The sequence below is a fragment of the Phasianus colchicus genome, chromosome 2 (genome assembly GCF_987193195.1).
Source record: "Phasianus colchicus chromosome 2, bPhaCol1.hap1.1, whole genome shotgun sequence".
In the NCBI taxonomy this organism is placed as follows: domain Eukaryota; kingdom Metazoa; phylum Chordata; class Aves; order Galliformes; family Phasianidae; genus Phasianus; species Phasianus colchicus.
Genome location: NC_143437.1, coordinates 56,097,489 through 56,385,846, shown reverse-complemented (window position 1 = coordinate 56,385,846; position 288,358 = coordinate 56,097,489). Strand labels below are relative to the sequence as shown.

The 288,358-nt window shown below is 37.9% G+C and overlaps 1 protein-coding gene across 10 annotated transcripts; it reads left to right on the top strand.

Annotated features, from left to right (window-relative positions):
- Positions 1–67,091: 67,091 nt before the first annotated feature.
- On the top strand, positions 67,092–218,868 carry EYA4 (EYA transcriptional coactivator and phosphatase 4). Of its 10 annotated transcripts, none has more exons than XM_090135770.1 (22): positions 67,770–68,520; positions 70,127–70,193; positions 86,172–86,273; positions 126,977–127,027; positions 143,518–143,567; positions 163,731–163,855; positions 164,971–165,039; positions 170,093–170,185; positions 176,777–176,843; positions 178,794–178,936; positions 179,081–179,224; positions 180,177–180,256; positions 180,600–180,783; positions 190,857–190,993; positions 192,347–192,430; positions 200,913–201,002; positions 207,722–207,780; positions 207,886–208,046; positions 210,072–210,186; positions 211,952–212,073; positions 214,711–214,811; positions 216,448–218,868. In XM_090135770.1, the coding sequence occupies exons 3-22, from the start codon at positions 86,241–86,243 to the stop codon at positions 216,526–216,528; spliced, it is 1,989 nt and encodes a 662-aa protein (XP_089991896.1). In that variant the 5' UTR covers positions 67,770–68,520; positions 70,127–70,193; positions 86,172–86,240; the 3' UTR covers positions 216,529–218,868. The 10 variants fall into 10 exon arrangements, with proteins under 10 accessions (XP_089991901.1, XP_089991900.1, XP_089991899.1 ...); XM_090135769.1 differs by having other exon boundaries at positions 67,770–68,645; XM_090135775.1 differs by lacking the exons at positions 67,770–68,520; positions 70,127–70,193 and adding an exon at positions 67,092–67,247 and having other exon boundaries at positions 179,102–179,224.
- The last annotated feature ends 69,490 nt before the right edge of the window (positions 218,869–288,358 follow it).

The following is a 288,358-nucleotide window of genomic DNA, read 5'->3' as shown; positions in this document are numbered from 1 at the left end:
CTAATCCAGTCATGTTGTACTGCTTAATATTTGCACTGCACCCTTACCAAGGTGCCAGCCGGTTACAGGAAGGATCCTGAGCAGAGCCCTATCTGAGGAATTACAGACTGCTCCTATCCGCATCTCCTACAGTCTATACACTCCATTTGAATAGAAGTTGAAAAATAATTCAAAAAATGACAGTACAGAAAACAAAAATAACTAACAAAAGTTTGGCATCAATGGTGGGGTCTGAGTTAGGAATATTATGAAAAGATGACCTTTAGTATTTTAAGTTACCTCTGGGTTTTTAGGTATCGTGTATTTTCTAAGTCATGTGATAAAATACCTATACGTAAAAGGTCAGCTTCTCTTCACTATAGCTTTCTGCATATTCAGGTTTAAGCTTCGTACTATTATTTTTGAACCTCCTTCTTACTGTTATTTCATGGTATTATTACTGAATATTTATTTTTCTGTGTTAATCAAGTGTCTGACTTCAGGAGATGAATAAGCTGTCTTAATTTTTCAGATGGATAAGTCCATTATTTGGTTCCATTTTAACCTTCTGAGCAGAAAGAAAGCACAGTTTCAAGCAAATCCAATGCTCTATAATTAAAAATAAATCCTTATTTTTCAGCCAAAGCCATTCATTGAATTAAATCCTGATTTGCAGATAAATGCAACTCCCCAAAACTTTGTTTTTCTGACAGTTACTTATATAAATGCTGTTTCTAACAGATTTGACTTGGAGTTTTTTAAGATAAGCATGATTGAAATTCTGATCTCATTAAAGTCAATAGCCAAATCCCTACAAACTGGAATACAGTCAAGCATTTTGTGCATCCAGTGAATTACACCTGAGAGCTCTGTTAAGTCATTATCTGTTCTCATCTTCTTTAGCTGGTCATAGAAAGTGCAGGCACAGAACTGGATTCCTAGTGCTTAACTTCCAGCGTTAAACTAATCCAAAATTAAAAGGGACCCTGCAAAACAGCCTTTTCATTTTCAAAGCAGTTAATTGGATGAAAATGAAACTGAGAACTCTCATTATTCTGCATTTTACTTTGGCAGTTTTTAGCCTTTTTTCTCCTTTACTTGAAAAATATATAATGTTAACTTATATTCACGGATTTGCAAATCTCTCTTTAATATAACCATTTAAAACAGTTTTTCTTAGACTTCTGCACATTACATAAAACTGTTTTTACAACAGTAATTTATTAGGTTAAGCTGAAGAGCTTTTACTACTTTTTATATAAAAAGACTGGCCTGATTTTGGATCTCCTTAATGTGGCCCTTTAGATGTAGTATTTCTGGAGTTTGGTAATGTGCAAAATATGCCAAAGAAGAACCATTACTTTCAGAAAAGGGCACTGTGTTCTCTCAAATATTTTTGCACAGTCCATAGCCCAGAGAGTAAAAATGCCATGTGATTGTTCATGGAAATAGTCTGAAGCCCCAAAAGACACTTTTTGTGTCCTTCTGTTCTGAGACAGATCCATAGGCCACAGTAAAAAGACTGGATCAAATAGGGAACTGATCTGTTAAGAAAAAAGTCCAAGTTGTGTCACAATAAAAAGCATAAGATTAAAAAACATAATTAGATGTTAGAGATCTAGTAGCTGGATAAAAGCCCATGTAAAATGTATTTTGCCACCCACCCATAGGAGTCCCCTGTGTAATGGGGATTCCTTTCCATTTTACTTGGAGGATATTCTGTGAGAGATATCACTTTGACTCAGATAATTTAGCCTGGCTGCATAATGACTTCATAAATTCAGAGTGGGGAGACACTTATTTAAAACCTTATTTTATTATTATTTCTAATTTAAAGAAACCAACATCACAGTGTGGATTTTAATCCTACAGCTAAGCCTGAAGTGAAACACTGAGGTGAATAAGTTTCATTATATCCATCTGTCCAAGACAACAAAAGTTTTACTTTGTGTCTCCAGGATACTGTTCAGCATATAAGGTATCATTTCCTTTTTTCATTTCCTTCCTTTCAGGTTGAAAGAAGGCTGAGGAGGCTGTCACTCATTCAGTGTTGCTGTGATCAAGTCCAGCATGACTATCACAGGAATGACATATTAACCTGGGGCTGAATGAAAATCCTAGTGTGATTAGAACTGACCATGTTCCCTTTAACAGTGATGCTGGCATAAGACTTTTGCCCTTCAGGAATTTCTATAATTTCCAGTTTCCAATTTTTTTTTGTTTCAGTTTTTTTCTGGGGCTGTGACTTAAAGTTGGGTCTTTGAGGTGATATTAGTTAACAGGAAGCACTTAATTCTAATGTTTACTGAGCAGAACTTTACTTTAGTCGTCTCTTTGTCTCAGATTCTTTGGGGGCTTGTTTGTCCTGGATATCAAAAAACTTCCTGCATCATTTCCTGCAGTGGAAAACTATTTCAGAAATACAACTGTGTATAGAACTGGAAAATGCAAGTGTGTAGCCATATATTCAGCTTTTGATATTGTGTGTTGAATGATTTAATGAGATGCTTGTGGGTTACTTTAACTGGGGGTGAATTCTGGCTTGCACTTCTTTGTGGTCTATATTATAAATATGGAACCAAGCTCTAGAGAAGTAAGAGTCAGCACTGTAGAGTATGCATGATCTAGCATTAGGCTTAAGTCATTTTAACTTTTGCTGAACTCTGCTAACTACCCATTTTAGGGCCGACCTGCTATAAATAATACAACTTGTGAGATGTAAATCAAAGTTGCAAATACTCACTTTAACCATTCAGCCTAACAAGGAATCAACGCTGCATACTATAGCTAAGATGAATATCTAAATTAATTGGAATGTCCCTACAGTTCAGCCTTACAGATCAAGTTGCCTGGCAGCAATAGTCAAGAAAAGTGAAAGATTGAGACAAAATATAAGTGTGTTCATGCTTGTTGGCTTCTGAAATTGCTGAAAACATGAAAAGTGATAATGAACTTTATAAGCACTTCCTGCTGTATTTCACAGTCTATATTTTATTTTATTTTATTTTATTTTATTTTTTTCTGTAGCATGTCTTTTCAGTACCAAACACTTTATTGCCTTCCATTGGTGATTTATTTGTTTTTAATGTGAAATTCAGAACTTGACTAATACACCTCACAGCATTATTATTTGTTTTTTAAAGAGAGATATTCTCTAAAGAAACATAGCCAGAGAACAGTCCTGCTGAGAAGGATGTGGGAGTTCTGGTAGAAGAAAAGCTCAACACGAGCCAGTAGTGTGCACCTGCAGCTCACAGTACCCTGCACTGCATCAAAAGAGGGGTGGCCAGCAGGGTAGGAAGGTGATTGTTCCCCTCTACTCTGCCCACATGAGGCCCCATCTGGAGTACTGTGTCCAAGCCTGGAGCTCCCAACACAAGAAAGATGTGGAACTGCTGAAGCAAGTTCAGAGGAGGGCCACATAGATGCTCAGATGACTGGAGCACTTCTCCTGTAAAGGAAGGCTGGGAGGGAGTTGGGCTTGTTTAACTTGAAGAAGAGAAGACTCCAGGGAGACCTCACTGCAGCTTTCCATTACTCAAGGGGAGCTTACAAACAGGAGGGAGACAGACTTTTTACATGGTTTGATAGTGATGGGACAAGGGGCAGTGGTTTTAAAGTATAAGAGGGGAGATTTAGATTAGATGTCAGGAGGAAATTTTTAACTCAAAGGATGGTGAGGCACTGGTACAGGTTGATCAGACAAGCTGTGGATACCACATCCATGGAGGCCAGTCTGGATGGGGCCCTGGACCATCCTTATATCACTTCTTAATCTGTAATTTTTAGTGACTAGATTAAGATGCTTTTATATCTCACTTCTGCTACTGATATAGTTTTTGTAGTTCTTTCTGAACATTTTGCAAATAGCCAACATCCTGCTTACATGTGATCATCAGAAGTGGGCAGAGATATCCCAGTAATGATCTTACTAGTTGTTCATAAACAGTAGTAGTAAAATATCGTGACTTTTGCCTGGCAGCCTCCAACATACATGTCCAGGACAGCTGGTTCATCCTCTGTGTTGCACTAGGAGCTCTTGTTTGGTGTTTGCCACTAAATCCTTTTCTGTGATTGTGCCTAAAGATTGTCAATCATATGTAAAATTAATCTATATTTTCATTCTCAATGGTCCTTATTAACCATCTCCTGTGGCTTTACACCATTTTACTAATCAGCCCAGGTTTCCATGTGGTACTCTAGTATCTTTATCATTATTCCAGGTTTAGTTAGCATCATGGATAAAGGCTCTTAAAAATGTGCGACTACTTGAGAAGCAATTGATTTTACTGGAGTTTGCTAACTGAAGAGACATTATATCAATGAGAGATTGATTTTGGCTTAAGAAATAACTGTTTCACAAGCGCTTGGACTTTTATTATCTTACTTATATGTGATTATTTCTCAGCTAGCTGCTTTTTCTCTTTTTTTGCTTTTGCTCTAAATTAGGATTATCAGACTGATAAATGAAAGTGAAATCTACATCATATATGAAAAATAAGGCTAAAGCTAGACTGAACTGAGCCTATTTATGTAATATTTCTTTATTGCTGAATCTCATCAACTTCAATGTATGGAGAGTACAAGGTCATTACTGGGTGAGATATTAAATAGAGTGCTTCCTAAATACAACCCTGACACATGAGAGAAGTAGGTTTTACAGTCCCCAAAGTCATTTACCTCTTTACACAATTTGTTTTTTTTCCTCCTTCTGCCTGACTTTTCAATTTATAAAACAGGAATAATTATCTTACCTTCTTTTATTGAGTGTTTTGAGCTCTGCCATGGAAAAAAAATGCTCTATAGGAAGCAGAGTTACTGTGCAGACCTTATGCAGCTTCAGTCTTTTCAGAAGATGGGTTTACTTTGGGTAATGAATGATATATATGTGAAGGCTGGGAAAAAACTGAGAGGTGACTCCTTCACTCCTTCACCTCTATCAGCCCAAGAGCTCAAAGTGAGCTCCTGGATGTTGCTGTGCATGTATCTCAGCCATGCAGAGGAAAGCCAGTCTAGGAGATGGACAGACAAAAAAAAAAAAAAAAAAATTAAACCAGAGAAACAGCCATTTATTTCAAAGAGTGATAGGGCTTGGCTTGGCTTTTGTACAAAAAAAAACCCAAAAAACAAACAAAAAAACCCCCACCAATCTCTAAGCAATTTCAAATAGCAATTATTATTCACTGTGGGAGAAGGCAGGGGTGGTGTGAAGTAGATGAACAGTGCTGAAAGAGCTCAGGGTGGAAAGCAATAAAGATTGAAATCCTCAACTCTTTCACAAACTGTAACTTACCAAGCAATTGCTTCATCATAACTACAAAAACCAAAACTCCCTCCTTGCTTCCTGCTGTTCCTACAGCCTACAGGGCTTTGGTGTGCTTCAGATTTTCTTTCTTTCTTCTTCTCTCTTTTTTTTTTTTTTTTTTTTTTTAAGAAACATATATCATAATGTGTTTTCTTTCTTTTTTAATAAAAATATCAAAGGAATACTTATCAATGACTGAGAAGGGAGAGCTGTGGTGCAATCTATTTTTTAACTGGAACATGTACCATGCTGTGACACACTCATCCAGGAGCAAGAGAAGATTGATGGCTAGACATGTGGAGAGAACTGCCACTGATTGAAATCAGACAACTGCAAGCTGTGAGGGAGATCCAGGGGAAACCATTTTAACCACAGTAGTCCAGTCTGAGCACACTTGGACAGGGTCTTTCCTCTGTCTGAAGTCTGCACTGTGGGACACAAAGAAACAAGGCAGTACAGAGACAAAATGTGAATCTATGACAACTTTGAAGATATATGCATATGTCTCTATCTATCTCACCTCTGTAAATTATTTCCTTCACTAGCAGATAATAGATCAGAAATTTCATTCCTCAAGTACCGGTCATTTTCTTACACCCTTCAGATTCTTTAGCAAGGACCAGAAGAAAGAAAAAAGAAAAGGCTTTCAAGTAGGAGAAAAAAAAATTGGAACAGTACTAGAAACCTGATTTTCAGAAGTGCTGAGCACCTGGAGTGTCAATTACAGTTACTGGGAGCTGGAGCTACTCACCACCTCTCAAGACATCAGACTTCCTGCAGCACGAAATTACCGAGTATTTCCTCCATTTCATTTTGGAAGCATATCACTTATTTGCAGGGAGATGTGAATAAAGTGGTATGAAAGGGTGGGTTTCCTCACACCCATCACCCAGGCTGCCCAGTCAGCGTTGGTCGTGATTACACAGCCACGCACTTGCACTGAGACATTTTTATTTCATTACGAGTGTCAGTTTACAGCCATTAGCCAAGCAGATTGGCTCGGACCAAAATGCCTCTTTTTTGTGTATGTGCATGCGTCTTATCACCAGATCTCACTTCCATTATTCAAGCCTTTTTCTTAAAAAAAAAAAAGAAAAGAAAAAAAAGGGAAAAAAGAAAAAAGAATAAGACAAGAAAAGAAAGACTTTAAATGCATTATGTTTTGTGGCTTGTCTCTGTCCTCTAGCCAGAACAGTCTGAAATAGGTTTTATTGGAAATCATTACTTAAATTCCAGCACTGAGGAGAATATTGATCTCTTGTGCATAATGGTTACCAGACTGCAGAAAGTAGCAAAGAGGGCTCCAAGCAGGCCGACATAATGTCAGTGACAATTCATTTTTTTAACCAGCCAGGATACTGGTTTAATATCCTGAAAAAGGCACTTAACGCCAGACCTTTCATAGCATCTGTCAGGCCGGCGGCAGGCCATTCCTCGGGCTGGCAGGCCTGGCCAAGGCTCGCTTGGCTGCACGCTGCTGGCGAGGCCTGGCATTCCTGCGGCACCCGTCCGCCCGCACCCTGCACCCCACACGCGCTCACCAGCTGTCCCAACTTTCCAGGGCGCTCCTAGGTTTTCTAAATATGTGCCACATAAAAATAAAATCGAGGAGTGTGATGCGCTGTGGAGCCCTGTATGTGCAGCGCATAATTCATTCACAGTGTCTATGGGCCATTATTCCCACATTCCTCCCGCTGAGCTATCAATTTCATCTCCGGCCAAGCTGGAATCTGAATCTAGGGAGCTCAGCGACACGATGGTGGTGTGGGCACACTATTTGCCTTTTCTTTTTTCCCACTCTTTCTTGACTGTCCTCTTATTTCTCCGCTCTGTAAGAAATATTCTGTTTTGTGTTCACAGGCATGAATGGGCTTAAAAAGAGCCCCATCAGTAACTCTATACTCCCCAGTTTGGTTGACTCCAGGAGAATAAAAATTTGCAACTGTCCTCTAAATGCTGCACCACGTAGAAAAAAAAAAAAAAAAAAAAAAGAAAGAAAGAAAAAAAAAGAAAAAAAAAGAAACCAAAAACAATGATCTTCCTCTCCTTCTTGAAGTAAAACTGCCAGTTGTTCAATGCATCTCTCACCCACCAATTCTCAAGGGAAAACATGGGAAATCAGCGTTTGGCTAATGAGATTCCTGCTCATTGAATAAAACAGGTGATGACTTCTATAGGTTTTCTCGTGTTTGTCATTTCATTGAGTAGAGAAAGAAAACTTTCCACAAGTATCAGTGGCATTTAATTAATATAAGCAACTTGGGCACCTGCCCAAGCTGCAATAATCAGTGGAAAATGGTTTGTAGCATTTAATGCAAGCCAGTGTCCTTGTGCTGTGAGAGCACTCAGAAACAGCTATGGAATAAATTTGTCTCAAATATCCTACCTCTTCTTTTCTCCCTGATCCATTTTGCAGCTACCTTGGAAAAAATAAGAAAGGTTAATCCATTGCCATGCAACAACAAAACAGTGGCAAAGGACTTCTTCTGTGAGAGAACCTGTGACAAATAAAAGAGCTTGTAATGTCTAAGGAGGGAGGTGGCAAAGCAATGTCATCATGGACTACATCTGCATCCAGAGCTACTATCTGTTTCTTCTGTTTGGCAAATCTTTTTTCCATAAAAAAGAATGTTCTCAGCTAAAAAATTTTTGTACCTTAAAAAAGATAAATCTTGGTAACGTAAAATAAGTGTCAAATGAACAATTGTGTTTAACCTGTAGTAGAAAAATCAATAGAAATGGATCTTAAACATTAAAAACCCATCTGGACATGATCCTGGGCAACTATCTCTAGGTTGCCCAGCTTGATCAGTCAAGCTGGACCAGATGACCTCAAGAGGTCCCTTTCAACTTCAGCCACTCTGGGACTCTGTGACTGATTCAGATGAAAGAAATGCCACATCTTAAATAATAGATATTAATGAGGTTGCACAGAACTGCACATGACTAGTACAGAAGTGCTAAGAATTCAAAGTCAAATGGAAATAATTTGAGAATATAAAAAGTTATTCCTAATGTTGACTATCTAAAGTTAGTTATTTATCCAGGTCTGGGCTCTTCTATAATCATGATGGTGTGGCCCATAGCTCCTGGGTCGACCGGGCCATAAGGCAAAGCTCTGTCTGAATTCACACTGAAGATTTGTCTTGAAGAGAATAACTTCTCCCATTTTAAAAGGAGCCTAGGAGAAAACTAAATCCTAAGCAGAACAGACTATCAGAGGGACACAGATACAGGAGATTTAGTCCATTCAGTGTCTAGAATGAGGAGTGAAACATCCCCTAGCTGTAAGCATGGAGAGAGACAAAGCCTAGGTAACTAATTTAGGATAGAAATTGCCCTTGTAGATAAAGTAGGTAAAGTTAGGTGTAATGAATTTGAGTTCTTAAGACTTGCTTAAGAAAGTCAATCCTGTAGCAAGTCCAGAGTAGAAATAGAAGCTGGAGTATGTTTTCCAAAGTCCATGCTGTTAAGATTCTCTGTTACGAATATCGATGCATTCTTACTTCTCATTTCACAAAGCAGAAATTATGCAATTTTGCTCACTCTTTCCTTGCTGTTTGGCCTTGGATTTTTTTTCTAAAATTGAGACACATATGGAACATGTAAATGACACAATAATCTTGTGAGAATTCATATACAGTTTCTAGGAACAGGCATATTACAGAATCATTATACTATTAGTATCTATCTGTAGTCCTCTAAAAATCATTACAGCTTTTAAAGAATTCTAATTAGGCATGTCTGAAGTGCCAAATCCAGGTGGATTTTCACCCACTTCTAATAATATGGTTGCTCTGAGCCCGCGTTGAAATAGATCATATCTCTGGAATCTAGCTGTAATAGAGATCGGGTTATGACTTATCCCATAACCTCCCAAGATACAGTTAAGTTGTTCTGATCCAGCCTGTTTTAAAGCTCTGTGGGACTTGCAGCTGTGTGCCTGTTAGTATATCCTTCTGTTGCTTTCATTCACTAAAGAAACATCATTAAAGCAGAAAGGAGAATGATGAGACAGGAAATTCTTCACTCCTTTTCCTGTATATTTGCTGCATCTTTTCGTTTATAACTTCTTGTGTTTTCTACTAATACTGTGCTCTCCAGCATACAGTCATAGAATAATACTTTATCATGAGCACCTGCTTTTCACGTGGTATGGTAAGAGACTAAATACTAAAGGAAAAAAATAAATTCTAACCATAATTATGAATACCCACATTCATTCTTTTCTTAGCAACAGATTCATAAAATAATGTAAGCAAAGTGCCATTTTATAAAAAGTCTCCATTATCAATTTATATAGTACCTGAATCTACATTACATTAACAAATCCCTGCTACAATTAAATTCTTCTGATGACAGCTATCTAAAGTAATCTATACATATCCATTTGACATGGCTAGATCAGTTGCAAATCAATTCAATGAAACAAGCTCAGTGATTTTATTTAATCACAATTCAGGACTCAATATAAAAAAAAAAAGGATGTGGTAGAAATGCATACTATAGTAGCTGCTTTAACTTTAAGCCTTCAAATTTATACCTCTACCTCCCTAGTTTCAAGATTGGACTGTATGTTTACAGAAGCCCTAAAGATTTACCAGAAAGAATACAAGGGTCTTGTTTCACAGGCGGGTGGTATAAAGACTCGTTGCATTGTACAGGTTAATGTTAATGTGTATCTCCTATGTAATAAAAAGATTTGAATTCTGCACACACACACTATGTTCCTGATCCTCACAGTTCAGTAGATTTCAAACAAAGAGAGTAAGATTGTCATATAGCTGAATTCATTGCCACATTTTTATTTAAGCTTCATCATTATAATTAAAATCACTACTCTTGGGCTTAAAGTTGGTGAATTCTAAATATACTGCTAGTCAGTCACAATCTGTGACAGTAAACTTGCCCTCAAACTCTAAAATCTGTAAGTACAAATGAAGTCAATCGAGAATCAATTTGAAAGATTATGATTATTGTTACTATTAAGGCAAAGTAATCTGAAATTGAAGATTTTAGCATGCAACCAAGAACATATTTTTTATAGAAGTCCTCTAATATATACAAACTGTGGATTTTTTTTCCAGAAGATCTTTGTCTGATGTGATTCTACAGTTGCCTTGCCACAAGAGGAACTGAAACAACTTCAGTGTCTCAGTTCACCAGGGATTTAAACCTGTTTAAGTTTAGAAGAAGCCATGACAACAGTGCTTGGAGAGTCTGCAATCACAGAGGTTTTGGGTAGCTTAGGAACAGACCTGGTGAGGCAAATTTGTTTTGAGTCACAGTGAGTTCTGAGCTCCCTTTTTAGCTCTACTGCTTTTCCACTGAATCACTTAAAGAATGTCCAGCCCTCTCTGCATACCTCAGTTTCTCCATCTATTAAAAACAAAAAAGGCTACTTTATGAAGCACAATGTCAACTTCAATATGAGAACTGGTCTTTTTATTTTACAATCATATTCATCATATCAAAGAACTGGAACCACAATTCTAATGGAAGCTACTGGAAATTCCATACACTCCAGTATATCTAGCCAGTAGCTTTGCCCATACAATTACCATGCAATGGAAGCAATAAAGCGGCTTAGTCCCAAACCCCAACAGACTCCCATATGGCAGTACTAGACTGCATATGTAGAGCATAGGGTAGGAGCATAAAGCCTGCATCATAAAGTATTTTAAAGGCTTGGACAATATTTGAAATGTTGAATGTTTGCTGTACTGTTCATTTTGGCAAACCTAGAACACTCAGACAGCTCTCACTTGCTTCTGATGCTATTAAAACTAGGAGGCAGAGATGAACAGAGAAGGAGTGCCAGATATGCCATCCTCTGTTACTCTTGCAAGACTCAAAACATCTGGAAGCTTACGAGCAGGAGAGTGACTTTTTACATCATCTGATAATGATGGGACAAGGGGGAATGGCTTTAAAATAAAAGAGGGGAGATTTAGGTTATATGTTAGGAAGAAATTTTTTTTTTACTCAGAGTTGGTGAGGCACAGGAATAGGCTGCCCAGAGAGGTGGTGAGTGCCTCATCTCTGGAGGCCAGGTTGGATGGGATCCTGGGCAGCCTGGTCTGGTGGGTGGCAGCCCAATCTATGGGAGTGGAAATAGATGATCTTTAAGGTCACTTCCAACCCACACCATTTTATTACTCTACAATCCAGTGATTCAGTGATTTAGTACAAGTGACGTGATGAAATATTCTAGACTGGATAGTTCCAAATAGTTTTGGTCAGGCTATACAACCACAAATATGCGCATGTTTTTTTCTTTAAATTATCCATCAAGTTGATATATAACGCTCACTAGAGGTGAATCTTAAAAATGAAAACTTCACTGATGAAATTGCACAAGGGAATGAAAACTTATAAAAAATTACAAGACTGCCTGAAAAGTGGCAAAAGCTGGTTGGCTGTTCATGTGCACCTTTCACGGTGCTTTAATACGTTACTGTAAGTGGAGTGTTTTCAAAATAACTGTTTGTGGGTCATGAACAGACTGACCGATCTGAAGACATATGAGTAAAACACCAAATAAGGTTGGCAGGACAATAGATGGGATAGGGAAATGTGTATGTTTCAACACTTACAGAAATACTAAACTTCTGGGAGGAAAAAATAAAATCATGGAATTCATACCCATCTGTCTGCTCTTAAAATGCCTTGTAAAGCACACAGTTTAGCCAGGGATACATACTGAATCATACAATATCTGATTTTGGAAAAATTTAGTTATGATTAAAGGAAATAGCAATGGTAATAATCATCACAAAATAATCATATGATTATGTCCTTGTTTCTATATTTTGCAAGAGATACGTGTGGAGCTAACCTTTGGTGCACAGATGCACTCATTTAGATTTCTGTGGTCAGCAAGGAAAATGGGCTTGCCTTCTGTGGGAACACTGTTTCACTGAAAAGCTTAAATATATTCCATGCATCCCTCTGCAACCCAAGAATGGAAATAATTTCAAGGCTACATGGTAAAATTGTATCCATGCTATAAGCATTATATCAGGCTAAACTGCACAGTCGACAGGACCTCACAGTATGTGGGCCACTCCAAAAAACACTGAAAATGACAATTGCAAAAGGAAAAACAGTTCCATAAGCAAAGGCTATGCAAAGGCCAGCAAATTAGCATTTCCCGAAGACAAGCTTCAAGGAGTGAGAAAAAGATACCTATGTACTAATAGGTAGAAAGAAGCACAGTTAGATATGACCTTTTTTTTTTTTTTCAACTGAAATTTGTAATGACAATTATGGCTGTAACATAGTCACATTCTATTTCTCAAATACTATTAAGCATTTGACACAAAAAAGGTCAAAGTAGCTTACAAAATTTGATTTTCAGTGTCTCTAAATATCCAGCTTTATTATTGCTTTTTTTTTTATTACCATGTGACAACCACTGGTTGAACCTGCGTAACTGTTTGCACAAACCTTATGAGCAGAGCATCTCAGATTCCCTTTGCTGGATATAGAAGTGACCTAGTAAATTTTAGAGGATCCTTTGGGAAGAATCAGACTGCTGGATTTTGCTAATGAAAAGTGTCAGGATGCAATAATATATTGCATTTGCTGTGATTTAAAATGTTAGCTAATTAATTGTGCCAGCATGGCAGGTCAGCATAGGACTTTTGCAACATTTCTAATTGTTTTGCAAACTAATGAAAAAAGTCATTGGTGAAGGTTATATTGATTGTCATTTTCACCTATCCACCTCCTGGTTTACACTTTATACTCCATATCCATTCAGGATTATCAGCTCTTTTAACCCAAGAAGAACAAAATTGTGATGAGAGGTTAAAAATTATACAATTATGAAATTAATATATGAAGAAAGTGTTATTTCATTTCAGTCCTTCTAGACACTGTTCCCTCAGTGATAGTCACCTTGATCCTTACTCTGATTTGTGTATTTCCAGTGGCTTTTTAAAACATATAATCCCTTTTGAAGTGTAGTGATATTTCAACAGTGCAAAAGGAATGCTGATGTCATAATTCTGTTAATAATCATCACAAAATAATCATATGATTATGTCCTTGTTTCTATATTTTGCAAGAGATACGTGTGGAGCTAACCTTTGGTGCACAGATGCTCTCATTTAGATTTCTGTGGTCAGCAAGACCACTCTTTCTATGAGTAGAGTTCAAATTCTTGCTAATAATGTAATTTCAATGATTGTACATAAGTAACTAACAATGGGACTTATTTTCAAAAAACAGCTCCTAAATTTGAACTTGCGTAGTGTATGCAGCTGGTTTCTGGTCTCTGAAACAGTAAATCCCTGAACCTGGGAAGCCATTCCATCCACTTGAACTTCTCTAATGGGTCATGTCTCTAGCTAGCTATCACATCTTCCCAGGTGTGCTAGTTATTATTCACAAGTATCACTGAAAAATTCACTCTGCAGATTAGCAGAGAATGTTGTAAGTAACCATCTGATCTTTGAAACCATTTTGATGAGGAAAAAGAGTAGCATAAAAAGAACTTGCACAAGATGTTTGTTGGTTGGAAAATTCCTAAAAATGACAGATTAATCCAACCTAAGATAACTGTGTAAGGTGGTGCTCTGTTTGTGTATTCCTTGTCTCCACTGTTGTCTCACTGCCATAACAGGAGAGGTGATCTGACAGAAAAAGAAGCACGAAAAAACGTTTTTATATTAGAATCGAGTGTACCCTCAGTAAGTTTGCAGCTGACACCAAGCTGAGTAGTACTGTTGACACAATGGAAAGAAGGGATGTCAACCAGAGGGACCTGGACAGGCTTGAATAGTGCAACCACAACAGGTCCAGGTGCAAGATGCTGTATATGGGTCAGGAAAATCCCAGATACATATACAGACTGGGAGAACATCTAACTGTGGCCTACCAGTACCTGAAGGGAGCTTATAAAGCAGGACGGAGACTTTTTGCACTATCTGATAATGGTAGGACAAGGAGGAACAGTTTTAAACTAAAAGAGGGAAGACTTAGATTAGATGTTGGGAGGAAATTCTTTACTCAGAATGTGCTGAGACACAGGAAAGCGCTGCTGAAAGAAGCTGTTGCTGCTCCATCCCTGAAGACATTAAAGGACAGATTGAATGGGGCTCTGGACAGCCTGATCCAGTGATCCAATGAGTGGCAGAGAGTTGAAACTAGATGATCATTAAGGTCCCTTTCAATCTAAGCCATTCAATGATTTTAAGATTGTTTTGAGACTGATTCTAACTGATGAAAAGTTACTCTTTTGTTTGACTTCTTTCATAGTCCTAGATCCGAACAAATAAAAAAGAAAGCCTATTTCTTACCCAAAGATGGGGTAGGCTTTTGCATATGTCATAATTGTCAACATAATGAAGTTAAAAGGATGTCACAGAAAGATACATTGTGGATCCACTTACAGCATGGCTTTTTCACATTACACTATGAAGAAAAATGTACCATGGCCTAGTATTAACTTGTACAATCCAAATGTTGTTTGTATGACAGCACTTGGACTTCATGAAAAAATATATACAGACTACAGAAGTCAACAACCCCATTACGTTCATTGTGCACCAGCTGTATCACTGAGCTCTTATATTCAAAATATAGATGAAGCTGCCTTGACAGAAGACATTTAGGTGTTATACTATCATTGGGGTTAACAACAACATGCAAAGGCATGTGATAATCTGTCACTAACACACTGCCTTATGCATGCTTCCCATCACTGTATTTCAAACACATGACACTTTTACCTAGCTCGTGAGATAATGCAGATATAACCCATTGTTCAGATTAGACTTTTTGACATTTGGCACCATCATTAAAATCCTGAAATCTTGGTCAATTCAGGGCATACTTCTTTAAAATATAATTAAAGAACAATTATAATTAAGAACAATTATAAATGGCATACAAAAATAAGTATAAATATGGAAACCTTTCTGTATAAGAAAACAGTTTATAACTGCACAAGTGGAATCACAGTAAAGATTTACAATGCAGTGAATATGGAAAAGAAGTAAACTAGAAACACCTAGATAGCTCTTCTCAAGATGATACAGCGTAAAAAACACCCTTTGAAACTCAAATGTAGTAACGAAGAAAAAGACTAGTTCTTCCAGCACCAAAAGAGAGAGTTTTATTATTCTCTTCAGTGGAAATAGTACTGATGTTCTATTTCCTAGTTTCTCTGAGGCATACCTTGTAAAACACTACTGTGCTTATGGCAAAAGAGCACATGGTAAAACACTGTCTTTGCCCTCAAAGTTTCTTTGCCTGAAAATAATCAAGGTGAAGTAACGAAAAATCACCTACTTTCAGGTCTTTTACTTTACAGCCTTCATTTCCTGGAGAAAATTTATTTTATAAAGATTGGATTTTCCACAACATGACAAATAAAGCATTGACTTAAAACAGTGAAAGTAGCATTTTCTCCCCCAAAACTGCAAACAAAAAAATTCTCCTACAAATGTTAAGTGAAAATGTGTCATCTTTGAAATGAATATGTGAATGAAACAAAACTTAAACAAAATCTTTTTGAATAGAATAAGTTAAAAATGAAACAAGCTTCAAAAACATAATATATACTTGTGTGAGAATAATAGAGGTAATTCATAGAATTACATTGGATGGAATAGAAGTTTTACATAGAGTAAGCTCTTTACTCTTTAAGCTTCGGGGAATAATTCGGGTACTATCTTCTACCAATTGTTTGAAGGAAATGCTTCCAATGCCCAACTTGTTTTACAGTTAGCATATAAGATGTATATGTCTTTTTCTGAAGTGTTAACGTTTCATTTCTTAAACATTTTGAGTCATAAATCCAAGGTGGTGCCACCTTAGTAATGAGTAGAGTCTCAGATATGATGGAAATTATTTATTTATGGAATGTTCAGGATGACATAGCCCAAAGCAGCTGGTTATGTCACAACAAATTCCTGTGAGCCATTGCATCAGTTAATGCTCAAGACTTTTGGAGACTAAATTATTGTATGGCTGAATAAAAAGAAAATCCTGATGATACTCGCAGTGTTTCATCTAATTCTATTAAGAAGTCAACCTGCCTGGGAACTTTCTATAAAGTTGAATGTATTTTTTTTTATTATGGATGCAGAACACAGATGCAGTAATTAAAAAAGTAGCCCTGTATGAAATCTCTGCTTTACTTCCCTCTACATTTTTCAAAATAAATATGTGTAGGTTGCTCTGAAAGTAATACCTCCTATTTGTCTGTATGGAAACTACAACAGATACAAAGAGCGCAATGAGCTGATTCAATAGAGCGAACTCTCAGCTACAAAATGCTATTTTTCAACAGTCACCACTGTTGTAATAGCTATGCATTTTCACCAGTGATGAAAGTGATGAACGGGAGTCTGTACGTTGCACTCATAACAATCTGCACCAGTGGAGGTGACCCACCGTCAGCCCTGCCAAAACACACCCTGCACTGCCTTGCTGTGCTCACGCGTACTTTTTGGTCTCTATAGACATTTGGCAAGCATCAGTGAATATCAGCGGGTGCCATTTCTTACGTATGGAGAAATTCAACAAAACTCCTTTGTTTCACACACATTTCCACATCACATGCCATTTCATCAGAGTGCCCAACTGCTGCCATTTGTTACACAGCAACAAAATGCACAAGGAGTACTGAACTATTACCTGTTCCTATAACACACCCTTCTATATGTATGATCAGTATCTACCCCAGTTTCATCTGAGACTGCTAACATCACTTTAGGCTGTTACTGAATGATGGAACCACACTCAGAGCTGCAGCCATTATGGCTTGGCAGCTGGGGGCTGGGCAGAGCAAGGGCAGGTGGCTAGAATTAAGCAAGGTGTTATTCCGTCCCTCATGACATTAACCAGAAAACTATAAAGCTGTGGGGGAGAGGGCTAGGGGTTCATTGCTGCTCCTTGGATGGGTGTTGGTGGGAAGGTGTGTTGGTAGTTAGTCATCAGTTGGAAAGCACCTACTGTACTGTTGACTGGGGATTGGTCAGTGCATGGTGAGTAGTTGTGCTGTGGTTGTATTTGTATAATTGTAATTATGTGTTTCTGTTTTCTTTTTCTATCTTGATAGATGTTTTCTATCTATTTTTTTGCTTGAGGGAGTGAGTGAATGGCTTGTGGTGTTTAACTGACTGCTGGGTTAAATCATAAAAGCTTCCTAAAATGTTGCCTCCTGAAGCCTTTCTTACAGTTGAGTCTCTTAAGGGAAAGGTACTGGGCAATTTGATCAACAACACCTTTCTTTATCAGCTCTAGAGGATCATCAGATTTCCATACTACCAAAAACGTGAGGAGAGGATTACAGCTTTGAAGCACCCCCCTCTATATCCTTGTCTCTTAAATGTACACTATATATTTTCCACCATGTGGGCTCTTAGGAGAGCAACATCATACAGAGAATGTCTTACAAAATGTCAGTTGAGTACAACTAGTGAGTATTCCCTACTCTTACTAAAAAGACATACATAGTACATAGTAAATATTACTTATTTCCTTGCTTTTCTTTTAAATAGCTTAGTTTACCTTGTATGTAGTCTTTAAGACAGAAAGAATACATCAATTTCTATCACAACCCTTTTTAAAAATATATGTATTTTAAAACTACTTATTGTTTTTAAATTGAATTTTCTATACTTAAAAGCTACATTTGGAAGAGAATTTTTTTAGGCATCTGAACTGATGTGCAAGGAAAGAAACAGCTCTATTTCTCAAATGGGCTCTAGGTTGGAGAAAATTCTGTTCCTGGCCTTTGAACATAGCAGTGAAAAAGTACTCTGTCTTAGCTTAGTCTGCTGAATCTTGGGTGTCTGTTGCACAAAGTGGTGCAATAGAGGAAAGAATAGAATATCTCTGTGTATGAAGACAATTTTTCATCCTGTACATCATTGTAAATTTGGTGCTGCAAGCTAATGTTCTACAATCATGTACAAATAATTTAAAACAATAATTTGTCTTTTTTCTTACGTGTTTTGGTTTTCCCACTACTACTCCCTCTCCCTCCACAATAGATAGATAAAGCAGATATGCCAATGGTGAGGTTTTCTTGCCAAATTTTGTTGAGTTCAGCCTAGGTGTCTGCCTAACAAGGAGCAGTGTGTTCCTTGTACTTTGTTGCCTTTGTGTATTAGGAAAGGATTTGCTTTCACCATTTTCCAAGCTGCATAGCAAATCCTTATAAAATATTACAGCAAATAAGAAAGAAACTATATGGAATGATTACAAAGGTAAGAGCCACTTCATAGAAGAGTTCTATCTGAGATAGGTTTTAAACCAACCAATGCCTACTTGTCACTGGCCAAGTGCACAAACTGCTGCTTGAGAATATTGCTGGAAGATGAAAATAAAAAAGAGAACTGCTGTCAAGAATAGTAGAGAAACAACTGGTGACTATGGGAATCTGCTTAAAATTGAGGGGGAAAACGGGGTAGCTTAGATTCATGTAATTAGAGAGAAGGAAAAGAGGAAAGAATGTTTCTGTCCAGACAGGGAAAGAAGGACTGGAAAGCTGATAATAGAGAACAGCATCAGTGAGTACTTCATAGCTGAGAGGAGACCTGTGTACTTATGTGTTTGGCATAAGGTTTGGCTAGTGGCCTTGGATAAAGCTAGAAGCTTGCAAGCAGAATGCTAAGGGAACATGTTGGCAGTCAGTGGTGAGTCTTGCTGTGCCAATGATCTTAACTGGGGAGATTTAGACAATAAAGAGATGGAGATGGTGACAGAGGAATTCAGCAGTTCTGACAGTGGAAAATGTTATCTGACTGTTACAAGGGAAAAAAAAGATGGTCTCAGATCAGGAATTCAGTGAAATTTAGTAAGATGGGAAAAATGTGTACTCCGGTTAGTGAAGTCCTCCAGAGTACTTGATTTCTAAACACATACCATCTGATTTTCAGAACCATGGTGTGTTTTGCTTTGAAAAGTGCATGCATAACTAAGTGGCACAAATTAAACATGAAAACTGAAACTTGCAAAGAAGCAAGTATTTCAAACCTTTCAGTTAAGAGGGAAAAACAAATAGGGATACAGGGCCTCACTCTCAGTGATGCTGATGTTCCATGACTAACAAAATGGCATAGCCATAACTGTCCTTTTCAAAAGCATAGTGTCTTTCAGGATTAGATCTGTGCCTTTCTGTTGTTGCAAAACAGTGGGGTTTATTTTAAACTTCAGAATATGACAGGAATTCATTACCTATTGAACTCAGGGACGCCTACTTCAGTCTGTAGGGCAGTATGACCTGAGCTGACACTGTGATGATTAGTGAGGTTCATATTATTAAACTCCTTAAGTGCACAATGAGAATCGACAGGGGGTAGGGAGTGTTAGGACTACGCACATCTGTCTATGTGATCAGAACTACCAATCTACTTTTATGAGATTCTTTTAAATCAAAGAATCATCTTTGTCAGGCCCTGGGGGGCTTTTACCAGCAGTGTGAAGAGTACTTATTAACTATAAAACCACATTTAAACTGATAATATTCAGTACTCCTTCAGGGGAATGAAAATCACCAGGCTTGCTTGGGAAAAGATAACTCTAATACATAACGAACAGACACACCAGAGACTGTCCCTAGACTTTCAAGGCATGAACACTACTCCTGTTATGCTAGACACTGCATTAAAATAAATTTGAGTCCTGAAGATTCAGTTGATCTCTGACATCATACCTACAGAATTTCACTACAGGCATAGCTGACTTCAAAGTCACTTCCATATTTCTGTGCAGACTCCATGCAAATAATTATATTTCTGTTCTAACACTAGAGCTGGTGACCTTACATCAACTCCCTAGCATAAGAGGGGAGGAAGTTTGGTTCCCTTGAGTACGTATCTGGATTTTTTTTTTTAAATTCTTAGCTTTCAGAGGTATCAGCAGTGAAACAAAGGATTTAGACATTTTTGGCAGTTACATGAAGAATTTGGACTTCATTTCATCAGTTTGGGACACCACTTTCTATGTGATCAGAATATACTTTTTTTTTTCTTAGAAAGGCATGATCCTCCCAAGCTGGGTATGGTATTGGGGGAAAAATATGGTAGATAAGAAATGTTGCATTTGTAGCAAAATGCAAACATGATAAAAAGAAGCCAGAAAATAAATAAGGAATAGAAAATCAGAATGGTTTTGGAAATTGTTCCAAACTCATATCTTTATATTGTGTCAATGTCAGTGTGTGTTGACATTGCCATCAGAATTGGACTCAGCATTTCACAAAATGCCTTGACTGGAAAGGCTGCAAAGATACTTGTGCCTCTCCCATTGAACATTCCTCTCCAAGATTGAGATGAACACTCAGGGAGTGGAGAGGCACTGGCACAGGCTCCCCAAAGAGATGCCCCATCCCTGGAGGTGTTAAGGCCAGGTAGGATGAGGCCCTGGGCAGCCTGATCTGGTAGGTGGCAGCCCAGTCCATGGCTGGGGATTGGAACTAGATGATTGTTAAAGTCCCTTCCAACCCAAACCATTACATGAAAGCATAACCCTGGGTTTGGTTTAGAGGGAAAGAAAGTAGTGTGAAGTGTAAAAAATAAAAAATAATAAAAAGTTATTTTGGCCATCTCACCTCATTTCTTACCTCCACCTCTTACCCTCATGTTCTTGCTCTGTAGAAAGTCTCATTTTAGTCCTACTCAATACAAGTAGTCACTGGAAAGGATAAGAGACCAGATTACACAAAGAGCATGTGATTTATCTGTATAAATAGAGAGAAGCCTCAGCAACAATCCTTCAGAAATCTGCATGGAAAATGGGATCATGAACTTTGAATCAAAAGCCTCATGATATCATTTTACAGCATCTGGGGAAATTTTGTTGTAGACAGATCTGTATGAAATGATCCCATTTTATTTGAAGCAAGCTTCTCTTGTGCATTGGCAGTGCTGTAGTAGATTTCTCTGTGAATTTGAGCCAACTCCAATATTGTGAGTTTTGTTTCTTTGCTGAGATCACATGTAGGTGAGCAGGAGAAAATGTGAGCTCCCAGCACAGGAAGAGAAATGAAATAATAGTGAAATTTCCCCTGTTGTATATGACTAACAGTGGTGAAAAATAAATGCTTGGGTGTCTGTTTGTAAGTCCTTCTGGATAAGTTAAGAATGTAATCTGTACCACAATAACTCACAGCTTTTCTTTGAAACCGCAATACGTGTTGCAGTCAGAGTTGGATATGGTCTATAGAGGTTATACCTTTCATAGGTTATCTGCATAGGTCAAAGGACTATTGAACATCTTTCGTAGCCCACAGTAGAAATACTGGATAGAAAATGCTAGAGAAAGTTAACTAGATGTATGTGTTTGTGTATGTGGAAATGTGTGTGCAGTCTGATTACCTCAAAAGCTGTAGTGATGTGCAACTCCAAAACTTCCTATCATAACATCTAAGGTCAGATATTGAAAGGAAAATACAACAGAGGTCAGGAGTGAGTGCTGGATCTGTAACAGGTGAGGCCTTGTTTGATTAAAAAAACAAACCAACAAAACAAAACCAAAAACAAAAACACAGACCTTAGAAGCCTTAAAATATCTCATGTAGTTTTCTTTATGCAACCAGGAGGTATCCAATTCAACCTCTGAAATACTGGCTACATTTATAGCCATTTTCACCATCAGATCTTCTCCAAAATGTGGACAATGCCTGTTTTTGTAATGGTGATGACATAAAGCACGCTGGAGGGTTAAGACACATTTTTATCTGCATAATTGCCAAACAAAGCCAATGGCAATGAAGTAGTGTGACTTAAAGCTATGAAATATAAACAGGGGAAGCATAAGAACTGGGACTGCATATGAAATAATTTGATAGCAATCATAATAATTAAAAATAGTTTGGTGATGAAGATTCCTTAGGGCAGGCTGCTGTTTGTAAAATAAAAGAAATCCCTAGCTGTGAATGGAGTTCAGTCTGACAATGATTGAGGCCGTGTCATTTTCCCTTTATAGTCTTAAATGCGTTGTTCCTTTCCTGGTTCCATCACAGAAATTACAATCAGGATAAGCAGTAACTGGTTCCTTCCTTTATTCACAAGTTCTGCAATGAATCTAAAGTATGAAAGCAGCATCAATGCTGATTTTTTTAAATGATTTTTTTTTTTTGAGTGACGGAGCTGGAAACAGTAATGTATGAACAGGGAGGTAGGGGAAATGCTAAGTCATGGCCTGAAACAGTGATTGAGCACCTGCTGGGAAGGCAGAGACAACCTATGGGAGCTCAGGTGTGTGCAGTGCACCTGAGTGAATGAAAGGGATGGAGCCAGGATCCACCCCTTCCCAGACCTCATTTAAGGGCTGGCAGTGGAGGTGAGGGCATCTCTTGCTGGAGATTCCTGCATATCTGTAGCTTTCCAAAGGTAAGCAGCTCTTTTCTTTCATTTCAGTATCTGTGGCTGCTGCATTTGGGTTAGTTCTCATTTGCTGTAGCTAAAGACTTTGCCAGCCTGCTATTATCATCCCATTATAGCATTATGAGGAGACACCACCATTGCTGTATCTTCCTCCACTGATCCAGGAAACATGAGAAGCTCTGCTCAGGCTTTGAGGTTTTGTTTGGAAGAGTTTATGGCAAACCCAAATCCTTCCATGCATGCAACTGTTGGCAGAAGTTCCACACTGCGGGTGTTGGGCTGAGCTTCACCACATTGGGGGGCCTGACTTTGGGGCAGCAGGGCACAAGATGCTGCCACATGGGCATGACTGTAGTGTGGGACAGCATGGCCCTGGGAATGGCTGACCAGCACCTTGCACTGAAGGATGCTTAAGCTTTGGAGAGAGAGAGGCCACTGTGAGATGTCCCCCATCTGCTATGAAATATGCCTCAGAAATAATGGAGAAGTTAAAGGCACCTGTACTGCTGTGTTTCTTTTGCATTTCATTTCAAAGCAATGTGACAGAATTCAGCTAAAATCCCCCTCTGGATGCTCCTAAAATCCTTTCCACAGACCTCTCTTCTCCCCCCACAGTTAGTCCTATCTCTCTTACGTCTATGTGACATAATAAATTATCTTTCTCAGCTCAGCACTTTCAGATAGTCAAAAGGCACCTTCTTTGTAAATGCCTAGCTTTTGGGTTGAAAAATAATGATTAATAACTTTATTCCTAAAGCACTCCCCCTGCTGATAGACTTAGAACTGTATTGTGGGAATACAAGAAAAACTGTTCAGAGCAGAGCTGTGGAGCAAGATAAACAGCATGAGAACCAAGGATACCTCTAGAAGAAGAGAGAACATCTCACGGCTCTGTTGCATAAGCGCCTGTGTGAACGGTTAGAGAGTGTTTTGTAGAATGCTCTGTTGACATGTAAAGGTGGATGGGAAAGCTAGAAAAAAAAAAAACTTGTGAAGGTATATAAGTGATGTGAGAACTTGTAATAAATGATTTAGATCATTCACATCTGAGTCCGTGCATCAGATGCTGCACTCTATTTCATATTTAAGTATATGATCAAGTGTAGAAAAATGTTCAGTGATACTTCCTACAAACTGTGATAATCTGTAGAGAAGTAAAATACAAGGAACAAAAAAAATGAATTCCAAGAAGAAAGAGCATGGATTACAGTAAGAAGATGGAAACACAGATTGATTATTTTAAGAATTTGATAAAAGAAATAAACGAACTTTCTTGTGTTCCTTAATAAGGAGAAAGGGGGACTTGTGACTTCAGTTCAGAGCATCTTCTGTGGTTTAGGTCTGTTGCAGTGCATGCTAGCTGCTGGAAAGTGGTGTTCTCAAGAATACCAGTGCTTGATTGAGGACAATGCATGCAAAAGGCTCAACATGTTTTGGTTGTGCTATCTTAAAGCATATGAATCTCAGAGGAGCTCAGAATGTTCTAAGGGCTGAGAACAGTCCTAGTTCCTAACCTTCTCTACTCAAATCAAGCTGCTGTTCTTGGGCAGGCTGTGTAAAACAATCCTGTACCATACTAACAGCCAGAAATGGAAGCAAGCTCAGATGTTGACAGCTCTGAAAAGCAGGGATGGAAGTAGACAGCATGGGAGAGGTGCAGAAGGGGGCCTTACTGACAATCATGATAAATGCTTGTGGCTTTTCTTTCACACTTGTAAGTGTAACAAACACCAGACTGAGCATTTACAGGTAGGAATTTGGGCAGTCTTTATTTAATGTTAAACTCCACGTGTTATACTATTATGTGGCTTTATTATTACAATCTGTTCCTACCTCTCCCTCTGCTGGCCCCCGTGCCCTCAAAGCTTCCAGTGCAGGCAGACATTGAAACCATGGATGCTCCATTTCTACTGAAATCCTTCCCTCAAGTCTTTAGAAACAATCATGTATTTTCAAGGACTGTAAAAGTAGTTTTTGTGTTGCTGAGAAATCTGTCCAACTTCTATTTCCATAGGAAATATTTTTTTCATCATATCCAACGCTCCTTCCTGTTGGTAGCCTTTGCAGAAAAAGAGAATAATAATAATTTTCAGGTTTGATATTAGGAAGAATTTTTTTCTAAAAGATGTTGGAACAACCTACCCGGAGAGATGTTTGTGTCATTATCCCTGGAGGTGTTTGTTTAGATGTTGTACTAAGGGAAATGGATTAGTGAGGAAATACTGGTGATGGATGGATGGTTGGACTGGATGATCTTGGAGGTCTTTTCTAACATTGGTGATTCTATAAAGAGTCATGACTGCAACTCGTTAAGAAGAAAGTCAGCTTTTTCAGGGCATTACACAGATAATGTAGCCCACATGTAGCTCGCTCTATGCATGAGTGAGCAATCCCACTGACTGCAGTATGTCTACTTACATGTGCAAATCAAGGTGGAATTGTTCTGTATGCAAGGTCTGAGCTTTGCTTCAGTTCTGAAACAGAGTAAGATTCACATGGTTGTGATTCACGTTGAATTTGAGCCTTGAATTTGAACGTGCCAGCTTGTCATCAAGCTTGCTGGCTTTTCTTTATTTCATTTTTAGCTTTTCCTTTGTCTATGCAAGCTTCTTATATTTCAGACATATATACATTTTGTGAGCTCTGCCTGCTGAGCCAGGATCTTTCATCAAGGAAAGAAAAGCGTATTGCTTGGTTCTTAGAGAAAGAAGAAAATATTTCTTGCTTTTTGGAATCCATCCAAACTGTCTGTGACACCTTTAAATACCAAACAAGTAGTGCAATTGGTCATAAATTAAACTGTAAATGGATTTTAAAATACACAGTCTGATTAGCATGTGCCTTAGTATAGCAGTCAATAACATATCCTTATTTGATTCTACAGCTCTGATGGTCTCTAAGGAACTTGTTCCTCAGTCTTCTGTGTTTGAAAAAGTAATGGATTCACTATGTTTTACAGCATAATTTGCTTTTTAATGCAGTATCCCTCTGAGTTCTATCCTAGAATCCATGGTTTGATGCCTTTTAATTTTTGTTCTTGTGTCTGCAGAGACAATAACCCCACTATGACAAAAAAAAAAAAATAATCCCCAATCCCAAACAAGTAATCATTTCATGTTTTCTTACAAGAAAACCTAAACAGCTTAGGTATTTTGAGTGGTGAATGAGTAACCAGAAAGGCAATTAGACTTTCCAGTTTTACATAATTTCTACATTTTGTCATCTACCTATGGGCCAAATGTTTTGCTCCCAGTCCCCAGTGCAAGTGGATAGAATTTTCTAGTGTTGTTCTGTGAAATAAATGGAGAGAAATTCTTCTTCAATGTGCCAGCATCAAGGATCAGGATGTTGGATTTTATCAGTTCCAACACCATGCCACGCTACCATGACTGTGTGGTTTGAGAACAAGAGTGGGACCACATCTGGACAGTAGGGATTAGAAGCAAAGCAATGCAACCAGCTGTGCTTGCTGTGAAGACATGAACAGTAAAGGAAGCTGTATTTCTTCTACTCTCCTCACACGTGTGACAGCCTTATGGAACTAAGTTTCAATTAAGGTATGTGAACGTAATGTGTGGCCTTGCTATATTCCAGAGCTCCTCTCTGTTAGGAGAGCAGGCCCCAGTTTCCTCCAGGTGGGCCATCCCCTCTACGTACTCATGCAGCATTATCCGTGGGGACAATTTCAATGAATAAAAGTGATATAATAGGATTCAAAAACACATTATTCTGTTTAAAATCACTAAGACTTGTGTGTGGAAAACTGAAAATTCCATCACAAAGCTGCAAACTACTTATCTGCAGAACTGTTTCTATTAAATTTGTCCATTTCTCACAATTACAGTAGAAATAAAGAAAACGTAATGACTGTTGTTATATTTTAATTTATTTGGAACATCCTGAACATTTTTCATTAGCATAGTATGTGGAGAACTAAGTTCTGCCTTAAGATACACTAGCACATTGATCATGTGGAATCTGAATAGTCAAGAGCAGAATCTAACCTTTGTGTATAATTGTCAAGAAAAATAATACAGTAGGTATGTATTTAAACAATAGCATTTTGCTAATTTAATAACATCTATGTCAAATGTCATATGTAGTCAGCATACTCAGAAAAGTATATTTATATGCTTAAAGGGTAGAACTAGACAAGGTGCTTCTTTTTTTTTTTTTATAGCATACCAATATATCTCATTATACATGTGCCAGGGAATCAAAGAGGTCTCTTGTCTTCATGCTATGCTGTCTTTTGATTAAGTACTTTTGTAAAGTGATAGTGATATTAGAACTTATCTTACTATAGTATGTTTTATCTCCTGGTTCTTTATTTCAGCAGTTTCTGTATGGCTACTTGATAGTTTTAAAACTTGGGATTACTTCCAAAACTCATGAGGACAAGAGAGTTATTCTTACTGAAAACTGTTTTTGAAAACTGTTTTTCCAAACTTAAAAAAACAAACAAAAAAGAAGAACAAAAAAAAAACCCAGCAAACCAGAACAAAAAGGAAAAGGTTCCATAAATAGATATTAACAGTAGATTGGTAGACTTCCATAATGTATATCTGTACAGATCAGTTCTGTCTCTGGATACTGTAATATACCAGATCTAATTTGACCCCTTCATATTACTGTATTGAAATCAACACAGTGGAATAATGAAGAATAGATTTTAGCAAATTATATCAAATAAAAAAGTGCTAGAATAAATCCAGCCCACAGTTAAATAATCCAAACTCTCTTCACCTATTTTGCCTTAAATTTTTTTTTGCTTACTTTTTCCCCTCCCTTCCCTTCCTATAGAGTCTCAGAATGGTTTGGGTTGGAAAGGTCCTTAAAGACTATTTAGTTCCAACTCCCCTGTCATGGGCAGAATTGCCACCCAGTTCAGTTCCATCTTGTCCTGTCTTTTTCTGCCTTTCTTCTGATACTTTTAAGTGCCTTTCCTGCTAAGCAGTTCTAGGAAGAATGACGTTTTTGTCTACCTGTGTGATAACATACAGATTTGTGTAAATGAAGGCAGTGAAACCTAAACTGTATTTAAGCACTGTGCAGACAGAAGTAAGATCAATTATGGCTGAGTTATTTGACCATGTCCAGTTTAAAAACAATGTAAAGAGGAGCAGAATTTGAACAGTGTCCACAAAACTACAAACATCTCACAGCTTTTAACACTGCTGTGGAGCCACCATATTATCTCTGCACCAACTGCAAGTCTGCCATTGGTTTCCTCTATTTTGCTTTGATAACTTCACAGACACCAGACTTTATTATTTTTTTCCTAACAACAAATATGTATACATTCTTTATTCAAGTGTATACTTAAGGTGTGTATTGGTACAATTTCCCATATCAATTTGTAACAGTACAAATCTTTTTCTGGTATGAAATGCTTGGAAATTTTTAATTCAGATTTGGGGCCTCAGCCACAGGTCAAACAACTTTCACATTTACTGGAGCTCCAAATCAACAGATAAAAGTACACATCTGCACATCTGTTTAAATCACCAAAACAATTCTTTTATGTTTTGTTTGTTTTCAAACTAAACCTCAAGATGCTGTCAGGACTGTACTTGAATGGTGTCCAAACCCATAAGAGTTAAAAGCATACCTGGTGGAAAAAAAAATGGGGAAAGCTTTATAGAAATGAAAACTTGGGACATCAATTTGGTCAGGCTTGCACTTCAGAAAGCTGAAATCTATGACATACAGCCCAGCATATGGGTTTAAATTGTTGCTATTCAGTTACAAAATTCACAGTTTTGGCATCTCTGTCTTACATTGTTCCTTATGAGTTTATAATGTATAGGTTACAGCCTGTCCTGGTGGACTCCGGAAGCCCTCTGCTGTAAGGAGGCCGTTCATCATTGTATCTCTGAGCAGCCTGGGGTCTGTAACTTCAATACTTAGATTTGCCCTTTGAGCAAAACAGAGAGCGCGCTGTTAAGTATTTAGCTGTTATCCAAATGAAACTCATATATTACAGTTTTAAAGTAAAAATAAAACAGAACAACACAGTTTTAATTGCCATTTCTACAATAAAATCGTGGCTTATTTATAAGTTGGGATTTTTATTACCTTCTGCAATTTATACCCACTTTATCTGAAAGTTCACGGTGGGCAACAAGTAACTGCTTACAATTTTTTGGGTCATTTTCCCCTGAAAACACAATGACATCTTAAAATATGGAAAAGTAATTTATAACAGAAATGAAAAAAGCTTACATGGAAGATTACATAAAATACATCTGTCTTTTTAAACCACAGAGATATATAAACAATTCATTAAAAACTGAAAAAGCCAGAGAAAAGGACAAAAGATCTTTTAATGTTAAGACATTTTGAACAGATATTTTTCTGCTTTTAAAAAGACAGGATGTTACTTCATTCCTAGGAAGAGACTCTCAAATGAACAGGGCGAAATACCAGAAGTTTCAATGAGCACTGTCCCTTAGAGGGCTTATGTTAAAGCTTACAAAAAAAAAAAATAATAAAATAAAAATTGCAAGTGGAGATGTCATTTTAAATAGAATCCAGGTTCTTATTTCTCCACTGCAAAGTTTTTTTTTTTTTAAATGTCAAATGAAATTTTAAGATCACCTATGAATTTGCAACTGAACCTTTTACTGCCTAGACTGATTCCAGTCCTAAAAAAATCTGTTTCTGTAATATGGTCAGCAATCTAACTTCTAAAAAGTAGCCAGACATACTGGCAAAAAAATATATGTGGTTAATCAACTCAAACTATGTAGTAGTTTGGGAACAATCAATCAACTTCCAGAGCCTTTACAGTATGAAGTTGCTATGAGGATATCCATGAGCACTAGTAATGCATAAGGCTAGTGAGGCTAGTGTACACAGATGTTTTTGAGATAATCCTATCTGTTTTGTTTTATTTCTTATTTTTGGGATGCTTCTAGCCAAATATAGGCTTCACTGTTAGACAAAAATAAAGCAAATAAATTCCTGATGATAATAATACCAATATAGAGGGACAGTAGGTGTCACTTTGCACCAGGTTAAAATAAGAGCTGTCAAAAATGAGGTTTGTATTGAGGCAGTGATAGTGCCATGATATTTGCTCATCTGCACAAGAACTTAGGGACTTAAAGAAAGACTTGGGTGAAAGCATCAATCACTTTGTGCAGTATAGGGATTCTAAGAACTGCCTTGGAGCTAGTCCTGGAGGCATCCTAGAAAGATGGCTATTCACTTGAAAACATTGTTTCTGTATTTATTAAAAAGCAAACAAACAAACAAAAAAACCAGCTGCCCGCTTCCATCTTGACATTTAGGCATGCCTGGTATCCAGGAGACCTCCACTCAGCAACTTAAGGAGGTGGTTAAAATAACTTACATAAAGTCACTCCTAAAGCACAGTGGTAAGGAACAGTCACCCATAAAATGTAGTAATGTTTTTGTAGACTTCTTTGGAATAGCTGCAGGAGAACTACAAACCACTTTCTTGTTACCTTTAAAACATAATTCTGTGGTTTGAGTGTTGACCAAAAAAATCATGACCAAGGCTAAATTCCTTGCTTTATCTGGGAGGATTTTAACCCTTATTTCCCACTTTCTAGCTTAACTCTTTATCCTTCAAGTTGCTGCATTCCACTCCTAGAGAGGTTTATGTGTGACTATTACTTTAAACTCTTCGTGAATAAATTAGCAGGTGAGCACAGGCATACATTCCTGCAACTTCCATGTGGAAACTGAATCTAATGCACTGCACCTTCTACTGAAAATTGTGGGATTACCTTTAATCTCCTTAATAAATGCTTTTAAAAATTTGTGATTAAAGCAGACCTGGTAACCCTGTCATAAAAAATGGAGCTCCACATTTTTATACTTAAATTAACATAGTCCTCAGTGAAAGGAGAAAGAAAAATGTGATTTTTACAGTTTTGCTGCCCCAGATGAAACTATCCACTTTCCAAATCTAGAATTCCATCAGAGCTATGTACCTCAGAGATGATCTTGTCTTGGAATGGCTTAATCTAGACATTTTGATACTTTGCTTTGGTTTCCATATGAAGGAATGGACACTAGATAATGCTCTCTACGCAGAAATGAAGATAGACGAAGTATTTATGTAAATAAATAAATAAAATCTGTAAATATATTGTGCCGTATATATAGCTTTAGTCTACAAATAGTGCGAGTTAATCTAATTGTTAATATGATATTTTAAAACAGTTTAGAATTTTTCTGAAGATATTATGATCACTTAGATCAAGATTGAAGATTGGGTTAGGTTAACTATAGTGTATTTTGAAAACAACGTTCATGAAATAGAACCCAATTTTTGTTTTTCATTTATTTTGTTCTGCCGTGGCTCCAATGATATCAGAGGTGAATTTGATAAACGTGAATAAAGCAAGTGGTCTGCCTTATAATGTAGTTAGAAGGCTTTTTCTGCAACTAACCGCATACAACTCGAGAAACTGTTCTTGTTTTTAGGTAGGTAAAGAGAATTTTATGACCTTGAATGTTTTTGCTTTCTCTTAAAAGTTAACAGCAATACTCCTGCATGCAGAACTTTTGTGATCTCAAATCATTAACAGAATCTGTCTGGAGTAAGCATTTCATTTCAAAGCAAAATATTTATTCAAACAACTTTTCTTCAATTTACATAACAAGGCTTAAATTTTAGGGTTTTGTTGCTACAGATGATGATGTCATTGACACCTAAACCAGGATAGAAAAATACCCTTTTAGAAGTGTCAGTGACATCATAACTAATTCAGGGAGCACACTGCACCCAGAACTTCTTGGCCCACCAAGGGAAAGAACCAGTATTAAAAGACACTTTTGTACAACACACTCCTCTCTAAGATAAAAATTACTCAAAATCTTTCTGTTGACTAGAAACTTAAAAAAAAGAAGTGCAAAAAATAAAGACAACTTTTCTGTTCACACAGAAGGCATCTAAAAGTACATGTAAAATACATGATTTGGTATTTTTAAGCGGTTTGCTTCTAACAATAGGACTGCACACTCATCACTGGTCATAGAATTTGTGTGGTTTGGGGTCAGTGTTATGCTAAGGTTCAAAGCATTTGTTCTGGAAGAATAGCAACATCAAAAGGGAACTGGTAGGCTGACAGTGGTGACTTCAGGCTTCTGAAAGTTATATGATCACTTCAGATCTGATGCTCCCAAAAGTCCCATGAGACATTAAAACATCTGACCAACTAACCAGCTCCTAGTCTTTCCCAGATTCTTCTCAGCAGAGGTACCTTCACAAACCATGATAGAGCCCAGAGAAAAGTGAACTCTTCCCACGCAAGTCTTTTGCAACTCTCGTGGGGCTGTGATTCACCTCTTTGTATACTGACTGGCTGTTTTATGTCTGTTACCAGCTTTGTATGGCATTTCCTTGCAGAACAAAACTCATGGGCTGCTGGTGCACACAATCGTTAGTTGGGATAGTGTGCCAAGATACGAAATAGTGATAAAGCAAAGCAAAGGTACTGGGTTTTATTACATATCCATTAATGTTTTAGCAGCTCTCATTTTTCTTACTGTTTTGCTGTTTACAATGCTTACTGATTTAGAATCTAAATTCCTTATGTCTTAAGACTCTGTGTGGATTTAAACATCCATTGTTCATACCCCTTGCAGCTCTCTATGATAAAGTTGTCTCTGTGAGATGCAGTATAATAGTGAAAAAACAATTATTTTCCAAATGCAGCGTACATTTTACAGACAAATATCCCATGCATATGGGTACAAATCCAAAAATTTTAGCATGTATTGTGTGTAGGTATATCACGCATATTATGTCCATTAATTTATATATATATATTCTCTGTTCTGTGTGTACATGCATACATTCACACATTAGCACAACACACATAGCTGTTGTGAATATAGATTAGCATTTTCATCTTTCAGTTTTAACCCATAGAGCTCTATTCCTATTTGGTATGAGTGACGATCTTTAACAAGGGCCCCCAAGAGCTGTTTTAGACTGTAGGGCTTAATCTCTCCTAGTTGATTGCTAACTCTTCTGCCTCATCTTTTTCTCTTTAAGGTTCTTGGGTGCTCACTGAAATACCATACAACACTGGAAAATCCTATAAGAATAGCTAGAAGGTCCAGAAAAGATAAAGAAAAATATATTTTGTGTAGCTTAAAAAAATGAAGAGATCCAAGATCCTTTCAGCACCTTAATACTACTGTCCTGTGTCACCCCTTGAAGGTAAGAGACGTGAAATGAGCCAATGTTATCTTGTTTTGCACAAGACTCATACTTTATTTCACAATAAATTCAGATGAAAAAGTTAGTGCTGACAGAAGTAGCAAAAGCAAGTCATCAACAAAGTCTCTTGCTTGCATTACTCAAGTATGTTGCTGCCATTATGTTAATGCATTTAATAAATATATTTTGCATGCGTTGAGTCTTTGAAGGTCTCCTAATAGCTACCCTAGTGCTTCAAAACAAGTAAATAGTGAGCAGAGACAGAGAGGACGAAGAAAAGTTCTGATGAAACAAGAATGGTGAAAGAGTGACAATAACATCAGTTGTGAACGTACCAGTTATGTTCATGATACAAGGTCTTGTCCATCTGCCATTTCATTTAATGGCAGAAAGTGGGGGCAGACACTCTATGTCCAGTTCTCTAGTCTGGATATTTCTGTAACCTTTAAAACCACTTCCGCAATTTCTTACAAACACGGATTACCAAACTGGCAACAAACTATAAAAGTAAATGCATTTACAATATGCCCTCTAGATAGCTTTACTGCCACGGAAATAGTTTTGCTATGACCGTGGGCTGTAGGAGCATAAGTCTGGGGAAACTACACACTTTGTAATGATAAAATCCAATAGGTTTTAGCAGTACATTTTGCTTCTAACCTACAGACGTCTCACCTGCAAAGCATGCTTATTACTTTCCTTCCATGGCTATGGGATCTGCAATTTATAAATGCTGTGGGTGTGAAGGCATTGTGAGGCAGGTTTTTTTTGTTTTGTTTTTTTTTTTGGTTAGCAAAGAACACTGTTATTCATGGGTGAAATATTCCATTTATTCTGTGGAAGAGGAGTAATGCAAGTGGGGGTGGAGAGTGTGAAGCTGACGAAAGAAAGACATAAATAGAAGCAGACATCTACTGAGCACCTCAGCTATTCTATTGTGTTACTGCTATAAGTGTTTAAATCTCCCAGTAGTGCCTGGGTACTAGGATTTTACCTCTAATGATGTAGACTTGCTGTATCTTCTGTGACTAAACTATTTTGTAAAATTTACCTAATATCACTGAATTTTTGTGGAGTAACAGCAATGGTACCAAAGCATACTAAACCAGAGGCTACTCTTACAAAGAGACCAAAGTTCCATTGATGTGGCTTCATCTCTCTGTCACGTAGAATTTTGCAGTCTATCTCAGAAACAATCATGTTTCAGAGGTGAGACACTGGGATTCCTTGTAGTGAAAGGCAGGACTCAGTTTTAATGCTTCATAGCTTCTTCTTCTTTTTTTTTTTAGGCTGTAGAAGAATTTCTGTACATTACTGTTACTGTAGAACACTACCATTGAATTTGTCTTCATTCTTGTGGCTGTTTTCCATTAACTAGACTCATTTTGATTTTGAAAGACTGACAGTGATCAACTTAAATGCAACATTATCTTATTGCAATTCATACTTCAGATTTTCATGATAGTTAAAGACTGATTAAATTATATATATAATTAATGATTTTCACATTGAGGTAAGTTGGATGTAACTAATTTATTAAGTGGCATTAATGCCACTGTAACATTTTATAGGTAAAACCACTATGAGCAGATAGCACAGAAGGTAACTTATCTGACAGCAACTATGAGTTTGTCCTATATTTTTCTAACAACATCTGCACCATCATCTTTTGCCTTGTTCCCTTCATTACAGATGATGCTTTCTTCCACACATTTTTATATATTCTGCTGACTGTAGTATGATTAAACTTTAGAGACTTCTATTCACACAGGATTGCATCTCCAGTAAATTTTTATATGAGTAACAGAGGATAGGATGTGTAAATATATTATTATTCTACAGCTATACATGTAGAGGTTGGAGAAGACTTTTGTGCATGTGCCTAAGGCATCAGCACTCAGCTGTTTGGATAGAAGACAAATTTTTGCTGAAATCTTGGTCAGACCAGCAGTATAAAAATATATATTACATGTAGCAAATGTTGTAGACTCAGTACCATCAAGAACACTGAAAAGTGATTTATTATTTCATTTAAATATACTCAATCTCTCATTTTTTATTTTCTTTTCTAATCTAGCTATAGATAAGTGCAAGTTTTGATTTTTCAGCTCTAAGTGTGCTGCATTTTAAGTGACTCTGGGGAAAAAATAACAAGTTCTAAGACATTTTTTTTTTTAATAATAAATTCACTGAAGTTATGTGTTAGAACTGAAACTGCTAACAAACAGCAAGTGACAAACACAAAAGGATCACTTGCTTCCATCTCTTCTACAATATTGATAAGTGCTGAAGAAACAGTTACACTGCTTTCTCATCAAGAACGATTAACGTAAAATATTTTATCCATGTGCAACTCTACAGGAAACATGAGGAACATTTGAATTTGCCTAGAACTGAAACTAAACACGGCCTTGAGTTGGCCAGGGCACCAGCATATTTTCTGTTATATCACACAAAATTTTGCAAATGTCAGAGCGCCAACACCCCGTTTGCCAGACAAGAACGTGATTAAATACCGAGTCAGTGTACCTCCAGTCCAGTTACCTGCACAGCCCACGACAGCATTTTCAAGATACTTAGCATCAGTGAAAGCGAATAATGATCAATTTGCAAGACTTCAGCAAATCATACACAGTAGTAGTAAAGCTGCAAGCAAATAATTATAACAACACCAACAATGGTACATCCAACAACGTTTTTCAGTGCACTTCAATGTATACCATACATTATGAGCTTGAATTAAAGACAAGCGGAACAGAATTTTGAACCCAAGTTTCTTTCAGACACACATTACTTCAGGCATTTGAAGAAAGTGTCGAACAGCTTCCCCACCCACTTTCTCAAAGTGAAGGAGAAATTGCTCTCAAATGTTGGTTATAAACGTGTAATCTGAACTCCAGCCACTCGGCAGGGCCACAGAAGAATTTACGATGTGCTAAATATTTCCTTTGTTCTTCCCAGTGGTAGCCTGCTGTAGCAATTAGAAAGCAACTGGCTACACATGTAAACTGTGGCTGTTTTCTAAAGAATTGCTGATAACTGTTAAAAGCTTTCCTAAGCAGGGCTTGGTCTGCTAATGCTGCAATACTTTATTTTTAAATGTATGTCTGCGTTAATTCTCCTTTTCTCATCTTTTAATCACAGTCTTGTTCTCTTGCACCTTTTTTGTGGGGATAGAAAACAAACGTTGCTTAGATATTAATAACCTTAAAATGCAGCTTCTTGAATCAGTCTCTCTACTGAGCAACGGTGTAGCTTCCATAGGAATGATGTGTTCATCTAAATGATCCCACGTTTGTTTCTACACGAAAATAATACAAAATAAAATTCATTATTCCGGTTCTTCCAGCTTTCAACAAAGAATGCAGGGTTCTAAGCCTCTCTCTGTAGTGCTCTGAGCACCCAAGGCATCAGAAATAATGGTGATGAATTTGAAGTAAGCCCCCTATGAAGGAAATTGCAAAGAAATGTGTCTCAGGAAGACTGCAGGCTCTACTGATGAGAAAAATGGCTTTTGATGTTCCCCCACCAACATCCCTTGCCTTAGCCACAGTGCCAGAGAGGGCAACTAGCAGGGTAAAGTATGCCACGTTGAAGGTGGAGTCCATTAGCAAAAGGAGATACCAGTAAGCAAATGCTCTAAGCAGCAAGACCACCATTCTCATGGGAAGGAAAGTCCAGAGTGCATAATGTGTTAGGTATGCTGTGAGCAGCTTTAGAAATCCTTCTGTAGTCCATTACCTCCAGCCTAGGGCTTTGTGTGGCTGGGAACAAAAGCAGCCCAACAATCCTCCTGCTTTCCCTGCCTCTGCAAAGAGTTTGGAAGCAGGGAAGAATCCAGAGGGGAAACTTTCTCTGCATGCCAGCACCAAGATCCATGGGGTCTGGGCTAGGAATTCCTGTGGAGTCTGAACCAATACATCCAGTGCATCAAGGCCAGCTGCTTGGCACCGAAGTGCTTCTGCTTAGCCCCCTGGCTTCCCTCATCATTAGGAGGGTATGTCATTGGTTCTCTCTGAGGCCTGAGGGGAACAAGAGTTCTGCAGTAAAAAAACATCCAGTGTGCACCAGCATGTAAGCAAAACACTGCCACTGGCAGGAGGTTTTCTTCAAAGTAAACCACTGGATGTCCGAGTTGAAAGAAAGCTTTCAGGTAAAGATTTTGAGGAGGGCACCCTGTCCTCTACTAGAGCCTGCAATCTGTTGTACTGCCTGGCAAGCTGTGGAATTAAGTCATTTGTAATCTGAAAAAGTAGCCAAGTGAGTTGTAGTGTTCAGGATTTTGGCAATGGGATACAGAGCTTTCTGCTCTGGGCATGCTGGGTAAGACCCAGGCCATATTGATGTTAATGAGTGGAAGTTGTTGCCCTTCATTTTCTTCTAAGTGGTCTTTGTGAAATATGTTTAGTTTGATGCCAGGGTAATCTTCCTTCGAAGGACCTGCAGACAAAATGAGGAGGAGGAAGTGTGAACAGTCTCTTCTTTCCCTATTTTTGAGCCTCAACAGGCAGACTGTGGATACAGCAAATAAAATGGAAAGAAATGGGAACAGGAAATAAATGTCAATGGGAATTAGCAGTTAGAATCACAAAAACTACAATCAAGACAAAGATCCAAAAGCATTTACTTTAATGTACCCAGTGATCATACAATGGCCTGAAAGGCCAGCAGTATCCTGGGCTGTGCGAAAAAAGGGATGGCCAGCAGAGTGAGGGAGATGATTGTCTCCCTCTACTCTGCCCTCAGGAGGCCCTATATGGAATGCTGTATCCAGATCTAGAGTCTCCAGCACAAGAATGGTGTGGAGCTGTTAGAGCAGATCCAGAGGAGGGCCACAAAGATGCTCGAAGTGCTGGAGTACCTCTCTTATGAAGAAAGATTGAGGGAGCTGGGCATATTTAGGTTGGAGAAAAGACCTCATTGCAGCCTTTCAGTACTTCAAGTGAGCATATAAGCAGTAGGGAGACTGACTTTTTACATGTCTGGTAGTGATAAAGGGGAATGGTTTTAAACTATAAGATGGGAGGTTTAGATTTATGTCAAGGAGATATTTTTTACTCAGAGGGCTGTGAGGCGCTGGTACAGGCTGCCCAGATAAGCTCTGGATACCCCATCCTTGGAAACATTCAAGGTCAGGTTGGATAAGGACCTAGGCAGCCTGACGAGGCAGTCCTGCTCATGGCAGTGTGTTGGAATTAGATGATTTTTAAGGTTTCTTGCAACGTAAGCCATTCTATGATTCTGTGATTCATATATTACTTTTTTCTTGGATATCTTTCTTCTTCTTCTTTGTATTGCAGCAGCACTGACATCACCTACGTCTTTTTTTCTTGTTTTGACTTACTGAGTGGAAAACTTTCCTGCAGGCTGTATCATTGTAAGAGGAAATCATTTGTCTCCCAGACTGTAAGTTTCTATTGGATTGTAGTTGTAAATCTAAATACTAAATCAATTAAATTTTAACATTATGTCTTACAGTGTCAGTAGGACTGAAATTAGATTTGGTACCAGAGACCATTTACAAACAGTTTTTGTAGCAAAGAGCTTTCGGTCCAAGCAAATAGACTGTCAAACTACAGACACAAAGGAAAGCAGAAGCAAAGTGATCAAAGATAACTCATCTAAATTCTAACAAGAGCTCAGACTATCATAATAACTTCCAAGGATTCACATTTATAACCTGACTTTGTCTCTAATAGGATCCTATACTTGGGCCTCTTTAGCAGAAGTGCAGTGAGAGGTTTGAAAGGCACTGAGAAGGAAAGAAAATAATAAAATATAATGTCTGTTTCATGTTATTTATTCCATCCTGTAAAAGAGCTGTCTATGTGCTAGCCTTTACATAAGCACCTTCTCATCCAGGTATTTCAAACAACCACTGTTTAGCAAAGCCTTCCCTTTCTCTGATGATATTGATAACTGTTGTTCTCAGTTACAGGCTGAAGCACAAAAAATCAAAGGACTTGCTTAGCATTTCCTGACATATCCAAGCTGAGGCAAGACTCCAGCAAAGATGTGCAATCCTAACTATTAGACAGGAGACATTTGCCTTGCATTCTGCTGAGCTACTTCGCTACTAGTCAGGGTTAGGGCTATTGCACACAAGACTGAAAGTTGCTGTAGGCTCAGAGAAGCAGGAAGAGGGAACAGGGAAAAGAATAAGCTATTGTCTCTCAGATAAAGACAGAGAGCAGAGAAGTGGCACAGGCAGCACAAGCTAATATGAGGGCGGTGATTTAACAGGTTGTGCAACAAAAGAAAAATCCTCTCTATTAGCATTTTAAGGTAGCTCTGATAAAACACAGCTGTATCGTACATTTTTAACCCACTAGTTACTGCATTTGGAACTTTAGCAAAGAGCATTGCAACAATGAATTCAGTGTTGGTACAGTGCCGTTTAATTTCACCCACTTGTACACCAGCTAGAGTGTCAGTAACTTCTGCCATCAGTCTCTGATTATTTTTATACTTTGTTTGACAGACACTTCTGGAAATGTCTTCTTGTTTTACGTCGTCAGCAGAGCTCCCAGGCTAAGTTCCTTACGTATCTTTAAATGCTGCTAAGCTGATTGGCATTTACTTGTACCCCCATCACTGTAAGAATCATGGGGTCTGACTTGGCAAGGAACGCTTTTTCCTTTTTTTTTTTTTTTCATTTTTGTTTTTGTTTTGTTTTTGAACAGAACAGCTGCCCTCCAAACTTAAGCCCATCTGGTCCTATTTGAAAAATGAAGGGAGAAAAATCAAAATCAGTTCTCACTAATTAGAGGAAAATTGTACATAAACAATTGAAAGGTCTTTTCAGACTTATGGTCTGACATTTCCACAAAGAACTTAATTGCTTGCATGGGCCTAAAGGGTTATGTTCTTTTTTAAGTTGCATATGCTCTCTGCCAAATACTAGCTTGAACATGCTGTGAGTGATTTTTGGATCACCAGCAGCTCTTGCTATTTTAGGCTCTGTTACAGCTTGAAGTTGTAATTAATTTTGAGGATCCTGACAATCATAATTATGACAGTCCTGGTTTCTGATAAGGCTCACTTAACATTTTTATAGGGAAAACTTTGATTTTAGTATTAGAAAAATAATGTCATGCTGCAGATTATCACACTACAGTAAATTCCCAATTTATACAATAAACATCTGCAGTACAGGTGGACAGGAAGCACGTTTCTTGTCCCATGAAATTTGTGAAGTTTTCATAAATGCAACCACCATGAAATCAAATACTTCAGAGCTCTATTGATAAAAACAGGTAAAGGAAAAGGCAGGCGAAAGCAACCCATGATAGCAGCCTACATTTTGGATACTTACAATGCATATAAGAGTCAATTTCTGTTCTTTTTATCTGAAAGCGAATAGCTCTAAGGAATATATCACAACTTTAGAAGACTCTCCTGCTGAAACTATCGAAGTCTGTGTAATAAATAAGTAGTAAGTGGGGTGTAGTCTTTAGTCTGGATATTTCTCTGTCCAAGTCAGCATCTGATTAAGCTACTTTTTGCTATTCTGATTTTTCTATCATTTTCTCTTCCCACTTTCTGTAGTTTCTCTCTAGTTTTGGTTAAGAAATCAAGTTTCTAGCTGCTATTGCACTGAATATTTTTCTGTGAGATAAAAAAAAAGTAAGTTGAAAATGTCCCCTCTTTTTGCCTAAAGATTAATTATTGATTTATTCTGTTATAGTAAACAAAAAAATGTTGTACACACAGCTTTCAGAATAGCTTATCTTCGGCCTTCACATCACTGGTTATTTACAATAGCAACGATGACAGAAGTATTTTCCCTGTTGGGTATTTAAAAACATTGAACAAAAAGTTCACTGGAGTAGGAAGCAAAGCAAGTATATGGTGGGGAAAAAAATTTTGCTGCACCTTTGGATGTACTTCTGATGATCCTGTGAAGTAATAATGTCTCCCTCAGCTCTTCTATGGCCTTTGAAGAGAGGGAAAGCATACTGCATGTGCTCTAACCTCCAAAACTAAGCACACAGATCATGCTGTGATCACTGTTTTCTAAGATTTATCCTCTCTCTTTAGCATCCTCCCATTAGCAAAAGAAATACACAGTTACAGAAAGGAGGATGTCCCTTCTGAAATAATATTGTACATTATTTGTAACACAGTGCTAAAGACAGCTTGTGTCTTGCAGGTTTTGGCTGATTTAGGATAGAGTATGGTCTCAGTATGGGTAAGGAAGCATTTTCCTAGGGCACGTATTTCTAACTCAAGAAGCAGTCTGGTTAAGTGAGAAAAGACCTACAATTCTGTGCTGCCTGTGGCCCCAGAAAGCATGATGTCTGTGTGCACAGATAGCTCTGCTGGCCTGGTGTCTAAGAATGAAAGGAAAGTGATACCTGTCTTCCCATGTGTGCCAGGGGCATCAAGAAGCCTTTTCTGGACTTCCCCACCATGGCAATAGCAATTTTTCCTGCAATCATAGCATCCTTTTGCTTTTCTTTGACAAAGAATTGCCAAAACTAAACTTAGGATATTAAGTATAAGTTTATATCACTTTTTGAACAAATCCAGAGTTCTTTCAGGGAATCTAAGCCCTAAAATCATGCAAGTTTGAGGGGATATCTCTGTTTTAATCAATAATGTGAGTTTCTAGCTTCTCTTTCTTCTGCAAGAACAATCTGGCAGTGTAGTAAACTAAGTAGGCATTAAATTCCAGGAAAGAAAACCACAAAACAACAATTCAAAAACAGAGTGGCACTGAAAAGATTCCACTACTTGTTATCTTTTTTTTTTTTTTTTTTTTTTTTTTTTAATAATGTGTGTTGATGATCAGTTTCTAAAGGAATTTTGTAATTTTTGTTATTTGAATCCATCTTTTTACTGACTGGGACTGGTGATCTTGCCTAGATATTTACTAAATCAGGAACAATGTTTGTAAACAAACTTTCTTGCTTTTTTTTTTTTTTTTTTTTTTTGGACTGGTTTGTGTAAGAACTTGGAACTTCCCTTTATCCTGTTAAAAAACTCAGATTTAAACATGTCCACCATTCAAATCTAATCAAATGTAACGATGGATGTTATAAATTCACAGTTAGCTCCACAGAGCCACTTCAGAGTTACAACCACATCCATAAAGGCAACCTGCACCCTTGAGGACCAAAACCTACCATAGAGATTATCAACCTCCTTCTCAGTTTTTCCTTAATCCTACTTAAGTGTTTTATTTTAAAACTTGTAAACAGCAAAAACTCTGCTGCTGAGTATGCCCAGAATCTTATGTACAGCAATTTAGTAATTTACTCATTCCTGAAGCTCAATGGGATTTGCAAATTAGTGGTTGCTTCATTGAATTTTCAAATGAGCTTTGATCTGGTAGCCAATTTTTGAATACCCTTAAATATTCAATTATGGCCACCAATGAGTTTTGTACTGGTTAAAATATTTATACAGTTTCAATTCTGTCCTTTATCTGTCCATCTCAGATGTCAAGGCTTTCGGCTGTCCTGGAATAGCTAATTCCCTTCTGCTGAAACAACTCTGGTCTTTTATACTAAGCTGTCACTAGCAGTAGGACTGCAATCCAGGCCTTTCTTCCTTATCTCAGGTGATAATCACCTGCCATCACCTCAAATTGTACTCACGCTTTCCCTTTCTTAGACTAGTAAATTAAAATATCGATTAATTTCTCTCTCAGGATAGCCTCTAGTCTGGTTGTTTTAATTTTTTCTTTGTGGTGCAAAGCAGGTACTGAACCCAAAATAGAGAGTGTTCAATTATTGAGTGATTAATGACAGAGAAGGAATGAGATCTGTGATACTCACCAGCTCTAAACTGTACACATTGAAAGACCTGTTCAGTTACTCCAGTTTTTCTTACCTGCAAATTTTACAGCATGTACTTGGTTAAGGAGCAAGGCAGTAAAGATATATAGAAGTGTTCTGGATCAAGTGCTGGATACTTCACTTATTCTTCTTGACCTCTCACCAGCACTCTGTGTCCACTCAGTTTAGATGTGGTATCTGTGACTCTCACTTCACTTTCTTGTATTTTGTCTTCAGCCCAAACCTAGATTCTTTAAGAAAATCTAATACATATTTTTTAAAACACTGAGAAATTCTTAATGCACTAAATATCATACCTGATCTAGTGGTTGGCAACCCTGCCCACAGGAAGGGGGCTTTAAGGTCTCTTCCAACCAAGGCAATCCTATGATCCTATTTTGTTTGAGTCTGTAGATTCTGTCATATTTAGTCTCTGAAAGTGACTGTGCAAGGTCTTTGGGGACACCTCAACAGTAGCAGTGATAGAGGTAAGAAGCTCCTGCCCAAAACCCGGCTCCAAGGACTTCTTGGTCCTCCCAGCATATTCCCAGGTTTTAGGATTCCTGAAACACAGAGAGTAACACAGATCCTTTGATAAAATCTTCAGAACTGACAAAACATCAATTTTTTTGGCTGTCAAAAGGAAGAAAAGAAAAAGAAAAAAGAAAAGCTAACTTGAGCACTTCACTACAGGAGGTGAGCCAGGCAGATCATACAAGACATCTGTGCCCTAGAAAATCCTGATATCCAGAATCCATCCCATCCTCAAGGTTTCCCTCTAGCTGGATGATTGTCCCCCCTCTGTGTGCTGGTTGCTGCAGAGTCCAGTGGGCACTGAGGCAGGCGGGCACTGGAGTGAGGTGTGCGGCTGATGAGCACAGCTGTGGAAAGAATTACAAGACCAAGGCTTCTTTTTGGCTTTGGCCTTTGGATGCTTGAGCTTAGGCAGAGCACTGCCCATTGCTGCCAAAGACCCCTTTGCAGGCTTAGCCTTTAGAGTATAATTTCCCTCCAGATGTGAATGTATAACAGGCAACTCAGGAGGTAACAGCTTAATTGTTCTTTAGCTAGTAACTCTCTGTCCCGGCCATTAAAACATTTTATGTACTGTTCAGAGTTTGTACATTGTAGTAGCAATTATACCAAAATAGATAAAATAAAACAGACTGATAAACTGGATTGTTTGTTTTCCCTTAGTTTTCTTTCCAGACCTGCTATAATTGTTTGTAATAACAGAAAGAGTATAAATAATGCTAATGAATAGGGTTGTTGTTAAGTCATGGAGTGGATTCTGCCCATACCTCACTACTGAATTCCTGTGTGACTTGGGGCAGAGCTCACAGTTATCCTGTTCACATTCTGTAAAGGGAGAAGAATGCTCCATTTTCTATCTATCCTGTGTATGTCTTATCTTCTGAGATGTATTGTGTTAGGAGTTAATCTTCTGACCTGACATGAAAGTTCTTCTTAAACCACTACCTGATCATTGTAAGGTCTCTCTGGGCTCAGAACTTTATTTACCTTGAAAATCCCACCAGTACTCTACTTTGATTGCAGTTGTATGTCCAGAAATTAATCCCAGTCATCAAGTCCTCCTTCTTTCTCAGAAAAATTCTGCTAGGTACATCCAATAGCCAGTAATTGCTCATCATCTAAAATATATTTAAAATACTTGAAAAGTTGCAGAGATGCTAGCCAAGTAAATAAATATATATATAAACCAATGCATATTTATTTAAATAAATAATGGTAAATGAGTCTCCAATCAAAAAATGAATAAACAAACAAAAACCACAACAAAAATCACTCCCAAACCTGATTTGAGTTGCATTACCAAAATTATACAAAAAGATTGAAAGATTTTTAATTTAAAAGGGACAGTGAGGAATGGTGACTCAAAACAAACATCAGTTATGGATTTTTGCATAGTTACCATTCATAATCAAAATTCATAATAATAACATTCAGACTTGCTTAGAAAGATGTATGCATACAGTTGTATGTATTATATCCCTTAGGAATTTGTTCCAGTGACTGATATCCTTTACATTTAAATGGAAGTGGTTTTTTTTTTTATTTGAATAGTTTTGCATTTAAATAATTTGTTCTTCCTACTTTTTTTTTTTTTTTTTTTTTTTTTTTTTTTTGTACTAGGTACAAGAACCCTCTAGTACTTCATACTTCTCAAAGTGCCAGGCACTGAATGTTGCAATTATGAAGCACACTATCAGGGGTCTATAACAATGCTAACGAAAAGAAGAGAAAAAGAGGAGAGGAGAGGAGAGGAGAGGAGAGGAGAGGAGAGGAGAGGAGAGGAGAGGAGAGGAGAGGAGAGGAGAGGAGAGGAGAGGAGAGGAGAGGAGAGGAGAGGAGAGGAGAGGAGAGGAGAGGAGAGGAGAGGAGAGGAGAGGAGAGGAGAGGAGAGGAGAGGAGAGGAGAGGAGAGGAGAGGAGAGGAGAGGAAAAAAGAAAAGAAAAGAAAAGAAAAGAAAAGAAAAGAAAAGAAAAGAAAAGAAAAGAAAAGAAAAGAAAAGAAAAGAAAAGAAAAGAAAAGAAAAGAAAAGAAAAGAAAAGAAAAGAAAAGAAAAGAAAAGAAAAGAAAAGAAAAGAAGAAAAGAAAAGAAAAGAAAAGAAAAGAAAAGAAAAGAAAAGAAAAGAAAAGAAAAGAAAAGAAAAGAAAAGAAAAGAAAAGAAGAAAAAATTTTCTTTTATGTACTTGAAGCAGTTTCCACCTATTTCAGAAGAGTTGAGTATCGAAGTCCAATTCCCTTGCAGAAAATGTCTTGCCTGAAGTCAAGGACAGCAAAACAGTTCTGCGATTTAAAAAGCAAGCAATCAAGAGGGCCAAAAAGCCACAACTAAATAACTATTCATATATTGACTTTTATGAACAAAAACAAACAAACAAAAAAAAGAGTAAAAAACATTAAAAAAGCACCTGTGAAATCAGTAATGAACTAATGAACTCCATTCTCCTCTTATTCCTAAAAATATGCATGATGTCACTCTAACTAAAATTGGTCAAGTATCTTTTAGTATTTGGGAAGAAAATAAAAAGCTTATTCTTAACATAAAATGGACAGCAGAATATATCCAGTTTGTTCTGTGGAGAGGGATAAATTACATGTTTATTTATAGCTTGTGAACTGGGATTACAAAATGTGGGCTCCCAACACTTGCTATTGGAGTATTGCGCAACACCCATGCATAGAACACGCTGTAGCTATGCAGTCTCAGAGTGAGTCTGCAGCTTGTCAAAGTGTCTGTTCAGTAGTGAAGAAGGTATCTAAGCAAACCTGAAATAATAGAACACTTAAACTTCTCCCATGTTATATAAAGTTAAATGTCTACTACAGCATTTATTTTATCTGACTGTTCGATGAGATTTTTTAACTCTCACTTTTTTCTTCCATTTCCTTTAGTTTTCTGACAAAGCACATATTTCTTTTGATGGGCCATATGAAATATTCTACTTTCACATGCTTTCTGAATCACCGGTACGTCATGTAGATCATGGCAGAATCTCTCTAGCTCCAAGACCCATGATTCCACTTCTCCTGGCTTGCTTTGTGCTTTCCTTCCTCCTTGCACTTGGGAAATAGGGCCAGAGAGAAGATAAAAGGATATACAGTAATAGATGCATACTGCCTAGAGGAGACTATACTTAAGGGGTCTTGATAAAGGGAAAATCCTAAACAAAATGATGACCATCACTATCAAGTGACCTGATGTGACAAGGAGTCTCTGAAGAAATCCTGAGCAGAGTTTATTTTTCACATTGACTGATGCTGCCTTTTTTTGAGCTGAGGATGTAGCTATTTGTGTGGTCTTAGAAACAAAGTCAGAGCATAGCCTGCAAATGGAAAGATGATGTTTTCCTGGGATAAAAAGTGTGAGGTATGACTGTGTCTTTGTTGGTACACTGTTTTCCTAACCTATGGTGTATCCAATTGAATGACTCATTCAACAGTCCATATAGCAAGACTCCATCTGTAGCCACATATAATTTTAAGAACTACCAAAATATGCTTAAACATCTACATAGCTGCAACAAAAGAAGTAACAAAAAACACAGTTGCTTAATATCACAGAAAGCACATCAGTTTAGAAAAAGAACTTAGACTATGAACTTTAAATGAGCTTATGCTTTTTTTCTAACCCGGGAATGAAAAAAATATATATATAGTAATGAATGATCTTTGCATTCACCCGTGAAATCCAACACTACCATAGATGTTTTTTTAACTCCTTTAGTCAACTCAGACAATCCTTCTAGAGGGAAAAATGTGAAAGTCATAAAAAAGTGCATACCAGAATATTGCATGTAGGTATTTAGAGCTCAGTGAACTACAAGCTTTCCCACTGGATTCATTTACTCTACAAAGTAACTCCTCCTAAAAGATGGGCCAGTATAATTAAATATTTGGTCAGTATTTTCCAGTAAGACGTTACCACTTTAATCAGCTCCAGGGCATATTTAGCTCGTATTCAAATGAATAGACAACTTTCTATGGACTTTGAAGGAAGATTGATGCAGCCTTATAACAGCAGCCTGCTGGCCCCATATGCACTTACATAAACGTACACCTCTTCTAGCATTATTTTTAGTTTTCTATAGTATTAAAATGAGGTAAATATTATTCGATTTAACATCTGATTTCTCAAATCTAAAGTTTCTGTTGATGTAAAGTGAAATTTTATTTGATAAGTTTCTTCATGGGTGAATTTATAGCATTTTAGTTTTGACTGAAATAGTGCTGCAAAAATTATAAACTTTATTCCACACTTGATTCCATTTCTTATTTATATTTCATTATACAAATATTTAGCTATTGAAAAGTTTCAGCACCAGTAAGAACATTAGATTATCTTTTGAGAAATGAAGACTATTCAGATAAACAGGTGAGCAATTAAAAATTATTTAGAAACATTCAAATTTATTATTTATTAATAATATTGATATATTTTAAAATCTACTTACATGTAATAATTAATCCAGCTTTATTTCCTTTTAACTTATAAGTTGTATTAAGCGGTACAAGATATGCAGAAAGAGATGATTGTACCTCATACAGTCATTGTGATATTTAGTGCCATTATTTATAATCTGCCACTTAAGACAGTCACTTGTTGCCATTAATGGACTTTGTCCATCTAACCAATTTAGTCAATGCTAAAGAAAGTTTATAATTATAAACCAGATCAAACTATTTTCAGCAATATATCAGTGCTCACTGCGGAGCTGATCATCTCAGTGAAACCTCCTCTAAGAGCGTATTCGCAATGAACTATTCGGATAGGCATTAAGTGTCCTGTGGAAGGTGGAAAAAATACCCTCTCAGGACCTTGTCCTAAGTGCTTCATAGCAGTTTTGCTAATTTCTGGCAAGAAGGTTGCCTAATGTACTGAGCTAGGGATCAATAGCTACATCTACACCAAGCAGAGCAGAGTACTATTGACCAGTGTCAACCATTGCCAGCAGGCTACTCAGTATGGGTTTGACTTATGGCAGCTCAGGCTGGATGGAAATGTCTCAGGAGAACATCAGTTAGAACATCATGGTATCCCAAGGACAGCTGCTTTCCCATAAGTTTTATGAAAAAAAAAAAAAAAAAAAAAAAAAAAAACTAACAAAACAAACAAACAAAAAAAAAACCATCAAAAAAAGTACTTTTAAAAATGATTTAGTTGAAAAATTCAGTAGATGCAGATACCAGGGGAAGGTGTGTCAGAAGGGTTTTATCCTCTACTCCCAGTATAGCACTATCTTCCTCTGCTTTGTTACATGCTTGCTATAATGAATGCTATACTGTCTTCCAGTCAGATTTGACTATTGCAGCTGCTGTTCAACATTATTTTGCTAAACATTTATGATCCTATAAATGTTGAAGGTTCCTAACAGGTTATGCTTTTGGTAGTAAAAGAAAAGTGTTCAGAACTGATTAAGGTATTTAATTTTTCAGGAACAAAGAAATGAGAGAACCTACAGATATTTCTTTTAAAATAAGAGGTGGGCAAAACTAGTGAGGGGTCCCAGCCAGGTCCTTAATAAAACGAATGATGTCTGTTTTCCCCAGAGAGCTCATGACGCCACTTTGGAGTCTGCAGTCAGCAAGAAGCAGCTCATATTGCACACCGCATGATACTGGAATATGACTAATAAACATCAGGAAGTCCCCAACGGCTGCAAATTTGGCAGCACTGTCCAAATTGGCGTGTCATGTTGTTCATGTATCGTCTGAGCATACTTGGACCCAGTTTCAAGCTGATAGTAGATCCCTGGGTTCTGACTTATGGCATCTTGCTGTTTGAAAGAACCTGGCAAATGAAATAACAGGGTTCTTGCGTGTGAAGCCTGGAGTACACTGAGCTCAGCAACGGGAAGCCGAAACTTCTGCAGCACCTTTCTGGCTTAAATAATGCTGTAAACTTTTCTTGCTAACATTCATATGCACATTTATATTAAAAAGCTAAAAAATATATTCAAACCACATCTGGCAGTAGGTATAAAAGGTTGGTATCGCTATGTCACATTTTTGCTGCTAAGTCACAGCCTTTTTAAAAAGAGTTTCTAATGGAAATGTTGGTAGGGGCCATTAACTAAAGTATAGCAGAGAATGGTGCTGCTACAATAAGAATGATCGCAAGTCAGTTTAGCAAATTACAAAATACTTGTAAACAGATGAAGCTTTAAGCCTATTCATTAGACTCATTTTCTAACTAGTTAAAACAGACTTCTTATTTCTTGTCCATAAACATCCCTAGGCAGCAAAATCTGTCACGGATAAGGCTGGTGTGACAAAGTTTGTTTAGTTTTAGAATACAGTAGTCAGAAAAATGCAAGCAACCACATATGGTGACATAGCTCCCTTAAGTCTGTAAAGTCAGAGGGAAATTTTCTGGTTAAAAATTCTAATATGTTATAATAACGTATGTTATCCTACTAAAAATTAGATATCTGTGGGACCAGCCCAGAACAATGGGGCTGCTAAGAATATAATTACAAAAGAGTGAAACCATTGTCAGAAATAGTCTCCGGCTGGAGGGTTGTATGGTGGGAAAATATTTTAACAGGGTTTCTTATTAGTATGTTTGTTCTCAAGATGTAACACGGTGGAATACAGTGGAATGCTCACCATATGCATTTCTCTATTAGATGATAAACAGCTTGTGGCGATCTTATTTTAAAAATATCTTTTAAACTTTTCACACAGAGAATGGTGACACACTGGAACAGGTTGCCCAAGGAGGTTGTGGATGCCCCATCCCTGGAGGCATTCAAGGCCAGGCTGGATGTGGCTCTGGGCAGCCTGGTCTGGTGGTTGGTGACCCTGCACATAGCAGGGGGGTTGAAACTAGATGATCATTGTGGTCCTTTTCAACCCAGCCATTCTATGATTCTATGAAGCTTTTTGCTCTATATTGTGAGTATTTCACAGACTAGTACACTGCACACTTACTTGACACACCTATGCTACAGGGGGAAAGATGTTACAGCACTAACATTCTATGGGAATGTATCTGCAGTAGGTCTCTATGAGCAGACAAAATATAGGCAAAACCTGGCAAAAGCAGGAGGTGAAAAAAGTTAGCTGGCATATTTTTATTAGTTCCATTCTTCTGTCACTTGCCTATGGGTTGTACTGTATAAACTCAGCGACGTATTCTAGTAACAGGTTCATTTATACAGCATTGTAATTAAACCTAGTTTTATATAGAGCAATAGAGGATTTCTGTGCAACATAGCAAGTATATGCTATGATTTAGTAGTTTGGGTGTTAACGAATGCTTACATATTTGCATGTTACAGTACCTTAATAGTCCAAATGAATAAGAAACCTACAATTTTATAGTCAAAGCATTTTATACTCCTGTATTTTTTCCAGCCCTGTGTTAAATTATTTTTCCTTGAATGTGAATGACAATGTGAATGGCCTCAGTGGAGACCTTAGGTTAAGCTTTTGCCCACTTCTACTACTTGTTATTCTTAAAAACCCAATGATTATTGTGGGCTTTCTTAAAAGGTGAAATGGAACAGTTCTTCCTCCGTGCTTTTCATGTTAGCAACACATCACTCAGATAAGATTATGAAACTTCTCAGTTTAGCGTTATGCAAACTCTGTACGCACACTGCAGTTCTGCACTTCTCTGGAGTTCACAAAATGCTTTCCATGAGTGCAACCTGTAGAACAAGGTCCTACAAAAGCAAACCTAGATTGCAGAAATGATTCATACAGATGCCTTGCTACAGCTGTAGTGTTAGTTATGTTTGGTTTTGATATCACTATTCATATATGTATATATACAACTATCTGTATTAGCTAAAATGCATCTCTGATCTGCAGTATGCATATAATGATGCATCAATGGCATGGCACTTTCACAAGTGTAAATTACAATGTCTGGGTCAAGTTGTCATATAACTTGGTTTTGTGTACTCAGAATTCCTGCTGAGTGAAATTCTGATCCAACAGAAGTCAATGGGAGACTTCCCTCTGATTTTTGTAAGGTCCAGGTCTTCATATCCTCCTTTTCTAAACGTGTACAGTGGTGAGTTTTTCAATTCTTTTTTCAGGGCTATGTTACAGTACTTCCTATTCTCAGACAATTGTCAATAAATGGTTCTGGCTTTTATTGTTTAGTTTAAAAGCATTAAGTATTGAGGAAAAAAAAAATCACTGCTTGAGTTATTGTTTTCTTCCATAAAATCAGGTTTCACCAGCTTTAGAGAAACATAAATAAGGACCCTGTTTGGGTCCCCCTGGATGACATCCCTTCAAAACTTCTCACACAACCCTTCAAGCCTTCAAAACTTCTGTAGAGGCTGAAAAGCATCATGGAACTTCAACATCCACAACCCTGGGAATGATTAATTTACCACATAAAAAATTAGATTAAACCAACTATTATATCTGTTGTGTGCTTTCAAGAGTTTTTTTCCACATTAAAAAATTATGAGTTGCTTTGTTTAAAAGGCTTTAAAAGGATTTCTAATGAGACTGTTTAAGGGAAATTTAATGGTAGAAAGCCAAACTTCAATATGAAAATTTGAAGATGTATCTTTAGCAGTATTTGGAGAAATACATAATGAATTTGATGAATCTCTTACTGGAGCATATGCAATAGGAAGAAGATGGTTGAGTTACATGTGTATCAACATTTCTTCCATAATTTGTATTTTTGAATGTCTGTCTGCTTGCCCTAACATGCATCCAATATTGTACTTAAAGCTGGAGAAAAGTGTACCTGGACTGGATCTAACAAGAGTAAGATTCAGTTCTCTTGATTTTTCTGGGTACTTTTTTAACCTATTGATCGAGGTCATTCCTTTGTCAGGCTGTTAAGAAATAACACTGCACCATCAGGAGTATTTCTTTGAATGGATTGGCAGTCATTGCAGTGGTGATATAAAGAACCAAAGCTAATCTGCTCATTCACACCTCTTTTCAGACTCACTGGACCAAATGTGTTGGTCTCTTTGAATCTATGTCTAAATTGGAGGAATTAGGGATGCTTTTGAACTTATTTGTTCAACTTATTTCTGGCTGTACTGAAACCTTAGAGCAGATCAATATCTGTGCCTAGGCATGCATAGGTGCCTCGATTTCTCCTGGAAGAAAACTGATTAAAACCTAGTGACTATGTTTCCAGTGACTTATTCCTGCTGCCATGACAAAAACAAGTAAGAATTCTCGATATCCTTGCTATTGCATGTGTAATTTTGCAATCTACTGAATAGTTGGCTACTACACCATCTTGATTCCAGACATTTTCAAAATGGACCAGATTTGCTTCTTTAGCCCCTTTTTACAACAAAGTATTAAGATTTCTGTGTGGATGTACATTCCCTCTTGTAGTTTATGTCTTGCCCTACTCATTTCTGATAAGAGATCAAAGTAATCTTCAGACTAGGGGATGCTTCTGAGTCTTTTGTATTTGGAATTCATAAGATAGAGACAAAAGTGCCTCTCCAGATTCGGGGGACTTCTATTCTCCTTGCAGAAAAAGGAAAAGATGTAGAAAGAAGGAGGATGACATAAGCAATAAAATAAACATAAGTGATATACCCAGCTTTGGAAATGTCCTGATTTCAGCTGAGACAGTGTTAATAGCATACAGATGTTTTGGTTGTTACTGAATGTAGGGAATGCGACCAGGGCTGGGTTGGAAGAGTCACCACTATGATGCCACAGGGCATGGCAGAGCCAGGACAGCTGACCTGAATTAGGCAAGAGGTTATTTCACACCATGGGACGTGATGCAGAAGGTTATAAAGCTGTGGGGAGTTGGCTAGAGTTTGGCTACTGCTTGGGGACTGGCTGAGCAGCAGTTGGTTGTTGGTGAGGCATTGCGTGGTGTCAGCTGGTAAGCAGCTGTATTGTCAACAGGCGGTAATTTTTGTGTGTATATATACATATATATTTAGTTACTATTGTATTTTTGTTTTCATTTTCCTTTTCTATTCTAGGAAATAGTTTTTATAATGACCTGTCAGGTTTTTTCCCCAGTTCTCCCTCCACCCCACTTGGGGAAGAATGAGAGAACATCTGTGTAATCCTGAGATGCCTTCCGAGTTAAACCACAACAGAAAATCTGGGCTGACACAGCTTAGCAATTGAAGGACCAAGTTGTAGATTGTGATAGGGCTTCTAAATCTTATTAATTTAAATGTTTTGTGTAAATGAACCAAAAATAGTCTTTCTCAGTGCAGTTAAGATTTTAAGAAATATGATAATTTGAGTTATAACACTCATTTTTAGTCAGAATCAACATCAGTATCACAAAAAAACAAAGCAGCTTGTTGCTGGCAATGATGAGGATGCAAGAGCAATGCAACTTGAGACCCCAGGCAAGATTTTCAATAGAAAGAGTTATTTAGACAAGCTTTTTATTGTTGTGGGGGGTGATTTTGTTGCAGTTCCAGAACCATGAGTTTAAATTATACTGAAGACAGTCTTCCAGTTTCTCAAGGTAAATAGATACCTCCTCATTTGGGCTGAAGAACCATAGTACAACTGTCACTAGCTTCTTAAGTCTCTTGTGTGCTATTGATCACACAAGCTACCTTGATCATTTAAGCTCCATGGGCAAGCTTATGGTGCTTTGAAAAGCAAAAAAAACCTAGCTTAAAAATTAACACAGAACAGTCATGTTTTTATTTCTACTTTCTTCACTTTTATGTTCTTTCCTCTATCCTTCAAACAGTATACAAGATGAATGGAGGCAAGTGCCCAAAGTTTCATGAGACATCTCCTATGGATGACTTCTAATTTTGAAAGCTGTGCCATTAGTGTCTTCTCTGACTCAAAGAAGGTGTGTGAGAAGAATAATGAAGAGGCCTTTTATCATCTGTCACTTGAACTAGGAAAACAAAGAGGCATATAAGTTTGCAAACGCAGCAAAGTTTTCCTTACTCATCTCCAGTGTAATGGTGGGATGGTCAAAAAGTCTGACCTTTCTTTATCTAAGAGAGTGATTACTTCACTTATATGATTTGAGCAGAAATGGAGATCTGTCATAGGAGCTATATCTACCTCTTCTAGAAATTAAGCATACTGCAACATGTGGGTCAAGCCATAAAATGTTGGCTGGTTTATCTGTTCAGATTGCAATTTTTATTTTACCCTTGTGACTTATTATTAAATAAGTTGATTCTCTTGATTTGAGAATAAAAATTCCTACTTATTGTACTCAAGGGACACAATATATTGGAAAAAATGTTGTCTGACAGGAGCCCATGGTTTTTTTCCAGCTACTGAAATGGATGAGGTATTTCACCTAGGGAAGTACTTCAATTAGCTTCTGTTTGTTTTCCTATACACTTAAATATGAAGCTCTATGGGAAGGTTTTCCCATCCACTTGATGAACAAAGAATATTCAATTTAAGAGTCCCACCCTTCACTGATATGCATTTTATTCCCCAAATCCAGCCAAGTCTGTAAGTCTTTATTGCTTTCCCAAAGTAGTGTTAACTTGAATTGTATAAGTTTTTGTGGTAAATATGAAGCTTTTGCAGGGAAAGACAGCACTTGTGTATCATGTTTAGCATCAATTTATCTTCCTCAACTGGAACATCTCATTATGCCTGTGGAGACTTAAATGAAACCTCTGCTTTCTCCTTTTTTAAACATCTTTCCCCAAGACTCATGCAATGTGTTACATCATTCTGATGGGAGACAAGAGGATTCTTTTCAGAGCTTGTCAGTGCTGCTCTTTAGTTAGTAAGAAAAACTATTGCAGAGTGACAGCAATGTTCCCCAAGCCCAGCTACAGCAGCAGGTAAGATGAGATCCAAAGGTAGAAATCAACTTTTGATTTCCAGTATAATATTGCCAGATGCTAATCACTACAAATCATGGAAACAGTAGTGCTGTTCTGTAATTTTTTTCTTTTTTTAAAAAATTTAAAATAGTCTTCTAATGCTGCGAACTTAGTTTATTCTTACGGTAGTTTTACTGTAACTATAATCACCATACAGAATGAAACAACCACTGTATCTAAAGATGTTACAAAGATTCATTTCTTTTACATATTTACGATTTTCTTCTTCCTTTTTTTGTTTTGTTTTGTTTTGTTTCACCTTTTGTCATGTGTTTTCCATATAGTTAGCACTGATAATTTGAAAGCACTAGGGCAGATAATTTCTTATGACTTCTGTGAAGTTGGAAGAAGTCTCACTGACAACATTCAACACTTGATTCTTCTGTAGATAAAATGTGTTTACAGGTTTACAGTCTTATGACAAGAGGTACCTGGATGACCAAATCTCTGTACCTTTGAAAGAGTTTGCTGAGTTCAGACTTTGTCTGGTTTCTTGAAAAACATAATTCCTGAATTATTTCCACATGTTTTTGTTTTGTTTTGTAAAATAGCATTGGAGATATTTGTCTTTTATGATTTATGATGTTATATTGGTTTGGATGGGCGTACGCTCTGCTGGCTGAAACACAGACTGGATAGCCGGGCCCAAAGAGTTGTGGTCAATGGAGTTAGATGAAATTGGTGGTTTGTCCCCCAGGGCTTGGTACTGGGGCCTCTTCTTTTTAACATCCTTATTAATGATCCTGAGGGGATAATGAGGGGATTGAGTGCACCCTCAGTAAGTTTGCAGATGACACCAAGTTGGGAGGGAGTGTTGATCTGTGTGAGAGGAGAAGGGCACTACAGAGGGACCTGGATAGACTGGATCGATGGGCCAAGGTTAACTGTATGAGTTTCAATAGGGCCAAGTGTCAGGTCCTGCATTTTGGTCACAACAACCCCAGTCAGCCCTATGGGCTTGGGGAGGAGTGGCTGGAAAGCTGCCTGATGGAAAGGGACCTTGGTGTTCTGATGGACAGTTGGCTGAATATGAGCCAGCAGTGTGCCTGGGTGGCCAAGAAGGCCAATGGCATCCTGGCTTTTATCAGGAATGGTGTGGTGAGCAGGACGAGGGAAATCATCCTGCCCCTGTACTCAGCATTGGTGAGGTCTCACCACGAGTACTGTGTTTAGTTTTGGGCACCTCAGGACAGAAAGAACATTGAGGTACTGGAGCAGGTCCAAAGAAGGGCAGCAAGGCTTGTGAAGGGCTCGGAGAATATGCCATACGAGGAGACACTGAAGGAACTGGGTCTGTTCAGTCTGGGGAAAAGGAGGCTGAGGGGAGACCTTATTGCTCTCTTCCAGTATCTGAAAGGTGCTTACAGTGAGAGCGAGGTTGGTCTCTTCTCACTGGTGACAGATGACAGGATAAGGGGAAATGGCCTTAAGCTGTGCCAGGGTAAATTTAGGTTGGATATTAGGAAAAACTTCTTTACAGAAAGGGTTGTTCAGCACTGGCATAGGCTCCCCTGGGAGGTGGTTGAGTCACCATCCCTGGATGTGTTTAAAAACCATTTGGATGTGGTGCTCAGGGACATGATTTAGTGAAGGGTTGTTAGTTAGGGTAGTATGGTTAGGTTGTGGTTGGACTTGATGATCTTTAATCTAAGCAATGCTGTGATTCTATGTAAGAAGTAAACTTTAACTGACTGATGTATGAGTAAATGCCGGGGAAATATCAGAAAATTGTTAAGTATTAACAAAATGCAGCTTTTCTATTATGATTGTATGAATGGAGTTATTTTATAACATGAATTGAATATTGCAGAATTAAAACTATAAAACCTAGATAAAATCAACAGAGATGAACTGGCAGTTCTTGAGTCTAAAATAAGGCATGGAGAATGGTGCCTTAATATTAAATAAAATTCTATTTAATTGAAATTATTAACAAATTACCTACTAATCTGCCTCAAAAATCTTAATTTAATTGTAAATATGTATTTTTTTAATTACAGAATTATAATATGGACACTAAATATTTCAGACATTTGTGTCCAAACTACAGATGTGGTATTTGTCATACAAATATATGTATGGGCTCACTTTAAACAGAGCATGATCACAAGTGGGAAAAATATGGACCAATGTCAACACCTTGTTATCTCAACATTATAAATGTCACTAAATTCAGCTGCTATAAGAGTGCAATTCGTCCTTTCATTTACATTTCTTAGAGCTGTTAATACAGGCTGCAGCTATTGAGGAACCTCAGAATTCAGACTAAGAAATCTTTCCAACTGCAGATCATATTTAAGCTTCTTCTTGAGAGGCCTGCTCTTCCACAACTATAATCATAAGGATTTGCATTGCTGAGCACTTTCCAAAGTTAAAACTAGAGGCATTATTTTTTTTCTTACTCAAACTTTCATTAGAATACTAATGACATTAGGAAAAAAGGAAACCCATCTACATGCGTGTTGAAAAGTTCTTTTGCAGTTCTTCTGATGAAGCCAGCTTCCTCCACAGGGAACCAGTGGCACTCATCTTTTCTTACTGTCACTTTCTTGTATGGTATGTCAATATTTCTTTGCTTTTCCAGATTTCTGTACTTGAGAATAATCCTTGAAACAAAACTTATGACAGACTGAAAACTTTTTGATTTTATGACAGTGTTACCTCACCAGTACCTGGGCCTGCTAGAAATCCTGTTTGTTGTTATTATTCATTTTCAACTGTGATAGTGAATAGGATAGGTTTCTCAATAGTGAGAATAGTAACCACTTTCATTCTGCTGATCCCTTGGTTTTATCATTCTTTAAACTCTCTACTACATGCAGACAATCTGGCACAAGAACATTCTTTCTTTGTAACTTGCTGTATGATATCTGTGTTACCATTCATCTTCAGAAATGAGAATATGTGGAATGAGTGTGGGGAAAACACTTCTGTCACATCACCTGCAAGGTACACAGAACCTGGCAGAGCAAAGAAAGGGCTTCAGCACTGCCCACGTTAGTGGGCAAGTCACCCCCTAACTTTAATTAGCCACATATTAACACAAGTAACAAAGCATCTCCTTTTTCTGCTCTATGGTAATATGAAGCCATGACACCCTATACTTGAGCATCTTAACCATGGTATGTGTTGCCTAAGATATGAAACCATTCATTTATTAGTTCTTTTTTTCTCCAGTAAGTAATATAAAACTAGATCCGTAGTATGGTGAGGTTATTTTTTTGCCAATTTGTAAAACTGAAAACTAAGGAAAATTGTTGAACATTAGAAAATGAAAAATGTTGATTTTTTTTTTTTTTCGCAAACACTGAGTAAATTGTCTGTACCTTATGCATTATTCACAAGCTGAGAGCAGTAAAACTGTTATTATGCATTGCACAATTACATAGGTACTGTGCATCTCTAATACCCAATCTGAAGCTCATTTATCAACAACCACCCTTGTATAAACAATCCACAGAGTAACCTGACTTGTTTTCACTTGTTATTGATGATCTTTCAAAACTCAGAAATTGCCTCCTCTTCCATTTCCTACCACTGAATTCTTAGGTAATCACCTCATCAATAGTTCTCAACAAAAATAATTGTTTCCAGAACAAAACTCTCCCCGGATTTTAGGCCATGTAAATTGGTCCCTCTCTGTGCTTCGAAAGTGTGAATAGTAAAAAATAATATAAAAAAAAGTTCAGTATATGTATATGCTTTTATTAAGTCAGAAGTGAAGAAAAGTTTTCCCAGAACAGGATATGGGGCAGGGAAAATGAAACACAGGCTGCCACCTTTTAGGATATGTTTTTTTTTTATTATTTATTTTTGACGTGAAATTCAACCATCAGTTTCATTTTCACAGCAGTACACACCCTTCCAATGCTAATAAGATACATTCACAGCCAATACCAAGTGTAGTCAACTAATACAAAAGGCGAAGAGGAAGAGAGTATTACATATTTTTCAACAAGGGGTTATACCATAAGACAAGGGGTGGGAATTGCTCTTTCCCCTCTGGTCCACATCCTACAGGCCACTTTCCTATTTCCTCTCTTCTTCAATATCATAGCAAAGATGTTCTGAAATCAGAGCTGTAATAATCACTTGTGAGTCTTAGAAACAATGTAGGAGCTGTGATGTAACCTATGCCATTTGGTTTTATGAAAAAAATATATATTTTTTAGTAGGAAAAGAAATACATTATGGGAAATCAATGAGAAGAGAGGTCAAGGTTATTTTCCTTGACTCCACTCTGATTCCAATGATAACCCATGCTCAGACCTACTTTGGAGACTGTTGTTCAAAATGTCCTCTTCCTGTCCTGAACCTGCTGTTGCCCAGCTGTAACCTAATGAATAGATGAAGAAAAAGATGCACATGTACTGTTGTGTCAATGCTCAATGCTTTTACATACGGGGATATGTCTGACTTGGGCTCTTCTCCACAGAAAATGGAACTGAGAACAAGCTCAAGTTCTACTTGGGAAAACTGGATGGCTGCTGCTCAGGAGATCTCATAGCCTGTGATTTATTCAGTTAGTTGAAACAAGGCCACACAACTTTAAATAGTTTCACACTAGTATCTTCTTACCTTGCTTATAATTCTCAGCTTGTGGTTTGAGAGAGTGCCTCAAGCTATTAGTTACTTTTCTACAGTATGTCCCAGTTCCATCATGCATATAGTTCTGTGCATGGTAATAATGTCCACTCCGAAGCTCCAGAGATGCATCGAGATATGTTCTGGTTAATGCTAAAGCTCAAGTGCTTCCTTCTGGGTGGAAACTTTGACTTCAGTAGGTGAATGACTGTACTACAGGGAATTGTATCAGTAAATTGTTTACATGGGGCTAACTTGTAAGATCTCTGGGGCAGGGACTGTGCCTGTGTGTTTGCAGAGTGCAAAAAGGCTAAAACATATGCTTCCTAAGTAAATGTTTATCAATAACCAAATGTAAACATGGAAACTGCACAATATGTTTATCACTTCACAGCCAGAAAGAAACAACCTTACCTTTTCACTGCATAAGGGGTGACTTAACACTGAGTTTGCCTTCAGGATTAGTTCACAGACATATAAAACCCAGACCTCTACAATTACTATTTAAATGTCTTTAAGGTAATCTAGACAGCTTATTTCTAATTGATATCAATGAGATTCAGTATGAAATCCTCAGAGAAACAAACATCTGAAAAGTTTGGCCAGGAACATCCCAACACTAGATATCTTTGTAGTACTTTCTGGAAAAGAATTGTAATGGTCTCTATGTGCTGTGCACTGTTTTCTGCCTATTACTATACTTTGAGTGCTGAAAATAAACTAGCAGCTTAAATCAATATATATTTTTGGAGCTCTAACATATAAGTTCAGAAAAGTCTGAAGACTTTGAATAGAACACTTTAATGGTGGAAAGGAACTTGTGCTTTGAAATAAAACAGGTTTTTCTGAAAACACATTTTGACATCATTTTTTTGAATCTCTGCTTTTAATTTTATACTTTTTCTATGTTTCCTTCCTCTATTGCACACCACCTGCAAATAAATGAGTGAAATTGCCTTAGCTTCATTTAATCTTATATTACTAGGAGAATTGAATTCAATCATGTTTCTGGAAGAAACAAAGTTATTTTTAGTGTAACAGTAATGTATAATGTCATTTGTAGCGTCATTTGGCGATGATGTTTTTACTTCTACATAAGATGTGAAAAAGCTCATGGCCAATTATGCTTTACTGAATGATATGTTATTACATTATAATGCAATACAGCAACAATATGATGTTACAGCGTAGTAAAAAATTCTTGGCATGAATTTGCATTTGAGTTTATTGCAAAACGAGCTCAATCCTGCTGACAATGAAAACGATGAATGTGTTGCCATTGGTTCCCCTGTAAACCCCAGCGTTCTTGATAACTGACTAATAAATACCAGTGCTCACTTGTACAGATAATTTGTAAGTAGTGACTATTCTAAGAGATTCTGTCATGTCTTTGGTTTATACTACCTGTACACGTGAGCAAAAACTATTTTCAGTTGCTGCAGTGGATGGTGATAATGCTGCAGTGTATGGCTATAAGCCATAAGAAGGGATAGGCAAGGAGGGAGGGGCAGTGATGTGGCTCTCTATGTAATAGAGTGTTTCACTGTTGTTGAGCTTGGGGCTGGCAATGATAAGGTTGTGTCTCTATGGGGAGGTATCAGGGGGAGGGCCAACAAGATGGACATCCTGGTTGGGGGCCTGTTATAGACCCCCTAACCAAGATGAAAAGGTGGATGAGGCATTCTGTGTGCAGCTGGCAGAAGCTGTGTGGTTGGCAGCCCTTGTTCTCATGGGGTATTTCAACTTCCCTGATATATACTGGAAATATATTACAGTACAGAATTGGCAGTTTAGAAGGTTTCTAGAGTGTGTGGAAGACAACTTCCTGATGCAGCTTATAAGAGAGTGTACCAGGGGAGGTGCTTCACTAGACCTGCTGTTAACAAACAGAGAAGGACTGGTGGTAGATGTGGAGGCCAGGAGTTGTCTTGGGCAGAGTGACCATGAAATAGCAGAGTTCTCTATTACTGCTGAAGTTAGGAAGGCAGCCAGCAAAACTACTGTCTTTAACTTCTGGAGGGTGAACTTTGAACTATACAGGACACTGAAGAGAGGGTCTCTTGGGATTCAGTCATGAAGGGAAAAGGGGTCCAGGCTGTTTGCTCCTCAAGAAGGAAGTCTTAGAGGTGCTGGAGCAGGCAGTTCTCATAAAATGAACCAGTAGAAAAGAAGACTGGCTTGGATAAACTTTTTATGAGATTCTAGCTGAAAAAGAGAGTCTATTTTCTGTGGAAAAAGGGACTGGAATCTCAGGGACAGTACAAAGATGTTGTTAGGATATGCGGGGAGAAAATTAGAGGGGCAAAAGCCATGTTTGAACTCAACCTGGCCACTGTGGTAAAATAGAACAAAAAATGGACCTGAAAGTGCTGATTGATGCTCACCTGAATGTGAGCAAGCAGCATGCCCAGGTAGACAAGAAGGCCAATCGTATCCTGGCTTATACCAGAAATAGTATGGCCAGCTGGAGCAGGGTGGTGATCATCCTCCTTTTCTCAGCTCTGGTGAGGCCACACCTTGGGTACTGTGTTCAGTTTTTGGTCTCTCACTACAAGAAAGACATCGAGTGTGTCCCGAGAGGGACAACAAAGCTGGTGAGGGGTCTGGAGCACAAAACTGGGACTGTTTAGTCTGGAGAAGAGGAAGCTCGGAAGAGACCTTATTGCTCTCTACAAAGACCTGAAAGAAGATTGGCCTCTTCTTCCACATAACTAGTGGTAAGACTAGAGGGAATGTCCTCAAACTGTACCAGGGGAAGTTCAGGCTGGGTAGTGGGAAAAATGTCTTCTCCAAATGAGTGATCAGATGCTGGAATCAGCTGCCCAGGGAGGTGGTTGATTCACCATTCCTGGTGGTGTTCAATAAACATTTAGATGTTGTACTAAGGGATATGGTTTAGTAGGGAAACAGTGGTGGTAGGAGAATGGTGGTAGGATGATCTTGGAGTTCTTTTCCAACCTTGATGATTCTGTGATTCTGATTCAAGAAGCTGGATTTCATATCTCATAGAATATGAGGACGCCTTAAATAGATTTACAGAAATAGAGCAGTGGCCATATCAAAATTTCTCATTTGTAAATGTATATAAACAAGCAAAAAGAATTCCTAAAAGATGGATGAAAATTCCTACAAGTAAACAGAGAGGAAGGAAACTACATTAAACGTGAAAGTGATTAAAAAGCAAATACAAGGGAATACTGAGCAGCAGAACTAATGTTTAATGAAGCAGATTTAAATGTTCACATTTTCATAAATCACACAAGGATAGCTCTTTGTTTTATCTGCAACAAAATGAAATCTGAGACAAGGCTTGGCTGCCAGAAGAATCAGGGATGGATCCAGGGCATGCTTATGGCCTCCTGCCTGCAGACGCTCTATAGGGGCCAGATTCCCCTGGGCTCAGAAGCTCAGCCTCTGCAGCAACAGCCTGACAGTGCTGTCCTGAACAGATCTGAGAGTGACTTTCAGAATGCATCTGTGCTTGGAAATGGTCTGGGAAATAGATGCCTCTCTTTTCTGAGTCTATCTGCGACAGCATTGTTGCTCTAAGGTGAAAACTCTCATTATAAACTAAATCAAATGGCTTCTCCAGACATACCACCAGATTCTTGGCTACTCCAACACCCTAAACTGCACCAGAGTGTTTTTTAGGGGAACACTAACTGGCGAGAGCAAAGCAATGCCAAGAACCAAGTTAGCAGATTTGTGTACTAGCTCTGATTAGTGCAGCTGTAGTTTTGGTGTACCACAGGGAAATGGAAGGTGTGATTCATTATGAAAAGAGATAGCTCAGCCTTTTTTTCTGGGTAAACTGCATACATTTCATCCATGAAACTTCCATGAAACGTGAAGGAATGGTGTCTTGCTGCAGGGAGAGAATGAATCTCTCTCAGAAAGGAAAGAAAGATCCCGGTATAATTACAGGATACAAACTAAAATTATTATGCACACTTTATTCTACACACACTGCCAAATGAAAAATGCAATTTCGCACCTATCCAGCTTAATTTCAAGCAAGCGTTGAAGACAGAACATCCACTAACTTCAGTGGAACTTGTGTCTGTGCACGGGATGCAGAGCAGAGCCCTCTCCTGGTAAGCACTGGAGATAACTGAGGACTCCCCTGGCACTGTGTTTGGCACTGTCCACGGCACATATCTATGTGATGAAGTATTGAACGTAGGCACTCAAAATAAAATATTAGAAAAGCTCTGCTATTTGGAGCCATGGAACCTTATGATTGAGGTCAGGTTTGTTTGGATTAAAAAAAAATACGGAAATCTAAATAACACTTAAACGATGGCATACTTGAAAACTGAAACCGAAAAATAGGTTATATAACATACTTAAAGGCACAGTTGGCACTTTGGCTCACAATGAGTAGCCAGTTGTAACCTGCTTTTGAACCCACAGCTGAACCCTGGATGTTGAATTACTGAAAAGGGTGGGTCACTTTCTTTATAAACTTGAAATCTGATAACCATGGCAAAATAACCTTTATTCATTCTTTCTTTTTATGATTATAAAGCCATGAAACACCAAATAATAAGCTTAAGTATACAGATCAACAAACTTATTCTAATTAACACACTTGTGGATCTCATACTTGATCCTGAAAATAAGCAGCCGCATTTCATTCAAAGCCCTGCTTTTGTAAAACAAAATTCAGGACAGGTAGAACAGCAAGATGTGACATATGGTAGGCGCTTCAGTAAATCATAGTAATGATCCTTTATCAAAACAGTAACAGTCGGTCAGTTTTCGTAGAATACCTAAGTATAATCCTGTGCTCAAATAATAAACACAACCGATCAAATAAACAAAATTCCCCTTTTATTACTGAGATGCAATCCAGAAAAATACATTGGATTCACTTCAAATTGTTTATAAAGATTCTAAAACCCCTTCTGTTTGCAGTAACATACACAGACATAGTCATCTGGAGCCATGCAGCTTATGACTCATTAGATTTCACCAGGTAAGGACGGTAGGCCCTTTAGAATTTGCATGGAAGACCTCTAAGGAAATTCCAAGGTACCATGCAAACGGGTATTTGTGCAACATTCTTCTGCTGACTCAGTATTGAACCAGCACAAAGTATATATGATCACAGTGCTGTCTTTATGTAAGAGATATAACCAAGGATACTGAACACTTGTGGTCATTAAACCCTATGGCACTTTTTGCAAGTGTAGGAGTGCCTGGCCAAATACCAATCTAGATAATTACATCCTGCCTACTTACATTCCCATGTTGCTTTAAATGGATAAGGTATTATTCTTCTATTCTTGTGTAAAAGTGGATCCTACAGCCCTTCCTTGGGCACAGTTAGGACTATTTCTAGCATGACCTTCTCCGTGCAGGGCTCTATATGGTCACACAGAGTCAGTTATAAGAGCCAGTGGATCGCACTAGATTTTGGACTTACAGCCCACTGAGATCACTTCCACTAAGCGCTGAAACTTACTTCAGCCCAACGACGCCAACATAACCAAAATCATCATCTAATTACTACCTGGCAGTATTTTACTATAAAGTTATGAAATTAGTGTTCTGTTATGAGTCCTGCGTAGGACTTCCTTCAGTGCACCTGCCAAAGGACTGTTAGTTTTGAGCATGGCCCTGCCCGCTCTCTCTGAAATCAATAGCAAAACAACAAAGTGGTTCAAAGACAGCAAGGCCAGGCTCCTGCCTGGGAGATGTGCCCTGGGTCTGTACCATGGACCAACAGTACCATTCTCCCATCTCTCCCCAGTCTGAAACCTGTTACACTGAATGAAAATCATACATAATCTTTTTAAGTCAGCTGTACCTTACATTTTAAGAGTGGATGCAACACATGGTTAAAAGTTTGCTTTAAAGTGATATGTCTATTAAAACAAGCCAGGTTTCTGGGTGTCTGTTCTCTGGAACAGGAATTTGCTTCATTGAAGTAAGGTGGAAGGAATCCAGACTTCAGAAAACCTTCATGGCCATGTTCAAGAGCCTCATCTCAGGATTGTGCTGTGTACAAAAGTCCTCTTGAAAGGAGCAGGCTGTTAGCACGTGCTTCTGTAGAAGGAGTCTGTTAGCAAGATGGGTGCTGGCAGGAGCCACAGCCGGTGGCTCTGTCGATTGCAATTATTTTCTGCAAATCTGAGTTGCCAGTTGCTCTCTAAGCTTTCAATTTCAAACCTCACTTCATTTTTCTGGCTTGTCCTACGCTGTGTCAATTTGAAGGTTGGCTTTTGGGGGCTTTTTGAGTTTAAATGTTTTTCTAGCTGTATTTGTGTAGGTCAAAGAGTTTTCCACATCTGTTCTCTTTCTGAGTGGCGACTCTCCCAAGACAGCAAATACAGGGTTTTTATAGACTTGTTTTCATGAAGATTTAGTCATCTTAAGTCTGAAATTATTTAGGAGAAAGATGGCCCTGTTAGTACAATTCACTGAATGTAAATTATGAAATTCAAAGGCAGACAGCTTCAGTTATGCATTGAATAGCATCACAGGATGCAAAATTGAGCAAATGGAAGATAGGAAGGAAAGAATCTTCAGGAATCTGTGATTTTTTTTTCCCCCTTTTCACGTGATTTACTGACCTCAAAAGTTTGTGACATTCAGTACTTCCGAAGATCAAGACACTTCTCTGAACACAGCTGGTGTTCCCTCCAGCTGTAGGGCCTAACTTTTCACTCTGCTTCTGAATTTTTGACTTAAGCCCTTGGAAGAACTGAATTACGTGACAGACAGAGGGTGATGCAACTGATTGAAGAAGAGCCAGCCTATCTACTCAGTGAAATCCAGAAGAGGTGATACATGGTTAATGGTAAGAGTGTGAAAAGTGACTTGGCAATTAGGGTTCTTCCTCCCCTTACCCACAGGAGGTAGCAAAGAGAGCCAAGCACAAAAGCACTTAGTTTTGAAGCAAGACAGGACTTTCTCTCCATCCTCACTGATGAGCTTGGGAGGAAGGAAACAAATGCAACTGGTAAAAGGGTACAAAATCAGGTCCTCTTCTGTACAGAGCTTGATCGATCCCATAAACAACCGACTTTCCCCTAGAGTCAGAACCAGCTTGACAGTGGGGGTTCATCCTAGAACAAACAAACGGGACCATGTGGGACCTGTGGTGCCCACAAGGGTCAGTGCTGAGGGCTGAACCTTCCTGTGCCTTCTGGCCCTTTCCTCCCATGCTCCCACCGCTGCTCCAGCAGCTGCCCGGCGCGGTAACTGTGCGGATCTGGCCGGGGGCAGCGGGGCGAGCAGGGCCCTGGGGCGGCTGTGGGGCATTGCTGGGGCAGCGCAGGCTTGCAGAGGAGCCCCGGGGCCGCGCTGCCTCTCGCACTGCTCGTCCCACACTTCCCTGCTCCGAGCAGCGACCTTTTCGGGAGGGAGGGGGTTACCTTTCCTTAGCCCCGTCCCTCGCCAGGGAAACTTTCTGCGTGAGAGTCAACTAGTGCGCTCGCTGAAGTGCGAAGGGTGTTTGGCTTCCCCCGTACCAGCCTCCTTCTCCTCCTCCTTCGTCTGCCCCCCCGCCTCGAATCTCCCCTCCCGGGCTGCTCTGAGTAGCGCTTTATTTGTCTGTGGGGAGAAGGGGGGGGGGGGGGGGGGGAACTTGTAGAGGGGATGTCCCGGTTTTGCCAGAGGAACGGTGCAAAAAGGGAAACTCGGCTCGGAGAAGGGACGAGAATAAATAAATAAGGAGCGGCCATAAAATCAAGGTAGCGGCGTATCCCGGCGGCGAGGTGAGTGTCTCTCTTCCCTCCCGCGCCTCTCGTAGGTGAGAGAGAGGTGGAAGAAAGCGGTTCCTCGCCGCCTGTGCGTGTGGCCGTGCGGGTGTGCAGGGCTATTTAGCGTTGTTTTCTTGTTAGTCCGATGACAAAAAGATATATTGGTGTGAACCAAGCTTGATGGGAAGGACCGGCAGAGCCTTCCGCACGGGGCAGAGTCGGGTGCTCACCACGGCACCACGCGAGTTTAGTTGGAAAAAAAAACCGTTCCCGGGGCTTTTTGCCGCTCTGTGTGCCTCTGCCCAGATGACAGTCCGTCCCACTCTGCTCTCGCTCCTCTTCGACCGACTGCTTCGGCCGGGCCAAGATGGGGCCGGGCGCCGGCTGCCCCGCATTGTTCCCGGCGTGCGCCTCCCGCCCGCCCCCGCCGCGGCGGAAAGCGGGGGCGCGGGGGCACCCGGCAGCGCTCGGGAGTGCTGCCGGCCCCGGGCCGAGGGGCTCTGCCGGGCGGGACGCAGCCCTCGGCAGAACCGTCCGCCGCCGCCGGGGAAGTCGCGTCCCGAGGCGAGCGCAGCCCGGCGGGGCGCGCAGCAGCTCTCCGGCCCGTGGCCCTGGTGTCCGAGGGGAGCCGGGCAGCGGCTGCTTCTTGGTTTTGCTCCTTGCCGTTTCCTCGCCCCGAGGGATCCCTCCCTCCCCCATCTCCCGGTTTGTTTTCCTTGCGGCTTCCAGGCAGACAAAACGGAGTTTTCGGGCTCCCCCGTCCCTCTGTGTTCTTCGGCCCGGCGCGGGGTTCCGTCACGGGGCCCCATGTTTTGGTCTGAAAGCGGTTCCACGTGGGGAAACGTCCCAGTGCGTGCGTGCACTTGATCCGCGCCGAGGTAACAGGATTCTCCGCGCTCAAACCCAGCGGGCTGCCGGCCATCAGTTCTCCACCCCGGCTGTCACCGCGGGCGGAGGACCCGCGGCGGGGAGCAGCCCGCACCCACCCCGGGTTGCGCCCGCGGCGATTTTCCCCGAAAAGCGAGCGGGTCCCTCGGCAGCGCCGCTGCCAATCAGCCTTTGGCATCTAAAGTTTCATTTGCGTTCGCGAAACGGCTGTTGAGAGCCAGGGAGGTGCGCGGCTGCTGCCCTCCCGTTATCCCGGGGCCGGGCTGAGCGCAGCGCCCGGAGGTACGGCGGTGTCAGGGCTGTGTGACATGCCCGGCGGCTGCACCCACACGAGAAGCGTCGTACCGACCCGGGAGCGCCTCGTCTGATCCGAACTGCGGCGTGAAATCGTGCTAGAACAGTAAGGAACCCGGATTTTCGGTGCGCTGAGGGTTTGTTTACGTGTGTGAGACAGCAGAAAGGAATTGCGAAGACCTGAAAGTGTGTACGAGATAAACTGATCGGCTGTGCAGGGGCGCGTACAAAGTAAGCATCTTCTCTGTACGTGGTGTAAATATCACGTTGGGTCTGACCTCAGTATTTATTGTTATTTGAAGAGAGCGCTTTGCGTTAAAGCTGTGGTTATATCATTGTTTTATTTACTTAACACTCAAAAAGGGTTTTCCTAAAATTACCGCCTCTTTGACTCTCTTCTGCTGGTGTTTCTCAGAACGCTGCCGAATAAGAAATGTTTGTATACTTACAAAATGTATCGTACTGTGAGTAAGTGGAGACACAGACTGACATTTCTCTCTCTTCTCCCTGTCTGTTTTGACGTCTGGCATTAGCTGGGCTCCATCTGAACCGGGTCGCCCTGTTTTCTTTTGAAAATTCTGCTACTTATGTTACAAAATGGTCTTCAGACTAACTTAACAAAACTAAGAGAGGAATATGTTGGCCAACCTTTCATGTGCCCTTGTTCAGGTAATGCATATACAGTTATAAGTAGTTATGTGTATGTGGTCGCGTTCTTAAAAATGTAGTTGAAGGTTACTCCTTTCAGGATTTGCATTAATGGCTTTGCAACCCTGTGCAATAGAAATCTATTCTGCCTCATGGATAACGCCAATGCATTAGATGAATTCTAAACAAGGAATTTAATAGGTAAGAAATTGGTGGGTTCCCAGTTAATTGCAGTTCTCAGTTAAAACGTTTCAAAAGAGACAACTAGAAATACAGCTATAGATAGTATCCTGTTGCATATTTTTAGCCTGTGATGCAAGCTTTGAGAGCTACTGTTTAAACTTTATGTGACTTTCATATGTTGTGTTCTACTTCTTAGTCCTAGAATCAACCAATGTTAAGCATTGGAATTTGGTATGGGAAAAGTACCTGGCTCTTTGGTGAGCTGCTGGTGGTGCATGGTGTTCAGTATAAGTGTTAAAATGCAAGCTACTCTTTCCTCTATGAAATATGAAAGCTAATTCGGAGAGAAGAAAGAAATTCCTGGAGTTTCTGTCAAACGCCGTAGGACGTAACTATTAACTTTTTATGTGTTATCTTTTTCTTTCTTGAAAGTAAGGGTTTTATGAACTCGAGGTAGAACAGGTCTCCCTTTTTACAAGGAGAGTTTATTCAGCATACTTCTATATTGCAGCTGCTGATCATATTTCATAGAGCTGTTAAAGCACTTAAAACCTAAAATTAGGTACTGTCTGGTAGTAAATATTTCAGATCACTCCTTGACGAAATAAATAAAGTGGGCTTTAAAAAAAAAAGACATTTTGAAATCTATCATTGAACAAAAGTAATCTTGCTTCACTTTTATTTGGAATCATACAACTATAATCCAAATCACTGTTCCCAACAGTGAACAGTGCTTTTTTTTTTTTCTTTTTTTTTTTCCCTTTTTCTTTTTTCTTCCCATCTACTACACCCTTATGGTAAATTTATACCAACTTTATTTGATATCATAGCATGGTACTTTGTTCAAGTGATGTTTACTGCAGTGATGCTTATATTAACAGGTATTGGATTAACTTCAAGCATACCTGTACATCCTGTGACTATCCGTATGATACCAGGAGCTGAAATGTAAGTTCCAGTGTTTCCTGGTGCGAGTTTGTTGCTTCCAGTTGCGGAAGCTGTACACTTACTTCTTTTCCCAGATTTGAGATGAATTAATTTACAGATCACTATTTCTGTTTTTTCTCATTTGTTTTGCCTTTTTTTTTTTTTTTTTTTTTTTTTTCCCCCTTATTAGTAGTTTTCTATTTGTCTTTCAGTTGAATATAGGAATTGGTTTACTTATCCACTGCCATTCATTTTTAGTGTTGTCAGGATTTGCAAGAAGGATGCAAGCAGAGAGGCATCAGGCAAACAGACATCTGTCAGTTTATCACATCATTTTTATGAAGCTTTATAAGAGTTCAGCACTAAATCAGGTCTGGTAGCTGAAGCTTTGACTGTCTGAAGTACTGCTTTGTATTTGAGAACCCAATGTGAACGTTGCCATCTAACATATACAGATACACATTATAAATCTCCTTGCCATTTTCATGACAAAAGCAGTTTTTGTGTTGTGCAAGTGGAAGAAAAGTTTTGATATTTATACCTCAGTTAAGAGGCTTACAAATAAATTTTTAACATGTGGCATTAAATTAATACGTGATGTTTTCCATTTTTAGCTTTAAATATTCTGTAAATCTGTGTCCAACTTAACCTTTTCTGTCATTGAAAAGCGCTAATTGATCTTGCTGGCCCTGACATAATGGTATAGTTTGATATTTGAAACCTTTCAGCTTTGGCATGGCCCTTTAATCACCCCTGAGATTTCAGGGCATAGTTCTGCTGAAGGCATAAACTGCTCCCCTTTTTAAAAGTAAATAAAAATGGTTATTAAAAATAAATTCTCTTTCTTTTAAAGTCGGTAGATGTTTTAACTGTCAAAGCCCCACACATTACAATATACATCAAAAGCTTTCCGTTTTACTTGTATATATTAGATGACGTTTTAGATGTTACTGTACAGAAATCAGATTTTTTTTATCAAATAATTTTTTGGCTGAGTCCACCTGTGTGGACCATTCTGTGTTGCACTATTACCAAATCCATCGTGAAGTCTGAAGTGCTTAAAGGAACTTGGATGCACTTTGCAGTGCAACGGCTCAGATACAGAGGGTGCTTATCTGTCAAGTCAAGAATAAAACCTATTTGAAAAGGCAATAAAACTTACAGTTGTAGTCCACATTGGAGGCTTAATACTGCCAGAAAGATTCCTTTTGGGATGCCTGCATTACAGGACCCTGGTGAAAAATATTTTAAAGCGGTTTCTTCTTGTCTCAGAGGCTGAGAAGTGCGGCAGATAGGTGGCTCACCTTTTGTTTTAATGCTGAACAGCAAAATTACTTTGATGATTGATTGTCCTCTATCAGAATGCATCACTGGGCAGTCTCACTCACAGGGTTGCCTGTATGCTGGGCATCAGATTTTCAAACAAAATGTCAAATGCTAATGGCTCTTTGAGGAATACTAGCGTTTAAGCATTTTATTCTCAATTTGTTTAGAATTTCTTCATGATAAGGGCAGATTGTCATGAGAAGTGATTACCGTCAGAATTTTTTGTGACCCATATGCCACTAAGATTATATATATTTTGTCTTAAGCTGTTGGGCTCAGGTACCAGACACTACGTTTTCAATTCATTACCACAAATTTGAAAAGCTGGATTGTTGAGGTTTTGTGTGCCTAGATTCTTGTGAGGGTCTGTGTCCCTCTCCTAGAGTAAAACAAATCACTGGCGATTTTCCCTTAGCAGCTATCCACAGAAGTACAGGACAATGAGTAACATGTGTAGCATTGTTTAATTGTGTGTAATTTAAGTGCTGTCTCTGAAGACCAGAGTCAGTCTGGGCTGTGAGCACTGTCTCTCTGCTCTGGGGTTGCCTCGCATTGTGTCTGAACTGTACAATTTGACTGATCTGGAGCAGCAAAATGCAAAAAGACCTCCTGAGGCAACCTGCAAGACATTCACTTACAGAAGACTAACTCTCCTATAGGTGATAAATTTTTACTTACTTATTTAAGTTAATACATACTAGGTTTTTGGGCACCATTAAAATTTACTACTATTGTGACATAACCTAGTATAAGTTGACGTTTTCAGCAGTGTAAAGAATTACTGCTGCTTTTTTTTTTTTTTTAATCTGATACATGTAGCAAGTAAGTGTTCTGCTCTTGACACATATATAATTAAACCACAAAAACCTACATTAAAATACCACGGCGACTCTGATTTAGCCCACAAAAGTAAAAGAAATACAAAGCTGAGTTTGCAACTTTTCAAATAATTCTGCTCTATGACTGTATGTATATAGCTATTGAAATCAATGCTGGTGCATGAGGTAATTGGAAACTTAGCTTGATGTTTTGTGCCAGATCTTTTGCTGTTGCAAATTGGAGTAGGAATGTTGAAATTACTGGAGCGGTCTCACGTTATGCCAGATGAGTATCTAGTCCACTATTCTTAGAGCAGCCTGTTATTTTTTCAGGTATTGTAGTATCCTTTGTGTGCACGAGATCAAAAGTGCGGAGGGGTAATCCTTCAATACAAAACAGAGGAGGGTTAAGTAAAAATGTCAAAATAGTACATTCATGTTTTCTTCCTTTTTAAGACATTTTCATACTCCTGTGCCAGAATATATATTTTTATTATAAAATTTTTATCGAATTTTATTAATGACCTCAATGATAGCTTTTACATTTATTGTATTACTGGAAATGATTCTGTTGGAAATGTTGTCAGTTGACTGCATGCTTTTAATTCCTTTTAGGCAACTTTGTTGCTCGTGGAAGTGAACAGCCAGGTTGTGTTTACTCAGGGACATTTCATGAATGCTAAGTCTATTCAGCAAGAGGTGTGAAGTCAGTTTAACATGTTAAATCCCACCTGGACGGTCCTTTTTATTTACTGCAGTATATTCCCAGAGAACTACAGAAAATGAATGTCACCATACTCCCACGTGAGAATGGCTAAATAAGACTTGATATGCTTCAGCCTATGCATACTGACATCACACTGTATGTGAGGTCTTTCTTCCAAGTCTCCCGAGTGTCCCAGTGCAGACGTGGTTTCACAAAAACAGGCATGGCTCAGACAGATTATGCACGTTTCCCCTGCCAAGTTCTAGCAATGCAGCTCAGACACAGCCTAATGTTCCTGTTCTGGTCTTCTTAATGCAGAAGTTAGGGAGCTGGAAAATAACAGGGCCAAACAGAACAAAGGTTTTACAAACAGAGTAATGATATTCTGGGAAAGAGTCTCCAAAATAAAATTTTCAGGTTACCCCGAGGCAAGATTTGGAACTGTGGTAGGTTTCCAAATTGGAAAGATCAAAATGCTTTTCCATTGAACCTCCTATTTTTATGTGTGTGTTTTCTTCCTCCCTTCCTCCCTTCCTCCCTTCCTCCCTTCCTCCCTTCCTCCCTTCCTCCCTTCCTCCCTTCCTCCCTTCCTCCCTTCCTCCCTTCCTCCCTTCCTCCCTTCCTCCCTTCCTCCCTTCCTCCCTTCCTCCCTTCCTCCCTTCCTCCCTTCCTCCCTTCCTCCCTTCTTTCCTTCCTTCCTTCCCCGAACCTTTTAATTTGGTTCAGTTGATTTCCCTTCTGAGAAGCAATTTTTGTGTTCAAAGAACCATCTGAATGCTGATTTCACCATGCAGGAGTTTTGCTGGGAGTCAACTAATGAGAGGAATAGCATCTTTCAGCTTAAACAGCCAACTGTGTATTTCCTAGACATTTCTGGTAGCCATTTAGATATGACTTGAATTGTTTTCCAATTCTCTAATTAAACTATAGCCTACTATCTCCAAGGTCTAGCTGAGTAGTCAGCAGATTTTTGGCTTAAGACAGAAATGAGACAGAAGTTTAATCCTGGATAGCTGTTACGAAACTACCCTGCTTCTTGGAGTCTTAGATCTACGTTCAGGAAGTCCATGGTTTGAACTGTAGCTCAAGTGATGCTGTCAAATTAGGAATTAGCCTCCAGTAGACAGACTGTAAGGTCTGTAGGAAGAGGAGTATCTTTGCCCTGTTCTCACAGTGTTGGTTCTTTACGGGTCTTGGTGGGGACAAGAAACAACTGACTGGTTCATGCATATGGCTGACCGTACCTGAATTTTTTTTCTCTCCATTTTCTATGGCAGAGCATGAGAGAGCGTGAAGTTGTCGTTTCTCACTTGACTTCTTAAGCAGTCCTTACCTCTCCTCTGCTGGCCACTTGTTTGAGCTGGATCTGCTCTTCGCTGTGGTTCACAAACAGCTGTGCTGGCATGATGCAAAGGTCGGAATGAGTGGCAGCAGCCGTGCTGCTGAAACTGGCACTGGTGCTGCAGAAATACTTGTGGAACCACAGCCTCGGTTACCTGATCTGCCACCTCTATTAACTGAAGTGCGGGGTCAAGTCTGTGGAATAGGTGGAATTTTTTTGAATGAAAACTTCACCTACAAAAATGATCTCTTAATACTTAAAAGTTGTTGTGAACATGTTTTTTAACTAAAGCTGAAGTTTTTACAAATAATTTGCAGATATACATGTGATGAGGAAAGTTATGGTACCATTGGAGAGGACATCTGTGATGTTCTCAGAGGAAGGCTGGAGGTTGGATGTGAAACCAAAGTTCATAAACTTTCCAGATCTGGACACCACTGTCTAAAAGCTGTGCTCATGAGGAAGAGGCAGTGCGTAACTGCACTAGCAGGAGAATATCATCTCCTTAGCCTATTGAGCTCATGACTGGCTGCATTCTTTTATTGCTATTCCTGTGGAAAGATGTTGGATAATTTCTAAAAATTGACCATTACTAGAGCTGTTGCTCTAGAGAAGTGCTTAATTTATGGCAATGATTTTTTTGTTGGTTTTGTTAGTTTGTTTTTTGTTAGTCTCCACTGTCACAAAGTATTAACTTACATGCTCTCACATTTCAAATGCCTTTTGTATGTTACTTACATATAACACAGAAATGTGCATAGTTTACCACACCACGGGCTTATGAAATCTTGATCTTGCCAAAATACCAATATTATTTTTGATTTGAGTACAAGTTTGATTTCTAGAAGTAAGACAAGTGATGCAACAATACAGTTCTGTGAGATTTTAGACTTGACATGGCTTTTTGCTTAATAACCTGAAGGATACAAAACTGACTTGACATAAATGAAGTGGCTTTAACAGCAAATTAAATCATAGATTCAAAAATACTTACTTGCTAATGAATATTTAAAGAGTGCAGTATTACTCAGAGTCTTTCAGGGGTTAGTCATCAAATCAAAACTACTTACTGTTTTAGCAGTGATACAAAGACCAGTGAGATCCAGGAGAAGTAGACTGCTACTTTTATTGGATCATTTGCTGACCTAGGTAAAGAGGGAACTTCTTAAAAACTCTGTTACTAGACTGTAATAGCTACAGTACTGTTACTACAAAGGCTGGGGAAAGAGGAAGCAACAAAGAGAACAGATTGCTGATACACAGTCATCTGGCTCCTTCAGTAAACTGAGAACAAGTAGACAGTTTGTGCTTTAGTACAATCCAGTGGTCTATTTAAAAAAACAACCATGGCCACAGCAGATGATCAGACCTAGACAAAAAAGGAACAATAATTGTTTAAACAAAGGACTACACAGAGAAAGAGGAATGGTGTCACCTACATAGGTAGTACAGGTGCAGGTACTGCTGGAGAGATGCATACTCTTCTGACTTTAGGAAGGGAGCTAGAATGGCTGAGGAAGTTCAATACATAACACCACAGGAGTAATTAACTGTTGAAAAGCATGTCTTCTAGAGAATGACCATAGTTTGATCACAGCTAATAAATATCCAAGTAGGGAAAAGGCAAAGAAACCATTGTCACAGTGCTTGGTATGATTAAAATATGAGAATACCTATTTATCACAATTACTTTGTGTTGTATACCTAGTGCTGGCTCTCAGTGAAAGAAAATTCCCTGTAGGATGTCAAGCTGTTCAAAGTACTCGTTGACACTTATATTCCATATGAGGACTGCTGATAGCCCTTGGATCAAGTGAGAGTGAATACTTCTTAGAAGAGTTGGTAGCATCAAAAATGTAGACTACACAGCACCTTTAATATTGGTCTTAGCATTTTCTTTATGGGGTACAAAAGTGGAGTATAAAAGTTTGTCTTCTCTTCATTCATCTGAATGCTTCACTTTAACTTGATGGGCTTGGTGTTGCTGTTGAGTTTGGATGAGCAATAATTGGGCAGAAAACCACCTGAGATATGTTTGTGAGTAGTCAGGTGGGTGGGCAGAATGCTCACTCCTTCCTTCAGCCAGGTGTTTTGGGAAAGCTTAGCTATTGTTTGGTCTTCAATAACTAGCATCATGTACTCATTGAAGCATGTAACTGCTTAATATGGAATTGAAGCCACTTTACAAACAAGGTAAATGTAAAGATACTTGTAGTATGCTGTCACAGCTTTCATTTTAATATGTAGTGGGATTCAGTGGATTAATTTTGGAGGATGTGCTTCTATTTATGTTGTCCCAAATTCCAAAATGATAAATTTGGTTTCAGTTTTAGAAATAATCTTGTTACCTTATGCTGTTTTTATGTCATAAAGAGATTTTTTTTAAATGTCTGAGGTAAATTTAGGGAGAGGAAATCCTTCACAATTAGTATTTTCAAGTTGATTGTGTCTCTTTAAATATTCTGGCTGACCAAACATCGCTTTTTCTTCTTTCTGTTTTCAGTGGCTTGTTTATAAAGAAATAAAATATTTTATTTGGTTTGTTTTCAGCTACTTTATTCAAAAATGAGAGGCAAAATGTCTCAGAAATTAACTAAAATATGTCTTATGTTAAAAGGTAGAATCCTTCCCTTAAAAAATTCCTGGTTGTTCAAAACACTGAAATGGAAATTGACAGCTGGTAAGGAAAAAAATTATACTTTTTATTACATTTTTAAGAGTGGCATCTTTTTTTTTTTTTTTCCTCAGAATTGTTTTTCTTTTTGGTTTAGTTTGTGTGGTTTTGATTACTGATAAGTTTGAAAACACTACATGCAATTTTTTTGCAAATCCATCTGTTTACAAACTGAATCCAGAAAGTCTTCTCGTTTGTTTTATTTTTTTCTGGCTGGAGTAACCTGTGATTGATTAATCTGGAATGACTCAGAAGAGGTCTGGGTAGCTGTATGCTTTATCTAACTGTGAGTGAAGAGGTCTTTCTCAGTTGGGAAGCCCCCAAGCATCAGGGGGTTCATCGCTCTGTTTTCAATCTTGCCAATTTCATAGTATACTGTGCAGTGTAAGAGAGGCTGAGTTTATAATTCTGCACTCTGAAATTTTGAACGCTAGCCTTTGATATTTGTTGCACAGGTGTGGGATGGGAGTGGAAAAGCAAAGGAGTTATTCTAAGCCATATTTGGGTACCTGTAAAATTGGTGAATCATAGAATAATAGAATTGTTTGGATTGGATGGGACCTTTAAGATCATCTAGTTCCAGCCCTTCTGCTATGGGCAGGGACACCTCCCTCTAGACCAGGTTGTTCAAAGTCCTATCCGGCCTGGCCTTGAATGCTTCCAGGGAATGGGCATCCACAGTCTTGCTGGTGAACCTGTTCCAGTGTCTCACCACCCTCGCAGTAAAAATTTTCTTCCTAATACCTAGTCTAAATCTACCCTCTGTCAGTTTAAAATCATTTCCCCTTGTCCTGTCATTGCATGCCCTTATAAAAAGTCCCTTCCCAACTTTCCTTTAGGCCCCCTTCAGGTACTGGAAGGCTGCTATAAGGTCCACCTCTCTTCTCCAAGCTGAAGAGCTTCAACTCTTTTAGCCTGTCCTTGTAGAGAAGGTGCTTCAGCCCACTTAACATCTCTGTGGCCCTTCTCTGGACCTGCTCCAACAGGCTGATGTTCTTCTTATGTTGGAGGCTCCAGAACTGGGTACAGTACTCCAGATTGGTTCTCATAGGGGCAGAGTAGAGGGGCAGAATCACCTCCCTCAACCTGCTGCTCCTGGTTCTCTTGAAGCAGCCTAAGATATGGTTGGCCTTCTGGGCTTCAAGCACACATTGCTGAGTCATGTTGAATCTTTCATCAATTGACACCCCCAAATCCTTCTCCTCAGAGCTGCTCTCAAGCTGTTCTCCACCCAACCTGTATTTGAGCTTGGGATTATCCCAACCTGGATGCAGGACCTTGCACTTGGCCTTGTTGAACTTCATGAGGTTGGCATGGGCCCACTCTAAAGCCTGTCCAGATTACTCTGGATAGCATCCCTTCCCTCTAACCTGTCAACTGCACAGCTTAGCTTGGTGTTGTCTGCAAACTTGCTTAGGGTGCACTAGGTCCCATTGTCCATGTTGCCTACAAAGATGTTAAATAACACTGGTCCCAGCACCAATCTCTGAGGATTGCCACTTATCACTGTTCTCCACTTGGACATTGAGCTGTTGACTGCAACTCTCTGATCTTTGCAAGAGAATTAAATACTGCACTAAGGCATTGTTTTAACAGAAGTAAATGAGACATAGTGCTCACAGTTCTTTACCATTTGCCAAGAAGTCTTTTTTGTTTTGTTTTGTTTTTCCACTTGTTTTGTTGTATGATAATGATGGGATAGAGGACCAATCTATCATCACAGAGCTGTGCAGTGTTCTGTCTATTTACTAGCATAAATGATGGACAGACTTCTTTGCTATGTTTTTCATCTTGAGGCCTGATTTTAACTGTTCAAAATGGTTTTGTGGAGCTGTCTGACTATTTGCTTCCTAGTTATAAATATCGGAGTGGGGAAATCAGCTTAATTTTTCTTGAATAAAATGTCCACAATAACAGCACAAGCAATGCTATCATTCAGGAAACTCAGTCTGAGGAAGCAAACAGCACTGAATGGACATTGTGAACTGAATACAAGGGTTCACCAAAGACTATGCAGAATTCACAGGATTGTGTGCAATAAATACATGCTGACTGGCATGAAAAGCAATCAGTTGACTCAAATTTTGAGAGGTTTTCAGTGCATCACAGCTTGATGGCATGAATCATGTCTGTTTCAATTATTGCATTTGATATCTGGCATGAATCCACATGCTCAGAAAGTGAGATGGAAATAGCATATTATGTTCCAGTTAGAGCTGTGTAATTTTTAAAGAGAGGGAGGAGGTAAACAGAAAGCAATTGAGGATAGAGTCGTAAACACCTAATTGGTGTCAAAGCATCCTAACCAGCTCTTAACATTTGTGAAAACTCAGTGTGGATAATAATTCTGCGTCAAGATGTGAAAACGTCTGAGTTGTGTTACCGGGACAAAATACCTTTTATTTTTCTGGGTAGCAAGCAGATCATGGATTTCCTGTGAACCTAAGCCTTGGGGATATCAGCCTCTTCATTTTAGAAACCAGGATTTTATTTTTACATCCTAGCTTTGTTTTCATGCTCATAATATCTGACAATGAACCCTAAAAATTATCCACTTCGGATGCAGGGTTTCTGTACACATTAGAATACATATCGTATGCCAAATTTGGATACATGCATGGTCTTCTTCATATGCACGCCAGGGATCATAGAAGATAAAGGCAGAGAGCAGGTCCTGAGCTGTTCCTGCTTGGCTCTCTCCATCTAGCTGATATGCTGGCACCCCTGCATTTGAGTCTGAGGTGAGTTCTTCTCATCACAGGGAAAGTGGACAGGCTCATTGTGTCTCCTTGGTAGATCGTGTAGAGCCCTCCCAAGTCCCCTCTGTGCAGCCCTACTCGGAGGCAAATGATGTTGCGTGAACTGCTATGTGAATTCCTGGAGTAATTTTGATAACTCAAAATGAAGAATAGTGACACGTCTTCCATATTTAAACAATCCACCTGCAAACACAAATTGCTGCAGGCCCAGAAGCCTGGACAACTAGCTTTGCCTTCACCAGGGGCCAAAGCTAACATAAGCTGTGGCTTGGGCATGGTATGCAGAGCCAGTGAGCCTCTGTGGGTGAGGGCCTCTGTAAGAGGGGAGGGAGCTCAGGGCACTGGAGATCACTGAAGTTGTGGAAAGTTCTGAAACTTCTCCAAGGGTAAAATATTTATTCTCAGCAAAGAAAAAATTGTCTGAAATCACTTATTTTGCTTTATTGGGATGAAAGCCTTAGGAAAAAATAGCGTTAGAAGAAGAGGGATAGAAAGTTGGAGTTTTCTTATATCTCTTAATTACCCAGATTGTGAAGAAAGGCTTGTATCTGTAACACAATGCAAGTTTCCAGGAGGCTCATTTCACCCACCTCAGTTTCAGGAGGTGGAGACCAGTTACCTCAGCTAACCCTAGATAAGCTTGCAAGATCTTCAGGCTTGCTTCTATCTCCTGCAGGTACCCCTCTGATAAAAAGGAAAGCAGGAATTAAAATATGATAGCTAAAATGTATATGTGTATGTATATACGTACATATATACTGAATACTACATATATTTCTATCCACCTACTGGTTTTCCTCAGGAAAGCAGTGGATGTCTAGATCCTACTGCCAGGATTGCTTTGCTAACCTTTTCAGTTGTTTCTTACAATTATATTTAAAATCTGTTAGTCATTTGCTCTCCCTTGAAGTTAGATATAAATGATAATTTTACATACTGTTCTTTTTCTTCCATTGAAGGGTAGTTTTAATTAGGGTTGACATTCATTTCAAGATGATACAGGATTTGCATAAAAGACGGCAGCCTAAAAAACTTATAAAGCAAACAAAAAACAAACCAGACAAACCCACAGTCAACCATGGAAAATATATCAACTAAAATCTTTTCAGAAATTATGTTAAGAGCTGAAATTTCATTTTCCCTTACAGCATAAGAAAGATGATATTTTTTTCTACCAAAACAAGAACAGACAATGATCTCCAGTGTCTAGAAAGTCTAAATGTTATAATTTCATTTATTTTAAATATGTTAAATTAGAATGTTTTTTCTTATTTGCTTGTCTGCTTGCAACAAGTTTTGAAGAAAGCTAGCTTATAAAGCACATCACTGTTATTTCATTGTTATAGCTATTTTGGAGCATGGGTCTTTCCTCTTTTCCAAATGTGATACAAATAGAGGCTGAGAAAGCAGACTGTTTTTACTGTACAAAATGTTTTTTGACTATAGCTTTATGCTAATTCAAAACCTGATTACATTATTAATTTCCTTTCTTTTTAGCGTATTTGGATTCTATTTTATCTTTTTCATAGCTACAGGTGATATGCATGCAGGCAGCTAGGAGTAAGAATACTTTCCATGTAGGAATTGCTTGAGTGTTAGGCAGTGCCTGTTATTGTTCATACCGTTTTTCCTATCCCTTCCAATAAATAAGCTTATTCATGGGGATAAACAATTACGAAGTTATCTAATTTAGTTTACAGTACACATGTACTACAATCTCTAGCACTTATTTTGGAGTGATTCATTTCTTTGTTGCCTTCCTTGCATAACCTTTCGTAGTGCCTTATATTTAGAAATGCACCTCCTCAGATGCTCTGTAGGAAAGACATGGAGCCCAGAGTATTGCCAGTGCTGGAGGAGCTCAACCCTGTTTGTTTACTCAAGCAGTGGCACCTTACTGTGTATGTGCTGCATGCCTTCAGCTGTGGTAATAAGCACTGAGTACTTTGGCTATCACAGGTTTATGAAGTTGAGAATGAGAAAATGAGAAAAATATTCTCACTGTGACCACTTGTCAGTTAATGTTTTGTGTTCTTCATCAGTGTGTGGCTGTCACAGAAATGGTTCTTCCTTGTGGCTATGAAGTAATTGTGTTAACTACAGTGGTGTCCTTTCTGCTCATCATCTATTATTGACACAATTTATAATGTAAGAATAATCTAGTAAACTTGACTAGGATGTGCATGTCCTATGTTATACAACCACAACATCTCTGCGATACAATCAGAATAGGTGTTCTACAGCTGAAGAAAAATGAAAATAATCTGTCTATATTCCCAATGTGGAATCATTATTTGAAAAAATATTGTTGTAGTAGAAACTAAGGACCCTTTTCTTCAGTTATTTTATCTAGCAAGAGCAATTTCAAATGAAGCAAAAACTTCTTTAGGTTTGTGGATTAAGGTGAAAGGGAAGAAACATTGTAATGGTGAAACTCCTCTTCTAGACAAAGGACTCTTGTTGGACAGCCATTTCTCCTTTTGGCTGAATGGAGGATCCGAAGCAAGCTCAGAGATACTCTTGGGAAATTCCATGTCATTTAAGGCTTGATTTTTTATTATATTTATTTATTTATTTATTCATTCATTCACTTATTTATTATATATTGCCAGTTTGTTCTCAAGATTTGCATTCTGTTTTGAGCTTGGGAAACTTTTTTTTTTTCCCATATCTCATATGAAATGAAATTGCCTCAGTCAATTGCTTCTTGTTGAATAAAGGAATGAAGAAATCCTTGCTAGGGAAGAGATTGTGCAGCAAGACTTGTTGTCTTGTGTTTTCAGTTATTTATAAATCTGTATGCAGGAGATCCTTGAGGAATTCTTGATTTTATTTTTTTTTTTTTTTATTTTTTAACTTGTGGGTGTATCTCTGGGAAGAAACACATGTTTCTCCTCATGGTCGAGTCCTGGAAGTTGCAGTTTAAATTTGATGAAGTGTTTTATTCCCCCAGATAAAAATAAATAAATAAAAAATTATATTTAAATGTATTTGTTGATGAGGAAAGTCAGGAATCCTCCTAATTAAGACATTTCTTAGAAAGGTAAAATTTTTATCTGAGAACATAAAACACTTCATCAGTTTTAAAGCCACATCTGCAAGGACTGGATCAAGAGCAGAAACAGACATTTTTTCTTCATTCTGGCTTGTCTGTGAATTTAAGACTTTTAACAACAGTTTTAAAAATAGTTAAAAACAGTTAGAAACACTTGCAGTATAAAAGGGATAAGAGTGCCCTCCCTCCCTCTGTTTTTAATCTGGTTCTCTTGATGGGATAAACTACAAGGTTGGATTGGTAACTGGATTATTGCCTCATAAAACAGCACGAGGTTACTATTATCCTTTAATTTTATATCTTTATTAGGGAGTAATGTTGGTCTTATTTAAATCACTGACTTCTCTAATGGTATTTCTCCTCTTTTACAAATTTATTAAACTAAACCCTAAAGGATTTGGTCTAAGTGCAATTGGGATAACTGCCATTATAAAAATCATTGTGTTAGAAGTTGGTTATAATCAGCAGCTTTAGCTGGGCTCAAAATTTAGTAGGATTTAGCTGCTGATATCCTGGTCCATTAGGTATGATGCTGATAAAACCATAAATCCAAATTTTACTTAAAAAGAAATATCTTAATTTCCAGTAGTACGGTATTTAAATTTTGAGGCAGCGTGAAAATGAACAACAGAGCCCTAAAATCTATTATAATGTTACATGCTTGTGAAAAGTTATATTTAGTGCATAGTATTTAGTGCATAGTATATTTATGCAAAAAAGATTAAAATAAGTTTGTCTTGCAATTCAGTCAAGTTATTTTAAAAATTCCTGAAGGTCCATCTTCTACGAAGACAACTAATACAAGTGACGTATTTAATGTTGCATTTCAGAAGATACATCCATGTGAATATTGGGACACAATATATGCATTGTGAGTGAGACATAGGTGGTTCTTAACAGTAGAACTCCTGTTGGACCTAAATGATTAGGATTCATCTAAGCTGTTGATGATAATCTTGATATTTTAAAGAAAAAAGGTGATGTTGATTTCAGTGTACCTTGGTTAAGATTGTGATTAATATGGAAAGACATCAGTGTTTCTGTTTGTTGTGATATGGTTCTGTAGTTGACTTTCATACAGAAAGTGAGATACTTATCACTTTCTGTGACCAACAGGCAGATATAGAGCATTTACAGCTTGAATGTGAGCCCAGTATTGACTGCAGTCTGTAGACTTCAAAAATGCTGATTTTGTTCTGAATGTTTTATTTTACTGTTGAGTGCTTCACTGGTTTTTCTTAGTCAATCTTACTAATGCACACATTTTAAACTCCTAATTAAATTAAAACAGATTTTATGTTTAAGTTCTATGTCAAATATTTCAGGATCATTTGTGAAAATTCACCTTTGTGTTTGGAATTGCCGCCTTTGGCAGGGGTGGATGAGTAATGGCCTGCTACAGGAAATCCCATGTAGAACTGCTTTCTTTCAAAATATCCATTGTTCTCAGTAGCCTCCTGTATTAAATTTGCCTATACTGTGTGCTTTAAAGAAAGCTTTTAATTCCACTTTTGTCCCATCTAGAGAAAAATCACAACAAATTTTTACACATGCAAGGCTGTTGGCTCTGTGTTGATCAGAATCAATCATGAGATTGATTGAGAACTGGCTGACTGACAGAGCTAAGAAGATTGTGTTAAGTGGTGCAGAGCCTAGTGAGAGGCCTGTAACTTTTGGTGTTCCCCAGGGATTGGCACTGGGTCTGGTCTTGTTCAACATCTTCATCAGTGACCTGGATGAAGGGATATAATGCAGTCTTAGCATATTTGCTGATGATACAAAGCTGGGAGCTGTGGCTGACACACCAGAAGGCTGTGCTGCCATTCAGTAACACTAGGATGGGCTTCAGATTTGGGCAGAGAGGAACCTGATGAGGTTCAACAAGGGCATGTGCAAAGTCCTTCAACTGGGGAGGAAAAACTGTATTCATCAGTACAGGTTGAGCTGAACAGCTGGAGAGAAGCTCTGTGAAGAAGAACCTGGGCATCCTGGTGGATAGCAGTTTGACCACAAGTCAGCACTGTATCCTTGTTGCCAAGAAGGCCAATAGTTTTCTGGGGCACATTAAAAACAGTGTGGCCTGGGAGGCTGAGGGAGGTGATCCTCCGCCTTTACTCTGCCCTGACGAGGCCACATCTGGAGTACTTGTGTCCAGTTCTGGGTTCCCCAGTTCAAGAAAGACAGGCAACAACTGGAGAGAGTCCAGTGGAGGGCGTCAAATATGATTAGGATTCTCTGGAGGATCTGTCTTATGAAGAAAGTGTGAGAGACTTGGGACTGTTTAGACTGGAGAAGACTGAGGGGGGATCTTACCAATGTTTCAGAAAGGCAGGAGTCAAGTGGATGGGGCCAGGCTCTTTTCAGTGGTGGCCATTGACAGAACAAAGGGCAATGGGCACAAACTGGAACACAGGAAGTTCCACACAAACATGAGGAAAAGCTTTTTGTGTGAGGGTGACAGAATACTGGAACAGGCTGACCAGAGAGGCTGTGGAATCTCTGGAGATAGATATTCAGAACACACCTGAATGTCTACCTGTGTGAGCTGCTGTTGGGAACCTGCTTTAGGAGGGGGTTGGATTTGATGATCCCCAGAGGTCTCCTCCAACACCTACAATTCTGTGTTTTTCTGTCTTTATAATTGAGGTTACTGTAATCATTGCTGCGCAGAACTCTCAGAATTTTCATAATTAATATTTCAATATTTGATAACAACGACTCACTGTATGAGAGAAGTCTTTGATAATTAGGATATTGTCTATCATTTAGCACATTGCAGGGAGCTGCTTGTTATAAACCACTTAGTATATTTTATTTAATCTCAAAGGAATTTAATGGACCTGAGAATAGGGACTTCATGCTGATAATTGCGTAATAACCTTTTTCTTCCACACACTTAATGACTAAGAGGTAATCATTAAAAACGTATTAAACAGTTTTGCTCTGTGTTCCATAATTGTCTGCCTAATATGTTTTCCCAAGGGTTATCTTCTTTTTTTTTTTTTTTTTTTTTTTTTTGTCTACTTAAACAGCTGGGCTGTATTAAACAGCTTTATTATTGGTTTGTTTTCATAGCTATTTTTCTTAAAGGAGTGGAAAAATTATTACTTACGCATTGTTTCTGTTTTAGATAGCTTTCCAAAACAGTCCTGGAGGTGTTGAAATTGTTATATAAATTAGACTTCATGGAAGTCATTGGGAACTTTGATGCAGATTTTAGCAGTCTCATAATCTCAATTGTTTATTTGCGTATTGCACTTTATTTAGAAGTGAGGGCTACAGACTAATATGTTAACATTTTATCTCCTTTTTAATTTAGATAACTGAGCTATAAACTGAACGGAAGATAATTTCTGCTTGTGGTGAAAAAGAAAGGTGAACAACCTCCATGGAAGACTCTCAGGATCTAAGTGAACAGTCAGTAAGTATAAAAGCTGCTAAAGTTAATGGAAAAAAAAAGAACTCTGTTCAAATTGTGTACGAAAGGGTTTTACTTCAGATTTGAGAACTGCAGTGAGATCTAGGAAAAACTTCTGAGCCTCTATATTCAAACTTTTTTTGAGCGTGAAATATGTGGTTTTAATCTTACTTTTTACCACTGAAAGATAAAAGAACATAGTAATATAAAATTTTGAAGAACTAGGATTTCTGAAGAGGTGATGGATATAATTGAAGTACACTTGAAAAATAAAATGTTAGTCTTGCACAGTGATATTTTTTAAACAACTGTATCAAAATATATACCCACTGTGGCCTGCCAGTTTTGCTAAAGCAATTGGTATCAGAAACATGAACAAGAACTTTCAGGTGATAGGCTGTCACAGATGATATACCCAACTCTCTCGCGTTTCAAGAGGATTGTGATTATTTACAGTATCTCCCTGTTCTGGGTCAGAGGGAGGTATCCTTTGTTGTTGATGAAATAGTTGGGAAACATATGGGTAGACATTTCTTTTACTTCTTTTCTAATTTTTCCTCTCTTTTAAGGATGTGGTTTCCAGACTTCCTTAGCCACCACCAGGCTGCAGTTCTGAGGAGGCAGTGTGTTCTGATTGAATTTAAACTTGGCTAGGTCATCCCAAATACTGGCTTTGTTTTTAAAATCTTAATTTGTAGTAGTCACAATGCTGGCAGATTTGTGAATGCCATGTTCTCCACAAGTCTCAGTTTGGGCTCAGTATACTAAAGATCAATAAAGGGATTTCATATTTCTGTTTTTACATGCTGAAATAGGTTATCCATGTAATAAACTAGTTTTAATATCTTTTTATAGCAGAGACTTTTATATGTAACAGAAGTGCAAGGAACTGAGAAGAGCACGTGTGTTTTTAAAATGTTAGTAATTTTCTTTAATAAGGAGTACTTTGCTCCTAACTGGGTAGCTCCTATCTGAGACTTTATCTTGGACTGGACTTTTATTGCAGATTTTAAATGGGACAGAACTGGAAAGTCTTAACAGTGTCTCAAGTCACTGTGGTGGCACTACTCAGGACAGCTGCATGTATTTATGTATTTAAACAGTTCCCAACCAAAACTTTAGTTCATGTAAAAGCTACATGGCTTCATAATTTAATAAAGTTTTATAAAGGTCATAAAAGATTAAGCAGAAGTTCTCTCATGGTCTGCAAAACAATTACTCTCGGTAATATACATAGTAGAGTTATTAATAGCAAGTAGATGAGCCAGTTTAGCTTAGTGCAAAAATGTGTTTTCATCATAGTTGAAATATTTTTGCATCAGTGGATGTCTGATAAATGCATAGTTTAATATCCATTTTATTATCTTATCATAATCTGATCTCTATTTTTCCATAGTTACTATATAGCTTTAAGCTAATGTGAGAACAGTTTTGCAGGTTAAAAATGGAGATGATGTATACTCCATGTTGCATTATAGATATCATACAGTACTGTTGGTGTCACAGAAAGTGCACATTCAAGGCAGTAGATTATTCTTTTCCATCTTTGCTGAATAGCAGCAGAACTTCAGTACAGTAAATGGGAGGAGTCCCCCTTCATCACCCCTTTCCTGCTAGGTGTGCTGAGGCCTACCCCACATGTTGCTATCTTGACAAAAGCAACTGCTCTGTGAAGCCTGTCTGCCTAGAGCAGATACTGAGCCTCACTTCATAGGTCTCTTCCATGTAATATTAGAGTTGAACTCTTCTTACAGTCAAATTTTGAAAAATAAAATATTGTTCCTGGCTTATTTCTTTTAAAAACCACAGGCAAGGACTTGGGCTGGAGATCCCAGGTAGAAGGAGGTGTTCTCTGTCTGAGGCTTTATTAGCTTAATCTCCAGGAAGATATCAGATGTATATCTTACACCCCTTCATCTTGTATTAACCTGGTGTTTTGTAGTGGTTGGTATGTTTTGTACTGGTTAGATCTAGGCAGTCCTTGGTCATCATGAAGTATTTCTGGTGCTTGATGTGTTCAGGGCACATAGGTATTTAATTTCAGCTTCAGAATTTCTCTCTGGGAGCTGAGTACATAAGATTTAGATCATGGAAATTGTAGGCGCCTAAGGATCCAGCCCCTGCTGCAAGCACATTAGATTGTGTGAATAAGCATGAATGCAAGACCTGTGTTCAAACTTGTGCTGGCATCTTGCCCTGAATATTCTAGTCTGTGGTTACTTGAAAGACTGCCTGTCTCTGCAACTGAGATAGTTTAGAAGGTGCTTGCTGTTGGATAATGTTTGATGGACAGGCAAGTTTTCTGAATAGAGTGATTCCTTTGTTGAATTAATTTCCCTCAGCAGTCTGTTAAGAGCTGTTCATCACTGGGAAAGGAGTGCAGATATATTTACTTCAGATAGCTAAATAATAATGTAAATATTCAAGTTCTAATTTAAAGAAGAGAAATTATGCTAATTTCTGCAAGTAGACAGTCCCTCAAAAGTATGAAATGCTGTAATGCACCTTTTATTCTTATAATCTTTTCCGTAATTCTGAGACTGCTGTTGTTGTTTGCTCTGTCTTCTATTCTTTTACAATAAGCAAATACAAAACAATTGGTTCTACAATTCCTATACTAAAACTGTATCAGTGAAACTCATATGATTGTAGTTAGGAGCAACTCTATAGCATCTTTGTTAGCATATGAGAAACAAATTCCTTGACTTTTGTCTCAGGGTAGTAATTGCATGACCACATACTGCTTCTTTCAGTAGTCTAAGTGCACCCCTCTTCTCTAAGCCTCGACTGGAGTTGCATCTGATGGAAATGAGCAGCTGCTGTGTTTTCTGAGCTGCATGCTTGATTAGATGTAATGTATACATAGTTTATTTTGTTATGTCACTAATTTATTTATTTTTCCTATTTTTATTTGTAGGAAACTTCCTTCCTCTGCTGCATTTCTTTCTTTATGCACTGACTGATCAGAAGTCAGCCTCCTTCAATGTGTAGGGCTTAATTTCTGATGAATTCCTTGTGCTTGCTTTCTTTAGCCTTCTTACTCCCAGTCCTGTGTAGCAGAGGGAGTGCATCTGGTCTTAGTATGAATATTATTTAGTGATAAAAACAGAGTAAGGATTAGAGCAGAGCAGGGATTATTATACTTCATTTTTCCTGTCTTTACTCACAGCCTCATAGACAAATAGCCATATTTTGAACAGCAGGAACTTGATGCATACCATGACCTCACATTGAAGAGGGGGGTGATCCATCAGGTGCAGGTCAGTTCTAGATGGGCTCCTGCAACCAACCAACAGAGAATGAGCTGGGCATCCTTCATCGGTGCTGTACCTTTGAGGATGTCTTAACATAAGTTGCTCACAATTCTCTTTTTATTTCCAAATTCAGATGCACAACATGATCGTACAACCATGCATAGAAGGGAAATTTGCAGTTGGTTGATAGAAAGGTTCAGTTTATGAGTATTCTGAATGATAATGAAGAAAATAGTAAGACGTATTTTCCAGTTAGAAGAAAATAATCATTTTTATTATGACGCGATGTCAGTCATCACATGTAGGATGCAACTTATCAAATAAAAGAATACTTAAAGCCACATAAATTGGTTTCAAGGAGTCAGAAGTGTCTATGGAAAGTATTTTAATAACTGTAATTACTATCGATTTTATATGCAACATATTATAAACACAGAAGATATAATGAAGCATATCAGATTTTATGTTGTTTTCCAAATAAATATGCAGAGTTTTACTAAATGCTAACTAGAGCTGCTTTTTCAAAGGGTGCATGTTTAAAAACTCTTCTATTTAGTTTTGAAATAGGAGAGGAGGAAATTTACAGATCTTATTTACAGAGAACCCAGGAAAAAAAAAGATTTTTTTTTTTTTATGTAGAGAGATGATTGATAAAGTAGTAAATAAAGTTTAGCACATAGATAATCCCTTGTTTTGTCTCAGTGTAGCAAACAGGATTTTTGAACTACAGAGGTTTTAAGCTGTTTATTTTATTTTTCTTGTAGTCATTATTAGCTGTTCAGTCTGTATTAGAAGAAGAAAAATAATTTGGCTGCTAACTGGCTAGTTTAGGGTTTCAAAGGGCCTTATTAGAAACTGATGTAATTTCATCCCCTGGCCCTTTTATATAACATTGTGCATATTTATATTACTTCGTTTTAACCTGGAATTAAACAATAGATTGCAGTTGTGTAGGACGGGACACTGGTAGATGTGTGAAGCTAAAACTCAATGAATCCTTTCTCCTTTCTCATGAAATTTGGGTGATCATCAGCATTGTGCACTGGGTAAGTTATTTGGTTTTCATCAGATTATGCAGACCATCATAGCTGTCACTTGCTTTTATATTATATGTGCAGCTGGAATCTTTTCAGACAGTGTCAATTCTGTGGTTTTGTTTTAGTTTTTTTTTTTTTTTTTCTTTTTTCTTGTTTGCTTTAATTTCTGAAGGTGTCAGATGCAATCCCCTTGGAGATCAGTTTTCAGGTGTAGTTGGTTCTTTGTTGCTGAACCCCCACAGCCACAGCTTTCAGCTGTTGCAGTCCACCGGAGTGGTCACCCTTCTTGTGCAATGAAGATTGGAGCCCCGGGCTTTAGCTGAAGCTAATTTCAGTGACATGAAAGATATTGTAAACTTTTCTACATTCTTTTAAGTGTCAGGCATGCTTTACAAGGCAGCTCTGTATTACCTCAGAGCATGCTGTATGTCTTACCTCTATAATATCAATGTTTGTAAGACTTGGTATATTACAAGCAATTCATCTTATCAAATTACAGAATTGTAGAAATATTGGTTGAAGGGAACCTCTGGAAATTGCCTTGTCTAGCTTCCAGTAACAAATTGCTGAAAATATTTAATTGTATTTCAATATAGCCACAAACTGTATTAAATATCAGTCTGTGAGTGCCTTTTGAAGAAAGTGGATTTAGAGAGCAAAAATAATTGCCTTAAGTGATTATTTGCTTTTAATGGAAAACAATCATTGTCAAAAAATGCTGTAAACTAGAAGTCAGTTAAAGCAAGTCAAGATGACTTTCCAAGCTATGTGTAGCAGAAATGCTAAGTCACAGCCTGAACCAATGGTTGAGCACCTGATGGGAAGGCAGGGCCAACACAGGGGAGCTCAGGTGTATGCAGTGCACCTGAGTGACCAGAATGGAAGGGTGGAGCCAAGGTCCACCCCTTCCCAGACCTCATTTAAGGGTTGGCAGTGATGTGAGGGCATCTCTTGCTGGAGATTCCTGCATACTTGTAGCCTTCTAAAGGTAAGCAGCTCTTTTTCTTCATTTCTGCGTCTGTTGCGTTTGGGCTCATTCTCATTTGCTGTAGCCAAAGACTTGCTACTCCACTGTTATTGCTGTACTTTCCATTCCATTATAGCATTACAGTATGTTTTGAAACACTTTTGAGTTGGTTGGGTATTTTATTGTCTCCTTTCCAGCAATGTGAAAGCTAGAATGGAGTCTTGCCAAAACTATCACCTGTTTGGAACTACAGAAGATCAATGATATAGTGTAATAACAAGATTTAAGTGTGTTGTAAGAGAGCATAGAAAATTGAGGGAGCTGAATCTTTCATATTCCAACTCATTTGGTGTAAGAGCACTGCTGTTCTCTCTCTGCTGTCAGGCCTTTACTTACGGCATAATGTTTCTGTGATACTCAAATCCTGGGTGGTGGTTGTTGTTGTTTTTTAAATTCAATTACTTTACCTTCAGCTATTTCAGTGTGCTGTGATTTCAATACCATGATCTACTAGTGATAAACTTTGAAGGTATATTTTCCCAAACTAAGTTTATGATTGTGTATTTGTTTTATTTTTCCTGTTTACTGTTTGCAGAGAAATCAAAAATCATTTTGATACTTGGAATAAATAAAAAGTATTGAACTTGATTTCTTTAAGGATATTCTCCTACTAGTGTATGTATTTTATAATGAGTGATTAAAAACTGTGGTCTACTACCCAGAACCATAATGTAGTTAGAACAAGCAACACACAGTGCTAATTCTTCTTGTTTCCCATTTCTTCTACTTAAGTCTTGCTGGAAGACCTTCTAGGTAGAAAGGAGGAGGAAGCTTTTCACAAAGAGGCTGGTGCCACACTAGAACAGGTTGCCCAAGGAGGTTGTGGATGCCCCATCCCTGGAGATATGCAAGGCCAGGCTGGATGTGGCTCTGTGCAGCCTGGGTCTGATGGTTGGCGACCTTGCACATAGCAGGGGGGTTGAAACTAGATGATCGTTGTGGTTCTTTTCAACTCAGGACATTCTATGACTCTATGAATAAACTGAGCTGACTCATGTTTTGTATGAGTTTCACATAACTGGAGAAATACAGTTTGACATCAAAGAGACAGATGTTCACCACTGACACATGTAATAAAAACATACATTTTTCTGAATTAAAAATATTTGAAAGCACTTTTTTTAAAAGCTAAATAGTCAATGTCTTAAAAATTATCCAAGGTATGCGATCAAATGACATTCATTTCTTGTAACCTTGCAAGAAGGGATGAGAAGTAGGACTGACTGAGGAACAGAAGCGTTCATGTCACTAAAACTGTCATGTCTCCTCTAGTTCAGCTCTCTACCTGCATTCTGGAAGATAAGTCACTAAGTCAGAATCAGAGGTTTTAATGGAGAGGATGTTTTTAATAACAAAGGGAAGAAATCCTTTGAATGCTGACAGAGACTTACAGGTAGCAAACTATATGGCAGCTATGGCTCATTCATAGCTCTGGTGAGGCCCTAGGTTGGAATTTTAGGAATAAAAACTACTTGGGAAAATGGCTACTTCTGTCAGCTATACAAACTTTTCTCAAGATAGATACACACAGAACTCTGGGGTGCCTAGAGTATTGAATTCTGTATTAGTGATGATATTAGAGCTTTTCTGATGTAAGGACAGCAGAGACAACTTCTACAATATTGTAATAGATTATACCAATAGAAAAAAAACTAGTACTGAACTTCCTTTCAGAACCTGAAAACTGGGTGAAATCTGACTTTCTTTAGTGCTTCAGGAAGAGCTCTCTCACTCTGGAACCTGTTTGTATATATGCATGTGTATGTAGGATTTGGAACCACTCCATACTTATATATCAGCCATTACCAATCCATGTAAATGTGCTTCTCCTTATTAAGTCATCCGCATATTTTTCAAATATTTAAAATGCCAAATTTAGAAACACTGTACTTTTAATTGATTTTAATATTGTATTTTAATTTCAGAATTAGTCATGAAACTTCCAGCAATGTCCACATCAGTCCTATACAGTATCTCAAATTAAAAATATAATTTCCTTAGTGCAGTGCTTGTGCACTGATTTTTGACACTGTCCATGTGATGTAATAATGTTCAAAAGCACTATTTACTTGATTTTAAAAAGGGGTCAGCATTTTGTTTCTCCATAAAAATTAATTGACCATATGTCAGTGAATTGGCCTCCTAGTTTTTGTGTGGCATTTATTTTGTAAAGCTTAAATCCTACTAAATTTCATGTGTTTAAAGGACTCGACCTACATTTCTACATAGACAGTATGGATTACCCTGAATATGTATTTTGTTTAGTCTTTTTTGTTGGAAAAAAAAAAAAAAAGCAGCAGGGCACTGAAGAATGTATGGAACTTAACAATATGGTTAAACCCATTCAAATGGATGAGATTTCTCATGTGCTTTAAGCGAGGCATGTGCTTAAGTACATTCTGGGAAAAGTTAAAAATATAGTATAAAATAAAAGGAGTAATTTCAGAAATATTTCATTAGCAAATACCTTTGAATTTTTCTGTGGCTATAGCTAATATTTATTCAGCATCATATAGCAATCGTGGTTTCTTTCTTCTTCTTGTAGCAACTTTTCTCTGAGTTCTACCTCAGCATCTGAGTGATTGACTTGTAAGTCAACTCTTATTAAAAATAGAAGCATGACAAGGAGAAGTGTTAACTTTTTAAATAATGAAACTTCACCAGACGAAGAATCTGATTTCATAAATATGTTATAAAATATGAGCACATCCCATTAATCACAGTCTTGTCCTCTTGCTATTTCTCTAGCAAGTTAAAGGAGAAGTTGGGAGTTGAGATGTTATGGTTACAGTGAATGAAAGTAGTTTTGCCAAGTTGAGTCTTAGTCTTAGGCTAAGCTCAGGCTCTTGTCATTACCACATTCACATTGCCAATTTATACTAAATAATCTTAAGTGATATATTTGGGTACTTCTTTCTCCATATATCCTGTATGGTTGTAGTGATTCTTGTGTGTTAGTGCTTTGAAGGACATTATACTCTTCAGTCTGCTATCTAATATTTTGAGTCATAGGTTCATCATCTCTAAGCTCTTCAGTTTTTTCTCATAAGTACTAGAGATCAATTGCATTTACTCTTGACTATAAAAAATACAGACTGAAAATAAGATTTACCTGAAGAGTTTACGTTGGTCTAAATGCTCCAGGCTGAAATAATTCCTAATGTTAATTTCAGTAAGGTAGAATTAGAATTAATTACTGAAAAAGTCGTCTATGTAATTTAAATTGTACTTTAGAATATTTCTATGATAGCAAATGTCATAACACAATAATTGGACACTTTAGCTGCTTTTCTGATGTTGTTTGACATCAACTATAGAATTCTGTGGAAAGTCATGGTGCTGAGCTATGTGAGTTAAGACTGTGAATAATTGTCTATTAAGATATCCTGAGAAATGTAATCAGAGCTAAAGAAGCATCGTACTTGTCTGCAGCTGATAAGTTTGGAAGACCTACAGACCTGCTGTATTTCTTTCTTAGTACCTGTGTATGAGTGAAAGAAGACTTGGAATTACTTTTTCTCTAATATTTTCACTGTCTTACATGTTTTCTAGCCAAATAGCTGTAGTTAACCTGTTGATGTTTCTTTATATACAAAAGTTGAATGACTCAATATCAAGCCTGATAGCTCCATGACTAAAAACCATAATTCCTGTAAAATTTAATAGCTGTAGAAAGCCTATCAGTAAGATGTCAGTCAGATCTCCTGAGCTAAAGCTTACATGACCACTTAAAAAAGTCAGGAGAAAGAGAGGTATGTTTAGTTTGTACTAATTGCGACTTACATCTTCTGTGGTACATGGGAAATCGCATATTTTGTCAGACAAGGAAACTTTGTTGCTTATGTGCTGAAATACATAACAATAAAAAGCAGACTGATAATTAGGGAACATATAAACTATACTTTTCTTTATAGATGAAGGAGTTTCTCATTTTCAAGAACCTACTGCACATAGAAAACCTTCATAAAATTTTGTATCTAAAATATCTAAAGGTAGTTCCACTTATAATGGCTTTTGCAATATGACTATGTTAGTGATGTGGGTCTCAACTGATAGTGGATCTGCAGACCATGCTGGAAAACTTACTCCATTTACCTGTAACAGTTTGGAATTAACTAATAACTTAATTCTGCCAAGGGCAGTGCTATATTCTTTGCTGGATTTACCTAACATGATGTGCATTAAAAAGGAAGGATGCCAGCTGGGTGTGAAAGGGCTGGAGCATGGCTCTTTTAAAATCAGCATTTACAAAAAGCCACCTGGGATGTCTTCAAACCCAGAGCTGACCTACTAGTTGTCTTCCTCCAGTTTCCAGCAGTCTCAGGGGACATCCTTCAGGTGTGAACACAGGATGCAGTATCTGACTGGGAACAATGCACTATTCTGAAATATCTGAAATTTTCAGCTAAGTGTTTTGCACTTGTTGCTATCGTTGTTTCAGAGAAAGTTAGGAGAAAATATTGAACTTCACAATCCAGTTCAATCAAGAGTGTGTTTTTAAAATCATTACCATAATGAATACACCATAAAATCAGGAAAAAGGGAGGGGTGAGGGGAGGAGAAGAACCCCATTGGAAACATCTCCTTTATTATTGTATGGAAATGGAAATTTCAATTTTATGAGTCTTAAACTTAATTGTCCTAGCAATAGTGTTCTTCCCACTGACTTTTTTTTCTTTTTCAGTTAGGCCATTCCCCAGCTAGTGAAAGGAAGAAAAGATAGTAATGTTTATTTGTCTTCATGGGTAGTATTAAGGCCACTGATCAAATGAAGAGGCTCAGTTTGTGAGTTTTGGCTGTGCATGGATTTGGACTTCCTCTCTATGTCTATGCAGTGCTTATTGTCTTGTACCTTGGCTTAGAAAGCCTTAGCTGGACACGTTACTGTTTAAGCACTGCAATTTTAAAATTTTTTCTAGGGATGGCTGTACTGTAAGTTCGAGCTAAAATGAAAAACCTCAACAAGGTTTTTTATTTTACTGAAATAGTACAACAGCTTTGAATCGGTGTGTTTTGTTTTTTATCTTTTTTGTAAGCAAGGCTGTAGTTGCAAGGGTACACATTAATTCCTCTGAAGATGAGGATTTGAGTGGATAGACCAGAAATAGTTTCAATGACACTATGATTGGCAGTTCTATGTGCCAATTTATGGAGTTATTTGTTCACATTATGTGACGTATGGAAAGTGTCTCTGCCCCTACTTCTGTATTATAAACATACTGTATACTGTTCTGTTAAAATGTAATTTTATTTCTTCATGAATTAAATTCAGGCATAGACCATGGTGGAATTACATAGCTGCATGTTATTGTTACCTGTAATACTCATCCTATCTATAATAGTTAGCTCAATTCTTCTAAAAGAAGAATTTTCATTGAGAAATTTTTCAGTGGAAAGTATAAATAGGATTGTATAGATTATGGATGATTTTCTTACTATATTGTAGTGTTGGAAGTGAATAAAAGACAGAAAAGTGCATTCATGGTGGAGAAAAAATGTAACCAAATCTGCAAATGACAACTCTGAGGGCGCTCTGATCGAGTATACAGAACAATGTAGAAATGTGAAATGCAGTGTTGACAGCCTGTTGTGGTGAATAACACAGTCAAAAATTCAGACTCGGCTCTTTTGCTGTTGCTTTTGCTAAGTAAATGTTTATTTTTCATATTTTGTACTCTTTAGCACTGCTGTTATAGCAACACATCAAAGTGCTGTGACTGATCACTTCTTGAAAACTGGACATTGACTAAAGGAGGCTAATGTAAAGTTCTTAGAGAAGCAAAGTGATGGTATTGTGGAATAGAAGGGCAGTGGCTTACTTACCAGGAATGCAAAAAGTATTTTTGTAACTTTTCCATGGTTGACAGCAAGCCCTAAGCACTACCTAGTGCTGGCTTCTAGGTATTGGGAGTCACAGTTTAGAGCTTGGCTACAGCGAGCTTGCACTTTGCCATATTTGTTAACTCTTCTGATGTTTTGAGCTAGCCAGCTCTGTTTTCAATATTAATCCATTCTTTACTACTCTTTGCTGGCAAAAACCAAACAAACAGTGAAACCAGTTCCTGCTGTTCTACTGCTGCTTTCTGGCAGCCTCTGTCCTTCTTTTTCAGTGCAAGTGTGAATTATTCTGTGTAGGATTCTTTTCTGCCTAAAAGCCATCCCCCAACCTGTGGAAAAATAATCACTACTACGCATTCCTTTAAAGATCTACTTCTTTGTCTATTGCACTTTTGTGCTGATGCAAGTACACAGCATGGTTTCTCTATTTATAGAGAAAACATAAACAAAAAACTGTCTCCCAGACAATCAGATCATTATAAAAATCTAGAAGCTGAGTAAGGGCACAGACATGCTAGGTTGTGCAGGGAATATCTCCAGCTGCTTTATTTATAGTGTTGATCTGTCCTTCCTTGTAATTTTTAAGAATCTTTCTCTCAGGAGACTGTAAGTAGTTTCTCTTGAAATTTAGTTTTGGAAAATTACATTTAGCAGATGCCACACTACAAAGCAGGCAGCACAGATTTGTGCATAAATCTGTCTGCAAGAGTAAGGTTTTCATGATGGTGATGAAGATCTGTGCAGGAATCTTTTTCTGTTATGACTACTTATCATGAGGCTTGTGCACTTGGCTACATAAAGAGGTTACTGTTTCACAAAGACCAAACCTAGTTTTCTGTCTTTTTTTTTTTTTTTTTTTTTAACCACTTATTGGTATTCCATAAGCTCAGTGCAGGTAGGAAAAAGGACTAAGCCATCTTTTTGTCTGTAAATGTCACCAAGTAAGTTTGCATGTGTGACTTTTCTACTTTCCTGAAATGTCTCCTTTTAAATTAACATAACACAATGACTCAATTACCAAAGGTTAAACTCAGCTATGTTTGTGAGGTTGACGTCCATAAGCTCCACTGGAACTTGGCTTCATTCCCAGGACTTCCCATTTGACATCATGTAGTACATACTGTGAGGTTATAATGCACTGTAAGTCATAAACTTAATGATGTCAGATTAAAGTGAGTAAATGGAGAAAAGATTCATCTTAGACATAAAAAGAAACTGTAGCTGCCTTCCAAATGGAAAGAAAATGACAGAATAAATCATTCTTTCATTTCTGGAGCTGACAAGATTATTCTATATTAATAAAAAGGGAACACTAAAAGTGTAATGAAGTACAACAGAAGTATTGCACAGTGTGTAATATTTTGCAGTGAAAAGATACGTAATTAGGTAGATGCTGTGTGGGTTTTCAACCACCCATCACCTTTCTTAATCTTGTACTTCCATAATTGTCTGATCATAACTGCTACACGTTATTTTAGTGACAGCATGTACTGGAACACAAGAGATACTGCTGTGCTTATTCAGCCTAGTACTCACACAGATGGCTTGTCCTGAAGAAGACATGCCTTTTCAGTGCAGAGAAATGTAAATTGCTGTGGTAAATTGGCACTATGGCATATTCTAGCCAACACTTTTTTCTATCCCTATCTCCTTGGGGAGAGTACAATACAATCATGTATGTAGGAAAAAAAATTAATTGCTTTAACAATGCATTTAGGCTAGTGGCAATGCACTGTTTAAATGGTATTTGGTTTTGTTGTAGACTTTTTTCATTCTGTGTTTTGGTTTAAATATATTTAAGTAAACCCTTTGGGAGATGACAGATTTTTTTTTTTTCCAGAATCTAGGTTTTGATGAATAGCAGTCTAAGGTTCATTAGTAGTCTTATTGTATGCCTGCACATCCTGGATCCTGTCTGCAGTCAGTAAATTTTGAAAAAGATCCAACATCTGTGCCACTATGAAGAGATTTATAGTATAATTCCAGTAGATCATGACATCTATTTTCTGCCCTAGTAAAGAATCAAGTCATTGAATTTTGACAGCATTTAGATACTCCAAAAATTAAGATTTTCTCCAAATGTATACTCCTCTCTTTTTATAATTATTCAATAGATCACTCAATTTCACATATTCTGTGTCCAAAACAAATGTTTTTAGTAAGCAGAAAATGTGTATTATGTGGGAAGTCTAACTCTGTTATTAAGCCAGCAGAGATCGTCTACTTGTGACCACAGTGACTATTATTATGCATAGAAATGACTGTATCTTATGAAAAACTTCACAATGCCTAGCAGGGCATAGTACATCTTAAATCATTAAAATTCAAAAAAATTAAATTCTCTTGCTATTTCTTATGTATGCAATTTGAAATTATTGTGTGGTTTTAGAATAAAATATTATAAAAGATACTATGAGTTTCTGTTGCCAGTTAAAGTGTGCCTTTATTTGTATGACACTAGACTCTTGAGTAGTTGTAGTCATCTTAGAACAATATTATTATATATACTGAATAGCAGACTAAGTGCCTAAGACCAACTCTTTTTGGCTTAAGAGTTATTGCTTCCCAGGGAATTTAGTAATTTGCAAACTCTCTTTAAAGAAAAGAAATCATATATTAAAATTAGGACCTCCACAGTTTTACAGTGGATCCTGCCCTTTCTTGGAGCAGCCTGCACTATTTATAAGTAACATAATATATATATATATTTACTTGTATGCTGGGAAGAGCTGATTGGAACATCGAAAACTTGCCCATATCATGTGAGGAAAAAGCATCTTCAAACTTGATATTAATGTAAATAGGAAGGGAGCAACCCATGATTCAGCATATGGTAACAATACATGAGTTGGTGTGCAAAATCTGGAGCTCTCTGCTACTTACTTTGTCATGTTGCTGTCTCTTGATAGGGAACCTCTGTCACTTCCTGAGATGCATCTGCTATTGTGATTGCACATTCACGTCGTATACACTTTTCCATTACACAAAGTTGGGTTGACCAGCAGGTTCTTCGTTTAAGAATATCTTGTATTTCAAGACAATTCTTTGAGACTGTGTGAACTCTGGTTTAATAAGTTCAAACAGAAAACAGCATCTTGTTAGTGTAACTATGTTGACTTTCAGGTCTACCTAACAAGTGCATTTACTAACTCTGCAATTGAAAACTAGTTATCTCTGTGTTTTATCCAATTAGCTGATTTCAAAATATAACATTGAGGGGGCTTCTGATCTGTTATATCCAAAATTTAGTGTATGTACTTACTAGTACTGCAACATCAAGAATAACTGCTGAAGAATTAAACTATAGCTTTATATTTTGTATTTCTATATTAAAACCATGGTTTCTTTGCACTGAAGGAGATTCCAAATCTAGTCTTTAAGTCTTTGATCCAAGTTCTTATGTTCACCAGGATATTTTTAAACTTTGTGGTTCCAACGTAATGGTCTGGATGGTTTTGCTATAATATGCTTTCATTCAGCTTAATATTATTTTTAAGTGATAGAAAATCAGCATGAACTGGATGAAAAAAAAAGTAACCTTTTTTAGGAAAATAGTTATTTGAAACTAAATAAGTGGTCTGGTATTTCCATACGTATGCATAATTACCATTCTTAGGCTTGGTTTTCTCCAGTGCAAACCACGGGGTTTTCCTGATGGTTGCTAATCACATGCAGAAATGACAGCTTGTCAAAACTGCATTTTTTTTTTCTTTTCAGTCCTTGCCAGTGGCTCTTAATATGTCTGGCCCACATGTGCCCTCAGTTAGCTTCCTGCTTTGCTAAAAGCAGCAGCTGAGTAATCTTACTTGCTGGTGGCCACCATTTTTTTTTTTTTTTCAGCTAAGGATTTCTCATACAGAGAGTTGCATTGAATGGAAGCAAAAATACAGATAAAGTTTTTGCTCTACAGTGCTGCTAGTGAAAGAAAATTAGTAACGTTTTTTGAAGTTGCCTTTTATGTGAGAGACTTACATGTACAGAGCTTTTTCTTTCCTTGCTCTCTGTTTTTTTTTTTTTTAACTGGCTAAGCATGTGTTGGTAGCTTCAAACCACTGTAATAAACAACTCTTTGGCCACCAGCAATTTATCCCCATTATATCAATATGCACAAAGCTACCAATTTACTGCAAAATAAAATAATGCAAAAAAAAAACAAAAAACAAAAAAACAAAAAAAAAACACCCAAAAAACTCTGTATTTGTGCAGCATTTTTTGCAGTGAGCCTCAGGAGATACTTAACGATCTTGGGATACATGAGTCTGCGTTTGATCGTGTTTATCTTTAAGCAGTGCATCTATCATGATATCTTCAAAATTCAAAAGCACATAAATGAAAGCTTATGTTATGGAGTTAAATTCTCAGTTACTCAAGCACTTCATGTCTGTTATACCCATTTCCTATGGTACCATGGATCTGATTCAGAAAAGTACATAAGCATGTGCTTAATTAACTGCTTTCCTGAATAGGTATGCTTTTCTGAATTGAGGCCCATAAGAGTAACTGGCATGTGGGCTGTAATGTCCCACTTGGGACATTCTGGAGGTGGATATTAGAAGACAAACTATTTTTTTCTGCTGTTTCTGCTTTCTGGAAGTCTTCTGCTCGAGGGGATTTCAGTTTTTGATAAGGTGTATTTACCTGTAAGCTGAATCAGGCTTTTTATGTATGAGATTCATAAATTAAATATCTTTGTTTTGAATTAATGCAAGTTGTAATTGGTAGAAAGTATATCTGCATTTGATATTACAAAGCTAGATGTTATTGTAGCTGTTAAAGAATTAAAGACAGCCTTCTTCTCAATCTGGAAATCACTCTTTGGTCTTGATATTTAGTGAGGTTTTGTTTTTATTTTTACAACAAAATTAATTTAGTTATTTCTAAGATCATGTGATCAACTGCCTGAAATGTGTTCTTTGGCAAAGACCCAGATTCCTGCTTTTTTTTCGAATTGTTACAGCTGCAGTAAATTTGATTTCACCCTTGATAATTTCTATAATGTATAGTAATAATGTATTGCTGATTTAGTGTTGCTGCCTTTCTACTGAGGTTAAAAAAAAAGTCACAAATCACAACATCACAAATTTTATTCTATTTGCCAGATATAAATAGTTGTATATGTATAAAATTCAAATGCCTTCCAATGTTTGTTTGATGTATGGTTTTGGGAGATTATTCAAATAACATAAACTGTAATTTGCATGGTATTTGTCACTTATGAGGATTCTGGTAGGTTCCGTTGTTTCCTTTGTGATGTCTCTTGAGAATTTAATAGAAAATGTGCACAGGAATTAAGAAACTGTCATTTCATTTACGAAGCACAGAATATCCTTTATACTTGGCAGTGTAATCAAATCTTACAAAACACAGATATCAAAAGGGATATTTGGATGAGTTGCCTTTTACATTAAAGTCATTAAGCTTCAATTAAAATCCTATAACTACTTTAAAAAAGAAAATATTCTGTGGTCTTTTGTGTTCATGCTCCTGTCATAGTTGTGGTGTTTCTGTCTGTTGCACAGTTTATAATCGTTTTAACTATTGCATTGCATGGACAGAAACATCTTAAGATTGCAGGTTTGCATTTTCCTTTTCAATTCTAGAAGAATGCTTAATACTTCAAAAAGAAAAAACAAAAAACCTTGCAAAACATATTTTCTTAGGGGAGGAAAATTAGCCCGGGAGCAGAAGAGGTTTATAAGGAGAGTGACCAAAAAAACACTAACAGAAAAGCCCTGTACTCTGTGTGATAACTTGAGATGTTTTCTGTGAAGGATAAGATACTAACTCTTGATAGAATGTTACCACCTCTGTGCTCAGTATCATTAAAGAATATTTTTTGGCAGGTAAATTGAATTATATGATGGAGAATATTTTCCCTCCCTTTAATCAGCAGCTATTAATGTATGGATTTGGATGTTACATTCCAGCCCAGTAGATGAAAGGTTGTCCAAAGGTTGACATAATCACTGATCCACTTGTCTTGCCTTTACCCAAAGAACCATTGTGCTGCCTGCTGACCAACCCTTTCTCTGCATATTTATATTTATCTGCTGTGGATTGCCACCATTTCTTAGGTCACTTGCCTGGTACCAAAGGGCATTGGATTCCTCCCTTTTCACAATATTATTAACTATGAAGGTGATTATGAAACACCATGATTGAATTGAATCAAGAACAATAATGATTTCCTGTGGGGAGAAATTTATAACAAGATTAGGAAGTCTGCTGCTACTAATTCATCCGTCTTTTACTTCCCTCTTCTACAAGTAAGAAAAAAAGGCAAAAGGCCTTATTTAGAAACAAAACTTTTAAAGGCATCTTTCCTCAGCTGCCCATTCAACCCTGACAGTTCTGTGAAACCAGAACTAACTTTCCTTTGCTTCATTAGCTGTGAAGGAAGATCCTTCTTTTCTCTGCTGTTCAGAGCACATTTTAAATAATTTAATAAGCACGAGTGATTAAGACATTAAGAATTAAAGTAGCTTTAGAATTAGACAGTGGTAATGGAGAAGAATTGTCTAACTTTTCCTCCTAGTTTTTTTTTTTAAAAAAAAAAAAAGGAAAAAACTTTATCATTTACTTCCTGTAAAAAATAACTTTTTTCAAAGAATCTGACTGGAAAACACACTTGTGTTTCTTTGGGAAGCTTTTTTCCTAAAAACAAAACAACAAGAAGAAAAAAACCTTATAAAACATATGGAAAACTTTATTTGATAAGCTCACCTTCAGATAACGTGTATTTTTATAAATGCATTTTCTTTCTGCATCATGGATTTCAATAAGATTTTGAAACAAATATTCATCTTTATCTTTGAAGTCTTTGGATTATCATTGTTCATAATTAAGTAAGCCTTTAGATCTTTTGTGCAACTTTGCTAAATAATTAAAAGCCTGCTGATGAAAATGTTTTTATTGTTCAGTAGATGGGAGAAAATTTATTTTAAGGGAAAATATTTACATCAATATGGTTGTATTATTGTATTAATTATATACAATGAGTTCTGAGCTATGTTCTGCCTGTAAGGGAAAAAAACCCCAAAACTAGTAGATGTCTAGGAACTACTTTGCCTGCTGATAAATTGCATTAAATTGTATTGGTACAAATCTATGAGAATATGATTTCACTTGTTGATAAACTTCAAAGTCATGCAAAGCTAGATCACTAGGAAGCTGGTCTGTTTTCTGTGGGGTTTCCATAACTGTATACGGTTTGGAAGAAAGTTAGTTCCGGGAGACCAGTTATAACTAATTATAATGGGAGGTTGAAATTAGATGATCTTCCAACTCAAGGTGTTCTGTGATTCTCAAGCTCCAACTTCCCTGCAGTAGGCAGGACCACCAAATAAATAGACAAAAGTTTGAGAGCACAGAGCAAAATTACAGGTGCAAATGCTTTTTGCTCTTCTCCTTCCTCCTCTGTCTTTTCTAGTTCATGAATGGAAAACCATTGTATATCTTATTTCTGTAACAGTGTTGGCTGATGGCACTGGTGAGATTGCTCGCTTCTCCTAATGGAGACAAGGGCAGGGAATGAGTAATGGACAAAGGTATTCTTATAAAGTAATGGGAGTAGCAAGCATCAGCCAGTGCTGCAGACTTCTGACTGGTCCAAGGAACTACTCAGGTGTGACATTTCAGGAAGAGCATCTAACCACTTACATGTGGCATCTCTTCCTTTTTTTTCTTTATTTCTGTCATTAACATAAGGTGTTCTCTATGCAAGAGAGAGATGTAATTGCAGGGTTACTGTAGACTCTCTAGTTCTTGTCTTTTTGTGTTTTCTGCATATTGTCAGCTGTACTGGTTTCTTTGTAGAAATGAGGGTTTTCCACTGGAAAAATACAAGTTTGGATAGAATCAAGAGTGAAGGAGGTATGTATGGGAGAAAGTAAATTCAGCCTGTGTCAACTTTAGTGACTACAGCATAATTTCTGATACATGATTACATCAATGATGTGCATCTATTTTGATCTAGAATAATATTAGCACTGACTAACTTTGTAATTGTGGCTTAGGTTAGATATTAAGAGGAAGTTTTTTCACATGGAGGGTGGTGACACACTGTAACAGGTTGCTGGAGGAGCTTCCTGATGCCCCATCCCTAGAGATATTCGAGGCCAGGCTGGATGTGGCTCTGGACAGCCTGGTCTGGTGGTTGGTGACCCTGCCTACAGCAGAGGGGTTGAAATGAGATGATCACTGAGGTCCTTTTCAACCCAGGTCATTTTATGATACTAGAGATGGTAGGCAAAAAAAAGCACTGCTAAAAGTAGATTCAAATAAATAGGATTAATGCATTTTCCCCTATCTGTAGGGTAGTTAAATTCCATTCCACACATTCCATTGTGTTTAAGATAGCTTCACAGGTTTATGACTTATAAAATCCCATGATAGTGCTTTGGTGTGTCTTCTCAGCTTAGTGTAGAGTTTGGTGTTAAGTAACCATCTGACTATTTGCCCACTGCTATTTTTTTTCCCTGCTATGTCTGAGCTAAGCCAGTTCTGTAGTTTCCAGTGTTCGTAAGAATTTTGTGAGAACTTCTTTGAGAAGAAGTAAATTATGTTGAAGGCAATAATAAGTTGTTGCAAGTCACTTATCTGTACATTTTATATTTTTCTATCATCTTTATTTTCAATCGCTCTGTAATGTGTTTTTTGTCTAGGTTTGGTGTTAAGCAAGAATATAATTTTTTTTTCCTTTTTTCTCCCCTCTTGAAATTATATTTTGTAGGGAAACATTCTTATATTTTGTAGGGAAAGTACCGGGCATGCCTGCAACCATGCCATAGTACAAAGTGGGAGTACACAAATGGTGTTCTTGCTAGTTAATAGGCTGGAAGCATGATCTGAGCCCTGCGTGTTAAGTGAAAAGCATCAGCTTCCCTCACCAGATAGAAAGTGAAGGAAACTCCAGTACGTAATGTTATGTTCTTTCTGTAAAATTACTTATAAAGTCATCAATAAAATACTGAAACCAGAAGAACAGTTAAGAGGTTCTTCTCTACTCAACACTCTGCAAATTTCTAAGAGGAATACATCTGTGGAGTTCCAGAAAATAAGATAATAGCTGAGCTTTTGTCAATAATTGTAGGTAGTTTTTCAGCACAGAAATACCAAAAGATGATTGCTTACAAATATCATAGCTATTCTGAGGATAGACTTCAATTGGAGAGGTGTGTTTTTTGAATTTTTTGTAATAGCAGTAAGGCAACATATTAGTTTTGAGGCCTGTTGTTTGATTGGAAATTGCAGCTCAAGGTAGAAAAGCAATGAAAGAACATAGCTTCTACAGGATATTCAAACTTTGAATTATAGCATGCCATTGTGCATTTTTACCCAAGTAGCCCACATCTCTTTTTAAAGGATATAAAATAGTTTGCTCTGTGACTGTAAATCTTCACATAATCCATGCAGATGTGGAAGAAGAGCAAAGCAGCTGTTAAAGATGTCTTTTTGTTCCTCCCTTCCCACCGTCTCTCTGCTCTGGTGGAAAGAAGGGGTCAGGTGTTTGGAAGGAAATTCAGTTTCTTTCTGTGTATAACCATCTTCTTGTGTGTATAATCAGCACTGATAATTTCATGATTCCAAGAGTAGTTTCCCTTACAGTGTATGTGGCCCATATCTAAATGATAGCTGTTGTGAACTCATTGCAGAATATCTTCATTTGATTACGAACCATTAAAGGACTTCAATAATATAAATGAAACCATTGCTTCAGAATAATAAAAATATCATTTTAGGAAGAGAAGTTGTTACAACTTACAGTGGAACTTTTAGAACTGATAAAAATGGACAGGGTTTTCTGTATTTTATTTATTTTTGTAGGGAGACTGATGTTTACATGCACTAGTCTCACTCGATATCTTTCCTACTTTTTCATATTGTCCTCAGCCCTAAGTTTCTGACAGTAAGCTCTACTATATCCTTACATATAGACCTAAAGCATTTGGTGGGTGATGAAGGAGGTACATGTCTGTTTGTGTGCCTGTCTTTGGTTGAGTTTTTTGCATTTCCCTGAGATGTGGGAATTGAACATCCTCTGTTAAATTTCTTGCTGTATGTCAGGCAGACTAAGGTCTTACATATGAATATATCTGTTGCAGGCCATCCTTTTACTGTGAGCAGAACTCATTTTCAGTCATAAAACAAAGAAGTATTGCTAACTGGCTTGGTGGCTCCTAGTTGAGAATCCAAGACACAGAGAGAGAGCTGGATCACTGATCTAGCTGGTAAACATCAGCTTAACAACCAAGCCTGTTTCATCTGTTCAGCATTTCTCATGGGGCAGAACATTACAAACTTCTTTGGCACTGCCTTCTTAAAATTCCATGTAGCATATCTGTAGCCCAGAAAGTGAATTAGGGTTTAAGCTTAAGTTTAAGGTCCCTTCCTACTCGAGATATTCCGTGATTCTACAATCTGTACAGAACTTTTCCATGCTGAAGGAGAACTTGCATCTTTGTGAGCAATCGCTGGTGTGAACAGAATGGAGATTTTTGCTATGCATTCTTCCTTCAGCTTGGTGTATTCAGGTGCTGTTCGTTATCATAAATTTCAACATATATTGTGTTTTTGTTACATTAAACTGTTTTGTGAAAGCAATGATATGCTGCAGTTTGGAAGTGGACAAATGTAGCTGCATAATAACACCATTAGCCTACAAATGCACACATTGACATGGTGTACTCTTATAATGCAGCTAAATATTTTTTTCATTTTTTCCTCACGCTGACATTTTTTAAAAACTTGGTGTGGTTTTGTGAAACACAATCTGTCCATAAGATATAGTGTACTGGAGAAATACTAGGGAAAATGCTTTATTGTTGTTTCGAGCCTTTGTGTCAAAGTACTTTATATCACAACTTGGCTTCTTCTCTGCTCTTTGTTTTGTTTGTTCTCTGTCTTAAGAAACACCCAAATTAGCTCACTCTTTCTGGCCTTGTTCTAATAGTGCTCATTCACTTATAGTTGATAATCCACTGTCTACTTAATTTCTCACTTTCATTCTTAGAAATTTTCATTGGTAATCCAGTTCTTGTTTTGTTTATTTGTGGTGGGTTTTTTTGTAGTTAACAAGCAAGAGAGAACTTGCATAGCATTATGGAAAGGGGAAGAGAAAATACAGTACGGTCAGGTTAATTTCCTGACACCAGGGACATTTTTTCTGTTCATTCATCTGTCACTGGTTATTTTAGATCTCTAGACACTGACTTTAGAAATCCAAAGAAATTTTCTGTAAACCAATCTGAAATATTTTTTTTGTGGCATCTCAGCTGCTTCGTGATACTGAGCAGCTTCTTAAAATACTGATGTGTAGAGGCCTCACAAGTATAGCATTTAGTGATCTTTTTAACCAAACTTGAAGCTGACCTCATCCTTTCTCATGCCATGTGCCAATGCACAACGGGTGCCTGTCTCACCTTATCTGAATTATATTTCAGTCTGTGTGCCCTGCTTGTGGAAAAAAATGGTAGAAATCAGTTAAGAAATACAGTTTCTCAAGTTAGGACTAACCTCTTGTAAATCTGTGTCATCATCAGTGACTTTTAAAGGATGGCACAAGTGGTGACATCTGGGAGCCAATTCATCATTTAATTAAATTATGCTGTAATGAAATCTGCCTTAATGAGATTAATTTTAATTATTAATCAGGAGCTGACATAGGCACAAGGTACCATAAATAATAAATGGAAGCTGTGTCTGCTCCCTTTCTGAGAAAGGACCTACTTTAAAATAGCAGTGCTTTTCATGAAGCTGTTGTAGTTAGAAGCTTTTTTCTTTCTTTCCTTTTTTTAATGCTACCACAATTGCTGTTGTTGTGTTCTGATGAGTTTGGTGTCTGTTGCAAACTTAGAATATTTATCCTTATACTTGGAGTAACTGTTGATATTTTAATATTTAATTTAATTCATTCATTACATAACCAGTCATTTTCATTATTCCAGAAGTTAGCTTTTCTTTGCATGCATGATAATAGTAGAGTTAATTTTTAATGTATATTTTAGAGATAAGTACTGTAGGTTTTAATTTAAGACAGTGCCTGATATGTGCAACTCTTCAGCTCATCTATGGTATCACATCAATGTTTTTATGCATGCATGTGTTCACAAACAGCATCTTCCTTATTCTTCTATAACGTCCATCTTCATGTGAACTGCATTCGTGTTTGTATTATGAGCCCTTTTTATAAGGGCTTCTGTGACTTGGCCATAATATACATTTAACTGGGAAGTATGGATGGTGCAGGAGAAATGACCCTTTTGAGCACCAGCCACAATTGCTGTGAGCCTTTTCATGATCATCTTACACACAGACCGAACCCTTCTGCCTTTATCTCCATCAGCAAGCAGAATACCTCTGCGATCTCACTTGCCAAATGCAAACTAGCTTCACAAGGCTGAGGCTGATTACTCATTGCTCACAGAGTGATTATTTCTTTGGCCTCCTGGGCCATGCATTCTACCTGCCAGCTGTATTTGTTTTGCAGGAGCAGTCATTTGTTTTAGTTCCAGCATTCCATGAATATTTTCTTTCCCTTCATTACTGAAAAATCATCTTAGTTTGGAAAGAACAAGACAAAGTTAGAACAAGAGCTGTAGATGCTGAAAAGTATCAGTAACAAACTTCCACGTTCAGAAGGTTTTGAACAAGTGTATTTTTTGTAGGCTACCCTTAGGCTGCTCACCTGACTGCACAGCCCATGCTTGGCTTCATCAGGTGTGAGAACTCTCTATAAGTTGAAGGAATTCATTCTTCTGCAGCCATTATGGGTTAGATTCAAGGTTCTTTTCAGAAGAACATATCTTTCCAGTTTGGTCTAGATGTAATGGTGAAGGAGCATAACAGCAATTAGGTGCTGAAGTGAAACCACTGGGAGAAATAAAAGGTATGAAAAACCACAAGGCCTTCAAAGTAAGACTTTACGTCAAGTGAAATTGATAGGAATTTGCCATCAGTGCCCAACTTAAGCTCTGAGTCTCTACTCAAGAACACTGTGGTTCTGTCAGCTATCGTATTCTTCAGTGGTGTACAGCACTTCTCATACAAGCGTGTCACAATTCTATTGGAAGTGCTGACTGGAGGTGCTATGGAATTCATGTCACTTTTCTGTAAGCTTTTCTTCCTACAGACCTGCACAGGTAAATGCTAACTGTGGGTTTCCTAGAAAGTAAAGATTTTTTTTATTCAAGATACCTATGCTTCTAGTTATTTTATAGGAAATGATTCTGTTTCTTCTTCCCTCCTAAGCACATATAAGCATACAGTTACAGTATATGAACCTTATAATGGTATACTGCTTGTAACAAACAGTTGAAAGAGTAGAGAGATCTAGAAATCATAGATTGAAATGAGTACTATTGCTCTAGCACAGCTGAAAATTACTCGTAAAGGGAATTGTATGTGCCTCATAACTATTCCTAGGTACTGAGGTTTTTGGAGAGGGCAGCTTTCACTCTTTATCAGCTTTCTGTAGATTCTTAGTGCTCATTACTGTTTGTGTAATACAGTGATGCCTGGATTGTTTGTTCTGTGGACCCTATGGTACAGGATAACAGTATGTTATGACTGTTACAAATAATTACAGTATGCCATATGAATCACTGATTTTTTTGTTATAAGTTCAATTACAGGAAGAAACATATTTGGCTTACTTTAAAAGTGAAATACAAAGATGATGAAGAAAAATCACCTAAGCTTAAAACATGCCAGATTCTTGACTTATTTCCTTCCTGCATTTTTACTAAATTAGAAGATTGAAATTTGTTGTATCATGATTTTACCAGTTTCTCAGTGTATACAATATATAATATTTACTTTGGTATGTGTGAATCAAAATGAACTAATGATCCTGTAAGGCTCTTACCCTACCAATTCCTCTTTTATGTAATATTAAGCAATGTAGTAAAGAAATAAAATACTTGTTTTAGAATTATCTCAGGAGATGGAGATCTGGCTAATCACCCTCTTCATGAATTTCCAAAGGTCAGGAGCGTTCTAAGGGCATTCAAGAGGTTTATGAGAAGAGAGCTCATTAGAATTGGAAACAAGGAATGGAAGTGTCAAGAAGAAATTGAACAGTGTCATGGGGGGGGGGGGGGGGAAATAAAGCTACATTAAAAACAAAAACACCTTAAATTTTAAGTGTAGAGATTCCACTATTAGCTGGCAAATTCTCTTGGTTAGTGTTCATTGATTAGTTCATAGAATTATAGAATGGCCTGAGTTGAAAAGGACCATAAAGGATCCTGCCTCAAGCAGGATTGCCAACCACTAGACCAGGCTGCCCAGAGCCAGAGAAGAGTTCAACAACTGCTGGAAATAACCCCAGGAGAGTACTTGGGGTAAATATCACTGCGTTAGTACCTTGATATTACATGTTTTTCCTGTCTGGTTACTTCTAGCATCTGCTAAAAGTGGGATATTGATCTCACTGTACTTTTGGTTATCTTGCACAGATCTCATATGTTCTTAAAGACTTGCAAATGGTATTTGTTGTAGTAACTCATAATTAACACTAATACCAGAACAGAAGATGTTGGTGCTTTCCTTTTTGCCTTTCACAGAAATGAATATCCAGATGTGTACAAGCTTAGAAGCTTTCTGTTGCCTGAGATTTGGTTAGAAAATGAAGACTATTTTTTGACAGTAGGAAAAATTACACTAGACTGGATCATGTCTGGGGAGATTCTTGAGTATAGTGCCAGACTGTGATCTCCCAAGCACATCACAGAATATGCTAGCAAAGCATGTCCTGCTTACTTATTTACATTTCTTCCCTGCTACTAAGCAATGAAATTTACCTTTGTGGTTTCCAGCCCTCTGTAACTGAGTCTCCCTGAAAAGTTTCACAGGATCTGGCTCCATGCCCCACCTTCACTCCAGAGTTTCCCCTCAGCTTTACTACTGACTTCTGGTGTATCAAGGTAACCCCTGCTGACCTGATTAGCCTGACTGGAGTGAACAGATTTTATCTAACGTCACTTGTGTGTCCCTGCTTCAATTCTAGGGATGTTGTGTGACCTATGCCTCTAGGACAGAGTGTATTCATTTGAGGTCTGCATGTGCCTCCAAACAGAATACCTTGTGTTACTGCATAGGTACATGGCAGTAGCTTTCATAGTGCTGGCCAGTCTGCCGTGTTGTCACTGTGTTCTATTAAAATGCTGGACAATCTGTACAGAGCAAAATGTTCCAGTATTAGCCAGATTTATTGACCTGTGTTAGGTGAGTTCCTACATACTACATCTCTGCATTGCAGTCAAACTCTAAGTTGGTGGTGATAATTAGGAGCTGGTCCAAAATGCACTGATGCATAGAGGAGTCTTCCAAGTAACTGCTGTGGGCTTTGGAATGAGCTCAGTATTATAACACAGGCTGGAAACATTCAAAAAGAGACACTATTTCACACACACAGATGTGTTCAAAGGATTCATTATTCAATAGCCTATGTAGAATATTTTGTTCAACAGCTGCGAGTAAAAATATTACTACCCAATCAGAAAAGAGAAAACGTGCTTCTGGCATGAGGCTGTGGCAGATGTTAGTAAATCTGTTTCTGAGGGGGTGTGTGTATTTGCGAAGTTGTCTGCTGATCCAACTCATTTTTAGCTTTGAATGAGAATTTTTGCAAGGTTTCACTGATCTTTGGATTTATTTTACAGCCTTTCATGTTCAGTCCAGCTTCTTCTAGATGCATTCAACAGATGACAGATTGAGGGGTAATTCTGGCTAGTCCTCATATACTTAACATGCCACCCCATTCCTTCAGCAAATGCATATTGAGATCTGGACAAATGTTTAATATCATTGTTTTTTTTTGCAGAAGTAAACCATGTCCGGTTGGATGTGATCTACTTGTAAGAGCACAGCTTTCTAGAATGTTCTGGTTGTCTTCTGAACAGGACAGCCATAATACTATGCAGATCACTAATAGCATTGGCTCAAAGTCAAAACAGCACCCAAGCCATTAACTTAGCCTGTCATTAACTGCTTAAAAATGTCTGTTCCCCACAATTTGTAGGCACATGTAAGCCTTGTGCATCTGGACTTGCCTCTTTATACTGTTTTCAGTGCTCCACAGTCCTAGTTGTTTCCTACTGAGTTTAAAATATCCCATTTGAAGCCATGTTTTCATTAAGCTTATCACTCTTGCATACCGATCTGTTTTTGATCTGATTGGGTCTGTGTCTGTCCTATAATTGGTTTATCCACATTTCCTTATGTATAAATGGATAAGGAGATCAAAGACGAGATAACTAACTTGCCAAGAAATTGGAATTTGTAAGTTCAGCCAATCTAGATTTCCACTCACTTTCTGATGTGAATGTAAATTGGTTTTGGTCATTTAATTTACATACCAAAGAGCCAGAAGAAGGTATAAGTTACTATAGGAGCAGGTAACTAATGTGGGTAATTAAAGTATGCTCCTTTTAGTTTTATTTCCTTTTTAACCTCTCTCCTGACCATTCAGTTATCAGCAACACCATTACAAGCTAAAATGTTTTTAATAATTCAAATTCAATGATAATGCATACAGTGATGTAATTTAAAAGTTGTGAATGAATGTGGATATAAATTTCCCTGATTACAATTCTAAGTTCACTCACTTCAGTCAAAAGACCTATTCTGATGGCCCAAGACTCAAGAATCCAAAAGTCAAACTAAAAAGAGAAATTTGTCCTTGACTGTTCAGAGAATGCTGAGTCTGGTCTGTGAAATCTGTGGTAGATCTGCTCTTGATGATGGTAATGAAAAAAAGAATACTGCAGAATAACAATCTTATTCTTGTTCAATTTCTTAATTTCTTAGAATTTCTTAGAATTAATTCAAGTCTGTCTTCTTCCTAGAGTTGCCTGGTTTAAGTCTAAGTGACTCTTTTCACCAGTTACAATGCTGATTCAAACCAGCCATCAAATATAAAGTCTTTATCTTGGTTTTTATTAGCATTTGAAAATGTTTTCTTTAGAAACCCTCATTGTTACTGACCATATAATCATTGTGTGTACTTGTCTTGAATGACTTATGAGAAACAAGTATTTCAAGAAATAAGTGACATTTCAAGTGTTCTAGGGGCAAAGGCAGCTTTTGAATCTTAGTTTATTTTTAACCAAATGTAAATATATCTAATTCTTTTGTAGAAATTTAAATTTGAACTCATTATTTGGATCACTCTATAGTTAGAATCAAATCAAAATTCTACCAAAATGCAGGAAAACAGCATTGAATTTCTGTCACTGAAATAAAACTACTTTAAGTAGTTTGAAAGCATAAGAAAAAATAGTTGAATGCAAGTCTAAAGAATCAATATACAAGAGAATTATGAATCACAATTACAAAGTGAACAAGACAAGTCATCGCAAATGGACAGAGTTTCAATACTGGCTGAGCATTTTAAGGTATGAAAGGTATACAGAAGGATTTTAACATGTAATGGGATTAAATGCTGGCCTCTGAAAAAAAATGAGTTTTAATTGAGAATTAGGTTTCTTCCTGCTTGGTCACCTTTGATACTACTTGTATAAAAAAACTTAGAATTCTCATCAGTGGTAGAACTCAGCTTTTCTTACTCTGTTATTTATGGTTCTGAAAAGTGAAAATTTACTGTTTTTTCATTACTTAATTGAATTTTTTTATGTTAGAATTATAAAAACTTTATTACTCTTTATAAGAAAACTGAAACAGTATCTAGGAAAACTCATTTCTTTGCAGATAAATTCAAAATATTCAAGAGGGGAAAGAAACTATTTTCTCCATTGTATATTGTAGTACGATGGCTTATAGGGTATGTTATTGTTCCATAGCTCAGCTTTTTCATCTTGAGTTATACTTAAAAGTTTTATTTACCTGAGATTTAAATATAACTTCTCATTTATACATTCAATAATGACTCAATAACACTATTTAAAACAATCCTATTCACTCAATTTTAAAAAGGTAGGAGAATGACTGTTTACATGGGTTGATAATGAAAGGACAAGGTGAGTGATTTTAAATTAAGATGGGAGTTTTAGGTTAGATATTAGGAGGAAGTTTTTCACTCAGAGGGTACTAATGCAGGAACAGGTTGTTCAGAGAGGTTGTGGATGCCCCATCCCTGGAGGCATTCAAGGCCAGGCTGGATGTGGCTGAGGGGGGTTGAAACTACACAATCTTTGAGGTCCTTTTCAACCCAGGCCATTCTATAATGATTCTATGGTTTGTTGTCAGTGTAGAATGACAAAATAATTGGTATCATTTTAAAAATACTTAAAAATTTTGTAAGTTTTGAAAGAATCCAAATAATTAGTAAAAAAAAAAAAAAAATCTATCACTTAAAATGTTTCTTCTGTAAGTTTTCCATATGATGGACACAATTAGTTTGAGGTATTTCAGTACATTTAACAGTTTATGTTAATCTTTAAAGGAAGTGGCCTGTCTGTAGCTAGACAATCTTGTAGAAAGCCATATTCCACATATCTTTGGACAGTGTGTATGAGTGATATTAGGCCTCCTTCTTCAGCAGAATTTTCAATATTACTCTGGTGGGCTTTCAGACCAATTCCTTAAAGGTGGAGATGCACTGAATCATGAGTCACCTCATGAATCAGTTCTTCATAACTTGGTCATTTTCAAACCATGTAAATCTTAAACATCCAGGCAAAATCTGTCTTGCCATTTTTATCAGTGCTGGTAAGTTGATGAGGTTCATGATAAAGATTCAGAAAAACAAGGCATTCAGTTTGTTTTGTGCAGTTGACACCTACATACTCTTGTCACACAGGGTCAGATGAAAGGCATAGTTAACATTTTTCAAATCCTAAGATTTAAATGTTCATTCACATGTTCTTTGAAACAGACCATCATCTCTTGCTCATAAATGATTTTCTGCACTTTGCTGAGATAACAGCTTTTACAAGCTACTTATGGTGCTGGAGTTCCTCTATGATTTTCTTAGTTTCATCTTAAATTTGATGTATCTTCAGGTTCTACTTGTGTTCTTCTAACAGTAAGCAACTCTGAAACAACATTTCCCTCTGAACTTGCAAAACTTAACCTGGTAATCTGTGGTCATAACTCCATTTTTATCTATATGGTAAATGTTATAGAAACCAGAAGTTTAGATTTTGTTTAACTGAAAAATGTGTTAACTTCAAGGCTCCAGGGTAGGGCTTCTTAAATCATTGATCAGCCTACAGATCTGTTCATCTGTTTAGGTACAATAAAAGGAGAGTTCACTGCACTGCTTCAAGCATCAAAATTTGAATGATTTCTTTAAGGAAATCAGGTTCATGCCACCTAACTCCCTGTTGAGGACCCAAGCTAGAAGTGGTGAAAAGATTTGGCATCTGTAACAACAAACTGGGATTTGGTCAGCAAGTTTCCCTGTGGAAGAGTGTATGTGCTGAGTGACTTCCTGAAATGTACTGTTTGTTTCTGAGAAAAAGAGAGGAGTCGAGTTGTGTTGTAGTTCCCTAAAATGGGACTTCACACAAAATCTACATTAAGATCATCCCATGCCCAGTGTTGAGACTCTCCCAGTCTTGTGCTGCCTCTCAGAGGAAGGGAAATCTTCCCTGTGTATTCAATTCTATTTGTTCAACCTGCTGTGGGTTTGGAAGAATTGAAGAAATTAGATATGGGAAATAGAAGTTAATAAAGTCATTTAGAAACCCAACCCTTCTTTATGGACTGAGGAAAATCGAGTTGACAGATAAGTCCAAAAATGCCTATGCAGTAATGAGTAGGAAAGAGACTGTAAGTCAAGTGCTGCAATTTAGGTAGTATTGAGAGAAACTGAAATGTATTTCAAACTAATAACATGAATATTTTTCTAGCAACACATAATAAAGATTTGGAATTCACTGCCACTAGAGAGAACTGAGGCTAAAGCCTGTGTTTTGTATGACTCAGATTATTTCATAAAAAAAGAGACCATCCACAACTATTAAGTATTTTTTCTTTGGCTAGATAAAGATGTGTATTTCACACAGGAAGAAAAATCTATAGAGTGGGACTGAACTCCTTGTACTGGCAGGTTACTCCATAACTTCAATGAACAATGGAGAGTACTCCTATATTTATGTCTATAAGAATCAGTAATGCCCACTTCCAGAAATGTCATTGTATACTGTATAACCCAAAGATCTCATCTGGTAATCTAATTCGTAACAGAGTCTGAAGGCAGAGATAACATGGTTGATATCTTCCAAACTGAGCTACCAGCCAGCTCTGGAGTGCAGCACTCACTGGGAAAAATGATTCCCTCTTCTGCTGCCAATTTGTCTTCACTCTGCTCTCAAGTAGATAATGTGAGAAGGAGTTTACTTTTAACTCCTTTTCTTTCTATCCTGCCCTTCTGAGTAGGCATTCATTTAATTTTTTTTTAACTACTTGCTTGAAGCTTTCTTTTATTCCTCAATGCTTTAATGTCATGCTTGGATGCTCACAGCATGGACAGAAAGCAAAACTACTGTTATATTTAGTAACAGGGTACTATTTGATTGGACTCTGCTTCTGTCCAGATGTGACTCTTTTGGAACAAATTGGAAAACTTTGCACACATAGCTTTGGCAGCCAATTATGTCATGCATTCTGAGTATGTGACAGAAGTTTTCTTGTAGTGTAGTAACAGTGTTTTACTTTGGTTTGCTGTTTTAGTTACTAGGCTGCATATTTCCCCTCTCTGCTGTACAGCACAAGATATTTCAAAGATTTATTAGTATTTTCTACTAGTCCCTTGAATTTTAGCTAAAATTGATGATATTCGAAGTGGATTCATTTTGACTGAGTATGTGTGTGAGTTGTTTCAAATCTGTGGAGCAATATTTTTATGCACTTAATATCTCAATGTATTTGCAGCTCTCTAGAAATATAGGTACTGAGTAAACCTCATTTCTAATTGCATTACAATATGACATTTTTCATTTTTAGATCAGTGAAGGGTTACAAATATAGAAAACAGAATAGACCTGAAATATCATGCAGAAATGAAACAGCTATGTTCCAGTGCAAGTTGAGCAGTAATTTACATATATGTCCAACTGTATGGTGGATGATCTTATTAAAGCCAATGAAATAGTTAGCATGTAAAGAAGTTTAAGCATGTACATGGGCCTTCTTACAGTTTGTGTCTCACTGGCATAGAAATCCACAACGTAGAAGAAATACCTTGCTTAAATATGGATCTTCAAACATTTTATTGTGTTCTAAAAATGGCCAAACTAAGTTGTGCCTGTCTGAGAGAGATGAAAAGGCTTTATCTGTACTTTGCCGATGCCAATCACTACACCACCTTCAAAGCTAAGATGAATTGCTTTGGCATACTGCAAGGAAACACCATTATTAATTTTTTGCCTGTATTCCATTAAGGCTTAGTGCTTGGTTTCCAGATTGGACACAAGTTTTGTTCACCTGCATAAGTAACTAGGATTGCCTCAGATTCTTTCATTTTGTGTGTATCTCAGTTCTCCACAGTAAAAGTCAGTCAAACATCTTCATTTTATTCTCAATTTTGTCAGTGTACTATTTGATTACTGGAAATAATTAAAAGCCCTGCTGGAGAAGCAGTATTCTAAGTTCCTTGTTTAGTCAGCAATATATGTTATTAAAGGTGTGTTTTAGAGAAGTAATGAGTTGATAGCTTCAAATTAAAACAGTATAAAATTAAAGTTACTGCTGTTTCTTATTTTTTTGTTAACCAGTTTGAAGCACTTTATAGCTAATATCTCACGATGGTGACAGAAAGATGATTTCACTAAAGCTTCTGAGTTGAAATGAAATGCTATTTCATTATTAAATTTTATTCTTCACTTACATACACAAATCCAAATAGTGTGCAGAAGCAACTTACTGCATTTTTGTACTCAAGAAAAGGAGGTTGTGATTTTAAACCAAGTAATTCTTCCTAATGCTTGTGCTGATGCTGAAAAATTGGTTATGATGATGGAGGATGTATGCTCTCCAGCGCTAGTTGCTTGTAAGTTGATCCACCTTTGAAGTTGCAGTAAAACCTCTGAAACACTATATTTTTGAGTAGAGTGGTGTTGAAATCTGTATCCTGGTCCAAATTTTGCTCTGACAACAGTGAAATATCATTAACTGTAGTGGAATTGCAAGTCTGATGTGAAGAAAACTGGATTTGGTGACTTAAAACTTTATACATAAAAATAACTGGTGAAATAATATAAAGACAGGCCAAATTTTGGTGAATATCATGAATAGTTTTAGATTTACACTGCAGTAGAGTGTTGTAAGTGGATATAAACAGAATTGTGTTTTTAATTCTTAAGCTGCATGTTTGAAAAACATGAAAATATTACAGGATTCTTGCTTATGAAGCAGTAAATAATTTTATGCCATTCTATAAACTTAAAAATTTTGTCAAGTTTAGCTGGTGAATGGTTTATCACAGGGATCTTTGATAAAGCTGTCTGTGGAATCCAAAAGACTCTTGGTTATTGTAGTGCATCCCCTGCCAAACTGATGAGCTCTTCTAGAGAGCAAAATATGTCCCCACATCTTTTCTGAGTGGCAGAGGACTTTCTTAGACTTGAGTACAATAGCTTATAGCAAAGGGTGTATAAAATAAATAAAATTAAATTTAATAAAATTTAATAAAATACAAAGAGGGAAGTCTGTTTTGGTTAAGCAGTAGGCTGTCACTGAAGGAAAAAGGAATAAAAGCGTGTAGTGTAGCACAGCAGAAAAAGGGGCAGGCTGCTGAAAGCTGGATAATTTGGGGATATAGAGCTGTCAGTTCCTCCCTTTGCCAGGCTGTGGAATTCTTTGAAATTCCCACTGGTAAAGCTGCCAACACAAACAAAGGAAAAAAATGGAAACTTCCATGCAACTTCTCCTTTGATGAAAAGAACAACATAGACATTCAGAGGAATGAATTTATCAGCACCATATTTGATACAAACCTTTTGTAAGCATTATAGGAAAAGCACAAAGGTCTTACCCTAAAGAAAGAAAACATGTAACAGATTAATTTATTATGTTAAAATATTGTTAAAGCTGTGTTTCTAAAGAATGCTTTTAGCAGAAGTAGCATGTTTAAAAAATGGAATGCTATCCTGCCCAGAAGTTATCGTGTCATAATGAATGTGCAGTTAGCATGGCTCAATTGTATTTTCAGAGTACAGGTTCTTTAACACATTGGTGACTCAAGCATAAATGTAACTGTAGAGAGGAAGATATAAAATCTTTGGACCAAAATCAGTAATCATTAACTTTGCTTTACCCAAACTTTTAAGGGACATTTGTGTGAGAGTATCTCCAAAAAGCCAGGTTAAATGACCCAGCTAGGTTCAATGTCTGTCTAAAATGTCTATAACTATAATATCTTATACAATTCATGCAGTTTTACTACGTTAAGGTATAAAATTTTACTTAAGGCTCCTTTTCAAATCTGTCATACAATTAAAATAACTTCTATCTAATGTGGTTGTCTTCTCCAAACACATGAAAGACAAACTTCATTTGGTCCTAAATGTACCTTTTGTTTAGTGGAATTGCTGCACAAGATTTCTTTTTTTTTCTCTTGTAATTCCTTATTTGTACTAGTTCATATTTTATGCAATTTATCAAGTGGCACTGAAAGTTTATTTGAAAAAAAGACAACTGAATTTTATGCCATAGCCCCATATGAATCTTAATAATGGGGGTGACCTCAGCTAAAATGCTGATTTTTGCTGATCTACCAAAGAAACTACTGCTGAAAGAGATTGCTTGCTATTCCAGGGTGTGTCAGCCATTCCTTAATTGCTGTGTCTCCCAGGTCAGAAGCAAAACACCATCTTTTCTCTCATGTAAAAAGCACTTCCCCTTCCACGTTAGGCCTTGCTCCAGGCACAAATAAACAGCAGGAGTCCTAGCTCTTTGCCCAGAAAGGTCAGGCTCTGCTGCTGCTGCTCCTCCTCTTGCCTGCCCTAGCACGAGAGCACTGCCTCTAAATGATTTCTATACAGCAGCTTAGGAATCTCTGCTCTAGTTCTCAAGTTTGACTTTGCTCTAGTTTTCTAGGTGGTGGGGAGGCCTATGACAATTATGGAGGTGTCAGTCAGCTTTCAAACCAGTAAATTAAAGAAAGGATACAGCCCATGCTTTATTTAAAAAATGTCACGCCTTACTCCCTCATTTAGGAACATATGTGATGATATAGCACATGTTTCTGCATACGTAGAGAGTGGAGAGAGAAAAGAGTTGGTCATCTTGCAGAAACAGGACAAAAGCTGAAAAAAGTGCTTGGTACAAGAAATGCCAGCTGCTTGAGCAAATGAAAGAGAAAAATGGATAGAGTTTTGTTTGCTCAAACTGGATATTACCTAGGTTGAAGCCTTACAAAGAGTTGTAAAATGCTAAAACACTTTATAAATGTCTTTGAACCTATAAGGATGAAAATTATAGAAAGTGTCATCTGCTGTTTGGGAGTTCAAGTCAAAAGTTCTCAATGTTTCAGCTTCTCATTTCCCTCCTTGCTTTCAAGATCTGCTTCAAAAATCTAACTTCCCGGCTTTCGTATAACTGTCGTTCTCTCCTGTACTTATTTATTTTATGACCAAATAAACAGTTTATTTAAATGTTGAAGATTACACAACAGCTGATTTTGTAGAGCCATAAGGAGAAAACAGATTTTAAAATTTTAATGTTGGGGTCCTATTAGTACCCATCATTGTGCACTGATCCTGGCTGGAGACCTAGAAAATGTGGTCAAGAAAGCATTGTCTAAAATTATTTTTACCTCTAATGCCTCACATTATGGTGTTATGTGACAGCTTTGCTTTAGAAAGTATATCAAAAACTCTTTTCACATAATTTGTCCCTTGAACTTGTTGTACATTTCGATATATTCAGGATTTTACTTCTTTGTTTTAGATCAAAGTATCATATTCTTTTAAAATATCCACTGGCAATGAAACATTAAGTGCATTTTGGAGAAAATTTCATTGAACCCAGTGGAAGAAACTGAGATGAAAATGCTGAGGCAAAAAATACTGTTTCCAGTTTTGACAGTTTTCTTATGTCGATAGTATTAATGTTTAAGGCTTAATATCAAAGACTTAATTTTTCAAGGCAAAGGCAAGGTGCTTTGCATTTTAGAGTTACATGCTGAAATAAACTGGAAAACATAATTGTGGAAAAAATATCTGGCAAATTAAGGCTTCAAATTTTTTTTAATGTGATTTAAAATGTTTGCAGTTTGTATGAATTCTGTATTGTAAAGAATATTTTTTTTTCCATTACTGCTGCTTGAAAATCTGAGGTATTGAAACATCTTTATTTGCTTTGAGTTCAGCAGTTTAGATGGCTTTCAGTTGTTTCTCAATTTATCTATTTTTTTTTTTTAATTTCACCAGTTGTTATGTTTTGGAAACAGTGTTAATCACAAAGAAATCACACATCGTGACATCCAGCTGGAATCTGCCCTTTTGTTGTTTTTCTTCTCTGTACCTGAGAAGCTGCATTCTGCCAGAGTAAGGAGAATAAAGAGAGAGAAGGTAGTTGGGATGAAAACTGAACTTTTCTCCGTGCACTGCAAGATTGTAAGTGCCCAGGCAGAACATAACAGAGCTTCAGTTTTGAGCAGAGTCTAATGAATGCAATGTCACCTACTGAGAGAACTAGTGAAATAATGATGTTTTGATGCATCTCCCTTTTACAAACAAGCCCTCAAACATGTAGGAGACAACTGTGAAGTGTAAGTCAGAGGACAGTTTATTTTCCCCTTATGAGTTATGGGGTTTTGCGGAATTTCCTCAGGTGCATCCTGGAGAAAATAAACAAACAAATAGAAAAATATGAGATGATGAAGGCTTCTGATAGGAGTTTATAAATTTATATTTAATTTAAATTTCTTGAACATGTGTGGCAGTTCTGATCTGAGAATTTATTTTTTTCCAACAGTTTGTAGCTTAAAAGAGGAACTAACAAAAGAGCTAAAAGCAGTTGAGCTAGTTTTTTGGCACAGTTGGGCTGGGCTGAGCTGAGCTGAGGCACCATTAGAGCAGCCTGGTGAAAGGTTCATACCTTTAGGGCCTGTCATGACCTGTGAGACCCAGTCCCACAGCCAGGGAAATGTGAAGAGGCCCTGAGGTGGGGCAAAGTCACTGCCTTGCACAATTCTAGGGATCAAAGCTCCTTCAAACCCTCTTCGAATGCAAGATCGCAATCCAATAAAATATTTATTTGGCATTGAATTTGATCTTTAATTAGGAAACTGTGACCGATCCAAATCTTATAAGCAACTCTTTTTTTTTTTTTCAAAAAGTACCCTCTCCTTCTTGTACTTATTTGTTGTTAGTCATGTCTCTGTATTACTTGTAAACCACATTGATTCAAAATGTAAAATGGTTGTGATTGCTCTGGGAATGCATTAGACAGGCTTGTCCTACAGCAACAAAATGTGCTGCTGTTGTTTTTCCATCTAGTCTGTCTTGAAGTACTTCGCGTACTGTTTGATGAAATCCAAATGGTTAAAAAAGCAAAGCAACTGCAAAACTGTGTTCAAGGGAAGGCTATGTTCCCATCGATATCTGAATAAGAGATTACTGCTTTCATAAATAAAACATTTTCCTTTTCTCCAGTTTCTTCACCTGGAGGAAAATGAGAAAAAGTAGAGAAAATACTCTTACCTCACCTGCCATTTTTACTATGTGCAAAGCTATGGAGATAACAGCAACTGTAACTTTTGTTGTCCTGAATACTTTGTGACATTGCTTAAAAGGTAAAGGAGTACTTGCGAGCTTTTCTTTTGCACTGGTATTCTGCCTATTGCAGGGAAACACAGAACAGCTCTGTATAAAGTAAACTGCAGAATAAGAAAAATCATTCCAAAAAGAATTCCAAATTATATCCAAAACAATGTTTATTACCGTGACCCGAAGCCAAATGCTTTCATTTGCAGAACTAGTTCAGAAATTCCAAATATTTCACATTTCACACTTTCATATTTTCTCAAATGAATACAATTTTTATTCACTAATATCTGCTATATTCTTGCATGCTTTTCTTTTCACTTGTATGTGTGTCTTTAGAGCAGTGATATAAAGAAAGGGTACAAGGAAACTTCCCATTTCAGTATCTGTAGAAAGCAGCTCTGCTTTGCTGATTTCAATTTGCAGATTGATCAGTTCTTTAGTTAAATTAGTTGTTTCCCTGTCTGTCTGAGAAAGAAGGTCTTCTGTAGATGTAATTGTATTATCTGATCATTATTTGACAGTATGATGGTCATTTCTTTGGTCCTTGCAGTCTGTGAGCAGAGTAGTGTTGATCTGTGACAGTTGGGGAAGCTCATGAGGATGAAAGTGAGGCAGTGAGGAGACACTGGCTTTGAAGGCTCTTGTGTACAGAGCTGTACGAAAAGGTAAGGGCATGCCCCTGAACTGCTTGGGGGAGCCCAAAGCAAGGCCGCTCTTCCTCTGCCTAATGCCTGGTAGAAAAAAAGACAAATTTTGTTCCACATCTACTCCTGTGACAATTCTCTGTATTTCATAGAGCAGTGCCCAGGGGTTTTCATCAGTCGGGCTCTTTGTTGGTACCTGTTGTTAGAGTTGGGGGAGTATGGTTAGGTTACGGTTGGACTTGATCTTTAAGGTCTTTTCCAACCTAAGCAATTCTATGATTCTATGATTAAGGTTTTTCCTTGGCAGCCTTTTCCATGCTAGCTTTTTCCTTTGTTTCCCTTTTTTGCTGCTGAAATAAGCTCATCATCTAGCATTAGCAAACTTTCGCGTCTGGAGTATTAGTTGTTTCAGCAGTTAAAAATGAGATTATGCCCAATGCTAATGTCAAAAACAACATCTGAAAGCTGATTATGCCCTCCGCGGTACTTTATATATGCTCCAGTAGGTTTTCATTGTCAAAGAGGTGAGCCTTTATTGTGCCACATAATGCAGTGAAATGAGGATTATTTGGACTTTCAGTGCATGAGATAATAGCAGCTGACAGACACCTGTTTAAGGGCGTACATTGTATTCCTAAGCACAAGTATTTTAGAGAAAATAAGCAAAATTTCCAAGTAAAAGCTTTTGCACTTGAGTTTCCTAAATAGGCTTAGGTTCAAAAAAAGGCACTGGAGAATCTGAATGGAAGTGGCCCTTACGGTCCATGCAGTTGATTCTAATAATAAAGCGTGGGACCTGTCAAATGATGGCACAGATATCCTAATCTGAACTGACGTGGCTTTCTAGCCCAGTTCATCAATCATGTTTTATTAGCTTTAACAGAGCCAAGCTATCTGTCATTTGGATGTTGCAGTGGTGACAAAAACTGGTGCCGAAAATGTTCTGCAGGTGTAACTTTCACTCAAAGAGAATTTCTGAGCAGCAATCAGGTCCAGTTTGCATGGGGAGAGAGTGCCATCTTCAGTTTCACATCTCCATGTGAAACAGAGCTGAATTTAACAAGTATTGCCCAACAAAAAAGCATCGGTAGAAATTTGGAAATGATTCTCAATTCTTATTTTTATTGACATTGGTCTGATGAAGGAAAATGATAAAAACTGTGCTCTTGTTCCCATTTTAAGATACAGTTTACTTAGATACAGCTGTTGTGATGAGTAATTTCTAGTGCAATAAAGAAATGTGAGGTTGAGCTTTGCCTTTTTGATTTGCAGCGTTGTATGAAGAGATAACAGTTGCCAGCTGGATCACTGAACACTACTAGCCAGTAGCATATTGTATGCACAAAAATGAGAGCCAGCAGTCTGTACTTTTGTAAGAGCAATCAATTCCCTGTATTCTTTTGGCATAGAATTGACTTAGTGTTTGCACTGGGGTCCTGGCACTTGACCCTTGTTTTCCTTGGCTCTGTGTCATTATGCAGTAGAGTTCGAGGACACTCCTCATCTCTTGTTTCCAGCGTGTTAACATATTCAAGTAAATATTATCTGGAACAGGCATAAGCATTATCCTTTGCGGGAGTATCCGTAAAATTTTCAAGTCCAGATCAAACAATGGCATCCATCTTCCTTCCTCCTGAATTTTTTTTTATTTGCAAGACGAATGTTTCTGGCAAAGTTTTCTCTTTGATCTTTAGAAAGGCTTTATTTTGTGTGTATTCACAGACAAGGCTAACACCCATAAATATCTGTTACTTGCAGAATGTATGCCCAGGTAGGGTATTTTAACACTTAATAGGACCTGGTACAATAAGGAGCAGATGTGTCACAGCAACAGCAGGCAAGCAGGGACGGGAAGGTGGTTTCATTAAAAGAGCCTTGGGATAAATGCAGCACATTAGATACCCACTGAAAGACAGGAGCTGTTGATGGGGTGACCTCTGAATGCAAGTCATCTTACTATAAACAGAAGGGTGTGGAAAGCCATTGGACAGAGCCAAGCGTGTTTACTATCCAGATCTCCTCTTAGTTAACTTAAGTAACCTGACTGCGCTAGGCTCAGTCTGACAGTTCAGGGAAGAACAAAGTGTCTTCAGTATTTCCAGTTTAAAAACTTGTAGCCCGCTGATGAATAAAGCATAGAAAATATGTCTGGACACCTCAGATGCTGAACAGTGGAAGTTAATTAGTGCCAAACATCACAGACAGTCTTTTTTCTTTTGTCCTGGAAGGTGACTTCACACATTTGGGGAACTCGACTCTATTCTTCAGAGATAAATGAGGTAAGGTTACGATGGATTTCAATTTGTGATACTGATGCAGTGGTCACTTAGTGATGTGATGGGAAATGCAAGTGGGTATAGGTTGTGTGGTCAGATTGTATTCTGAAAAGCAGATTTTGTTTTCATTTCTGTGGCAGCAGTTTCGAACTTGTTTTGGGAACATCGTAAGTGTTAATTTTATTTGCTCTGGAGAACAGAAGTTTAGGCTGGGCATTTGTCTGAATCCCTCAAGTACTTTGTTCTTTTGGGAGCAGCTTGTTATTAGCGTGGGAGTTGATGTGTTAAGTGCTGTAAGAAGGAAAAGGTGTTATTCTGGAGGTGCTGTGAGTGTTGCATTTTGTCAAATCTTTAAGCAGTTTATTGGTTGTGCTATTTGATTACACTATTCTAAGGGACACTTAAAGGCTGGTTTGTTGAGACAGGTGTCTAGGAATAAGCAGAGTTGAAATTTAATTATCCTTAAACTACAAAAACTGTAGAGGGAAATAAAATGGTTTTAATTTTCTATTCCATTTGAGTCAATTAAATCAGTTTCTAAATTGATCAGGCATTCGTTTGGAACCAGTAATGCTGTAGTGTAATTACACTAACGCATCCTTCCTACTTCCTCAAAGCTGGCTGTACAAAGCTTTCCCTCTATTGTTATGTGTCATACATGTGACTGCATATTTGAGTCTTACTGCACTGTGAATGTTTCAAACTTTTAATGGGCTTTGTAATTACATACTAATTTTCCTAAAAAATAAACTCTGATTAAAAACTTCCTTGCCCAAGGAGTGTGGGAGCACGCATTGCTGTTGCGTTCACATGCTTTCCTCCGCTGCCGTGCTGTCTGCGCTCGGGGGCTGTGACATGAGCTGGCACCTCCTGCCTGGCTGCCTGGGCCCTCTCCATTTGGGGAGACCTGGAAGGGGCTGCACTTAGCAGCACTCCATGGTGCTGGAAGAGCCAGCAGTGCATTAGAGAGAAAAGAAAGGGCAGTCCAGCTTGGTCCATCTGCAAAAAACAAACAAACAAAAAACCAAACAAACAAAAAAAACCCAAACCAAAAAACATTACTGCTACAGGGAGCTGTAATGTTTCGGGGACATGTTTTCAAGAAAGGTATGATAACTTATTACAGCCAATAAGTTTTTTAGTTTTGTTTCTGGATTCTGGAGAGCAGTGAGCAGCAGTATCCAATTACGTGTTTCTTTTCTTGGACTGCTCACTGTTTTCTGAAATGAGCTCCAGCTAAGCAGCTTTTAACCGTCTCACCGCCTTTCTTGCCATTTTAATTTCTTCATCTTCTAAGGGAAGGGTAAATCCTAAGTAGTTACATAAAGTGAGTAACACCTTAAGTTCCTGAATTAAAAACACATTTCTCACCAATGTGTGTTTTTCCAAAACTGTTTTGGATTTATTGAACTGCCTAGTGTAACTTGTTCAATGCCGTAGTGAATCAAGTGGCATCAGTCTGGTACGAATGTGTGATAATCTCAAGAAAAAGGGCTTGAATTTGACTTTGGGGAAATAGCTGTGTTTTTGTATGTTCCTACAAGCCTTCATACGTGTGAGTCTTCATACAGGGAAGATCATTCGTCTGCTGCAGAAATTAGAAGTCCAGGTTAATTTGTAAACTTAAACAGATGAGGATTTAATAAATATCTGAGCATACTTTAAAGTAGAGGAAACACATGAAAAACACAGTGCATACTATCTGTCTCCGATTTGCATTATTGCCTATCTTATTATAATCTTCATTTTCTGCCACTTCTATTGCAAGTAGCTATACTAAAATTTTATTAAACTTGCATATACATAGAGAGAATGTTTAAAAAAAAAAAAAAACAAAACACCCAACACTTAGTTTTAATTTTTGAATTTTATAATTTATTTGGTAAATGTTAAAGGTGTTCAAAATTTTACATATCATTTCCATATTTTTAAATTAAAGAGAGCATGGCTATATTACACTTATATATAAAAGGTATGTGAACTCTTTGTAAATATAATATTCCAGTTAATTGTTACTTCTTTTTTGTATTTTAATTTATGAGCTGTATTTTCAATTACATTGAACATTACAAAAATCCAAAAATGCACATTTCCAAAAATACACATTTCTGTGGTAGTGTAACAGGAAATATAGCATATGCAGTTTATTCCTTCAATATTTAATTTAATGCAATATTTAATAATTACCCTGACTTAATACACATTTTAACAATATTCAATTGCATGTAAATATCTGCAGAAAATGGGAAGATTTTTAAAAAGCTCGTTTTAAAATAAATTCCATTTTATTTCCAAAAAAGGTTCAATTAAAATATATATTGAAAAACCTGAGTTGATTACAAACATAATAATTCGGGTTGGTTTTTTTTTTTTTTTTTTTTTTTTGCGTTGGATTGAGTGGTAGACAGTATCCTAGAATATTGGAATTTACGTTTTATTTTAGCTAGAGTTAACTAAATATTTGGTTACTAAATATGAAACAAATGTTTACTGGGTCTTCTTGAATTAATCTGTAATTGTTCTTCAGAACTAATTTCCAGAATACTTAAGAGTCATTAACAGAACTTTACAATTATACACCTTTACAGTTATATAACTCTGGTTGATCGTATGGCATAACTGAAAATAAAAAGACTAGAAGGGGAAGTAATTTGAAGCATTTGCACATGAACGGGGATTCTGTGTGCATTATATAGTTATTTACACATGTGCACAGCTCTGTTTTCTTGTATGCTTGCACGTTCTTTCTACCAGGGCTTAATTTCTGGACAGAAGGAATTATCTCACAGTTAGATTTTCGGGGCACTTGAAGTATTTGTACTGCTGGTCCAGGTGAGCTCTGCATTCAATTAGAGCCAGAACTGAGCTCCAAACGTAGGCACTCCTCTGAGCGCTCAGAATGTTCGCTCCACTGAAGCACAGTTTAACTTGATTGATACTCGGATTTTAAAGCAAATAAGGACTAATTTTTGCCTGTGGCAAAAGATCTTTGAAGTTTCATGCCTGCGTTGAGGCCGGATTAGCAAAGCGGCAGGACTGTGACTGGGACTGTGACCCTGTTGTGCTTGGCAGGTTGTGATGAATGGGGGAATCTTTCTTAACCTTGTGGCCAAAACATTCCAGTAGTGCAGGTTGGGAGGCAGAAGAGAAGGGAGGGGGGGTCGAAAGATGCAGGAGGCTTGGCACGTTTGGGCAGGAGACAAAGGACACTTGCTCGATTGTTTGAAAGAGGGGCCAGTGTGCATACTCTTTCCATCGACTATGCCTGGAAAGGCTGTGGGAGAGAGTGTGGCAGATGACCCACAATATACTTTCTGACAGTTGACCTTGCTGTATGAAATTAATCCTTCACTATTAAGCTGTCTCCTGCTTTTGCTTTGAATGCTTTCAGAGTTTAGGGAATCTTGCTTGTTACATTCTGCTAAACAAAAGAGCTTTTTAGTTGCAATGTGTATATAGCCATCCAAAATAAATTGGAGGATCGCCTTATTTCAAGTAACTGCCTGTTGGTCAAAGAATTTACTGGAGGACTGCAAATATAAACAAAATGGTATGAATTAAAAAAAATATTAAAATAAAAGAAGATATTAAGTGCTTCTGGAAAGCTGGTTTTACTATTTTGCTCATAGAACATTCTGAAAAGTAAAATATGCGTTTTAGAATAGGAGTATTAATGAAAAATCTGAAAAAATATTTTGGGTATAGTAGTCTATAGTAGTTTAGTAGTATAGACCAGCTAAACCTTCAAACCTGAAAAAAGAGGTGAAAGTGACTTATGTATGAGGTGAAATGTGATCTACCAAGGCATCTTGCAGTTCTTTTTGTGGCATTTTAATAGCTATATTATCTCTGATGTTGTCCCCATTGACTAATAATGAAAAAAATGCTATTAGATATAGGCTTAAGATTTATTTATAATTCTTATACTATAAACACTGCTACTCTGGTTATTGTTAAGAACTATAGCATAAAACAAAAGGACAAAAGAATAGTTAGTATTTTTAATGTGCTTTCTAGTTGTGTCTGTTATTATTTCTAGTATACAAGCAAATGTTGCATTCCTCTATGTAGATAAAATTAATAATCCTTCTATGACTTTTTTTCCTGTCTGCCTGTCTGTAATAACTATAGGCTTTTTAATGAGCACTGTTTTGCAAGTGTACCTGGAGTTTACCTGTTCATTAAGTAATATCATATATGTATGTGTTTGAATGTGTATAGTCTCACTAGCTTATGTTTTGTTTCTGTGCTACTTACCAACATACAGTTACTAGGTGTACACTGTGTGTATTTTCCTGTATACTTATTGAAAGTTATTTTATCTGTAGTTTGCCTCATGAGAATTGTTATTCTTTTTTCTCCACACTTGTTTCTCAGCACCATTTTCTTCACTTTAATAAAAGTGTTCTAGAGGCACTGGAAACTAAACTAGCCAGAAGCTAACTACATTCTGTTGCATGGCGATACACATTCACACGAATATGTCTTCAAATCATGTCTACTTGTTTGTGAGATTTTATACTGCAGTGTTGCATGTCACTTTACTTTCTTCTAACAAATTATTTTGCTACAAGTAAGACAATATGTGGGCCATAAAGAACTGATAATCTTATTTTGACCAGCAGGTAGTTTGAGCTGGAGAGAATTTTTTTGCATCCATACTCTAACAGAAGTAGGTTGACAGGCTTTTTGGTTGTTTAATATAGTTTATTAATGTTACAACAGCTGCTAGAAATTATTGCTACAATCTTTGGGGAAGTAATGCTAGTAATGAGAGAGAACTGAAATGTATGGTACTGAAGGACAGTTATTTACTGTACAGGAGGCTTAGTAATTTTCAAGGTGGAATGTAATGCCTAAACGTTTATTACCTTCATTCTGTACTTCCACTTTTAAGTTTTGAACCTACAATTTTTTTTGTGATTTTAAATGTTGTCACATATGTATTTTAAGTACATCTTTTTAATTGGAATAACTTTAGTGTATTGTTCAAAAAATACTGTCATTGTACAGTTAGCAGATGACTTAATCTTGGACTAGTTTCATAGAATAAATTATCTATTTATATTATAATTCACAGATACTACCAGTTGAAAAGCCAGATAATTATTGCTGAAGATCTTTGGTCTACCACCAGGAGAAAGATTGCCATGGGATAGCAGGGCAGATTTTTGGCTTTTAAATTTTATTTGAATACTGTTTTATCTTGATCTCCATCTAATTCCCATCTTCCAGAATGCCTACAGGACTCTGCCAGCTGATAATGGGTAGGCAGATGCTGAGCTAAGATTGTGTTCATGTTACCTGCTCACATTACCATGATTGTCCTCCCTCCAACCTGTCTACTTGCTCCATCCACCTGTTGCTGTTTGGCATTAATTGAGCACCCCCCCTTCATCCTCCCCCTCAGCTTACAAAGGAGTATTCACATGCTTACCTCCTTTATTCTGAAACATGGGCCTAACCACCGTGTTCCGATTTAGACTGCTGGTTAAATCTTTGTAGCTTTACCTCAAGCTTGATGACTCATTAGCTCAGGGAATTCCTTTTGCTATTAGATGTTACTGTGGCAGAGCCTCAGTTAGCCATTGCTGCTACTCTCACTGCTGTTGAAATGAGAGAAACTAATGCAAGCTCATATGAATCTAGGCAGGACTGGATCGTTTCCTGCAGAACGCACAGTTAGTCAATGCCTTTTGCATTTCCATATCTTAATACGTGTATACAAATGAAAAATTTTCTGGTATTCTGGGTTGTGAAGGAAAGCAGTTAATTACTGTCTTGCTTTCTAAAAGAATAATCAATATTCAGAATAGGAATTTTCCTTTTTTTCTGTCAAACATGTTGTAGTTCAACTGGAGCTGGAGAAGCCGGGAGTCTGGCCTCCTATTTCTTGAGCCTGACCATAGCAAAGCTATCCAGTGGCCAGTTACATGATCGTTTAATTGAAGTTGATATTTTCTGTATCATTTGTGTTCAGCTCAGGATGTGGAAGAAAGTTGCTTTATTAGGTAAGTTAGATAATCTTTTTCATCTATGAATAATTAATTATCAGTTACATTTTCCTGTCTTCCTAGTACTCTTTCACGTACAACACTATCTACTGAATATGATTGTCTATCCTGAGACATGAAAAGAGCTCCAAAAGATACAGAATTGACTTGAGCCCTCCTTAACAGATGCACTAAAAATTGTAATGAAAATCTGAACTGGTCACACAACATGATTTGTGCTGCTGGACACTGCAGGGAATATGCTGATCTCCTGCCTTTGCATCTGGCTGCATTTGCTATAGCTATAAGAGTCTAGAGTTTGAGATAAGACTGACAGTGAAGCAAAGCTGGCCAAAAGTGTATCTGAGAAAAAGAGAAAGCGGTACTGGTGAATGAATGACTACACTTGGAAAAAGTTGTCTCTACTATGTAGAATTGAGCAATTCAAGTCTCAGCCTAGGAACTTTGAAACTTCAATGAAACAAATTGTCATGTGGCTGAACCCACATATTATGCTTTCAGTGCACCAAAACTATTCAATCCTACACTATCAGACAGTGATTTGAGCCAGGTATTTATCCTTTCTTACATTTCCCAGACATTCATGAAGGCTTTGGTGCTTGAAATCTAATTACTATAAAACTCTCATCTTGTCAGAGAATTGCAAACACTTTAGATCTTCCCTAAACTACATTCCCCAAACATTTTGAATATGGTTCAGAACCAAAATCCTTGTCTTTAGGACTCTTTTTTCTCTGGGATGAAGAATGTAGCTGATGTGTATGCACCACTAAGAGAGATTACAGGGTGATTTTGTGATTTTTTTACAGCTGGTGATTTTGTGGATGGATCATCCCCAAGCTTGAGTGGGAATCAAGGAATGACCTCTATGAAGCTAAGAAACCTAAGATTGTTGACCAAGACTAAAGCATATTTTTGGGAGCTAATTACCTTTAACCTTAGTACATAACAGTATGTATTTTAAAAATACAGAAGACAAACAAAAGAGCAGAGGGTTGAAGAACTTCTTTACTGAGAGAAGGTTATTTTACATATGTGTTTCATCGTCTGTGAAATTTGATGGCTATGATCATGTTTACTGCACTCATGAAAGGCACTTGGATATTGGTGTCCTCCTAGGTAAAAGCCAAAATAGTGAAGAATAGAAACGAGGAGACAATGAACAAGGCCATTTGTTTAAATTTCTTCTAAATGAGATATGGAAAAGCTGTGGCAAGCGTTCTTTGAGAGCTTATTTTCTGGAGAGGAAAAAGACTTGGGAGAAGTCAGCATGTAAAATCTTGACTGGCCTGGGTGAATGCTGTATCCCAGTGAAGCATCAGCATTCTCAGAAAGAGAAGCTGCTGTGGTAGAGATACTACTTTTGTGGTTGAGAAATCAGCATTGTATGATGTACTGTTGCTGGTGCAAGATGGTTTCCGTATGAAAACAGTATATTTTATTATGCTTTATGGCACAGTACAATATACCTCTAACAAAATAGCTTGAAGTATTTGCATGATGTATTTGCAACATGGCCAAGTTAGCACAGCCATAGGAACGTTAACTTTTGAACTTCCTTTCTTTGCTTTAAATTTCAGCTTCAAAGTTTACTTTTTTTTTTCCTCTTTGCATTTGTTGGCCCTGGTTAGTTTAGAAAAGCAGGAGGAATGAAAATAACTTTAGGTTTTCTGAGGGGGTGCTGAATCTTATGCATATAACAGGAGATGACTTGTTATTCCTTTGAATATTAAATGATAACTCCAAAGCATTTTTGATACACCATTTTTGCTTATGACATGTCTATGGCACTGGGAAATGAGATTAAATCTAGACAGTATTACATAGTGTGGCTCTTTTCCTGTATCTCACTGTGGTGTTTTTTTTTTCTGCTGAAAGAGATCAATGATAACTGGAAATGCTGAAATTTTAGAAAACATACACTTAAAACTAATTCAAAATGATAAGTCTGGAGGAGATCATGGGATCATAAACGAGTAAAAACAGGAAGCATTTTTCCGTATCTTCTAGCTAATTTCTAGTTTGTGGATACTGGGGAAGAATCAAAGATGCATTTGTAGATTCATCTGCACTGACACACACTGCTGATTTGGCAAGAAAACAAAAGGCTGTGTACTTATCTTCATGTAGTTTTTTTTCCATTATTATTTAAAACAGACAGAAAACAATGAGTGGGAAAGGGAGGGAGTGAGAAAAGGAGAAAAAAAAAATGGGGGAGGTGGGTGTCAGAGAGACTTCCAGTGTTTGTGTTTAAGTATTATTTTCTCCTGCATGAGACTCAGACAATAAGTAAGCTGCTCCCCTTTCCAGGATGATGGAGCTTCCTTGCCTTTGCAACTGCTGACTGGGGTTTGCTCCTTTTCCTTCTTTTTTTCCTTCTTTCTTTCTAGGAAAGGAGCCAGCCTGATAGCCCATCCTCCCAGCAGGGCAGGGGAAAGTGTTCTGTGAGCTCTGAGCTATTAGGCAACTGATGCTGAAACAAAAAGTGTGATTGTGGTATGGCATTTGCCCTGCCTGCCCCAACAGTTAAGGGAAGGCATATTTCCTTCTTTCATCTAATGCAAACAAACAAAAAGGAAAAAAAAAAGTGATTTTTTTCCCCCGCAGTGCATATATAAATGCATTTCAGAATGTAGAAGATTGTATTTTACAGGGTCCAATGACTTAAATTATGACTTGACCATCAGACCCTTTGATATTTTTGAAAGTGCACTTGTGCCAAAGGCAATTTAAAATGTGTTTTAAAAATGTTTTCAGGTATTAAAAAAAAAAAAAAAAACTTGAAAGAAGCTTAGAACTCTGAACTAAGTGAACCCATTAATCAGGTTGCAAAAACAAACATGTAGGAAACCCTTCCACGGATAAGAATGTGCCAGGGAAGGAAATTTTTGACCCCAAAGATAGCCTATGAATGCGAAAATTGAGATTGCCTCAGATTTTATCAGTTTATGCCATGAATACATCTTAATGCGACCTCTTTCTTTGCAAATACAAAAACAGTTTTATATGAGGTAAATCCTTCTGATTTAAATAGTACAAGGGCTTATGTCAGCCATAAGGCTGTGTGTTGTTTGTGAAAGAAACAATCATTATGGTCATGAGTATTACAAATATGTTACTTGCCTGGATTTATTTATTAAACCCTTTGGTACTTTACTTCCTACATACGGTACACACGAGCAAAGGACTCCAGTGTGTCAGTACTCATCATCCCAGCCTGATGCAATGAGATCTATGGGAAAACTTTGCATCCTCTTGGCCTGTCTGTAGGCTCGTTTCTGTTGAAGTTTCCTCCACACTATTGTCTACAGGTGTACATGAGATCTGAAATATTGTGGCAGCAATAGTGTCATCTCAAATAGTGGAAGCATTTAACAGATTAATGTATGTTTTGTCAACCATAGTTCCTTCTTAAATGAGTAATCAATGACTGGTTCAGCGAAGTTGAGGCTCTGAAGTGTGAAAATATAGCGGGAGCCACTTCTTTTCAATATTGTAGTCAATGCAGCAAGTACAAAAGGATTTCACAGAAAACTTTGAGTCAAACAAGATATATGGAGACAGTGCAGACTGCCTGACAGCACTGTTAATCAACATTTTCTCCACTGCATGTTCAAAAAGAGCAGGAATTAAAACGTTAGGATTTTCTGTCCCTTCTCTAAAGATCTTATCTGAATTTGATCACTCTTTTTGGTGGAGTGGAGGAAGATTGCAAACATACATTTAGAATAAACTGTGTACATAAAACATAATATTTACTCTCTTATGTAGTCTACATAATGCAAATGTCTGGCTAATCATTTAGATCCTCTAGAGCTTGCAGTGGAGACTAGCAACTATTAGTTGTAAATCATCTCTATTTGATATGGAAGACTGCCCTAGGTCAGGTGAAATCTGTTTCTTCCTGTTAGGTGTAAAGAAAGCTTGAGGTGACTAGCCTAGATGTAGATGTCCAAACTGCAGGTAAATTATGTCAGATATATCCTCTGTGGAATTTTCCTTATGGCTTGAATGTTCATTAGCTGGTGTGCACAGCAGTGTTACCAATGCATTGCTCTGAGGAGAGAGGAATACAGAAAGGTAGTGGTGATATATTTCATCATTAATACATCTATCTTTGGAAAGGAATATGTATGGAAAATAGAAGGAAGCAATGGTGCTGCGTGTGGCAGGGGGGTTGGAGATTCATGATCCTTGAGGTCCCTTCCAACCCTGGCAATTCTGTGATTCTGTGCTACAGAAATGGTTTACCATGTTCCCGTTCCTGCCTTGCCCTGCTGCTCAGTGTTATACGTGAATGCTCCCACACAGTACCTAGTGTGCTCTTATTTCTCCCTTGCCTAAAGGCAGGGAAAGATATCTGTTGTCTTCAAATAAGAAATCTCATTTCACATATTACGTGAAGTGCAAAGAGCAACTTCAGTAGTCTCCTTCCGTACTTGTAACTTCTGAATGATTTCCATTTTACTGTCATTTTTCATAAACAGGCAAAGTTCACTGTGTTGCAAACTGGATGTATTTGAAAGAGAAATGATTTTAGTTCTCAGCATAATAATTTCATTACTAAGAAAATGGAAGAGTTTACTGAATAGTTAAAATTCTATAATAGTTAATTCACACTAGTGAATTTAATTTATTTTTGAATTTAAATTGATCCTTATAAAAAGTTTGAGATTAGAACTGTTATATTTTTAGATCTGTTGAGACACAATAAATCTGCTTCACAATGTGATACCAAGTAAAATGTAACTATGTACAGATCTGCACTGTGAAAGTTGTAAGAAAAGTCTATTTTCTATTGCTTCAAGTTCTGTCACTCAACACTAGCATCAGTGTTTCTGTTTTTAGCTAAGTCAGAAACAAAGTTAAAACCTGAGAGTAAGTAAGTAAAGTACTGCATTATTTATTTAGAATTTCATATAAATTGCTTATATAAATTTGGATAATAAAATTTTATTGTTATTAGGCTTAGGTAACTGAAATCCTTATGAGACCTATGGAAGTGAAACAGAACAGAGATTTACTGTGAAGAAATTATTTAAGAATTTGGGACTACTTAGAATTTTTCTCAGATCTTTCTCTGGGGGACTTTAGCATTTATGTTTTTCTTTGCAGAATCTTCACTGAAATTTACTTCACGTATATACACAGCATTTGTATTATTTGAATTTAGCCACCATAAAGAGCTTAATTCTCAACAACATTTATAGATTTTATTAAAATCAATTTGAAAGCATACACAATGCCTACAGTTTGTTACTAAATCTTAGCACTGTATATTTGTGCCAGCCTTTATCCTGTCTTTGCAGTTCAAGATATTATCATTAATTTTTCTGTAGTAGTAGTAGTAATGAAGGGTGTAGTGTCATGGTAGCAAGAAACATCCTTGATGTACTAGACACTATATAGACAGTCTCTGTACTATGGTTTTTGTCATCAAGATGGTTATAATGGTTTATGTAAAGATTGTTGAAGTCAGCATCTAAAAAATATCTGAACTGTGAGCTACTGTTTACACTCGTATAGATATCCTGAGATAAATTCTCTTTTATTTCCATCAAAATATTCCCCCATATTGTCCATCCTCCCCTGCTCATTCCGCAGACTTGGACCTCTCCCTGGCTGGTGAGCTTTCACATGGGGGTAACCTACTGTAGGAAAGCATCCTGATAGTACACCAAGTGCAATTGGTTTGTCCATTCTCCAGGTTAGAGACATGCTAGAGATGTCTTTGTGTCTGCGAAGATTACTTTCCCCCTTCACTCTTACTTCCTTGATGTTACATCTTCAGTAGCTCCTGCATGCAGAGCTACTTCATTCTGACCCAAAACATTGCAGGCACTATTCACTACGTGCTCACCAATTTGGGAGATCAGGTGATCACGGCCATATTTGATGCAGTAGGTGAGGGAGCTCAGCAGATTCACTGACGGAATAATTTACTTCTGATATTGCAAGATTTTTCTACTGTGCTCACTGTAAGTGCTAGAAGGGATTTCTCACCTGTGTTGCATTATGAATTTAATGCTATGAGTGGTTGCATGTGAGATCACCTCACAGAGCTGGATCAGTTCGTGTTTTAACATCTAGTGTAATAAGGTCCAATAAAATCATGTTAAAAAGATGTTAATGTTGCAAAGGAAAACATCAGAAGTGAGGAAATACCAGAACTTAATATGGTCTGTGAAAATCCAGTCTCTTATCCATTATGGTGCAGCTCTTATTACATGACATACATAACTTTCCAGTTTCCTCAAAGCGTGTAATTAGATTTTTCTTATGTTTCTCAGTCCATATTTGTTGAAGCATCTAAACTCCACAGTGAATATAAGATCACTCTTTGTCATACAGATATTGCATAGATATCCTAAATATACTAGGTCTTCGATGTTTAATAAATGCATCTCTTTTTCATGCTGCCCTTACAGCATGAAGTGTAAGACACTTAAAACAGTGTTTGTGTTTCAAATTTGAAGAATGAAGGCAGAGATTAAGGCAGAAATTGTATAAAATGTTTGACTAATGTCTTCTTCAATTTTATATAAATTAGATCTTCATTTTTTCTGCATAAACATAACATTTGTGCACCATTTTGTAAGTTCAAAGTACAATTCCCCAGCTTGGATCATTAAGTAGATCTGCAGAGCAGATGGCGTAACCAGCCTGTTATTCTGTGCAGACTGGTCATTAATAAAGCCTTTACTAGCGACTTTCATAAATTTGTGATGAATGCTCGAGCTTGTCATTCTGATTTTTACTCCCAGATCTTAGATGAGAAGAGAGCAAACTGTGCTGCCCTGTCCCATCCATGCAAGCTCCAGTACTCATCCATTACCCATAACATTCCTGCATTAGCTTCTGCCCTCCTCTGATTTTGCTCCCTGGAGATCCCCCTCTACTTTTGCTCCCTGTTTTCTGTCCCTCCTCCCTGTGTGAGTTTTTCCTCTATTCCTCATCCTATTTGAGGTCACAGGATGTTTCTCCTGTTCTGTGATGTTGCCTGGTTGTTGTCATAGGAAGACGTTGGACTCACCGCTTAAAGAAGGACAGACACTTTCCTGATGCCACAAGTGCTTAAGGAAATCAGGAGAAGTGATTTTTAATTCTTACTTGGCTTCTCTATCTTTGACGTGGAGAGTATTCAGAGAGGATTTGGTCTTCAGAAATTCAGAAGCTGGAATACAACAGGGCTTCACTAATGGTGTGAAAACATGGCTTTTAAAAGCATATGAAGCTAAATGGATTTGGACACCATTTCACAGAGATGATGACTGCTGGGCATCACTACATCTTGTACTTGTGCACTTTCAGTTTTGGGGTTCAGCCTCAAAACTTACAGGTGCTAAAGCCTCCGAGCAGCATAGTTATGTAGCTTAAAATATGAACAAAACATCTTGTTTTCTTAAAAAAAAAACTGGATTTAAGCATTTTTAGCTGAAATATTTCAAACATTTTGAAGTAGGCAACCCAGAGTAGGAGATTTCAACACCTTTTGGTAAAATTCAAAAACAGCTGAAATTGATACTTCACCACTGTAGTGAATAGTTCTCAACATGCATATGACTGAAATGGTGAGAAAACCTGTATAAACAGAGGAAAAAAAAAAAAAAAAAAAAAAGGAAAACTGAGTAGGATTAAAGAAAAAAGTTCTTACATTTAACACACAAGAATGTAAATAAATGTGGTGTTAGTGAAGGTTAATTATTTTGAAAACAGTCACCAAAGCAGATTAAGAGGGAAAATAGTGCAGCTGAAGACAAAGATAATGATATTTAGCCTTTGATCATAAGTTTTCACTGTGATTTTCTGTTCACCTTCAAGGGTGGCATAATTTTATGAATAACAAAATGTGTTTTGCTACTTAAATAGCCCTGAAGAGAAGTTGGGTGTTCAATCCACCCAGCCACTTGAAAGAAAATCACATGCCTGTTCCTCCTTTAAGAAATAACATCTTTATTTATTAAATCTTTACTCTGAAAGGGGGATCCAAAGATGCGTAATGAAGTTTGCATTCAGTCTTAAAGGAAAAGACATGTATATATGGCGTGCTTATACTACACACTTCCTCTGAAAATGATCACAAACTGCATCATCTGTACAGCAAATTGAAAACCTGAAATATTCTTATTTTATTAAGTACTTTGTTTTCACTGCAGTATTACTGAATATGAAGTACTTGTGTTTTTTTTTCCCCCTGGAGTTTGTTTCACCTCGCAGGAAGTGAGTCTTTTTGATACAGCTGACCCATTGCTTTTTTGTTACTCACTTTTAAGATATAAGAATTTCTTTTTTTTTTTTTTAATTTTCTTGTTTTCATCACACAAGTAGAGCATAGTCTTTCTCAATTGCTTTATTTAACATTGATCAAAACAAGATGCAGTACTAGTGCTAGCAGGGGTAGGACAAGTCATCTGTGAGTCTGTCCCATGAAAAGTTTAAGTGCCAGTGATTTATCAGCAAGGAGATAGCACAAGTATCTTGAAAGTAAGTATATGTTAACAAAACAAGGGAAAAGCTTTACTGTGTTTCTTACTGCTTATGTTAATTAGAGAGTTTATACATTAATTTTATATGCAAAATTGAAAGATTGTCTTTCCAGCCATGTCCCTCTGTAACTTCCTGTTGATACAATCTGATTTTGCAAGTATACAGGTGCCTCTCAAAGAAGGGCTGCTTCCATTTCAATTTCTTTGAATGATTTTGATTTTAGGTTTTGAACAATTGCTTGTAATTTTGATACTCAATATGCTAATTCTGTTGGATATTATTCTTATTGGCACCTTAACACAAACTTGAGGCATTTATTTGGTAATCAGTCATGGGTTTATATCTCAAGTTTTATACTATATTTCAAATCTAATGCTACTATAATAATAATGTAGTGAACAGAAAACTGTAGCATTCATGTTAGTGTCTGACTGTTCATGAAGGCTTACATGGGCTTTCATTGTCCAGTTGTAATGGAAATATTCTTTGCATTGTGTCAGTCATATGAAATTAGTTTGAATGATTATGAATATTTCTAGGTGGCTTTAAAATGGAATTTTGAAACCTCCCACTCAGCTCTGGATTCTACATTAGCACACAAGTGAGCAAAATATTTGTTTCTCTGCTGAAAGAACAAAAAATTTAGATTACCAGAAGGCACAGTAAAATTTTTGCAGGAAATCCCAAAGATCCCAAAGAGATAGCTAGTTTGCCAGAGAACAGTTTTCTATTTTTATTGGAAAGTGATGTATTTTTTTCACCCTTAAATGGCCAATGGCAATGTATTGCAAAATTAGTATGGAAGTAAAACTACTATTAATTATATATCATATTAATTACAATAATAAGTATTTATAAGAATAAGGATAATTATATTAATCAAGCTATCTATACTATATTAATTATATATTGCAAAATTTTGTACAAATGCTGTATGTGATATTCATTGATGCATTAGAAAATACATTGGTTGCTCCAAAAGTAATGATGTCCTATTTATTTCCATGGAAACTACAACATGAACAAAGAGCACAATAACACTATTTTATAGACCAAATTCTTAGCTACAGAACAATGTATTTCAACACAGTCACCACCATTAGCTCTGCATTTTTGCCAGTGATGAACAAGAGCCTGCATGCTGTGCTTATAAAAATGTGCATCAGAGAAGATGCCCCACTGTCACCAATGCTGAATCAAACCACCCACCATCTCACTGTGCTGACACCCACTGTTTGGTCTCTACAAACATTCAGTAAGTGTAGATGAACATCCATGGGTGCTATTTTTCCATATGGAGGATTTCGATGACACAGCTTTTCTTCCTAAGCACTTCCATGTCAGACACTGTTTTGTCAGATGTCTCTCTGCTGCCATCTGTCACACAGCAACAAAATGTAACGGAATATTGATGGCAAGCTTCAGCCTCTGCTGCCATACCAGCAACATTTGCTTCTTACATCTTAGGCTGACATCGTAAGAGAGTTGGCATTATTTTTGGAGCAGCCCTCGTACGTTTAACAACCAGAAGATTCACAAAATGAAAATTAATGTATGAGTTATTTAGCTAGCACTGCACTTTGCCCCAGAATCTGGTGTTTATTATTGTGAGATTGAGCAGGAAACAGAAGCTGTGTCAATTGGGGAAACATTTCTTTACTCTGCTGAGAACAGTATGGCTTTCTGGTTTCCAAGTGGGGAACCTGGTTCTTTGGTTTCTTTGTTCCCAGTTGGGCTACTCCCAAGCTATTTTAGCTGAACATTTTACATACTAATGGAACCTAGGGAAGTGCAGTTGGCAGCTGTTCATGGGATAATAATGAAACACACTGTTTAGTACAGCATACTGCTGCTGTAAAAAGCGGGAAGTATTTTATAGAGATCACGGTGAGCAGAGCTGCATCCACTTTAAGCAATGTAAGTGTGTGAATGGTGAGCAAGGAAGTTGTGTTGCAAGTGAGAGTAACTATGAAAATCCTTTGCTTTTTGCAGGTAAAGAAAACGTGTACAGAATCAGATGTGTCAGAGCCTCCGAACGCCAGGTACAGTAACAAAAGGCAAATGCCAACTACCTGCAGCATGGTGATGTGGTGTGATACCGAGCTGAAATGCAGACAGAAAGCACTCAGTGAGAAGGACCTGCTTTGAAAAGGAAGAAGGTTAATTTTAACTGCTTTTCAGTCTGGAAGGTTTTCATCCCTCAGTTAGAGATGTGGGCTAACATCAGGGTTTACAGATTTAGATGGTGCCATTATTCCATTATGCTATGGAATAGCATAGGGAAATTTACTTAATCAATTTTCACTTTTTTCTTTTATCCCTTTCTTTGGGAAAACTTGAGTATTGACTTTTAAGTGTTTATTTTTTTGTGTGTAGGCAGTTCTGGTTTTATTTGGAAAAATTTACTTTCGTTGAATCTTTTTTCACTTCTGAAAAACATGCCATTGGGTTTGTAAGTAGGGAAGAGACCATGCATTCTTTAAAAATAAACCAAATGCTGTTTTTGCTGAATTCATGTACATGGAGAAAAGGGAAGACATTTGAATTCTGTATTTTGCATGTGTGGATATGTTTATGCATATTTCTTAGCAGGTGAAATACTAATTGTTTTAGATGGGCATCTTCCTGCTCATTAGTAAACTGTTGAGCCACAGTGGATGATTTTCTTCAAATTTAGTGATTTTCTGTGTTTTTTGTCTGTCTTCATCTTGCTTCAATTTCGAAGAACTTTTGAAGTTTCACAAAAATTCAAAGGCTTTAATTTAAAGAGATAAGCATAAAAGAAAATTGAAGTCACACAATTGTGATTAAAACTCAGAAAAGCTAAGTAATTCAAAATTTGCCCTCAGATCCCATCCTTTGCTATGTCTTCATGTCCTCTTGAAGCTGGGGCCACCTAGGATAAGGAAGGCAATCTGTCTGTGGCTTGAGTCTGTGGTGCACCATCTGAGTATCTTTTGCTGCCCTTTGTGAACACATTCTTGACTTTCGTTTAGTTTGCTAAGAGCTGAAAGTGTGTAACTGAATACAAAATTCAATGTCTAAATACGTTTTCAAGGGAAGTCAGTAGCAGTTTTGCTCTGGGATTCAGCGGGGGCATATTTTGTACTTCGTTTCTCATTTAATAATTTCTAAGTGAGAAATTTATCTGCTATCCTACTACTTTGGTTTAAATTTTATTATAAAGGTCGAGGTCTGTCTTCTTTCATAGAATCATATAATCATGAAGGTTGGAAAAAACTAAGATAATCACATCCAACCATCACCTCACCACTATCACGTCCACTAACCATGTCCCTCAGTACCACATCTACATGTTTCTTAAAGGGTAGATGTACTTTGATGGCATAGAGAATCTCCACTTGTGTACATGTGTAATTTCAAGTGTGTTGCTTGTCCAAAGAATACTGTTATAACTCGAGTGTTTAAGAATTACAAAGTAGTCCATGGCTGTTGTTTCATCACACCATGATATTGCAACATACCTGAGGACATAAGATACGACCTACTGTCATTATCTGTGCACAGTAGGAAATTTCTTATGAATTGTAATTAAATTTTTTATACTAGGTATGAGGAACAAAAACCTTTTGTCTCCAAGGGGAACCCAAATTACAAATTTGTACAAGAGGGGAACCCAAATTATGAATAGTCAGTACTGAGGAGAAATCTGTTAGTTTTTTCTTTTTTTTCATTGAGGAAAAAAAAGCTTTTCATTTGAAGCTCCACAGCCGATAAAGATACAGCAGATGGATACAGCAGATAAAGTTGAAATTAGTGTTCCTGCCCTGTATATGTGGAATGCTGTATATACAGCCTGCAGCAGGCTATTTCTGTCCCATCTTTATCCAGAATGCAACTTGGGTCTTGCAGGGAATATCTGCCAGCCTCTGGCAGCAGCAGCACTAGGGGCACCACACAGCACATGACACTTGAAAGCCTGGAGCAAGGTAATTCTTCTCTAAACAAGTCTTAAGTGAAAACATTGCACATAAAATGAAACATCAGCATAAAAATGAATGCTGGAGACACACAGCCTTACAGAATAGCTCCTGGCTCAGGACCTAAGGCCAATATCATTCATTTATTTAGCTAGCTTTATAGTGTGTTGGTTTTGGATTTGAAACTATTACAATAAATGCAGATGGAAAGTGTTTTTACAGTAGGGAAGTAATTAAATTGGGTGTGGGAACTTTGTCAGGAGAATTCTTGGAGTGACATGTGTGTATCAGCAGATTCTTTGTCTTGCTTGGCCTCAGTTCATCTTTTAGAAAGAAACATTCAAACTGCAGATGTGACTAGTAAATTTTTTTTCTGAAGGGAATTTACTAACCTATGCAGCATATCAAAAAATGCTTTCCAGAAGTATCCAGTTAGATGCACAGCAAACATCCACTGTCACCAGCAGTTATTTATACATTATGGTTGTTATCTCAACAGGTAAATTGCATACACACACAGGGAACTGTCGTTAAGAATTGAGTCTTGCTGGGTTGGCAAGTTGTAAATGCGAACAAAAAGATACATGGATCTCTGTCACAAACTGCAACTAGCAAATGACTTAGTCTTACAAATTCTGTTAAAGACTCCTGGGAGTTGTTTTGCAAAACCCCTATGAGCTGGTTGTGAAAACTTACTTTTATCTCAGATTGTTTAGGTATTAAACATATTATGATGCCATTGTGACTGTTGCAGTATTATGGCATTCTTTCCACATAATTTTGAAATAAAAGTCAAATTTGCCCTGCAATTCTGGATAACTGGCCAAGCGTGCAAAATGTTTATAGACTTCTGGAGCCAGAAAGTTTGCAGTGAATGAGACTTGCCTACCCTCATAGTACAGATCTGATGAGACAAGAGTAATGTGCATGAATGACAACTCTAGCAAGACTAGGAAGAACATTTCTTGTGTACAGAGCCTATAAACATATACTGCTATTAATTTTCTTATATAGTGGATATGCTTTACAATGGGACTGATCCCAAGTATGCCGAACAGCTCATACATTTAATTTGGTATTATATAAGAATCGCTGAAATCCAGAGCAATGGATTAAATTTAACTTGTTTACAGTTATTATAGTTCCATTTTTTTTGTGCAGATAATCAGAGTAGCATGTTTAATTCTAATAATGGAGATTTTTATCTATGCTTACAGCCTCATACCCCAAGACACTGCTGTGGAAATGAGTTAAACACTAGAATAGATGTGATTTGAAGTCTGATAAAATGATTTATATTGGTTCCCAGCCTCCAGTTCACAGCACGTTAGTTTTGGCTGCATTAGCCAGGATGTCATCTTTTTTGTGACAACAGATTGCTTGATGAACAGGTCACTGCTTCCAAAGCAGCAGACCAAAGTCTTCCTTTTCGCCATGTCTGTCAGAGGTCACCTGTCACCAGGCCTCTGTAAGACCAAAGTGGCATCACAAATCAAGATCTGGCAAATAAATAGATTGCTGGGTTATAAAATGAATTAGGGAGATGGGAGGAAGTCCCTGCAAAGGGAAAGTTTAGCAGTCTTCTTCTGCTTCTTGCTAATGTTAATGTATTAACAAGTAAATAGATGGTATTGAATAACAGCGATGTCTACAACAGTCTTCATATTCCATTCATAAGACTAAGGTTTGGTTCTGCTGCATCTTGGGGCATGGATGTGAATACAATGCTTATGATACTTGCTGTACCAGAGCCATGCTAGGACTGAGTGCATTACCCAAATGGGTTTCTATGGGCATCAGAAAATTTAACAAAAGTGAGAAGGAAAACAGTGTGTGTCTACTGCAACTTATTCTAGACAACTAGATTAAGAAAATTGTTTAGTTCAACAGTTTAGGCTTTGTAAAACATCTTGAATTTTCACTTATACTAATTTGCTCAATAGGACCTTCATAGCCTTAGCTCAAGATTGATGCTGTTTAGTTCAGGCAGCTATTGACATTAATAGCCAGCAGTTATCCATATTTACCAAGTCTAATATTGTAAGTCCTCAATTCAAATCCAAGAGAAACAACTCATCTGACAGGCTTAATGATGAAGCTGTCGTACTTCTCCCAGGATTCTCTGAGCATGCTCAGCCCTTTGCATACAAGTCTGTAGGAGAGTGAGACCAGCAGTACTTTCCCGTTCATGTGCAGTTTATCAGATGAAAAACAAATGTTTGTTATTACATGGTGAAGAGAAGCTTTACAATTGAGCTGCTAAGCAAGAAAAGCCAGCAATAGCTATGGAAATTGTCATTCATGTTTCAGTAGTTGTAACAGAAAAAAAAATATATTGGTTGTACAGTAAAAATGAGCAAGCTCAGTCTCCCAAGTTTTCAGATGCATTGTTTAGCCAAATGCACTCCCTCGTTTTATTCTCATTTGTGTCTTAAAAGTCTTCATTAGAAGGTAGAGATTTGTTATTTATGAGCCACATGCTCATAAACTTATTTATACTAGAGAGAGGATAGTGCTACGAGGAAAGGCTGAAAGAGCTAGGGCTGTTCAGTCTGGAGAAGAAAAGGCTCTGGAGAGACCTGAGAGCGGCCTTTCAGTATCTAAAGGGGGCTGTAAGAAAGAAGGGGGTGGGCTATAAGAAAGAAGAATCTGTTGTGACAGGACAAGAGGAAATAGTTTCAAACTAAAGGAGGAGAGATTTAGACTGGATATAAGAAAGATGGTTTTTATGATAAGGGTGGTGAGACACTGGAACAGTTTGCCTAGAGAGGTAGTGGAAGCCCTGTCCCAGGAGACATTCAAGATCAGGCTTGACAGGGCTCTGAGCAACATGATGGAGCTGTGGGTGTTCCTGTTCATTGCAGGGGAGTTAGACTAGATGACCTTTAAGGATCTCTTCCAACTCAAAGGATTCTATGATTCTATGATGACTTAAACAGTGACTTTTCAGAGTCAGGAGTTGCACAGTGCTCCTGGACGTCACGATGAATAGTCTGCAGATCATGGTGACGTGGGCTTCATTTTGAGGAAATGAGACATTGAGATGACTGTTTAACTTAGACTCCTAAGGTGACATTCATCTCATGGTGAATTAAGGTAGATGTTTTTGAAATACTGTTTATCTGATCTTTTTCTTTTGTTTGGCAGTGTATTCTTTTTCTAAGTATCCATGCTGACTCCACCAGCAATTACCTGCCGTACTGCTGATTTGCTGATTTAGTGCAAGAAGACTAGACTAGCTAGGAACACCACATAAGCACAGACCACATAAGCAAAGATACTGAGTGCATTTATTTTGATTTTTCAGATTCTGTTTTTTTTTTTTTTTTCAAAGCTAGTCAGCTCCAGAAGGGAATACATGCAAAAAAAAATATATATATATAATTCAGGCAGAAAAAAAAGTGCTTTCTGACTGGCTGCTAGTATTTTGTGGGTTTGGGGCAAACTAGAAAGATGAACAGATACTGTAATACAAATATTCTATGAAAAGACAGAATGAAGTTGAAATTAAAAACTGCCATAAGTAATGTTAGGAATTGGAAAAAGAAATTCAGTCAGCAGGAGGGACAGCAGATGACTGTGATGACTGTCAGAGAATTGCATTCATGACAGGGAGTCCAGTATAGTTACAAACATCTTACCTAAGAGAAATGTTTGGCAGGATCAAGCCCAAACTTCTCAGTTAAGACAGTGGCTGGCAAAAAATGTTTCACAATTTTCTAGTTTTAAAATAACTGCACCGTGTAATAAGATTTCTCACAAAGGCTATATTCTGGAACACATAGGCTTAGCTTGCAGTTGAAAGAATGTTTTATACAGATCTGTTACTTATTAAATGTTTGGTGCATGTATTTAGTCTGTGTGCCACTTCAGCAGTTTGGGTCAATCAAAGTAATACAGTTATCGAGATGACTGTGCAGATACATGTGATTGAATGACAAACAACATCCCTGACAATCACACAACAGATGCAACAAGAAGAATCTTGTCCTGCTACGTGTGCTGTATTTTCAGGAGCGTAGTTTCAGGCAGCACAAGACTTTCCTATTTTTGGAGCAGTCTCTGTGCTGTCTCTCTGCCTGCCATACCCTGATCTTTTTATGCATTAACTTTAGAAATTTGGTTTTCTGATTACTCAGAGCCTCTTGAAGCTGGTCACTGTCTGCCCATTGGTTTTTGTTGGCTCTGGACCAAACCCCCAAAGAGTTCTAAAAATATATATGATATGTTTACAGAAATTGCAATAATCTATTTAGAGTGCAAACACATGGTAACTGATGACATCACAGAGAAGTATTGGAATGGTTTATATTAACAGATCCCTGTGGCTCTAACAATAAAATTAATGTATTTTTTTTTAATATTTTTTGCGTCTGTTACAAATTCCTGTTTATTTTTTTTCTCTTAAAATCAGGCATAACATATTTTCTATTATACTACAAATAAGGTTCTCTCTGTGATGCCAAGCCAGGTCACGGCAGTGTTAACACAAATCAATTGGTCGGATTTTGAAATAAGTGAAAGCAGCAAGAGAAAAATATGTTTTGAATATTTATTGGAAACTTACTTCTTAAAAAAAAAAAAAAAAAAAAAAAGATGAGATTTTAACAGAAGAATCAGTAGAAGTAAATTGGAGATGTTTATGTTTGTCTCAAGACTTTTTGTGAAATATCACATGCTACAAAGGTAAGAGTTTATACTAATACAGATTAGTACTACTAGAATGGAAGAACCAATCATTGCTAATAGGTTTAAGCTTTTATTAAAAATAAATTAAAAAAAAAAACACCAAGTAAATGTGGAAATAAGATGAAGTACTCTAAGAAATAGCCATGCTATTTTAACAAGGCTGAGTTTATTGATATCATTTTGTAGGATCTTGTCTTATTGAAGAGACAGGGTAGAAAGCACAAAATGCTGAATGTACTAATTTAAATTAGAAGTGTTTCTTCTATTTACTGTTCCCTTAGAAAGGTGCTGTCTTTCCTGCTCTCTAGGGTATATTTTGAAAATTGGAAAAGTCCTATTGAGTTCTGGCTTGAATCACCTATATTTGAATTGTTTAATAACTGCTTTCTTTTTTTCCCCTTGTTTTCACTAAGCAAATACAGAAATATGTGCATTAAAAGTAGTTTTGTGGTTAATTTTGAAGAGGACTAGAAACACCCCATGTAATTGTATAATTAATATTTCTGACGTAATTTCAACTTCAAAGCACCTTGTGATTTCTGAATCTGCTCAAAAGTGCAAGATATTTAGATGGCTCCAGTTGTGAAACCCGTTCATGCATGTTGACATACTGCTAGGTGCTTTCTGCCATCCTGCACAGTGGGACAGTGAGGTTCTTTCAACATAAATGCATATAGGTGCACTTTCTGGGGGCTGGGAAGGGCTTGCTGAAATGAAGATCTGAAGCTGTGTCAATGACTTTGTATTAATGGTAATTAAGTACCAAGAAAACCCCCAACAACTGAACACAAAAAGGGGATGACTGAAGAACTGAAAAAAAAAATCAAAATTTTTATATGTAAGAAACACACTAAAAATAACTTTCTCATAACGATAACTCTCAAGTAGAAATGGCAACATTTATAAACAAAAATGTATAAGGGCAATTTAACAAATGTTATGAGCAGAGCATTGAAATATTCAGTAAAACATCTTAGTCATCCCTGCAGAATGTGTTAGCAACGCAGGTATACCATCGTGAAATGCAGTCCTCTTACTGGTATCTCATGTCCCTCGTATATGTGGGTGCTGTTGCACAACATAATTTGTGGGAAACCACAGCAGTTATTTACAACTTTCTCTAGATGGAGCTGCAGGTGCATGAAGGAGTAGGACCAAAAGTGGTGTTGGTGGTGTGGCATACACCTGGTAATTTGTTACTTATCTGTTTTGACCTGATTGGGTACCAGTGCAAATGGTGGGCTAGCGTCCTCCCCAGCTGCAAACAACACAACTCATTTCATGATGTGGACAAGGATGGCCCAACATATGACCTGAGCTGTAACCAGTTGCAAAGACTGGTAGCGTTTAAGCTTGCTTTGATGTCTGTACTTTGTGTTGTGTTGTAGCTCAGGCAGTGTGCACTAGTTTGCTGACAGGCTTTTGTGGATTGCCAGCCACAGTCTGACCAGTAGTTGCTGGCAGGCTGAAATTAATTTCTGTGCAAAGCAAGTCTGTTGCTGTTCTGCCAAGTGTGGTGCTTTGCACCCAGAGGTGACTTTAAGTGAGTGGCCTTTAAATGACGAGCATTTAATAACAGAGCAAGCATTTGTTACACTTCCCTTTCCCTCTCTGTTGTCCTCTTGCCCCTATCTATTATGAGCAGTTTTTACTGAATTTGTTGATCTGCTAAGTCATGATACTTTTCCTACACAGTCTGCTTGAATTACAGAGAGTTGAAAAGAAGTGTATGTATTTCTGAGCTAAATAATGTATTAATCACAACTAAATGCTTTTCAGCCCTCAGGCATGTCTTTGGATAGGGGAAATGCTTCACACTATTTTCAATGAAAAATAAGATAGATTATACCTTCAAGGGCTTTTACTTAAGCCAACAGTTTCACAGAACTCTATTGCAAAATGAGACTGGTCTTTGAGTTGCAAAATGACATTAGTTTTTCAAGTGCAGCACATGTAATCACAATGAGAACGAGCTTGTTTCCCTCACTTCCCTCACTTCCCTCACTTCCCTCCTTCCCTCCTTCCCTCACTTCCCTCACTTCCCTCCTTCCCTCACTTCCCTCCTTCCCTCACTTCCCTCCTTCCCTCACTTCCCTCCTTCCCTCACTTCCCTCCTTCCCTCACTTCCCTCCTTCCCTCACTTCCCTCCTTCCCTCACTTCCCTCCTTCCCTCACTTCCCTCCTTCCCTCACTTCCCTCCTTCCCTCACTTCCCTCCTTCCCTCACTTCCCTCCTTCCCTCACTTCCCTCCTTCCCTCACTTCCCTCCTTCCCTCCTTCCCTCACTTCCCTCACTTCCCTTCCTTCCTTCCTCCCCCCCTTCCTCCCTCCTTCGTCTATTTTTTGCTCTGTCATATCACATTACAGCAATACACAGGAGAACTAATTCCAACATTGTTACACCTTCTTTGACCTCTTTTACCATCGGTGAGCCTGAATCATAAAAGTATTCGGTTCAACCTGCTTTACACTTCAAATCCAGTTGAAGAGATTCATACAGAAATGTGGATATTAAAAAGTTGGCCAGCTAGATACAAATTCATACTCTGAGATTGGTACACGTTGCTATGTAAACAAGTCACTTTTTTTCTCAATTGTTTTTCAGTGTAATTTTTTGGCTTAATATTTCACAACCTCTTCAGACACATTTTAAATACGGTCAGCTTCTGTATTCTGTAAGTACTTACTAACTCTATGCAGTTAGCATGCTGTGCTAGCATTTAATGTACCTCTTTGCCATCCTACTAGATCCTAATCAGTCCTTAGAAAAAAATGGTAGGGCACCAGAAGAATGAACAAAAGAAAATCCATATGAAAAGTCCACATGGAAATGTGCAAGTTTGCTTTCTGTTTTCTAGTATTTGCATGTTGCACAAATGGCTTATATATGTGTTCAAATTTTTTTTTCTTTTACTATTTCAGGCTCGGTCTTGTCTTTTTATTTTAAGATAGCCTAAGTCCTGTAGTTCAGTTATCTTTGCGCACAGTTAAGCTGAGCACCATTCATCACTGTCCCCCTTTGGGAACAGAAGTCAGAGCATCCGGATGACAAGGAGGAAAAGAGTCTCTTCTATAAGCAGCATCTGGCTCTTTGGCAGATTTGTCAAGCACTTCTGCTAATGGGTTGGATTTGCCCAGGGGTCTTTTATGTGGTTACACTGCAGATGGTCTGTCTGTTCTATCTTCTCCTATTGAATGCTTTTATTTAAAAACACACACACACATAGAAAAAAAAAAAACCTTACATCTGATCCTTAGAATTTACGCACTCCATTCAAACTGATAAGGTTCTTTATGAGTCTCAAATGGTGCCTGTGTATGCTCCTTTCTGTTAAAAATCTCAAAGCTTTCCATATATCCAAATGTGTGTCTTGAGTTTTGTTGGCAATTCTGGACTTAGTTCTCCAGTTTGGCTGCCAAGTGATATAATTTACTGTGATCTGAGTCTGTATTTTTGTCAAATTTCTGTGGGAATTGCTTTAGGTCATTTTTAGAGCAGAGGTAACTTTGCCTCCCCTTGAAGCATGAAATATACTTGTCTTCCACTAGCCTTCCACCTTTGAAAAAAAAACTAAGTTCAAATCTGGAATTGGTTATATGTGAAAATGAGTATGATGGCCTCCATCTAATTCACAGGGGATTCTTCTCTGCCATTTAAGAGAGGCCCACAAGTGGAGCAGCAAGTCTGTAGGAAGGTATGTTCCTACATGTTGGCAGTTCTATAGAAAATAGCATACACAGTCTCCAAATAAATGAAGTAATTCAGTGGATTGACTTTTTAGCAGAATTATTTTTTGTGTGGCTCCAGAACAGAAGAGGGCAGAAAGGGAAAGCATCTTCTTTCCTAAATTTCATTTCAGTTATATTTCAATTTACAGCAGAATCTCTGGTCCCTGAATTTTTATGGTTTTCAGATTTCTTTTTTTTTTTTTTTTTTTTTGCTTTGCAGTGTAGAAGTAATTGGCAGGTGTCTGGACATGAGATCACTTTTCATGCCATTGTTATTTAAGGCTTTTATCTTATTTTCTTTCTAATTACATATGTTAAATGAAGCAGGGCTCTATACTCAAATAATGCAGTGCTTTTGACAACTGTCTCAAAATAGTTGTAGAAGAGCATATACTCATCTCTGTTAGGGTTTCATTATACCAGTACATTTCAGAACAGTAACATTTTAAAATTTACAGAAAAACAAAAGCATTGAATTATGAACAGCAATAGTGTTAATATTAACATCTGCTTGCATGCTCTGTAACATTAAGCAGGCCCACGACCACTGGGCAATCTATGCTACGTGTGGTAATGTTAGAGTCTTAGTCCCAGGAAGTCTGTAGTGTAGATGCATATGAGCTTAAAAACCAGCACTACCATAAAGTTTGTTACATCCTATCTCTTTTTTTCTTCAGGACTTTGACAGAAGTGTGTAGATGCTAATTTTTAAAGGTAGAATTTGTATGTCACAAGTCTTGCTGATGTCAAGCTATTTTTTGTTTAGCAAACAGAGGTATAAAGGAGAGGCAAATCTTTTACATTTTTTCATCAGACACGTGGGTTTTTGGTTCTGCAAGGTGTGTGTGGGGAGGGAAAGGAGAATATGGAGTGTCTGGAGCCACTGTTCTGTCCTTGCCCATGTCCTGTGCTTGCGTGGATAGGCGGGTATCCCTCACTACAGCTTACTTGTCAGTGTCCAGTCTGAGCTGAGCTGAGGGTTCCCATTTCATAGCTGTACTTGCCTCTTCTTACAGCTCCAAGGGATAAAATGGGAGGAATTGTGCCCTAGAATCCCCAGCTAAACATATGTATTGATTCTCAGAATAATCGCCTGTTTCACCCCAAATTAAAAACTGCATGCTCTAGGACTCAAGCTGTAAGGTGACTTGGGGAAATCAAACAGTGAAGTGAAATTAAATGCAATCATTAAATATTATTTGTAAAGATCAGCCAACATGAGTGCATTTATCAGGACATCATCTTCTGGACAGAATGAAAAGGATTATGTGCAGTGAGTGCATCCAACATACCTTGCCATCTGGAACAGTTATGCATTTCTATACTTTATTACTTAATCACAATAATTAAACAGTGAGACAGATAAAACATCATGCCATGAGAAAGTTGCATTTATTTGTTTTATATTCTAAACCTAAAATGTTGTTGTGACTGCAATTAGAGAAGAGAAATAATTGTTTTTGATACAAAATGTTTTGGAGCCAAACGTACTGTGCTCCACTTGAGGTAAACTACAGAAATTTCATAGTGGGAGCCAAGGTTTAGATCAGTTTTAATTTCTGAAGGGACATCTCACTGTTAGAAGTCAGATGTGTTAGTATTTCCAATATTCAGAATGTTTGCATTGAAATGTAAAGTTTGAATTGAGCACATTTTTGACAATGTTTCTGACACCTCTTAGTCAACGATTATCCTTTCTGGAGATGGACGGAGATCTTGCAGGACTCTGTACTGGTGGCTAAAGAAATTACATTGAAATTAGGTATGATCACTTCAGTACTGCACACCTGAAAGCATTTCTTTCCCTTGGGCATACCCTGACAAAGAACTAAGTGTTTCAATCACTAGTTTGAAACATAACAGATATTTCAACAGGGAGTCAGAAACACAACCCACCCTCTGCTCTTTTGTTATGAAAATGTGAGTTAATGTTTATATCATGCTGTTCAGGCTTCATTGAAGCCAGTTGCAAAATTTGCAGCAATTTCAACCAGACCAGCCTCTCATGTCTGATTTCTCAGTTTTAGATTTACTTAAGTATTTTTGTACGTGGATAAATCTGGCATTATTTTTGTGTTGCAAATAATGTTTTAGATACAGACCAGGCACCAATATCTGGACCCAGGCAGTCCTCTCACTGTTTCAGTTAAAGCCATACTGTCACTCAGTGAGGGATGTTTTCCCAGAGATGTTTAGAAATCGTGTGCAGCAAGCTGTGTGACTTTGAAGGCTGTTTCTTATAAACGACAGACTGGCAACTGGCTAGTAGCTGGCAGACCTGATTGTCAGTTACGTACATGCACTTTCTTAGGTAAATAAAGAAATGGTCCTTGTTGCTGAAATTAAACTTAGAAACACTGAAGACTCAGCGAGATCCTTCCGTTATCCATGTTTGCCTGCTCCTCAGGATCCAGTCACTGGCTGGAGATGTAGGAAAGGCCAAAGTCACCCCAACCTGTTGTGCTACCGAAGTTGTGGTGAGGGAAGCGTGGCCGCAGTCTTGCTGGTTATCTGTTAGCCATCTCCTCAGAAGTGTTTGTTATTTGTTTATGGCACAGATCATCATGTTGTTAGAACCAAAGGGTTCGTAAGCACTGATCACATCTGGAAGTGATCAGAAGTGGGAAAGGGAGCTGCTGGGTGAACTACTCTTTGAAAATGTGATCCAAAGACCGGTATATAGATCTTAAGTATCTGTAAGCTGGTAGTCTGTATTTCATGTAAGCTGGATACTTGACAGCTCCCTGTGGAACTGCAGTGTCATTATCGCTTTTGATTTATTTAAATATTCACATAACAACTTCAAAATCTACTTTTGTCACCTTTTTTTAAGCAGTAGGTTAAACATGAGTTTAACCTCCTGCATACCTTTTTGTATTTTCTGTTCACACTGGGACTAGAATTGCATAACCTAGCCTGTGGGCTGTATGGCCAAGCTAGTGGCAGGATATTAAACATGTCCTGCATGAGCCAGGGCTGTGGCATATGAACATTGGTACCATGAAATTGCTAAAGCTGTGTGAGCTGTAGGCTTGGTATATGCCAACTGGTCAAGATGGGCCAGGCTGTATGCAGATCAAGAAAGTGTGGCTCCCTGCCCTTCTCTCAGCTTTTCCCCTTCATGTCCTTAAGCTGGAGAACGACCTCTGGTCCACACTGCCTACTAATTGGCATGTTTTCTGCCTGTCACCTAGAGTGGTTTTTTTCCAACTAGTTGCCTTGGGTTTTTTTCCAACTAGTTGCCTTTTTCTATGAGAAAACAGGAAATCTTTGTTCAGATGCCACATTGCTTCTTGCCAGATACATTCTCCACTGCCTGAAATATAGACCCTGAACTAAAAATGCATGACATCAAACCTGTGGCAGTCACATTCATATAGTCCAGGAAAGAAATCTTGAAAGCTGGGATCCAGCTGGACAGAAAGTTATCACTCTGTGTACCTTTTTTTTCTTCTTCTTCTTTTTTTTTTTTTTTTTTTTTCTCCATTGGCATCCATTTATTGCCTCAGAAAATAAAACTTTCCCATATAAAACTGTCATCTGCCTTCATCAAATCAAACCAGTCCCTGCTTGTGGGCTGGTGGGATAGAATGGAGTGAGACCACACAGAGAAAAGGTTTTCTGTTATCTGCCAAAACAGTGACAGTCTACCTGTTTGTGTTAGTGTGAACTTGTCTTTTATAAGTGCAGAAAATTCTTGTGTTTATGCTGAAGTAAACAAATTAGTGAATTTTTTTTGTTGCCAAAGTTCACTTGATTTTTATTTGAATATTTTGGCATTGGACAAATGGGCAGCATGCCCGGTGGAAGAAACCAGAAGTATTTCCTACAAATTATTCTGTGATATATCCACAAGTGTGGAAATCAAAATTAATTTTACATTTCTTGTTCATTGCATCACAGAAATGACACTGATCTTCAGCAAAAGTTAGAAGGGAGTGAGAAAATACTTTGATGTGGATTTGTGCCAACTTAATTGCACCAGTATAGAAAGTTTTGTGTGGTTTGCTGGAAACCATTAAAAGACATCTCTGTTGATCAGGCATCAGGGGGACTATGCTGTTTCTGACTCTCAAGCAATTAATAGTTTTCAGTAATTATGCAGAAGAAAAATCTGAGCCTTCTAAATTTATTACTATGCTTAGGCACTACCTGAGAAATCCTAGTCTTTTCATTTTCAGTTTATTGCTCAGACAGAAGAAGAAAATGACAGTTTTTCTTTTCCTCCAAAAGTGAACTTGAATTTGGAAGCAGTTGTTGTTCATAGGGTTTTGCCTTATTTTCTCACTAGACCCATTCAGAACATATCTATATGCCCTTTTTATAGTATCTGCATATTACTATAGCAAAAGCCATATCTTAGACTAACAAAAGCTATGACCTTTGGCATTTGAAATGAAGACAAAAAATACCTGACACCTGGCTGTCAGGAAGCATAGAGTACTAGGGGGCCTCAGATCCAAAAAATGGAGGGCAAGAGCAGAAGTGTAATTGGGGAATTGGGCAGGGGGAGCTGGGGAAGATGTGGCAGTGCTGCTCAAAGAAACATTCTTTTTCTCTTGCTGTTAATGATGTCCTGAGACACACTACAATACTTGCCTTTGTCACTGAACCTGTTTGCTTCCAGTCTTGTCTGAGTCCTCTGCACCAAGTACAGCCTGAGTACTGACACTGGCTGCCTGGCAGACATCTCCTGTAAAGTAATACTGTCTGCATAAGGTTTTTTTCTCCTTGAATTAGAGCTTAAATAGCCAAGAGAAAGACAATAGGCCTGAAAAGAAAACTGAGATACAATCACAGCTAGTGCCACTTTATGCCCCAAAGGATTACTGGAGGAGTCCCATGCCCTGCAAGATAAGCAGTATTGTTGAGATCTAAAAAGCTATAATACAAAATTCAGCAATTCTGGTATTTTTTTTCAAATTATAGTCTACTTGTATAAGAAGGATTGTCTTGAGAGTGCTATTACTGCAATGCCTAAGTAGTTCCTTGAGAGCTTGAACTCATGCACTGGGAAGCTGCATGATGATATTCAAGTTTGCAATGAGTCATTCATATTTATAAGAACATAGTGCAATCCTTACTGTGCAGTTAAACTTCTATAAAGCTGAAGGCCATGGCATTTTTATTATTTATTAATGACGTGCTATTTATTAATATGTAGAAATGCTAACGTTGTTCTTCGTTTCACTTAAGTTACCTCCCTGTACTATCCTTTGTCTGACATTGGTTACAGATTGACAGAGGAGAAGTATTTTTTGGAATATCAATGTGGCGTTAGTTCTGCTTCTTCCTCTTACTTTTTTAACATGGAAATTGATACACCAATTGCCAAACAATAACAAATAGAAATTATGTAGTGAGAACTCACCTTCCATCCCCAAATAGTTGCAAAAAGTTTAGCATTTGTTTTCTCAACTGTTAGAATAGAAGTAATAAAATAAAAGTCCAAGGAACATTTGCTAGTTATATTAGTATAGCGTGACAGCTTTTACTGCTTCTTAGTGCTATATCAGATCGTTTTACAGGTTAAAAAACAAGGCCTCAAGAAGAGTGGAAAGGAACTCTTTCTAGTGTCTGGCAGTATTATTTGTTTTTAACTCTTGAGCACCCTCACAGAACTTGTATGCTTTTGTGAGACTGCCTAGGATAGCAGAAGATGTAATATTTTGGCCACCTCTTGAGCTTGAGAAGGTACAAAGCAGGCATTGATGAGCCTGTGAACACAAGCGAGGCAGTTGTCCCAGTGGAGCAAGTTTATCTCATCAGTTTCACTGCTTCCTCCTTTTGAATTTGCTAAATGTTTATCCAGGGTGTAATGCACTTTATTTCCACTTCTAAATATATATTCTTCTATAGATCTCTGATAAACTATTTCATACTTTCAAAGCTGTTAGTAGAAAACAGTTTGAAATATAGAACAAAAATAAATTATATAGCAAAAAGTTTACATTATAAAATGGTATCTCTTTGAAGAAGAAAGTTATCCGTCTGTGATCTACTTGTAGGATTCATTAATGAACAATTGAGTTTAGAGTTGTGAAAGGAGTTGGGAAAAAAAAAAAAACCAACAACAACAAAAAAAAGAAACACCAGAACTTTAGAAGCAAGGCTTGAACCTGTCATAAAACTGTATAAAAATGATTCAGAAATGTAGTTGTTAAACTGGGCAAGCATAATTAGCCTGAAAACTTCCTATGCTAGGTTAGCTTATGATGTTTGGCTGTACCATTCAGTGGTTTAGGATCTACTGCAGGTTCTGTTCAGTTGCCAAAGTAGGGACAGATGGGAAAATTTATTTGGAAACAAAATGTGCTCTAACCTGGAGGCCAGGATTCATGTACAACCATCTTAGTGCAAACCCACTTCCACTGGTTGGGTATGTCCATGTTCAGGCTGGAGTTGAAATGTGCTGAGATATGGGAGGCTGTTCTGTGCAAATGGGGTGTTTTAGAGACTTTTCCAGTAAGCCTCAGAAACAATCCACTAAGCTTGTGCAAATACCAGTTTTCAAAGACTTAAAGCATAGCCAAAGCAGAGTAAAAGACAAATTCATCCTGCCAGATTTCAGTTTTTTGCTCAGAAGCTTGCTGTCATATTAGCAGCCTTCCAACAATCAGGAATTTAAAATATGTAGCAAAGCAATGCATTTGCTTCCAAAATTTATCTTTCTATTTATTTTTAACATTTTACTAACTATTTAACATTTTACTTAATTTCCTTGAGATGTAGTCTGAGACAATTAAAGATTGGGTAGCCAAAACTCAAGTTTTAGTTAAATGCCTAGTAGAGAAAAGGGGGAAAAAAAAAAAAAAAGCTTTACAATGTATTTTTTAAAGCAGTCCATTAAAACAATGGACTTTACTTTGCCTAAATTTAAGCACACTGTCCCTCCTAGAAAATAAGTCTTTAATAAATAAATGCATAAATTTAGAAGTATTAATTGGTCCTTCTGAGATCACCCTTTTTAACTTTTACTGCAAGAAAACATACTGAACCCAAACCTGCTTCTCATTAAGTCAGTGAAAGCAGCACTCTGATAAACATTTAGTTTGACAAAATGAATTCAAGATGTTGGAATTATTTCATCCATTTTATTAAACATTTTTCCTGAATCCTTTATTCACTGAAGCTGTAAGATTTGAGTAGGTCTGTTACATCTTTCTCAGAAATTTTTAGGCTGAAGATAAACTAAACGCATCCAGAAAGGTGATTTGAATGACATCTGTTACACAGAAGGGAACGTGTACTTGAATAAATATATCACATAGGAATATGTTGAAGTAATCCCTTTACTTGTTCACACAAGCTAGAGCACCCAGGATAAGCATAAATGTATACAGGTGGTTTTGTGAAGCTTTTTATCATTTTGGATATCCTTTACTTAGACTTTCTTAACTGCAAGATGTCTTTTATTCATCCAGGGAAAATTTTTATGTGTAAATTTGCTACTTTAAAAATAGTATTAGTAATGAGCTTGCCCTGCATATGCCTTTTTCTAGATGCTGAATGAAAAGAACAAGTATAAGACAGTATACTTTTCTGCACAAAAGATTTCATACTGGTGTGGAACAAAAACTATTCCTCTTATGTAATCAGTTTATGTTCTTGGCAAGCAAATGAAAATTAGTGGACTTGGCTTTTCTGATTAAATCTGATTTGTGTGAATTGTGCTTAAATGGATAGCCCTTACATACAGTAGCTGGATAAATCAATGATTTTGCTTATGAAATATAGCTGAATCATTTACGTCTGTGACCATGATAAATTGCTGTCCAGAAAGAAATCATTGTAGTTTTCATGCTAAACAAGAAAAGAAGCAAATGTGAACATCTCTGGGCCGATCATACTGGAACAGGGAAATCATGACACTTTAACTGTTACTGAACATGTGGGTAGTATTAAACTCTATATGCAATGAAACACACATTGTTTATGTTGTGTAGCATTCTCCTGCCCCCTTAAATGCATACAAGGAAACTCATAGACTTTTTTTGACATTTAGCTGTTATCCTTGTGCAGAAACTGACAAACAGAAACTGACGGAATAGTAAACCACTTGAGTCCATTTTATTTCATCTAACACTGATCACATTTCCAGTAGAAAATAACTATAATGTGCTGCTGACAGATGTGTGGAAATGTATATACAATTAGATGATGAAATTTAGGTCAAGGCAGTTCAAATCTCAGTGCATACCTTTGCATTTCTGTGAATACTGCAATAAAATTCTTACCTGCTGATGCACAACTTGCATATCAACTTACCCTGGCTCATCTAGTCTGCTATTGGGAAAACTGCCTTGCCATTGGCACAGTGGTGAATCTCAGGCTGGATTCAAGCATTTATTGAAGTAAATGAAATTCTTTGCCTGGGCTTCATGTGGCTTTGGATAAGGCCGTGGTGTGTTTTCCCAGTTGAAATGTAGTATTTCCTAAACTGGAAGATTTTCAAGACATGAAAGCTTTAAATCTGTGCCTTGGGGTAAATGAATGTAATGAGAGAGAATCCAGGAGATCAACTGAATTGGGAGCATAAAATGGGAGACTTTTCATTCTGGATTTTTTTCTTTTTCTTATCTTGGAGAAACCAAAATCAGATTCAGACAGCGTACCCATATTAGATGGAAAGATAGTATGGTTTGGGTTTTTTTCTCCCCCAGAGGAGAGTGTGGGGAGCATGGAAGACAGTTTAAAAGTGAAATTTGCAATAAATGCCTAGGACGCTGGGTCTTGCCTTAACACTTGCCACTGCACTTTCTGGCCAGAATATGAAGATACAGGAGTTGTTACGCTTACTGAACTGTCCCAACTGTCCCTCTCTTATTAGCCATCTCAATCTTTTACAATGCAAGTGGGCTTTTACAACTTTGTAAGATAATCTTTCTGTTGGCCTTTATAGTAGAACATGTGGTAAATGGTTCTCCTATTGCAGATGGGCTGGCAACTTTGCTTAAACATAGAAGAAAGGTTTCTTTGGGGAGTAAAAATCTGTGTAATTAATTTATAATTGAAGCAAGGAAAAGGCAAGCACGCACTGCAAATTAGATTTCTATTACCAGTCTAACAAGAACCACTCTTTTTCTGCTTTGTCTATGAAAGGCAGATCTGTTGTCACTCAATGAAAGCTATCCACAGTCTCTCAGTATAATTGAGATGCTGAAGTCCATTGTGGTTTATTCCTACAAAATTGCTTTTAAAAAAAATTTTGCAAGATTCCTGGAAATTACTCAGAAGAAAAAAGATCAAATAAACTAGTTAGAATATATGCATTTTCCAGAGTGAAAAATCTTTTAGATTTATGTAAAAGCTCTGTTCATTTCTCTATATGTTCCTTTGCTGCAATTTAGTATGAATTCAGTGACTATAGATGGTTGGAATACAGACAATGGGAGGCAGAAGTCCTTCTGATTTGCTCTGCAGTGACTGAAATTACACTTAATTTATCTGTTTTCTTCTAAGAAATACATACATACATATGTTTATCCAGCTCTCCATCCATCCATTCACATCCATCGATATATACAAGCGTGTATGTATATATATATGTGTGTGTGTATATATACGTGCACTGCCTCATGCAAGTCTTTCAGAAGCAATGTGAACAGTTCTGGGAGCTAGTGACAGTTACTTCATAACACCTGGAAGAAAAGTGGAAAATACTGGGGTTGTTGCTGTTCACGACAAATTATTGGCTATTTCCTTAGATTTAGTTAAAAAAAAAAAATTCTTGTAGGAACCTTTATCAATTTGTTAATCTAGGTACCTTATAAATTTTCAAAGTAGATTGCTACAGACAGTACCACAAAACGACAAAATATTTATATACTGTCACTTCATTTAACAGGTCTATGGAAATGCAAGATCTAGCAAGTCCTCATAATCTTGTTGGAAGCAGTGATGCACCAGGTAGTTCTAAACTGGATAAGCCTAATCTCAGTAGTACATCAGTTACAACAAATGGAACAGGAGGTAAGTGTAAGACATTTACAGTACATACAAAGTTTTGGCTAGCTCTTAACCTCATGCATATAAACCCAGAAAGAAATAGAAAATACTGGTGTACTCTACTAATCCCAGCAACACTTTTCCAATTTGCACTAATTGAAGGAAGAGGCAGAACTGCACAAAAGTGAAAGTAAGAAAGCTTTGAAATGGTTTAACAAATTCTTAAAGGCTTTGTTATGCCTGTTGGTAACTTAAAATAGATTGCTTTTTCAGCTTCATACTTCATGGCTGAATTATAATTTACAGTTATGCCCAAAACTACATCCATGTAGATTTATTGAAAAGCTCTGGCAAAAGAAGTACATCAAAATTGTCATTGCTGCTGGCTTAGATAATTTTCTTAAATGATGAACATGCTAATTTCATTTCTTGGCAAGCAGTGAAAGTTTGTCAAGAAGGAATGTTTAGGTTTAACTCTAAATTTGCTGGTTATTATCACTGGATCTATTACTAAATGAACAGCGCTGTCATGCAGCTACAACACAGATGTCCAAATGTTTTCAGATAATAGGTTCTGCCATACCTGAGATGCAAGAATGAGAGGAAGGGTGTCACATTCTGAGATGGAGTCATAGCCCCATTATTGTCTGTGACAGTGTCACCATGCATATGTATCAAGCTGTAGTTTCAGTCCTCTTTCTTGGAAGTTAGATGTTGGCGCCCCAGAAAAAAACTTTATAGTTTGTTCTTTCTGGCCGTGATGGAAAGCATTTAATTCACTTGCTTAAAAAGAAAAAACTGTGAATGTCAGTAAAAAGTGCATGTGCATATGAGGGGAATAGAACCCTACAGAAAAGGACTGAACCATTACTGTTCTACCTAATTAGATTTTTAATAGAATCCCAATTCCGTTATAAAGAGAAGGGAAAACTTCAAGCATACCACTAAAGAACACTAATATCTATATGCCCCTATATATTATACTTGCATAAATAAACTGGTTAAAGCAATGCTAAGGAAAACAATGTAGTGCAGTTAAGAGACTTGGCTCAAAGAATAACAACACTTGCATTGAAGAATATTCATGTACATTGAACAGACATTCAGACAATGAACCATTATACCATTCCTGTCCTCAGGAGACAACATGACTGTTTTAAATACTGCAGACTGGTTGCTGAGTTGCAGTACTCCCTCCTCTGCAACAAGTATGAGAGACCCTGGTACAGTGCATGTGTGTGGTGATGTGTCTCTGTGGCTGCTGTGTAACATCTCTTGGTTTGCTCTGTTTTTTTGTTCAGTGGTTTGAACATTTCCATCCTTTTTTTGTTCTCCACCCCATTTTTTCCACCCGTTCTCAAAGGTCTTTCCTACAGCCAAAAAAACAGAAGGAAGTTGCAATATGTACTGATCTCGCCATACTTTGAAAGACAATAGAAAAGCAAGGAGAATTTTAGCTAACTTAAAATTAGCTTAACTGCATACGTGCTCTGAGAGCCTGGAAGAGCACCATGCTGCTGAACATGCTGAGTGTTGCTAGCGTTCAGCACTTCTGTAATTCTAGCAGATTTTGCACAGAATGCTCATCTGTTTTTCTCTGATTTTTAGGTACAACATTACACGACTACCTGAGCACAAATTATTATAAATTGCTATTACATCTACTACTACTACTACTACTACTACTTTCACTTTTAATTAATGCTTATGCAACTTTCCTCTTCACAAATATCAGTTCAGATTTTCCAAGCTGCTATTTTCATTTATGAGTTTTCTCTCCTGTATATTATTGACTTACAATGATTATTAATAATTATATATGTGACATTGTTGCAGTGCATATGAGATTAACCACTGTGTAAACGACTCTCCACAAACCTTTACACAGGTGTTAAAGCTTGCAGATTTGGATTACATTTAGGAATATCTCAAAAATAAAATTAGGATTAATTTACCATTTCCAAGACAGATTTTATAAAAAATAAATTGCAGTCTTCCAGTACTTATAGGGAGCTTATAAACAGGAGGGGGCTCATATTGATAGGACACAGTCTGATAGTGAAAGGTCAGGGCGAAATGATTTTAAACCAAAAGAGGTGAGATTTGCATTAGATGTTAGGAAAAAATTCTTCACTCAGAGGGTGGTGAGGCAGTGGCACAGGCTGCTCAGAGAAGCTGTGGTTGCCCCATCCCTGGAGATGTTCAAGGCCAGGTTGGACGGGGCCCTGAGCAGCCTGAGCTGGTGGGTGAGAGCCCTGCCCATGGCAGGGGATTGCAGCTGGGTGGGCTTTGATGTTCCTTCCAACCCAACCATTCTGTGATTCTATGATTTTATGATTTCATGATTTTATGTGAATGCTTGGTTGAGTTTCAAGAATTTAAGTTTAAATAAATCTAATTTAGTCTGTCATCTCAGTTAAATATTTAGCATGTTCAGATAAATCATTTAACTACTAATTACTAGTAGTGAGCAAATATATTATGGAAGCCTTTGTGTTACTGTGGACACATCACCTTTTGCACAAACTGAAAGCTGATTTTCCAAAGGCAGTAGCGTGTTTAGGTCTGTGCTTCTAGTTGAATATGTCACAGTGAGACCACTCTGTGCTGTGTCTGTACTTCTGTACTTTCTACTGTTTCTATCTTTAAGGAATATTATGTGCTTAAGCTGCATAGAGTTGTGATGTACCATTATCTGTTTCTTCATGAGATATGTGTGCTAAAGGGCTTCTTTGGCTGCTGCTGCTTGGCTTCCTCCATGTGCCTGCCATCTCCATCCTTCATCTCAGGCTTGAGATTCTGCCCAACCTGGTTCATGTCTCCTGCCCTTCCAACCTAGTACACTGCAGCTATAAGTTGAGCCTCAGCTTGTCAAGCAGCTGCCAGCCACCTCAGGCAATGTACTACATTCAGCTGCTGTCTTCTGTGCAACTTTCATAGCTTGTTGGCTTCCTAAAAACAGAAGAAAAAAAAATGCTGAGAAGAAAATGAGCTTTTAGTCATGCTTGTTTGCACTAATAGCTCTCATTGCCTCCTATCTATTACACATGTTTATCCGCATTTGGGCATAGCAGTAGTATCTTGTAGCATTTCCTACCCCTAAAATCTCAGTGTTCATTTTCGGAGAGGTTATTTAGGAGAACAGGTTGGAAGAGTAAGAGTCATGTTGGCCTATTGTTTCGTCAGGTAAACAACTGACATTGTAGAAACTGTTGCCTGTTGGGGGTTGTATTCTGAGTTAGTCTTGGCATAATTAAGTTTGATATCAATTCCTGGAGGTCAGCTGGGCCAACACAGCCTTTCTGGGCTCTTGTCTTTGGCCTGACTACTCTCATGATGAAGAATTTTCCTCAGGTCTAATTGGAATTTTCCCTTGTGTATGTTGCTTACTATCCATTTACATGGAGTACCTTTGAGAAGAGTACAGCTTTGTTCTTCATCTCCTCTCTATCTTCCTGTTAGATAGCTGAAGGCAGAAATTAGTTTTCCTCTCAGCTGTCCCTACTTGAGATTGCACAATTCCAGTTTCTTCTGTATGCCCTTGTACACTATCTGCCCCAGCCTCGACTACTAGGGTAACCCTTCTCTGTTACCATCTGCAGTCTTTGCTGTCAGCAACACTCAAGTGGGCTTCCAGATTGGGATTGCTTTTCACTGTATTTTTACTTTTTCAGAACTTAATAAACTTAATCCACATTTATACAACAGCATATTGCATTTATACTCGTTAAAGTATTGATTCACAATGATGGCTCAAACTCTTGATCTTTGCACTATCTCTAGAGAGGCTGCCTTAGTAGTAGCTTTAGCTCACATGTCAGGAAATCTAGGGATGATGCTGTGTTTTGACTTGTTGTCAGCTTATGGTTTGATTTCAGCTTTAAATGTTACTGTTTTTAATCTGATGTTAAAATTCCTTTTTTTTTTTTTTTTTTTTTTTTTTTTAGTTATCTCAGTGCTTTTTTCCCCTCTTGTTTTACTGATATAATGATAAAAAAAAAGGTAAAGCTTCAAAAGTCTAGCTACACTGAGGAAAGATCTTTATGATCCTTAAGTTGATAAAATCTGACTGTAGAACTGTATAAAATCAAACACAAAAATACTTTCAACAAGTATTTTTTCAGCAAAGAACAGTGCCAATACAGTGTTTTTCCTCAAGTTAAGTACGTGAAAGGGTTTGCTTTAGGTCATTTTTTTGCTTGACAGGAAGAGAACTGGATGGTGAATATTTGTGCTTATGGAAGTGCACTGCAATTGGCATTAACCAGAAATATACATAACTAAAGTAAACATTTCAATTAGATGCTGAAGCTTTGGTTAAAGAGGAAAGTTAGGCATGAAGTAAGGTGTCCTTCTGGATGCAATACTGAGCATAGGCTTATAGTTCAGTATGGGCAATACTGACATACTTTATTGAATAGAAAGGATTAAGGGTATTAAGAAGTAGGATTTTCTTTTCATTTAGGTAAATGTCCATACTGCAGAGAAAAGATACATGCAGTTTATAAAGTAAAATATGACCAAAGGTCTTCAAGGGGGAAGATGCTTTCTAATATAGTATGCAGACATCTGTATACAGTAATATAAAAATACTGAAGGGATCTGTTATTTGCTGGAAATGACCTGTAAGTTTTCTTCTGCTATATATTTTATTAATTTCCTGAAGCACCTCTTTGTCGCTTAAATAGAGAAATGGGAACAGTTGATTACACTGACAAAGGACTTTATTCATTTGGTAATTTTTGTCACTTTTTTTTTTATAAATCAGAAAATAAAGGACTGCATAATGACAAAGACTGCACAGCAACTTGAAAAAAATACGGCTAAATTTTTTCATTATGATTTCATACCAAATTAATTTACTGCTGTTGCCAGCGGAGAGAATAGACTTCACTTTTATTAAAGAGAAGAAATGATGGAAAGAAGTCTATATTTAAAAGACAGACACTTTCAAGGTGTTTTTTTTTTTTTAATCTTTTCAGTAAAAAGAAATACACAACTACAGTATAACTGTAACTTGTGTAAGAACGGGCTGCTTGGTTTCACTAACATCAGTACACTGACAAGGCACTCTCCATATCACAGAGATAAGCACATCCCAGTTTTTCAAATCTTCCATGCGTGACCTAAACAGACATCCCTTTGAATTCAGAACAGGTCTCTTGTGCAATTGTAATATCTGCAGCATCCCATATGACGTAATGGAATAAGATCTGTTAAGCAATTTTCTGGGACTGAGGTTTGTAAGCAGAGACAGCTCACTCAGAGTTCACCTATTCTGGGAACCCAGTGGCTGTATTTACAGCTATGAAATTCCTAAGCTCCTTACTGTGATCACACGGGGAGAAATAGCAGTGTGGTTGTACAGGTACTATTCTGGCCACCATTCTCATGAAAAAACCAAATCCTTTGTTTAGCTCAAACACTGTCCTTGACATATTTTAAGAGGGATAATGAATCTTGAGGACAGCTAAGGCTGTATTTGGCCTCTGAAAGTACCTCTGTTTCTGGACTGAACATGCGTAACTGACCTTCACAAGGCAGTGGTGGTAAATTGTTCAGGTTTGCCAATGTCAGAGTTTTTTCTACATTTGCCAGTTGAATGTCTGTTAGAAGCTGATTTGCCACTGCAATGCATTCAGTTATGGCTTGGATGGTAGGCGTACATGATGATATGTAAGAAATATTTTGAGTTCATAGTGGACCCAAATATCTGAATTGGAAGCTGATTTCTCAGAGCTGTTGTTTGTGCTCTACTTTTCTGTTGTTGGTCATGTGTTTTTTATTTATTTATTTTAAACTTCACCCTCCTATTATGGAAAATTGCTTGCTGTTGACCGAGCTCCAAAAAAGGGGAAGGGCAAAGGCAGAATGCTAACAAGTAACATGCTTCCGTAGAGCACAAAATCATATTATTATTGTTTCATTCATCAGGCAAAACTATTTTTGTAGTGTGCTATATGCTTTGACAGCTAATGTTTCTCTCCTTTCTGATACTCTTAGGGAATTGATTTAGGCTGAAATCTCCCCAGAAGATAGTTCAGTTCCTAAAGCCAACAGATAGCCAAATGAAAAGCTCTATAGATGCATGGCCGTTCCTAATGGAATGATGGTAGAGTGGCTCAGTGTTGTGGTAGTGCAAAGGTTGAAGCTGTTTCATCGCATGCTTAATATATCTGGACTACCACTAGTGAGACTGGCATGAGGTCTCTAGTATAAATCTAAAAGTAAAATCTCATGTCTACTTATTCTTCTATGTAGTGTCTCTTCTTGCAGTCAAAACAGAGCCCATGAACAGCAATGAAACAACAACAACAACTGGAGATGGATCGCTTGACACTTTTACTGGGTCAGGTAAAGCCATAATAAGATCACGTATTGCTAGATACACATTAATATAGCATTTAATAACCTTCGCTAATGAGCATTGTACTGCATGGAAGTGATCTTTTAGAAGCCACAATATAGTAACACTTTAATATCAAATAATAATTGTAACTTTTTTTCATTTCTATTAAAAATGTACTTTTCATGAGCTACAATCATAAAAAACTTTAATGATGACTAAGACCATTCCTATATGTTGAAATCTTATAATAATAATGTTATTATTGTACTGTAGCTTTTTCTCAGTGCTGGTCTTATATGATTTAGGAAGAAAAAATGGATTGTATTGTAAAGGCTGTATTAATTTGTAGAATTTAGAATCTTAAGGGTCGTATTTCAGTGCTAATCTTCTTATTTGTGTGAACAATGTTTTAGTTTAAATACTGACCAGATTGCTCTAAGCTACTTTGTCTCCATGTAAATATTTTAGTTTAAATAATTGTAAGTTTAATCTACTTCTTTAAAAAATGAAACAAACAGCAACTTTTAAGTAGATTCCTATAAATTACTAAAAGATGACAAAAAAAGAAAATCTGCCCTCTAACTAAAAGGCTGAATCCTTCTAATAAGAGAGAAGGGAAAATTAATTTCATATCTGAAAATATCAACTCAGTAACAGCCTGACTGAAATTTTACTAAAGCCAAGAATCGCCATGCTGTGGGTTTTGGTAGACATAAGTAGTCACAACCCATTTAAAATATTCTGGAAATCACAATGTTTCTGCATAATCAAAATGTTTTAAAAGCAGAGAAACTGCTTTTTAACTGAGTGTATGATTCCGGAATTGCTTTTAGGCATCAGTAAATCCAGACATACTCTGAAGTTCATTATCCAGGAAAGTACTGAAATTTAAGTGCGTGAAGTAAAGGTCTATTGTGAAATGTAAAGCAAGGATATACTTTTTCTGATTAGTAGAAATGAAAACATTGTTCTCATTATGAAAAGAACACCATCAACTTAAAATCTAATAAGTTATGTTAAAAAAAAATACTTTCTGCTAAAAATCAGCTGCTTTTTTCCCTTTTTTTTTCTTTTTCTCTCTTTTCCCCTCTCCCATGGCTATTGTTACTCTGCCCTAAAATATTATAAATAATGTTATAAGTGCAGGTCATAAAATGTCTGTCTATATACGAGTTTGGCATTGTTAGTGAAATTTTATCAGCTTGTGTCAAGTATTTAAGACACCTGAGCTGGATCCCATGTGTAAAAAAAGGGCTAAGACAACATTTTCAGAAGGGAAGTACCAAAAATTGCAGTCCTGTGTTCATGCTTAGTTACCTAAACAACAGTTTGATTTCACAGGATCCCATTCACCCTTAGCTTCCACTGACACAAGAAGCACAAGAAATGTTGAGATATCTGCACTTTAAAGATTTGGAAAGGGTGCCACCGAAAATGGAAGAATTTGAGCTTTACTGGCTTTTTTGTCCATTAGCTACCTACATATTCAAATGAAAAATTACTCCAATTCTCATTGTAGGCCACAAACTCAAGTATTATATGAGTATGATCACTCACAGTGGGAAATCAGTAGTCTGCCTGTCAGAGTGATTAGCAGTCTGCATCATCACATGTGAGGCAGAACTGCTTTCGTAATCTACTGAGCCTTTCATAAAGTGTGCATCCATTACTTGTCTTTTACTATTGCTTGCAATTTGGACAATTTTATCAGTTTTGTGGCAGAAAAAACAGTATAAACTCACACAAAATATTCCTCTGACTTTTTAACCTAAGTGATGATTTGGGATGCTTAATGTGTTGCCAAAAACAACAAACACTAACTAGTAGAAAGATGCCTTTTTAGACAAATCAGCTGCAACTGAAAGCAATGCATAACAAAGCCCAGCAGTGAACGTTGTGTTTTCCTAAAAATCACTCACAGCTTTGTGTTACTTCCATGACAAAGTGATAATGCTAGTACTTTCCTGCAGCTCTCAAACACATAGCCTGGATATATAGGCCACTAGCAGGGATAACACCTATACTCTGTCCTATCCAAACATAGGTCAGAAGAACTTAAGCAAAACTCTGTGAAGTAGAGAAGGACTTAGATATGTTATTAAATATTTTATGAAATAAAATTACATAGTGATGAGGCTCATTTAAGAGTGCCATGTGGAATTTCTCTCCATCAAATATTCTCCCCATGAAAAGTGATTCCCATGCTCCAAGGGCAATAAAAACCTGTGACGTGTTCTGGGGCTGAGCATAAGGCTGAACAAGCTCTTTATGTGTACAGTAGCCAGCTCTGTTCCTAATGACCAGCTTTAACACAGAAAGTGATGACAGACTGCATGAGTCATACGATAGCAGAAACAGATTAGGCCTCGCGAGTAACTGTGATGAACCCTGATTTTTGACAGAAGAGTACTGCAGCTTTTTGAAACTACTGTCTAACACTTAGGTTTGTTCCCTCCTTGACATCCTGCAATCAGAGGTGCCTTCAAGAAAGCCTTTGTGGTCTCATGATAAATCTGCAAATCTATGCTGAATGTGCCAGCCTCAAGTCACATTTAAAAAACAAAAACTGAATATGCTAAAGAAGAAACCTCACATATCTAGTGTTAAGTTGAAAAATAAAACACAGAATTCAGAATGAGAATTGCCACAGTGTCCCTGCCCTGGCTGCCATGTGGCTGTCCACGTTCAGGGCTTTGGTCTCATCCTTCTGCAGAGTGACACCCTGGGAAAAAGATATGCCTTTTAGCTCAGGGTCACAAGGTAGTCATACTGTATGCCTGCTTCCTCCATCTTTTTCCTCAAAGACTGGCAGTTGGTAATTATTATCAGTACACTCAATTTGAACCTTTGCAATCCTGTAGCAGGCTCTTGTAGGGGTAGATACTTACAGGGTGTGGAGAATTGCAGAACAATCTTAAACTGAGCAATTTTATGCTCCAAGAATTTGCTACAGCTGCTTTATTGTGAATGCATGCACTTTTGTATTTAAATTGCTTAGGATACTGGATTAATTTGGGAACTGCTTATAATTTTAATGGGGTGGAAAGAAACATCTGAAGTTCTTGTCACCTTTGTTACTTACAACTTATATCATGCAAAAAGGATAAAAAAAAAATCTGAAGGCTATAAAGGCAAGGTTAAGAAATGCCGTCACTACATACCTTTGTCTGGTCCCCTTTTGTGCAGAAATTGAAATTTGCTTTAAATGAAATCCTTTTAACCTAACTCTTCACACAGAATTTTCCAGATGATTAATGGAAAAATACAAAATTCTAGCCTGTAATGATTTGATGAACCCACCACATGCTATAAGCATGATTTCTGGTTATTTCAGCTCTCTACAGCCATCTTTGTCAGTTGAGCTAACAGAGTGAATTGTGAACTGGCTGTCACCTTCTTTTCTCTTTTGTGGATCAACATTTGTTAGGCTGGGGACATGTCCCCAGTGATGTATCAAGCCTCAGCTCTCTCAGACTTTATTGCTGGGAGTGTTCCTCAGAGAGCATAGTTACATCTGCTTTTCTTCTTATCTCTCTTATTTCCTCTTTCTATTCTGTCACATTCATATCTACTGCAACCTTTGTCTCTCAATTTCAGCCAACTCTGGCCAGCAGTCTCTTTTCCCAGCCATCACCTTCATTCCTCAAACCATTTCCTACCCCATCCTCAAACTTTGAGCCCAGGAGACTCTTCTCTTATGCATCTGTTCTCAGGCCTTACTGCCTTTTCTGAAACTCCACCTTCCATGTTTTCTTCTTTGTGGGATGGAGGCTGGAGATGCTGGGACCCTGCATAGTACAGATCAGCCAGAGCTTCCACTTCTGGAGAAAGTGGGCCCATTGAACAGAGAATTTACCTGCCAAATTCTGCATTGTGCTTGTTCAGGGCACGTGCAAAATGTGACTATTGTTTTTCAGAAGTGTGCAGCTTGATGGCTTTTCACTTGAGAAATCAAGGGTATTACACCTGCCCAAAAGAGCAGTCCATTGGTAAAGTTTAGTAATGAAATCTCAGAAATATTTGAGTTTTTCAGAGAAAAGAAAGTTTGGATTTTCTCATAAATAACATAATATAAGGGTGACTAGTCCATTCTTATAAGTGGCTATAGAAAGCTATGCTTAGAAAGTTCTTAAAAAGTTATTAAGTATGTAACATCCTGCCACTTCCCCCACTGTTAATCCTCCCCACCAAAAGAGAAGTATGCTTAGGAGGATAACTGTGAAAACAGTGACAACTGTTGAATTCTGATAGAGCACAGGATTACCAATCTGAGCTGGGACATATGGTATAGTTCATTTTGCAATACATAGTCATAATATTCTCGTATGCCAGCTCTTGTACCCCATGTTTCTCAAATATCCCACGTCCTAAAATGCAGTGCAAAAACTGATGTAAAAGGCTGCCTGAGAAAGAGTGAAAGGAAAAGGCTATTTAATTGGAATGGCACACAATTTGTTTTTTAATTTTATTTACTTATATATATATATAAATATATATATATATGCAGAAAGAATTTTAAAAGCAGGCAGGACAGTTTATTGCAGAAAAACATTAGTTTCTGATAACTCTAGTGGTCTAAATAAACTGTCTTTTTCCTTCCTTCCTTCCCTCCTTCCTTCCTTCCGTCCTTCCTTCCTTCCCTCCTTCCTTCCCTCCTTTCTTCCTTCCCTCCTTCCTTCCTTCCTTCCTTCCCACCTTCCTTCCTTCCTTCCTCTCCCTCTCCCTCTCTCTATCCCTCTCTCCCCTCTCTCCCCTCTCTCCCCTCTCTTCCCTCTCTTCCCTCTCTTCCCTCTCTTCCCTCTCTTCCCTCTCTTCCCTCTCTTTTTTGGTAGTTTATGCCCACTCTAGTAGAATAGTAAATGTGCTTTAACCAAATTGATTAATCAAGTGATGTGCCATTCTGCAAACAATAGACAAAAAGTGGAGTGGTATGGTCAAAAAAGATCCGATATGCTGGTAATGCATCATGAAAATTCCTTGCTTTGGGAATCACCAAGGTCGTTCTGTTGGCTATTGTTTTCTTCAGAAAGGTCACAGTGATAGAACAGGCAAGACTAATTGCTCTTCAAGAGTTAAATAAATAACAACATCCTTTAGGGTTTTATGAGTTGTTTATGTTTTTATATACAGCTATACAATCATCTGAGAATATCTTTATTCACACTTAGAAAATAAGGCATTCTCAGAGAAGAACTCCAATAATATAATATTAAATTCAGCAGATTTCCCTTGCAGATTATCCCTTAATATCTTTTCAATCAGCAACTCTTTTCGGAGATCTGGTAGCATGTGTTCAAAAAATCATCCAATTCCTCATTTTCAAGCCATTCTCAAAAGCACATTTAAAAAAGAAGCTAATGTGTTTTTTGTTGTTGTTGATGTTGTTTTTCTTACTGTATTTTCCTTTTAAAATCCTACAGGTTCTAAATGTGTTTAAAGTAGCTTCAGAAATATGAAGTTCTGCATATGTTCAAAGGAATAGATCTCAAAGATGTTAATTACACTTGGATGTAGACATATATCATGTTTCATAAAATAGTTAGGAACCTGAACCTATTTGTCACTTATATAATTCTGAAAGTTCATTTCTACTACCATTATGAACAACTCAGGAAGAGGGTACACTTTGAAGTACAACTATGATTGATTAGACTAAAGAAATTCCAGTGCTTCGTTGTGTACTACTTTAATCTTTTGAAAAGTGAATGAGCAGCAGATGGCCTAATAAAGACACTCTGTATGTTTGCCCAGTATGGATTTGCTCTGAAGGGATTGGTTCAACACTTTAGAGTACATATATTTGGAATACATCTGTCTTAGTCAAGACAGATGGCTAAAGGAAAGAGAAACTTTCAAACACTTGGAATTAATCCAGTGTGAGCACTGCTTTTGAATGAAATTTTAATGGGATATGACTGTTGTTCTGTTAGTTTTCTTGGAAGAATGCAGCTGTTCATAGTGTAGACATATATAATTTTGATGGCTACTGAGCATAACTATTTATGCTTACTTTTGAAATACAGCCATTTTTGGTAGTGTCTGTGCTCTAATCAGCCAGTTGATAATGAGAAATATTCATTTCCTAGTGGTCAGTTGAGTATCTCTCATCATGTAAGCTAACTGAAACACCTATAGAGAACACTATTAATACTATCCAGTATTAAAATTAAACTTGTTAATATGAGACTTTAAAAGTATAGCCATGTTCTTTCAATCCCATGCAATGTGATACGTTAAATCACAAGATTCCTTTTAACTACTAATTTTTATACAACATGCGAATTTGAAAAATCTATTGTGTGTAGATCATGGATCATGTGTGAATTATATGCCTGTGCAATAAATTCAGAAACAAGCCTGTTAAGCTTAAAACGTTCGCAACGACTAAAGAGTTCAGTAAACAATGAATGATCTGGAAATTTGCCAAACGTTTTAGTTTGTGTATCAAGATACTACAGTTGTGGTGATGTCTATGTCATGTAAAAGCTGTCCATTTCAATTAGATTTTCTGCTAATGTGACTGCATTAGTATTTAGACTGACTGTACTCATCTCATACTGTTTTTAACTGTTGTACTCTTGTTTTCTGTTTTGCAGTAATAACAAGTAGTGGCTATAGCCCAAGATCAGCGCACCAGTACTCTCCGCAGATATACCCCTCCAAGTTAGTGTCTGTACCTTTTGTAAACTTGTATAGTGAACTGACCTTGGTTGTAGGCAGTTCCGTGGTTTGCTGCAAACATATATTGAACAGCAGAAGAAAAAGAGAGAAAGGAAAATACTTAAGCCTCCGTAATGAATCCACTACAATTCCGTGTCCATTTTTTTTTCTCTATCATGGTTGCAGAGTAACATCTACTTTGTGCAATACTGTATTGCTGCACAAGAAATATCTTTTGAGTTTCTACACACAGTGGAAGAGAAAAAAAATAGACTGACATTCTCGTGCATCAGCATTTTAATAGTGCTGGCATTACATACAGACTTATTTTGAGGAAGAGAGTTTATATTTAGAAATCACAATTGCGTGTGCAAGATGCATACTTAAAGGTAAACATGTCATAGATTGTTCCAGTACCAGCATTGCCAAATAGTTCCAAACATTCCAGAATTATGAACCACCCTTTCCTCCTCCAATATTGTAAGATTTAAATATCAAACAAAGTAAATTAAATTGGATTAGATTCAATCTCTTTCTTTCTTAAAAAAAAAAAAAAAAAAAAGTGTTTATTTATCTATCTATCTATCTATCTATCTATCTATTTATTTATTTATTCAGAAGCCAACAGGAGTTATTAGGACTAGGAAGTTTCTTCCTTTTTTTAACTTTATCGAAAGCACTGAAGATTTTTTTATGAAACTACTGTAATTGGCAGCCTATTGACTTGCTTGGCCTGTGATGTTGTGCACAAGTATCCTTGATTTCAGTATATCATATATTTGTTTCAGTGCTTTTGATACTCTACCTATGTGACTTTGAAATTTGATACAGAGAAAGCATTGCAACTATACCTGATTAGACTTTTTAAAATTTCTTCACCAAATTTGCATTCGTATCATGCTAGCCAGCATTTATTGATAGAAAAAGTAGGCGTCTAAACTAAAAACATTCTTCCTTATTCCACTTAAAACACATTTTAGTAGATTATATTAGATACGTTTGGCCAAATACATTACAAGGTTTAATAGAATTTTTAATCTACTGTAATAATTTATTGGCATCTAAATTAATGAGTAATCCTTTTCGAATAGCAACTGCTGCCAAATGTACCGAACTAATTAGAAAAAAAGAAAGAAAGAAAGAAAGAAAGAAAAATAAATTAGAATCTGAAATTTAGTCATGGCTTTTAATAGCCAGGTTTCAGTAAGTGTAATTCTGCAGAGTATGTTTATTCAACTCTTGGTCCATAAAATCTTATTTGACTTACAAAACAATCCAAGACAAATGTTTCTCTGTATGTTTTTGCAACTCTGGAGGGCAAAAATTTAAAACTTGATTTTATTCAATTTCCCTATAAAACCCCAGTATTTATAAATTAAAGACCATTTTTATTTCCATTCTATTTCCCAAACATTTAAAGCCCTTCTGGTTAACAAAGTGTTGCTGTTAATATTTTTCATGCTTCTCTCTATGGGCATGATCCATCTCCCACTGAAGCCAGGCTAGATATCTGATGAAGCAGAACTGTTCATAGAGGCCATAGGTAGTAGCTTTAATGTTCTCCTCTGTATTTCATTTATTCTTCCAGTCCAGGTTTCCCTGCACTGGATGAATAAGCTTGAGGATTTTTCTGATTTAAGTGTACTGTTCCTATCTCAAAAGGGTTAAATCCATATAAAACTGTTAGAGCAGTGGCACAGCTCACCTACAGCTGGACACAGAATATTAAGAATTAAATTGTGGTGATGGGACAGCACAGAATTTTCACAGTGCCTCGGTGAATGTGAGGTGGGGTTTTTTAGCTTATTTCAGTGGGAGATGGAATAACTCCCATAAGAGGAAGAGTTGGCAGAATAATGGATTGCTTTTGGATATCTTTTTCTTTACTTTATTGCTTGAATTAACCTACAAAGTATTTGTTGCCACAGTAATGCTATTTTTCCTGATATTTAGGCCCTATCCACACATTCTTTCTACACCAGCAGCTCAAACAATGTCTGCCTATGCCGGACAAACCCAGTATTCAGGAATGCAGCAACCAGCAGTCTATACAGCCTACTCACAGACAGGACAGCCATACAGCTTACCGACTTACGGTATTTGACCTCTTATTACTTTGTCTTATGTAGATGTAAGATAAATGCTGATGTGAACATTTTTGCTATTTTTTTTTTTTTATTATTTTTCCCACTGTGAGAAAGTATTTTAAGGAATGAGTTGAAAATTAATTTCTTATACAGATTTGGGTGTAATGTTGCCAGGCATCAAGACGGAAAGTGGGCTCTCGCAGACACAGTCACCACTGCAGAGTGGGTGCCTCAGTTACAGTCCAGGGTTTTCCACCCCACAGCCAGGCCAAACACCGTATTCTTATCAGATGCCAGGTGAGTAGCCCTTGTTGTTATGTGTCATCCCTCCTTGCTGCTCTCTGTGGCCCCTGTTTCCTCATCACGTTTTCAGTTCATGTTTCAGAACTCTAGCAAATGTGGTTGTCATTGGAAGCTACTTTTATCACTAAAATGTAGCTACTTTTTCTTTTTAATTATTTTTTTCCAATGCATGCATACATGTTCATTTTTTATCATCTGCTGATCTAGATCTGGTCATGCAGTCCCCATTTACACTTTTATTTCTTTATGGAGCAGGACTGGAAGAATTTGTTGTATTTATTGGGGAACACAAGTCACTTCCCTTTGTTTACATGTTTCTGAGTACGACATCCTCTGATGCTTTTCCCTTTGAAAAAAATAATTTATTATAATTTCTCTGTAATTCATACTTAGTACTTCATTTATTATGCAATTACGATTTATTTCTTTTTGCTCATTGATACTTTATTTTATCTGGACACTTTTTTATCTTTTAATGCAATATTAAATCTTATAAATACAATATTAATCATCTGAAGTTGAAAACATGGAAAAGCCTCATAACAGATTGATTAAAAACACATAGATCATTTAAATGTTCTTTAAAAAATAGAATTTTGCTTCATAAGGGAACACTGAAATGTTAGGACTTAGGCTATTAAGGAAAAAGAGAATAACAATATTTGAATGAAAGTGAGACACTGTAATAAATTGAAAAATGATTTTGTGGTCACTGCAACAAGTTATTGCCAATAACTTTCTTCTATTGTGGGAAAAAAGAAGGTATGTTTACATACATGCAAGCAGCATTTCATCTGTGCTCATTAGATGTTTTCTTGTTTAAATGGAAAACTAAAAATTGTTTGCTCCTCCAATTCATCAATGTCTTAACATGAAATCCTGTATTTAGAATTATATTTTTATTCAGAGACATGTTCTTGCAATGAATCATATTTTTTAATTTTAGGTTCTAGTTTTACACCATCATCCACTATTTATGCAAACAATTCTGTTTCAAATTCTACGAACTTCAGTAGTTCACAACAGGTACGGATATCAACACTTTTGTTTGTGCATTAAAAAAATATTTATGTAATTCCAGTGATGGAATGTTATTTCAATTTAGATTTGCTATGCTGAATAGGACTTGCTGTGGTTAAGTAATGTTTTCTGTGAAAAGCATTGAAAAACCCTGTGGATGCCTAGTTGCATCTTTTGGCACCTAAATATTTTATCAATCTCCTTTTAATCATTTAGTAAATTTTCTCAAATTAAAATATCTAAACTAAAAGCTATCAGCTCTTTGCATAAATCACATAATTGCACACAGAAATATTTAATGAAATCATTACTTCTTCATTTACACAGTTAACTGCTTTTGCTGTTTTAGGATTATCCATCATACACAGCATTTGGCCAAAACCAGTATGCACAGTATTACTCAGCATCAACATATGGTGCATATATGACCTCAAACAACACGGCCGATGGCACTTCATCATCATCATCAACCTACCAGTTACAGGAATCTCTCCCTGGCCTGACTAGTCAACCAGGTACAGATCTGCATTCAGGTGAAAACAATTTTTATATTTTTTCCCTATAGTTGTATGGAGCCAAGATCTGAATTTCTGCCTTGATTTTATACTGTTTGAAGTTTTAAACTCAAGGACAAAAAAAGCCTTTTTTGTATGCTTATTCAAGAAAGCTGTGTAATTTGTTTGTTAGCTAAAACTTTGCAGTTCGAGGTTGTTTTCTTTGGAAGGAGTAGCTTGAAAAAAGCTGCAATGGTCTTGTACTAGTAAATTTTTAACTAAGAATTCAGCCAGTTCTCCTGTTACTGACAGTGGGACACTCCACTGTCCACCTCCATATTCAGAAGCGTTACTGTAAATTATTTAAACAAGATGTTGTTTGTCATTTAATTATGCTCCAATCATTCTAGCAAGCCACAGTTGCTAATACACAAACTTAGGTTAGTAAGAATAGGGCAATCAGTTAATAGCACATTTCTTTACAAAATAAATAAATAAATAACGGAGTAATTGAAGCTACAAAGAGAAAGCTCCAAGGAGAAATCAGGAGACTAATTTTGCCTGCCCAACTCTGCCCCCTCGTGCATATGCATTACAACACAGTTATAGGGTTGTGTTCTTAGGGCATCACTGCTGGATATCTTCATTTTTTCTCCTTATAATTGTAACTCAGTTCACAGTCCTCTGCCTGCTCCATTCTCCATTCATGTGAAGCAAATGCAGATGTTAACAAGGGATATTTTTTTTGCATGCTAGACTTGGGAATTTCTAAGTTCCTGAAACTCTCACCAATTTATTTTCTCACTACAATGTTTTTGAAATTATGCATAGTACAGTATAGACACATGAAAATCTCTGTAGGCTGGCTTAGGTGTGTGGTACCCTTAATGTGTGAAAAGAATCTGCTTTTCATGTATAACTTATATTATTCCAGGAATTTCTTGAAGATCTAGCCCAGTTTTATGATATATTCATGACATAAGTAGCTCACTAAGGCTGGTTATAGCATATATAAGAGAGGAGATAATTGCCAGCTACCTAGCATAATGCTGTTAGAGCAATCTTGTGGGGACACTGCCTTCATATACAACATGGTAAAATGTCTGTCTTACCCACAGGCTGTGATCATTTATCAATAGACTAACAAACTGGATTTTGAAATAGGGTCTGAAAAGGGAAAGTGTGTTTTGATCATAAAATCAATTCACTGTGTAAATATTCCTAATTCTCATCATAAGAACTGAAAAAATCTAACTGAAAAGTTAGACAATAAAGCTGTTGTGTTATAATAACAAATTTGTACAATGAAGGAAATACTGTGTAGAAGAATATAGACAAGGCTTCATACTTCATATAAACTGCTTAAATTCACTAAAATCTTTGGTAAGTTTAATGGCATGAGTTGATTTATTTTTTTCTTCCAGCTGTTTTCTTCCAGCTGTTTGCTAACTTTAATTTAAAAATGGTATGTATCTATGCATATACATATGTCTTGGTGGTATGACATGCTATGGGTATGGAGAGATCATAGAATCATAGAACAGTTTGTTTTGGTAAGGACCTTAAAACCATCTAGTTCTAACCTTCCTGTCATGGGTATGGGAGCTTCCCAGTAAATCAGGTCACACAGCCCCATCCAGTGTGGCCTTAAACACTTCCAGGAATGGAGCAACAAATTCTCTGGCTAATGCATGTGCCATTGTTTTTTGTTGGAAATGCAAATTGTCTCAGAGTGGAATTTTAGGAAGAGAATCTAACAGATATCTTAATGAAATTCCAACAGTTGCAAAACACTCATGATAGAGCCAACTCATAAATAATCTACATTTAAAAGTATATTACTATCTGATCTTTATTTCTGTCTTATTCTTCCAAATTTTTATTTGAGAAAATCAGACAGAATTTTCCCTTTGCCTCTCCCTTCTTCCTCTCTCCCTTCCATTTTCTTAGAAATGCTGTGTAAATGTATTATGTATTACAGACTCCCTTGGTATCAAATAGCACTGAAAAAAGAAAGGAATCTTACATAGCTTAAATAGATACAAAAATATTGAATGCTGTTCATCTATGAAACAATAAATACTTTTCTTATTTGTGGACTGCTTAATCCACAAACCTTTTTTCCTGTTAAGTAGGCTGTGCATCTGAATTTACAAATCAGCCCACTCATTCCTTATTTCTGTCAAGTGTTGAACTGGTCATGAGACCCTTTGTTGAGAGTGCAACACCCACTTTGAGAATACATAGCATGCCTATGCCCCTGGGTGTCACTGTAAAAATAAATTTACATCAGTGGGATGCACTGACTTGAATCAGAGATTCAATACACACCACGTTTACTTGCTGTCTAGCACTTCCACAGCTTGATCCTAAGAGTTACTTCATGTAAAACATAAGATTAAACACAGGCACTTCACTCTTCTACCATCTTTGCTTGCTGTTAACTCACATTAACCTCTAATACTCTCCACATATACAGGATTTCTTGTAATAACAAAGTTCCATCAGATCAAGATTTCTTTATTTGTTGACCAAGTAAAGAAAATGAGATGAAAATTGATACTCTCTGCATTACACTCTCTGCTACTCATAACAAGTGACAACGCATTATGTATCTGGGCTTTGTCTCTATTAAAAAAGAGGATTCTTGACAAATGTTTGGCTTGTTTGAGGAGCTTGTGGACAGTCACTAGGCTTCTGGGATCCAGAGACAGCTACTCAAATGAAAGTCTCACTGACAAGGAGAAGTTTCAGTGTTCCCTGTCCCAGTGACAGGCTGTAACATTTTCACCTGGAGAAGGATACGTATGCACACAAGCCAGTTGTAGTAGCTTTCCATTCCCATTACACATGTCAGAAGTTGTCATAGAACACTTGTTTTGACCTGTGCCCACACCTCTTTTCTCTAGCTTAGGTGGCACAGCTGTGTTTTAACAAGGAGGAGGGAATGCTTGTTCCAACTACAGGTGGGAAAAAATGATCTGGATAAGAAAGACCACCTCCATTTGTAACTGTGGTGTTGTAACTCCCTAACATTTAATTAGTGTTGCTAGAAGGCATGTAAGTCTTCTTGCTGGACCTGTACCAGGATATGAGTATGTGCATGAACATCTGTGATGAAGAGGTCATTCTATGTTCCAGTTTTGACATTTTCCTCTTGTTTTATGGAATCTCAAATGCTACTCCTACTTCCAGTGAGAGAAAGTTAAGGAGTGGATTTATTAGGCATGTGCTGAATATTGGAAAAGTGAAAAAATTTCAAACATGGCAATAAAATTTCTGTCTAATATGAGCTGCAGTAGGAGCTCTTTATGAGGGAAAAGTTTTCAGTGCTCTTTGGTACTAGAATTTTTCACATTTTTTTACATGACTGAATTTTGAGTAAGTTTTTCTTCTATCAGCATTGACCTGATTTCTAAAGTAAACTGAGAACAAAAAAAAATGCTGTTGCTCCTTTAGTCTGCTGTTGGTAAAAAGCAAATCAAGCAATTAAGCCTACAGTTGTTCAGAAAAACATGCACTACAGACTTCTGCATTCTAAAATAGATGCATACCTTGCATTCAAGTAAGAGACAGCTGCTCATTCTGATTTAGAGATTAGTTAATGAAATAAAGTTGGCTCTAAATAACTAGAACTTAGAAGGTACAGTGATTGGTTACAGTACTGACTTATGGATAATTATGCAATCACAATGAGTGTTCACCCAAGTAGAAGCTTGAGGCAACAGGTAATGGCTAATGCTAAATGGAACTTGAAGTTATTAACTTCAGTGGTTAGATTATTTCAGGGAAAATTTAGAACAGAGTGTTCTTATATTTTATTTTTGGTAGATTAAACATGGTCATTGAGAACAGATGTTCTACTACATTACTGTGGATTCTTTTAAAATGAATCTTTGTTGTAAAATGTTGAAATTTTCTAAATCTGAAAAAAATTGTGATAAGAATATCAATGTATCAATATCATGTTCAGTTATATAGTTTTTGTCTTTTCATAGCTGGAGTATGTTTTGGGATTTTTTTTTCACTCTGTCAGGGAATCTGAGAAATTATATTTTTGTATATACCTCTTGCATACTCAGAACTTCTTTAGAAAAGCAGGCTTTTGATGCTTAAGTAATGTGATTCTGAAACATCGTGTTTTTTTACATTTTTACATTTAGAAAATTAAATTCTGCTGTTCTATTTATGGGGAAAGAACTAAAGTAATGTGACCTTATTGATCTCTCCAGTGCCTGCAGTGTCCTTACTGACATCAACACCATGCTGGGAATAGAAGCGATTAGTCAACAAGAACTCTTGCTCTCAGTTGTAAAGGGACAAAATAAAAACACCAAGGGAACATTATTCAGTAGACGTTATTATTGCTGCTTACTTTCTCTAACATTTTTTCTCTGATAAGAGTTTCAGCTGAAAGTACTACAGAATACATATAATGCTTTTTCGAAATCAGGACAGAAGTATCTTGAAGATTTTATCTGGAATAAATTCTCAAACTACTTTTCTGAAGATCTCTTCTTAGTTGTTGCCTGAAAGTTTGGATGTATTCTGTACAAGCAGAGACACAGATTGATATTGCAACACTGAAGTCATCATGATCTCGTTTGAGAACAGAATAGAACTATCTACTTCTACATGATAGCAGAATAACTTGAGTTATAACTGGAGATAACTCTCCAGGAAGGGAGAGAGAAAGAGATTTGATTTCCTCCTGTTTCATGAAGAATTCACTGTCTTCCACTTGGATGTGCAGGGATTAGGATTCTGAGTCCTGAAAGCACGTTTGTCTTTATATATAATCAGTCATTCATCCAAATGAAAAATATGCCTTAGAAAGGGCAATGGATTTCAGATATATTCTTCTCCTAGGTATGAGGACTAATCCAAAAGAAATCTCTTCTATTTTATTATGTTGGCTCACAAATTAGGGGATGTTGGTGGTACGACAGTAGAGATTGAATCTTCCCACCAATATTTGTTTACATTTTGCTGCAGTGTGACCAATGGCAGCAGAGGGGCAGTATGACAGAATGACGTCCAACATGGAAATGCGTACAAATCAAAAGTGTAGAACTGAATTCCTGAAAAAATGTAATCAATCCACATTCATTGATGCTTGCTGAACATTTATGGATACCAAAGAGTAGATGTGAGCACAGTGAGGTAGCAGGTGGTATGTTTCAGCCGTGGCAAGAGTGACATGAAAGATAAGCCATTTTCTGGACAGCCATGCGCAGATGTGACACCATGAAATTAATAGCATCTTCACCAGCTCATTTGTGCACATCAGTGGATTATGACCAGAGAACTGTGTACAGAGCTGAATATCAGCTTCAATGCATTTGAAATGATGGTGGCAGCATTGAAATATTGCTAAGTTTGCACCATGTGGGATCTAGGAATGCTCACACAGGAACAGAAAGAACAATGTATGCAAGTTTATCAGGACCTACTTAACCAGTACAGCACTGAAGGTGACAGTTTCCTGATCACGTCATTACCGGTGACAAGTCATGGTGTCACCACTATGAGCCAGAGTCAAAACAGCAGTCTATGGAGTAGAGAGTGATAAGTGAATTTAAGACACAGCCCTCAGTGGGTAGTGATGTGCCCTGTCCTTTGGGTTGAGAAAGGGATGACCAGTCTGGATTTCTTGTAATCTATACAAATGATCAACTTTGATAGCTACATTTGAATAAAGGGTCTGAAGCATCTCCCTTATGAGGAAAGGCTGAGTAACCTGGATCTGGTCAGCCTGGAAAAAAAGAAGTCTGATGGGGATTTGATTAAAGTTTGTAAATATGTAAAGGAAGGTGGAGGCAAATGAATGAGGCCAGGCTCTTCTTAGTGATAGGACAAGGAGCAATGGCCTAAAATTTGAACATAGGAAGTTCTATATAGACATGTGGAGGAACTTCTTTATGATAAGGGTGATAGAGCACTGGAACAGGTTGCCCAGAGAGGTTGTTGAGCCCCCTTCTTTAGAGATATTCAAGACTTACCTGTACACCAACCTATGCAACCTATTGCAGGGAGTCAGCTTTATGTGGGGAGTTGGTCTCAATGATCTCTTGATGCCATTCCAACCTCTGCAGCTCTGTGATTCTGTGACACTGACTAAGCTGAGGGATCAAACTCCCAGAGTCAGGCCAGAGAAGAAAACAACTTTTCTCTTGCAACACAATAATGCCAGGCCCCAAACCAGTTTGAAGATGGTGGAGCATGTTGCCAGTCTTTGCTGGACTGTCCTACCACACCCACCATATAGTCAGGATTTGGTGCCTGATTTTCGTCTGTTTGGGCCAATGAAAGATGGATTTCATGGGCAACATTTTCCTGATAACGCTGTGTAGCATCTTTGAAACAGAGGGTCACCTTTACTGGTGGAAGTTTTTATGAGTGCAGCATGCAAACTCTTCAAAGCTAATGGTGGTGACTATGCTGAAAAACAGTTTTTTTGTAGCTAACAATTTGTTCCACCAAATATTGTTATTTTGCTCTTCATATCTGTTGTTTTTCCATGAAAATAAGTAGGAGGCATTACTTTTGGAGCAATCTATGTATATATCATAACCTTGGGCTTGGGAACTAATTTTCTTCATGTTCTCCACTGTCCTTCAGTCTTGAATTCCTTCCTTATAAGAGCTAGAGATCTTGCTCAGGAATGTGACACTATGGTCTTAAATCTTATTCTTCCAAGAAATACAACAGAACTTTATTCCAATCGAGATATATAAGTATATCTTCCTAGTATATTTGTTTTAATAATCTTCTGTATGTGGTTCACTGTGAGGTGTAAATAAATGATGGAAGAGGTGAAGAATTTAACTATTAAATTATATTGCACACAGATTCTCAGTTGAGATTGCAGTCTATCTTTTTCTTCTTACATCCTTCTAGACTAGAATTGTTTTCTTCATTGTTCAGGAGGGAAAATAAAGTGAGTGACTCTGAAAAGACTGTAGAAACATTTAATCATTTAAGTTGGAAGGGACTTCTGCATACCTTTTGGTTGAGCCAACTTAGGTCACACTGCTCGGGGCTGTGTCCAGTTAAGTACAAACTCAAAGGGAAAAAGAAGGTCCATGAAATGTGGAAAAAGGGTCTGACCACTCGGGAAGAATATAGAAATGTTGTCAGGGCCTGCAGGGATGCGACGAGGAAGGCTAAAGCCCACCTGGAATTGAATCTAGCAAAGGTGGTAAAGGATAATAAAAAAGGTTTTTTTAAGTATGTTAACAGTAAAAGGAAGACTAGGGAGAATGTAGGTCCCCTACTAAGTGAGGGGGGTGTTCTGGTAACGGGGGATGCTGAGAAGGCGGAGATACTGAACGCCTTCTTTGCTTCTGTCTTCAGTGAAAAAGCTCCCCCTCGGGAATCCCAGGCCCTGGTGGTTAGTGAGAAGGTCTGGGGAATGGAAGACTTCCCTTTAGTCAGGGAAGAGGTGGTCCGAGAGCGCCTAGGCAACACCAATGTTCATAAATCCATGGGACCCGATGGGGTGCATCCACGGGTGCTGAGGGAGCTGGCAGAGGTGATTGCTGAACCGCTCTCTATCATCTTTGAGAGGTCTTGGAGAATGGGGGAGGTGCCTGAAGACTGGAGGATAGCCAATGTCACTCCGGTCTTCAAAAAGGGCAAGAAGGAAGATCCAGGTAATTACAGGCCAGTCAGCCTCACCTCTGTCCCTGGAAAGGTGATGGAACAGATTGTGCTGGATGCCATCTCCAGACAACTGGAAGAAAAGGAGGTTATCAGGAGTAGTCAGCACGGGTTCACCAGGGGGAGGTCGTGCTTGACCAACCTGGTAGCCTTCTATGATGTTGTCACTGGCTGGGTGGATGGGGGGAGAGCAGTGGATGTAGTCTACCTTGATTTCAGCAAGGCATTTGACACTGTCTCCCACGACATCCTTATAACGAAGCTGAGGAAGTGCGGGATAGATGAGTGGACAGTGAGGTGGGTTGAGAACTGGCTGACTGGCAGAGCACAGAGGGTTGTCATTGGCGGTGCAGAGTCTGGTTGGAGACCTGTAACCAGCGGTGTTCCCCAGGGGTCGGTGCTGGGACCGGTCCTGTTCAACATCTTCATCAATGACCTTGATGAGGGGGTAGTGGCCACCCTCAGCAAGTTTGCTGATGATACGAAGTTGGGAGGATTGGCTGACACGCCCGAAGGCTGTGCTGCCATTCAGCGAGACCTGGACAGGCTGGAGAGCTGGGCAGTAAGGAACCAGATGAAGTTTAACAAAAGCAAGTGTAGAGTCTTGCACCTAGGGAGGAATAATTCCATGCACCGGTACAGGTTGGGGGATGACCTGCTGGAGAGGAGCTCTGCAGAGAGGGACCTGGGTGTCCTGGTGGACGACAGGTTGGCCATGAGCCAGCAGTGTGCCCTTGTGGCCAAAAAGGCCAATGGCATTCTGGGGTGCATTAAAAGGAGCGTGGCCAGCAGGTCGAGGGAGGTGATCCTCCCCCTCTACTCTGCCCTGGTAAGGCCTCATCTGGAGTACTGTGTCCAGTTCTGGGCTCCCCAGTACAAAAAAGACAGGGATCTCTTGGAAAGAGTCCAGCGGAGAGCCACAAAGATGGTGAAGGGCCTGGAGCATCTCCCCTATGAGGAAAGGCTAAGTGAGCTGGGTCTGTTTAGCCTTGAGAAGAGAAGACTGAGAGGGGACCTGATCCAGGTCTATAAATATCTAAGGTGTGGGGGGCAAAGTGGCGAGGCCAGACTCTTTTCAGCAGTGTGCGGAGACAGGACAAGGGGAAATGGCCAGAAGCTGGAGCATAGGAAGTTCCGCACCAATGTGCGCAAGAACTTCTTTACAGTGAGGGTGACGGAGCACTGGAACAGGCTGCCCAGGGAGGCTGTGGAGTCTCCTTCTCTGGAGATATTCAAGACCCGCCTGGACGCCTACCTGTGCGACCTGGTGTAGGGATCCTGCTTTGGCAGGGGGGTTGGACTTGATGATCTCTGGAGGTCCCTTCCAACCCCTACGATTCTGTGATTCTGTGATTCTGTGAAGTATCTCCAAGGATGGAGAATACATAAGCTCTGTGGGTCTGTCCCAGGGTCTGACTGCTCTCACTGAGAATAACTTTTTCTTGTACCTAAGAGGAATATTCACTAATGTAATTTCTATATTTTCTTTCTTGTCCTTTCTCTGTATAGCTCTCTGAAAAGTCCCTCTGCCTTTCCTCCTATGTGCTCTAGTTCTTCAGCTGTCTTGGTGGCCCTCACCTGGGCTACATACAGTTTGTTAATCTCTCTCCTATATTTGGGATCCTAAAACTAGTCATTTTTCTAGACATGGTTTTGCACATTCTTAATGGAGCAGAAAAATCACTCTTCTTGATCTGCTGGCCACTTCCTCTGTTGCCTGGTGAACCTTGGTGATTTTAATAACGTTCTTTGCTAAAAATGTGTACTGTTCAGATGTCTGACAGATGATTCTTGGGAAATTTATTTTGCAGAGAAGTGAATATCAGACAGTAGCTAATAATTAGAGAAGGATGATCAGTCTACAGCAAATATGGCTTTATACTTTTTCTGACAGTAAGTGGAATATTGCATTTAATAGTGTGACTTTTCTCTGCCAATTTATTGGCAGTGGTAAAGTAGGAAGAAAAAAAAAAAGTCTACTAAATAGAGGGTGACATGGGAGGAGGAGGTAAAGTAGTCCTAATAACCGGAGGGTGTTCTGGTAAAAGCAACACAGGACTTGGAAATAAGTCCAGCTGAACTCTGAACATGGGAAATGAACTACTTTAACTAAAAGGAAATTGATGTTTTGGTAACTCTTTAGTATGACTTCTGAAATACATCTTTCTTGGATTTGTGAATATTTTGCATGTGCTAGTGTGTATTTATGTGTATGTCTGCACATACCTATGCAACATCTCTGCTTAGGTTTATAACATTTTCTTTGCAATGTCAAAAGCGTCCACTGCATCTGTAGATTCCTTTTACACAGGATAAACTGCACATCATTCATTTCATGCAACCAATTTAGGTGCATTTTGAAACTGAGTTTGCATGTCTAGCTGTGGAAAAACAGAGTTTATTCTTGAAAAATCAAGCACTAATTTTGCCACGAATGGTTGACTTTACAGGGGAGTTTGACACAGTACAGAGCCCCTCCACGCCAATCAAAGATCTTGATGAGAGAACATGTAGGAGTTCTGGGTCAAAGTCTCGGGGTAGAGGGCGAAAGAATAATCCATCACCCCCTCCGGACAGTGACTTGGAGGTATGCCTGCAGTAATTGATGGATGGTAATGTGGAGCTTTCTTCTGATGAAAAGTAAATTCTGAAAAGTACAGCTGTGGAAATAGCTTAAGGCATTTTAGAAAACATCATGCACTCCATGTCAGTAACTGAATATAACAGACATTAGTGGCTGCTTTAACATACACATGCAATGAGACATTACTGTTCTCTACAACAAAGTTAGAAAAGTAAATGTGATTCAACTTTTCACATTTTAGCTCTAAGATTGTGAGTCTTTCAGTTTTTCATGCAATAGAAGCACAATTTTTTTTTTTTTTTTTTTTTAAATAGGAGATATCAAATATGTTGCTCAGTGTTACTGTGTTTATTTAAGAATACAGTATAAATATGCAGGATCATCTGGCCATAGTGTTTCAATACTTATCCACAGGTCTCTATGTTGTAGCAAATGTCAGTGGATTTCAGTGAGGCAGCTGACACCAGTGAAGTTATGATATACTTAAGTACGTGCAATTTTGATGCCTCAGTGAAGAAATATATCTGCCTAATATATGGGGTGATGATGTAAAACACAGGTGACCTCTTAGCAATGGGTAATTATAGTATTATTGTTCTTGCATTAGCAGCACGCAGCCTTAATGTGACGGGGAGAAGGAATCTTGGTGCCCATGTGTGAAGCACTGGCATCAGAGGAAAGTGCTTCCCGCCTATGTGCTGTACTTCCTGCCACTCACAGCAGGTAGCCCTGGGCAGCCCTGCTGCTGTGTCTTCACAGAACACCCTTGGCATAGCAGAAGACTGAGCTTTGCTAGGAGTTTCCTGAGCACCCTGCTGCTGCTGGGCTGACAAATGGGCTGAAGTGCTGAGCACTGAATGTACATGCCATTGCTTTTATACAAAACTGTTTTTGATTTATTTTAATACCATATGATATTATTTAAATCCCACATGGCATTCTATGTGGCAGATAGTACTTTTACACAAGACTTGGTTTTAGCTATGCAGCAGAAATGAACAAATTTGAATCACTAAGACTTTCAGAGAAGTATCTTAAAGTACAACTTATTGTTAACTATTATGTTTGGCCCCCCCATATTATTTCTGAAATCTGTCTTAAGCAACTTTTTTGAAAAACTTTTTAAGGGAAGGATAAGAAATATTTGAGCAGTTTAAGCTTTACAGTCCTTCTGACTTCTTACCAATAGATGCACATATTCTGTTCTTGCCAGTTTTCAGAGGAAACCTGCTTTGTTAAGGTACAATTAAAGTAAGGTGACTTTTAGCTGCCCTGGGTGGGAGACTTGGGGCATTTTGATGTTATTTATTTACTATGGTATTTATTTACTAATATTGTCCCTACTTCTGTTTTCAGCGTGTATTTGTATGGGATTTGGATGAAACAATCATAGTTTTTCATTCGCTGCTTACAGGATCCTATGCACAAAAGTATGGCAAGGTATGTGATCTGTGAATTACTTACTGATTCGCTGTAACAAGATGTCTAGGCTGTACACATAAATGTTTTTACACATACATGGTTTAAAAATAGCTTGAGTGAAGGGAGAGGAAAAGCATACAGTAAACCCCACTTTCAGAAGGTTGATGTGAAAAAGTTAAGAGAAGAAATGAGACACAGAATATAAGCATAATATATAAAACTAGGTTGAAGCAGATGTTACAAATGAGGGAAGAGTTTATAGAAAAATAAGGATGAGCTTATTGAAGTACATAGGAAGAGACGTTCCACGGAGATAATATATTCAATGGGCAACTGAAAACAACTGACAGTATTTGGATATGTAGAGGAAGAAATAAGACAGGGGAGCAGTGGGTGAATATACCGGGAAACTAATAAATTAGAAAGAGTAAGACAGTTTAAATGCCAGCTATAGATGTTATTCTTTGATGCTCTAGCTTTTCCATTGCATCTTCAGGCCCATTGCTGACTGTAAGATGAGTAATGCTAGGGAGTGAATCCCTCTCCCTATCAGATAGTTATATTCATCCTCTCTTCTTCAAGGAGATCCAAAAGGCATTCAGGTCACAGAGCAGCAAGCAGAAAAGCAGCAGGAAGAGTGAGGGAGGAGAAGAAGGAGGCAGAGAGAGGCTGGCTGCCACAGCCTGCTGGAGCAGATTTACCCTGCTGAGAGAGCAGTGAGCCCAGCTGGCTGCAGGAGGGGCATGGGGGGAAAACCAGCATGCAGTTGTGGGAGTGGGCTGCCCAGAGAGGCAGAATTAAATTGGAACATTAGGATAAATATTTGACAGGGAGGAAAATGGACTGGGATACCAAAGGTTTTCTAGGTGCTGTGTCATTCAAATGTAATTAATATAAAGGTATTTCTTAAGGACATATTTATGTCCACGCTATGCAAGAAGTGCTTGTTTAAAGAGCCAAAACGATTTGCTTGACAGAACTCTATGAGGAGTATATTAGAGAAGCACTTTCCACATCCAACCTCTTCAGCCAATGGGTTAGAAATTTCCAAAGCCAGAACCTGTATATTATAACCACTGATGGGCTATGTTTCATGACAGGTTCTCCATGTTTCAAGACAGCTGTTTGTGGTTATTAAAAAAACAAAAAAGCTTAAGGGTAAGCTCACAGGCCTGGGCAAAAATCTGATTTTCTGAAATGCTAAGATAAGAGTAGTTATTCATGTCTTGTGCAGAATATTCTTGCTTATATTGCAGCTTCGTGCTGCCAAATCAGTGTGCATTTCAGTATACTGTCAAAAACTTCTGCTGTTTTTTGAACACTGTAACAACTGTAACTTTTTCAGTACCATTTCTAATTTTTTACTAGTAAATCAAGAGAGAAACCTAGCTGAACGGGAACATTTGTATCACTTGTGAGTGTAGCTGGTAGACTACCTCAGCACTTGCAGTAACGCTGTCATTTCTTTCATCCCCTCCTCATGTGAATGTGCCCTTAGGATGTTTCTGTCTTGTATGCCTCACATGCTATGTAAGCAAAGCCTGGTTAAACTATTACATCGTTTTAAGAATAAGAGTAGATTTTTTTTTTAATTCACAGACACTTACAGATAACTTTGTAAACTGTTTTAGAGATAGCTACAGAAGTGTAATTCCTCTTGGTTTCTCACTTTGCTATGAGTGTATTTGGGAATATCCCAGTTTTTTATAAGAACTCATCTGTTTTATAAGAACTCATCTGTTACAAGAAGAAATAGTTTCAAACTTAATGAGGGTAAATTTAGGTGGGATGTAAGGTAGAAGTATTTTGCAGTGAGGGTGGTGAGGCACTGAGCAGGTTGCCCAGAGAGGTGGTGGATGCCCCATCTTTGGAGACATTCAAGGCCAGACTGAAGGGGTCTCTGAGCAACCTGATTTAACTATGCATATCCCTGTTCGTTGCAGGAGAGTTGGACTAGATGAGCTTTAAATGTCCCTTCCAAGGATTCTGATTCTATAATTGTATAATTGCCGCTCCATAAATAGTCCTTAGAAACAGTAATGGCATATTAACAGCCAGTAGTATTGACAGCAGATAAAATTGGCTTGTATAACCCATGAAAAACTCAAGGGCAAGAGAAATTAATGTAGTTTTACTGCTGAGATCAGCATTAGTAAAGAACTGTCACAAACAATCATATACTGATAAGCAACATCCATACAAGCTGGGAAATGTACTTATTTCCAAAGACTGTAAAAGAAAAATAGCAGACTTTATATTTGCTTTTTTTTTCTCCTACAGTAACTACCTTCAACATATTTATAAAGAGCTTATTAGGAAAATACATTGCAATACGTATGTTGCTGACTGCAATAATAGATGAGGGCAGTAAGAAAGGAAATACAAAGAGAGCTTACCCTGAGTAGGCTTTAGCTTTGACATGTCATTGCAGTGCTGTCTAAAGCTGAGATGTGTCTGAGCCTAAGTGCCTATGAGTTTGCTGTGGGAGAAGGGAAAGACAGCACAGCTGGACCTCAGTCAGCTCCTGGTGCATGACCCTAGCAGATATGGCCCTTATCTTTTCTGTGTGTGATGTTCATCCGTAAACAAGGTCTTAGTCCACACTGATGTCTGGAGTGTTATGAGAATGAGATTGCTATGAAGATAAATTGTCCGTGAATTGTGAGGTTCACAGTGGAAGTCTTGTGATCACATCGGTCTTTCAGTAAGTGCTGGAGGGGCAGTTATTCCTACAGGGTACCATAAAATGCTGATTATTTGTTCTCCATTTTATTAAAAAAAAAAAAAAAAAAAAAAAGTATAATGTCATACAGATACAGCTGTGCATATGTATTTTTTCTATATGTATTTTATGTAACTTCATCAATTTACTCCCAAAAGACAAACCACAAAAACAAACAAACAAAAACAACACTGATTTTCACCTTTCTTTATATTTAAAAATTCTAAATGAGATTAGTTAGTCTTTAATGGATGCTTTAAAGGGGAGGTATCTGTTTATACCAAGTGTGCTCACTTTTACTTTCAGACATTGAAATGCTGTATTTAGAACCATTGCAAATACATAGACAGGCAAAGATATTTACCTTCAGTTCTCTATTATCTATTTCTTGTCATGTAAGCTTTCATTCTCATTTTTCAGTAGCTCTTTACCTTTACCCTTGCAGTGAGTGGGCAAAATGAAAATATTAAAAAATGACTATTTTAGTCTCTGCTCCATGCATTTCTGACTGTGCATGGAGTGCAATATGTGATGAGGGCTGCCATGCTGTTATAGCCAGAGGGAAAGACCAGCAAGCTGCTGTCTTTTACCTATGCACCAGTAGAGTATAATGTTGAACTCCACTGAAAGGGGATAGATTTGGCTAGAGGCTGTTTCATGCATCACTTTAAAATATTAAGATATAAAACCTATTCAGAGAACAATTCTCCGACTTGCTGTTTTCTCCCTCTGGGTATTTGCACCTGACTTTTGGTTATTTTATCAGACTGGTCCTAGGTAATGCAAGGAGAGAATAATTACATACTATACCTCTGTTAGTTTTCAGGACAACTGTGCTACTTTCCAGCAGTAAAAAGTAGCTCTCATTGTTCATCTCATTTGCTCATCTGCTTTGTACTTCATAAAACTGGTACATTTCTATTTTTAATTACTTACTGCAGTAGTAAATCACGAACATTGGCATTTGAGCTGTTATATGTGTGGCTGATGATGGTTTTTGCAGCTGAGCACCAGTTGGCAGATACACTCTTCTACAATGCTGAACTCTTAAGCAAGGATTTGTTGATGTGACAGGACATGTGTTAGATGTCGTCATCTGTTAAAGTTTATGAGGTACATTCTTATTCCCTGTGAACAGCGTGTATTCTTTGTTCTATTATATTCCAGTTATTCTTGCTGACTTAAGGCTGATTAAGCAGGAGTTTTTCTTCCTCGGAGCATGCATATTTCATTCATTTCCCCCAGGTCAAACTAGAGGGCAAGGATGCCCAGATAAATGCCATGACTTAAAGTGCAACTGGTTTAAAAAGTGTGAAAGGCCCCCCATTGCCCTTTGTGAGGGTGAGAGTATGACCACCAAGTGCAAATATCACAACAAAACCACATTTGCTGATCGCATTGTGACATTTTGATAGAATTGCTAATGAAATGAAGTTGCCAGGGAGGCCACATTAACCTTGTAGACTTCTCTGGAATGAGCTAAGAGGTTTTTTATTGTTCATTCTCTGCTTGTCCAGGCATTAAACAGAAAAGGGTTGTCACCATTAGTACACATTATGAAACTCTCAAGTACACTCATAAACATGCTTTAGTCTGTCTATATTAATCATGTATCTCTCATGACTTCCAGTTGTGCTCTCCATTCACTCCCTCATTGTCTGAGACCTCTGAGTCCATTTTCCTACTGCCTTCTGGAGAGCACGGAACAGAAACTCCTTGTGGAGTACGTGAGTCTTCCTTCATCAGCGACCAGATATGATTACTGAGAGATGTATTCTCTTCCTCTGTTACTACCTACATGAAACTCCCTGGGGATGAGTGTCCCCTATAGGAGTTTGAGACCTGAACTTAAATCTGAGATTACTATGTTATATAAGGAAGAATCTTTTAGCTAAAAATATCAGTATTTAACCTAAACATTTCCACTTTTTCCAGAGGTCGCTTCTGTTGTAAGTCTGTTCAGGACAGCCAACCATTGAAAATCTATTCTTGTAATATTATTCACATGTTTTGCTTGTTTGCTTGCTTGCTTATTTTTAAACCTTCTTGCATACAAATTCCTGCTAAAATGAATCTACCTGACTATTTACCAATTTCTTATCCAAGGGTTTGTGGAAAAGTTTAGTGTTTCTACATTTTTTTCAACAAGAAACAAAATTATTTTGAACATTTTGTGCTAAAAGCAGATCTTCCAACATAATATTAAACAGTTTTCTCCTACCAATGGCCACTGAGCATTTGGGGCTTTATTCAAGCTACTTTTCTCTTGAAAAAACATATAAATATTGGGTCTCCCAGCATATTTTTACCTACTGTCCCAAGAGACATTCCAGTGGATGGACCTGTCTAGTAGAGAAATCCACAGACAGGCAGTCTGGCTCCAGTTTAGAGTCTTCATACTAACATAACTGAAGTAATTTACATTTTGGTATGCAGAGGTGCTGTAACTGGTCATTTCCTTTGCATGCTAGTGATATGTGACTGAAATCATGCCTCCGACAGTCAAAATATTCTGTTTCTTTATTCTCCAAATTATCTGGGGAAAACTTCCAGTCTTGTTTTATTATTATTATTATTATTATTATTATTATTATTATTATTATTATTATTTCTGCTTTTGCGTGTACTTGTGCAGAAACAACATTTTGGCAAAAGTTCAGTCTGCCTTATATTCAATTCCTCAAGTTGTTGTGCTCAAATCTCTATCAGCTGCACATTTCTCTCTTTCTTTTCAACTCTTATTTCTTGGTGCCACTTTGAGTTGAAAGACAGTAAAACAAAGATTGGGATGTTCTTCAAAAATCACAAGATCCTGATGAATTTGCTTCTTCTGTCTATTTTTATATTTGAAGGGGTGAACTTATATGGCAAGCGATGGAAATTATGTATAATTCTTATTAAATGGGTGCAGTGAATGTTTGGGCAAATTTATCAAGACTTCAATTCCTATTACTCTTCTCAGCAGTTGTTGCAGGGAGATCTCAGACTGATCTCATGCTAAGCTGTAATGGAATCTCTTTGCTTTATTTTATTTTACATACAGTACCTAGCAATATCCTTCACGTGCTTTTTTCAAAACAGAAATGTAGGAAATCTCATTTTAACAGTAATAAAGTTAGGCATAGTTGGTTACAAAAATGCTACTAATAAGAAAATCATGAATGCTGTGTTACATTTATGTCTCTCAACTATACTGGGCAAGGCAGGAAATTGTGATACATATTTGGTAGTTTCTGTAAAAATAAATTGGATTATAATGGAATATGTTATAGCATATTTCCGCATTTCAGTCCACTTCTATCCAGGAAAGGGAAAAAAGAGACTGAGAATTAGAAGTCTGAGATTCCAGTCTTGGAAGAACTCCAGTGAATACCTTAACTCACATAAATAATAATGAATTACCACCTGTGCACATGCCTTAGTGTTCGTAGGATTGAGGTTAAAAAACATTGCAAAACTTCTTTATTATATTGTATTTAAGGACAAGAACATAATTTTATGTGCAGAGAAAAGAATGTAAGAGAAAGGAGAGAGAAACATATGTTTATACGTGATGACATTTTGATAAAAGCATTATGACTTGATGAGGAATCTCATGAGTCCAGACTATTTTTGTGATTTGTGTTCTAAGTATCTTACATGAGTTTTTGCAAATCTGTTAATGTGCATACTTTAATCATCCCATTGGAAAATTGACCTTTACGTTTGCTGCTGCCCTCACCCACATGGCTTTCAAATCTGTGGAATATGACTGTAGTAGACGTAGGGGATTAAGTTATGTTACTAGGCACTGCATTTAGTTTTATTTCTGAAAGGTAGTCTAGACCAGTTCAAAGGTCAGAAAAGAAATATTTCCTTTCACTGCCTGAGAATTAGATCTAACTTTGGATCATTACAATTTCTTACACACTATTCTCCTCTTCAAGTCTGACTTTTTCATGAGCAAGGGTCAAAATATGTCTATGTTACAGATTTTGCCATTAGTTTTTATGTGCTTCAGGGCAGAAGCCATCTTTTATTCTGTCTTTGTGAAGCCCCGGAGTAATGGACGTCTGATCCTGATTGGGAAGACTTTGATCCTAATACTTAGAAATGATCATTCGAAATTTTGAGTACTGGGATTTTATTGTTTTTGTCAGATAAGAGCATACGGGTAGAATTTTAAACTTGTGATCTCGAAGCGTTTAACAAAATATTTCTAAAAATTCACTAGTGACAATCAATTTAAGCTATGAAATTTAGGTTTTGTTTCTTATTTAAATAAGAAATCATTCACTTTAGAAAACCATTGTTGTATCTTAAGCATACAAAGGTTATCTGAACCTGAAAAGTGCAAGCGTTAATTAAAGCAGTGGAATAACTAGTTACCAGCTGTCAGCAAGGCATCAAAAACTATACTGCATGTGTTCTTATCCTTACGTGTAAGACAATGCAACTTGCATTACCCTCTTTCCTAGCTAGCCAAGCAAAGTCAAATTAATTACCTTAGATTTGCTGCATACTAAAGGCTCTCAGAGAAACAGCTATTTCGGATCAGGAAAATTGTGGTATCTTGCTAATATTGTGTGATTTGATACTGTGAAAACTGACGTACAAGCAGATAGGAATATTTTGAATCAGGAGGTAGGAATCTTGTATCTCATAACATATGAAGGGATGATCTGTAACAATCAAATTTGCATATGCTTTCCCTCTACTTTGGACCACCTAAAGAATTGTGCCATAGATTGTAGATGTGCTGATGTACATGTAGAAGAACACTTGCAGGCACTTTGCAAAATACCTCCAATAAAATCATAAAGGAGATCCAGGAAATTCATCAGTACCTGCACAGAAGAAGAGTAAATATTGAGAATGGAAAGGTTTGTGGATGAATACTGGAGCAGCAGCAAGTATGGGAAAGAACTGACATAGGCATAAGGATGGGTAAGGCAGTGACAATTTATGTAAAGTGAAATTTAGCTTGGAAAAATGAGCAAGGGTTCAGATGTCAGACTGCCTTCTATATTTTTCTAAAGCAAAAACATCAGAAATTGAAAAGACCTTGTAAATCACAATTTCCTATCGAAGTGTAAGGATAATCACTTAAAAAAAATAATTTGGTAGAGATTGCTACCTTTCATAGTCCAGTTTAACGTGACCTTGATGAGGACTCCTGGGTATCCAAAAATTGGAAGACAAATGAAGAGATCAGAGGAATTGTACAGTGGGCTGGATAGCACATGGAGTAATTCGTTCTAGCCTCTGCTCTTGATAGTATGTGGGCTCAAAAAAGTTAGTTACTACTCCCTGGCTGTTTTTTGTTGTTGTTGTTTGTTTGTTTGTTTGTTTCCTACAAATTGACAGTCAAGATAATTACACATTTTTATAAAAGATTCAGGGATGAAAAATATAGCATATTCTTATTATAAGAAATATTATTCTTCTTACAGTTGTAATTTGTGAGACGTATCTTCCCTGTTTACAGCCTTATTTTTGCAGCTTTCCATAAGGCTACCAAATTTTCCCCTTTGACATAGTTTAGCCAGGTTACAAATGCCTTGACTTTCTAGGAGGTTGATGTTTCAACACGCCCAGCTCTCCAAATATTCTGACACAGGTTCAGCAAATTCTTCCTGTAGTGTTATATTAAAATAGCTTAATGCTGAAATAATTTTAGAAAAAGAAAATTGTTGCAGTGTAAATTTTTCAAAATACTTTGTATACAACAAATTTTGAAGTAACTGTGATATAACTTAAAGGTACATAAATAGCTAATCTGACTTTCTGTTTTTTAAGGATCCACCAATGGCAGTGACCCTTGGACTGCGAATGGAAGAAATGATTTTTAATCTTGCTGATACACATTTATTTTTTAATGATTTAGAGGTAAGAATCAAAGGAGCATAAAGAATGTTACACCTGCGGTGTCAACACAGTGGTTTTACTGTGCATTAATGCTGGTTATGTGTGGTGCTATATACCGTTCCAGAGAACGTCATATGCTAATCACAGAGAGATTTAGCCAGATATCTGTCAAGTCCTGTGGCAACAGAGTCCTTCCATGAAATTGAGTGAAAGGGGTGATCTGGAAACTACGCCTTCCTTTCTAAGATAGATCTTTGTCTTAGGGCAGTACTTTCAATGCCCATGGATTCGGTGTTGTCTGCCATGATTTCCAGGAGAGTGATGTATGTGTCTCCCATTCTTTCTCTTGAAATTCTCTATATTTGCTTTGAGTTGGTGGCATCATCTCAACCAAGCAACTTCATTCTTCTCTTTACATTCACAAGTAGCTGTTTGACTGCATGTCCGACTTTCTTATTCAAAGTAAAAATATCCTTCATTTACTTCAAAGTCTGCAGCATTAGAGAGGTGTGACTATGGTGAATTTATTCATCAGTGTTGTCTCCAATGCCACACAAACTGATAATATAGTCTCAGTTTTCTTCTGATCATCAGTTCCAAAATCTTGCTGTTAAAATAGAGGAGCTTATGGGTGGGTCATCTTCTTGTCTTCTCTGTTCCCCAAAGAATACTGTGAATTTCAAGTCAAATATTATAGACAGGAATGGCTCATTCTGAAAAGTGCTCAAGTGTTTTATGAAATAAAAATGAAAAATTCCTATATCTGTCTCAGTTTCCATATCAACTAACAGAGACACCTTTCTGAACTCTGTTAAAAAGTTTCTTTCTTTATTTTTAATTTTAAAAGACTGAGAGGATTCAGCAAATACTTGTAAGTGTTGAAGAGAACACAGGGTTATTTCTAGTTTAGTGAGTCCAAAGACTCAAATCACCATGTATATATATTCATTACACTTTTAGTTATTTTCCCGGTGATTTAATTTATGATGTTATATTCCTTTCGGAGACTAAGGGAATTTCAGTAAGCCGTGCTTAATAACACAAGTATTAGTTTGAGTTCTTCAATGACTGTGCCATGCACTTGATTGACACTTGCCACCAAGTTTCTGGACACTTCACATATGTATGAGTGTGGTCAATTCAGAATGGCTTCTGCATATCAAATCCTCTTAACTCTCAAATATTGTACTTTCTAGCTTGTGGCTTCTTTTTTTGTTATTTTTTGTTTTTTTTTTGTTGTTTTTGTTATGGTTTTTTTTTGTTTGTTTGTTTGTTTGTTTGTTTTTTATCTTATTTCTTTTCCTTCCAGATAAAAGGGGAAAATATAGATCCATCCAAAATTTTGATCTGGCAGGCTTTCAAATTTTCAGAATGTAGTGTGTCACATCCTGACAATGTGAAGCCTCCTGGTTGCCCATGGTTTCTTCCTGAGGTAACCAGGCAACCACAAGTTCTGTCACAAGATACCCAGGGTGTGCCCTTTGGCATCTGCTCAGAAAAGGGGGAGACCTCTAGCTGGGGAGTGACCACTGTGGATCACTTGCCTTTTGGAAGCATGCAGATGGACCGCCAAAGGCCAACTGCCTGGAGAGCAGGCCCATTGGCATTGCTTCACAGACATTTCATTTCTGTCCAGGAGTCCGTATCTGCTAACGTGGAATGTGACAGTCTTACAGCTGTGGGTTTTTTTTTGTTTGTTTGCTTGTTTTTAATTTATTTTGTGGAACAGACAGCAGGTGAAAAACAACTTTCAAATTGAACTGCAGGCATTTCAGACCTTCCCCTAATCTAAATCAGATGTTCTCCTCCTCGGAGTGGATCTCAGAGTTTCTTCCTCCATGGTCAAGTATTTTGCCACTGATGACAATTGGAAGATTTTGAGATCTAGTGTAAAATGCCAGAGAAAGGTCTTTGGTGAGTGAACACAAAAAAAAGAGGACAAATGAGATTTCTCCATTCACTGAGGTCTTCATTTCTTAGTGTGTACTTCCTTTATTCTTTTGTCAGCTGCAGTAGTAGCAAAAGCAAAGTTTACCAGGATGAGGTTCTTTGTCCTGCCTTGCAGATCTCATTTATTGTCAGCAATTTTCAAGTCAAGAAACAGATCTACTTCACCTTATACCTGTGCTGTACTTCTTCTTTCCAGCAGCAGACACATAAGAAAGCAAAACCCTGGATATTCCTTCACCAGTCGGTGTTTTATTGCAGTCTAAGTGAGTCATCACTTGACAATGCAAGTGCATTCGGTGAACGTTCTTTCTGGTGCCCTGTACCGAGGTTAGATTCCGAATCAATTTTTCAAAGCATTGCTTAAATTTCTTTTTAGCAGACCTTTACCCCTGTATGTTCAGATTTCATGTGGCACCCAATGAACTTTAAGCCGTTCAGTAGCATGTGCCCAGATTTCTTCGAACTTGTGCTGAGTTCATGGATTAAATCAGCAAAAAAGAGCTTTCACCTCTTTATATACTTCAGTCTAGCTTGTAGCCCTTGAAGCTTCATTCTATTCTCTATTTATTTTCTTTCTAGCTCTCAGGTTCTGCTGCCACAGGTGACTTGCAAATCTGGATCATCACATTGTGTATATTCTTCATAGGGTGGTCTTAATACCCTGTACAAAAATTCTTACCCTACTTCTTTTCAGAGCTTGAACAGTATCCAGACAGTATTCAATTTTAGATATATTCAAAGAATACTAATTGCGGACTTTTTTTAAGAATCTCATCATTCAATCAATTTGGTTGGATTAAAACAAATTTCTATAAGCAATTAATTCTTTTTGAGCTCAGAATTCAGCTTTGTTTCAAAACCAACTCGAAGATTACCAAAACTCCAAGCTTTTTATTCTGATGTGAACCATACGCACAGATTCTCTTTAGCAAATAAGATAGGAAAATAACTTTGTACTTTGTGCCAAAGTACATAGAGATATCCTTTAGTATATAGATGAACAGATCTGTCTATTCAAATATGTTCAGAGAACACATGGCCTTTTCTAAGCACTAAATATTGCAGAGTATCTGCAAGATGACTGAGTGATGAATTCTGAACATTCTCCAGTTCTGTCTTTCTCCCTCCCTCCCTCCCTCTGTCCTCCCCTAGTAAGGGGGAGGTAGTCTACAGCGTTGGTGCTGATCTGCTGATGGTCATGGCTACCAAGGCATAAGACCTTTAGTTCTTACTGGGGGAAGTGAGATAGGCTTTTTTTTTTCAGTAGACAAATTACTTATCCTTTTTCTATCTCCCTTTTCTAGCGCTGAGCCATCAGGTCTCACACCTTCTGTCTTACATTCATCTTCATCCCACCATAAACCACATGTCACTGGACATGATAGCTGTAATGTACTAATGAAGACAGATTCCTTTAGCATTGACTCCAGTCATTTCTCTGAATGGTCTTAACTCTCCTTTTTTCCTTTTCTTTCTTAGTTACTAGCACTGCATACCAAGCTCTAGTAATAACAACCAAGTTATTGAAAGTTATCACATACAAAAATAAAGTTTTCCTTCCTCTATGCAAATGTGTCTCATTACAATGACTGCTGATGCAGAAATTCCAATCTGTTGAGACATTCCCCGCTGACCCAGTAACCCATGTCCTAATCAGCCAAGCTGTAGTTTTATTTCAGGCTAGGCTGTTCTCCAGCTATTTCATTCTCAGTGTATAAATTTTAGTTAGCTTGAGAAATATCACTTGGGAGGGCAATTGGTATTTTGCCATGAAAATAGGAGTCTCGTGCTCTAGAAAGTTCATATGACTAAACAATGTTTAGATCTGGGACTAAACTCAGTAACAGTATCCAGTCTAAAACATTCAGTTCTCAAGCAGGTAAGGAATAAATGGAAGTTTCTGTCTTTATCTCAGTATTAGTTTTATGACAACTTTTAGAAATGTTGGTAGAACATATTACGCTCACACAAAAAACATTTTCTTCACTTTTCAACCATGAATCTTGAAACTCTATAATCCCCTTCCACTGTCTAGGATAATGAAGGAAAAAGTATATTTATTTCAAATAAACTGAATTACATTTCTATTTGTATAGTAATCCTACCATATTTTAAATAGGATTTTGTGAGCTGCATTCAGTTATAATTTAAATTGGTATTGCTTCAAGCAAAAGCCTGTTATATCTAGATTCCTTTCCTATACAATTAGTATTAGGAAATAAATCTTTCTTAGTATTGACCTTGCATTGACAGAAGGCCACTGTGGGTTGAGTATAGAAAATACTGTAGATGCTGCAAAAACCATTTTACCTTAACATTTAAATTGACAGAGAGCCTTTCTTTCCTTCCTGCAACTGTTTGGTCTATTTTACAAGCAATTAAGATCTAGTATTGAACCACCAGTTTTCTGAATCACTTGGGAAGACTATAAAACTATCTCCTATTTGCTTGCCTGTTTTTGTGTTTTCTTTTTCACACTGGAGAAGGGAATTTGCAAAATGTAAACATATTACCTGAAGTAAACAAGAAGACAAAATAAAATGATGCGAAGAGTGAGAGGCACATGAGTTTGCTTTTGGTCAGAAAGCAAGTATTACCAGACTGCTGAGGAGATGAGCAATAGATCTGAGAGGAAAAGAGGAAAAGGAAGAAGGAAGAAGCTGAGGAATGCTGATAAATTCAGTCCTTTTATGTGGTTGGAAACTTAGCGACCTTACTACAGGAACAAGAGGCAAAGCAACCAGATAACTGCATGTTCTCCTACTCTCCTGTTGCTGGAGTCAATAATCTAATTGTGAGATAAAAAATAACAGCAAACAGCTGAGCCTTTGCCACCCACTCATATTAAACTTAATAATTAAATTGTCTGCAGAACACTTATCTGGAATTTTCAAGGCTGGAACAATATAGCTGAGTGACTTAACAAAACCCAAACAGCTCAGACAGCCCTTGTTATCCATGAAGACACCTGTGTGCCCTCCAATTAATCAGTACATGTGCAAATCCACAGGACTGATTTTTAAACTTTTCCAATTATCTTATGCTTTGACTAGTTCCAGTGAAATGTGGTTAGGAAGCCAGATACTGCAGATACAGATATTGCAAAATATTAAGATTTTTTTTCTCCCAGTGGGACTTTTTGTCTGATTTTTGAACTCCTTTCCTACACTGAGTGGAATCCAGTTGCATTTTTTCTTGAGTGTAAATAATAAATAGGGATAAAGAAACAAATCTTTTATTTCACCTGCCACTTCTCATTTTCTTTCTCTTTTCATCTGTTATTTACATCCCAAAGCACCTTCTTTAAAATACTCTACAGCTTAAGATAATCTCTGCAAACAGAGCCAACAAATTTTATTTCTCCAGTGGGGAGAAGAATGATTCATCTGTTTATCTTCCCTGAATGCAGGTCTTTCATGTTTGTCTTGATGGACTAAGTCAGATGAGCAGGCTTTGACCACTCATTCTTTTAGTCTTGATACTAACTTATGATTGCTGGTTTCTATGTGTTTATTTTATATACTAATTGATATTTTGAAAAAACAACTTCACATGAATAAAAATCTATTTAAGTTTTCATTGAGTGCAAAGCAAACAAAACCTTGGACAGAAATGGTAATTTGCCAAAATCATGTTCCCTGAATAAATTCTCGGAACCCATGGTACACGCAATTGGAAATCACCTCTCTGCTCAGATTTATCCTTCATCTGGTAGCTTAGCACTAATACTCAACTGAGATTTGAAAATCAGAACTGCGTACTCCTGCTTTTCGCAGGAGGTTTGAATTAAGGTTGCGTGTTGGCAATATTATTTGAAGTAGATAAATCTGGTGATGTTATTTGAAGCATAAAACTGCATTTTGAAAGTTCAGCCATGTTCTGTCTTAGTGGTGAGACTAAATTATCTGAAAACCTTAACTGGGGAGTCGTTTTTAAAGAAATCCCTGAACTTTTTCATGAATAAAATTAGGATCATGTTAGCAGTAGCTACTTAAAGTATTTTTTTTTTTTTTTTTAAGTCTCTTATACAGAGAAAAGTCTACGGGCACTGAATTTCTGGTGTGTCTTTTGGGGAAGGTTGTTAATTATAGCAACTTAAGAAAACACTAACACTCATTGCATAATTACTTATTTATTTATTTGAGCTTCCCCTACATTTACCTGTTTTTCTGCTGTAACTGTTGTGCAGAAGAGGTACCAAATTATAAAAACAGACTGAAAGGGAGTTCAGGTTTACAGGTACCTCAGATTCCTGGAATTATTTGCATCTCTCCAAAAACAGGAAATAGTGCATTTCTCCAGGTCTGCTTTGATTATCTTTGATTTCTTAGCCAAAGACATTCAGATAAATCAAGACAGGAATCTGATAAGCATTCAGACTCCTGAAGACTTGAGAGAAATTGCATGCCTCATAATGCTCGACATCATTAGCTTTTAGGGAACAGGGAAATACAGTTTTAGTGATTTTGGAACACTGATATGCTAGAGAGATGGAGACTTATAATTGTTCTTTTTTTTTTCAATTAAAATAATTGTTATTTGAAGAAAAAAAATTACAAAGCACTTTTTTAATGACCTATTTTAACTGATTGGTCCAATGTAAGAGTTGAAATTGTGGGATTTTTTTAAAGAAACTGATGATGGTATGAAGCTGTAAGTGTACATATGCTGCCATCTTCTGGTAGAGTTAGCGGCCTGCAACAATCATTTCTTCAACATCTGTACTGAGCATATATATGGTGAGCATAGGCTTCTGTAAAATAATTTATCTTTGATGTTTTTTTCAACAGGAATGTGATCAAGTTCACATAGATGATGTTTCTTCTGATGATAATGGACAAGACCTAAGGTAAGATAGAGCACTTGCTTCAATTTTTCTCTACAAAGATTAAATAAATTGAGCATTTACAGGAATACATTGTATTTATTTTTACTGTATTTTGGGTGTTTGCAGTACCTACAGTTTTGCAACTGATGGCTTCCATGCAGCTGCAAGTAGTGCAAACCTTTGTCTGCCAACAGGTGTAAGAGGAGGGGTTGACTGGATGAGGAAGCTGGCTTTCCGTTACAGAAGAGTAAAAGAGTTGTATAATACTTACAAGAACAACATAGGAGGTGAGTTTAATTGTGAAAAACGATTTAGAATGCTGATAAGGTTAATCCATATGGCAGTAAACTCTTGCCAAGTCGAAGTGCCTTGCAAACCACAGACTGAAATGAAAGTAATCTGACTGGACCTTGGGCTATTAAAAGCTCCTGACTGTAAGGACAGATCCAATGTTGTGCCACTGTGCAGGAGAACCAGAGCCAGGGAAGCAGGGCAGGCTTTTGTTTAACTTGCAGAGAGCCCTCTTGTCTCCTTCAGACCCAGCTCAATTACACCTACCTCTTCCTGACTTACTGATTGATTAGGACACTTATTTTACTTCAAATAAGCTGTTATTCTAGAAAAGAGGTTTTATAATTTCCACAGCACAGATTAGCTCTGGGTGGCACTCTTTTCCATCCTACATTTTCAAGATGTGGTTGGCAACAACACACTGCTTAATTCTTTGCTCTGCACCTGCTATTCTGTTTTTGCTAGTGGAAGCAAGAAACCTCTAGCACTGCCATATAACTAGCTCTTTTCGTTATCTTTTTTGCTTACACAGCTAATTGTGTTAGCAAGCAGTCCCAGCCTCATCTGGGATGAAAGCTTTCCAGTTCCTGCTTTCATTCATGGACTCTCATGTCAGTGGCAGCAGGCTTTTAGGAAATCATAACAGCAGAGCTACAAGAATCTATCCTGGAAAGTCTTGTGTAACTTGTAGAGGCAGGTAACCCTATTCTTAGGAATTTCCCAAGAAAAGACTGTGAGAATGGGAATACTTACAAAATCTTCAAACATTTCTAAAGCCACAACTGAGAAGAAAGAAGGCAGACACAACCAGGATGGAGTCCCAGTGAACAATTTCCCATTCTAGTGGATGGTCTCTATCAATTCAGATGAAATTCATTTTAGAGGAATTTTCAATTTACCTTTAGTAAAACCACATCAGTGGCCTTTTAGCATTTCTTCCAGTCTCTCACAAATAGTTAACAGTACTACTAGCATGGACTGTGGATTAGTCATTAGATTAACCATTTCCTAAGTGGGCATAGTTTAGAGTCTTAATGTGCCACAAGATCAAGCCAGAGGAGCAAAGAATAGTAGTAGATGATTGGCTTTCAATTGCTCTGCCTTGCCCTTTGTTGGTATCATGAAAGGAGTTCTTACATATTAAGAACACTTGAAACATTATTATCCAAAGGTTTACAGGGTTTTCTTATAAAATATTTTTTTCAAATAAATCAATTTCAGAGTAGCTGGTAGAATGCAACAGTAGGCTGGGTCAAACTATGTATTTTGGACCGTTCTGTTTCAGATTTTTGAAGGCAGTCATCACAATTTCTGAAAGAGAAGAGGTATATTAATGTCACCAAGCCTGCTTCTCTGCTCTTCTAGTACCATATCTAAATTTAAAATTGCTTGGTTATAAAGAAGTCAGGTCTCAATATTCATGAATTGGGTGGGTTTTTTTTTGAAATCTGACCATTCATACTTTAAAGATTCTTAAGGTGTTTTAAAGGACTATGTGAGGTATAAGGTCAGCCGTTTCAGAGCTGCAAATGCTGTAAATGAAACTGACTACTGACTAGATGGAACTAACTGCTAACTACAAAAGGACATGAAGAGCAAGCCATCAGCAAACAAATGTCATATTTCCATACGCCAAACCTGAGGTTTACCTATATACAGTCACAAGCAAGGCAGTTATAAAGATATGCAAGTACCGTAAAGATGAGTTTATAATAAAGTAATTATTTAATTATTTTCTCGGTGTCTCTGCCTATGATCCCCATGGCATGGGTCTCCTTGTCACTGCCTCTGATAATCAGTGTAAGATGTATTAAGAACTTTGTTTGAAAAAATGGGTAATTTTGAGAGAGACACTTCAAAACAAAGTCAAATGTGCTGAATTTAAATTTGGGGGGGGAGAGAGGGGAAGAAATTTTTTCAAGTTCTGCTGATATTTAAAATTGAAACAGTAACTGAAAACCTGTACATTCCAGTTAACACAGAATTTAATTATATTTCTTTTCTTGCTTTTTTCATAAAAGGACTCCTAGGTCCTGCAAAAAGAGATGCATGGTTGCAATTAAGAGCAGAGATTGAAGCTCTGACAGACTCCTGGCTAACAAATGCACTTAAATCCTTATCAATTATCAGCACAAGGTATGTATGAGGTTTTCATTCTGGATATTTAGTGGGTATTTTGTGACACTTTAAGTTAAAATATACAAGTACTTTTAAAGAACAATACAGGTGTAATACAACTTTTGAATAAAACATAGGAAAAATTTCATTATTATTATTTCATTTTCTGTCATTTCCACACTGAGTAGTACGAAAGGTCTTTTAGAATGTAATGTATGGTCCTATGAACATTGAAAGTGTATTTTGCAATTGTGAGCCAGGCTTTAAGCTATTTATCCTGTGGGCAGCAGCCTCTGAACTCCAGGTCTGTCTATTCTGGACTTCAATGTTTGTGCCTATTCACAGTGGTACCTAAGTACTCTATAAATCCCCAAAGAGAAAATCATTTTTATTCTGTCCTCCAAATAGATTGGTATGATTAAACATATATCTGAGTTTTCAGAGGAATGAATATCTGTGTTTGATACTCAGATAAATGCCTGGATCCCAGTCATGAGGCATAATTGTTCCTGTGAGATAATGGAGCTGTGAAAACTGCTGCTGCTTAGTCACCTATTTAATATGTATTTTATTGGAAATCCTCAAAACATGTCTTTAAACTATAAGGAAGCCATCTTGCCTTCTAAACATATCTGAGGGTAAAAAAACTGTTAAACAAGAAAGAACAAACTTGGAAAGATGTGAAAAATAATTTTAAAAGTAGTTGCTTTTGCAATATGCCTCTCTCTTAGTTACTGTCTAAATTTTTTCACAGTGTCATAAGCACGTCATGAAAAAAAAAAAAAAAAAGTAAAAATATTGTGTTAATCATTGCATTTAGTTCTGCATTTCTTTCCAAATCGTTAGTATTCAAAAAGGCATTGTATAATGTCGATCAGTTGGGCATTGCAGGATGAATGTGATAAACAGTTGTCGCTGGCTCAGGTCTGCTAAATAGCAGCCATTTATCTTGTCATCAAATAACTGTACAGCTATAAATTTTTAGAAGATATGCCCATGAGGCAGCTAAACTTCACCTGCATGTTAATGACAAGAAACTGAGATACATTAAGACAGAAATAATAGCCTGTGGTCTGCCTTGGGGCTTACAGAAGGACCAAAAATCACAACTAGTTGCTCGCAGTTTCGTGACCAAACACATGTTCCAGCCTGTCAGTGCCTGAAATGTCCTGGCTTTCAGGTTTCTATTGTGTAACAGCTAAGCTCAGCTTCTCCATCCAAGCTTTCAACCTTTCCATTCAGTGCTATCTTATTAATGCGATTATGATTGTCTTTCCCTTTTCTCAGAAAAAAAAAAAAAAAAAATTACTCTTGCAACATGAAGAAAGTGATGTCAGTGCGCAGAAATGTATATTGGCCACTTATTTCCCCTCAAGACAGGAGTAACAAATGATGTTTTTGCTTTCTCCTAACACTTTAATTTGGCTGGTAGCTACTGCCAAGTAATCCCGAGCAGGAAAATGATGCTTTGAAGGCACTGGGATGTCTGTCTTCAGAGGTAGTGATCTTATATATATGTTTCAGTGGACTCATCTTCAAGGGCCTGGTTTTCATAAATCAGCCTGGAATACTTCCTATAAATCATGCCTATATATGTTTCAAAGGATTTTGCCAAAAAGTTTATGTACATTTTTCTGGAAGTGATGGTGCTGAGTAGCACTGCTGTGTGAGTGAAAGTAAATGTTGAGAAACCTCGAATATGCTCTCCACAGCTGGTTCACCTCATCAGCATTCGGGTAAAGTTTTTAAACTATTCAAGCTTAAACTATTTCTCTCATTTTAGGAGTAACTGTGTAAATGTGTTGGTAACAACAACCCAGCTTATCCCAGCACTTGCAAAAGTCTTGCTATACAGTTTAGGAGGAGCTTTTCCCATTGAAAATATTTACAGTGCAACTAAAATAGGTAAGAAAATTATTCCTTCCTTCATTCTAACTACTCTGCATTATTAATAATTGCTTGCCAGTAATGGATGGATTCAAAACCATGGTCCTAACTCATTTTTAGTTAAAAGTCAGGCATTGCACATGTTTAGTTGTTTATGTCAATAATAATATTCCTAATTCAGCTTCTTTTCATATATTCCTAATATGATAAAGGTTCCAGTACTTATTAAAAACCTCAGAAACTCCTAGTTAAAATACAGAGAACATAAAATGTGCAGAGAATAATGAAGAAAAGTGTTTCATTAATTCTAATCCAAACAGAAATTTTGTTAAAATAATCTCTATTCTGATCTTCAGCTCTGTGTAAGGTAGACCCACAGCTTCCTAAGCTTTTTTGGAATCACAGCATATTACTGAGCATAATGATGACTGGTACCCACAGAAACTGTGCTGAGGGATGCCTCAAGGGCACTTCCCTATTCTGCTGCTGACTGGGTACTTTGAAGGGGTTTGTGTTCAGTTTGCAGAGTTGTATATTTGGGAATCACATCCAAATGTAATATAAGAAAAGTTACCAGCCCTGTGAGATCATAGAATCATAGAATGGCCTGAATTGAAAAAGATCACAATAATCATCGAGTTTCCACCCCCTGCTGTGTGCAGGGATGCCAACCACCAGACCAGGCTGCCCAGCCACATCAGCCTGGACTTGAATGCCTCCAGGGATGGGGCATCCACAACCTCCTTGGGCAACCTGTTCCAGTGCGTCACCACCCTCTGTGTGAAGAACTCCCTCTTAATATCTAACCTAAGTCTTAGTTTAAAACCATTCCCCCTTGTCCTATCACTATCCACCCTCATAAGTAGTCTTCCCTTCTCCTGTTAATACGCTCCCTTCAAATATTGGCAGGAAATTGGACATACGACACAGTCTACTACTAGCAGTAATTTTGGCAGATTTCATGATTTGCCATTTAGTAATTTAAGAATGTTTACTATAATATCTTGAATATATCTTTATTAAAAAAATACTGCATTTCCTAACTGTTCTTCACAAGTGAAAAAAAAGTGAGAAAGTGACAAAATTTACATTATAGCAGTGTTAGGAAAATTTATTATCTCAGTTATCTGTTAATTAGCTGTAGCTCATCCCTCGAGACAAAAAAGCCTCAAATCCTTTGAAAAAGTCAGGGAACAATGTATCCCAAATACAGTAAGCTTCTGGAATTAATGTCATGGCATACAGTCTATATGTTGGCTTCAGTTAATGAGATTACACTCAGAACAAAGAAAATCATGCTGACAGCATCTAAGGGGTTGAGGAGTGAAGCTGCATCTCTGAAGGCTCTGTGGAAGGAATCCTGCACCAGGATTTCCTTGAGGAACAGTGGCTGCTGTCTCATCCCTCTTGGGAGCACAGCAAACTCTCTTCAGTACAGGACCTACTTTTCATTTCAGTGACTTCTGCTTTGTGTTGAGCACAGGACTAAAATTTTAGCTGTTTCTTGCACATACTGAAATCAGATCCTGATTGGACAATTAATACACAGAATGCTTTTCATAATCCTAAGCCTTTTCCTATTGGACCATCTAAAGAAAAGCAAGAGAAGAGCACTAAGAATCATCTAAGATCCAGAAATCAGGAGCTTAAGAGAGGCGACAGGAAAATCCTGGGGGGGGGGGGGGGAAGAGGGAGGAGGAGGGGGGAGGCATCAGGTAAAAAGCTATTACGAAAAGAAAGTAATCTTTTTCTACATTAATGACAATATGTATGACAATATGTATGACAATAAATTATGGTTAAATTGCAATGGGGCATGCATAGGTTGCATATCAGAGAAATATTTCCTAAAGGAAAAGTTAATTAAATATGGAGATGCCTGTGAAAACAGCAAAATCATTTTATCTGGACAGTTCATGGATCAATAAAGCAAGCATTTGCTGGTAAATTGAAGCTGTAGTACAGTGGGAAGATGGGTAGGTGACTTTGCCTGGCTCTTTTAAATCCTGTTTCTTGTTACTGGCTTAGCCTACTTGTTTCCACATTCCTCCAGAGGAGCCAAATACTTCATGGAAGTTCTCCCAGGAACCTGTTGTCTAGTTTTATTTTTGGTGTCCATTGTTTTCCAAACACATTTTCCATTGCTACATGGCTAACTTTCAGAGATATACTAGACCTGAAATTGCTGCAGTCCTTGAAAAATTATTACTACAGTAATAGTGAAGCATTTAATTTCAATTTTCCTTTCACTAACCTATTTGTTTTTGCAGTGCTGCTAATTCCTTTATTTTAGTGGCTTTCCTGTGACTGTTAAGAAACGGATTTAATTTGACCCAAATCAACTTAGTGTCACTAACAGTGTTAATTGTTTCTCAGCAGTTTTAGCTCTAAATCTCAAGGCTGGGAACTATAAAAAATAAGTAGTAGTAGCGATGTCTTAGCGCTGCAGTAAACCTTTGTAGAGCATCATGGTAACTTGCTTGATAGCTTGAACAAGTAGTGCATTGTTTTTCAGGCAAAGAGAGCTGTTTTGAGCGTATAGTGTCCAGATTTGGCACTAACATAACTTATGTTGTGATTGGAGATGGCCGAGATGAGGAGCATGCAGCTAATCAGGTAACTTCACTCTGAACTCTTATCTCATTTATCTTCCAGGAAAAGAAAGTTGCTTTGAACGAATAATGCAAAGGTTTGGCAGAAAAGTAGTATATGTTGTAATTGGGGATGGTGTAGAAGAAGAACAGGCAGCAAAAAAGGTAACCTGTCTCCTGAAATGTTGGTGTGATACATAGCTACTAATGCAAGCCTTTCTGTTTGCATTTCTGTCAGTTTTGTACAATGGCAGAATGACAAATCATTTCAGTCTACAGGCATAAGGCCATAAGAGCATGATGACATCAGCACTTAAAGTAAAATGAACCATTTGGATTCTAGCATTTGCTTTATTTCAGTTTGGAAATAAAAGAAAAGAAAAAAAAACAAATTCATTTAAAAATTGACAAAAAAAAAAAAACGGTGTAAAAATGTCTGACTAACGTCAAGAAAATTACAGATATATCATGGGTTTGACATGAATGTTGGGTGGTCATTCTCTTTAAACAGTGAAAACAGGTAGGTTTGAAAAGAGGTGTTATGGAGAATGTGAAAAACCATTAAAAGGATTGTGCAGATTTTTTACTTAAATAAAGACAGATCTGTAGTTGGCTGGAGCACACAGGATGAATGTATAGTTTGATTCAGGAAATAAACATCTGCAAACAGAAAAAGCAAACAACATACAGACTGTGCACCAAATCAGTTTCTAAAAAAAAAATAAAAATGTTTATTTAGAAGTATTGTTTCCTCATCTGATGAATTCAAATCTAAACTTCCTCAGATAAATTTTCTGTGTTCAGAAGGAGATCAAATTAGTAGAAATTTGAACCATGCTTCGCAATATAAACCCTCAAATGTGCAGAAACAGATTTATTTATTTTTTTCCTCTGTACACGTGCATAAGTTATAGAAATGTCTTTGTGCTAGAAGTAGAGAAATTAAAGTGTTAAGTTTGTAGAGTGTAGGTGGAATGGAAACAAAATGAAAATAACTGAAATGCTTATTCCAAATGGTTCCTTGATGTAGGTACTGGTGATGGGTCTTTCGTAGATTGTGCTAAACAACGGTGGTTGGATTGTGTACTTTCCAGTTTGGCATGCTTTTTTTCTAAATGTTGGCTACACTGCATGAATAGATAACAGAATTCAGAGAAATGGTTGAATAGAGCATATTACAAATAGATCTGAACAGAACATGAAAGTATGACTTCAATTCTACTCTGATCAATTGCTGAAGGAGAAAAGTGCATATACCTGCAACTCTCAGAGACGCTGATGCTTTCTGCAACACATTATCTTCTTTTAAGTACAGAAATGTGTTATTTTCTCCTCAAAAGATGTTTATTTTTCTTTTCCTCCCAGAAGGACAAAAATGTAATTCAACTCTGTTTCAAAGTGTGTGTGAAGCCACATTTTATAAAAGTCTTATAACTTTTCAAATGAGCTTTCAGTCTCTTGCAAAGTATAACAAGTGGAACAGAAGCAGATTTCCTGTTAATGCTCCTTTGTATGGGTTTCCATGATAACAAGAAAGCAAATAGCCCTCACTAAATAATGGGCTCTTTACAAAGACACTATTAAGAAAGGCTGTCTAATTTTTTTTTTACCTTCAGGTGAACTGTTGAGCTCAGATCTATTTTGGCCTGATTTTTGTCAGTACCTTACTAGCAAAAATCATTCCAGAAACACAGTGGTGTAAACTCCATGGTGGTAACCTGACTAGTCTCATGCATCAGATACCGCCCTCTGTCATAGCATTCATTGTTCCTGACCTTTTTCCCCCCTCTGACAAACACAGCACAACATGCCTTTCTGGAGGATATCCAGTCATTCGGACCTCTTGGCTCTCCATCAAGCACTGGAACTAGAGTATTTGTAACTGTGTTCTAAAGTTGGCGATCCTTTTTTTTTATATATATATTTCAAGTACACTGAATTTTTATGTGTGATTCAATGCCTCTGGCTTTACACATATGAATTGTCTTAAGAAGGGAAGAAATATTTGGAATTAAAAATTCCAAATTGAAGAATTCAGATTGCTGAATGGAGTTAAAACATTAGTGCTACGTAAGGAAGCTCTATGGTCTTATATATGCAACGTTTTTAAATGGATTAAAACTGTGGAGGTTGCTGGTACACACCGAATGAGCCCTGACAGGAGTGAACAAAGGACTCGAACTGGCAAAGCACCAACACGCGTTTTCCAACCGACAAGGTGGTGTTCAACAACATTCCTCAAAATGGGATATATTCTCAGCACTGAGGTTTGAACCAGACTTTAGCCTACCTAACCCAGAAAATCTGAATTGGAATGCACTCAGACTGTATAATGACAATCCTGTCTAGACCTGTAATTTGTGTAAATTATTGATGAAAATAACTTACTGTGACTTTATTAGCAGCTGATTTTGGAAGTGGATGCAATTTTTCTTTCTTTTTGGGGGTCGGGGAGGGAGAGGGTTATATAATATTGTCTCTTTTATAAGTTTGGCAAACAGAATGTGCATAATGATGTGTTGTGCCTTAAGGAGAAGACTGTGTTTGTGTGTTATAATGTAACTTTGGTTAAAAACTATGTAGATAAACAAACAAACAAAAAGCCTTTGTGATAATTTTTGACATGACCAAATTTGAAATTCAGAGAAATCAAAGAGAGCGGCTGCACCAAAGCATTTAAGTTTTTGTTGCAGTAAGAAAAAATAATAAAGGAAAGTTTGTGTTTTTATTTGGATTCTCAATAATTCCACTGACTGAGGAAAGTTGAGAGTATGTTGGGAGGTTGATAGTGGGGACCGCTACCATGAAAGGTAAAAAAGAAGAGTTTAACATCTTCAACATCATTTCTTGACTCTGATGAGATAACTAGGAGCCATTTTCATGAATTATTTAGTCCACTGAAAGCCATGCAATGAGTGTATTTGCTGTGTTTGAAGGAACAAACTCCCAGCCAACTGATGAAGTATCTGGAGTGCACAAATGGCATTACTGGAACGTGAAAATATTCTACTAAGCACAGATGGAGGATAAAACATAGGTTCTTTAGAAAGAAAAGAATTATAAAGAATGTCTTACTGGTCAGATGCACAAATTATGCTACATTCAGAATATTTAGGATGAACACTGGCAGCTGGAATTGCTGGCAAGATGGCATTGGCCCACTCAGGAGTATAGTCCATTTTGGTAAATATTTTGGCATATTTTGGTAGCTTTTCCATTCAGTTCCACATACAGATGTCTTCTGTTTTGGTCAACATGTCTTTCTTCACCTAATTTTGATTACGAAAGATTAATATACAGGAGCAACCCTTAAGGGACTTTGCATTCAGATATTTCAACAGCATGTCAGGCATCTGAAGAGAGGATAAGGAGGGGATTTTGATGAAGAAATACTGAGAAATATGTTAACTTCAGTCATGTATATTAATTATTTTGGTCCACATCGTGGTAATTACCTTGCAGGTACTGAACAAGCTGTCTTTCAGCTCTGGAAAATGAGCAAGGTCCGTTTTCAACACAAGAGCCCCAGCCCCCACATGAGCACTCTAAAGCAGCTGCAGTGGTTCATTTTTCATTGCAGAAGATGGAAACTGCTTTTTTGATTTTTATTACTCTATGTGGAGATGCCTGAGGTTGCCTTTGCTCTGACTCTGTGAAGAAGTGTGAAGAAGAGATGTTAAATGTAAACTCCAATGATGCTTACAGAAGTATAGCTGTCAGCACTGAGCTGAATTTCTTCCACCCCTGTTTTGAAGCCAGTGTATGCCTAATTACCAGGTAGTAAGCAAATTTCATCTTTGTTGATGTATTATATGAAAGTTATTTGGTAGATGAAAGCTTGGAGCCACTAAAAAATCAAGGCAAAACTCCTTTGTAACTTCATGAAAATTGAATTTGTTTGCTGCTTTGGAATTGGGTATACAAGTCATCATAAAAGAAAAATAATTTTTTGTTATCATTGGAAAGTGTGAAGCCATGAGAATAACCACACATGAAATCACTATGCACCAGCTACTTGGGTGATAGATATGTGTATTCAACAAATAAAAATGATGCATACCTTATTTATATTTACAGAACTTGCCTAGTCACATTTGCTTAGAAGTACATTTTTGTAAGACCTGTGGTGCCAGTTTTTCATAGTCTTCAAGTGGGAAAAAAATGTTTCTACTGGAACAGGAAAAAAGGTTGAACAAAGCCCTTCTCAAGTTCCAGCACTGTAACATTGCATGAGAATGTCAATATAAAAGTTTTTATTTAAAAAAAAAAAAAAAATTGGTATGGTGAAATAGCTTATTTTTCATTTCTTTTTTTCTTTCCTTCTTTCTTCTTCTTCTTCTTTTTTTTTTAAGTGATAGCATTATTTAAATTGCATGAAGCAATTTTATTTCTCTTTTTTCTTTAGCTTTTCAGTGTTCTTTACCAAATCAGATGTTAGAACAAACAATAGCCCAGCAACAACCATCAGTTCTTAAAAAGGTTTGCAGTGGAGTTGTTCTTAGCTCTCTGGCAAGACTGACTCAATTAATATACTGGACTTTCAGAGAGGAGGTGGAGGCAAAAGGAGGGAAGTTTTGCAGAACACAATAAAGTTCTGATTTTAACTTGAATTCTGTGTCCTAAGTCAATGAAAGTTAATTATAAAAATAATCCACAAAAATGCACCAAAACAAACAAACAATCAAACAAACAAACAAAAAAAGCCACAAAGATTTATCTCAAAACCCTTCACAAAACCTAAAACTCTAAGGAAAAATTGCAAAGTACAAATACTGCCTTGCTAAGCAAAAATTGTTATATATCCTTGAACAAGATTGTGTTGTACATGCCTGTTTTGTAGAAAGAAAGGACACTGATAAATATTCCTGCATGAACAACTGAGAGGATAAAATAACCAAGGCAGAGATGTAGTCAAGATAGACTGTTCCAGATGGGATTAAGCTGAAGGCTGGTCATTTTGACATTGAGTGCATTTTAATTCAACAGCGTATTAATCAGAAACTGCCTTCCCTTCAGCCTCACCTGAACAATCAAGATTGAGCAGTGTCACGTTTGCAAGTATTCTGTGCAAATGACATGTAGAATACAATGCCTTCTGCTGATACTCTAAGCAGTTTTCAGTCAGTACAGAACTTGAAAGTTCATTAGGCATTTGAATACTAAGCTTGCAGAATACAAAATAGTGTGATTGCAGTCACAAATTAGTAACTTAAATAGATATAACTCCATGCAGCTCAGCCTATCAGTGAAAAAGGAAGCAAAAGCTAAAAATGATAATTGTTTTTAGATGCCTATGGAGATAGCACACAAAGACATAGGTGACAGCTAGCTCCCAATTAATGATTTCATTAAAAGCCAGCGTGAGCAGCAGTGTTTGCATCCACAGTAGATGCAGAGTATGTTCCAGTGTAAGCAATGACAAGAGAGATGAAGCCAAATCAAAATCCTGTATACAGGCACACTTCATCTCAGAGCAGATGAAATCCTGCAGCCAACTGAACTGCAGAGTTTGTGGTGAATGTGGACTTGGCCCACAATAGGAAACCTGAATTTTAGCTGTGAGTTTGTGTCCAGATCCGGGGTTTTGGTTCAAAAGTCATCTCTACTTTACAGGAGTGATACCAAGCATATGCTTGAAATGAATATGGTATTTAGTATCTTTGAAGAGGAGCTGAAGTGACATGAGCCAAATCCCAGCAATAGCAGCATTTTTGAGATAAAATTGAAGCCAAGGGTGTCTGTTATGTATTAGCAGATTATAGTTTATTGGGGCCTACATAATTTAAGAAAATGTAAATTAAAATTAAAAGCTTGTAAAATTATGTACATCTTTACTATTTCTCAATAAATACACTTGGAAATGTCATTTTCTGCACTATAACATTTTGTAAGATGTTTGGTTTGCGGTTGAAACCCTCAGTAAAGAATATCTCTCATGGGAACTGAGCATGACCTTGAATTCCTCTTAAGTATGTCCGTGCTGTCCCAGTGATCCACATCAAGCTCCTCTGTGCCCTTGCAGTATGGTAATGACTAGCTCTTCTTTGTGCTGTTTGCAAGGTGCAGCCCTGTAGGAAACCTCCCTTGTCCTGCACTCAGGTTTCCTTGCAAAGGACAGCAGATGTCTTGCTCCCGACTGCAGTTTGAAAGACAACTTTTTTATTACAATGGCCTGGGAACAATTTGTTGATCTAGAAAAATAATGCATGAATTTAAATTCTCTTACCAATTCATTAACTAATGTTATGCTAATATTTTTCTTATGGACGATAAGCTCCAAAACAGAAAAGTTGTTCAGCAGACAGACTGGAGCACTCCAGTGAAGCTGAGTCTTGAGAAACTTTGCATGCTGTCTTTGGGAGTGGTGCATCATGTTGGGGGCAGTTCTTGTTTCGAAAGTAGCAGTGCCTTCGCTGTCTGCTTGCAGGGGCTTTAAAAAGTCATTTCAAAAGGCAGGGCTACAAGCTGATCAGCACACGTGATGTGACATTACAGTCTTGGAAACAGCATTGCAAGTGGCAGAGCCTTGGGCCTTGGTACCCCAGCACTTCAACCAAAAAAAAAGCAGATTTTTTTTTCTGGTTGAGAAGAAAAAAAGAGAGAAAGCACAAGAAAATTTCACATTTATATTTGTTTTTTTTTTTGTGTGTGTGTGTGTGTTGGATAAGCGAAAAACAAACAAACAAAAAAACCCTTTGTCACAAAAAGTACCAACCTTTGTCACACAAAGTACCATTTCTCAGCATTGGCAGATGAACTAGTCCTCAAATATCTATTTGAATGTTGACTGTTAGAAATTCAAATATGCTCTCCAATAAAGATGAAGCATGAGAGCACAGGAAAACGAATGATGTGGATTTAAACAAATGAGATCATATCAATCTCAGGTTGAGAACAGATTACTAGACTTAGTTAATTAATTAGACTTGATTTTTCTGCTGTGTTCTCAGTTGCTAGGAAAATGAAGAGCAACAGAGAAGCAGCAGATGGAAAGTGATTCATGTTTCCTGGGCTACTATATCATCTTCTGTGCTCTTCTCCAGGAAGCACACACTTTTTCAACTAATAAATAAAGAAATAAACTGGGAAAAAAAAGAAAAAGAAACAAACAAAAAAAACAACCAAAAACAAAAAACAAAAAACAGCCCTCCAACCAGAACTGTTTGGAAAATATTAGAAATCTGTGACTCACTGAAACCAAAATATGTGTACACACATGTGCCAATGAATAAAACATTTATAGTCCTGTTTAGAGAAAAAGTGAATCTAGAGCCCGCCATATCAGCCAGAAAAAAAGTCTGAGCCATTGTAGGAATCTGTTGAGTATGGCTCTTATCTGGGATATCAATTCTCTGATGCTTTTTGGTCCCAGTGCTGAACACAAATGTTTCTGGAAAAAAGAAAAAAAAAAAAAAGAGGGTGAAAGATAAGGAAGGAAAGAAGAACTGGAACAAAAAATCCAGCACTAAACTCACTATGTCCACTGTGAATGGAAATAGAAAATGCCCTGGACAGCATTTAGAAATTGAGAAGCTATGGTGAGGTGCCTCACAGCAGCCCTGCAGCCCCTACCAGTGGCTGGGCACTGAAAACAGTGGGGCAGGGCAGATATCTCAAAAAGATGGTACAACCTCAGTCTCTGGCAGCAAGAGAGAGAGATCCCATCCACCTGACAACTGAGCTGCTCACTTTCAGTAGCCCAAGGGGGCACTGCAATTCATAAGCATACAATGTCTCCTGCACATGGACATTTAAGTATATTAATTCTCCAGAAAATAGTTAGCTGTTGTGATGAAAACTTAGTAACAATTTAGGAGCAATTGATTTAATCCCCTGCTATTACAACACACTAATAGTTTTCACACTAAAAAAAATGGTTTTCATTTATGTATGCATATTAATTTTCTCATGGAATAAATAACTCATCTGGGTAGGAGAAGGAAGTACTGAACAGGGACTGAAACTGATATCTTCTAAGTGAATTTTCTAGCAAAAAAATGTATATTCTTTTTTAGTCATGCAGCTTGCTGTCCTGTTGATGACAGATACATGCATATTATCCTGTAAAACTTGTTTCATCATAAAAGCTGTTGCATCTGATGGCAGACTTGCTCTTTGCTTTGTGTGGCCATCTCCATGATGATCCGTGTGGGTTGGAGATTCATGATCCTTAAGGTCCCTTCCAACCCAGGCCATTCTATGATTCTGTGATCCCGTCCCTACTTTGTGTAGCAGAGGTTTTGATCAGGACTGGGTTCGCTGATCCAGCTGCAGGCTTAGTCCCTCCACACATGACATAGCAACAATGAAATGCTTTTTCCTCCTTTTCCTACTACACAGTTTAGCAGGTTTAGCTAAACCATGTGTATACCAGCAGTACCTGATCCCATCCCATTATTCATTAGTCCTGTTCAGGGAAGGCAAGATACTGACAGGCTGCCCTGCTACCATACCATACAACAGTATGTCCATGAACAAGTTCCCATGTCTCCATGCTGGAGCAATTTGATATGTGTCTGTCCCACCACACAGCTCTTGCTGTTTAGTTTCTACCAAGTAGACTGGCAGCAGGTACAACAGCCGAATGTTTGTGAGATATCCGCATCTCCCCAGCATGTCCTGTGAAGAGCCTATTATGCTATCTTCACAGGAGTGCATCAGCTTCAAATGCATCTTTCTCATACGTAAAGCTTTTAGTGTGCTTTGGTTTTATGGCACAAGCTATGACTGGAGCATGGCATACACTTCTTCAGCCTATGCAAAGGGGTATTTACCAAAAGCCTTTAATGACAATCTGTGCTTTGCAGTCACTCATGCTTAAAGCAAAACAGATTTTTTTATTTCTTTTTTTTAAGTGTTGGGGGGAGGGAAAGTTAAAGAAGTGGGAAAAGAATGGAGCCAAATGCAGAGGGAGGCTGCTCAGCTCAAACAGCTTGTGCATGCTGATTTATGAAATGCAATCTTGTTCTCAGCAGTCACTGCAAGCCACTGACACATGGCAGCTGAGGGAGGTAAAGTAATTAGCAAGGTCTATCTTCTGCTATTACTCACTGGGAGCCGAAATCACCAGCCTTCAATAGTCTTGATGAGCAATAAGTTTGTGCTCTTCCTCTGGCTGGTGGGCAACGTAGAGACAGTGTAACTACCTGGCCCCTGAGGCTGGTTGAGAGTGGGGGCAGACAACCTTGCTCAGGTCCTTTCTTGAGATGGGAACTTACCCTGCAGACCCAGCCCTTCAACTTCCCTGCCGCAGCCTCACTTGCTACCACCGTCGTGGCAATGACCCACATAAGCATCTGAGCACCTGAGGAGTAAGGAGTGCAATTCCCATTTGCTCTACTGAGCTGTTTTTACATCCTCCTTAAACAAAGTTGGTTCTAGTGGTGCTCTAGCAGGGAGAACTGATACACTGGGGGGTGCAGGGAGAGGGGGAGAAGGAAGGAAATAAGTCCTCAAGAATTTAAGTCCTCAAGAAGTCAAGATCTTCTCATACCAAGGGGTAGCCCTAAAAAAAACCAAGCAGTTGCTAGTATTTTAATTTTTTCACTTTGTCTAAATGCTCAGAGTGAGTATTCTTCTCTGGTCAAACAGCAGTACCCTAAAAGTAGTGTATTTGTAATGGAAAGGCTGGCTTGAAAACAACCGTAAATGAACAACAGATCAGTGTTCTGACAGTAATGAGGCACTTGCTTAGACATTTACCTGTCCTTTTGCAGGGCAATAATTTTATGATTGAAAAGTTTTGTTTTTAAACTTCATGTCCAGGAAGAAATAAAATCCTGGCTACATCACCTTGTTTAGCGGATGTGCATAATTACTGCATTAATACTGTGCATAATTAATGCATTAATTTTCATTCTTAATAACTAGCAAATGCAGCTTATTTGGATTTCCTCCTGAAAGCTGAATTTATTAGCTACAAAACAAAAAGCCTGTGCCAACTCTTTCAAGGAGATTATGTCTTCTATTTCCCCCCACTTTCTGTTTTCCACCAATGTCACCTGGGTGGCTCTTCCCCTCTCTGCAGAAAACTTCAGGACACATGGCAGCTTTCTCCTGTCCTTTTTACTCTTCCATATGTTTTCACAATAAAGGTTTCTTTCCTTCACCTCTGTGTAAGACATGGAAAGGCTGTCACTTGTTTGCTGAAAATGCCTTTAAATTCATCAGCTCTCCTAGACCTAATAAGGTGACATGTTTACAATGTTAAAGGAAATCAGATGTTTTAATATTATATGAAAAAAAACCAACCATATTTATGTAGTGTTATAGAATACCAGTTGCCTGGTGTTTCTCAGTCTATTCATCACGCAGCAATCTCCCCACAAGATGCTGTGGAGTCTGCATGTTGGAATGCTGTGCAATAATAAACTTGAATTCACCATAAATAATGCAGCATAGTGACCACAGCAGTGGGATGTGTGTAAGGAAACAGACATCCTCCAGACACGTGGCAGTGTGGAGCTCAGGAAACCTTAGGATCCTTCCTTTGAACGGCAGAAGCTTGTCCTATCCTACACAGGAACCTCCTGTTTAATAATGTTTTTTTTTCCTGACACAGCTGTATCTCAACAGAGGAAGGATGACACAAATTAATTCTGCATACAGTTTTCAGATCTACTGTGATGAAGTTCTCTGTGAGCCATTTCTCCCATAAGAAAAAATTCCAAATATGCCTCCAATTCAGTGTCCTGAAGCAGGGTCTAAGGTAGGATTCACTTGGGTATCAGCCTGGAAAAGTGAGGCTGGAGTGTGTGTGCGCGTGTGTCCTTGTGCACAGAGGCATTCACAGCACTCGCAAAGGGCAGTGATACCCATGCACCTAGATGAGTTTTGCGTTCACCTAACCTAACCTCTAAATTTAGTCATTAGATTCACAACCCCTGGCAAAAAGTCAGGGGGATTCAGTCATTTCCATTATAGTGGATAAAAAGCAGGGTCCCTTTTGCAAGACAGACCTGAGAAAGTGGAAACCACACGGGAAGTAGTTCTGTGTAATTCATTGCAGGTTTGGACACTGACTTCTCTAGAGTTTGAGTGTCTAAATACTCTGGATGGTGATGCACATCCCAGGCTGTCATTTACACGTGGTTTTCCAAGCCAGCTCCTACCTCATTGCAGCTGGGCTGAACATCCTTCAATCTGAATGTGGCTTAGCAAGATAAATATTTCATTTACCTCCTATGTGTGACTTGTTCCCACTCCACTACCCATCACTCAATACCATGTTCACAGAAATCTGCACAGATGTGCTAATGGCATGGGCCTTCCCCTGGGTCCCAGCATAATTATTCCAAAAATCCTGAGGAAAAGAGCAGTCAGGGTAGGCAGGTTAGAGTCTCAATGATTGCTTTTTATTACCAGAAGTTTTCTTTTCTTTCCCTTTGCATTAAAGTACCCTTAAATGGAAATCTTCCAATCTCCCAAAAAGTTGAATTCTTTCATGGGACTCATACCCTGGAAGGTGTGGTGCTGAGCAAGCCCAGGGAAACAGCTTTTCAGGACAGCCACAGCTTGCTGTTTCCCTGCTCAGTGGAAAGGTGCTGTTACTTCATTCTAACACAAAGGTAGCTTAGGTAGTAAGTGATTTACGAGGGCACAGCATGGCAGGAGTCACACATCCTGGACAAACCTCGTCTCTCTACCCATATCTGCTGCCTAATCAAATGCCTTCATGTTCTTCACTGTTCAGGTCTCCATATCCTTCTTATATCCTCATTGAACTTTTCTATCCTACTCCATGTAAAAATGGTGTAGGTCTATAATGTGCTGTTTGTAAGAGGAGTTGCTGAAAAAGAACTTTATGATTTTCCATCCAGAAATACATCTACCTTCATAGATGGTTATAGAAAATATGCCTTAATTGTCAGCCAATTCTTGTCCATCCTCCTTCTGGATAGCTTTCTACTTCATGGTTTTATGTTAGAGCAGAAAACATCTAAAGAACATGTGGTTCCTTACTTCTTTCCAGTAGAGCGTCTTTGCTGAAGCTTAATATCAACTTTCCTTATAACACCAATGGTAGTCCGGAGCTTAGTAAGTTTTTTTTGCACCTGTAGATGCAAACATTCAAATATGCAAACCTACAGATACACTTGACACTCAAACTGACAGCCAAGATTAATAAAGGAAGCTTATCTCTGCAATGAAGACTGTAATAGGGATCTCTGCAGTGACAAAACAGCAGTGATCTGATACAGTAACACCACGGAATAAAACATCTCACTATAGAAAGCAGTCTTCGAATGCTGTGACAACAGATCTTTTAAATGCTTTTCAGTGGATGATGTGTGTAAAGAATTGGATAATGTTGTTTCACATGTCTCTGAACTAAAAGATGGTGAACCTCTTTCTCTGGTAACTACTGATTTCAATAGGGAAATATATAACATGAAAAAAATTGTCATGATAAATCATTCCATAATACTCCTGTCCTTATAACTGGAAGCCATTTTTGTTGTTTAAATTTTCTTTCTTGACTCTCACAATAGTAAATTGATGATCGGTTTCCATGACACTTTTATGTGAGGACGCAACACTCAGAACGTTTATAATTGTGGATTTCAGGATAGAAATCTGGGGGATAGGATCTGTGGCTGATCATACACTTCTGCGTTCACAGCAGATCAGTGCTATGTAACATTAGTGCCTAGTTTGGAAAAGTCACGTTCAGTCATGTATTTTTTGCTCCTTTAGGACAATGAGGAAAAGAAAAAGAAGACTGCCTTCTTTTCTGCAGATATGAGCAGGTAGCTGGAAAATCATAAGCAGCCCCAAGCCCGGAGCTGTGGGAATGTCCACTGTAAGCTGTGCCCCATCTTGAGAAGTTTTCTTCCAGTATTTCAGCAGCTACTGGTTTAAGAGAGTAGGCTGTCAAACTGTAGAATAACTACATGCACTTATGGGATTGATATTTTTGCCATCTAAAAATCCAGTCTTTTCTGAAGCCAGTCATACGCTTTCCTTCAAAATTTCACTTGGCAGTCAAATTTACAGGTCAGCTATAACTGAAAATGTGTCTCTTTCTATTATGAGTTTATTATCTCAGTTTTATTTGGCATTGCTTGTACAACATAATAGGCATAGAAGAAATGTGGAATACAGGGAAAATGGAATAATATTCTTTTCAACTTCTGTCAAGTGGGCATGGCACGTAAGAAAAAGTTAGTAGTATTTGATATTGCCACTGCATTTTTTTCTGATATCTTCTTCCTACTTGCACCTTTCAAGATGTCAATTATTTTTTATACTCTGTAGTGCCCAGCTTTACATTCAGCAAAGATGTCAAGGATAGCTGAAACAATGTTTAGATAGATCTCTTTTTCATCATTTGCTGATGGAGTATCTTTGTTCTTACTGTATATTTTTAATTTATTTTGCTTCCAGACTCTGACATATCCTCTAGTTTATTTTTTACTTTTTTTTTTTTTTTTGCAAAAAATTGTCTTCTTTCTACTTAATTTTATTTAAGCACTTGGACTATTTCACGTATATTCTTTTCCTTTTAAAAACAACTATAACAATTCATTTTTGTTCATGTTTGTGCTAGGTGCATTCTGTCAATAAAGAACACTGGATCAAAAGATTTAGACGGAAATTCAGTTGCACGACTCTGGCTCTTACAGTCTACTTTTGAGGCATGCCTAGGGAATAAACTTTTCACAATGTCTGAGCAAGTTTGGAGGTTAAGGAATTAAAAATACATTGTGACACAGAGTTAGCCCACTTTGAGATGAGTTGAATCCCTAGGATGTGGCAATAATGCCATGGAGATAATTTGAAGAAAAGATTATGCTTCATGGCCCATTTACTCTGGTGTAGTGAGGGTCTGAGAGATTTACTCAAGAAAACTTTCTGGAATTGTTATCTCTGAAGCTGATGATTATCCAGTAAACTGAGATCACACGTGTAACATTACAGAAGTGTCAGTTTCATAGCATACTATCTGTAGGTTAGTTTTTTCAGAATTGTGTAAGCAGTCTTGTGATTTGTTTCAGAGATGAGAGGATACATGTGCACTGTAACATTTGGCCTTGGCTGGAAGATGATGGTTTTGGTGATGGTACATAATCCAAGAAGTACATCTGTTGTTACAGTATGCCTCTCAGCCAGGCAACACTTCTCCTGCAAGCCAAATTTATGTCTCAGACAAAAAGAATAATTTATCAGCAAAATGGACCAGACTTATTGTTGCCTATAGAAGTAAAAGAAAGAGTCTTCAGAGATGACAGGAGTGTTTTCTAAAGAGTTTGCTCTGCAGTGTGGGGCTTTTCCAGTTCTAGACGTGTTAGAACAAACAGAAATAAATGGGTAGATTGGGATCTCTGTAACTTTATCACTCCATGCTTAACAAGACAACAGCTTGGCCATAGAAACATTCCCAAGAGACATTCCATAAGAGCTCTGGAGCCATGACTAGATTTTCAAAGAAGCCAGGAAAAAATACAGCATTTTCATTGAATGAATTTCCTTTTTACTGAGGTCATAGCATATTGAGAGAGGTTAATTTGGATATCTGCAAAATGTTCCTGGACTCTCCCTCACTTAAAAAAGAAACAGCATTCCCATACTCTTCTTTGTAGAGAGGCTTAATAACAAAACAAGTTGCCAGAAATCTTTAGCAGAAGAAGGCCCTGTCTTCTTTTATATGCCTGTTCAGGCAGCACAAGTGTTTTTGATTGGCTCATTCTAGGAGAAACAAGTGGAACAGAGTTGGTGGGCCAATCTCTTAGGTATCTGATACCCTAAAATTCCTTGGACCTCAGCCATTTAAATAGTACGCTTAGTCATAGCATTATTCACAATAGTTGTTGGTTTCCAAAAGAGTCTGCCAGTGCTATTACATCTTTCAACATACTTCAGCTCAATTGATGGAGAGCATCTGTTGCCCTGAGATGTGAGGCTGGATATAGGCTGGATATATTCATTTCTTTCCCCCCAAAATGGGATACTACAGAATGCCTCTCCTCCAAAGAGTGGAGACTAGCCATAGTCTAACTATGTTCTTTGTTCTAACTGTGGTGATTTCTTGAAGTCTTTCCTTGTACACAGTGTCTTGGTGCAAAGTCATGTGGGCTGCAGTGTTGCAGTAGCAAATCTACTTTCATCTGGGAACTAAATGAAACTTGCAGGCAATAGTAGAAATATTACTGTTCTGAAACAAAACAATTTTTTGTTCTTAGTGCCTAACAAACTTTTCAGCAGTTCTCAGTTGAAGTTTAAGATTAATGTTACATGGTCCACCACTCAGCTTCCTGACACAAATGGAATGCAGGTTATGGCTTTCCATTTTGAAGGAAGTACTAATTTTAATGATACTCTAAGCAAAGGATTTTGTAAAACACTTCACATTTTAATTCCACCTCCAAGACAAAAATAAATAAGTAAAAAGTTACCATGAAAGCCTGGAAATGGTGACTAATGTACCTATTCGCTTTCTGGGAGGACTAGTACAGTCTCAGACAGAAACATATTAGTAATGTTGGTTAGAAAATGCCAATACTCTTTTGAAAAGGTGATTTGAACTACTATGGAAACGTCCTGAAAAGTCTGGGAAGAGAAAAGAGACTGAAAAGAAAGATAAATGCAGAGGTAAATTCTCTGCTGTTGGAAGAAATTTTCAGGTAGAAAGGAAGCCACTTTATAAAAATATTTCATTTGTTAAACAAAGAAACAAAACCCCCAACATTTTAGGTTAAGACTGTTTTTTATTTCTAGTTCTTTTACTAAAAACTGAGACACTGCCCAAAATGGCCTTCAGACTTGGAGGAGTGACAAGGCTGAAGTGAGTGATTGCATGATGAAAGTCTGTGTGCAAGAACAAGACAGAGCTTCCTCCATCTTCTCCTCCTCCTTGTTCTCCACTGCTTTCTGGACCGAGGATCCTTCTGCTGCCATCCTGGGAGTCCACAGGTCTTATGGGTTGCAAGGAAGGAGACGTGATGTGAGAGCAACTGAGAGATGTGAGAAACTGAGAAAGAAGGGGCTGTCAAGCATGGCTCCTTCTCAGTGTCAATTGGGCCAAGTGCACAAAAACCTCTGTAGGTGAAACTGGGCTGGGAGAAGTACAGTGCTGAGCTGGGATGGAGCCAGGGCTATTATTTCTCCTGCCAGTCTCTGAAAGCAGAGACAAACAGGTGTCACACTGTTGTGGTTAACCTGGCAGGCAGCTCAGTGTCACCCAGATGCTCACTGACTCTCCCCACATGTGATGGGAAAAATTTATTTACTGAAGGGTTATTAGTCACTGGAATAGGCTCCCCAGGGAGGTGGTTGAGTCACCATCCCTGGATGTGTTTAAAAACCGTTTGGATGTGGTGTTCAGGGACATGATTTAGTGGAGGATGTTAGTTAGGGTAGTATGGTTAGATTGTGGTTGGACTCAGTCATCTTTAAGGTCTTTTCCAGCCTGAGCAATTCTATGATTCTAGGGGGGAGAAAACAAGGAAAGTGAAAGTGTGAGAAACTGTGGGTTGAGAAAAAGACAGGTTACTAGGTAAAGCAGAGCTGCACATGCAAGCAAAACACAAGAAGGAATTAACTCACTGCTTCCCATCAGCAGACTGATGTTCAGCCATATCCAGGAAAGCAGTTTCTTGGGAAGACAGATGTCACCATTCTGAACATCCCTGCTCCCTCCTTCTTTAACCTAGCTTTTATTGCTGAGCATGATGTCGTATGAGAAAATCCTTTTTCTGGGTTGGGATCAGATGTCCTGGCTTTACCTCCTCCCAACTTCTTTTGCAGTCTTTGCTGGCATGGCAGCACAAGGAGCGGAGATGTCCTTGGCTCTGTATAAGCACTACTTTGCAACAACTAAGCCATTGGTGTGCTAGCACCACTATTTTAATAAAGAATCCATAACACAGCATCATGCAAGCTTCCACAAAGAAAATTAACTCTATCCCAACCAAAACCATGACAGAGATGAACATTTATTGGATTGTTCTTGTCCTGAGTGTTGAAACCCATGAATATTTGCAGTACACTGTCCAGATTTCCCCTTTTCTCACACAGGCAGATCTCAGCAGGTAGTGCTGCAATTGCTGAAACTGTGATTCTAAACACCTGAACTCCAGAAATTTTTGGATAGAAATTTGTAACTTTCACATCTTAGACTTGTATCTGGTTGTGGGCACTATTCACAAGCTGTTGAATTTTGTCTGCCCACACAGTTTTGCTTGTGGTCTGACTATTGTTTAAATCCAGCAACTGTCGATACATAGGGAGACCGGTATCACCCAGGCAGAGCTAAGGACTGATTTCAGTATTGGTTTGGATGTGTACAGGTGCTGATCCAGGTGCCTGGTGAGTGTAAGCAGGGACTGAGGATCCCTGTGATGAGTGCATTTCACAGCAGAAAAAGCTGGGGGGGGGGGGGGGGGGAACAAAGCAAAAACTTGTGGCTGTATCTTTTGCAGCCACTGAGGAGTTTGCTCTGGCTGCTGGCCTCGGAGAGTGGGACCCCACCACCTCCTGATTCCAACCACACACTTGGACTACTTCCCTGATGGACGATGGCATTTAATAGCATCATTTTCTCCTCCAGAGCTACCCTAATATGTGCTGGAAATCAGCAGAAATTCTGCACCTTTCCGTTTAGCTGTAAAGGTTACCGCTCTCAAGCAGCAAACGAGAGCTTGTAAATATTCCTGCTTTCTGAGAAGCAGATAAGAAAGTCTGCGCGCTCCCATGCGCTCAGCGCTGCGCCTTGCAGCCCGGCGCCGGCCCTCAGGCCGGTAATTCCCAGCCGCAGCAGCAGGGGTCAGCCCGCTCTAAAGCTCCACCTGAGACCCAATTCTGTGCGTAGTCACAGCAACACCTCTCCTTTCCTCTCTCCCTTCCGACTGCCCACGATAAACGTGAGCTGCAAATAAGGTTGTGTTTAGACAGGAAAGTGGTGGGAATTTTCTCTGAGTAAAGACAGGAGGATCTCTCCCGGTGGAAAGGCTTTCGAGCGGTTTACAGTATTTGCCTGTAATTGTACACATTCTGTGAACAAATCACATCCACTCATTTATTATCCACACTAAACAAGGCAGTAGGTCTGGTACACAGGTGTGTCACTCACCCTGCTGCAGACTGGAGACATCCGCAGTGGAATGTAATTTTTTCCACCCAGAGATTAGTTATGTTAATGCAATGTCAGGGGTGAGCGGTTTGGGGAGATGGGGAAAAAAGGGGAGATGGGAGAAAAAATAAAGTGAACTAAATGTTCACAGAAACTTGGAATAAAATTACCCAGAACAGGTGCTTGCTTTCTCCTATGACATGTACAAAAGAGTGATGGATTTTGGTTTTCAATAATAATTCGTATTTAAAATTTAAGAATTTCTCTAGATTCTGATAGTCTCATCAAAAAGACATAGAATTAAATGGGAGCTTTCTGTGGGCTTTGGATCATGGCGAATATATGAGTTGGACTTACTTATAATAAGAGTTGTAATGAGGAATAGATCGCTTGAGGCTAGAATACCTAGGACTTAACCTGATAAAAGCAGATTATCTGTCTATAACATGTACCTAAGGATGTTTTACATTCTTACCATTACAGGGTATTTGAGACTCAGATTCCCTCAGGAGCAGAGATGCATGGTTAGGGGAAGATAAAGGCTACACATACAAATATATATGCACACGTATTTTATGTGCCACTTTTCTACAACTGTGCATTTCACCTTGTACATAAGCAATGCAGTAGGATTGATGTGGCTTGGCCAAATGGCTGAACTCTAAAGCCAAATTGTATCTGACAAAAATTAACCCATTCCTTCCTGACCTTCCACTATGCTGTAACAAGATGCTTTTACCTCTTCAGACAATAGCTAGGAAGTGTGATCCTCAGTTCCCAATGTGCATTGACACATGAGTTTTGCCATTCTCACCGCCTTAACACGTATTTGCTTCAACAGGCTCTGGAGTCTCAGTTCATGTCTTTCCAGAACTTGTACAGACAATGTAGCCTGAAAGTTTTAATGTAGACCTAAGATTACACCATGCTGGTACTTACTCTCTGGCTTGTCTGTAATTTTTTCATCATCTTGGCCAAGAACTTCCATTCTCTTTGGCCCCTAGTAACATCAGGCAATCCCTGTACAATTTATTGCAGTTTATAATTTCTACACATAGATGTCATTTCCAAAATATTCATTAAAAGAATTAGTCATTTACAATAAATGTTACATTTTACAAGAAACTGCAGTGATTATTTATTAAACATCTGGATTTTTTCATCATCACTTCATAATGGGGATGAGTCTGAACTGGAACACCTGATCTGACTTTTCTTCTGACTCTTGGAGAATTTCAGATCCAAATTCTTGAGGGCTGTGACTGTCTTCATTTTGAGTCTTCTACAGCACTGAGCATATTGTTGGCACTTAACAAATAAACAATAGTAATCCAAATCTGGATCAAAGATTAATTTTTGGGGTGTATCTGTACCTTATTTTAAAAAAGCATTCATCTTCCACATTTCCCACACTGCATCAAATACAATTCCTTCTTTCTCCTGTAGCCATGAGAAATTGGAATCAGAATGTAGAACCTCCAGCCCAACACTCAGAGGACAGCGAGGAAAAAATGCCATCCTATATGGTAGCTCTGGTCATAAAACAGAAATGTTAATTAGTGTGACAGAGAGGCTTTTACAGAAGAGCTGTAAGGGCAACAACAACTAAAACCATGGCAGCACCTGCCACAAAGCCCACACAGACTGTCGTGCACCTAGGGTGGAGAATTGAGCTGCATGTCATCACTGCTTTACATGGACAGTGGATCTGGTGTTTAAGCCACTGCTTGGAAGCGTTCAGATTTGTAAACTAAAAAAAAAAAATGGAATGACTAAGGAGCATCTCACATTGTCCTCTCTCAGGAAAGGAAAATGGCCATTGTTAACAGCAACAGGACCAAATGCAGCAGTGCAGTAGCATTTATTGTAATCTGTGCTGCTTTGGTCCAAAAGCCATAGTATATTTTCCTTAGCATGTGTTTTTGGATATTTGTGCTTCACAGTGGAAATGAAGAAATGGTGAAAACTTCTGGCAGTTTGTAGAGAACAGAAGGAGAGAACGTAGATGGAAAAGCACTACAGCAGAGGTGGAGTAATGGCAACTGATATGCAAGGGAAAGTCATAGGAAACAATGCAATCTAACTTGTTCCAGCTGCCTGAGCAATCACAGGGACAGTGCCAGATGTAATATAGCTCTGGTTAGCATGAGCTGAAATGTGGGATAGCCTCCAAAAACAAGTAAGGGGAGAAGAGAAGAAGCAGCTTGTTTGTGAACAAAAGACTAAACTATTTGGTTGCTAAAATACACGCAAAGAAGGTATCCCCTCCCTTTGTCCCATGTGGGAATCACATCTAATCTGGGGAAAAGGCGAAAAGAAAAAAAGAGTTGGATTGTGGTTGTGCTGCATTCTTACGATAAACAATGGAGGCTATGCTGAGCTGTGGGGAGATCTTGGGGAGTGTTATTTTGGTTGTGCAGCAATTCAGTCCAACATTTTAACAAACTACTGCTGCTCTGCATTTTTTAAATGTGAATCAACAGGGGCAAATCACAACAGAACAGCAACTCCAAGAGCCCTCAGTTAAGTGTAGGGTGTGTTAATGGTCCATTCCTCTTGTGATTACACTGTGGGATGGAGGGCCTAAGCTTCCTTGTGACTAGCTTCCTAAGGTACAAACAGCCAAGGACTATGGTAGCTCTGAGCCCAGCCTATGTGGCAAAAAAAAATAAATAAATAAAGAGAGCAAATAAGCTTATTCTGCTGATATTCTGAGCTCTTCCATCTACTGATCTTTTACCTAACTGTCTTTGGTAACTCCATGATATATTCAGTCATTTTCATGACTGTTGAGTTTACCATTCGTCCCAGGCCATTTAGATGATGAAGGAAACCCAGAAGGATAACATAGATCAGCTTGCTTTGTCCATCCCATTGCTTGCCTCCAACTGATCCCCATTCCATAAAAGTAGGGCTGAGCATGAAGTGGTCAGGAGAGGTGGTAGGGCTTTTCCAAGGTTGCTTTGCAAAAGAGCCCTCCAATATGGAAAGATCATTCTGCCTTGGATTCTAGAGCACTTTAAAAAATACCTTCAAGTTGTCTTTCCATTTTTAACTTGCTTGTGCCGTCCCCATGAGGGGAGGATCCAGCTGTTCAATTTGCTTGAAGAAGCAAGCTGATCTGTAGAATGCACTTTGAAGGGAAGGATGATGTGCTGGCTCCACAAAATTTTAAAATGACTTGACAGTGACTAATGGTTAGTCATTACTAACGTGAAAAAAAGTAGCAGGAGATGGGAAGCATTATTATTCCCATTTTACAGAAATAATTGAAGACATGGAGAAAACTCAGTCTGGGATTTTTGTCCAGCTCTGTTCTCCCTCTGCCACAGAAGTCGCAGCTCTGAGGAGGGCAGAAGGCACTGCATGAATGTGGCCAAGGCACTTGTCACAGTTCTCAGTTAGGAAAATATGGCAGGACTGACTCAGTCAGCTTTGCAAGAGAGTGGGAAAAAAAAAAACCAACCACCCAAGCTGAAAATCTTGAATCTAATAAAGGAATGGGCTTCACCAGCAAAATCTCTATTCCATTCACAGTTTCTGAGCACTGATGTAGTTTCTTTACTGCACATATTATCAATTATCATATAGTTAACATTTATAGATGTTGCTTCATAATGTAGATAGGACTGCTTCTTCCCCCACAACTGCAGTCTATTTGAGGGATAAAAGCTGCTGCTTTCTAACAATCAAAATTCCATCCGTCTTTTAAGTATCAGACTCACATTGAGCTCTTGTCACAGAAACACTTTACATTTATCACCTGGCATGTGCCACCTTTGTGCCCTATTTCCCAGGGTCACCACTTTTGTGGAAATATTAATAAATGACAAATTGCATTTGTGTAATCTTGTGAAATGTTTTGACTACTAAAGTTGTTTCATAGCAGTTCATTAAAGGACACATAAAGTATTTAAGTTTACATTTTATAAAAAAATCAGGAATGCTGTGGCTGATAGCTTTCTTTCTATTGAGCATCTGTTTCCTATTTTTTTAACGGTTTACAGCAGTGGTTGGCCGGTTCTGGACTAATAGTTGATCTTAACTGGATCAAAACATTGTAATTTCTTAACAAAGGTTAGAGAGTGTCCTTCTAACACAGCTTCCTATGACTGCAACCAGCAATGTCTGTGCATCAACATCTGGTTTCAAAATATTAAAAATGATAAACACTTCCAGATACAATCCATCTGGCCTCCCAAAATTCTACATCTGCATAATTTTACTTTCCTTTTAAAAACCAAACACAGGCTTAGTTTGGCCCCGCTACATTACTGAGGAATCCTCCTCCCTCCAAGTGTGGGGCAAAGCCCGTGGTCAAATTTTGTTGGAAGTGGCCATCTGTATCTGAGCAAATGTTGTGTCTAATGTTGGCTTTATTAGGAACTGATAAGCGGAAATTCTTCACTCGGTTAGCGTATGGTATCTGATTGAATCAGGAGAGAGGCAACAATGAAGAAATTATGGTGTACTGAAGGAGCAGTGGAGTTTGCCGAGCTGGCTGCTAGTGCAGTTTTGGAAGCTGTTTGCTTGCCGCCCACCTGCACCATGTCAGTTCACTCAAAGACAGCACCAAGCCTGCAGGATTCTGGCCCAGAGCAGATGCAATCACTGTGAGTGATTCACTGCTTTGCTCCAATGTCTCAGGCTTTCTTGAGACACGCATCTCTTGGCTGTAACACCCTGCAGACAGGTCTGCAATACTGCAAGGGTCAGAGCTCTGGAAGGGGACCACCCCTCTCCCTTTTGGCTAGAGATACTTCCTGTGGGATGCTGCTGCTGCTGTGACTAAACAACATCGGACTACTTCCTCTGGCCTCTTTCCCCTTCCTTTTCATTTTCCAAGCCAATCTGAGGAGCTCTGTACTGTGGAGTCCCTGACTACTTCACCCAGATGGAAAGATGATTTCTATTTCATATGCACAAAGCAATAATGAAACATTCTTACTGTGTACAGAGAATGAAATGTCCTGATTTAATCAGCTTTTAATTGATACTGCTACTTAGCGTTCAACGTTATGAATACACAGGAATAGTGAAATTAATAATAACTTATAAATGAATCAATAATAATTCAGGGATGTTAATGGATGTGTGGGAGTTCAGTCAATGTCAGTTTACCTTATCGTTTCTGTGTCTATCAGTAGTCTAATGTGTCACAGAAGAGCATCTTCTCTGAGCTTTTTAAAAACTGAAAAGGTTCCAGTAAGCTCTGAAGACAGGACATTGAACAGGCCTTTCAATCCCAGCTGGAGTGTTCCAATATAAAGCTGAAGAGGTAATCAAGATGGGAATTAATGCTTCTTTCATTCTTCCAAGATTTTACTAGCTCCAATGAAAGCTTATTTTTGTTAAAAGCAGGAACAGATGGCATCTTTCAGACCCAGAGAATGTCTCAGAGAAGCCACAAGGATCAATACTTTATGCAGATCTTGGTTTGGAGATGCCTGATCCCTCATGATCTGCCATCAAAATACTCCAAAAATCAACCAAAAATATACCAAGGATCATAGCTGCATTCTGCATGGAACAATTGATAATGGTAGCAATAAACATTTGAATCACATGGGTAATAAAAAGAATTACAGATATTCATTTCATCATTCAGTCAGCACAGACAGTCTAAACTTCATTCCATACTGCTCATTAATTGCATGTACTTCTAAATTCATCTTGAGACCAACTTCCCTGCTTAGTCCAGAAACACCAGACACTCTCTGAATACCATACCTGATCTTTCACAGCTGATGTGGCTGTTACAAATGTAGTAATGTATGTGCCAGGTGCTGAGGAAGGAATTCACAGTCAGACTTTATAGTATCCTGAATAAAGATCTGATTATATATGCTGACGTTGTTACCACTTAAATATGGCTGATCTGTCAGCATATGCCAAGTGCATCAGCCAGAAGGTGCCCTTATAGGTTTGGGAATGACAAACCAATGCCCAAAAAACACAGCAAGCATAAAATAATATTTCGTTCACCCACAGCAGCCACTAAGAAGCCAGGGCAGGGAGGGCAACTCTTGCCTTTTTTTGTCTGAGATGTGAGGCAGCTTCTTTTATACTGTTCATGACTAAAACTTCCTTCTTTTCCTTCCTATTCCTTCCATATTTTGAGTGAAATCTGAGCAAATCTCACTTCCATTCTGAGAGATTACATAGATTAGTCTTGATGATGATTCTTTTATTTCCAATTTAGGAATAAAAGTAGAGTTTTTTTCAGGAAAATACAACAGTTATCTTGCATTTTTTAATAACTCTGAATGGGCAAAGTTACACAAGACAACCAGCTAAGTGGTATTCCTTTCCCAAATGGATCTTTGACCACTTGATTACCATATAATTTGATAATTTAATAATCATATATCATTCTCAGAGTGGCAAGATAACATCATCATATGCATCAATCATGTTTATCACAATTAATATATTTTAAATTCTAGGCTTCAAAGTCTTTCTGAAGATATCTTTCTTCCTTCTTTCCTCTTCATCTCTACTTTCATCTTCCCTAGCTTCCTTTATTTTCTCTTTCCTCAAAAGTAACATTTTCCCCCATTAAAACCCAGAATTTTACTGTGATAAGTGCAAATGGCTAGACAAAAATGATCATGACCCTTTTCTCCCCTTTTTTTCAATCATCATTCTTCCAACTGAAAAGGAGTTCTGAAGTGGGATCTATTTTAAATTTTCTGTAAAGAAAATCAGAACCAAATTATGTTCTCTGATCTCTTAGGAGAAGGGAGTAGGCATTCAGTAAGCTCTTAAATTGCTCATGCTGATTCTGAACACCTGCTATCCCGTGCCATTCTAGCTGCTTGGAGGTGCATAGTGCTTAATTTTCTCTGGAGCAATTGGGCACTCATAACAATGTAAGGGGAATTTCTTGTTCTGAGCTAAATGCCTGTGGGTGCAAGGAGTTAGCATTGGAGTATGCTGGCTGCTGTCAGACCTGTCAGGGAAGGGATTCCAGGAAGGTTCAGCATCTACTACTACACCACCACCATCTGCTTCTGAAATCATGGGCCAACATGATAAAATGGGAAGCATTGCTTTCAGAGCAGCCCTTATAGATATCCTTAAATATTTAGCACAACTTCAACTAAACATGATTGAACTCCATAGAAGCACATGCACTGTGTTGAGACAGAATTAGTATTGCTAATAGAGCTGTAGACTTACTGTGAATTAGTTTGCCTATGTGAATTCATTAAGTTTGTCTGGTTTTATCGTGACTACTTTTTCTGGTGAATAAATTTGCAAACAAGTCTGACAGTTAGTCACTGAATGAAGACAGTGAAATTTCTGTGTGTAAAAAGAAGTGTTTTTATTCTATGAAAATAAATGCTATCAACACAACTCCAATACTTCAGAGAAACTCTACATGTGATATAAATAGTTGCAAAATTCAATGTAGCAAGCAAACTTACAAAATAAAATAGTCTCAGCAAATAATTTGTTGTGTTTTTTTTTTGACATAGTTCACAGAGGAAAAGAAACAAAACAGTTGATATGCTGTTACTTATTCTGTAGGTCTAAACAGGTTTATTCTTTATGAAATATAAATAATTGAGTCAGATCTGATTTTGTTTCTGTTAATAGTAGCAATGGCATGATTTCCAAAGTAAGGAAGCAAATCTATTATGCTAGAGAACTTATGCTAGAGAACTGTGAGAACTTACATATTAGTTGACCTCCCATTTACAAGAAAGGGAGCAAGGAGGACCCAGGGAACTATAGGCCAATGAGTCTCAACTCTATACCTGGGAAGATTATGGAACAGATCCTCCTGGATAACATGCTTGATCACATGAGGAGTGAGTGTGTGATCCAAGACAGCCAGTACAGCTTCACCAGGGGAAGCTTATGCTTAATCAATCTGGTAGCCTTCCATGATGGAGTGATGGCATTGGTGGACAAAGGAAAGGCGACTGATGTCATTTACCTGAACTTGAGCAAGGCCTTTGACATGGTCCCCCACCACATCCTTATCTCCAGCTTGGAGGGATGTGGATTTGATGGGTGGACCACTCGATGGATAAGAAATTGGTTGAAAGGCCGCAGATCGAGGGTGGTGATTAATGATGTCTAGGTGGAGGCCGGTAATGAGTAACATCCCCCAGGGATCTGTCTTTGGATCAGTGCTCTTTAACATCTTTATCAATGACATCCACAATGGAATCGAATGCACCCTCAGCAAGTTTGCTGATGACACCAAGCTGAGTGGTGCGGTTGACATGGTGGAAGGAAGGGATGCCATTCAGAGGGACCTCTACAGGCTTGAAAGGTGGGCCCGGATGAGTCTAACGAGGTTCACACGGCAAAGTGCAGAGTTTTGCACTTGGGCCAGAGGAATTCCAGGCATCCATACGGACTGGAAAGAGTGGTCCTTGAAAGCAGCCCTGCAGAGAAGGACCTGGGGGTCCTGATGGATGAATAACTTAGCATGAGCTCTTGCAGCTTGGAAAGCAAATGGTATCCTGGGCTCCATCAAAAGAGGGGTGGCCAGCAGGGACAGGGAGGTGATTGTCTTTCTCTACCCTGTTCTTGTGAGGCCCCATCTGGAGTACTGTGTCCAGATATAGAGTCCCCAGTACAAGAAAGACAGAGGGCTGTTCGAGAGGGTCCAGAGAAGAGTCACAGAGATGATCAGAGGGCTGGAGCACCTCCCCTATGAAGACAGGATGAGAGAGCTGGGCTTGTTCAGTCTGGAGAAAAGAAGGCTGCGGGGTGACATAATTGCAGCCTTTCAGTGCCTAAAGGGAGCCTACAAACAGGAGGGGAATCAACTCTTTGAAAGGGTTGATAACAGCAGGACAAGGGGAGGGAAGATTTAGTTGGATGTCACGGGGAAATTCTTTGCTATGAGAGTGGTGAGTTGCTGGAACAGGCTGCCCAGAGAGGTTGTGGATGCCCCGTCCCTGGAGGTGTTCAAAGCCAGACTGGATGGGGCCCTGGGCAACCTGGTTTAGTATTAAATGGGGAGGTTGGTGGCCCTGCATGTGGCAGGGGGGTTGGAGATTCATGATCCTTGAGGTCCCTTCCAACCCTGGCCATTCTGTGATTCTGTGATTCTGTGACTTGTAGATAACAGTAGCATTAACTTTTCCTATTTGATAACATTGTTTTAGCATGAACTTCTTAGTACTTTGGAAGGTTTCTTGGTCAGATTTCAAGATCCTGGAAGAGTGATGAACTAAAACTTTTCCAGTAAGTCTATCCAAAAATATAGGCAAGCCTGAGAAAGTTATGTCTCCTTCAAATTCATCTGCTCAAGTGTCTCGGTTACCACAAATCAAATTTAAATTGTGCAGAAGAATTTAAAAAATAAATAAGTTGCCTCTCTAGCTGTAATTTCCCCAGTCTTCTTTCACTCATAATTTATTCAGTAGCTTAAGTTTGAGAGGCAGAATAACAATAATATATATCAGAAAAAAAAATAATTCCAAACTATAACTCTCAGAGGAAGAGTCTATATATGCAAATGTACAATCCAGTTACTGGGAGATCTCATGGATGCTCACAGGTATGAACACCCAAACCAATATTAAGGTCTAAATGCCTTAGTCATTTGGTGATGCACTTAATAATGTTCTTTCATTCTCATTTAGTAACAGATTTCTGTCCATTCCATTTATATGACATGTTCCGTAAATTGTACAAATTCAGCCTTGTAATAGCGGAATGTATTTCCTCCTCTGGGTACATATGTAATCTCTTAGGGATCATTTACACTTTAAAATTAGTTTGGCACAAATGCAGGTAGGAAACTAAACACAGTAACTATTTCTGTTTGATTCCACATGTAGATATTAATATTGTAAAGCAAAATTGTCCACTCATGGGATTATCCAGGAATGTTGATCCAAAACTGCTGCTCCAGAAAAGCTGTTTAGGCATAATACCAGATATTGGAAAGTCCTTCTGATTTATATTCAAGTCATATGAGCCAGAAGAGGTGTCAAGACCGTCAGAAGAAATGGTGATGATTACATTGGCTAGACTGGCAGAAAATCACTTAACATGGATGTCCAAAGCCCAGTCAAGCCCTGGTGCACTGATTCTTAGGGGTTTTCAGTCATCTTTGCAGATTTACTGCAGCAAGCCTGTGCCAGTGATGAAATCAGAGCTATGATTCCCTGAAAAACAGCTGTGCTTTTACCTACTCATTTCTTACTTCTTCTCAAGGCAGGCAACAAGACAAAATGCTTGTACCTTAAAAAATAAATAAATAAATTATATTGACCACTACATTAAAGTGATCAAATAATCTCATACTTAGATGCAATTGCTTAGAGAGGAATGAACTCTTTCACAATGCTCAGCCAGGGCTAGTTGAACATCATCTTGTCCAGAGGAAGGGCTTCTTCCTTCACCCAATACACTGAGGTCTGGCCTTGTCCTGAAATGGATGCGAAAAGGATAGTTGAAATTTTATGCTGGTGAATCTCAGTTATACACATGAAGTCAGCCCCTGAGCCAAACATAATAATGATCCTTAGCCTGTCTTAACCAATGTGAAAATATTCCTTTCCTACATTGAATCCAGAAGGCAACATGTTGCATAAGACCTTTTTACACTCAACCATTCAAAGGTGCCAACCAGCAAGAAGCCCTGTAGAGCTGCAGGACTGTGACAGTTATTGGAGGAACAAGCATCAAACAGAATGTGTTACAAGACCATAAAGTAACTACTAGCAGTTAAGGCTTTACAGCTTATTGCTGATCACCCTTCTTCTGCACATTTCAGACAGGAGAAGTAACAGGAACATTTGTATATTTGCTTTCTTGAAGACAAAAAACTCTTTGTAAAAATATAAAATCTGGAAACAAGCTGGCTGGTGAAGTTTTAAAATACTGGCCGCAAATCAAACACAAGAAAGGTATTGGTGAAGGCCATGTCACACACAAAGAAGTACACAGTGATATTCAGTTTTGGAACTTTCTTTAGACTGTTGAAACAAATCAAACTTAATTTAGTCAAAATATCTTCACAACTAGACAGAGTTTGGCTTTGTTTTTGCTTTTTAAAATGTAAGCAGAGGACAAAAATGTCCAAATGAAGCTCTTCTTGTTTTCTTTTTTTTCCTGAGGCATGCTCCAACCACGTCACTGAGTTGCACTCTTTACGAGTAGTATCCCCTCTTAAAAATGGAAAAAAAAGATCCAGTAATACCCATATGGTCACTCTTGTTTGAGATGCTGTTTGCCCCTACAAAGAACAGAGCTATAGACCTGTAAAACTAAGAGTTGAACAATAAATTGACCTTAATCTGCGAAGGCTGTTTTATCATTACCTTAACTTCTGCAGAGCACATGCACACACCAGCTTTTTTTTTCTGAGTTCTTGCCTAGGCTGAAACTGTGGCACATTTTTAAATCTCAATGAGATGACTTTAAGATTATAACATAGGTAAATATGTGACTTGAAATGTCATCTTTACTCTCCATTAAGTAAGAGTTAAACAAAAAGTTTGAATGGAAAGTTTAATAACAAAAGACATTTATGATGTTTACTTTAATTTTCTGGACCATTAAGTCTAAATGACATGAGTTATTGGATGCTATATCTGGCCAAAAAATCTTTTTGACCAGTCTAAGTTTTACTACATGCTGAGCTGCCAGCATCCCTATTGGAAAAAAAAAAAAAAAAAATTCTGTGGACAAATCCTGGTTTTCTCAGTGAAGTCTGGATTCAGAACAGCCATTCATGCCAGAAAGTACCTTTTGAAGTTTACATTAACATGGATATTTATTTATTTTCCCTCTGTAACAATGACAGTGGTTGAGATAAACTGTTTAATTCTAAATAGAAAACACATCTGCTGTTTCTGCATTGTTTGTGGTTGCTGGAGGGGTGACAATTTAAACCAAGTAGCACACATGACATTTTAAGTGAGATGTTGTATGAGGACTTGCAGCTGCTGTACTTTCCTATTTTCCCCTTCCTGAAGGCTCTGCTCCACTGAAGGGCCTGTAAGTCTTCCCATCCCCAGCACATCTTTAAAAGGGAAAGTTCATAAATATACATACACACATGCATACATATATGTATACATGTGATATTTTTGATGCACTTGTTCTCATTTCTTTTGAGCTGAAAGGTATTTCCTACATAGGGATTTCCATGGCCAGACCTTCTTGAGACTTTGCTGATGACTACAGAATGAGCAGTGTGCCTGGATGCCTAGCAAGTATCTTGGAGGTCCTGCAGTAATCTGCAGTTGAGCTCTGACCTGCTCATGTTGGACTTTATGGCCTACTTGGGGATCTAAAGTGTCTGAAACAGCCTGGGTGTGCAGATCATTTGGTGCTGGGGAGCTGTGAAGCCAGCCCTGAGCTGGCCTTGCTCCAGCCAGTAACATCCCCGTTATCTCAAGGCTGCCAGACAGTGTTAAACAAACAGAAACTGCTGTGGGCTTGGGCTGAGCAAGGTAGCAGGAGGTTGGAAACACTGGCCCTGCTCCAACAGTGGGAGATGGAAAGCAAAGGCAAGTATCTCGCTCTGCCCTTGGCAGCCTGCAGCACTGTCCATCTCCTGCCCTGCACATGTGCTGGTTGAGGAGCAGAATTCATTCCCGCCCAGTGGAATCAGGATCATAAGCTCTATTTGCAAATGAATGGAATGCTGAGATCTCTGCTAGGGATAACAGTATTTTTGTTTTTTTGGTCCGTCCATTCTTTAAATCTCCTGTGTCTACAGGGCTTTAAGGTATATAAACCATAGGTTTTGTCAGTGCAGTAGTGCAATCCACTAAGCATAAAAAACAGTGTGAGCTGATATCTGACTCCTGTATTATGGCTGAGGAGACTAAAAAGTTCCCAAGAAGTGCTGAAAACTCCTGAGCTGTCACCTCAGCCACAGCTAGGGACCATGAGCTCCCGACGTGCAGCCCCACAGCATTTCTGATGATGTTTTTCTTTTCAGTTCAAAGAAAGGTGCCAGTATTTTATTTTGTTGCTGCTTGCTAGAGAAGAGAGTTCTTCTTTTGCTTCTTGAAAAAATCCCTAAAATTCTTCCTTGGATCTGAGAGGAAAGTGATGACACTTATTTGCTGTGGTGGAATTGCAATTCCTTCTCTCCATCATCCCAGGAAAGTGAAGGCTTCTCCTTGGAGCTTATGAGATGACCTGAGGAGAGCAAATTATTTCCACTGGAAGGGACCAGATTATAACCAACTGCAAATATTAAAAAATTAAATAAAAGTCCCAGGGGGGAGTCCCAGTATTGATCTCGAGGTCATCTTCCTCCACAACCCTCTTTGCATCACACAAAGTGAACTTTGTCCTGCACTACTAGTGTGCCCAGCACAGTGTTCAGAAACCTAACACAAGCAACATCCATCCAAGTACAAGCATAATACAAATATGCTGTCTCTTCCTCTGGCTACAGTAGTGAGAAATTGTTTGTATTTTAAGGGGGAGGCCAGGGAAACTGATTCCCAGGTTGGACCTGGTTACAGCTGCACAGCCACGGAGCAGAGCCGGCTCCTAGGCCAGGCCCACGTGAATGCTCAGCCTCAAGTGCCAGGGAGACGCAGGCTGACGGGGCCTTTGCGGGGTCATGGTGTGTTTGGGTTTGATTGTAAGGCCAGCCCCCAGGCAGCAGCCGCCGCTGAGAGAGGAACCACACTTTTCTGTTAGTTGAGGGAATCATTGAGCTGCCAAAGAAACCACATAGCAGCTATTCAGCAGATGAACTCAAATAATGCCATGGTACTTGGGTGGCCATATTTATACTGGGCTAGCCAGGAATGTCAGGATTTCATCTTTCACAAAAGAAAAATGCACTTCTGGCACAAGCTAGCAGACGCAAATGATCCATATTGTTAGGAGAGCCTCAGTCTCCTGATGTGACTGATGTGTATTTCCCTGCTCCATAGGTCTGAGGACAAGATATTGCACCCTGCATAGCCATCATCCTCTGCAGATTTGTGGCTGCTTTTCTCTAAATAAGCAAAGGCAAACATGCAATGGCAGAGAGATACATATGAGCTCATGCAATCTGTCACAGCACAGCATTTTCCAAGCACAGGCTTTTTATCCTTGGATCAGTCCCATCTCTGTCTGCACAGCCATACTTCAAGGATTTGTCACAGGTCAAATCTGTCAGCAATGATGTGGAAGAAGCATAGAAAAAGAGCAATGTGCATTATCTCCTCTCTTCCTCTGCAATCTTCCTGTGCTCCTGACTAATGGAAAAACTCCTATGCTGAGGGTGATCAGCCTAATTCCCACCATAAATGAACAAATAGAAAGCTCCTGTGAGCTTCAATGGACTTTATCCACTGGAAGCAGGCAAAGGGGAGGTGAAGAGTCAAGGCACAGCACCACAGTTCCCTGAAATCTTCAGCCCGATAAAGGGCCTCTAGGCCTCGCAGTGGGCAAATCTTCTTGTGCCTGGAGTTCCCCTGAAAACTATTTTACCACTCAGAAATGTTGTCTGGGAAAAATGCATATGCATAAGGGAATTTTTACACTTGAGGATCCTAGGCCTCTAGCAAGCCAATGGAAGCATATCTGTGTTCCATCATACCTAATTGCTTTACGCACTACAGCCTGGGGCCTCTTAGTGCACAAGCTGATCAGCTGCACCAATCCTATGCGCAACGCCAGCAGCTCATGGCAGTATCATTTGATGGCACTCAGGTTGTACATCTTGTGTACCTTTAAGCTGAAAATCCAGTATATTTTGAAAGGACAAGATTTAATGCATATATGCAATGTGTATGTAGATCAGACTTCTGGGAGAGTCAGGTTCTTCTGCACATGGCTTCTCAGCCAGGAAATCCCACGTAAGAATGTAGGAACTGTTATTATGGTTGAAATGGACAAGTAAAGATACTTCAGTAAATTTAAAGATGAGCATCACTAGACTTTCAGAAACAAATGTAGATGAGAGAATTCTTGTGGATCTTGTAGTCTCAGTTCTTATCCAGTTGGGCTGAACAGCTTTTCCAGAGCTAGTCCATTTTTCTGTGCACTACACTACAATGTGCATACACTAACACTATGGGAAAAAAATAGCCCAGGAAGATTTGTAAAAGAATATATATATGTGTATAAAATATATGTATAAAATAAAAAACGTCTAAAATAAAAAAAAAAATGTATAAAACTCTGCCTTAAAGGAAAGACAAACTAAAAAATCCAGAGTAATAATAGAGTACCAAAAGCAAATCCAAGTTATGATTAATCCATGTAGCAGTCTTTGTAAGAGAAGTTCTATTATCGGGTAATATCAGCTTCGAAAAATGATATTGATGTCCCTTTTGGCCCTTTAGGAGCATTATCCAAATCTGAAGAAATCTCTCACTGCAAGATTTTCAAAAGTATTAGAAGACTTGGTAGGATCTTTTTCTATGTATGACCAACAAACTACCAAAAACATCTGGTGCTAACACAAACATATTTTTAAAACTGGACGCTGACACACAGAAACATCTCTCTTCAGGAAAGGCAGTGGGCCAGGTGTTTAAGATTTAGGATGTGCCAAAGTGCTTGGAGCAGAACTGGAAGCAAGACCAGTGAAACATTCAATCTGTGTGCAGTACTTCAGTACTTCAGTCTCTTTTACAGGTTTTCCTCTCTTGCTTTTTTTTTTTTTTTTTTTTTTGGCAAATTCAGTACAGAAGAGAGGCTTGCACAACTTTGAATATCTTCCTCTAAAGAAGGAACAGTATTATGAAGAGAGCTCCAAAGTCTATTGAAAGATGTTTACCAAGACATTTTTTTCTATAAGGATGTGCGGTAATATGAACAGGAAGTACAGTACAAAAATACTGAATCCCTTAAAGACAACCTGATCCCAGCCCTAGAAAAAAAAATCTAGATCCCACCTGCACAGGGAAGACGGACTGATTTCAATCCAAACATGGTACCTAATAGCTGGCATAGGGGAGCTCAACAATAAAAGTGACATATCAGCTACCCAACTGATAATTAACAACGAAGCTTGTAACTTGTGTTTCTTGCCCTTCAGAGGGGACTTCTTCCTAGGGAATACTACATTCACAGAACTGGTGGGAAGATGTTATAAATAGGACAAAAGCAGACCACACACATCAGGAAGTCCCTTAAAAATCAATCCCCAAGAGCACTCAGTGGCTGTAAATGCTACCCAGACCTGCAGGTCTGTTCACCTGTACAATTCAAGTTGCTTTAAACAGAGCTGTACCAGTAGTAATGCATGTGGTATGCAAAGCTGGAAAACCTTGAAACGTTTGAACTGCTATTAAATTTCTGGTAATATTTAGATTAAAAATCCTTTGAGGTATGGACAATCTCCTGCTGTATTTATGCAGTGCCTAGAAAAACTTGGGAGGGAGTGAAGGCTGGGGCTATGACGACTTCTCTAGGTCTATTTCAGTGAGAATTTCTATTTCTGTTGCTCCTCCATCTAATGAGGGTGACTCAGACTATGCTGAAAAAAGCCTACAAACTAAACTGGTTATCCCTGGTCCTTTTCCATATATAGGTAAGATACAGATATGGCCTAAGTTTTAGAACCTCCTCTGAGTAAAAAGACACTGTACAACTCCAGGATTAACCACAGGATTTGCCCCCAAATGTTACTTTTCCATTCCCAGGGCCCTGCAAATTTGGGGCTAAGTCAGAAATAGCTGTTGCCTCATTGCACGGGAACCATAGTGCTGGCTAGGGCAAACCTTGTGCATCCTTCTTGCCTCTGCTCTGATGTAAGCAGATTTCATGCTGGACTGTCTTAGGTAGCCTGTACAGGATCCAGAAAAGTCCTTCATACTTGCCTCCTCTGTTTGGTACTATAAAAGGGGGTCACTGTTCTGTATTACAGAGAGTATAAAAAGTGGGTGAAATCCAGCTTCACAGAGTTCTCCATGCCTGCTGCTTGCATCTAACGAAGGGGTTGCTAAAAGGATGCAGCAAACATTTCCAGCCTCAAATAAATGGAAGCTCTGGGAATGCACCAGAGCAGGCAGTGCTCATTAGTCTTCGGCCTTTCAGCTTAATAGAGGGGTCTCCAAGAATTTCCCCAAGCCTTGTCTAGTAAATCCAGATGCTTGTAAGTTCCTCGCACCCCAGCAATTCCTTCTTTAGAGACCGTCTCTTTTCCTGTGTCAGCAGTGTGGAACTGTGCTCTTCATAGTGATATCACAATTGTTAAAGAGGCAGAAATCTCTTCTCTCAAGGCAATGAAACATCTGAGTGGTACTTTGTGAAGGGGATGACTATGTCATTCAAGAAGTTTGTGAGCATCAGGTTCTCTAAAGCCCCTCAGTTTTGTCTTTGCCTGCCTCCATCTAATTCGGATTGCGTGTTTTGGCCTTGGCCTCTGGAATGTCTGTGTAAGATACTAAAGTGGGATTCATGGATGTTTCCAGTGTCCTTTCATCAGATTATCATTAACCCTGTCACTTTGTTCCTTATTTTGAGTTTTTATATAGTGTATTACATTATTTAGACTGTAGAGCCAGTGTAACTCAAAAGGTGTATGCAGTTGTTTGGATGTCAATTACACAGACGTGTATACAATTGATTATGCTCCCAGATCCTGATAATTTAAGAGAATACAAGACTCCAGAGTGAAGAGTTAGCTGCTTATCTTTTCTGCATGAACTGATGTCATGGCAATAATATGAAAATTCTTTTCCACCAAGGAATTTTTTGCTGGAGAAAACATTAATTTTATTCTACAATATAAATTTAAAGTCAATGGAAGACTTTAATGGAAGCTCCTGTATGCTGCCAGAAACAATGACTGAAGTTCCAGGAGATTTTAAAATTCTAACAGAACATGCCCAGGAAATACCAATCAATTCATGTAGTGGCTGATCATCTTCATCCTTTAAAATACACGCTAACAGCTGTGCATTGTCTCTTCTTCCAGAAATAAGTCCAGATCCCTTTTGACCTGCTGTTACACTATTCATTTCCATTGTAGACTTTGGCAGTTTGTTCCATACTTTTAATTATACCCTTTGAGCAATGAAAGTCATCCTGAATAGTTTACAGCCTGTGCCTCATCTTTAATCTCTATCCTCTTTCTTTGGAATTAGCAACAAGTCACACAAATTTTTTATTTGAAACAACTCAATCCTTTTCTAGTATAGATATTTTACTATGATTTCTGCAAATTCTTATCCTCTCCAGATGCAGTAGGACTTAATTCTCCATTGACTCAAACCCAATACAGTCATTTGCTCCATGTCTCCTTGATTTTTAAGGCTTGAAGAACCAATTGCAGAGTCCAGTCTGACTTCCTGTAAAAGTAATAAAAAATATCATCTCTAGCTACTGCAATTTGGAGACTTAATACACTGCATTGTCTAGAATGCTTGTTCTTCTGTTGCTACTCAAAGTTAATATGAAATGCATTACTTGCATTCCTTAGTTTCATATTCCCTATACCTGCTTGCAAATGACTCTACAAGGCATTAGGTAGTGAAGAATCAGACTCGGCCAAATGGATGCCATTTTTCTTGATCTGTTTTTGCATATCTCTATGTATAAATATTTAATTACTTATTATTTCAAGTTTCAGTAGTGTTTTATCACAATCTGTATGCACTTTCTGGAATAGAAAATGAAATAAGTACATGATAAATATGAGGGTCGCTCTGAAATTAATGCCTTCTTTTTTATGATGTTGATCCATGACATTAGAAGTGAATATAGGTGGAATGGCAGTAGAGGCTGAACTTTCCCATTGATATTTAGTTCAATTTTGTTGCTGTGTAACAGATGATAGAAGGACATCTGACAAAATGACATCTCACATAGAATTGTGTATGAGGCAAAGGTGAGGAATTGAGTTCCTCCATGCATAAAAAATGGCACCCACTGACATTCATTGACACTTGCTGAACATTGATGGGGACCAAATAGTGGATGTGAGCACAGTGATGAAGTGGGTGATGCATTTCAGCAGCAGCGACAGTGACATCAAAAACAAGCCAGATTCCACACATCTATGCACAGCTGTCACACCATGAAATGAAGAGTGTCTCAATTAGCTCATCTGCATGAATGTGCTAAAGGTGGTGGCTATCTTGGAAAATAGTCTTTTGTAGCTGAGGATTTGCTCTATCAAATAGTGTTGCTGTGCCCTTTGTATCTGTCATAGTTTCCATGGAAACACATAGGAACAATTATTTTCAAAGCTACCCATGTTTTATTATCATACTGTTGATGAAGATCGGATGGCATCATGCTTAACTTTTTTTTTTTTTTTTTTTTTCATTAAAAGAAAAGAAAAGGTTTTGAGTTGGAGATTATTTTTCTGATTCTTTGGTTAACCGAATTGCTATTAAAAAATGAAAATATTCACCCTTAGAAGTCAGAAAACATGAAAGAAGCATATGCTGGGGGTAAAAAGAAAATAAAAGGTTCCAGGGAAGAGTGTCGTGTCTCTAGTCTGAAACCTTGCACTGTGAACAGTATTAACACTGGTTGCAGCTTCAGATTCTTGGGCTGAATTTACAAACTTCATGAGAAATCTCAGAATGGCATTTTTGAAATGCTATTTTAGTGTGAGATATCTTTTCTAAAAACAGAGACAATTTATGTTGAAGATAGAATTAAAATAGAAGAATGATTACTTCCCTGTCTTGTATTCAGATTTCTGTTCTCAAGTGTCCTGTTGGAGTGACAGGAACAAATCATAGGAAAACATTCAAAAGTAGGTTTTAATAGAACTTGGCATTTTTGCAACATTTACTGCAGAATAATAACATAAAATATTCTTAATCTTCCTCTATCTCTCACTCTCAGGTTCTGTGCCCCACTTTGGCCTAAGAAATAAATGCTTGGTTATCTGTTGAAGTTTAGGGATTATTTTAAGAGCTGTTTCCATTTTAAATCATTTTCAGCATTTCAGAAGTAGTTGTCCCAAACAGCTAGAACTTTGGAGATTATATCCAGCACAATTTGACTAACAGAATCACAGAAAGAAGACCTGCCTGAATCTGTAAGAGAAGTAAATACACCATTCCCATTGAGAGACCCACAGGGCTTAACTGGACATGATCAAGTGAGCGTATTGCACAATCTATTTTCTGTATCTTGAAGACCTGTTTGTCCTAATTTATTTAGAAAGTTGGAGTGAGTTGACAGCATTTTGGTACTGAATGAGGCATAAAAATCCTTACAACTCTCTCTCCAAATCCTGAGAAATCGGATGCAGGAGTGGCTTAGTCATACAGTATTAGAACATTTTCTTCCCCAGAGGAAGGATCAAACACAACATAAGCCCATAAAAAGATTATGTAGAATGACCATTTGTGATCCTATTATCTTTCTTCTTTTCTAGTATTGATATGAACTGGTCACAAAAGCTTATCATGTGATTTAAAGAGAAATGTAAAGAATTGTAGAGTATTAAATGATTATAGACTGACTCTTGCCCTCTATCCTACTTGTTGTAGGCTCTGTTATGCAACTGAGTGTAGTGACATAAATAGGATATAGGCCCTCTTTATCTTTTTGGAAGAAGTTATAGCATATTCAAAAGATTTTTGGTATGTGTGTTACTTTATCTTCATTATAAAAACAACTCGGATATGGGCTCCTGGGGAAATTTATAGTCTCTTCATGACACAATTAAATTACAAATGTCTCATTAGAGACTGCCAGTTTACCTCAGATAATGACTCTAAAGCATTCATCTTAAAGCTCATTTCCAGACTGTTTTTCTTTTGAACTTGTACTAGTGGATTGCACTTTTATGAATATGTTTTTAAGGGGCACTGTCCTTCAGGGCACACCATAAATACTAGTGTGCTTGGAGTAAAAGTTGTTAAAAGTTCAGAGAACAGAATAGGGAGAGAGGCTGCTGAAGGGAAAGATAAAACCAAACAAGATAGCTAAGGCTCAGTTATGAATACGTTCATCAAACACAGGAAAGAAGTTTTAACTATACAGATTCTTTATCCACTGCAAGCTGCAATTGTAACAAAATCTCTGATGATGATGGAAGTACAGCAGAATAATGTATTTACTGTGATTCACTATGATTTCAAAATAAGTTTGACACAAGCTATTTTTGATGCTGATCAAATTTTACCAAGTAGTCACTTTGATGAACATTTTATATTTTGACTTTTTGCCTTTGGCACCTCTAACACACTTGACAACTGAAGCAATAAATACCAGTGAATTGGAAATTAACCCTTTTCCACCAACATTATGTGTTGAGTTTAAACATCTAACTGGATAGACTTAGACTGCTTACTGGCCTTTTATTTTAATTCTCACGAAATACCATAAAGGTGTTAGGAACAGGTTGCCCAGAGAAGTTGTGGATGCCCCATCACTAGTAGCACTCAAAGTCAGGTTAGATGGGCCTTTGGGCAACCTGATCTAGTGAAAGATGTCCCTGTCCATGAAAGTAGTTTGCGCTAGATAATTTTTAAAGGTCACTTCCTTTAAAAATGGTCTCCAACCATTCTATGTTATTCTGTCTTTCATGAATTCCAGGAAATGGGTAAATCAGATTAATGAATCCATTTCATGGAAATTTAAGAAAGAATTTACACATCAGTTTTGTTTTTCTTTGTAAAGAATGACCTACTGTTCAATGCTATGAAAAAGCAACTTACCTGACTCTTGATTCTCTTTAATAACTGCAGTGATGAGGGAAGTCATTGGCCAACCTGAGCTGCTTTCCCTTCATAGGTCTATCAGAAGGGAGCACAACATATCGTTTGTGCAGAAAGGAAGAAAGTGGTTTTAACTTTGTTGGTTCATCTAGCAAGTGGAAGAGATTAGGTTACATCTAAAACTTCTGCTTCCTTCTTCCTTACATCAAAACTACTACAACTAATGCTGCAAACACAGACCTGAAAATGTTCTTCTCTCTATTAACTTCCAGAGAGAAAACAAAACAGCGAACATGGTTATAAAACTGTCTTCTCCCTCAGTCTTCTGAACAAGCTATCTCTGTTTTTGTAATGGTCTCATGAGGTAAAGACAAAAGTGTTTGTTTCCCCTCTTGCTTCTGATTATCTCTTAAGCTGGATCATACCATGCACACTTCTCCCTTTGGAAGGATTAGTTGTGTCAAAATCTATGTCATGATGAATTTCCTTTAACAATGATAAATGAATGTGAGAAACAATCTGTGTTAAAATCTTCCAGGTCACATATAGCCATTAAGGTTATAATGTCTCAATTTTGTTTTAAGTTTTCCCTGAGTTCATATGCTATTCAGAATTCATGGGCAGGAAATTTTAGTAAAATTTCCTACTGCTATGTCCAGGATTATCTGCAAAAAGAACAGATACTGAATTTGCAGTATTTTTTGACCACTGTTTTTCATCCATCCTTTCCATTTCCAGTAACAGTAAACGCAACAGGACACTGACATTCAGTGTTCACAGAGAGAATATCAGCATTACTTAAATTTATCCACAATGCATAGATATGAATAAAGGAATTCAGTATACTGATAGGCATCAGAATGGGAAAAAGGCTCATGAATAGTTAATATGCAGTATTCTACTGTAAGGCAATATCCAGTAACTGTTCATTTGTGGTGCATTTGAGATCACCTGGCTATGGGAAATAAACTGAAACATACAAGCCTTACAAATCCCAAGAGTAAGCAGACTGAAATGAATTGAAATGAATTGAAATAAAATATACATTCCAGTTTCAGAGCTTTCTGTGAGTCTGACTCATGAGTGCTGGAAGTCAGCATTACTGTTACCATCTCTTAAAAAAAAAAAAAAAAAGACAGCTTATTCTCCCCTCCCCTGCATTTGATAGTTCCCCAGATAGTTGCATGTGTTGTATCAGACTGTGGCCAGTAGTGACAAGTATGATATAGCAGTAGGTTTTATTACATAAGTTAGGAATGTTTAAAAGTACTAAGAAAGCCAAAAAGGCATTTAAAATATCCCAAAGGCAAACTAAGAGAAATGGTCCTTTTGGTCCTTTGGTTGTTTCAGAGGAGTCACTCCAAAAATGTCTGTATCTAACAGCTCCTTCTTAGGCATGTAAAGTTAGCACTGGACTTTCAGAAGTACAAAGCACCATGACCTGAACACTGATTAGAAGCCCAACCCTGATGGAAGCAGAGTTGGTTTTTCAGCCCTAGATTTCTTTGCAAGTCCAATCTCAAAATCTCAAGGAAATGTTTTCCTCATTTGTTTCATTAAAAAAAACCCTGTGTTTCTTGGAAGTCTGGCAAGTATCATGCTGTAAAAGCAGATAGCCAACATGCCTTGCAGTTCATGCAGTTCAGGTCTTTCACTGTTAAGTAAAACTGGCTGAGGTTAGATTTACCTGTACTACTTGCTGCAGTCTTATTACCTGAATATCATCTTTAAGAATTCACATACGTACCAAAAAAAATTGTCATTTATGTAGGGGAAAGATTTATATGGCTACAAGTGAAACCATTCTTCTGGAATGAATATGATTCTAAAGTTTAGAAATCCTCAAGCTATTCTCTAAACAAAGATGTGGGAAACTATTACTGTTTATATTAAATATTCCCACGTGGATCTTCTGGTCCTTGTGGAATATGAATGGCAATCTCTTGTAAAATCCCTACTGGAGCTGTCAGCGCTTTTTATATGAGGCATCACAGATACAGAGAGGAGTGCAGCATGTATGTGGGTGGGACATACCTATTTCCTTAGGAACTGCTCACTGTTCTGGTGGCAGATAGGTTTTCTGAGGCTTCCCAGATATCAGAGCAAAGTCAGTAAAGGGAGCAGGATTAGTCACAAGGGAGGAAGTGATACACTCTTCTTTACTGCTAGTTTTGTGAAACTGTCTTCCTCAGAACTGTCCTGATTTAGAGAGGAGGAATTTGACACTAGAAGAATGGTCCAGTGCCACAGAGTCAGTCCCCATTCCCCCAAATCCACATCAGGTTCCACCTTGAGCCTTTCCATTTTTACATGTTACCTTCATGGACACTTGATCTGTCTTCTGCATTGAAGCCTAAATTAATTCCTGGACTGTTCATACCTATTTCTCCCTGGGCCAATATTCTATTTGTTTAAATTTATCTTCCTGGTATTTCTTCAATTATTTTTCCTTAGTGTACTGGTGGAAAGTATCTGTGCCCTCTGTCAGAATTTGTTGCGCTGCCAAACAATGCCAAGCTCTTTTGGTTTCTTGAAAGACAGGAGCTCCAGTGAGCTCTTTGGTGGGCTTGTTCTCCGGGATTTTAATTACTCTGTTAGCTCTTCCTTGCTCTTATTGCCCTTGTATGAGTTTGATCACACATACTCAGAAAGAGATGGATTCAAAATATACCACAGAATTACCTGCCAGTACATTGGAGAAGTCCAGTCCCTACCAGAAACACTTCACCAATAAACAGCAAGCTTGTGTTCTCATGGTCAAGACCTCTTTACAATTTCCACAGTATTTTTTGCCTGCTTCTATTACTTCCAGATGATGAGATCTGACTTTATCGCTTACAACACTTATACAATTAAGTGAGAGGTGAATCAGGGCCAGGTCGTTTGCCAAAAAACAACTAAAACCCAAACACTTCACGTCACTGTTTATTTTCACACTCCTCTTGAAGAAATCTCTAGGTCAGCTACACCAAACTTTTACTTCAGCATGCCATGAATAAGACTCTTGCTCAAGCTACCTTGTTTATACCTTTCTGAATGATTTCTCCCAAGAATATTTGGAGCGCAAACCAAAATCAAGACTAGAAAGTCCTCTGTTGTTTCTGTATTTGCAGAAATAAAGCAGTAACTATACAACACATATCTAGTCAGTATAAATGAGGTATTAGATTTATGTTATACCTGCAAAAAGAAAAAATATTATTTAACATAGCTACAGTGAAAATGTTTCTCTCTCGAGGTCAACGGCAAAATTCCTGCTGAATTTAACGGGGTATGATTTCTTCTACAGAGAAGAAGATACAAAGATACTTCTTTATATCTGTTGTATGCTGGAGTAAGTACTGAAACTGTTGGAATTCCCTTGGTGTTGAAGCAGTGAAATCAGAAAAATAAATAAATAAATAAGAAAACAGAAAATGATTATAATTTTTATTGGAACAAATGAATTACAATTGAGAGATAACTGCTTTGGTAAGCATCAATTAACTGAGATGTTCAAGGCTGGTTTGTTAGACAGTTGCATGCTGCTATAAAACCCAAATATAAATACATATCATTAGTTCATACCATATTATAAAACTGGAATCCTGCATAGACGAAACAGCAAAGTTGCAAAGGCTTACATCACTGCTAAATGAATTTCTCTTTTAAAACTACAAAATGTTTTTTTAGAACAAGAGCCAAATTCTGCCCCATGATATACACATGCAAATTCCATTAAAGTAGCTGGAACTGTGCATTCATACTTGTGGGAATGATTTGGCTGCTTAAACACAGTTCTGGGAGTGTTGACTGCTAGGGTTCCTAAAGAATTTTCTAGTGAAAATTATTTTTTGATTTTTTCATTCTTTTTTTTTTTTTTTGGTCAAAAAACTGTTGATTTGTCAGAAGTAAATATTTCTGCACAAACATATTCAGCATGTTTGGCAATTATCACATTTCTGATCAAAGAAAAAGAGAAAGCAAATGTCCAAAGTATAGCCAACAAATACTTACAAGCTAGCCAAACTGAGAGCTAGCATTCATATTCCTGTTTCTCCAAAACTACTCCTTTCTCTCCTAATACACAATAAATCCCTTGAACAGGATGATTCATAATCAGTGTCCCTCACTGGAACTATTTATTGCAGTTCTATAAATTCTATATTACTTGTGCAAAAAGGCTGCCTAATCATCATTCCCTATGTAGTAGCTTCATGCTCCCATCAGAAAAAGGACTTGAACCTCTACTCCCTTCCAGGGGGACTGTTCTCTTAATAGACACTATGGTTTCTGAATGAATAGAGCACTGGCTCAAACAACACTTGCTGCAAAAGGATTATGTCTTAGAGTACTGGGAAAACTTTTTACTGGTCAGAAATGGTCATGGGATAGAACATTTGTTTTCCTGTAAATTCTACCTACCTTTTTGAAAATACTTGAGCTTTGATTTGGCTTTGAAGATCCATATTTTTGACTATATCAATAACTTTTGATAGATTTACTTCCCACTTGAATGTCAGAAATGAAACTAATATTTAATTAAGCCCTCATTTTTCAGGATACTTGGGAATGCAAAGAGACAAACTTCTTACATACACACATGCAAGACCAACAGTCCCAGAGAAACCATACCCCTGATGCAGTGTTTGCCAAAGCAGTTGATAAGCAGAGGGATGAGGAGGAAAGAGGGGAATTTAATGTTAATAGTAAATATTATGGATGTCTTATCTGGCTGGCTTCTGGAATATAGCATGATAGAGTAAAGCACAACTTGTCAGAAGTGCGGTCATGAGGTTGAGATATAAGTCCATCCCCATTTCATGGAGAAATGCTAACACAGTGCTGACATGTCAGTCCCACTTCACCCTTTCTGTGAGACTTTTCTGTTGTGCAAGCTCCATAGTGGGGATTTCTTGCTCCCCTCACCTCTCAGCCCCCCCCCCCCCCAGTGGAAGCTTCCTCAAGAGAAATGCAGCAGACATTGCATGAATATCATTATTTGTTGCAATACTTCTTCGGACTAAGAAATAGAGGTGCAATCAAACCTGTCACCCATTTCCCAGTTTTGTTAGCTGAGAAAGGAAGTCTCAGATCCCATGAGCAGCTTGATGGGCAAACAGAGGACAGGGCTTACTAGATGATCAAGCTTACAATTAGGTCGTTGCCACTGACTGAATTTCACTTCATGCATTAACTGTAGCATTGCTGACTTTTGCCCAACATTGACATCTTTAGGACTCATTCGTTAGGTATTTTTTACAAATCCTTACTGCTCATGAATGAAGTTGAAATGAAACATCTTTCCCCCTCTACTTTTTCTTTCAGAACAGCTTACTTGCCCTGAAATGATAGAGCTGCTTTTCTATACTTTGAAATTTCCTCCCTCCCTCCCTTCTTTCCTTCCTTCCTTCCTTCCTTCCTTCCTTCCTTCCTTCCTTCCTTCCTTCCTTCCTTCCTTCCTTCCTTCCTTCCTTCCTTCCTTCCTTCCTTCCTTCCTTCCTTCCTTCCTTCCTTCCTTCCTTCCTTCCTTCCTCCTTTCCTCCCTCCCTCCCTCCCTCCCTTCCTTCCTTCCTCCCTTCCTTCCTCCTTCCTCCATCCCTTCCTCCCTCCCTCCCTTCCTCCCTCCCTTCCTCCCTCCCTCCCTCCCTCCCTCCCTTCCTTCCTTCCTTCCTTCCTTCCTTCCTTCCTTCCTTCCTTCCTTCTTTCCTTCCTTCCTTCCTTCTTTTCTTCCTTCCTATCTCCCTCCTTCCCTCCCTCTTTATTTCTTTACTTATTTCTTTTCAGTTTCAACCAAAAGACTAGAGCCTGTATGAAAATGCTTTCAGTTCATCTGGGCCTCTTCCTATCTTATCAAATAATATTAGTTTACACTCCATTTATACCACATATAGCCTTTGAAACTCTCTTAGCTTTTAACCTGACATGTAGATTAAGACCTCATTACATTTCATACTATGTTCAGCATGATCATGTTACCTAATGTTAAAGATTTTGAAGCAACATAATCAGCACCGATACAGAATGAAAGCAGAGGGATCATATGTTTGCTTGTGGCTTCATTTGCTAGAAATTGCTGTCAGTTCAGTCTGCTCTGCATTGCTGCGTGTACTCTGTCTGGACAAAGCTAACTGACTGTTTCTGAATTTAAATGAACACATCCATGCTCATAGATCAGACATGTGTAGCTGATAATCCATAAGATTTGTGCGTATATGTACAGACATGTATGCACGTACACATATTTATTTCATATTTTATAATCTTGAATAAGCACAGGAATAACGTTCCTCTACATTTTTCTGGCACTTCTCACAAATCGTAGAAAAATGTTTTTTGGAAAGAAATAACTGAAATCAAATTAAGGAATATGCTCTTCTCCTGCTTCAGTGCTTGCTCTATGATAACAGCTTCAGGCAACTGTTTCTGAGACTGACATTTTTTAGTTTGAGCAGAGTAAACAAGGGAAAGTGCCACTGATAAGGAACAAAAATACCAAAGGACTTGTTCTTGGATTTCTAGGAGATCACCTCTCCCATTGCAGTGAACACTTGCTACCAATCCAGTCTTTTGAGATCTACTGTCCCAACAACATTTCTGGTCCTCTGTCACAGACAGAAAATCCTGAGAAAGAGTAAAAACATTATACCTCCACGTCAAACCTCTGGAAAACTTGAATTCAACTTCTGTTCTCCCTCTGCTGCTGTGGGCAGCTCCTACCTATGCTGCGCACATCAACAACGGACTGTAGCCTCTCAGTTAAATGATTTGTCTTTAAGGCAAACACAGAACTGTTGTGAGATGCCCATATCCTCAAGGGACTGTATAAGACCAAGAGCTGAATTGAAGACCAAGCTGAATTCAAATGTAATATTTGTTTCCCCATTTCTTCTCTTTGTGCTCAGCTAATCATCCATAAGTCTTTGTCAGAGCATGATGAGGCCTCCCTACAGGAGAGAACTGATCAACAATTCTTCAGTGTGTTTCTTCACTTACTTTTTACTCTTAAAATGATTCTTTCTGTTCCAAAGGATTAGGAAGCATAATGACATCACATTATTTTCCCCTTGGAAGCACATTGGGTTGACTATTTTTTGCAGGGGATAAAAATAAGGATGAAAGAGGAACAGAAGAAGGATCAACTCTCCACAGATGCTTGGTGTAATCTCCTCTGACAAACTGCCCCTCTTAGCCTACCCCTCCAAACCAATCACGTCCCCTGTGCCAGGGAAGAACTGCGAACCCAGCAGGATGAAGCCCTCCCCTGCCTGAGCCCCAATAGCCACTCAGAGGGCTTCCCCGTGTCACATCCGCTGTAAACTCCGCCATGCTTTTCCTGTGTCTGCACAAAATCTCAGCTCATTAGGGAGACATGCGATAGCAGAAGGCCCGATACGGCTCGCTGTGGATCTCCTGAGCCTGCGAGATCCTACTTCCCCTACCACGCACGCATGGGACCCTTCACTTTAACTCAGCCGTGTCTTTTGTCTGAAGGGGAGAGACTATTTATGAGGAGTCATACAAAATAAACATGAAGAGTTCACCATAAAATATGACAACCACTTTAAATAATGTTGACTTAATTAAACTTTAAACTTTATTTATATATTTTATGGCTGTAGTGTGAGCTCTTCTCGGATGTTTACTTCAGTGAAAAATCCATCATGTGAGGGCCTTGAAAGGAATTAATCCCCTTACCCCTGGCACAGAACTCAGCTCCAACAATTCAGATCTAAATATTTAGTGATGGATGATACATGTTTATAGAACAGAGGGCAGCATGACATTTAAATGGGATCCGGGGTTGCTATAGTGAGCGTACGTTGTTGAAAAGAAACGGGAAGCTGAAGCCATGCCAATTATCGGAAGCTGATAAGTCAGCCCCTTTTTGCCTGATTTTTTTCCCTTCCATCTATCCCTTCTGGGTTTTCAAAGGCTTCTTCACAGAGGGTTATGAGCAAATTTCAGAAGGAAAAGTTCTGCTGACTCTTGTACATTTGGTAGTGCATCCCATGGTTAAACTAATAGCCTTGTTGGGTGTCAGCCAAAGGTTACAGGCCTCTCAAAATATTCTTGGAAAAAAAAAAAGAGTTTATCACTGAACTGAAGTTTCTCATTAGTAACCCTCTGTTGTCTAATCTGTGAAATTACATGATTAACTCTTTTGCAGAGACAGTTTCAGCCAGAGTTTGCAATCCCACAGGAAGTTATTAAAAGTATCACCAAGATAATTTCCCTGCTTTGTACTTGGCCCTCAGGGTAAAGGAAATACATCATTAGATGAGTACTTTATAATAAAGCTATAGATCACTAACAATTATTAAATGGCTGTCAAGAATGATTATTATTTTAAAAGTTGAGGACTGTGTAATTTGAAAAACAAATAAAAAACCTTGAAAGAAATTACTTCCTTTGTTTTTGTATAGAAATTAGAAACATGCCTTCTCCCCCATTCTCTTTGAAGTGATTGGAATATAATCTTCCTCTGTACACAGCCATTTTACCTTCAACATTTCTTTTTGCATCCCTAAAAATACTCTTAAGGAAAGCATCAGCTCTCTACCGATAGGAAATTTCTCAGGGAACCAGAGGATAGCAGGACTTTATTGCACATGTTGAGATGTGCATGAGCCATGAACTCCTGATGCTTCAAGTCACTGAAGCAGAGGTGGTGGTCCTTGGATTTTGGTGAAAGTTGAACTCAGAGATGTCTTGGACACAGAATACTTTCCAGTCATGTGTTCTAGCTGAAGTCACTTGCAGATGTTTTCCATGATTTGTTGTGCTTGTTTCTGACTTAATTATGAGTTCCTTTCAGATCAATGCGTGTTTTGGTTTGCATGTTTTGGGAGGAGGGGTGACAGTTAGGATCTGTATTATTCTCCCCAGCTAGTTACCAAGGCTTTTTTTTTTTTTTTTTTTTTTTTTTTTTTTTTTTTTTTAATTGTTATTGGGAAAGTGGTGAGAAGGAGATGCCAGCCATGCCTCCACAGTCATCCAGGCTCTGAGTGTGATCCTGTGACGCCGTTGTCCTGCAGGGATGGTGATGGGACATCCAGCTGGATCACGTGAAAGTTGTTAGAGGTTTGAAAGATGTGAAGCATGTGGAACCACGAACCAAGAAGGGCTCTTCTGGTACTCAGATTACACTGAGCCAAACAATTCTGCACTATAGACATGAGCTTTATAGCCAGCAGAAAACAGATGGAATTCAAAATATAGTAAATCTGTTCCTCTGAGCAACAATAAAATGAAGACTAGTACCATACACCTGTAAGAAAAAAGTATTTATATTCCTGTGAGAAATCAGCTCTTTCATCCAAGTCGATTTCAGGAATTAACCACTCATCCCCACAGCTCAGCATTTGCAGTTTCATCTCATTATGGTGCCTCAGAATGACTAATGCACGCATGCAGTATCACCTAGAAGAGATGAAATCTAGTCTCAGCTGCATAAATGTTCTATCAGGTCAAATGATTTGATCTTTCTAGGCCACATTATTTCTTTCTCTAATAATGTCTTCCTGACCTTACATAAGCCATGATCTCCTAGGAGAGAAGTCAGTAAACTGTATAAATGCAATATACAATTATACATTTTCAATATAAACATTGTTCCTGAAGAATTTAGAATTTAGAATGATGCTGTTCCTCACAACATTTCATATCACTTTCACTGGTTAAAACTGGTATCATTTTAAGTGTTTAGAATAAAATTCACTCATATCTGCTCATTCTAATTTTTAAAAAGTGATCTGAGAATGGCCTGGATAAATCTTTAATCCTTTCACTGCTTAACCTAAGATCTACACGTCCAGCACTTTTCATCAAGTTTAAATAGGGGAGGAAACTTTGTCTAAATTGGTGTATTCTTTTAGTTCTAGTTTCTAAAAATAAAATGACTGGAAGCCATCTGTGCAGTGTACAGTAACTCAGGCACTGTAACCTTACATGATCTGCAAATGACAGAGAATTAATTTCTGTGGCATTTTGTAATAAAGAAAAGAGAGAGAAAATTTTCTCTACTGTTCATTTACTAATTAAAAAAGAGATGACTTTATTCTTTCTGCAGAAATACTTCATACAAAAAAAAAAAAAAAATCTGGAATATATTCAAAGCTGTTTTGCCCAAATAAATGCAACCTAAATCTTTTGAAGTTTCTTTATTACAAGAGTCAGGTCTGAATTTCAACAGGTCAGAAAACCATTGAAGATCAGGAAAGAAGAGTACTACAGGATTTGTAAAAGGTAGCTCAGAGAAACACACCCATTCCCAAATAGCAAGTTTTAGCTGTCTGTGCAAGTATCCATATTTCCATGGAAAAATTTACAGGAGCCTGCAAATTGTAAAACACTGAAAATACTGAAATACAGCCTGCATACATATCTTCAGCATAGAAAAGCATTACTAAAAAACCTACTAATGTAAATTCAAAATCTTTCAGTCATGGCTCTGTCTTTAAACTGGGATTTTATAGCATAGGTCTCTGAAATTGTACAAGATAACCAAACGTGCACTTCAGAGCTGATAAGAAAAACTATCAACACAATTTTGATTTGAGGGATGTGTGCAGCATGAAATTTTCTTCCTCCATTTTTTCATTCTCAGGAGTTGTACTCTCACTGAGTCTCACTGAAGTTGTGAAACAATGGTTAAACATTAATTCATATAATTAGAGAGATCTGCAACTTTATGTATGTGAGAGAATCAATGTAATTAGAGACTGGGAAGACATCGGCTCTTGCAGATAAATGTTTCCATCAACACACACAGCAGGTAATACCTCATTTTGCCATTAATTTCTACTGTACAGGTGATACTTCGAAGAGATATATATGAATGTACCTTTGTTTTTACTGTTGTTTACACATTTAGATCTCTGGGAGTAGCTGTTGTTTTGTTTTCATCTCAAAACCAGTTTGCTGCAACTGACAATTGTGCTTCTTTCTGCACGAGTGATTCATTTACTTTCTTTCTCTACTGATTTCCCTTATGTCTGTCATGTAAGAGAAAGGTCACACAGGTAGAAAACATAGCTCCAGCATCTGATCAGAGTTGTATTTTACATCACAACATTACTTTTACAGGAGAAATCTCGTGTAACTCTCTTTTTATTAAAATAAATATGGCCTTGTTATGTTTAAATTACTTTTACTTGTTCTCGTTCCATCTACTTTGAGAAATGTTGGCCCTGTTTGTTTGTGTCCAAAATGCAATTTAATCATCAGTCAGTGAAAGATCATGATTTGTATGTATTCGTGGCATTTGCAAAACATGATGATAACTCCATATTGCCTCTTCTGGGAAGAAGAAAGAAAGTTCTCCTCTGGAGATGGATGTTTCCAACAGCATCTCCTCTTCTTGCCACCAAGTGGCTGTTTTGCATCGCTGGAGGCAGTAGAAATACAGCAGATCACAACTCAAGGAGAACCTCTCATCTTCTCATCACTCTGCCTCAGGTAAAGGCCAAAATGCAATCACACCAAAGGCTCATTCTCTTAACATCCTTGATACCGCAGAGGTAGGAGTACAGGGCCTTTCACATTTGATAGCAGAAGCTCTGCAATTTCTAAGGCCAGTATCTAAGTGAGACACTGGAGATGAAGAGTAGTGGAGGAAGAAAAATAAAAGAAATAATAGCTAGAGCAGATGTGCAAAAAGACCCTTCACTGAGTGTTTTACACTTTTTTGGCTTTACAGGTTAAGCAATTTTTAAAGTGAAAGTATTAGTTTGCTTCTGCATTTCATTGCCAAATCAGAAAACAGCCTCATGCAAAGCATTATTGTTGCTTGCATTCATATTTGCAATTATTCTTACACTTCAAATGTAGGGAAAATCCATTATTCATATTACTGTGTTTTCGTTGGTAAAGAACCAGACTCACAGATGATTAGTGATAGTTGATGAAATGAACTTTTGTTAAAGTTCAGGGGTCTTGTGTTATATAAAATTGAATTTCTAAATCAGTGCCTTTGATGTCTTCCCAGTAAAAATATTGCACTCACAATTAAGTACTTGGGACAAAATTCTGGGAGAAGGGGAATAGAGAAAGGGGAGGGGAGATGTGGTTTAAAGGCAATCCTCAGTAGGACAACTTTAAAATATGACTATGATTTCTCAATAGCTGCTACTGACTTTCCGGTTTACATGAATTTGCCAAATGTATTTTCTTTCAGTCAGATCATACTTGTCTTGCCCACACAGGCATTCTTACTGACTACTCCAGAGAATAAAGCAACCCAAATTTTGCTTACTCTTCTGTTTCACTAACTCCCTGAGGACCAGTTCTAAATAAATTAAGGTCCTATGTTGCTGTATCAGTTAACAAAGTGTGATGCCATACTAATGTTCATGTTATCTAAACTTTTTCAAGGAAAATACTTGCTTTATTTTCCTTGGTTCTCTCAGAATGAAAAAGAAAAAAACAAAAAAGGAGAAATGTTTACCTGCCTCTAGAGTGGAAGCTCATCTGCTCACAGACCAGGCTAATCCCTGTGCTTTGATTAGGTCGGCTATAAAAGGTGCGCCAGTCCCTACCAGCACTACACCACTGATGGTACCAGTCCTGTCTGGCTGAGAAGTGCTGCAAAAATCATTAATATTTCTGCAGAATGGTTTGAAAGGTTGGGGAGAAACACATTTGTTGCCAGGGGTGTCTCTTAGATGAACTGATGCTGTTTCTGCAGTTCCTCTTGTTGCCTTGATTTTGTTTGGAGTTTAACGTATTTTTATGCTTTCTTTTCCTTTTGCTTAATCTTTGGCCAAATATTTAATTTTCAGTAAAAAAGTTAACAGAGGTCTATCTGAAGGCTAAATTTTTGCAGTGACAGCCACAAGGTTACCACCATCAATCGAGGTAATGTTACAGACTCATGGCCTATAAGAGTTATCATTCTGTGCTTATTCCCCAGCCAGTATATGTAACTGTATGTTACATATATGTAACCTGTACTGTCAAAGCTCTTTTCCTACCACTGTGTGAGATATTTTGCACTTAGTGCTAGTTTCAGATATTTCAGGCTATACTGTTGAACCTGTTTTGGGTAAAGGCAGAATTTCTAAGGACATGATGCATAGCCTTCATCTCAAATTGAACTAGCAGTAAGCATGACAGATGAGTTAGAGTGGATGTCTGCAGAGAGCTGTGAGTTCAGCAGGGATCTGGGCTGAGATTCCTGGCATGTGGGTGCTGTTTCTACTGCTTCTGACAGCCTCCCTGGGGAGGTGGTTGAGTGGCTTCCCACACTGATGTAAATCTTACTTTGCATGGAGTTTGGACTATCTCTCACTATATGATTCTAAGTAGTGACATGAACCACCAACTTTCAGGGCAGATCTTAAGTGATGTTAAGACATATCATTATCTTCTTTTTTTCCAGTGTTTTCAGCCTTTGATTCTTCAAGAAAAACTGTATCATTCTCTTTCCTACAACTTGGTTGTTTTCCATGGGATTTAAAAACTCTCTAACAGGAACTTTTCCTTCTTAGATTGGTATAACACTGTATTGGTTAAGACATTCATTTATATTCAATGATATTCATCACTACCTGCAATTAGATCATACCAAGTTCTCTGACTTTGACTTGAGCATGTTGCTTTGCCCTTTTCTCCCTTGGCTAACCAGTAGGAAGATGAGTGTGTATCTGAAAGAAGGCATCTTTTCCTTGGGTGGCAGAAAGTTTCTCCCTAGCATCATGTGAACAGCCACATGGACATTCTCAAAACTCATGGAAGTCATCCTTCGAAAGAAATCAGTTCAGCCTCCAATCATTTGCTTGGGGAGCTCAAGGCAGAATACTTTTCAGTCTATAAACAGAGAGCTCGACCTACTCGTCTTAGCCAGTCTGTGTAAACAGATCAGTTCATCAGAGAGGTGATGCAGTTTTCAGAAGCAAAAGGGGCACTCTCTGCATATGTGGAACAGATACTACCTTGCTGCCCTATTCTCCTCTGAGCTTGTGACAAACCCTTTGGGATGCTTCCTCTGTCAGGTCATCCCATGCAATGGAAGAGGGGCAAAAATAGGAATTGCTGCTCTGTGTCTATGCATCAGTAGGCACCAAATGACTAATGGAAGAGCAGGGAGTAACCTCGGTACATGGCTTTCAGCATATTCAAAGGGAAATGGTCACAGAAGATGGAAGAGGGGGAGTACCTGTTGCAAAATGACTGTGATTACAGTGGTGGCAAACATCCAGGGAAACAGAGCCTCAGTTCTGTTTTATCAGGATCCTTTGTAAATTGCTATTAAGAAGTATTTTTCAACAATCTCATTTTTATTAGCCGTTTGTGCCCATTATAGTTTTCTAGTTGCTAGTTTGTTATGGCTGTAACATAAATAAAGTTCTAAAAATGTCTCATTTGAGAAATTGCAGAGCTGGGCATGCCATTTAGACACAGATAAAAGCAGATGTAAAGGGCTTTCTTTGTAATGGGTCTATTTTATATTTAATACAAGTGTCATATAAACCTATACTAGCATTTAAAATGCAGTTTCTAGGCCATAAAACAAACACCATTTCTAATATTGCTGTTGGCTTTCACCTATGGGACACGGTTCATTAAAAGCTCTCAAAGGTATTTATGTGGGACTGCCATATGATTTACAATCTAAGAGCCACCCCAGGCAACAAATGTGTTTCTCCCCCACCTTCCAAACCATTCTTCAGTAATATTAATGATCCCTGCAGCACTTCTCAGACAGAGAGGACTGGTACTATCAGTGGTGTAGTCCTGGTGGGGACTGGCACACCTTTTATAGCAGAGTTCTTTTCTCCTTCAGGAACATTACGCCTGAGAATCACTTTTGCATTTGGTTTTCTTCACTGAAGTTTGTAAGACAAGTGTTACCGCAAAAAGAAATGGAGCTGTTGCAGGTCTCTGTGGGAAGACTGCCTGTGCTGGGCTTATGAATTAGCTTGTTTGCTTGTCTGAGTTGGGCTGAATCACCTGCTGGAGATGCCCACTTCGCTCCATTGGCTGTAAAAATAGGCATCTATATGAGGTGGTGACAATAAGGTGGGAAAACTTGAAAGCAAGTTCTGCATTACTGAGGCAGTGCAAAGATGTAAGACAGCTCAGGGACGCTGCCTCTGACTTACATCCCTGGCTGAAATACACTTTTCCTACTAAATTTGTTGTTCAGGATTTGGGCTTCTTTCCTAAAGCAGTGAGGATGCTCAGATCCTCACATTCACATACCCCAGTCTCCTTCTCAGTCAGACCAGGAGTATGCAGTTCCTTCTCTCCGAATTTCTGGTATTAATAGCATCTCCTAAAGTCTAGAGGAAGAAGCCCGAGGAAGGGGAGAAGCAACCAGTGCTCCACTCTTCAGAGCGCCTGGACCAGTCCTCCCACGGCTGTGAACTGGCACACACTGACACTATGGTGCTCATCCCTGCATGTCAACAGTTAGGCACCTACACCAAGACGCTCCCAGAAGCTGCCATGCCTGTAGGAACAGCCTTGCAGGGCCTAAGGGCACATTAGAGGTGAAACATCTCCTAAAAGTTCATGGGATCTCTGGCTCCTCATAGCTTTGTCATACTTTAACTGGATGTACTGTTATTTTCCAAGCCTCAAACTAATTATTATTTGTTTAATAGAAGAAAATACTTTAGCCATTTCTGAGCCAGGCTTTGTGGGGGAAATATATTGTTTCACTAATTTGTTGTTTTTTTTTTAACGTTGGCAACTTCTTCTCCAAATGCCCCCATGTTTTGCAGAAGGCACTTCAGACTTGGCAAGGACAAGGTTTTACAGTTGATCAAGTGTCTACTATTTTCTGTTTTGATTCAAATCTAATCAAAATGTATTGTTTTGAAAAATCAGACTGTATGTGATAAACTAAGGTATTGAATTTAGTTACATATTTTAAAATTAAACTTTAATTTTACATATTTTAAAATTAAACTTTAATTTTTAGCTAAATTTTTCTAAGAAACCTATTTTCACTAGGTATTTTCAACATCTTCACAACACATGAATGTACCAAAATGGCCCCACAGTCCAGGTGAAATGTGGTTGTTGAAAATCTACTGGATTTACATGAACAGAGAAGAATTTTGGTTCAGGCAAAGCTAGGCTCTAGGTATGACATCTGCCCTAACTTTGATGTCTGAGTCTTTGAAGAGATACTCACAGGTTTACCTGCAGTTTACAGCTCAGTTGAGCAATTCCAGTTAAAGGAACTGTGATGTGACAAGAAGAAAAACAGAATGGAAAAAGAAATAGGACTCAAACATTTCACATTGTGCTATGAAGATGAGCGATGACTGGGAACTCCCAGTTTTCATCTCCTGGCCTTAATCTCTATTAGGTACTATTATGAAATAGGAACGTGACAAAAAGAACTCAGTATTTTTGGAATAATAAGCGATCAAAACAAAAACATCTCGGATAGACAATTTGCAAAAGGAATCCTTAGTGGAAATACATCCTTATCTTTCCTTAACAGTCTTTAGTTTATTCAGATTTGGATATAAATTGTTAAAAAAACGGCTCACTTAACAACACTTCACAGCAGTCCATGTTTTAGGATCCAATATGTTCACAGTTTACTTAAATGTAGATGGCAAACTTAAATGGCCAGAATTACCCTCAGGAGATATGTTCCTCCCTTGGCTGCAGAAGGGGATCCATGCTGACCAGCCTCACCAAGCACCTCTCTGAAGTGGGTGGGATGAGTCCAGATGGAGGGGCCAATCTCCAGCATCTTCAAACACAGTGCAGCTATATTTGGAGGAAAAAACCTGGCCAATGTTGCCCTCAAGGCTACTGAGCATAAAGGGAGGATAAAAGGTTTTCCAGCCATGGTCTCCATGCTGCCATTTAATCTTCTGTCTTGAAAAGGATCTTCCAGTTCCATTTTTTTACATGTGGTATTTATATTCCAGAAGTTCCTGAAAGCCTCTGTTCTGTTGCGCCAGGAATTGAACAGAGTTGTGAATTATTTTCCATCACAGATAGATTCATATAATTCTGAAGCTGTATTTGGATAAGTATCTTCATCATAAATGTCTCAAGTTCTACTATTTCATGCACTAATGCAGACTCAAGAAAGTTAACTGTCAGTATCTTTCCAAAATCAGACTACCCTTAGGGACTGCAAATGCCCAGAAGAGAAGCATGTGCCAAAGTCTAGGCGTATCCTGAAGTCACACTGAATTTAATGCACTATTAAGAATCTTGCACAAGAGGTCTAACACAGAGCTGCCTGGCAACCAGGAGAAATCACGTGGAGGACAGGGAGTGGTAATGACTTCCTTATGACCCATCCCCAAACAGAGTGGAGCTCTGGCACAGGAGAGAGTCTGGCCAATAGTGTGTAAATAAATAACAAGCAAAGCAAAGCAAAACAAAGGCTGAGCTGAATGAAGTATTTCACAAAGCATGGCTATAGTTTTACACTGTCTCCAGGCTATGAAAGGCAAGCCATCATACTTTTGATTCAGGTTCTCAAAATAATTCTAAGTGCCATAAATGATGATTTTTTATTTATTTTTAAATGAAAGCTCCTATCCTGGAGCTGGCTTTTGAAGATAAATAGAGCCAACAAAGATAGTGCTTTTCAACAAAAACATTTGTAAGTGATCCTTGCTACATGAATAAATGTAGTTTGAGACAGAAGTATAACTCATTTTACATTGGCAGATTAATCTTTAAATTCATTAATAAACTTCAGAAGAGCCTACATCTTGCATTTTTCTAAAATCTACAAGAAAGACCATTTTTTATCTAAAGCAATCAGAAAAACAATTGCCAGGAGGATTAAATTAACATTTATAAATTGGGCTGTTTTAAAGCAATTACAAATCAAAGCTGGCATTTGTTCTATGGATTACAGGAATTGCATGCTGTATTAAGAATTTAGATTCTCAGGATACTGGACTAGGCTATTTAACTTTCATGGGCCAGCAATGGACAAACCAGGTTCAGAAAACTGCTGTAATCTGATAAAAGATGGCTGGGGAAATATGGTAGACCTCAGCTGGCAAATGCCTACTACCCCAAGAGGAGTATATGTAAGAACCTAAGAAGTTTGGGTGGAATATTCCTCTAGTTGAGAATAAAAAGTGAGTTTAAATATGTGCTACTTTAGTAAAAGTTACTGAGAGAAGTTGTCATGTTGTTTAATTCTGGCTCAGAGGGTATCTGATGCTCCATTGTGCATATGAATATTTCTAATATCCTGTGGAAAAACAAAAACAGAAACAAACAAACAAACAAACAAAAACAGGATTGATTGAGTCTGGCTGGGAGCTTGCAAGAACAATATGTTTCAAGCCTCTATCAGTAGTTAAGACAGTGGTGAGTACTGAAACCTATGTGAGTCAAATGACTGAAACTGAGGAGGGGAACACCCCATCAGAGAGGTGTCTGCTCAGAGCCAATCAGTCTGGTGGGGAAGATGGCTTCAAGATCCACAGATCATGATGCTCAAAAGAGACCTCTCAGTCATATGGGGAAACCATAAGATCATTCTGGAAGGAAGGAACCTCAGGAGGTCTCTGGTCCCACCCTGATGCTCAGTGATGGCTCAGCTGTGACACAAACTGGAATGATCAGGTCTGCTCAGGCCACAAAATTCTCCTAGAAAAAGGAAGTGCAAATCTCTCTCATCAAGTAAGACTGCGGATGATTAACTCATTGTTTTGATGGTTTTGCTGTGTGGTTTGTAGCTTTTTTGGTTTGCTTTGGTTTGCGTTTTTTCTTCTTTTGTGAGGAAAGACTAACAGCAACTAAGAAGAAAACTAAAAAGACTCTCCTCTGTGAGCTGAAGAGTGAGAATAACAAAAAAGCTGGGACGGGAGAGGATATCTGCTTACCAGAAGTAATGAGAATAATCAAACACTAATCTGACTTTCCATACAGATGGATATCCAACATAATGGAGCAGTGAAGTAGCACATCCCTCTGAGGGGAGCTCCTGAGCAGCAAAGCATAATTCTTGGCTGAGAGTTAAATCACAGTGTGCCTCTTTGCTGTGAAGTTACTGCAGTGCCAAAAATACACACACAGACACATACGCACATTGACATCAGAAGAAAAGCTGTGTTGGCATTTATAAGATTGTAAGGTCAAAGTTAATTTTGTCAGATTTCCTAATTGTTTTCAAACGGTGTCTTTTGTTTAAGCTGATTTAAAAGTAAGCTCTGACTTACTGTGATTTGGTTTTAAATATCTTTTGGTAACAGTCATTCTGAATTATAAATAGCTTCATCCTTCTTCCTTCTTATCAAACTTTGACGCATGCAAGATAATAAGAGGGATTTTAGAAATACTGATGCAAACCAGCCATCCCTGAATCATGTTGAGTCAATAGTCCCTAAGAGTTAATGTTCAGATCACAGAGGGAGTGTGCAGTAAGGGGCTGGGGAAGGGAGAGGGACTTCTATGGCTTTTGAGCCAGAACTGATTCATTATTCACTCCATTTAAAATTGTCAAAGGCAATTTTTGTAAGCATGCATCCATTTCCCTTCTGTTTAGAGAGGTATATGGCAGTATGATTACAAGTGAGCATGCTTAAAAGAAGATAGTCATGTTTTAGTGCATACTGTAAGTGGATTGCTGTCATCACTAAATCTAAACGAGGGGGACTAGGGGGAAAATGAGATGTCATACTAGAATTTGTCCACACTTTTGTTCCTGTGGATATTTCTGTGCATTGCTTTGCTCCTTGAGATAATACTGTTTTCATTCTCTAAATAAAGATTTGTCAAGTTTGCTTTTCTGGAAGAAATGGTCCAAGGATTGAATCAAGGCCTTTGTGTTCGTTGCTGTCCCTGTCTTCAGAAATACTAGACCATATCAACAGGAAAGGGGCAGCACAAGAGGCAGGAGCATTCCAAAATCCAACTTGAATTTTGTCATTGTGTTTTCTCTAAATAGCCACTGAATTTGTGACCAAATTTTGTACATGTGAGCATGATTGCTGACTTCACTACGAAGGCTTCTAAAGGTAAAATTAGATCCAGTATCTTAAACATTGGAAGGGCTGAATTCTGTGCAAAATGATTGAGTTTTCTGCACCCCTCTGTGTGCCTTAACATTATAGTCCATCATTTTATTGGCATATAAAGCCTTTGAGAACCAATGGAGCTAAGATACAGCAAGTTGGTTCATTTCTATTTAAAAAAAAAAAGAGTCATATCTGCAAAAATGTGATATGCATGTCACGTAAAACAATTCTTCCATTCTACTTGGAATTAATGCAACCTCAGCCACAGTACTATATCCAGTTCTGATTTTCACAGTTCAGGCTGGCTACAGTAAAGTGAAGAGTCCAAAGGTGAGCAAGTAGAATAATCAGAAGTCTAAAAAATATCACTTTGGATGCAGAGGATGCAGAGATATGAGTAAATTACTTTGTCTAATCTAGAGAAGATAGAGATGCAGGTATGCAGTGGGATATCACAAAGAAGAAGGGAATAATCTGTTCTCCATAGGCACGTGGCAAAAATAAATGAGCTTTACTTCCAAAACGAAAGATTGATATCCCTTCATATTTGAAAAGGTTTCCAGTTTTAGGAATAGGAGAGCAATCAGCTTATTTGCCTGTGGAAGGGGGATGAAGCTGGCGGGATATCCTTTCTCTGAAGGCCTCAGATAGACATGTGCAGCTATGAATCCTTTGTACTGGCAAGGGGGCCACTATAGAATACCTCATGAGGTCTTCTCCAGCTCTATCTTCTGTTAAAGTAATCAACAAAACTTAAAGCTGTGTTCTAAGGGCAGGAGTCTTATTACTGTGAGTAGACAAGAGGCAGAAAGGACAAAAACAGGTTTTTCTTAGACCTCAAATGGAGCTTACAAAATGGCAATAATGTTCTCTTTTGATTAGTAAAAAATGAAGAAATGACTTTTAATGAATATGTACAGAACTGTACTACGATGCTTTTGGATGGATTTCCTCCCTGTTCCTGTGTCCCCATGTAGTTTTTTTTATTTTTTATTTTTTTTAAATTTTATCAGGAGATGAAAAAATAGAAATGGTATCATGAAGATTAAATTAAAGCAGCTTTTTACTTCAAACTCTTGCTGCCATAATAATTTAAAAACCATTATTAGTAACAGTGACATATATAATAATGAAATATTTGTTCTTTGCCATTTCCACTATTTGAGTAGCATACCTAAGACACAGCAGTACCCACTTTCATACTATTTGAACTTGACAGGGATAAAATGTTGCAAATTCTGATGAAGCTCTCTCCTAAAGTTATTGGAAATAGGATGCAATTTTCTACAGGTAATCTACTTGCATTGCCAAGGCTGAGTGGGAGATAGTTTTGATGGAATTCTGAGACTGAGTGTACAAATACAGAAATGAAAATGTAATTTTCCATAGTTATCAAACAAAACAGGAGTACAATATTGCTTAGAGAGGAAGAATGCTGCAAAAAAACTCAGGAGAGAAATTAATGCAAAAGGTTATAAAGATATGGAGCTGTCTTGCTCCTTAAGAAAAAAAAAAAAAAAAAAAAAAAGTTCAGCATGGATCCATATGGTGTGAGATTTCTCTTCTGTGACATTTTTATTAAGGTTATGTATATGACCGTTCATCTTCATTCTGCTGGTGCTAATTGCTGTCTATTGGACCCTTTGCTACTGTGTACAGAGAACACATGCTTCCCCTCGACACTGCCATCGCTGCGGGTGCACTGAATTGTTCTGCTGTCCTCAGATAGGAACCTGCTGCTGCTGCCTGACCACAACAGCTGGGAATATTCTGCTTTTAAAAGCTTATCTTGTTGATACTTGAGTTGAGCTATTACACAGTGGAACAAGCAAACAGAATGAATGGACCCTCTGCGGGCAACTTATGGTAACAAAAAAGCTTCCATGTGCTTTTGAATGTGTCTCTTGTCTTGGAATTGACAGTGATGTTTAGCATAGATGTTTCCTGTGAAGAAAGCATGATGGTATAGAGCCAGGAACAGGCTAAAAAGAAACATGTATAGAAGACGTGTTCAGCACTTAAACTTCTTTCCAAGTTCAAGCAACATTTAGAACCCAATTTTGCAAAGGTCTGCTCATGCGAACCGTCTTCCTCAAAGGCAAATGACTTTTTTGTCCAGAGTGGCTACTGTGATTTAAAGTTAATTTCACGCACAAAATGAATATGCAAAGTGGGTTTCCAAAATGTTCTATGGAGCTTTTAAGAAATCAGCATGAGAATACAGTTAAGTTTATCTATCAGCACTGGGGTCGTGCACACATATATAATGCATGTACACGCAGATCAGAGCACAGAAGCAGCATTCTCATGAATGGACCACCCAGAGAAATACAGAAATCTATTAATTTAGCTTATCACTTAATCTCCAATTTAGCAAAACATCTAATAGTGTCATGAATTTTTCTATCATGAAGGAAGTGTTACAGTCATCTAATCTGACTTCCCACATTGCTAAGTCTAGAATTTCACCAAGCAAATCTGACTTACACATCCATGCATTTTATGGAACATCTGGGGAAGTAATTCCTATTGTAAAAGTTAATAGCAACAGTAAGAATAATTATCAGACTTAGGTTCATGCAATTATTGAATCTTAAGCAGATACCTTCTTAACACAGTGCCTTTTGTGAATGGTCCTGTGCTTAGCCATGCCCCACACTACACACACTCTCACTGCAGACTCCACATGACCTCTAGGCAGGAAAATCTCTCTTCTGAAGCCTTAATGGAAGTGTTGTCTGAGCAAGCACAGACCCTGAGTGACATGTGCATCATTCTGTGCATGGACGAACATCTGAAAAGTTGGCTCAGACCACACTGGGCAATCTGTGAGAGTTGAACTTGACACCTAACAGCCAGACTCGCTTGTAATTTTGGTCTCACAGTGATGGTGATTCCTGCTATACGATCACAGTTTTAACCCATTAGCCTTACTTAAGTGGCCAGTTCTCATTGGCACAGGAGACACTTGGACTTGTGTTTCTTTTCCCTGCATTCTTGGTGGTTCCTTTGCCTTAAGGAAAACAAAATTCCTGCCTTGTGCCACTTCATCATTTGTGCTTATGCAACTGTTTGCAGGGTTGTTAAATGGATGAGGATTAAAACTAACTCCACCTATTTCTCTATTCCGTTAAAAACATTTCCTATTCTACTAAATATAATTACTATTTTTCCAAATGTATCGATGCCCCTTCTTGGAAGCTGTAGATACATTTGAAAAAGAATGATAAGTTGGAGTTAGTATGGTAAGATTTCCTGTTTTCTACTTTAATTACTATAAAAAAACTGAAGAATTGACTCTGAAAAAATCATTTTTAACTATTTTTTTAATGACTAAATAGTGCCAGGCTATTTTAACTCCCCAGCACTATTTAATCACTTTATAATTACTATATTTAGTTCACATTTGGAATGAAAGTTTGCTTTCCAAGAAAGGACTGAGAACAAAGGATCTGGAAAACACATCATCCTAGTTATCCTCTGATTTCTTTTCCTAGTAAAAACAATTACTGTAATCAGTTAAAAAAATAAGTTGTTTGTTTTGAACAGCTTTTCTGAAAATAACCCATTCCCATGATTTTTATTTATTGATTGATTTTGCCTGAAGCTCTTTAAAGCAAGTAGCACCTCAGTAGGCCAGCCAGCAGTAACAAATACATTACACATATTTGTGCATGTGCATATATGTTTAGGCTGGAGATAGCTTAGCAAATAATGCTCAGTGAGAGAACTCCATGGAAGACCTCAGGTTATTAATAAATCCTGAAATATTTAACAAAGTAAATAAGTAAATAAGTAAACAAAAATAACATAATATCTATGTATCCATTGCAACTAAGATATAAACCTATCTCTGGTCAAAAGGCTTCTGTTTTCTGAAATGTGCTGTAGAATCCTGGACAAATTTTGTATAACGCTTCTCAATTTTGAGCTGTGATGCTACCTGGATAGGTCTAGATGAACTAGTTCATAATTTTGTTTTGCCACAACCAGTTGTTTCGTGCTGCTTAATTTTGAGTTCATCTCATAATTAGTTTTATATATCCAGGGAAACTTCTCATTTTTTTATTTTACTGGACAAAATGTAATCTTGACTTTTTTTTTTTGTGCATACAAATACATCTAAAAATTAACCCCAAACAATATTTTGCTGTTCCTTCCTTCATCTTTTCCTTTACTATGTCTTTTGATTACTGAATACTTCTTGCCCCACAAACTTCTGACATGGTAAGTAAAATTCTTATGGCTCTTTGTTCCCATGTACGAGAAAATAAAGATGCTGTCCTTACATGAAGGGAGGACCAGACAACACATTTGGATAAATGCCTCGTCAGCTTCCAAACATCTTGTTAAGTTCTGTTAATGTCTCTCTGCCATGCATGAGGCTTGCATCAAGTGCCTTTTTCAACAGCATCATTGTAGACAACCATTTATCAGGTGTATATTGTATGGCAGCACAGTGTTTGGAAATTCCTTTTGCCATATGTTATTCATGATCCTTGCTCACAGCCTTCATTTGTCAGGGGATTTAGATCTCAGCTGTGTTTAGTTTTTGGGGCTTGAGAACAAGTTGACCCACAGGCAGACACCTAATGATATAATTTGTTCAGTGCAAAAGGTTTGACTGCCCTCTATCAACCCCGGTGCAGACAACTCCTTTGAATACAGTAATGGATGACAATATCAAAAGCATAAATCTCGGCAAACTTCAAGGTTTCCTGGAAAACGTGACTCTTAAACTTTAGGCACATAGACATTTGGCACAATGTCAGAAACTTTCTGGACTATTCATTTATCCAACTCCGGCCAAAAATAACCAAAGACTCTATGTGTCTGTTGATTTGTTTTGAAATCCATTCAAAACGGCAAAGAAGTTAAAAAGTAAGAGACGGCAATTGAGAAACAAGACTTCTGAAGTATGAAAGATCCTTTTCTGTATCTTACAACATATGGTGCTAACAAGCCAGGTCATGTCCCTCGTACAAAATGCTTTCTGTGAACCTAGTGTGGTTAAATTAGCAAGTAGAAATTGCATAGTTCAGGTTCCTTATGGTTTTAGAAAGTAGTAAACAGAGGCCTAGCTGAAGGAGCTGTGTTGGGAGAGAACATGCAGACGACTGTGGGCTCACCCCTAGGGTCAAGGCAGCTCAGCCAGGATAATTGTCTCTTCCTTAAAGCCTGTCAGCTTCAAGAATCCCCATTTCCCTTTTTTAAGCCCTGACCCATTCTTAACTTTATACCTCTTGCGTGACACCCCTTAGGTTTTTAATGTTCATCTTCCTTGGATGCTCCTTCTGCTTTCCTCTGCACTTCCTCTTCTACTAAGAGGAGGAGAAGAATCCCATCCTCTTGCTCTTTGGAAGATTGCTCAGCTTTCCTCTGTCTGTTGCCTTGGTATACAGATTGCTCACCCTTCATTCCATGGGTGTTAGCAAACACTGCAATGCTGTACTTTCTCCTCTCATTTTCTTGTTCAGGCCTTCTGTTGCCCTGTCTGCACAGACTTGTAGCACCAATGAATATCCCCTGCTCCACTCTACAGCTGTGTCCTTGATAGCACAAGTCAGCAGTACTGTCATTCTGTCACTCTTTCATTGAACACCAAGCTTCCCACCTCTATTGTGTTTTATTTAAAATTATGAGGAAATTGGTGGCTTGCTTTTCTTCTTTTCTTTCTTTGTTGTTGTTGTTAAATAGTCATTTTGGGCAACTTAATGACAGCATGGACACTAGGGGTCTTTTTAACAGCCTGAATTTTTCTTCTCTAAGTTCTTTTTCACTTCTTTTCATGCCATAATGCTTACACACCTTGGCAGGAATGATCAAGAAAGAAGAGCAATAATTATAATTTATGAAAAATTATTTTTCTTTGTCACAGTTTCATTCTGTTCCTCTTGTTGAATAAGTGAAGGAGTAAGTAGTATTTTGCATCTACAAAAGCCTTTTTTATATTTATCTGCAGTGAAGAAAAAAAAAGCTCTTATTTCTATATGGAGCCCTTGGATGCACAACACAGTCCATGTATCCATGTAATAACACTAAAAATTCCAAAACAGTTTTTTAGAAAACACAGTGCATAGACAATACGTGTGCTCATGAAGAATTTGTGGCAAACTATCTGGAAAACAAAATGCCATCTTCTGAGTTACAGCAGCTTCTGCAGATGCAGATCTGGAGATGCAAAAAATTCTCTGAAAGCAAGAAGCCTATAGAGACAGGAGGAAAAATCTACTCTTGGACAGAAAGTTCTCTGTAGACTGTAAATACTGGAGTATAATTCTAAGGTACTTCACTTACTCTTTAAGGGAAAACACATTTTTCAGTGTGACTGCTCTACATGCATGAAACAGAGGCAGAGAAGGAAGGCCAGCTGGCTGTAAAGGAGTAAAGACGGGAGCTGAACAGATTACAAGGAGATATGGAATGAAGAGGGAAAGCAAGCAGCAGGTTTTAACTTACAGAAGACAGAGCAATAGCTCCCCATCTGTACTTAGCTTGAAGACTGCTGTTTCTCAGAAACGTCTTCAGCACTGATGTATAGAAGAGATTCTGTGTTCTAGGTTCTATGTGTTTACTCCAGTCATAGGTGCTCTTTTTCTAACAGTGCAATGAAAAAATGCTGTTTAATTCTCCCAACAAAAGGTGCCTATTTATTTTTACTCAAAAACAGAATATTTCAATAAGCATGAGATGGCAATAAGCATGCAAGAAACACTATGTTACTCTTACTTTTTCACACCAGGCGCTTACTCAATCTTCTACAGCTGTGCAAACAAACAAATCTGGGCTTGCCCATGAGTGTGATACCTTCAAAAAAGGAATGGTTTGGGGCATTAGACCTAGAAGAAGAAATATCTCATTGGTAACCAAGAACATCCTTATTGCTGTGTGGTCCTCTCAGGCAATTCATTTAACAAAGCCCCAGATTTTGAGATGGCAAGATAATGTGAGGATAAACCAGTTGTCAAATGCTATCAACATGTAAGTTCTTGATTAACAGAAAGCATCATTGCTGCATTTTGATATTTGGGAATGGGAGATGTAAAGCTACAGAATTTAGTGCAACTGAAACTTCACAACATGTGTGTAGTTTGGGTCTGCTCAGGAAGTAAGCTATCCCAGTCTTCTTCCATGAATTATTTGGCAGGCTTTTTCCCTCTTCTCCACAAAACTGTCAATTTTCAGTAGTAAATCTCAGTTCTCAAATCAATTCTAATTGTGCATCCAGGTCTGATGTAAATCATTTTGTTACCTCCAGTGGACCTGTGCTGATTTCTGCCTGTTCAGCATCCCATCTCTGAGTATTTTCTCATATGTGCTGTTCATTTTCATTTGACCTGACCTCGATCCCCTTATTAATTGAACAGAGTGATCATCTGTAGAAGGCATGCTATGATTCCCTTATTACAAAGGAAACTCCTTTTCCTTTCAGATTCCTGGTAGAGTTTGGCAAGACTGTGTTTCCCTTTTTCTCATCTCATCTTGAAAACCCCTCCAGGCTATTGTCAGTCGTATCATGAGTTATAGGGAAATCTTTGCCAAAAGAAAAGTTGATTTTGTGGTAGTTGGTTTTACTTGAAACAATTCTCCTTCAGCTAATCAATATAAGGGCAAAATGAAGCATGATGAGGGAATCATTTGGAGAGCAGTATTCTTCTGAGGAGTCTCCACATTCCTCCAGATAAAAGGGAAAAACTCACTTTGAAAAGAAACTATTGTTGTAAATGTAAGTGATAAAGCTTTGAAGTGAATTGAGATGATGGCTGAAAGGCTCTAAAAGTATCTGGTTTCCAAAAGTTATTAGATCATATTCATTCAGAATTTAATACACTGAAAACTGGTAGAGTGATGGCAGGAGGCAGAAGGGATTGTAGGGATTGTGCCTACTGCTATTCATAGGAGAAGTCAGGACAGTTCTGTCAGTGTTTTCTTGGGGGGGGTGGGGGGTGCGGTGAGGGAGTGGGTCAACTACCCCTGCCTTCAAAGGGAAATAACATAATTTGACACCTGTGAATAATAAGTCCAAAGACAAAGGAATGCCTTTCTGGAATAACCTTTGGGGACCCCCAAAGTGAGGGGAGTGAGCATAGTGGAAGTAGAGATTCTGAGAAGGATGAGAAGGCATGGGTCTTTACACTCTTGATTTAGTCTTGCTAATAGGACTTAACTGGCCTAATAGGCCTAAAAACCCTTTGGGTTATGGTATGTTTGTAATTCTAAACAAATATTTACTCAGTCTTGCCAAGTTCATTAACTCTTCATGCATGCAAATTGTACAAGCCAAATCATCAGGAGATGCCAGCAGAAGATTGATAAAATGAAGAAAGAGCTCATATATTTCTGTATACCAAGAAAGTGTTAACTTTTCATTTCATCTATCTTCTAGTTAACAGATTTGGCATCTTCAGGGCAGGGTCTATAAATTGGCACACCAGCACTGTGATTAACAGATCTGAGTCGTGGACTTCCTCTCAGTAAAGTAGATTTTTGACTTTCACCTCTCAGTGTGTGGTTATCGTTTTTACCTACTGTAGGAACAGCACAGGAAATCCATTCCATTTTTGCTTTATTCTTGAATGAGCCAAGATTGTTACTTTAGCTAGAAATTACATGCCATGACAAAGAAAAATACAATAAATCATTATAAAGCAATCTATAGAAAACTACATTAAATATTTTAAAAGAGCCAGAATCATTCAATTGTAACACCTGTACATTAAAAGAGAATGCCTAGGAACAGATTATTACAGTGGAGTCAAATGAAAAAATTCTTCAAAGACAAGATTTGGTAAATGGTGCCCTACCTTAAAACTGAATCTGGTAAGAAAGCGAGTGTTGGGAAGTCTCATTTCAGCTGACGGGTGTGAAAGGAAGTCAGCCCTTCAACCAGTGGGAAGATTCTGTAATAGAAGAGTATTAAGAGTATTTATTTTCCTACGTATGTATCTTCATAAGAATTCCACTGGATGTTAATTGTATCTGCTGTGGAAGAATGACTGTATTATGCATTTAAGATATACCTAGTGACCACTAGCACCTTTTGCCTATACAAGGAACCTTAACTTTTCTCAGCTTTTCTTCTAATTCAGGCAAAACCAAACAATTCTGCCCTTTCCATGGGGAGGAAAATAGTGAGGTAAATCCTCAGGGCAGTGACATATGGTAGTTTACAGCCACTGTTACTACACTAATGAACTATGGGCAACTTACATTCTGTGTTCTTCCAAGGACAGTTTGCAGTGGATTCTGTGGGGCTGATTGATGTTTTCTCTTTTTTGACACAGAGAGCTGAGCTAGATATTTTTTTTTAATTTCTCTTCTTATTTGAGTTGGCTAATTCTTTTGGAAACTGCATGGATTGAACATTCATTTACTAGAGAAGATGTTTGGTTTTTTTTCCTGCTGTCTGTGGGGCCAAACAAGAAATAGGATACATGCACAAATACACATGTACACATGCTTTCAGTGATGGCTGTATTCATTCCAGGAAGAAGACTGAGCAGTACATACAGTAAATGAATATGTGAGGCTATTTATTTAGCCTCCCATTAAATCTTTCACAGGTATTATGTGATCAGAAACCCACTGAAAGACTCCTACAATATTTGTAGCTTCTCAGAAAACCCACAAGAGAAGATCTGTAAGGAAATGGCAAGAGTGTGTGGTTGACAAGACAAATGGCCACAATTTTGAAATGGACCTCAGGGAGAGGACATAAAGGCAGCACAAAAGTAATCATAACCATGTTCCTTTTAGTGTCTTGGACGCTGCAGATTTTTTCCTCATGGCCTTCCATGAGCTCCCATGCCCTTGCATGCTCACAATAATCCCACACAAAGGGCAGTCACTGAAGCACTGTGAGCATGGAGGGCTCTGCCTCCTCCAGCCAGGCTGAAGGGAAGGGAGTGGGGAGATCACGTGCTAATACAGGGGAAGCAAAGAAAAACAGAGGGAAAGAGATGTGAAACCTGATCCATCTAATAACATCAAGACTGATAGTGATTTTCCACTCTATCTAGCAGGTCAGATGATCTTATAATGCAGTGTTAGAGAGAAAGATGGAAATATTTTCATTTTCTCCCAGAGTCAATATTTCCCTAGTTGAAAATTAATCACTGGAAAAGAAGTTTAAGGGGAGTCTGTCAAGGTTTATTTAGGCTTCAAAATAACTTTTTAAAACACTGGCTTTTGTTGTTGTTGCAGGTTTAGAGGTCAGAGTTTCCCTCCACAGCATTCTTCTCTTGACAAATTATCTTTGCAGCAAGTAGACAGGTATTTTTTTTTTATTTTAAAGTGACTTCCTGTGTGTCTTGCCGTCAGCAATATGTTGATATGGTGGAAGAGGTAGAGCATCCATAGCCAGTTCTGTTTATGTCTCACCAATGAAACAAGACAGCTTTCATTTTTTCTGATCTTTTTTTTTTCTCAAAAAATCACCGCAGTGAATCTTCATCTAGCAACCTTCCACTTTGTTGGGAAGCAACTAGTTGAATTAAAATAATGCCTTCTGAAGTTATTTACTCCTGGAAACCTACAGCAGACTTCTTGGTTTATTGGCAGCTTGATGTCATCCGTGGATGTACAAGACATAGAAATTTGCCATCCAGCTACAAATTGCAAACCAAGCTTGAAAGAATATCTGAAGAAAGGGTGAGAAGAAATTTTTCATCTCTGAAATATTTTTAATCAATATTTTCACTAGACTCTTTGTCTGTTTCAGACAGAAATTCAAGAAGAAATAGATAAACCAATAAGTCTACCCAATCAGCAGTATCTAACTTGGGTTGCAATTCCATTACACAGCTACTTTTGGAAGGAGCCTGAATCAAAGTACCTGAAGGAAGTATCAAACAACACAGTTTTTCCTCCATCACTTCATTCCCAAAACTGAATCAGATTATGATTCCACCCACAATACCAGAAACTGGAAAAAAAAAAAAAAAAAAAAAGGAAAGAAAGAAAGAAAGAAAGAAAGAAAGAAAAGCAAAGAAGGAAGGAAGTAAAGAGAGAAAGAGGGAAAGAAAGAAAGAAAAAAAGGGGAGGGAGGAAGAGAAAAAAAAACACCCAAACCAATTTAGCAGGGGGAGAAAAAACTGCCTGTCCTTCCAAGTGACTTAACAAGAATGGAAGGCAGAGACTTCACTGAGTGTCTATCATTACAAAATGTTATTTCTTCTTATCATACATCAGAACACATCTGTAGAAATTTTCTGGCTGAGATGCCAGAGATGTTTTGGTTCCCTTTATCATCATGCATTGATTATTTCTTGTTTGTTCAAGGCTTGTTTATGGTTTTATATTTTGTTTCTTCAGTGACTGCTTTATATATTCACTGGTAGACACTTAGTTACTTAGCAGAACATTAAAAGTGTCTAGCAATTGTATTCAAAGAGAGTTGTACTTTGAGAGTTAGTAAGAATAAAAATATTAATGAGTAAAAAGTATTTTAACACCAGAGAGAGTGTTGCTGCAAATTTTTTTGGCACCCTCTACATAAGAAACATCTTAAGAAAAAAGAAGTTACCTAAGAATTACAAATTTTCATCTATGTGCACTACAAATTTAGTAGTGTAAATGTCTAAATATACTGATCCTATATGCAATGGAAGACAGTAGGTCTTGCTCTAAGTGGCAACTGTAGCAAAGCACAGTGCTGTTTCTTATCTGGAGCCTCAAATCCACCTGGATGCGCCATGCCTTCCAGGCTGCCAGAGGAAACTTCATACAGGTTGATATAAAATCTGCTTTCTACAACTAGCAACCACTGTTTTACACCACGGGTTTAAAATCTAATCTATGAAAATCCAGATACACATGAGATGATTGCGCATGCTTCTGTGTGTGTCTTGTTTGTTTTTCAAGGATTCCCCTATCAGTCAATTACTGGCACCAGCCAGGAAGGCTATCTGATAGACTTCTGCAAAGCACTGCCCATGTTCCCCATGTGTGCTCAGAGGGGCTACATGATGCACGGGTGGGCTGTTTGCCATAGAGCACTGTTATTCTATTAGGAATGCGGCTCAGCCTTTCTGCAACTGGATGTGGGCAGGGAAGGGTGAAGTGGGGAACAGGGGAAGGGTTGAAATGAAGGACCAGACTGAATTCTCTGGGAACTAGGGATCACAAACCATGAATCATGCAGGAACTGCAGAGCCAAACGTTTGCATGAACGGAGCCCTTAACAATTAATTAATTGTTGACTTTTACTGCCTGTGCTGCAGATGTGCTATCATTTCTACAGAGCAGTCCCTCACCAATCTCTTTAAGTTGTTTACAAAAGTAACTAGTAAATGAAAAAAAAAAGTCCTTGTATGAAAGTTGCTTCCACAATCACACAGATGTGTAGGCGTGCACACAATGAAAATAGGAAAAAGGTTGAAGTCTGCATGATGTTTGATTTTATGAGAGTTTATGAATGTCTCTTGGAAAAGATTTCATGTCTTTTTCTCTCATACTTCCTGGATTTTGATGTTTCCCATAAAAAAAAAAAAAAAAAAAAGCAGAATATCCCTTCATTTACAAAATGAGTTGGATTTAACTCTATAATTTGTAAATATTTATACATATTTCCCAAGAATACATGGGCTGAACTGCATTTTTTCCTGATTACTTATATGCCTCAATATATCATCTTAGCTTCCACATCTTGTACTTGCAAAACTGAACTTTCAGATGAAAAGTCTTTACAGAATGACAACAAATTGGCAGGCTGTTGCAAAAGAAACAATCTAAATGGCTTGCAATTCACAAACCTGAACAAATGTGATATGAAGATACTCTTTCCATTAGTTTCTCAGGTTTGTAACTGCAGAAGGGCTCTCTGACATTAGATCCAAGTCCTACAAATTAATATACTTACCATCTTACATTATGTTCAGCAACTATTCCACTGCATTCAGCAGGGTTACACTTATATGTACCCTTGTACTCCATGATTCTTGTGAAAAGCATCTGCAGGAATAAAGCTCAGGTGATCTGAAGACCGTGTGCAACACAGAGTACAGGAGAGTCATTTCATTTTTTTGCAGTATTTTTCTTTAAATGATATTTCCTATGCCACCACAGCACTGAGGTATAATTGCCTTTTTAAACTTGTAAAATGGTAATGTAAATTAAAAACATCACAAGCAATGGCATGAGGAAGGCAGAAACACCCAAAACTCTTTGAAAGGGATTTGAGACAGGTGTTGAAAATCAAGAAAATTGCATGTGCTCATTGCTGGATTTGCACCCAATCTCTGTTGCTCAAGACAACATCTGATTCCAGTGCTGGGTAACCTCACTGTAAGATCTTAAGGCAGTTAATTCATTTTTCACTGAGTCACTCCTCAAATCCTTTTGAACATGTTCATTTATGTTAATCAAAGCATTTACTGACATGCAAAATTGTTACACTTTTATTTTTACTTCATCAGCCTAAAGCTTTTTTCACTATGGGTTCTCTATTTCACTGTTCCCTTGTGTTTTTCCTCACTGTTAGTCATTAAGGGGTATCAGTGTAGACATGTGTAAGTGCACATTTCTGTTTGATTATTAAGAAATGGGTAGAAATTTGAGGTGCTTTGTTTATTCAGCTTAAGAGATATTCTTGGAGTTGACTGAAAAGAGGTCTTACTCAAGGAAGACTCATTATATTTGAAAGTCTGATCACATTTACTACTTTGGAGATACTTAAAAATAGAAGCAATGTATGTTTCTAACCACTTTACAGAATAGCTATAATTATTTCCTTTTTTATCGCTCATCATACATGTGCACAGAGGAGGAGATATCTCTTGATTCACCACACTCATTCCTGCAGTTCTGAACTGCGCCAGTGTCTGTAGGATGTTTGGGGTGCCCCATGGGATACACTCTGATAATGAATTTCAGACCCTCTGCCCAAACCTTTAGACTATCTGTCCAATCTTGCTGAATTCTTAACCTCAACACTTCCTCCTACTGCACGTCCTTTTGGGAGACACTGGATACTCAGGATGAAACATTTTAAAACCAGTGTCTGTGGCCTTGTCAGTACTTTGCATGCAAGACCCTACTTTGTTGTTTGTTTTAGTGTAAATCTCTACCCTGCTCACGTGTGCACAGGAAGCTGTTTTTCTTATGAATTGTAGCCCTGCACTTGAG

Excerpts from the sequence above, each read along its gene's own strand:
- EYA4 (XM_090135766.1), top strand. The coding sequence starts at position 86,241 with ATGGAAGACTCTCAGGATCTAAGTGAACAGTCA. Across the intron at positions 163,856-164,970 it reads TACAACAAATGGAACAGGAG|GAGACAACATGACTGTTTTA; the intron begins GTAAGTGTAAGA and ends TCCTGTCCTCAG. Across the intron at positions 180,784-190,856 it reads AGGTACAGATCTGCATTCAG|GGGAGTTTGACACAGTACAG; the intron begins GTGAAAACAATT and ends TTGACTTTACAG.